This window comes from Cervus canadensis, chromosome 6 (genome assembly GCF_019320065.1).
Source record: "Cervus canadensis isolate Bull #8, Minnesota chromosome 6, ASM1932006v1, whole genome shotgun sequence".
NCBI lineage: Eukaryota > Metazoa > Chordata > Mammalia > Artiodactyla > Cervidae > Cervus > Cervus canadensis.
Window position 1 is genome coordinate 53,869,896 of NC_057391.1, and position 228,382 is coordinate 54,098,277.

Genomic DNA, 228,382 nt, shown 5'->3' on the forward strand with positions numbered 1-228,382 from the left:
TTTTTCAATTTAAAAAAAGTTTCATAAAAGGTATATTGTATCCCTTTATCATAATCACTAGTGAGTACTTAAGCGAATACATTGTAACATTCATATCACACAAGTTCAGTTCAGTTCAGTCACTCAGTCATGTCCGACTCTTTGCGACCCAATGAATCACAGCACGCCAGGCCTCCTTGTCCATCACCAATTCCCGGAGTCCACCCAAACCCATGTCTATTGAGTCGGTGATGCCATCCAACGATCTCATCCTCTGTCGTCCCCTTCTCTTGCCCTCAATCTTTCCCAGCATTAGGGTCTTTTCAAATGAGTCAGCTGTCTGCGTCAGGTGGCCAAAGTATTGGAGTTTCAGCTTCAACATCAGTCCTTCCAATGAACACCCAGGACTGATCTCCTTTAGGATGGACTGGTTGGATCTCCTTGCAGTCCAAGGGACTCTCACGAGTTTTCTCTAACACCACAGTTCAAAAGCCATCAATTCTTCAGCACTCAGCTTTCTTTATAGTCCAACTCTCACATTCATACATGACCACTGGAAAAACCATAGCCTTGACTAGACGGGCCTTGGTTGACAAATTAATGTCTGCTTTTTAATATGCTGTCTAGGTTGGTCATAACTTTCCTTCCAAGGAGTAAGCATCTTTTAATTTCATGGGTGCAATCACCATCTGCAGTGATTTTGGAGTCCCAAAAAATAAAGTCAGCCACTGTTTCCCCATCTATTTGCCATTTTATAAAATCATAGTTTTGAAAGGACCTCAAAGTCTTGCTAGTTCAACCCTTCCTAAAATTTAAGAATTTCCCTATCATTCCTGGAAATTGTTTGCACAATCTCTGCTTGATGGTCATTAGTGACAAGAGATTTATCTCTTAAGGATGAATGAGTGTTTATAAGTTTAGGGGAATATCTTTTTTTAAGAAAACACAATATAAAATTAAGATTTGTTTACTTTATCTTTCTTTTAGCTTTCCTTTTAAAGTTCTGTCCCTATTACCTTTGAACCCCATGAGTGGATTTGTGCTACATTTGTAAAGCAATGGGAAATCCTCACTAGAGTGGTATTCCTCAAAAATGGCAAATGAGAGAATCATTTTTTTGTTTCTGGGGGGAAAAAAAATCAATAAATAATAAACTTTGCAGTACCCCCAAGTGTTGGCTTCTATAGCCTGCTTACCAAACATACCCTATGTCCTCAAGCAGAGACCTAATGCACAGTGACATGAAGCCAGCAGTAAGGGTAGTGGATAAATCTATTTTACTAGCACGTAATTCACAGGGTATCAAGTTCTGTTTATTTTCTGAAGGATAACTGGTTGCTTTTAGAAATCATGTAGTCATAAGAAACCTAATGCATTTTTCTTTCTTTTTAGATTAGTTTTCTATTTAGTAATCTGGTGTCTTTAATTTTGATGGCTCTTATGTGTATACTCTGTTTATCATCATACATAGACATGTAATTCCACATATGTCATGTAGATATAATACATGTTTTATATATGTTTCTCCAATTGCCTTTTAAAGATTACATTTCAATCATCTTTTAAAATAATTTGTGCTTCCATTTATTTGTGATAAGTACACTCATGTAATACATTGTTACTTCAGCTTTTCTAATGTCTTTCCCTTTAGTTAATGTGTGGTTCTCAGCCTGCACCCATAGGGTGATAGAGTTGAACACTGAGTGTAATCCAGGGTCTGACATTACTTGCACCTACCCTTCTCTCCAGATGCTCCGTGAGCACAAAGCAGTCATCATTCAGAAGTGGGTCCGTGGCTGGCTGGCTCGCACCTCCTACAGGAGGAGCATTCACGCCATCATCTACCTTCAGTGCTGCTTCCGACGGATGATGGCCAAGCGTGAGCTGAAGAAACTTAAGATCGAGGCCCGCTCCGTGGAGCGCTATAAGAAGCTCCACATCGGCATGGAGAACAAGATCATGCAGCTGCAGCGCAAAGTTGATGAGCAGGTGTGTTTTGAACAGCAGCCCTAAAAGTGCAGCATGCCCAATGAAATACACTGGGATTATCTTCAGCATTGTCTCCTCTTGACTTTACCTTTCAGTCTCAGCAAAAAAAGTAAGACAGTAGTGACATGAATGAGCATGGAAATCATGACAAGCTCATAGGTAAGATTATAACTGCGAGAACCAAGGCAGGAAATTGTTTTTGAGAACACAGACAGGTTTACTAGCAGTCCAAAAGGTTAGGACTGAGAGTCATATTGTACTTTATATTTTACACAGCTCTTTCATCATTATCATTCAGTTATATGTAGTGTATTGTTCCTTTTGTAGATGAGTTGTTTAGCACTGAGATGGCCAAAGAAGCAGGAAGATGTCCATGCTTCTGAGGAATCTGCAGTCTGTTTGCAGAGATAACAGTTTGATTTCTTACAGATAGTTATTACCAAGTAATATTTTAGCACCTGCAAATTATATAGGTAGTTAGTGACATATAAATACTAATGATGACAAAGAAAAACAGAAAACAGAATGAAATAAAATTCATCAGAAAGGTTTTCTGAATGGGAGGTGTTTCCAGATGTTAAACAAAGAGATTTGTAAGACATGATTTTGAGGCCGTTTTATCATTCCTATATGTCACTAGCCAGCACATGGCTTTTAGTAGCACACTGATTTGTTTTTAAAAACAAATCTAGATTTTCCTATTCCTGGATTGAGAATCAGGGAAGAGAATTTAGTATGGTAAGTCTCCTTGTGACTATGAGAGAATCACATCTATGTTGCTCATCTCACGTAAAACATAAATAATTGTGTCTGTTCTCTTTTTGTATCACTAAGAGGGTACTGATTGTGTTACTTTAAATGTTGTCACTAGTATTTTGGTTAGAGGCTATATCAGTGCTGCAGTGATATAGCATGAATATGATGAATAGGCATGGTTTTCTCACTGAGTACGTTTCATGGTATGTATATTTACTTACTGTCACTCATGTGTGTGTTTACAGAACAAAGACTACAAATGCCTCATGGAGAAACTGACCAATCTGGAAGGAATATACAACTCAGAGACTGAGAAACTACGAAGTGATTTAGAACGTCTTCAGCTAAGTGAAGAAGAGGCTAAGATTGCTACTGGACGGGTCCTCAGTCTGCAGGAAGAAATTGCCAAGCTACGGAAAGACCTGGAACAAACTCAGTCTGAGAAAAAATCCATTGAGGAACGTGCTGATAGATACAAACAAGAAACTGAGCAGGTGGGAGCTAATGTTCATCTCCTCATCTACTCCTTTCACAAAGGAGATGTGCTGCCGTATTGACTTGGTTGGCCATTGTAGCTCAATGTAGGTCTCAGTTGAAGGTAAAACACACCTTTCAGTCAGCTGACTGTTCATTATTAGTGTTTTTCCCCAAGGAGTTCTTTCATATGCTGGATGAGTAGCTATAGGTCTTTTAGTAGAACGTCTTACTGTACTGAGAATAGAAGGAAAGCAGTGTTATAAGAAGAAAATTGATGGCCAAGTACCTACTATACACTCTTTTTGTTGAAGGTATAGATCTGTGTGGAGTCAGCCAGTTTAAGGTGATTAAGAAATAAATTAAACAATAATCTGTCAGTAGCTAGTAGGAATTTTTATGGAAATCTACATTAAGGTTGTTTTGAGAAGACCACCAGAAATCCAAATGTCTGCACACTGGCCATAGTCAAGAACTGCTATACAAAAAATAACAACAAAACTGCTTACAGATTGACAAATGTTTCCACACTACAAATTTGTGTTAACTTATATCAAAACTTTATTAAACATAGAAAACATGAAGGCTCTCAAGAAATAATGAGGAGTATTGTTTCAACATAAGAAAAAATACCTCAACATAAGGCTTACTGGGAAAAAGTAATGGATTTTTAGAGATCCTACTAGTATTACCATCTTTAAATGAAAACAGAGTTGCCTCTGTTGGCTGTAACTACTTCTGAACTTTAACAGCAGCTTATGCAGTAAGAACCTCTGAAGGAGCTTAGACAGTTCAGGTAAGAGAGTGTCACTAATAAGATGGCAGTCCTTCCATGATATTCAGGATCCTGATTAAAATAAACCCATCTATATCTTCAACAGATCTTGACTCTGTGTCTGGAAACAGTTTCACTGGTAGCCTAGTCCATAAAGAATCTGCCTGCAGTGCAGGAGACCCGGGTTCAATCCCTGGGTCGGGAACATCCCCTGGAGAAGGATTCAGTACTATTCTTCAGTATTCTTGCCTGGAAAATCACGGAGAGAGGAACTTAGCAGGCTACAGCTCCTGAGGCTGCAAGAGTTGGACACAACTTAGCGACTAAACCACCATTAACATATGTTACTTTGACATGGCAGGCTTGTTCTATTGAATATATATCCAATGAGATACTCTTGAGGTTTAGGATCTGTCTTTCTCATTTTCTCTCTTTCTCAATCTCTTTTTTTCCCCATTTCCTGAGTCCCTAAAAGCTTCCAAAATTCCTTAGAAACTATAGAGTATTAACTTGGTAGGGGTATTCTCTTCTTTTCACAGTCAAATGCATACCTTTCTAGTTAGATAGAATAGTATACCCAAACATATTCAGATTTCTCCTTTCTTCTTGTTTTATTATCTGTGGCTTTCGCAGGGATGTCTATAGGCACTACCGTTAATTCTTTTAGATGGAGTGTGGTAATGAGGAATGAAAGCATTTCCCTGCGAGAGCTGGCCTTGAGGAAAGCTGCACTGCCAGTCAGCCTGATCAAGGAGCCTAGAAGGTCCAGAGAACTGTGCTTCTTAACCAGGAATGTGTATCAGAATTGGCTGGAGAGTTTTTAAAAAGATACCTGCCCAGGCTCTGGGAGTGTAGGTCAGACACATTTATTTTGAAAAAGCACCACAGGTAATTGGTTGCATACCCCTGACAAAGAGTGGCTTCTCTCCAGAGCACCCAAAGAACCCAGCCTTTGTACTGAGAGCACACCTTCTCAGGGCAGAAGGAAGAGACTGGACGATCAGAAAGAGCACCTCCTGGCCTGATGTCTGCCGTGGCTCAGTGCTGTAACTTCAGTTCTCTGTTCTTCAGGGATCCTTTGTCACAGCCCATCATTTCTATCGCTGAACTCTTCATACGTTCTCTTTATTACTAAAGCTGTTCCTTTAAGAGTTCTGTGAACTTACACTTAGAGAAAGGAATTCACGTTTCACTTATTCAGGTTTCACTTCAGCACACATTCTGTTACAAAGCTAAACTATATAAATTATCAACTTTGCAAAGTTACCTTTGGTTTTGATTTTTGCTTCCTGAGAATCCTTATCCAACCAGGAACCAGAAAGTTAAAAGGTTAACATTTTTTTTACTGTGGTAAAATATGCTTATATGTAACTTTAAATTTACCATTTTAATTGTTTTGAGTGTAAAGTTCTATGACATTAGTTGTAGTCACATAGTTGTAAAGCCAATGCTTAAATGTGGAATAAAAGTTTACAACCTTGCAAAACTCTTAAAAGGAGATAAAAGTAAAATTCTCAAGACAGAGAGCAGGGAGCTTTGGAAGGTCTTCAGTGAATTTCATACTTTTCTTGTCCTCTGTAATCTCTCTGTTGAATCTTGGGTACACATAAGCATTGTGTTAGGCTGTTGGGGTGAAAAGGCATTATCATTACTTTAAGAGCAAATGCTTACTAGGTGTCAGGCAATTGGTAAATGCTCAAGGTACAAAGTAAAACAACAGCAAATCATCTTTGTCCTCCAGTAATTTCTAGTCAATCAGGGAAGTAAAAATAAATCATTTATAAGGACTATAAAGAGGCATATACAGGGTTCTGTAGCAGTCCAATGGAGAGATATATAATTGGAAGGAGTTTCTGGGAAAGCTTTCTGGGGGGTAATGCTTGAACCAAGTTTCAAGGATGACTGAATATAACTCAGCAAAGAAGAGAGACAGTGAGACATGGAAGTAAGGAGTAACTACTGTGTGGTCTTTCTATTCAGTTTCCTCTGTCTGTTGCAGCCGTATCAGTTTATTGTTTCATTTTATAGCTGGTGTCAAATCTGAAGGAAGAAAATACTTTGCTGAAGCAGGAAAAAGAGACCCTCAATCACCGTATCGTGGAACAGGCTAAGGAGATGACAGGTAAGGCTCATGTGGGCCCAGCCAACTGCACTCCAAACAACCTGAGATCAAGGGTTTATAAGTTACACTTTGCTTATTTAGGCTGGCATCAATAAGTTTTCAGAGTTCCAGAGGCAGGCACTCTAAATATTTGGTTGAATTAGTTGGTGAATTTGTAAATCTAATCTCCCTATGTACAAATATGAATTCATGCTTAGTCAATATCGTATATAACTTAAAAAAATAATTGTATGTATGATTTATAGCTTATAGGAGTCCTCTTGATTTAGGACAAATTGTTGAGCTAATATGTACATTATAGGAGTATAGGTATCTGTGTATATTATTGATTTTGCTAAATGAATGAATACTAATTTCTTAAGATCACCCACTCTTTGCCATCTTAAAAAAAAAAAAAAGACACTGACTAGAGGTAGACATTTATTTGCTGTTGGTAAGATAAATTAAAATGGTGATAATTTACAAGAAATTCACATATCCATAAACATGAGATAAGAAGATGTGTATCTAAACTACGGCAATTGGTGGTAGAAATAAAAAGGAAGAGGTAGGTTAGAGTGAAAATATATGAAAAGAATTAACAGATTATTATCATTTTTGATATGGTATTCAAAAGAGGAGCAAAAATTTTCTAAAGTGTTGCAATGAGTTATCAAAACAATAATGTGTTATTAGTAATGAGGAAATTGAGGAAAACTAGTCTCTGTTTATGAGACAAATCAATTAAAATTTGGATGTTAGCTGGGGTCTCCAGATAGAGGTGATCTGAAAGCAAATTGAGATTAAAGAGAGACCCCTCAGGGGTTTTCCCCACACCATACCCTTCTTCCCAATTAAAGGGAATACTGTATAGAAAAGAGAAGAAAGTCTAGAATTTATAGGATAATCATAAAAAAGGGATAAGGTGAAGAAAGAGAGTCATAAAAGAAAGTTAAAACGGAAGGAGAAAACAGTCATTGATGACATGGAAAGAAGGTTGCCAGGATGCAGAATATAGTGGAAAAATCCAGAATGATGAGAATTTTTCTAGGAAAATAGGAAATGTTATTTGATACTAAAGAGAACAAAGCAAATAGCAGTGGATTTGCCTAGAGGAAACTTGGTAGCCTTGGGCAGCTTCCCACAAACTTGTGAGAATAAAAGGCAATTTATAGAATGTTATAGAAAGAAAAAATTCTTTCATTTATTTATTTGCAAATTATTAAAGCCCTAGGACAGGGGAACACAGTGGAGGCAGTCATGACAGGACACTTGGAAGTCCTTGCCCTCATGGAGCTGACAGATAAAGAAATGGTAAGCTACAGAAGCAGGCAGGACAGATTAAGATATAGCCACCAAATATGAGGTAGGAAGCTCAATATTTATAAACGTGGCTGACTGAGCTCATTGAGAGAAAGCACATGGCTGAGATTTAAGGCTTTTTTATTGATACTTTGATCTGCAGTCAGGGGCTAGTCTCCGGTCTCCAAATGATGTCCTATCTACATGCCAGGCACTAGCAATAGAGAGGGTAGAGTGAGGTGAGTAAATGGAAAAGTCAAGTCCTCAGCAGCACATAGGAGTGGTGACTACAGAGGACCAGGTGTGGCAGTTTACCTGAATAGAATGGAAGGAGTAGCAGGACAAGGGCATTCGCAGTATTGGGAAATCATAAGACAGAAGCCAGGGACTGAGAGATGAGTGGAGAGACTTTGGAGAGCCGGACAGCTAGGTCCTCTGAGAAGTCGCTGTTCCCCTAGGGGCCTGAGGAATGTCTCTAACTTTTTGGACAAAAGAATTTTATGAGTAGCCTGAAACAGAATACTATTGGAGTAAAAAAATATATACTTCTAGTTACTATACGCTGACTAGTGGAAGTTATCAAGGATGTGCTGTAACCAATGAATAAACTAGTTCTGTTCATGGAAGAACACAACAGATGATTGTTGTTATTAATAAATTATTTTCTTTTTTGGTCATGATATTTTCTCTTTCCCTGCCTCCACTAAGATACTCTTCATAGATCATAGTGCTGCTAAAAGTAGAACCCCTCCCATGACTGTAAGCCAGTGGGCATGTTTTTATTCTTGCATTTTGTGAAGCCGTCTTTGGTATGTTTTTCTCTCTCTCTTCTTTCAGAGACTATGGAGAAGAAATTAGTAGAAGAAACAAAACAACTGGAACTCGATCTTAATGATGAAAGGCTGAGATATCAGAACCTTTTGAATGAATTTAGTCGCTTGGAAGAACGCTATGATGACCTCAAGGAAGAGATGACTTTGATGGTGGTGAGTCAAATACTTTTGCCCATTTTTATAAAAAATTTAAACATGTGCAAAACAAGATAGAATAGTAGGATAAACCCCCATGTACTCCATGTACTCATCACCCAATTCCAAAATAGTCATTCCATTTCTATCTCCCATTCTAACCTACATCACACTGCATCCAATGGATTGGATTGTCTTAAAGCAAATCCCAGGAATCACATCACTGTATTCATAAATAGTTCTATAAACTCAAACACTTTGAAGACTAGACTTTGTTTATGTACTGAATGACTTAATGTAAAATTTGCTTATAAAGCAAATATTTATGAGGTCAAGTATTTTCTTAGTAGTTTTTGTAATTTCAAAGACATATTCCTAAACAAAGAAAATTCATCTGCTATTTGTAATAAATTGTCTTACTTATTTCATGAACTCTTCTGCATCTGGCCTAGTACTTTTTGTACTTTTGATAGTGCTGCACACCATCCCTGGTCTACTTATTCTGAAATTAGGAAACAGAGTTCCCTGACAATCTTGTTCCTGCAACTATCAGCCTTAAATGTAACCTAATGGCACAAATGGCCAGAAATGCCCTGAAATATTTGCTATAAAATGGAAGATAATTTGGATGGGTGTGGTCAAGATGGCAGAAGAAGAGGACCCTGTGCTCAGCTCTTCCCACAGGCATACCAAAATTATAACTATTTACAGAGCAATTGTGTATAAGAATGACCTGAAGACTAGCAGTGTTAAAGTGCTGTAAACTGCTGCATTCAATATGCCAGCAAATTTGGAAAACTCAACAGTGGCCATAGGACTGGAAAAGGTCAGTTTTCTGTCCAGTCCCAAAGAAAGGCAAATGCCAAAGAATGTTCAAACTACTGCACAATTGCACTCATCTAACACGCTAGCAAAGTAATGCTCAAAATTCTCCAAGCTAGGCTTCAACAGCACCTAAACCGAGAACTTCCAGATATTCAAGCTGGATTTAGAAAAGGCAGAGGAACCAGAGATCAAGTTGCCAACATCTGTTGGATCATAGAAAAAGCAAGAGAATTCCAGAAAAGCATCTACTTCTGCTTCATTGACTACACTAAAAACTTTGACTATGTGGGTCACAACCAACTGTGGAAAATTCTTCAAGAGATGGGAATATCGTATCACCTGACCTGTGTCCTGAGAAATCTTTATGCCAGTCAAGAAGCAACAGTTAGAACTGGACATGAAACAACAGACTGGTATTAAATTGGGAAAGGAGTATCTCAAGGCTGTATATTGTCACCCCGCTTATTTAACTTCTATGCAGAGTACATCATGCGAAATGCTGGACTGGGTGAAGCACAAGCTGGAATCAAGATTGCCGGGAGAAATATCAATAACCTCAGACATGCAGATGACACCACCTTTGTGTCAGAAAACAAAGAACTAAAGAGCCTCTTGATGAAAGTGAAAGAGGACAGTGAAAAAGCTGGCTTAAAAATCAAATTAAAAAAACTGAGATCGTGACATCTGGTCCCATCACTTCTTGGCAAATAGATGGGGAAACAATGGAAGCAGTGACAGACTTTACTTCATTGGGCCCCCAAATCACTGCAGATGATGACTGCAGCCATGAAATTAAAAAATGCTTGCTCCTTGGAAGAAAAGTTATGGCCAACCTAGACAGCATATTAAAAAGCAGAAGCATTACTTTGTCCACAAAGGTCCATCTAGTCAAAGCTATGGTTTTTCCAGTAGTCATGTGTGGATATGAGAGTTGGACCATAAAGAAAGCTGAGCACCGAAGAATTGATGCTTTTGAGCTCTGGTGTTGGAGAAGACTCTTGAGAGTCCCTTGGACTGCAAGGAGATTAAACCAGTCAATTCTAAAGGAAATCAATCCTGAATATTCATTGGAAGAACTGACGCTGAAGCTCTAGTACTTTGGCTACCTGATGTGAAGAACTGACTCATTAGAAAAGACCCTGATGCTGGAAAAGATTGAAGGTAGAAGGAGAGGAGATGACAAGAGGATGAGATGGTTGGGTGGTATCACCAATTCAATGGACATGAGTTTGAGCAAGTTCTGGGAGTTGGTGATGGACAGGAAAGCCTGGTGTGCTGCAGTCCATGGGGTTGCAAAGAGTCGGACACTACTGAGTGACTGAACTGAACTGAAGACTAGCAGAAATTATTTCGTGCAACTAAAGATATAAAAAGGAACCTCAACAAAATGGGTAGAAGATTAAAGGATACACAGAACAAAAAGATGTAAAATATGATGACAAAAACACTAATAGTGGAAGAGGAACTAAGAATGCATGGTTGTTATAATGTTTTGAACTTGAGATCATCATATTTAAATAATTATATATGTGTGTGAATGTATGTATATGTATATGATTGAACCTCCTTTATTGTTGCTTATATGATCCTTGTCATAACCACAAACATATTATAGATATACACATACATAAAAAGAGAATAATCCAAATATAATAATAAAGATAGTCATCAAATCACAAGGGAAGAAAGCAAAGAAAGAAAGGAACAAAAAGGAACTACACCAATCAGAAAACAACTAACAAAATGGCAATACGTACATACCTATCAATAATTACTTTCTGTGTATTGGACTAAGTGCTCTAATCAAAAGACATAGAGTGGCAGAATGGATAATGGAAACAAGACATAAAGATACACACACACACATACACACACCTGTGAGAGAGTCACTTCAGTTATAAAGACACACACAGACTAAAGGAGAGAATGGAAAAAAGATATTCCATGAAAATGAAAAAACAGCTGAGATGGCAAGAGTCAAACAAAATAGACTTTAAGACAAAGACTGTAACAAGAGACAAAAAAGGACATTACATAATAACAAAAGGATCAGTCCAACAAGAAGATATAATAGTGGTAAATATATGTTCACCCATCATAGGCACATCTGAATACATACAGAAAATATTAACAAACATAAAGGGAGAGATTGACAGTAACGCAATAATAGTAAGGGACTTTAACATCCCACTTACATCAAAGGACAGATCATCCAGAAGATTGAAATCATATCAGTCATCTTTTTCCACCACAGTGCTATGAGACTAGAAACCAACTACAAGAAAAAAACCTGAAAAAACAAATACATGGAGCTAAGCATACACTATTAAACAACCAGCGGGTCACTGAAGAAACCAAAGAGGAAATTTTGAAAATACCTGAAGATAAATGAAAGTGGAAACACAATGTTTAACATCTGTGGAAGGCAGCAAAAACAGTTCAAGAAGGGAATTTTAATGGCAAATAAATAAGCAATCTAGCCTTATACCTAAAGGAAGTATTGTCAAAAAAGAAGAACAAACAAAATTCAACATTAGTAGGAGACGATTAGAGTGGAAATGAAATAGAGACTAAGAATCAGTTAAAAAGATACACGAAACTAAAGAGCTGGTCCTGTGAGAAGATAAACAAAATTGATAAACTGTTAGCCATACTCATCAAGACAAAAAGAGACAGCCCAGATTAATAAAATCAGAAGTGAAAGAGTAGTTATACCACAGAAATACACAGGATCATAAGAGGCTCCTAGAAAATTACATGCCAATAAAATGAGCAATCTAGAAAAAATAGACAAATTCCTAGAAACATACAATCTCCCAATACTGAATCAGGAAGAAACAGAAAATAAACAGGTAAAATATCAGTAATGGAATTGAATTAGCAGTCCAAACACTTCCAACAAAAGTCCAGGGCCAGATCGCTTCACAGGTGAATTCTGTCAAACATTTTAAGAAAAGTTAACACCTATGCTTCTCAATCTGTTCCAGAAAGCTTCCAAACTCATTCTGTGAGACATCACACTGATACCAAAATCAGACAAAGAAATCACACACACACACAAAGAAAATTGCAGGCCTATGCTTCTCGATCTATTCTGGAAAGCTTCCAAACTCCTTCTGTGAGGCATCACACTGATACCAAAATCAGACACAGAAATCACACACACACACACACACACACACACAACTGCAGGCCAAAATCACTAATAAACACAGAACATACAAAGTGGTCTGGCTTGAGACACCAACTACTCCTGAGGGCTTGTTTCCCTGTGGTCGCACAGATGGGTCTGCTTTGTCTAAGCCTGGATGTTGGAAGGAAAGAGGCAAAAAACTCTTTGTGACTTCTGGCTCTTTTCCTGCACCTTGGAAGGAGTAAAGGAAATTGGACAGATCACAAAGCTTTCAGAGGCCTTTTTGAAGCTCTCAGAATTTGTAACCCTAGAAGATCCAGGCCACTGAACTTCTTCACCTCTTCTGCAGGGGGCACCCTCAGAGCGAGGGGCCCAAACCCCACCTTTTTTTTTTCCTCTTCCTTCAAGTCGTTCTTTAACCACTTCTCCAGAAAGGAAGGGACTGCAAATACCTAACTTTTCTATTTCCCACAGGCTTGCTGAATACTAGTTCATTAGGTACCACATGTCGTGAAACTATCACTAGGACTCCCTGAATTAATAACCCGAGGATCTCCCCAGAGGAGTTTCCTTACCTGTTCTGCACACTCATCCTTGCCACTGCTGACTCCAGAGCTTCAGTTCCATGCATAAAACTGACAGAAGTTGTAGTTGCCTGTGTGAAAACCCCCCTCCCATGACCTGTTAATATGGTGCAGTAAAATGATTATGCTGTCATTGAATATATTCTGTGGAGTTTTGGGGGAGATTTTGTTTGATTATAATATGGAAGTCATCATACCTATGCTTCACCTAGTGTGACTAGCCACTCACAACTTTAAGAGGGGATCTGCTGATAATCAGGGATGATTTTTATTTGAGTGTTTAGTTTTGCGACTGTACTTGTCACACCCTGGTGCATCTTTCTGTTTCTTTGAGGAGCTCAGGAGGGGACCCCTTATAAGAGTTTGTTAAGACAACATGGAATAGATTGTTTGGGCATGAGAGCATTAGGTCATGAAGGTTAGAATCAAGTTAAGGTGGATGCTGTCTTAACTATGCCAAGTTCAATTATTTAATTATGTTGTGTTAACTGTAGCTGCTTATTTGTGTTGCAGAATGTGCCTAAGCCTGGACACAAGAGAACAGATTCTACCCACAGCAGCAATGAGTCTGAATATACCTTTAGCTCTGAAATTGCAGAAACAGAAGATATTCCATCAAGGACAGAGGTATATTTTAGATACCTATCAATAAAAGTAAGATGTGCTCATCCTGTTATTAACAGAGAATATTTCCATTGCAGGGAGGACCCCATTTGTTCATAAATGTAACATTTGTTTTATATTCTTTATAAATGACTTGAAGGTGCTTAATTAACTGTGTGTATACATACTTATTACATATTTTTGTCAATCGATATTTCAGTTTTTAATGTGATTTTGAGGACCAGATTTTCCTTTTTGTAATTCCCTTTTATGTCTTAACATGTTCTGTGTGTAAAAAAATATAGCTTGTAATGAATTTATTTTAGACTGAGGTCATTTTTTTAAAAGTAAGCTTTTATCCTAGAATATTATAGTATAAATACCAATGCCCTAGAGTTTAGCAAAATTGCTGCCTGTTTGATGATAGTTTGTACGAATGTAATTCTCTTCTACAAAAATGCATGGAAAACAGCTTATGAATCTGTCTTAGTGTTCTGTGTTACATGGTTTGAAATCAAAATGACATATTACTGTAACTCCAAGAGTACAGTGACTTTAAGTTAGATTGTTCCCAAACCAATTCTCATACCTTCTTCAAATATCATATTAGTTTCTGTAATGGGTAATTCAGACACATTATTTTCTATTTTTATCTCATATTCTGAGAAAATGGCCAAGTCAGAAATAGACTGCTTCTAGCAGAACAACTGAAAAAAATTGAATGATTCTTTCCTTTCTTAGTTCTACTTAGGAATGAAAAGTTTCTCCATCTCATTCTGTTCATTTTAAAGAAAGTGTCACATAGTTGGAATGTCATATAGTTGGACTCATACATACAAGGGGGCCAAGTAACTGGTCCAAGGTCACAGCTTGTAAGTGGCAGAGCCAGTATTCTGAGGCTTGTCTGTTCAGAGCTCCACATTTTGCCTCCTCCCTCTCAGGGGTTCTACACTGCAGTTCTCCAGTTCCCTTTCTACCTACAGATAAACAGATAACATTAGTCTGGGGCCATGGATACAGCAATATGGCCAGTATACAACAGCAGAGGTTGTTCGAGTTATCTGTTGTGCAACAAAACATCCCTGACTTTAGTGGTTTCAAACTACAGCAATGTATTATTGCTCACAGTTTTGGGTTTTGACTGGGTGGTACTTCTGTCCCTTATGGTGTGGGTTGGAGTATCCCCCTGCATTCAGCTGGGGTGAGAAGGTCTCCTCCTTGGGTCTCTCCATACTGCTTCTCTCTTCAATAGCACAGAGAGTGGGTTCTAGGAGTGCACGGGCAAATGATGTCAGGCTGTTAGGGCCAGACCCAGAACTGGCATGGTAGCAGTTCTGCCACATCTTATGGTCAAAGCAAAGTACGAGGCCAGCCCAGATTCAAGGAGGGGAATGGCCTCCATCTCTTAATGGGAGAAAAGTTATTTTTGTTGGGTGATCGTTGGTGGCCATCTTTGGAGATTACCCCAGAGTTAGACTTTGAAGATTTCAAAATTATAGCTTCTAAGCCTTTAGTGGATATAAAGGTGTTTTCTCCAAATTCTTACAGATTTGAGGGGAGAGGTATAGCCTTTTTCATTTGTCATTCTCATGTGTTTTATGTCAAGTGACTGAACTGAACTGAACAGTGGGATTTGGTACATTTTTCATCTTTTTTGAAAATTGAAGTATGAATTGTGCTTCAGAAACCACCAACAGATCTCGGGGTGTTGATCCTGTCTGTCACATGCCCTGACCACCAGCAGTAGGTCATACACAGGAAGTCTTCTCTCAGTAACGAGGAAGGGTATTGACTGAACTAGTCATGCTTGTTGCTTGTGACCAAGTGTGTGCATCTGAGATGCGGCTGGCTGTGGTTAGTGCTGTCTGCATCATGGGGCAGGCTACAGTAACTCTCCTCCTTAGGACTAAGTCCATAACCTTAGCCTCAGTCTCTCTGCATTTCAGTTTCCTCCTCTATAAAGTGGCACTGCTATTATTATCTTACTTTATAGTGATGTTTTGAAGATTAAATGAGTTAATTTTTACACACTTGCAACAGTGTTAGATACATAGTAAGTGTTCAATAAATAAAGGTTTTTGCTCTAATAAAGAGGCTTTAAACCCAGCCTCATAAACAGACTGGGTGTGGCCAGGATCAGAAAGATGGGAATCTGTACAACTGATAACAGAAAAAGAGAGACTGATCATCAAAGGGAGGTTGGGCAGGAGAGACATGGCAGTCTAAGGCTATGGCTGTCACTTTGCTCTTCAAGTTACTTACGACCTTCAGGTTTGCATTTCTTCCTGCTACTTCCTCTATAATGGCCAGGTTTACAAATCACCTCTTACAAACTAAAGGAAAACTTTCAACTCCTATATGTAGTATTCCCAAGAAACTCCTCTAGAATCCAGGGGCCAGGACAATAATAGGATCACTCGTGCTTATGAATTGATTTTTTTAATTAAAATTGTTTTGAAACACAGAATTCTGACCTCAGTCATGTATTAATAGCAAAATTTGAGGTAAAAATAAAGGATTAATGTCTCTAGTCACAAATCACAGACGTGTGATTTGCTGCTCACAAGTTACAGTGGCATCTCCACTGCTGTTTCTCTGTGGAGAACTCAGCTGCTAGCTCCATTCACCTTACAGCCCTCCCACTCCCAGCATCTTTGTGTTCTGGAGTTACAAAGACCACGTAACACTTTTGGGAACGATTGTTTTCCCTGCTGTGTCATGCCCCTTTCTTAGTAACCATTGACTGATTATCTCGGTTTTGCTTCTGCTCTCAGGCTTCCTCACACTTGTCAAATCCAGGGAACACGTCACTGTAACTTTCTCAGCTACTGTTAGCAATAATTCCAGGATGACTGCCAGGCTTGTCATGGTAATTTTGTGAAGAAATTGTTATTTTCCTGATTTTCCTCTAATAAGAGACTGTTATTTTTTAGATTAGTTTTTAAAGCTTCACTTACTTGGAAAAGCCCTAGATGACAAAGTCCTTACAAAGGAAAGAAAGCAAAAACAAAACGCTAGACACTTTCCTGAGCTAGATGGCCCAGTCATCCTCCTTGCTCATGTGCTATGGGGAGGACAATATCTCTTCGATTATACATGTCATTAGGGATAAGAATGGGCACCATTTGGAGCACTCTTAGTTACTAATCATTATGTCTCAAACAGTTTTGCACTTGTCAAGTGTTTCTGTCCATAAAATTTTGTTCTTATCTATAGCAACTAATTTTTTGTGTAATATTAGCTGGTATCTAAAGAGTTATCCCACCCTATTTTAATAAAAGGATTCCTTTTCAACAAAAATGAGCATTCAAGGCTGAGAGGAATTATTCCCAAATGATGACATTTTAAGTACAGTGAATGAAATATTATATTCACCCAAAGGATGAAGGCTTCAGTTATAGTATGAAAAAAGGATTAAATAATTAAAATTTTCAGGGACATATACATCATTAATGGACTTCCCCAGAGGTTCAGTGGTAAAGAACTGCAATGCAGGAGCCACAGGAGACACAGGTTCAATCCCTGGGTCGGAAAGATCCCCTGGGAGGGAAGGAATGGCAAGCCACTCCATCATTCTTGCCTGGAGAATCCCCATGGACAGAAGAATCTGGTGGGCTACAGACCATAGGGTCGCAAAGAGTGGGGCATGACTGAAGCAACTTTGCGCATATATTACATCATTAATAAGATGAACAAACATTTAAACACTTAAGATGGAATGTTTATATTATAAATAAGCTAAAATATAAGTATTTGTGGGATGTATAGAAATAAGTATTTATATGAATGAAATTCTGTAGTGATTTCATGTTCAGGGAAGATGTTATCTCTATTCTACTAAGTCAGGACAGATCATATACCCAAACTTTTTCTTACTCTGAGCATGATAAATGGACCGTAAGAAAAAGTCCAGGTCTAACTAGCTTGTAGATAAATGACCTGATAGCCTATAAGTACCCCACTTCTTGGTTTAGTTGATTCATCTTAGGTTTTTTTTTTTTTTTTTTTAAGAACTAGAATGATGCTGACCTTGGCACTACTAGGAATTCACAAAAGATCAAAGATAGCTAATGAATATAAAAATTATTCAACCTCATTAAGTGGCAAAGAAATATAAGTTAAAACAATAATGAAATACCACTATTGGTATGTCAATTGAGCCACTTTTTTTAAAATGATAACAGTCATTGTTGCTCCAGGCAAGGTGGTGGTTACTGAAGGAAGTATAAACAGGCCTAATAGACTTTAAAACATTAATGTTTAGATATTTATGTACTAGGACATTTATTTTAGTATATTCCAATACAAAAATTAAAAATAACTTCAGTGTTCATCTGTAACATGATGATGAAGCAAATGATGGTATACATTTTAATACAGCCATCAAAAATTATGCTTTGAAGTATCATATTATAAATTTGGAACACAATTATAATAAATGCTAAGTTTTTAAGATGGTACAAAATTATGATGAAATATTTTTCCTGTTCTTTAAATTTATAGAAAAAAGACTGGACAAAAATTGTGAGTTTTCTCTGGATATGAGGTTATACTTACAGTTCTCATTCTTGTACTTTTCTTATTTCCTAAATTTTCTATGGAAAGTTGTTTCGCTTTTATATCAAGAAAAAAATGTTTTTTTTTTTAAATTGACATTTGGAAATATAAGATTTGCTGATCAGTTAAGAGGGCTTCCCTTGTGGCCCAGCTGGTAAAGAATCCACCTGCAATGTGGGAGATCTGGGTTCAGTCCCTGGGTAGGGAGGATCCCCTAGAGAAGGGAAAGGTTAATAATTATACTTTGATCATTTAATTAAATAAATAAGTTGTTGTTACTGTTCTTTTTCTCTCTGACAAAAAGAGACTCTTTATCCTCTCCATTGAGTCTAATGATACAATTCTTTCTCTTCTTAACTCATTAGAAATTCAAACACAAAGTAAATGAGGTAAAACAATTATGACATTCTCAGAATTTCCATGATGATGGTTAATTACTTCCTTTTGCTTAGCTTGAATTAGTGTATCTTTATTTATCCTGGTAGTTCTTGCTGTGACTCTGTTTTGGAACTAGTTGACATACTTTTAAATGCTACTAGGTTACCTTTTAGTTTATTAAGGGCTATATATGTTTTGGTTTTTTTGTTTTCTCTCTGTATGACCTCAATATATTTATACTAGCATTTCACCTTTTCAAAAATCATTTTTCCTAATTACAAAAGTAGTACATGCTTATTGTACACAATTCAAATATAGAAATGTTTGCAACTGAAAATGAAACTTTCCCACAGTACCTCCCGTTCTCTAAGATAACCTTGATGGCCTGCTAGATTTTTGTATGCCATAGGCTTGGTATATTTAAAAGTCATGTGTATTTTTTTTTTAAGAAAAAATAGATCACAATATAGATACTATCCTGAAACTTGTATATTTCACTTAATACCTTTATCTAGAACATATTTATCTATTTGTGTAGATCTACTTCATTCTTTTTAACAGCTGTAAATATTTCATAGTTTGATTATACCAGAATTTATTTAAGTAGCTCTCCTTTTGATCAGTATTTGGAGTCTTTTCAGGTTTTGTGATTACAAAAATACTACAGTGAACGTATTTTATATTGATATTTTTGTGTACTTGTGTAAGTATTTTCGTAGAATTATTTCTTAAACATAGATTGCTAGTTTAATGGATATACAGATTTAAATTTTAATGAATACAGCTCACTTTCCCTTCTAAAGGGCCTACGTATACTTCCACCAACATCATGTAAGACACTGTTGGTCTTTGTCAATATGATGGAGGAAAGTGGTACCTCACTGTTTAATTTGCATTTCTCCATTTATTAGCTGGTTGGATGTGCTATTCATATACTCTTTGGCCATTTATATTTCTCCTGTAAGTTTGCCTATTTTTCTATCGGGCTGCTCATCATTTTCTCATCAGGTTTTACATCTTATGAATCATCTTGACTATCTTATAATTTCTGGAGTTTAGGAGCCCAGTGAGAAGAAGGTGCCTCTGGACATGTCATTGTTCCTCAAGCTCCAGAAGCGGGTCACAGAGCTGGAGCAGGAGAAGCAGGTGATGCAGGATGAGCTGGACCGCAAGGAGGAGCAGGTGCTCCGCAGCAAGGCAAAGGTGAGCAGTGCTCTCCCACCCTAGGGCCATGGCAAACTGGGTTCTGTGGTCTCTTCTTTAATGGGAACTCAGGCCAGAAATACTTTAATCAAGTAGGATTTCCTTCAAGTAGTGAGGGCTGAACTCTCCTTACTGTTTTCTGCAGAGCTAGGTAATATTCTAAGATTGAAAATTAACAATTAAAATATAACTACTTATTTATAAAGTTCTTAACTTTATGTTTTTCCCTAGGAAGAAGAAAGACCACAGATCAGAGGTGCAGAACTGGAATATGAGTCACTCAAGGTAATGGGAAGAGTCTGGTCCAGACTTTGAATATCTTGTTTTGGCAAGAAACCCATTCAGAGCCTCTTTCTCTCAGAAAACATCCTTAATGGTACCTGAAGCCCTAGCTTAAGCTCTTTTCAGGCATTATTTATAGCCTTGCATTGTTACCTTTTTAAAATTCTCTTTCATATAAGCTAGATTTCAGCCTAAGCAGTAGCTGCCTTTGGAGGCTGTAGAAAGTAGTAAAGGACATGGACCCTGGTGTCAGACTGCCTGGGTTCAAATGCTAGATCCACCACTATATGGCTGTATGCAAATAATCCTTTCTGTGCCTCAGTTTTCCCATCTATACAGTGGGAATAATGATAATATTTATCTTATAGGACTTTCATGAGGATTATATGAAGTAATTCATGTAAACTGTGTGGAATAGTGCCCAGCACATAGTAAAGACACAACAAATGTTGGCTGCTGTCATTATCTTCATCATTTTAAAATACAGGCACTTTATACATCAGCCTTAATTTTTAACAACAATCCTGCAAGTAAGCATTTTAATTCCCATTTTATAGATGAAGAAATCAACACTAAGAAGTATAAGTAACTTCCTAAGATAACCCCGCTGGAAACTGACAGGAGCGGACTTTGAATGTTGGTGTCTCTGACTCCAAATGCCATGCTCTAACCATCAAATCCCACTGAAACTATGTGTTTGTAGAGAAAGACAGATATTTGTTTACAGAGAAGAAACATATTCCAGCATATTTTAAAGAACAGTTGGAGGGAAGGGGATGGAGGTGGGGAAATGTATCTTCTCAGTGGTTCAAGGCAAAGTCTCACTAGATGGAAATAAGCTGCCATTGTGTGTTCTAGAGCACGTGAACACAGGAAAAGTCACTGGTTAGGAACATTATTTCCTAAAATACAGAGTATCTTGGGTAACACAGAGATGAAGCCCAGAGGGGGAAAATGTCCCATTGCTTGATTCAGAGCTGGCTGTGCACCACCTGGCTCCTTCCTTTGCTTTCCAGAATCAAAATTTTGAGCCCCTAGAAGTCTGAGCTATCAGATTGTCAGCTGTCAAGTCACTCCCAGCTCCAGAAGTTTCCTAGGTTATTAATTAATTTATTAGCCTTAAATTTATTATTCTCAGATGTTTTCTGATTATGCCAGTTTTTAAACTTTCTTTCTGCTTTTTGAAAATTATGGTTTAAAATAGCTGGAAAATTGCAATAAGGTTCATAATTATAACCAAACAAAACTAAAAATTAGAAAAGCCACAAAATATTTAACAGTGGGCATTTACATATACTTGAGAACTCCTGAGGTCTCTCTAAGCAATCATGAAATTTTTTTTTGTTTTTAGTAATATTATGCAAGTCTAGTCCTGATAAGTTATTTCCTAATACTGTGATTTAGAATGTAATCTATGCACATTAAGAGGCCCCTGTTCTGTGTGGACTGCTACTCCCCACAGTCCAGAGCCGCTGACAGGCGCCTCCTCCCCAGGCTGTATGGCACCTTGGTGTAGAGAGTGCCTGGCCTCTACCCGCCCAAACCCACAATGCCTGGTTCAGCTCCTTCCCCTGAAGACAGTAAGAGTGATTCTAAACACTTGACTGGTAATACCTTGTATTTGCCTTACAATTTGAAATGTTTTTCCTTTACCTTATCTTGTTTAGTCACTGTCACACTTCTGAGATTAATTTTTTATTTCCTTTATAAGATCAATTAACTGAGGCCTTAGAACAGTGAAGAGATTTACTATCAGTTGGTAAAGTCTGATCTTGAATCCAGATCGCCAAACAATAGGAAACATGCTAGTTTCACACCACAACTTGTTTGAAAACTAATTTTCACACCCAAAATATGACATTTACTTTTTAAATTCATCGCAGGACCTTTTTTACCCTTTCTAAATTATAACATAATTAAATATTTTGCTCCCCCAGTGAAAGTACTATTAGGGTAGTACATTTTTGTGTTTGTGGAAAAAGAAAAGGGTGGTAGCAAAAGGTCATCTCTATTATTCTCCTTTGTCTTTTATACTCTTTGCCTAGAAAACCAAATCATGATATGGATTATGCAAGACAGGAATCAGATGGGATGGGATGGGACAGGTGAAAGGAACAGGGATAGGAATCTGATCCCTAGATTTTCTGCTTCTGCCTGCCTTTCACAAAAAAAATGGACAGAGAGAGACATTCTCTGTAGTATGTTAAAAATGAAGCCCGGATCACAAAGTTCCGAGGTGTTAGCGCAGTGTTTCTCAAAATGGGGTCCCTGGGCCATCTGCGTCAACATCACCTGGAAACTTGATGGAAAAGCGAATCTGTGGGCCTCACATCAAATCTAAAGCCCTCCACCCTCTAGGTGATTCTGATGCATGTTAAAGTTTGGGAAAGATGGCTTCGGAGCTTAGGTGTTGAAGTAGAGACATTCATATGTTTTCTGTTGCAGAAACAGAAATATGAATCTATTACTTTGGTGGGATACTGGGGATAGGAAGGAGCATTCATTTACACATAAGAATGAACTAATCCGTGAAAGAAAAAGTTACAAATTCTTAAACCAGGAAAAAAAAAAAGGACTTCAGATAGTCTTAGTATGATATGTTGAAAGGTCTAATTTGGTGCTACAAACCTAAGATTGCTTCTCTGGAAGAAACAATAAAGTGTTTTATGTTCATATGGAAGGGTCTCACTTTCATTATCATAAAATCTTAGCACCATATTGCTAAATAAATCAGCATGGTACTTTTAATGCCTGTCTGCTTCACTGTTTCCCACCCAATATCCTATGACCTTTGTACTTTAGTGTCAGTAAACAGAGTTTAGCATCAGAACTCTATTCTGAGTTCCTGTTGCCATTGTTTGAGCAGAGCGTGCCAAGGGCCATGCTAACTGGTGACATGAGGATGGCTGGTGGTATGTGACAGTGTGGAGGTGGGGAAGGATGTGTGTGTCCATCTGGATGTCTGAAGGAGGAGGTGGCCCATCCTATCCTTCCACTTCTCAAGGTTTCTGCCAGCACCTTCACAAGATTGTCACACAGGAAAGAAGTTTCAAAAATATACTGTGTGTTGTTATTGAAACACTATAGAGAATTTTATTAGCTTAAATGTCATATAATTTCTTAATTAGAAATTAGAAGCCTAAAATTTCAGTGGTTTGTTTCGTCCTCTTTACAAAGGAGACAAGAGGATGCTACTCAACATTTCAGGGCTCTGCTCATCTGATCCATTCATTAGAAGTAACCTGACAGTTGGACCCTCATACTTTCACTTATATTTACACATAAAGAAAACCTGAGCTTCTTAGTACTTATCCAAGCTCATACGTAAGGACTCAGCATTCTCTTCAGGCCTGTGAACACACCCTGGGCAGACCTGGAACAAATTTGATTCTGAAACCTGGGTTGACGAAGCAAACTATCATTTACCTTGCTCAGTTCCACTTGATGTTGACTTTCTGAATTTGCAGAGCTGAGTTCCCAGGGGAGCCATTCCCTAGGGTGGCTCTGGTGATCTTTTCCAGCAGAATTCTTCTGCTCTCCTGGGGAAAGAAAGGTAAGTAATCCTATGTAAAGCTGAGGAAGATGGTGATGAGCCATTTTTTGTCTCGTCCTACAGCGTCAAGAACTAGAATCAGAAAACAAAAAACTGAAAAATGAGCTAAATGAGTTACGAAAGGCCCTCAGTGAGAAAAGTGCCCCTGAGGTGACTGCCCCAGGTGCGCCAGCCTACCGTGTCCTCATGGAGCAGCTGACCTCTGTGAGTGAGGAGCTTGATGTCCGCAAGGAGGAAGTCCTCATCCTGAGGTCTCAGCTGGTGAGCCAGAAGGAAGCCATCCAACCCAAGGTGAGCATGAGCAAGTGGTGGAGGTGGGTGTTGGGGACTGGCCTCTTCCTGTTCTTTCCCTCCAATTTATGTGGAGGAAACATAAGTATATTTAGTCTAATTGAGGATATCATCATTTGAAAAAAAAGGAACTCAACATTGTTTAAAAACTGTTGCAAACACCAATTAGACTGAGCAAGAAGCAAGTGAAATCCCAACTGCTTCTCAAAGTTTCACCTCTCACTCATTAACAAAGGGCTTTTAAAATGAATATTTTTATAGTAGTCTGACCACAATAAATTTTGATCAGAAATACAATTCTGTTAAGTACAAAAATCCGTAAATTACCTTGCTGTGGGAAGCCATTAAATACAATTTTAAATTATTTGTTGAAAATAGTCTGTTTAACTGGGAAGATAACATGTAAAGATTATACATGAGATCAACGAAGAGAAGCGACATGGAGATGATTTCTGCTCACCTCAGGGAATTCTGTTTAATGTGGGAGTGGGCCCAGATGGAAAGAGCCGTATTTAGTGATTCCACAGAAGGGACCTAGGATGGAGAATATAGATGGTTCTTTGAAGTCCTTCCCTGCCCTCAGGTAACTTCAGATTCAACACTGCTGTGTGTTGGTGAGAAGTGGACTTTTTGTCATTTAATACCAGAAAGAATTTGAGTAATCATCATAAAACCCAGTCTGTGTTCCTCCTTGCCCGTGTTCATGCAGTAAATTGTTACCAAGAATTAGGCAATCACAAGTAACCCAGCTGCATGACATGCCACGTGAAAAATGACTATAAGTCAGACAGAGACCAGTATATGCCATACAATATCACTTACACGTGAAATCTAAAAACAGAAGCAGATTCATAGAACAAACTAGTGATTGCAGGGTAGGAGGCATGTAGGGTGTTGGGTAAAATAGGTGAAGGCAATTAAGAGGTACAAACTTCCAATTATAAATAAGTCATAGGGTTGTTATTTATAGCATAGGGAATATAGTCAATAATACTGTAATAACTCTGGTGACAGATTGTAATTAGACATTTTAATGATCATGATCATTTTGTAATGTATAAAAATATCTACTCACAAAAAAAACCAAAAAAAATATCTACTCACTTTGTTGCATAAATGAAACTAATATAATATTGTATCTCAATATAATTCAATTTTTAAAAGTCTATAGCATATAATGAATGGGATCCTGGAAGGTTCAAGAGCACTTCTTTTAGAAATGGTAGTTCTACATGTGGTTAAGATACCAGACCTGGCACATGACATACTTGATTAACGACAACTCACACAGGGGACTGAGCCTCTGAGAAATAAGCCTGCCTCTGTATGCTAGTTGGAGTAGAGTCCAAAATGAGGATCCCTTTGTCTGGTTTCCTATGACAAACTGATATTCTATAATAACCAGAAACTTTAGTAAAAGTTAATGGAAAGAAAAATGAACCAAGGAACATAAAAGCAGCTCCGCTCACAAGAGCATGTAGTTCTGGTATCGTTCTGGTATCACACACTCTCACCTACCTGCCTCACATATTCCATGTGATGACTTCTCTCCAGGCCCTGTTGGGATGGCCCTAACCAAGGTCCCTGCTGTCCAGGTTCTCAGCCCACACAGAGCATCAGCTTGTTCTCTCTTAGGAGAAATGCACAGGACACTGACTGAGACCTTTCAATCCCAGGGCTGTTTGTCCCACTCCGTTTCTAGTCAAGAGACATTTCACAACTCCTTTGCAGGCAGTGACACCCCATGAGCCAGGTGATGATAAAGCCCAGCCACAGCTAGTTTACCTGCTCTATCTCTGCAAGTATTCTGGGAGGCTTCACTTGGACTAATGAATGACCTCCTGTCAAGGCATTACTGAAACTCTCACAAAACTAAGATAAGAATTTCACCCCAGTACATGAGCAGGAGGCTTGTTTTCTCGCATCCTCACAAATACTGTACCATTAGAAAAATCAAAACAACTCAAAAAGAATTTCAACTGAGAATTAAGAGTTGCCATTCCATAAATATGTATGAATGTCCACCACATGCCAGTTCCATGGATACTAATTTACATACAGAGTTAGTTTTAGGAGAAACCATTCATGGTTGTTTTCACAGTTAGCTTTTTTCTCTTTTGGTGGGGACTCATTGATGGAATTTATTCATGGAACTAAGAGTTTGTTGTTTTTTCCATTTGTTTTTCGTGCTTGCTGACTTGTGATTTTTCAGGATGACAAGGTAATTCTAATTCTTTAATTGTCTAGCAAATATTTCTATTTAATCCTAATTTTTAGTTTGCAAATATCCCCCAATATATGCAGTTGATCCTTTCTGGCCACCAAATCTACTTTGGTATTTACAAATTAATTTCCTGTTTGACCTCTTCCTATTTGAGAAGTCAGTGGTAAAATTATGGATGTCATAGGTTCCTGTCCAGATCACAGAGAGGCCTCCATGACTTTTGAACTCAGAGTCAGCTCTGTGACCCTCAGTGGTAGTAATAGTGGGCCTCCACAACCAGGGAGGAAAACCCTTAACTAAGAAACACAAGCTCTCATTTCTACCATCTGTGGGTTTGTTAGCCAAGGGTGAGGAGGAGCCTGAGGAGCTGAGCACCCCATTCTTGGGAAGGGTGGGATTTTCCTACATGGCGCAACGCTTTCAGAACTTCTGGTTCCTGTTTTGGCAGAAACTTATTGAGCAGTGAGTAAGGAACTTCCTAGAGCTGGTGTTCTAATTCCATACTTACCTGTTTCTTAGCTAAGGTAGACCAGAGGAGGGAAGGACTGGCTACTTTATACCATCTTTCCTTTGGACTGGCTCACTAGATCAACTTATACTAGATCAATTTACTAAAAGTTCAAAACCACATCATATGGATTCTCAGATGTCAGAGAATACATGTAGCATTATTTCATATAGAAACTGGTTCTTTGAGTTATTACTTAAAAGTAAAATTCTGAGTGTGGGGAATTCCCTGGCAGTCTAGTGGTTAGGACTCCATGCTTCCACTTCAGGGGGGCACAGGGTCAATCCATGGTTGCGCAACTAAGATCCCACAAGTCATGCAGCACAGCCAATTTAAAAAAAAAATCTGAGTAAGGCTTTTTAAGAATAGAAAGATTTTCTGCCTTAATAAAAGAGAAAAAAAGAAATTTTCTATCAAATGTATAGTAAAATATTTATAAAACATAGCTTAAATGCTTTTTAAATGCTATATGTAGTGTTTATATGAAAGATTTTTAAAATTCAGTAGAATATAAATTCTTTATAGCTTTTATCATATTTTAAGTATGAATTTGTAAACTCACAAAAGGACAGCATTAGCATATAAGTGGGATTTTTTTTTTTAAATAAATAGTGGAATTCAAAAGCAAGTATTTATGGGCCTCTTGTTGGCATTAAAGTTACCTTGGTCTCTAAGATCACAATATTTGAAGTGTATTCTATTATCTCCACTGTACTGTACTGTGAGACCTGGATTTAGAGCAAGCATTGACTAAAGGATTAGGCATACACTATTTAGACAAATAGAGTGGGCCCATGGATTCTAAAGGGTGTTAGGCTTTAGAGACTATTAGAACAGTTGTTTTTATTGTCTGTTTTTGCCCTGGTTTAGGAGGGATAGAGAGCAACTGAGTAGAAGCAAAATTTTGAAATTATATTGGTTGTCAAGCAGATTAGACAAAAAAAGAAAAAAAAAGGAAGTAAAAATGTTAGCAGAAAAGTCCTTTCTATACAAAATCATTAGTTATTCTGACCTGCCAGATGTTTATTTCAAAAGCTTATATACTATTCCTATACCGTAACAGAGTAAAAAACATCGAATAACAGCACATGGTAGATATTTCCAAGGAGCTATATCCTTCCCATTTATATATATCTAAAGATGTGAGAGAAAACTTTAGTTTTGCTGAAACATATAATCTAAGCACCACTTTTTTTCTACTGAGTTTTTAACGGAAAAATGAGTTTTGTGTCAAACTTTTCATATTTCTTAGGGTGTTTGTTTTGTTATAATCAGTCCAGAAGTAGAAGAAAGAACAGCTTTGTACATTCCATTGACTACTTTCTTGGTGTTCTTGCCTGGTTATTGTTTTAGAGCTATATATAGTGGATGGATAGATAGATAGTTAGATAGAAATAAATATATTTAAAAGTGCATATACAGCATTAGAATAGTAACCAGGCAAGAACACTGATATTTATGTATGTATTTCACACAGCATAAAACACACATGGCCCATCAATGATTTTGTTTACTCTGGAATCGCACCATCTTTGTAGTAGAGTGTTAGGGATTCTCAAGAGAGGGACTGGAGGTGCCTGGTTCTCTTAACTGCCTCTGTGCCACTCTCTGTAGTCACCCTGGGGCTAGGGCAGATGCTCTGGTAGGGCAGGTGTGTTGTGGAACACATAAACCCCCTATTGTGTTAGAAAGAAAAATGTTACATGTGGTCCAAAGCTTTTGTGTTAACACTTAATGTGGAAATGTCTTTTCCCCTTTAGAACACAATGACAGATTCCACAATACTTTTAGAAGATGTACAAAAAATGAAAGATAAAGGCGAAATAGCACAAGCATATATTGGTTTGAAAGAAACCAACAGGTAAGTTGATCTTTATTCATTTTGGTTTAATCAAGTTGATCTTTAGTCTTCAAGCTAGCCTCTTGTACAGTGAGTACGAGTGTTTGTGCATTGTTTTGTTAGACATCAGCTGACCTTCAAAACAGATCCAAAGTTTCCAATATATTCCCAGTTAAAATCTCATTTATAAGACAGTAGCATTACTGGTAAGAAATTGAAAGGAAAATGTTCTTTACATCAAGGGAGTATATTTCTGTGTTTTTAGAGCCTTAGCATTGAGAAAGAAAATCAATTACTTACTCTATAGCTTGGACTATCTTGGGTAGTCACTTCCATTTGTTATTCAGGATGGTTATTTGTGAGAAGTTTGTAGGGGCAGCTGCAGCTTTCAATAATTGAAATTTAATGTAAATTGAAATGTAAAGAGAAGTGATGAAGTAGCTGAATCACATCCATGTTGGCCATATAATTCTCGAAGGGTACCATGACTTCCCAGGATGGGACCTTGATATTTGAGACCAAGTTTTTGTCACGTTTCCTAAGGTGTTCTAAGAAAATCCTAACTCTGGTTTTTATCTCATTTACTCTAAACATGAATGAAGTTGTGGATGGCACTTAGCTCAGTCTTAAGAGCCTTGGGTGGGCTGAGAGTGCAGATTTGCACAGTCACTAAATGACTGAACTTTCTCCAAAGCTTTCCCTGTAGATAAGATTATCACTGCTCATTTCTGAAATTCCTCGGCTTTTCTGCCACTCCTGCTTCCCAAAAAGCCTTCATGCTATTAAACTCTGAACTTAAAAGACTACGTACTTAAAAGAACTTGGCCAGTGATGATAACAGAGATTATCAGTGTACATCTAGAGCTCCTGATGCATAATATCAGAATTGGTATACAGAAATACTTCACAGACTAAAGAATACTGCCATACAAGATATAAGGTATTTACTACCTTCTTTTATGGACAGAGTAGAGAATGCTTATAAAAGTATTTGGTTAAACTTAAATTTTAATTTATGAATGTAAGTTGTAAGCATACCTTATAGCTGAGAATGTGTTAGTGTAAGAAGAGCTATATTAACTTGTTCATCCATCCACTCAGCTATTCAGTCACCAGATATATATTGTATGCCCGTTTCATCCCAAACCATGTGCCAAATACTGGGCAATAGAGCATTAAGCAAGGATTAAGCATTAAGCAAGGTAAATGCAGTGCTTCCCCTCACAGAGTTTATAGAGTGTTGGGGAGATAGCCGAGAGAATTTGGACTTCCCTCCAGTGACAGTGGAAGCTGTTGAAAGATTTTTAGTAGGAGAATGGTATGTTGAGATTGGAAAGCTAGCCCTGGCTTTTATGTTAGAGCATAGACTGTAGTGGAACAAGATTAAAACCAGAAAGACCAGTTAAGAGGTTATTCCCATAATTGAATGACTGATTATAGTGACTTTGGCTTAGTTGGTAGCCATTGGGATTGAAAGAAGTGAGACACTTAGAAAGATACTTAAGAAGATGAGGTGAGCAGCCTTGCAGTTTACTGGACGTGTGGTCAGGGGTGGGGGATCATGAAGGGCAACTCCACAGCATCTGTGGTGGATACGTGGTTGGATATAGTGATTCCATTTCACGACCCTGGGTCTGGGATTTGGGGAACTACAGGAAATTATCAGTAGATTTACAAATATTTAAGAAAGTAGGAAGACATCCAAGAAGAGAACTTCATTTGGCGATTGAAAATGTAGATTGGAACAGGAGAGACCTGTGGGCTGAGATGTAAATATTAAAGTCATCGGCATGTAATAATACAATCGAGACCGTGCAAATAGACCAACTCTCCAGGGAGAGATGGTAAATGGAAAGTGGAAGAGCAATCTATGAAATTCGTTTTATGTAAACATGATGTCAACAACAAAAGTCTAGGGAGAGGAGTAGGATCCTGGGCTCTGTAGTCAGATAGTACCTGCCAAGTATCTAACTTCTAAACCTTGGTGTCTTCTTCTGCAATATGGCAAATGATATACATTGTTGCTAGGAGAACTAAATGAAATAATGCCTGTGGAAGGATGTAAAACAGTGTCTGATACTTGGCAAACACTCAAAATATCATTTTTATGTACTTGTAGAAAAAACCTCTAATCAGTTTCATCATTTTTATTTGTTAATTATACATATTTTTAATAAAATGTGTGACTTTAATAATATAAAAGCAATTTTCCCAGGTCTTAAAATTAATTTTTGACACAAAATTTTTTTTAATTGTATCATAAAAGCTGGGAACTTTGGACATATTTATGTTACTCCTATAAGAACTTTTAAAAGCAATTTTTAAAAATACAAAACTAGATTTTATCAAGCTAAAACAAATTCCTACCCAGAAGACTTAAAACTTCATTTTGAAGTGAATTATGAAGATCGCCACAGGAAGACAGTAGCTTAAATTTTCATTCTATATGTGTATGACTCTTGTGGCTAGTCTCTAACATAATGTGTGACATAAGATCACTCTGCTAGCTGAACAAAATGTTAGAAACAGAACGTCTTTCTCACCTCCTGAGTCATTTATTACTTTGCAGGAAACGTAGCTCTGGATCCTTGATTATTTTGTTTTAAATTGTCCACCTTTACGTGTGATGTTACATATTACTCATTTTTTAAAAAAATATTAACCAAAAATAATTTCTGTGGTAATGTCTTAAAGTCATCTGTAATTAATAAAGACAGTCCTAGTGACTTAATAACATGTTGAAATACCATGTGCTACTGTTGACCATCGCCATCTCATTACCGCCCTGTATCCCTTTGTGTTTTGCATTGTTGTTCCTTTTGCATGGAAGATCATCTGCTATGGATTGCCATGAGTTGAATGAGGATGGAGAGCTGTTGCTGGTTTATGAAGGGTTAAAACAAGCCAACAGGTTATACTTGTCTCCTCAAAATGGAATGTTATTAATTTGTTGTTTTTCTTACTAACAGTGGCCTCCTGACTTTAACTTCTGTATTTCTTATACACTGTCTTCCTGGGTAGATTTCAGACACTAAAATTTGTGAATATCTCACTAAGAGTGGAAGAAAACCCAAACCTCTCAACTAGAGCCCAAACAACTGTAGGAAAGATTAATACATATTACTTAGTGGTTTCTTGTTTGGAATCATGACCAATTCAAAGGATATCTGAGCCTGGGCAATATAGCTACATTCTCATATAATATCATCATGCTGCCTAACAGCAGTATTAAGTACATGACTTGGCATTCAGTGTGGTTATTGTCAAATTCAGATTTGTGAAACAGCAAATCAGAAGGATTTCCTGTACAGCTATAGTTCAAAATAATTACCCAAACTCATCATGTTAAACATGTTTAGGAGAAAGCAAATAAAATTGAAACCACAGAACCTTTCTAACATAGACACTCATCTCCTCTAAAGATACTTGTTTCTTAAAGTCTTGAAAATACTGGGTTTTTTTGGTCCTAAAAATACTGTTTTTATGTCTTAAAAATACTGTTTTAGTGATTAATTTTTAAACTACTTAATAGACTTTTGTTCAAGGAGCTTCTACTTATTCTGCTTTTTTCTTATCACACACTGTTGTCATTAACTTTGTGGTGTTATTGGTTCAGATTCTTTGCAAATTTCATAATCCCCAAAATATTTTTAGTCTGTTGTTTACTCTTTGCTTATAATAGTATCAGTAAGTTTTGCCCAGCATTTGCTAACCAAGGGGATTGGAATAAAAACAGCTTTTCTTTCTTCCTGTTAGTTAGTTCCTATCTATAACTTTGTCTTGTCTTTGGAAAGGGAGTGAATGTAGAATGGGGGTGCCTGGTAGAGGGAGGTTGCCAGTTGGCTCTGGTATTCTCTGGCCAGGGCCCTAGTCCATGGCACAGCTGACCTGTATGTTTGCTCAGGGAAGCTCAAGAACTACTCTGTTGGTCCCACTAATAGTGATCTTCCAAAACCATATCTTGTTAGGATTCTCTTACTGATAAGGAAGGTTATAGGGGAAAAGAAGATGACAAAGTTAAAATATAAACAAAATTTCAGAACTCTGTCTGCATTTGGGTAAATCTGTATGTATTTCAGAATAGCACTCTAGTCTTTCTTCCCTTCAGAGATAAAAGTAAAAGTGGGACCCTGGTCACAACCCCCTGCCTGGAATTAGTAATGCTGCAGGTCTTCAAGGCAGATTTAATTAAAGTGGGCATTTGTAATCTTGCCCTCCACAGTGATTGTTTTGTGGCAAAGGCATTATAGTAATACTAATTTTGCCAACTTAAGTGCTACTTTAAATTAATGTTACTGCAAATGTAGTAAGCCGGGTTAAGTTGTTTTAGTCTTTTAATTGTTTTAGTCATAATTTCCTATGAAGCTTTCAAAGGAGTAAAATTCTGCTGTTTTTCAGGGCCTCTGAGAACTTTGTATTTGTAGCAGGGTCCTCAATTCAGAAAGACAGATATGTGAGTGCATTCATTTTGTTTCTGGCTCCATCTGAGTTTCTAGACTCTAATCAAGCCAGAAGCTACACAGACACTACAGAGTTCCCATTTTTCTGCCTTTGCAAGTGAGCGCAAAGCCTCACATCCACCAGGTAGGGACTCAGATGTACCTCCCTTTCCTCCCTGTGTGGCTTCTCCGCAGGCTCCTGGAGTCCCAGCTGCAGTCTCAGAAGAGGAGCCATGAGAACGAGGCTGAAGCTCTCCGCGGGGAAATCCAGAGCCTGAAGGAGGAGAACAACCGGCAGCAGCAGCTGCTGGCCCAGAACCTACAGCTGCCCCCAGAGGCCCGCATTGAGGCCAGCCTGCAGCACGAGATCACTCGGCTCACCAATGAGAACCTGGTAAGGACAGCAGAGCAGCCCCCCATGCTTTTGGAGCAAAACCTCCTTCCTGGCTGGGAAAGATGCCGTTCACTGCCCCACTCTTGTGACCCTCTTTCTCTAGCCCAGACACAGTAAGGAAAATACAACTATGTTGGTAAAAGTGAAAAAGGTGTGTGCTCAGGTGGTCTGTCACAGAAGGCTCGGGCACCTCTCAGCCCCTCAGCCCTCACTTGGAGGGTGTGGAAGATACTGGCCCACTGTGTGCTGGGGTCTCGATATCCTTGAGAACTCCGCTTCCTCCGCTGCAGCTGCAGTCTTTGCCATCCAGGAGGCTGCGTGGTTGTCACAACCTTTGGTCCCCAGGCACCACTGAGGCCCTCCCAGCCCCTTCTCAGGCAGACAGCAGGGTTAGAGTTAGTCAGGGCGCAGATGGCAGAACCAAAGAGGTCTGTAGGTTGACCTTGGTTGGAACTCCAGGATCAAGGAGAAACATCAGGATTCAAGTTTCTGCATTCTTGATTCTTTTTAATAGAATTCAGACAGTGAGTGGAGAGATTTTTTTTCCCTTGCCAGATAGATTCTGAGTGATGGCACAAAGTTGTCCTTCTTTCTTTTATAGAAAATATTTTCCAAAATATTTCTTTCTCAGTCACAAAATAACTTTTATTACAGATTTCTACTTAGGTTTGATAAACATATTTATTAAATTAAAAGTCGTTGAAAAGTTATATTTCCTTTTTTTTTCTTTTTCTTTTGGTGGGTGGTGGTGGGGCTTTGCCACACAGCTTACAGGGTCTCAGTTCCCTGACCAGGGAACATTTCTATATAAAATCTATACTGAAGTGTCGGGCTGGTTTTTAGAAAAGCTGTTTAGGCCTAATGGTAATTGTTTCTTTAATTCAGAATTTTAATAACTTGTAATAAAATAGTTTGGATTTTCTCTGAAGATTTAACAACCTGAATTATCCATTAGTGATCATTTGCATTACAGATAGTTTTCTAGTGTCACCTGTTCAACCATCTTTTATATTAGTTGAAAGCAAAACCCAAAGGTATTCTTTTCCCAGTCTGTCCTTCCTTCTGAGGACAGCATGCTGGTGAGACTATGGGAATGGGAGAGATGGGTGAGGGACTTAAAGTCTAGACTCTTTCCAAAGTGCCTGAAATATCACTGATTTGTGGGGGAAGATCTGAATCATGAACTATTTCAAGATGTCATTTTATTACTCACAAGTATATTGTTGTTTAAACTAACAGTGCTTCAGTGCTTAAGAATTGATAAATTACTCAATAACATAATAATGATTAATTAGCATATAAATTCTGTGCTTTTAAATCATTATCTTAAAATACAAGGTGAAACCATGAAATAAAGATGCTTCTGGGTGGTAGATTCTCAGAGTTGTTTTGCTAAGTTGGTTAAGCATTTCCCTTGCAATCTTGTGTGCATTATTACTTTTCTTTTTGATTTTGTATAACTGATACAAAAATAAATCAATCCCTTCCATATTCTAAACTGGTGAAACCTAGTTTGTATTTTAGGAAAGCTCTGTAGGTTCATAGGCTTCTCCTGCCTCACTGATTGCTAATTCAGGAGAATGGATTCAGACTTAGAGGGGATGATGCAGTTTTTCGCTGTCATTAGAGTGTCTTAGTTTTGCATTTCTGTAGGAAGCACTTGGGCAGAATATTAAAGTACCGGTGGGCCTAGGCTTTGTGTTCTTCGAAACTCTACCCTAAAAACCCTTCCCACCCACCTACCCCACAAACACAAACACAGAGATGACTATTCTGCCTCCTCTAGTGAGCAAACTTCACAGGTTGCCCCAAGCTGCCCTTCAGAGAAGGAAGGCACACAGCTTCTGCCCAGTCTTTCCAACATCAAACAAGAGCTCCAACTTTGCCCGTGTTCTCACTTGTGTTTGAATTGCCTTCCCCACTCTTGCTGCTGCTGCTGGCAGCAGAGAAAGTGCAGCAGCCTAGGAGCAGGTCTGAGGAGTGAGATACCAGCCTTGTCTAGGGAATATGGACCACAGCTGTTTACCTGCTAACATCGCCTGTTTCCTCTGAGCATGTGAAGATGTATTTGTGGATATAGAATCACCTGTACTAGAAAAATTAGAGGGCAATGACAGATGTCAAATCAGAGCCTTTTGTGTCTATATATATAGATTCCTTATCTGTGTTTTAAAATATTTTAAAATTGATTTTGCTGAGAGGTAGCATTCCCCTCAAAGACACAGAGAAAAACGAATGTCCATTGTGCCTGTTTTTTCAGTATTTTGAGGAATTATATGCAGATGACCCTAAGAAGTATCAATCATATCGGATTTCACTTTACAAACGGATGATTGTATGTAAAAGAGTGCTTCTCTGTCATCTTCCTCACTGTTTCTAGCCCTCTATAAGCGAAGAGCACTCTGCCTGCCCTTCCTGGGAGGTCTCTTCAGAAACTTTCACAAAACCTGTTTCTCCCCACAGCTGTCTTTTAGCCAGTGATGTCGCCTCTGTCAGTGTCCTGCGTCCATTGTCACCTTTGGTTTGTTATTAACACTAGGCTTACAGTGTGATGGAAGCAAAATATGATTTGAAAGGTAAAGTAAAAATCCAAGAAGCACAACTAAACACTTTGAAATGTTAACAACTGTTCCTTTTGAATCATTGGTCTAATATCTAAAAACCAGCCCTGTCTAAATTGGGAAAAGAATGAATACTTGTATTTATAAACACCTTTTAAAATCCACAACCTGAATAACAACCACAAACCTCTTAAATCATTGCTTTATTTCCGCTTGAAGCTCCTGGTTTGCTGTTGCCCACTTTTCTTCTTAATTGTTGATCGTTTGACTCTGTCTGTCATTTGAAAGAATTCTTGATTAGGAAGCCACGTATCACACCTTTTTTTTTTAAACCCTACTTGTGAATGTACTGCTTTTGTTTTCTCTTTTTGCACAAATCATATAGAATTATCCCCTTTTTTCCCTATAAGCAAAATTATATTTTGCAATTATAAATTATATTATTATATTAGATAATATAATCTCTATGGGTGTGTTAGAGATTTCTATGGGTGTGTTAGAGATTTCTATGGGTGTGTTATCTAACTGCCACTTAGTCTATCAACTACTCTATACTGTTCTTTGTGGTTATTTTTTAACTTACCTTTTAATTCCCGAAACCTCTTAACTTTTTTTAAGTTACAGGACTAGTTTTAACCTCTCCAAAGGGTGGAACTCATAGAGACAGTGCTTCACACACTTCAGTCAGTTAGTTCAGTCGCTCAGTCGTGTCCAACTCTTTGCAACCCCATGAATCGCAGCACGCCAGGCCTCCCTGTCCATCACCAACTCCCGGAGTTTACTCAAATTCATGCCCATCGAGTCAGTGATGCCATCCAACCATCTCATCCTCTGTCGTCCCCTTCTCCTCCTGCCCCCAATCCCTCCCAGCATCAGGGTCTTTTCCAATGAGTCAACTCTTTGCATGAGGTGGCCAAAGTACTGGAGTTTCAGCTTCAGCATCAGTCCTTCCAATGAACACCCAGCACTGATCTCCTTTAAGATGGACTGGTTGGATCTCCTTGCAGTCCAAGGGACTCTCAAGAGTCTTCTCCAACACCACAGTTCAAAAGCATCAATTCTTCAGCGCTCAGCTTTCTTCATAGTCCAACTCTCAAATCCATACATGACCACTGGAAAAACAATAGCCTTGACCAGACAGACCTTTGTTGGCAAAGTAATGTCTCTTCTTTATAATATGCTATCTAGGTTGGTCATAACTTTCCTTCCAAGGAGTAAGCGTCTTTTAATTTCATGGCTGCAGTCACCATCTGCAGTGATTAGGTGTCAGTTAAAAGCCCCTAAGTTCAACCATCCTTAAAACTTCACACAAAACTGTGCATTCATCAAAATCTACCTTGCTTATTCCCCCTTTAAATGAAAAACTTTCTACTGAGATAGCAGTACGTTTCATGAGCATTTAATTGTTTTGCCCCCACGGAGTCTACTGGAGTCTACTCGCCCCACAGTGAGCCTGCTGTCCATCACGCTGTAAGGAGTTATTGCACTGTGTATTTTAACATTTGCTTTATTATAGCTGCCTTTCCTATCGCCTCCTGGTTTTAGCCAGGTGGGGCTCCACCAATGAGCTTTTATGGAGCTTTTATGTAAAACTAACTTTTTATGTAAAGCTAAGTACTGTTTCTGTAACTTTATGTCTGCTTCCCTTCTCTGCATTTTAGATGGCTTATTTTGATCTTTTTGTTATATTTCTCATTTTGATCTTTAGGATTTGATGGAACAACTCGAAAAACAAGATAAGACTGTCCGGAAACTGAAAAAACAACTGAAAGTATTTGCCAAAAAAATTGGTGAACTAGAAGGTATTTAAACATGTTTTTATGACAATTGCTGAACCTTGGTTTTATATACTATACTAGTGGCTTAAGAGTGTGGCTCAATGTGTGTGTGAATATTAGGGACAATAACAAAAATGACTTTCAGCAAACCTGGCCTCCGTGGAGTGGAAATTTTCATTGCTAAGTGGGGAGAAATGTTCTTTTCATGGTAGTACTAACTTACAAAGAGAGAATTCATTCAATAAATATCTAATGGCTATCTTCTATATGCCAGGTACTGTGCTAGGCAGTATTGCATATCAGTTAAGAGCATGAATTCTGTAGCCAAGTTTCTTGGGTTTAAATATCGGCTCTTCCACTGTTAGTCATCTGATATTGGGCAAGTTACTGAACCTGTCTATTCCTCAGTATTCCCACCTGTTAAATGGGAATGATAGGGCTATCTACCTGACATGGTTTGTAATGATTAAATTAATTAATATGTGGCATGAATTTAGTATGGTTCCTGACACAGTAAATGCTATCTACAGCTTATTTTTATTACTGTTATTCTTAGTATTAGGGATACTAAGATGAGTAAGACAGAGTCTGTGTCCTCAAAGAACTATGGAGAACAAAAAGAGAAGTAAATAAGAAAAAATGAATTGTAGTTATAAAGGAGATTCTATAAAACAAGATTTATATCTGATGATGATGGGAAAACACCTTGAGAAAGAATCAGTTTTTTTTATACACAAACGATTCTTGTGGGTGAGTGTTTGTTCCTTCAGTAAGCAGGTGCCAGGGATGTAGCAGTGAACAGGGCTAAAGCCACATTGTAAGCTTATTCCAGCGACGATCTCATTGTTCTAGAGATTTTGAGCCCCTCTTTGGAATTGCCTTCAGACCTATGCAAGCTATTACCATTTTGACCAGAAATGATACTGTGCAGTCTGACTACCCATCTATTCTGTCATTGTCACTGAATAATTTTTGCTCTGCTCAAAGGGTAAACATTCCCCATCACTGGGAATGTTCAAAAGAATCTGCCGTGATTGACTGTCTGGCTTTCATTCCTCCAACATGCCAGGCCTGCCATAACTCTTCCATCTGTTTGATCTTCCCGCTTCTCTTAGTCAAGGCCTGCTTATCCTTTGCAACCAGAGTTATATGTCACATGCTCAAGAGCAGCCTTTCCTGATCATCCAGACAGACCCTATGGCTGTACCCTCTGTGGTACCACAGTTCACCTCCCACCTTTATGGTTTTCAATGTCATGTTTTTAGCAAATTTTCTGTCTGATTACTGGCTTCCTCAATGGATTGTGATCTTTTTGAGCATGGTGACCATCTCTTATTTCCCCTTGTTTTCACAGCACCTAGCATATTGTCTGACCTGTCATAATCATTCCATTAATGTTTGTTGAATGTGTAAGTAAGTGTCAGAAATATTTAGAACAGCAACATGGATATTTATTTTGAAGAGGATAATATTCCCTCCCATGTACAAATACTGAAATATTTGTTTAGATGTCAGATAGATTACTTTATAGTCATGTTTTATTATATAATCCTTTAGCATTATCTGTTCCATCTATTAAAATTTTGAACCTCCAAATCACATACATGGGCTGTAATGTCTATTGGCAGAACTTTAGAAAATCTTTATTCAGAGAACCTTTCTGCACTTAACTCTGCATTAATTATATCATGAGATGATAATTAGACAGCAGACTATCTGCTTAAAAGAAACTGATTTTAAGGGTATTAACTTGTAAAATTATTTTTTAAGCTCCTAAAGATTCATTTACCATATGTTAGTAACTTCTGATAAATAGAAGAATCACTTATTTTACATTTTTACTTAGCTTTCTTTGATATATATATTTTTACTTAAAGGGATAGCTGAGAATATTTTGTGATGTTAGTGATTTTAAGCCATTATCAATTAGAATTCAACCTTATCAGTTAAACTATCCTACCAATTATATTCTTAAATATATAAGGACATTTGAGAAGGCAATTCATAGATTAAACAAAAAAGACATGATAGTCTAAAAACTGAGATAAATGATACACGTCTACAGAATAAGATGAAATTGGCTTATGCGTCTTGAGCACTTACTGAATGCGGTGTCCTTCCCCTCCCCAAGGCAGAGCATAAAGGCTACAAGCTCTTCCCACACCTTTGTCTCCTGTTGTCTTATCCCCACAGTGTGTAGAAAACACTGATAACTTTGTATAGCAAAGCACCTTCTAATAGCTAAAAGTTTTCTTATTTTTTCTAAATATATAATAATATACTTAAATTCTTCTGGTTGAAAATAGCAAGACTTACCTCCTCCTATGGGCTCCACTTAATTAGAGAGACAATGTTAGATACCTTCTAAGACTTTTTTTAATGCCAACATACCTAATTTTAGCAGAAATTATATATCTAAATCAAGAGTGTTTCAAAGTTTGATGTGCTTTGTGCTATATTTTACCAGGAGTGGGTGTTCTATCTCAAGTTTCATAAAGTCAGGGAATTTAGACCTAAAAGAATTCTAGAAATCAGTTAATTACTTCATAGGAGAATGGAGCTGAGGCCCAGAAACGGTGACTTCCAAAGTCTCAGCCACTTAGTGGCCAAAGTGGAGCTAGAATCCATGCCTTCTGAGGACCACTGACTCCTCTCCTTTGTGTTGTATTTCTCAACAGACTCTTTCTTCTTACAGTAATTCATTTGACTGTCTCAGTTAAACCTGAGATCAAGATCTTCCCTGTACCAAAAGTGAGTGGGAGAAAATCTTCCAATTTCCTTTCTTTTCCTAGGATAAAAAGGTTCAGGAATGTTTTTCTCTCAAGTATAAATAATCTAAATGATAGAAATAGGTATTGCTTCAGATCTTTTAGAAAGATGTCTGTATTAGATGGAGCATTGGGCTAAATGACCCCCAGCATCCCTTGAGTCTTTAAAAACCGTGTGGTATTCTGGCTTCTCTCTTTCAGGTTTTATATTTTCCTGATACTACATAAGGGTTGACATTTTAATTAATATATAATTTGTTAAATAAATCAAGATTATGTTGAGCTGATATCTATATTTTATCTGTGAGTTTTTGTAAAGACTCTAATCTCTGACAAGAATTCAAAGACAGAGAAAATTTTAATGAAAATATGGCAAATTTTATCTCTGGCATTTTTGTACAGAACCAAAAATATCTTCTTTAGAGATATGTGAAAGGAAAGTGAAGCTTTCTTTTAAAACATGTAATCTCTTAGTTAAAATAGTCACTATATTTCACAAATTCTGAGGCGCACAATTTTTCACATTTTAACATCTCTGAAATTATGATGTCTCTTATAGCAGTTGTTAGGTTGTAATTTAATTGGCAGTATTTTTCCTTCCTTGGTGTTATATAAAATAATACTATATGTCATAATCAAATATGATAAAATCAAATATGATAAAACATTTAAAACATTTTGAGTTATTCAGAATCCACATATGCGCATTTGTTGATAAACTTAATATCAATACGTTGAATCTGTTTCCTTCCAGTTTCCCCTCATAGAATTGTTCCTGTGGCTCAAAGCAACTAGTTCATAGATGGCAGGGATTCTATTATTTTGCTTTACATACAGAGCATATACAGGAGCTGTGAGGGCCATTGTATGCTGATTCTGACATCCCCCTGGTATTGTGTTTAAACTGTCTCCAGAAATAATTTATGTAAAACTACATAGCTTGAATCTCATATCTCTTGTGAAGATGCATGCATTTTTCCGTCAGTCCTGTGGTTCCAGACTGTATGATACATCTGAAACACTAGGTTATGGGAGGTGGCCACAGCCCTGATTTGTCCAGTTACAGTATGATCACTCTTTAGATATCATAATGTTGATAGATGGTGGTGATTTTCAGCGCTGATAGCCCCGATGTGTGATGCCGCAGCGTGAGGTGGACAAGGTGTCACCAGACTCTCTGCCACACGGGCAAGAGCGCTGGCAGGTACTGCTGTTCTCTGTGATAACCTTGTGTGTGGAACTGGCTTCCCAGAACTAACACAGGAAATTGCCCAGAGTGACAGGAGAAGCACTATACCTTGTGGACTCAGCAAGATAGAACTTTCTAATGCATCTGATCTGCATTTTGTTTGCCAACAGTCTCTGAACTCAAACTTAATCTGCGCTTAAATAGATGTCTTAACTGCTCCTCTTCTTATAGATAAGAGAATTAAAAATGTGCTTGCTAGCATATAGCTCCACAAACACCTTGTAACTCATGTTACCTTGCATTTCCCAGATGAAATGAAATTGGAGACTTTTCTTTTAACCCCAAGTTCTTTTCTCACAGCTGCCATCAACAATAGTGATTATTTTTAACATCTGAAAGGGTTGTTCACCAGTGGTTGTACCTTTTTGGTTGCAACTTTGTGGTAGAATTTTTAACACTTTACTAAAAACAAACAAAAAAATGAATAAATTTAGGAAATTATTTTAATATTAAATACAGAGGCTTCCCCAGGTGGCTCAGTGGTAAAGAATCCTCCTGGTAGTGCGGGAGATATGGGTTCAATCCCTGGATCTGGAAGATCCCTTGGAAAAGGAAATGGCAACCCACTCCAGTATTCTTGCTTGGAAAATCCCATGAACAGAGGAGCCTGGCAGGCTATAGTCCATGGGGTCACAAAGAGTCAAACACAACTGAGCACACACACACACAAACATATTAAATACAGGTTGTTTTATCTGCTCATGGTGTCTTTGGGAATGAGGGGTGCCTCTATAGAATATTGAATTTCCTTCTATGAATTAAAGTCTAAATATATTTAGACACTTATGATTGATACTGGTTAGTTAACTAATAAGTTCAGCCACGTACTTTGGGGACATTTAATCTTATTACAAAATAAAATGTATCACAAAAAGATGCTTTTGAATCAAGTAAGATTCTTAATGTTGATAGTAGTAAGTACTAGTTGTTGTCAGTGACATTAACGTATAAATTTATCATCTATCCATCCAGTTTTACCAAAAAAAAATCACTTAAAGAAGGGGCAATTAAGTGGCAAATATGGCAAGTTTCTGTTGTTACAGAGTTCATTTAAAATTAATAGGAACATGAAACCACTCATCTTTTCTACCTGGAAAACATTTTCCTTCTTTTTGTTTCTAATAAAGTGGGCCAGATGGAGAACATATCGCCAGGACAGATCATTGATGAACCCATTCGTCCAGTCAACATTCCCAGGAAAGAAAAGGATTTCCAAGGAATGCTGGAATACAAGAAGGAGGATGAGCAAAAACTTGTGAAGAATCTGATTCTGGGCAAGTATTTCCTGTGTGAGATGAAAGGTCTTTCTGGTACGTGTCAGTGGTGGGAGAGACTAGTCACTCGTTTATTAAATATTCACACTGGTTTCTTTGGTCAGCCTTGCATGCTGTGTGCAGTACTGCCGCGGCATTCTGACCCCATCGTGGCTGTCCGTCACCCTACAGGGACGCCGGCCAGGGCTGCCTGTTAGGGTCACGTGAGGCCTTCTCAGCTCCTGTTGCCCGTTACAGGAAGCTTTTGAGAAGTGTTGATGTATGTTCCCCCCTGCAGACTAATTACATCAGAATGTCTAGAGGAAAGAACTTAGCCATGTCCCTAGTTCTTTTTTTTCTCTCTCAAGGGCTTCTGACGTGTAGCTAGCTGCAGTTGAGCACCCCTGCCCTAGGCCATTTAAGTCCCTCAATTTCTCTTGTTCCTTACTTCCCTAGGAAGGTATATAACTAAATATGTCAGGAAAAACAGTTTATTAGTAGGGAAGGAACAGAATTAAGGAAAAGATTCCAGCAGTGGAAAGAGAGGACTGACTGGACAATGGAGATGGGAATAGAAGAAGCCCTTTAGAGCAGCAGAAGGCCTTTGAGTCTGGTTTTGAGCCCATTGGCTCTGCAAGAAGACTTTTTAGGGGAGCATGGGAAATAGTTCAGGAGTGTATGCAGCCCATAAGTTGTGAGCTCAAAACACTACAAGCCTCTCCTTTCAGCCTTTGCAGAGCATTCCTCCCCCCAGGTGCCAGGGTGGCAGCAGTGTGATTGGCAGTGGTTTAATGTTCCTAGAGTTCGTGGTGTTAAACTTAGAACTATATATAGATGCAGAGGTGCTTAAGTTTCAGTGTGATCTTCATTTTGAAAAAATGGTAAGAAGCCACTGGTTTTTTTTTTTTTTTAAGCCACTGGTTTTTAAGCATAGAATTAAAAAAGATTTCATCTGTTCAATAATCATTTGGGGCATTCCTACCGTGTGCTAAGCATTTTCTAGGTATTGGGTAATAAACAAAGTCTCTATTCTCAAAGAGTTTATATTCCATGGGGTAGGGGGAGGTAGATAAAAACAAATAAGGGGTGCTTGCTTCGTCAGCACATATTCTAAAATTGGAACAATACAGATAAGATTAGCATGGCCCCTGCGCAAGGATGACACGCAAATTCGTGAAGCATTCCATATTTTTTAATAGATCTAAAGATAGGGCCAAAGATCTAAACAAACATTTCTCCAAAGAAGACATACAGATGGCTAACAAACACATGAAAAGATGCTCAACATCACTCATTATCAGAGAAATGCAAATCAAAACCTCAATGAGGTACCATTACACGCCAGTCAGAATGGCTGCTATCCAAAAGTCTACAAGCAATAAATGCTGGAGAGGGTGTGGAGAAAAGGGAACCCTCTTACACTGTTGGTGGGAATGCAAACTAGTACAGCCACTATGGAGAAACAGTGTGGAGATTCCTTAAAAAAACTGGAAATAGAACTGCCATATGACCCAGCAATCCCACTCCTGGGCATACACACTGAGGAAACTAGATCTGAAAGAGACACGTGCACCCCAGTGTTCATCACAGCACTGTTTATAATAGCCAGGACATGGAAGCAACCTAGATGCCCATCAGCAGATGAATGGATAAGAAAGCTGTGGTACATATACACCATGGAATATTACTCAGCATTAAAAGAATTCATTTGAATCAGTTCTAATGAGATGGATGAAACTGGAGCCCATTATACACAGTGAAGTAAGCCAGAAAGATAAAGACCAATACAGTATACTAACGCATATATATGGAATTTAAAAAGATGATAACGATAACCCTATATGCAAAACAGAAAAAGAGACATAGATGTACAGAACAGACTTTTGAACTCTGTGGGAGAAGGCGAGGGTGGGATGTTCCTAGAGAACAGTATTGAAACAAGTATACTCTCAAGGGTGAAACAGATCACCAGCCCAGGTTGGATGCATGAGCCAAGTGCTCAGGGCTGGTGCACTGGGAAGACCCAGAGGGATGGGATGGGGAGGGAGGTGGGAGGGGGGATCAGGATGGGGAACACATGTAAATCCATGGCTGATTCATGTCAGTGTATGCAAAAACCACACACACAAAAAATAAATAAATAAAATAAAATAAAAAATAAAAAAAACAAAACAAATAAGGGAGTGAGAAAGATAAACAAGGAAGGCAGGTGTATGAATTTATATAAAGTTGTTAGGAAGGGCCTCTTTGACAAGGTGATCTCCTTTGGACAGAGACCAAAGGAAGTAAGGAAGCAAGTCCTGCTGATAGCTGAGGAAAGAACATTGCAGACAGAAAGCCTTGGGGTGGGCACATGCCTGGCGTCTTCAACCCAGCAACAAGGAGACCCAGTTAATGGGGGAGCACAGTGAGCTGGAAAGGGGAGCAGGCCAGATCACACAGCCATGGTGAGGATTTCGGGTTTACAAATGAGTGAGATGAGAAGCTACTTGGAAGATTTTCATAACAAGAGTGACATGATCTGACTACATTTTCTTATAGAATTACTCTGGTTGTTGTGTGGAAACTGTACTACTGAGGATCGAGGGGTGAGTCAGGGAGACCAGTTGGGAAGCTCTCACTGGGATCCAGGAGAAGATGGTGGTGGCCTAGACTAGGGGAGCTGGTAGAGAAGTAACAGGATTATTCTGGACATGTCTTATGTGTAGAGCCAACAGGATTTGTTGATGGATTAGATGTGTGATGTGAGAAAAGGAAAGAAGACAAAGATGATGACAAGGTTTGTATCCTGAGAAACTAGAAGGCAGAGACTGCCACTTACTGAGATGGGACAGCTCCTGGAAGAGCAGGTTCCATGGGGGATGGGATTTGAGGGACAGGCCTGAGCAGAGATGTCAAAAGCCACTTGTTCCGTGAGCCTAGATTCAAAGGAAAAGTCAGGGCAGGAGATAGACATTTGAGAATTGTCATTGTGTAAGCAACTAATATTCTCATGTCCCTACAGTCAAGAAATCCTCTACTCTAAAATATGCTTTTTTAAAAACATGACCTATTAACGCCGAATGATTGAACTATTACATGAGAACTGTGCCTTTATATCTCCAAAAGCATTCCTTATGAAGACTTTCAAAGTTATATAAGACTGTTTTTCCTCTTTTCTTTTTTAGAACTGAAGCCACGTGGTGTAGCTGTCAATTTGATTCCAGGGTTACCAGCGTATATCCTGTTTATGTGTGTTCGACATGCTGACTACCTGAATGATGATCAGAAAGTAAGGTCGTTGCTAACATCAACAATTAACAGCATCAAAAAAGTATTAAAGGTTAGTTAATGTTCAACAGATTTCTCGTAATGAATATTAATGATGACAGGGTCTATACAGAGGTTATTTTTCCATCCTTAGACATGAGCTAAGTTGCCAGTATGGCCACATTTTAGTCTTAACTGGTACCTTCCATTATAGGAAATATTCATTATGTAATGTGTCTGTGTGCTTTCTTTCAAAACAGGGCTCACATTGAACAATAATAAAAATTAATTCAATATACTTACATTTAGTTGTGAAGTAAACGAAGTTTCTTCATAGAAATAGTCTGCTTTGAGGTCTGTCTCAGAACTAAATTAAAAATACTTAATGAAGTTCATATATACAGGGAATATGATGCTATAGTTAAAATAGGTATTAAAAATGTTTAGGAATACCTAGCCCATTCATATAAAAAGCTGTCTGATATTTAAAATTTTTAAAAATATTTAAAATTCTCTTCTGACTTTTCTTCCCATTATTCTCCAGCTCACCCCATAATTTTCCTTGTTACCTGAAATGCCTGGTTTCATGTGAGCAGCAGCACATAGATACTAATCAGAGAGGAAACACTTGGAAAAGGCAGCGAAGTTACATAATAGAACAGAAAGCCCTACATAACTCAGTAATCACTGAGTCACGTTGCATAATCATCCTTTTGACAACCTAGAAAAACAGTGAACGTTATTCTTAGTTTTAACCATTTTTCAGTGCACAGTTCTGTGGCATTAAGTACATTCATATTGTTGTATAACCATCACTATCATCATCTCCAGAACTTTTTCATCTTCCCCAACTGAAACTCTGTACCCATTAAACACTCTCCCCCAGCCCCTGGTCATAACTTTTAGTGACGGTTCTCAGTCCCTACTGCACAGATACTCTGTGCGGTTACATTCTACAGTGATTACTGAAGTGTTGAGTTTCTGAATATTTTAACATTAAAAAATTGATGAATGTCTTCTGAATGGAGCTCATGTAATTTTTAGTATATTGATGGTATATTGCATTTATTAGACTATGAATTTTACTACTTCTCAAGTTAACACCTATGAAGACAGCAAAACCAAATCATGAAGTTTTCTCCCTCTCATCTTAATTACAAGAAGAAATTTATCTAATTTGACTAATTATTGTACCAGATTGTTTAAAGATTTAAAATGAGTAGATACTTGGGACTTCCCTGGTGGTTAAGACTTCCACTTTCCAATGGTTAAGACTTTGCCTTCCAATGCAGGGGGTGTGGGTTTGATCCCTGGTCAGGGACCGAAGATCCCACATGCCTTGTTGTAGGAAAACCAAAACATAAAATAGAAACAATACTGTAATGAATTCAATAAAGACTTTAGAAAAAATTAAAATATTTAAAAAATGTAAAAAGTGTAGATTCTTGAACATAACACTCTTTTAGAATATCCTTTTTTTAAATTGAAGTACATTTGTCTCGTGTCCTGTTTTGATTTAGAGCTCCTGTTTGACATGTGGCCCAGTACTGATGAAAAGCCACACTGTCCAGTGCTCTGCACAGGGCTCCCTTCATCCCATGTCTGATTCGCTCCTCAGAAATTGTATCTTAATCACTGACAAGATTTTTAACCTAATCTGGGTTTTAGTGCTTCACAGTGTTTGTGATTCTCTTTTGTACCTTTAGTCCTTTCTTATTCCCTTCAGTAACCCCCAGGGAAGTAAGTTTGGGTAAGCAAGACTTGGTGAATTGTTTTCTGACTAAAGGGACTACTAAGCTATTATCAATGGAATGAATGGGCATCACTTTCTAATGGCAAGAAAACAGATGCCAAGCAAGGTAACAACTAATGAATTCAGTGGTTGAATTCTGTAGCAGCAACATGAGGCTTTACAACTGTAATGTGATTGATTTTTATAATTGTTGTTAATGATAAGTGAAGGAAACGGTCCTTCTAGTATCTATTCAGTTATTTCAGGCTTTTGTTTCCATAAGGAAAAAACTAATTTAGGCTTATTCTCTCTTTTAGAAAAGAGGTGATGATTTTGAAACCGTCTCCTTTTGGCTTTCTAACACATGCCGATTTTTGCACTGTTTGAAGCAGTACAGTGGAGAAGAGGTGAGAAAACCTTGATTACAAAACCAGCATGCTATACTTTCTCTGAACTTTTTAAAGAAAAAATTTAAAGCACAAAATGTTTAGTCATTTGTTAATTTAGAAACCTGAATTCAGAAGTGACTTGACAGTTTATAGTTCTATTTGACATTCATTATTTATGAAACTGACTTGGGAATTGGCATAGTTTCTTCCCTCTGATAGCTTGTATTATGAGAAAGCACAGCAGAAATAAAATGAGCGTTGGTCATTGAATAATTATCACACTGAAACTTTTTGTTAAGATGTGAAAATGGTGTTTTCAAGGATTGATACCTTGAGCTGTTCAAAGAAATGAATCAATTTTAGCTTTCTGTAATACATTAAAAGTGATCATGTTAAAAGCTATCTCAAGATTTTTCCAAAAATATGTTTTGCTTTTGCTTATAGTGATGTGTTCATCAGTTAGTTGATAGACTTCCTGTTTCAAAACTACATATTTATAATTATTTATTAATGGCTACATAGTATATTGGAGAAGGAAATGGCAACCCACTCCAGTAATCTTGCCTGGAGAATTCCATGAACAGAGGAGCCTGACAGGCTACAGTCCATGGGGTTGCAAAGAGTCACGCATGACTGAGCAACTATCACATAGTATATATCAGACAGCACTCACTATATATTACATTGTTTAATTCTTACATCTCTGTGAGGTAGGAATTCTAACCCAGTTTTACAGATGAGGAAACTAAGACTCAAAGAAGTTCATCACTTTGCCCATGCCTTCTCAGCCATAAGGAGCTGAGCTAGGATTTTGGGTCTGCCCACCTTCAAGAGCTGTGCCCATAAATGCTGCCTTTCATGCCTCCCCATCCTTTGCTGTCAGGACAGGCAGAGAAGCTGAGCAGTGGCCACTTTCTCAGCACTCACAGGCTTGGAGCAGAAGACTGTCCTGACAAATGACGGGAAATACAGTATGAATAAGACATGGCCCCTGAGCAGGTGGGACTGACAGACCAGAATCCTCCAGAGGGCCTGTTAACTGTCCTGTCAGTCCCCAGTTCTAGACCATGTTGTCAAGTAAGTTGTAGAGAGGCAGATGCTTGAGTGTGGCCAGAATCCATCAAAAGTACCTGCCTGTACAGTTAGTTGGCTTTCCGTGTTACCACATACCATCAAAAGATTCCGTTCTAAGCTTGGACTGCGAAGCCTGTATGAATACCATAAAATATAATAAAGGAAAATTTTTTATTTATTCACCAGTCTCTGTAGAAATGACCAATTTTAAGAAAATTATGTATGTCCTTCAGGTACAGAATTTATAAACAAGACTCTATTTAATGAACTGAAGTTAAGAGATTGGTACTTTACATAATTTAGTGTTTGGCAGTAAACCAGCTGTTTCATAAGTGAAAACACTCATTAGTTTTTTTTTTTCAAATTGAGTTCCCCTATCTTATTTCATTGACATTGCTGGTAGAAAGGCTTAAATGCTAGACTGCCAAGTTTAGATATTATTCAAATGCTGGTAAGAAGTGGAAGCAGGGACATAATAGAAACAAACACACAAAATTTGGGAAGGATTATCCTGGCACTTATGTGGAGGCTGGATGGGAACTCTTAGGAGAAAGGTAAAAAAGAGCATGAGGATGTTGATCAAATGAGAGAGTTAAACAGACAGGAGACATTTTATTTCATGTATGTCATTAACTCTGTATTATGGCTCTAGGGCTTTATGAAACACAACACCTCTCGCCAAAATGAACACTGCCTCACCAATTTTGACTTGGCTGAGTACCGGCAGGTGCTCAGTGACTTGGCAATTCAGATCTACCAGCAGCTTGTGCGGGTGTTAGAGAACATCCTTCAGCCAATGATTGGTAAGTCCCGGGCATTGCTGACGTCCAGGTCTGTCTCGTGGCACTTGTATCAGAGCATGTATTCATATGGGGAAGGTAAAGTAGTAAGACTCAGTCTCAAAATTAGCTGAGGAATCTCAGAACCACAGCCGTGACTAACTGGGGCACATCAAAATCCCTGCTTCTACGTGATGGAAATGGCAGGACTATTAATAGTTTCCCTCTCTAACGTGTAATGCCTCTCTCTTAAGATTGGGTTATGCTTTATATCCAGCAACAGACCTCAAACCTTGTCCACTTTTCAAAAACAAAAATACTTGAAACTTTCATCAAGGGCACTACTGCAGAGAACTTTCTAGGGACCCAACTAAAACTAAAGAGACTGAGAAGGGTTTGCAGATTACCTGATAGGCTATAGTAACAGGGCTGGGAAGGTACCGTGGCAGCAAAAACAGGTCTCAGACACTCCATGCTGAGTTGTTCATCTCATGGCCCCTGTGGAATCGTTAAAGGCAATTTGGTTTAAAGTTGCAGTTTCTCATTGGATGAGCAACTGATCAGTGTGTGTGTCTATGTATATGAGATTCCATGTACCTCTCTTTATTTGTGTGCACTCACTCTGGGTATGTATGTACATATCATGCTACCTATATTCCTTTGAAAAGTGTAGCAGGTGTGAAATTGGAATTAGGGGGCATGTAAAAATTGCAGGTTGCTGATTTTGTGCGAAGCTGTTGAGGGAAGCTCAGGTCAAGGAAGGGCCCAGCTCTCCAGCCCCATGTGACTGCCCTCTCCCAAGACCACTGCCTGGCTCCTCCTTTTCTTACTACTTGATTTGTTTGCTTCTGAGGTTCGATACTACTGGAAAATACTTATCTTCTCCCTAATTGCCTCTCTCTTAAAAACCTCTCTCTCTAAAACCCTCCCAAGAAACTACACATGTGCTATTAAGACTATTGTTTCATATTTTAGAAAATAATCCATTAAAATTTCATAGTAAATTTTTACATTTAAGGATAATTCTTTCATTAAAGTTTAAAATCCAGATGCCCTTTTACTTGTACTTCCTTTTCCCTCTATTTTGATGCTCAAGTCATTTTCCTAAGTTATGTGTGTGTATGTGTGCATGTGCGTGTGTTTGCATCAAAATCTTCTTCTCTGACGTATGAACTTCTCCTTTAGTCTCCGGAATGCTGGAGCATGAAACCATTCAGGGTGTCTCTGGGGTGAAGCCCACAGGGCTAAGAAAGCGAACCTCCAGCATCGCTGACGAGGGTACCTACACACTGGACTCCATCCTGAGACAGCTCAACTCCTTCCACTCGGTCATGTGTCAGCACGGCATGGACCCCGAATTGATCAAGCAGGTGGTCAAGCAGATGTTCTACATCGTGGGGGCCGTCACCCTGAACAACCTCCTCTTGCGGAAGGACATGTGCTCCTGGAGTAAAGGCATGCAGATCAGGTGAGCGAACTCCAACACCTTTCATGGCCTTCTCGGGCTGCCTAACAGTCTGCTGGGGCTCACGTGCGGCGCAGGCACCTGACGTCTGAAGCCCCCCAGGTGAGTGGTAAGGGCAGACCGGGCGTGGAGCCGTTTCCTCCTCCTGGCTGGACTTCCTCCACTGCCATGCGTGGTTGCTCCCAGCGTGCCTTCAGCCTCTGCTTGTTGGAACCCGGCTCCGTGTAAAGTTAACTCAGTGAAGGAGTAAATCTTTTACTGATGTTTGGAATATGCCCCTGTCATTTTAAGGAAAGCTGCACTCAGTTTTGTCCAACTGCTCCTCAGCATAACCTTGTTAGCATAATAGAATTTTTTTTTGGCAAATAATTTATTTTAAAACAGCTAGAAAATTCACCAAGAGAGGGGGAAAGTATTTCTCCTATAAAAGTCTATAGTTACTCAATCTTAGGAAATTTACCTTCTTTCCAAATTTTCCATTCTGACTCATGTCCACTGTAGACAGCAGTCAGAAGGCAATGCCTTCCACTCAGATAGTTGAACTTATTTCTCTGCAAGCTCTGTTTACGCCTGCGAAGCCCCTCTTTGCCTGATTACTAAGTCCTGAGCGTGGATCTGTTTATCTGACTCCTATTTTGCAAACTGCTGTCACTTGGTTGGCCACCTCTTAAAACCTCAGCATCTGTGTAGTTTCTGTGTCTCTCTCCATATTTTCCGTTTGCCTCTTCCTGTGCCCTCACTTGCCCTTCTTGCCTACATCCCTAAACTTCCTCAGGCCACTACCTCCATCATCCAGGCTCTTCCCTGAAAAGGGTCAGAGCACAGGGTAGGGATCTTATTATGTCCACTAGCTTGGAGTTTGACATAAGGAACAGAGAGTATTAGAGGATTGTCAGTTCTCTCCTCTCAAGTTGTAAAAAGCTGTAACATGTTTTTTGCTCTGCTGTTTAATAAGGACACAACCATATTATGTGCTCTATTTTTTTTTTTTTTTTAGCACACCTTATTTTGTAACTTGCTATTATGGCTACACTTCTGTCTTCCATTAAAGAGAATTATAGTCTCTAGAATTATACTCACTCTTATATGATTATGATTATAAACCTGATTATTTATAGTGATAAATTTTTAAGCACAGCTAATGATTTAAAAAACAGAATTCAACTGAAATTCCTAACAAAGCCATGCACAGAAAAATTAAGACATTTATGATAACATTCGGTAAATTTGCATCCCCCTCAACCCTTTTTTGACATAGGTACAATGTCAGTCAACTAGAAGAATGGCTGCGTGACAAGAATTTGATGAACAGTGGGGCTAAGGAAACCCTGGAGCCTCTCATCCAGGCTGCTCAGCTTCTGCAAGTGAAAAAGAAAACAGATGATGACGCAGAAGCCATTTGTTCCATGTGCAATGCTTTAACTACTGCCCAGGTAAGGCAACTTTCCCTATTATAAAATTCATCAAAGGTAACATTTAGGGAAGTCACGAAGGCTTCTAGTTATTGCTCTTGTCTCTGAGCTAACTTCATCTGTGTCAGAGATGACATATATCAATACTGTAGATCTTGAAGACAGGAGATTTTACCACAAAGTATATTTCAGTACTAGTCATACTCATGCACATTCAACAGTCAGTAAGTATTTATCCATTCTCTACACTGTTCTGTGTAACATTCCAGCCACTCAGATAAAAACAGAAACAAGGCAAAGTTTCTGTTTTTATGGAGTATACCTTCTATATACTCTATGGAGCTTGAACTCCAAAGAGTCTTGTATATTATTTGATAACTGAATGATTCTTTAGACTTATCTATTTAAGAAAGATAATTCTTTTTTTAATTGAAATGTAGTTGGTGTATAATATGATGTTAGTCTCAGGTATACTACTCAGTGGTTTGACATTTGCATACATTATGAAATGATAACCATGATAAGTCTAGCAACCACATGTCCCCATTTAAGGTTATTACAATATTATAAACCATATTCCTTATGTTGTAGATTGTACCCTCATGCTTTATTTACTTGATAACTAGAGGTTTGTACCTCTTAATCCCTTCACCTGTTTTGAACACCCCAAGTCTCTTCCCTCTGCAACCAACTGTTTGTTCTCAGTATTACTTAGGTTGTCCCAGAGGTTTCTTAAAACCATCCTTATTTCTTTTCATTCTTTTTTCTATAAAGTTTCAGTGATTTGATTTACACTACTGTCTTCCATCTCACATCCACTCCTTTGTATCATTTCGTCTACTGTTGATGCCTTCCAGTGTCTTTTTTTTATTTCAGTTATTGTATTATTCAGCTTTTTCTGGTTCTTTATATTTTCTAACTCTTTGTGAGTTCATCCCTACTTCTCCTGAGTACAGTGAGCATCTTTATGATCATAACCTTGTACTCTTTATCAGGTAGATTGCTCATCTCCACTTCATTTAGTACTTCTGAGATTATGTCTCATTCCTTTGGTTGAAACATATTCCTGTCTTCTCATTTTTCCCAGTTTGTTTGTTTGTTTTCTATGCATTAAGTCCGCTGGTTACATTTCCCAATCTTAAAGAAGTGGCCTTATGTAGGAAACATCCTGTGGGCCTCCGAAGCATGGGGCCCTCTGGTCGCCAGAGCTCTGTGCCCAGGGGTACCCCCCCCCCATGTGGGCTGTACAGGCCGTTCTGTTGTGACAGGGCCGCAGTAGTTCTACTGTGGGCTCCCTAGCAGGCAGGGTTGGCCCCTGGCCTGGTTGGCTGCGCCACCCTGCTTCCTTTGGTTTCTGCTGCCCCATGTTTTGGTGGGGCCAGCTCCTAGCACAGCTGGCCACAGGGCTAGGGAAACCCAGGGCTGGTGCTAGGCCCTCGGTAGGTAGTTAAGCCCTGAGCACTAATAAGCTAGTGGGAGAACTCCAAATGGTGCTGAGGATCAATAACTAATCATTCAGGTAGAGTCTTGAATTTAAGGCAGTGAAAATATGGGAATGGCATTGGAGGACAGTGGCCACAGCGTGAGGCAAGGCACGGGCATAAACATGCCCACTTTTCTTTTGCCTAGTTATTTTTGTGCTTACTTTTGGATTTTTTAAATGTTTGTCACTTATCTCAAAACATAGAAATCTTACATAGGTTATACATAGAGTATATATAGAAAGTAATTAGCTGAATACTCAGGACACTGATAACTATTGTTACTTTGAGAGACTGAGAGCATGAGAGTGGGAGTACTTTTACTTTTCATGATTTTTTCAAATTTATATTGCCTCTTAAAATGTACAGATATTATATTAATATACTCTTATTGTAAAAATTTAAATAATAAAGGTAAATGTGCCTTCAGAATAGCTCCCTCTCCCATCTTGTCCTAACCAAGCCCTGAGTAGAATTGAAAGCAATAGGCAGAGATCCTTTTCATTTTCCTGATTAGAGGGACCTGGAATGTATGTATTTGATAATATGCTAAAAATTTTGATCATTTTATTTCTGCCAGATTGTCAAAGTGTTGAATCTGTATACACCGGTTAATGAGTTTGAAGAAAGAGTTTCTGTGTCATTTATTCGTACTATACAGGTAAGATCTCCCAGGCTTCCTTTTGCTTCAGTTTACCAACACAGTCATTTGGATGGAAATTTTATAATTTATTGAAGGATAATGCAGTTTTTATTATTATTGTATCATTTTCATAGTGCGTTAATTTTTTTATAATAACTTATTGGGGAAATGAAGTGATTTTAAAACAAGTATAAACATTTGTCATTCATTGAGGGTTTTTGGTAGAATTTTGTCTAAAAAAATGTTTATAGATTCAAAGAATTGATGTTCTGGTTTTTTTTCTTTTATTTTCTCAGATGCGTTTACGAGACAGGAAAGACTCTCCTCAACTACTCATGGATGCAAAGCACATCTTTCCTGTCACCTTTCCTTTTAACCCCTCTTCCCTTGCGCTAGAAACCATCCAGATTCCAGCCAGCCTGGGCCTGGGATTCATATCACGGGTCTGAAAGTGATATCAAGGCAAATATTGACAATACATTTCTTGCCTGAAATAAGAACCCATTAGTTCAAGTGAGCTACTGAAAACACATTTTAAAAGATACTACTTATTATCTCCCAAATAAAGGATTATTGACTAGAACTGCCCCTAGAATACTTTTCATCATCTTGGAAAGAAAGATAGGTTCCTTTGTGCCGTGTTACCTTCATAACAACACTTGTCCTTGGTCAGTTAGGTGTCTGCCATTGACGTGCAGGTGAATGACGGAAGAAAAGAAAAAAAAATGTGTCTTCAGCTGCCAGCATTTATTTTAAATCCTTATCACTGCATCTAAATGATATAAAAAACCCGATTCCAGATATGAATATGAGCTGTTGTTAAGAAGGCGCCATCAAGGAACCTCCTATGTGCTAACCAGAAGCATTGAAAGAAAAATCACCACCGAGTACATATCATACCAGCTTAGGAATCAATTATGTTGATAATGTCAAACTGGAACAAACAAATAAACTGGCATTATGTAAAGTAACTGGACAAGTAGCTCCCTTCTATGTGTCACTATGATGTAGAGATATTAAGAGAATGTTGGTTTGCTTAGAGCATGGAAGTCCATTTGTACTGTAGTTTACTGAGCATTTTAAATTGCTGCTACATACTATGTTCTTTAAAATGTAAGCGATATTCATATTAGGCACTACAACAATAAGCTTCTCTTTTATCAACTCTGTTTACAGTCCAATCAGATTAGTTTTAACTGGATTACGTGCACATATCTACAGATTCACCCTCACAAGTAGCAGACACTGGGAAGTCATGTAGTAATATGACACAACGTTTGACATTTAGGGATAGGAGTAGGCAAAGTGGTTAATGTTGATGTCATTTTTTCAGGATGTGTTATATTGATGTGCTCATTAACTTTCCCTGGGTGATATCACATCAGGGTACAGTGTTCTGTGAAGTGACTTATTTTTAGTTACTAGATCTGATTCCTGCAGTGCATATTTTCAACCCTGACAGGTTTTCTTTCTTCTTAATTTATTAAGAATTAATCTCAGTTATCTAGAGAGGATTGTCAGAATATTCATGATTCAGGTCTTGAAATCTTGATTCTTTTATAAATTATGCAAAAGAAAGTATATAATAAATAATTGACTCCATTTTTTAGGCTTTGCAACTTCTGTAAATGTTCTCAGTACCACTAGGTATTTTCCAGAGCATCATATTAGAAATACTTTGACCTATATAAAAATATAAGGAAATTGCTGAATTTTACAGAGGACTTGGTTTAATAAGACCCAGATTCTATAAGTTTTCATTCTGACATTCTAAGTAAACATACCATTTGTCCCACAAATCTTAAACAATAAATGTTTCAGATTGTGCAAAAGCAAATTCTTAGCTTTCACTAGAAACTCTGGTTCGGAATTACAATCATAGATTTGTATAAATTAACTGTTAGATGATCTATAAAATATGTGCAATATTATTAATGGAAGTAAAACATTTTCAAATCAGTGATAAAGATTGTTATTAAAAGATAAATACTGTCTGTTAACTTATTTGAGCCTCAAATTCCTCATTTATACAGTAAGAGGGTTAGACAGCCGGTTCCTAAGGTCCCTTCCACTTCTGAAGTTCTCTCCTCCGAGTGCTTGGACCACAGAGAAGTGAGCTGCAGGTATTCGGTAAGGTTAGCCTAGTGTTTGAAGCATGTTAATTTTGAGGGATTAATAAAATGTAAAATCATAGGTTTATGAACCTATAATCTTTCTTAAATGTACATGATTTGTATTCATGCTTTTAGAAATTTAGTTCAGGTAATTTCTATTGAATTGTGTACTGCTGTATTCAGATTGGATACATTTATTCATTTGCAAAATCAAGCAAAAATGCTACTTCGGATTCTCTCAACTTTCCCTGGTTGTCAATGTGGTTTTCAGTAACTTTTGAAACCACCTAGTTAGTACTGAATGTGTCAGAGTCTAAGAACATAGATGGGACTTGGGTGGGAGAGATGTCCCCTCAAATGCCACTGTGATTGTAGGCTCCCCTACTGAAACCTGGAAATCCTCCCAGGCCGTTTCCCAGGTTAGTCCTGTGTAGCATGTTCCACACACACCCTGAGTCATGTCAGATCTTCAGGCTCACGATCTAGCTTCCACTGCCACTGCAGCCCTTTGTCTTTCCCACAGACAGCTTGTATCCTGAGGCATGTCTAGTCTGGGCCTTTCTCTCTCTCCTATCTCCCATCTTTCTACTACAAAGAGCCTCTATTCCACACCCGAGCCACAGGCTCTCCTGTTCAGGGATGGTCACACAAAGATTATGCTATTTCAGGGCTCCAACTTCCTCCAGGCCCTATCTAGAACCCCAGATGGGGATCTGAATTAATTTTTCTTAGTGGCCTGAAGATCTTTAGTCAGAACAGAAATACCTTACAACCACAGAACTCCAAATCCTGGTAAGTCATTCTGTGTCCTAGTTTCTTGGAGATGCAACAATATTCTGCTGACTGTGGGTATCCTTGGCCTCTTTGAGGACTCCTCACCTTTCCCTCTGTCCATTCACACCTTATTACCCAGCCTCAAACAAACCTCTGCCTGCCCTCCACACCATCCACCCACTCACTTATCCATTCATTCTTTCCCTTCCTTCAACCAGGTATCCCCTCAACTGTCTGCTCACCTGCTCTGACTGTGTTGAAGGCTGTGGGTGGGGTCAGCCTTCAGTTCTGCCCACTTGCCTGAGGACTTCCCTTCAGGCCAGTTTTTACATGAGTTCTTACTGTTCTCACTTCTCTGCAGTATTTCTTAGCATTACTACTCATACGCTTGTTCATAATTCCTCCATAACACACTATAGGAACTCAAAGAAAGAGTTCTTTGAGAAAACAATTCACTTGTCTCAGTAGCCACTTCTCAGTAGTCTCTTCCCCACTCACCTTACATGGAGACTCAGCTCACACCTTGGAAAGCAAACCTGAAAACTTAGAATCAGTTTCCCTTCTTGTACCTTCTTTCAGGTTAAGGTTTTGCTCTGCCTGAGAGAAACTATAATGAAGGGGGAAAGATGAGCATGGGGTAAAATCCTTGAAGTGTAGCTTCATGGTTCCTTCCGAAGTTTTGAAAATTCCCCGTGCACCTGACACTTCTTTCCTCAATTGCAGAAGTACAAAAAATATGTATTCCAAAGCCAACTGAGAGAAGATTTGGGGATTTGGGCCAGTTTGTCTCATTTGCTTTGTTTCATTCATTTCAATGGATAATTGAAAGTTGCCGCTTTCTGGGTAAGTGATTATGTATAATATAGATCAAAGCTCTTAATAACACAGTTCAATTTATTTTATTAGAATTTCAGTATAGTGGTAGTTGTGAGAAATGTCTTCCCTGGTAACCCTAGGTGAAGGGGCACCTGGCACCATCCTGAGATGTCCTCATATTCTCTTTTTCTCTCTGTTTTTCTACCACACATACACAGTCTTCAGTAATTTCAACTGTTTAACATAAAACAAAGCAAAAATGTCACATGTGGCCCTTCAGTTCTCCTGGTGAAAGGGAGTGTAGAAACAGTACCTTGTGTCTGGCTGTGCTTTACTCCAGCTCACTTGCTCTGTTACCTCATTGTGTCCTCACAGCAGCCCTGGAAGGTAGGAGGGTAGCTACTGACATCCTTGTGTGTGTGAAAATTTGAGACAGAGGTAAGTGAGTTGCCTCACTAAGGTTGCCTAGGTTGCCTAAGCTGTGCCATCATTCCACACTCAGCAGTGGCAGTGAGAGCGCTTGTGGGGCAGGAGACTTGAGAAAGCCCCCAGGTTCCATTTTGTTCCTCCTGGTACCCGTGGGGTGCCCTGGCCCAGCACAAGGTACTCTGTTTCTCTATCAGAGTTGGCTACTGGCCTATGGGAGGTGAATAAACGCTGAGTACCAAGTTCTTGGTGCTGATCAGATCGGGTGCCTTGTGGTTTCCTTTTTGTCATAGTTACCAACTATAACTGGGCTTCCCTTGTGGCCCAGCTGGTAAAGAATCTGCCTGCAATGCAGGAGACCTGGGTTTGATCCCTGGTTTGGGAAGATACCCTGGATAAGGGAAAAGCTACCCATGCCAGTATTCTGGCCTGGAGAATTCCATGGAGTGTATAGTCCATGGGGTCACAAAGAGTTGGACACGACTGAGCGACTTTCACTTTTACCAACTATAACTAGGTTTGGCTTTTGTTAATAGATCAGTGCCCCACCCCCCCGGAGGGTGCAGGACTCTGTTTTGGTCATTATTTAGTAGCAGGCTGTCCCAGCCTGACAGGAAATGGAGAGAGCCTCCCAACAGTTAGGAAGAAGGTCACTGTCAACACACAGCCCTCAGAGTCACTATGAGAGCCACCGGGTGAGCTAGCTGAGCAGCCTGGAGAGAGCCTGAGGGCACAGGCCAAGTTGCTGGGTCCCTGCTGAGGGCTGTCTACCAGGCAGGCCACACACAGGGCTTTGTGTGTTTGAACGACAGTGTGTACATGCTGCCAGTGTTGGCTTTGGAGCCAAGAGGTTAGGGAGGCACTGTGTATGCATAAGTGCATTGATTTCTTCTCAGGCTGTGCTGTGAGGGCCGCCTTAACCCCTGCTCCCTTCCCTCCTAGAGCTGCCTTAAGTTCTCTGGAACTCCTCCTCTGTAAGGGGAAGTCTTGCCTGGAAAGGTATCTTGCCCTGTTTCACAAGGTGTGAGGGTGTCGGTGGGCGTGGCCTCCTCTCTTCCTTCCCATTCTGCATGACCCTCCCCTCCTGTTGCTTCTTCCTTTGCTCTCATTTCCCAACACGTATTGGAACTCTGAGGCAGCAACAACCTCAGAGCCAATGAAATGTGATCTTAGTGTTTCCTGAGTTTGGGGGGCTCTGTGTTACAAGTAAGCAAATGAACGTATGAAAGAAATATAGAGATAATTTAGATTCTTGGTAATTCTTAAATGGCTTGTTTCCCACTGAACTGATGTTTTCTTAGGCTAAGGGTATAATTGTAAAACCTTTCATGGACATTCATTAATTTTTTTGGGTAAAGTAAGAACACTTTACCCATATCAAAACTGGAGTGAAAATAGGAAAGAGTGCTATAATTCTAATTCATTGTATTACCCTAAATTAAGTCAAACCGAGATTACAATAGATGTCTCAATGGATCAGGAACTGGAAAGCACTATGTAAAATATCTGCCAAAATACATTTTATACATTTTTTATTTTATAATTTGGTCTAGTTAAAATGCTCATTAGCTCAATTTAATGGGTGTTACTAGATTCATTACAATGTCTAAATATGAATACCATTTCCTTAGTATTGTAATGTTGCTTGAAATATTTGACAGAAAACATTTCTTTCTAGAAAAATGTTTTTTGAATTGACGTTTATATGTACAATTCAATGCTTAGTAGGTCAGTATACATTTTCATGACATTTTTCAGAGTCGATAATTTTAAATATCTTATTGTTATTATATGTTATAAAAACAGCCTACATTTCAGGCTCTGTACAACACTTGAGCCATTTAATTTTTCCAACATATGCTGAATTTTTCCTTCAAATGTGGATATATGTGTTATAATTTATGATCCTAATTGTGTATTTTTGTGGAACCCAGGAATTACATTGATTTTCTTGTTTCCTTGGAGAATTTAAGTTGCTCTAACAGTGTTGCATAGAAATGAGCTTATGACATTTAATGTATTGTATTTTAATTACTAACTTCAATTCTCAACTTACTGTGAAATGGATATGTCTTTTAACTGCCATAGCATTGAACATTGCAGTTTTTCTTTTTCCTTGTTGGATCTGGAAAAGGAATTCTACTTTGACCTACATAGAGAAACATGATCTAGTTAATCTTTGAAAAGTTCTTAGGTGAAATATTCCTCCATGAAAAATGAAGCAAAAGTACTGAAAAGTGAAAGGCATTATCAACCAACTTTTAAACTAAACTCACCCTAGCATATCTCACATGAAATTTTTAAAAATAAGTTAATAATGCACCTAATGTCAAAAAAAGCCTTTGAAACATAGGTTTTCACTAAATATCACCTAGTGCTAAGATGAAAAAACCAAGACAATATCAGATAGACATTTATGCTCTAAATTTGTAGTTGTCTGATGTTGTACTTAGTAAATGTGTGTCATTAATGCTGTATTCTCCTAGCTATTAATATTGTTCAAATAAAGATATGGATGTAAAGGATTTTTGTTAGTGTCATAAATTAACCGACATCACATACACAAACATAGATCACATTTGGGGCTATGAAACACACCTTTAAATTTTTAAAGACTAACACTAAAAAACAATGACAGAAAGACAACTGGAAAACCCCCAAATACTTGGAGATTAAACAACTTCTAAATAACACATGGGTCAAAGAAATAACTAGAGAAATTTTAAAATATTTTGAACTAAATGTAAGTGAAAATACAGGTTAAAAATGAATCTATATACAAGAACAGAAACAGACTAATAGACAAAGAAAACAAACTTCAAAAAAGAAAAATTTCTGTTTCCGTTCAGTTCAGTCGCTCAGTAGTGTCCAACTCTGCGACCCCATGAACCACAGCACGCCAGGCCTCCCTGTCTATCACCAACTCCCGGAGTTTACCCAAACTCATGTCCAGTGAGTCGGTGATGCCATCCAACCATCTCATTCTCTGTCGTCCCTTTCTCCTCCTGCCCTCAATCTTTCCCAGCATCAGGGTCTTTTCAAATGAGTCAGCTCTTCGCATCAGGTGGCTAAAGTATTGGAGTTTCAGCTTCAGCATCAATCCTTCTAATGAACACCCAGGACTGATCTCCTTTAGGACGGACTGGTTGGATCTCCTTGCAGTCCAAGGGACTCTCAAAAGTCTTCTCCAACACCACAGTTCAAAAGCATCAATTCTTCAGCGCTCAGCTTTCTTTATAGTCCAACTCTCATATTCATACATAACTACTTGAAAAACCATAGCCTTTACTAGATGGACCTTTGTTGACAAAGTAATGTCTCTGCTTTTTACTATGCTGTCTAGGTTGGTCACAACTTTCCTTCCAAGGAGTAAGCATCTTTTAATTTCATGACTGCAGTCATCATCTGCAGTGACTTTGGAGCCCCCCAAAATAAATCAGCCACTGTTTCCCCATATATTTGCCATGAAGTGATGGGACCGGATGCCATGATCTTAGTTTTCAGAATGTTGAGCTTTAAGCCAGCTTTTTCAGTCTCCTCTTTCACTTTCATCAAGAGGCTTTTTAGTTCCTCTTCACTTTCTACCATAAGGGTGGTGTCATCTGCATATCTGAGATAATTGATATTTCTCCTGGCAATCTTGATTCCAGCTTGTGCTTCATCCAGCCCAGCATTTCTCATGATGTACTCTGCATATAAGTTAAATAAACAGGATGACAATATACAGCCTTGACGTACTCCTTTTCCTATTTGGAATCAGTCTGATGTTCCACGTCCAGTTCTAACTGTTGCTTCGTGACCTGCATATAGGTTTCCCAAGAGGCAGGTCAGGTAGTCTGGTATTCCCATCTCTTTCAGAATTTTCCACAGTTTATTGTGATCCATACAGTCAAAGGTTTGGCATAGTGAATAAAGCAGAAATAGATGTTTTTCTGGAACTCTTGCTTTTTCGATGATCCAGCAGATGTTGGAAATTTGATCTCTAGTTCCTCTGCCTTTTCTAAAACCAGCTTGGACATCTGGAAGTTCACAGTTCATGTATTGCTGAAGTCTGGCTTGGAGAATTTTGAGCATTACTTTACTACCGTGTGAGATGAATGCAATTGTGTGGTAGTTTGAACATTCTTTGGCATTGCCTTTCTTTGGGATTGGAATGAAAACTGACCTTTTCCAGTCCTGTGGCCACTGCTGAGTTTTCCAAATTTGCTGGCATATTGAGTGCAGCACTTTTGCAGCAGCATCTTTTAGGATTTGAAATAGCTCAACTGGAATTCCATCACCTCCACTAGCTTTGTTCGTAGTGATGCTTCCTAAGGCCCACTTGACTTCACATTTCAAGATGTCTGGCTCTAGGTGAGTGATCACGCCATCGTGATTATCTGGGTCATGAAGATTTTTTTTGTATAGTTCTTCTGTGTATTCTTGCCACCTCTTCTTAATATCTTCTGCTTCTGTTAGGTCCATACCATTTCTGTCCTTTATTGAGCCCATCTTTGCATGAAGTGTTCCCTTGGTATCTCTAATATTCCTGAAGAGATCTCTAGTCTTTCACATTCTATTATTTCCCTCTATTTCTTTACTCTGATCACTGAGGAAGGCTTTCTTATCTCTCCTTGCTATTCTTTGGAACTCTGCATTTAAATGGGTATATCTTTCCTTTTCTCCTTTTCTTTTTACTTCTCTTCTTTTCACAGCTATTTGTAAGGCCTCCTCGGACAGCTATTTTGCTTTTTTGCATTTCTTTTTCTTGGGGATGGTCTTGCTCCCTATCTCCTATACAAGGTCATGAACCTCCGTCCATAGTTCATCAGGCACTCTGTCTATCAGATCTAGTCCCTTAAATGTATTCCTCACTTCCACTGTATAATCATAAGGAATTTGATTTAGGTCATACCTGAATGGTCTAATGGTTTTCCTTACTTTCTTCAATTTAAGTCTGAATTTGGCAATAAGGAGTTCATGATCTGAGCCACAGTCAGCTCCCGGTCTTGTTTTTGCTGACTGTATAGAGCTTCTCCATCTTTGAATGCAAAGAATATAATCAATCTGATTTTGGTGTTGGCCATCTGGTGATGTCCATGTGTAGAGTCTTCTCTTGTGTTGTTGGAAGAGGGTGTTTGCTGTGACCAGTGCGTTCTCTTGGCAAAACTCTATTAGTCTTTGCCCTGCTTCATTCTGTACTCCAAGGCCAAATTTCCCTGTTACTCCAGGTGTTTCTTGACTTCCTACTTTTGCATTCCAGTCCCCTATAATGAAAAGGACATCTTTTTTGGGTGTTAGTTCTAAAAGGTCTTGTAAGTCTTCATAGAACCATTCAGCTTCTTCAGTGTTACTGTCAGAGCATAGACTTGGATTAACGTGATATTGAATGGTTTGCCTTGGAAATGAACAGAGATCATTCTGTTGTTTTTGAGATTGCATCCAAGTACTGCATTTCGAAATTTCTATTTACCAAAGGGGAAAGGGAAGTAGGGATAAATTGGGAGTATGGGATTAATAGATAAAGCACATAAATATGAAGAATTCCAAAGACAGCAAGGCAAGATGAAGTATACATATATTCTGGAATAATGACAAAGAGGTATCATATATTCTGGACTAAGTCTCAAAGTCCCTTTGAGACTTCAAAGAGAAGTAAGGTAATTTCAGGAAGATAATGTTGGGTAAACAAATATTTGCTGGCAATGGGACACAGAGAGGACTCTGAGCCTGCTTGTTTTCAACTGAAAATAATCCACATGCCAGAGTAGCACATCTTGGAGTGGTGTTTGCCCTGAGCCTCATCATCACAAAATGAAACAACTAAATACTTAGTAAGAGAATGAATCCAAGTCACAGCATTAGAGTTACACCTGGCCTCTGCCTTCCTTTCAGGCTTCCCTTGTGGCTCAGCTGGTAAAGAATCTGCCTGCAATGCAGGAGAGCTGGGTTTGATTCCTGGGTTAGGAAGATCCCCTGGAGAAGGGAAAGGATACCCACTCCAGTATTCTGGCCTGGAGAATTCCAATGGACTGTACAGTCCATGGAGTTGCAAAGAGTTGGACATGACTGAGCGACTTTCACTCTCACTTTCAAGAGAATGAATCAATAAACTGTATTTATACAATGGAATATTATATAGCAACAAAAATAGTAAACTGCAGCTACATGCAGCAGCATAGATAAATGTCATGTAAAAAGCCAAATGCAAAAAGTTACAAACATGATTCCACCTATAAAAACATCTAAAATAGGTTAAACTAATCCATACTGATAAAGGGGTTATCTGTAACGGGTAATGGCTTTAAGTCACACGGAAGGTTTAGGGTGTCAGAAAAGGGGTTATCTGTAACGGGTAATGGCTTTAAGTCACATGGAAGGTTTAGGGTGTCAGAAACATTCTATGCCTGAATGAGTGGTAGTTACCCGAGTGTGTTGCTGTATTCCATGTATAAGAATATATTGAGATATACACTTATTATTTGTGCATTTTTCTGTATATAATTTTATTCTTCAGTAAAATTTTTTTACTTACAGAAAAAACTAAGAATTCTCTGCTGGTCCAGTGGTTAGGACTTAGCACTTTCACTGCCATGGTCTGGTTTTAATCCTTGGTTGGGGAACTAAAGTTCTACAAGCTGCGTGGTGTGGCTAATAATAATACTTAATTTAAAAATCAAGAAAAAAGTAATTAGACCTTTAGATTCCTTTCTTAACTCTGAGGAACCGCACAGCTGTCCCTACCCAAATTATGCCTTTTCTTTTTCTTTATGTTTTTTGGGACAATAAGTGCACAGAATTGAGTTTACCATAGTTTTCTTATTTTGGCTCCTATTGTGGTTGATCCATGTCAAGCCCGTTTTAATATTTTTGGTATCACTTTTTGCTTTATCCCCAGTCCCACTTCCCTCAACCTCATAAATATCCACTTTTGTTTATTTAATGGATGACTTTATAATTTATCACCCACATGCTTATATCCATGGACAACATATAGTATTGCAATTTTTGTGAGTTTAAAATATATATGACTTGTGCTAGCCATCTATTCAGCATTGTTTTTCATATCTCTCTAAGTGGTATCGGTAGCTCATGTCCACTCCTACCAGAAGCTGTACAGTTTTATATTGTAAGCACACATGATTTTACTTATTCATCCCCCCTTTTGATGGATATTTAAGTGTTTCCAGTTCTTTGATATATAACTGTGTTGTGATGAACATCTACTTAACTGTCTCTCTGGGTGACAATGTGAGACTATGTGAGAAATTTTTCTGCCTGAATCTATTTTCACTAAATATTCTCAGATTGCTCTCTCAAATGGGAGTATCAGTACGGTCAGTTCTAAATATACGCATGTTTTGCCTCCACAGATTCGACTGCCCTCAGATCCAAAATATACATTTTTTTTTTAATTCCAGAAATTTCCATAAAAGCAAAACTTGAATTTCCAGCAGCTGTTTACATAGCATTTTCATTGTATTAAGTATTATAAATAATCTAGAGATGGTTTAAAATATATAAGAATATGTATAGGTTATATGCAAATACTATGCCATTATACACAAGGGACTTGAGCAATGGAAGAGTTTGGTATCTTTGGGGGTCCTGGGACCAGTCCTCGCTTGGATACCAAGTGATGACTGTGTAGTTCCCACAGCTATGTGAGCAAAACAGTTCTTGTTTCCTCACATCCTAGGCAGCATATGATGTTGTCCAACCTAAACATTGTTCCTAATCATATGGGAGCAAAGTGCTATCTTCATTTGCATTTCTCTACTAATAAAGTTGATATGTCTTTATATGCTAACCAGCCATTTGAGTATCCCCATACACAAATTGCCTATTCATTTCTGCTACCAATTGTCCAGTTTTTAAAACTGGAGTTCCCATCTTTTCTTTAACCAGTTTACAATAGTTTCTTATATATTCCAGATTAATATTCTAGATATTGATTATTTGTTTTTTAATTGCAAATATATTTCCTAATCTGTTGCCTTTTGTGTGTGAATGGTGTTCTTTACTGAACAGAAATGTTTCATTTTGATGACCTCAAATCTGTAATTTTTCCCTTCTATAGCTCTGCTACTTTGTATCTTAACTCATTCTTTCTTAACCCAACAGTTAAGATATTACCCCCTGACTTCCCTGGCTTAAGACAGTGGTTAAGACTCTGCCATTCCACTGCAAGGGGCACAGATTCCACCCTGATCAGGAAACTAAGATTCCACATGCCAAGCACTATAGAGATATTACCCCTATTTTTTTTTTCTGGCTTTGCTTTTAAGTTTTAATCATGAATCCATCTGGAGTTTATTTTTGGATGTACTGTTTGCCATGCACTTGCTTTTTTCCCCCTATATAATGACCCTTCCAGATCATCCTAAAAGAGATCAGTCCTGGGTGTTCATTAGAAGGACTGATGCTGAAGCTGAAACTCCAATACTTTGGCCACCTGATGCGAAGAGCTGACTCATTTGAAAAGACCCTGATGCTAGGAAAGATTGAGGGCAGGAGGAGAAGGGGACAACAGAGGATGAGATGGTTGGATGGCATCACTGACTCAAAGGACATGGGTTTGGGTGGACTCCGGGAGTTGGTAATGGACAGGGAGGCCTGGCATGCTGCGGTTCATGGGGGCGCAAAGAGTTGGTCACGACTGAGCGACTGAACTGAACTGAGCTGAATGACCCTTCCATTAAATCATCTCTTCCTTCCTCATCAGTTTCTCTAGGCCACTATATAATGCAAGGTCCTGTTGGAGGACTACGTTCTGTTCTATTATTCATGTATTCATTCCCATGACAGTATCACACAGTTTTAATGGCTTTGTGATATCCCTTAACACAAGGTAGGGCTAATCTCTCCTCTTTGTTCTTTGTTTTGAGAATTGTCTCAGTTATACACAGACTTTTATTCCATAAAAAATATAAAGCGAAGTTGCTCAGTCATGTTCACTCAGTGATCCATGGACTGTAGTCAACCAGGCTCCTCCATCCATGGAATTTTCCAGGTAAGAGTACTGAAGTGCATTGCCATTTCCTTCTCCAGGGGATCTTCCCAACCCAGAGATCGAACCCATGTCTCCCTCATTGCAGGTAGACGCTTTACCATCTGAGCCACCAAGAAAGCCCCCAAAAATATAAAACCACTTTGCAATTCTGCAAAAGTCCTGCTGGGATTTTTATTCCAGTTATGTTAGGCTCATATATTCATTTGGGTACAATTGACACATGTACAATATTAAATATTCCTATCCATGCAAAGAGCATGACTCCCCATTCCGACCTTCTTTTTGACCCTTGAAAAGAAATTCAAACATTTTCTCCACAAAGGTAAAGTGTCTTTTTGTCAGTGGATACTTCATTTTCGTTGATATTACAAATACCTCACTTTCTATCTATCATATTTTCTAACTGGCTATTTATCATACACAGGAAAATTATTCATTTTAACATCTGATTTTGAATATGGTTACCTGACTGAACTCTTTAACAAGTTCTAATGGTTCTCCTGGATTTTCTATGCAAATGGTTATATCCTATACTCATTCCAGTAAGCACCGTGAGACCTAAAGAAGCTAAAACTTGAATCGGGAACGCTTCGGAACACACCTTTTTCCTGCTTTGAGAGCCAGGGAATCCCCAGCGGACTAGTTCTTGGTTGGGCGCTCTCTGACCCCGCCAGGTGGACCCACTTAACCGCGGGAACCAGCGGGGCGGTGGGGCGCCCCGCCCACAGCCCCCGTCCCGCCAATCAGAGCGAGGCGTCGCCAGGTGGGCCGGGAAGGGCCAATCCGGGACTCCTTTCTTCCAGCACTCGGGAAAGTTCCTCGGCTGCTGGAAAACTTCTCCCACGGCATGGTCCGGCTCTAATTTCTTGGGCCTGCAGGACGGTTACCTTCCGCTGGGCCGCGGAGCCGCCCGCCCAGCCCCCCGAGCCTCTCATCTCCGCAGGCCTCGAGCTGTCTGCCTATGGCGGTGGCCGAGCTATACACAAAGGTAGGCGGGAGGTCCAGACCTAAGGGAGGGCGCGAGGGAGGGCAGCGGCCAGGCGCTAGTGCTGACTGTACCTGGCGGCCGGGCCACACCTGCGCACCTGGCGTTCTCGCCTCGGGGAGGGGCTGCAGAGGAACTGCGGGTCGGGGAGCGTCGCCCCCTCGAGAGCTCCAGCCCCTGACCGTGGGGAAGGCCCCCTCTTCCCCACACCTCCCCCGGCAGCCAGAGTCCCCTCGGGCTGGGAAGACCAGTGCGAGAGGCTGCTGCTCCGGACCCGAGCTTTTCGGTTTCCAGGGGGGTCGCGTGTCGGTCCTGTTCCTGCGCCTCTCGGCCCCTCCTCCTGAGCCACAGGTGGAATCAGAGTTGCCCACGGAGACAGAAAGCTCAGACATGGGCGAATAATAACATCCATAATCTTTCTTCTTGGGAGCCCCTTTGAGCACCTCGGCACAGAAGCTCGAACTGCAGCATTCAGGATGTTTTCTAGAATTCCTACATTCTGACTCTGGGAACCACTTTAGAGCATTCCTCTGAAACCTCCTCTTCGCCACCGGAGGGCTCCCCCCACCCCAGTCTAGGAAGGCCAACATTCCCACACGGTGCCCAGAATCTTCTGAGATGAGCTTGGTTAAATACTAGGATAAAAAGTGTGAAAGTGTTGGCCCTTCTGGAAAAAAATCCATTCTAATCGCTTTAAAGCCATCCCCTACCCCAGTGGAGGAAATCTGTGGTCCCTGGTCCTCAGTCTTCAAATGGAAAAGACTAGAATTCTGCAATTTCCCCTGACATGTGCCCTAGATTTATGTTTAAAAAGACACTTTTGCTGTAGAAATAAACAATAGGTGTAAATTTGTTTTAGTTGTTTAAGCAACTTTTTTTCTTCTACTATGTTTAGTTAATAGTAAAAAATACAAATTAACCAAACTATTTTCCCCCCTAATGCATTTCTATTAACCGGAATTCTAAATGGCAGTGTTGGAATAGTTTTACCTGGGAGAATTGTGAGTCATCAGATATTCAACCATGCTACTTAGGGCTTCAACTTATTGAAGGTAAAAGAAAATTCTTGAACAAAACTATTCTTGGAAGCTACTTTGAGGGACAGAGAAAAAAAATTGATTAATCCATTTTAAGTAAGTTTTTCTTGAGGCAAAAATACAGGGATGTGAGGACACCTGCCATCAAGTGCCTCACACCAGAAATCTTCATTAAATGCCAACTTGGTACCAGGCACAATGTAGAAAAACTACCATGAATGAGTTTTCTAGAGGTGAGCTTGGATGGACAAAGACTGAGAATCCCAGAGCCAAAAGGTGCCTTGATGGCCATCTCTACCTACTTTTGTGTCCAAATAAGTCCTGTGTCCGTAAGCTGCTACCTTTCTTCCCGGTAGCCAGTCAGCCTCCACTTTGTCAGTTTCAGAGCTACCCATCTGTGAGGCTCCCTGTTTAGGTTTTAGTGAACTTGCTTTTGTTAGAATTCTTCTGTAAACTAAGACAAAATCTTACACCCTCTCCCTTGCTTCCTCATCACTCCCTCCCTCCCACCTTCCTGCTTGTGGAGGGGAGGGTGGGTAGAAAAAAATGTTAAGTGATAGTCTTGCCTGGAGGAGTTTTCTTTTTTAATTTATTTATTTTTGGCTGCACTGGGTCTTCGTTGCTGTGTGCGGGCTTTCTCTAGATGCGGCGAGCAGGGGCTACGCTTCATTGTCCTGCTCAGGCTTCTCATTGAGGTGGCTTCTCTTACTGCAGAGAAGAGGTTCTAGGCACTCAGGCTTCAGTAGTTGCAGCTCCCAGGCTCTAGAGCACAGGCTCAGTAGTTGTGGCGCACAGGTTTAGTTGCTCCTTGGCGTGTAGAATCTTCCCGGATCGGGGATCAAACCCTTGTCCCCTGCATCACCAGACAGATTCTTATCCATTGCACCACCAGGAAATCCCAGAAAGTTTCTGGTTAATGAAAAGTGAGTACTGTCAAGGAATTCAATCTGCTGAGGTCTGGAAAGCACGGAGGTGCCTGCTCAGGGATGGGGCTGAGAATCTCGAGTGCCAAAGAGTTAGGTCAGGGCTTCAAACTCCAATGAAGATTTTGAATGGGGGTGTTTTAGGCAGTCAGATATGCCAGCAGTGACCATGGGAGAGAGGCTGGAGTCAGGTGGCTGAGTTCTCAGGTCATCCTAAATGTCCGGGAAAGAATCAGGGCTGGTAGCTGAGTTCTCAGGTCATCCTAAATGTCTGGGAAAGAATCAGGGCTGCAGTATTAGAAGTGGAGGATGCAAGCTGAGTCCAGAGAGCATGTAAAGGTAGATAAAGAAGAGAGACTGAGCTGGGGCCTCTGAGGGGGAGGGATGAGCCAAGAACCACGTGAGATTAGAGTCTGGATGATGGAAGCAGGATGGTGCTGTTGATGCAGGGACTTCAGGAGGAGGAGACATTAGGAAAGTTACGAGGCAAGGTTTTTGAGGGCACTTCCTGGGGGCATTGCCCTGGCTGATTGGAGGATGGTGTAGAGGATGGGCCAGAAGTTTCTGCCCAGAGGTAGCCACTGAAGCCCAGGCAGTGAGGGCCTCAGCAAGAGGTGAGAGAGAGCCGAGACAGAATGCTAGGGCTGCATCCCCTAAGGAAGGGAGAGGAGGCTGAGGGGAGGCAGATGGAGCCACCACAGGGAGGAGGACACGGAAGACCTGGCGTGGGAACCACAGGAAGAGGTTCTGAGAAGGGAGACTCCTGCGAGGCAGTGTGTTGAGAGTAGTTGCTGCCAGTTGGAGTGTAAAATGACCCACCCCTTTTCAAAATCTGTTTGGCAGTATGCCTTAGAAATGTTCAGAGTGTTTGCTTTTCAGCAGCTCCACTATTTGAAATCTCTCTGAGAAAAACCGGTCTGGCCATCCTCTACTTGAGCCGCTCTGGGGCCCTTGTCACTTTCAGACTCACCAACCAGCTGCAAGCTCCCCCCGACCCCCCCCCCCCGCCCCCCGCATCATCAGGAGCCACCTGCCAGCTCCTACCTCGGCTCATGCTTTGCCAGACTTCCTGCTGTCCAGAAGTGCATTCCTGCAGCTTCGCCCCTCTGTGCCCTGGTACAGTATCTGTCTGTGCTGCTCACCAGAGCCTTACCTTTACAAATTCAATTTGAGCAGTGCGTCTTCACTCTCTCTCTTTTTAATCGAAGTACAGTTGATTTACAATATTGTATTCGTCTCAGGTGTACAGCGAAGTTACTCAGTTATATATCTTTTTTTCAGATTATTTTCCTTGATAGACTAGTGCAAGATATTGAATATTGTTCCCTGTGTTACACAGTAAACCCTTTTTGCTTATCTATCTTATGTATAGTAGTTTGGATCTGTTAATCCCATACTCCTAGTTTATCTCTCTCTCCTCCACTCCTTTCCCCCATTGGTAACCATAAGTTTGTTCCCCATGTGAGTCTGTTTTGTATATGGATCCATTTGTATTATTTTTTTTGATTATACATATAAGTGGTATAATATTTGTCTTTCTCCAACTTAATATGATATTCTCTAGGTCCATCCATGTTGCTGCAAATGGAAGTATTTCATTCTTTTTTATGGCTGAATTTTACACATACACACACACACACACACCATCAATTTATATTCTTACCAACAGTGTCAGAAGGTTTTTGTTTTTCACACCCCCTCCTGCATTTATTAGTTGTAGACATTTTAATGATGGGCAGTATGGTCAGTATGAGGCGATACCTCATTATGGTTTTAATTTGCATTTCTCTAATAATAATTATTATTAGTTGTTGTTTAGTAGCTAAGTTGTGTCTGACTCTTTTGTGACCCCATGGACTGGAGCCTGCCAGGCTCCTCTGTCCATGGGATTTCCCAGGCAAGAATACTAAAGTGAGTTGCCATTTCCTTCTCCAAGGCATCTTCCCAACCCAGGGATTGAAACCACATCCCCTCTGTCTCCTGCATTGGCAGACAGATTCTTTACCATTGAGCCAACCAGGGAAACCCAAAAATTATCAATTAATTGCTAATAATTAGCAGCGTCAAACATCTTTTCATGTGCCCATTGGCCATCTGTGTATATTCTTTGGACAAATGTCTATTGATGTCTTCTGCCCATTTTTTCATTGGGTTGTTTATTTTATTTTGAGTTGTATGGGCTACTTGTGTATTTTGGATATTAACCTCTTGTTGAGGTTAACTCACATTGCTGAGCAGTGCCTCTTTCTGAGAAATTTTTGCAGCCAGTCCCTCCATCCAGGCACATTTCATGATGATATAGCAGCTGCTTAACTCTTTCTCCCCTGTTAACCAAGAGTTTCTAGAGAACTGGAAGCAATAAGGACTCAGTAAATGTTTGATGTGTGCATGCTTGAATGAGTTTTTCTGCTTTCAGAAAGAGCTATGGGCATGACAAAGATGGTGTGGATCGTGGTCACTTTTATCTTATAGTCACTGAGTACTTCTTATGTGCCAGATGCCATCCTCAGAGGTTTGTGAACTTTATCCTCAGAGCATCTTTCATTTAATCTGAATAAACAAGGCCATGTGTTAGATAGTGCTATCCCATTTTTACAAATCACTCAAGTAAGTTGCCTAAGATTACACAGAAGCAATCAAGCTAGGATTAAAAGCCTGTCTTCTTAATACATCCTACTGTTACCACCTATTCAACCACCTTCATCATCTTCCGTTTCCTCCAGGGATCTGACCTTTCTGCCCACAACACAGAGGAGTTTTGGAAAGTCCATCCATTTCATAGCTACCTCCTCCAACATCTGGTTATTTATCAGATCAAATAACCATCTAATAACTAATAACTAATTAGTTATTCTAATTACTTCTAATAACTAAAATGGAACCAACCCCAATGTCCAGCATAGGGCTAGAGTTAAGTGAATTACAGAAAAAAGAATAGTATGAAGCCATTGAAAATGCTACTTATGAAAAGTTCATAACAACATGGTAAAATGAGGATACAAGAATGTATCCGCTGTGTGATCATAAACAAATAAAATATGCAAAGTATGAAGACCATGTATATCAATAACAATTTGGCAGTCAGTTCTATAGCTATAGAGGAGTCAAGGAGAATGAAGGCTGAGGAAGCATCTTTAGGTTTGGCCACCAGGATGTCCTTGGCGTTGCTTCTCTTTTAGTAAAACAGTGAGGGCACCTGGGCATGTGGAACTGGTGGAAGACTGGAATTTGAAGATATAAGAAAGGCACCAGGCATGGAATAGCTTCAGAAGGGACTGGTGGACCTGAGGCTGGGTGGCAGGAGTTAAGACATGGAGCTCTTTAGAATGAGGTGTGGACAGGACTGAGAGAACTTGAGGAGAGTGATAGTACCACCAAACTTTTTCTTACAGCATCATTCCAGACCCTTCACCATCAAGGCCACCTTCCTCTGGATGATTTTCAATTCCTTGATGCCCATCTTAGTGGCACTGTTCTCTAGGCCTGGTCTGCTCAGCCAGAGTACTGTGGAACTTGTGGGGCTGCAACCTCCTACGAGCAGCCCTCTGTGCGGGCGAGCTGAAGTCATGTTCTGTTTGTGTTAAGCAGAGCTGCTGTGTGATGCTCCTGGAATGCACTGACGTGGTGACGGGGTTAAGTCTTGGTTCTGCTGCTTCCTAACTGGATGACATTGAGCAAGTTACTTAACTTCTCTGAGTTTCCACACCCATAGAATGGATTTAAGTCTTACCAGTCATTTTCATTGACTTTTACACAAGTCATTAAATAACTTATGTAAAATCCCTAGCACAATACCTGACACATAATGCTTAATAGAGGTTAGTTATTTTTTTAATATTGATCCTATTGTAATACAGTTAATTTTTGGTACCTAACCATTGGATGTTACATTTATTCCTGTTTAATTATCCATCTTGTTGTTCAGTATTCTGCAGCTTATCAAAACCTTTTTGAATCTTAAAAAAAAAATTTTTTTTTATCTTGATCATCTTTAGCTCATCATTTTATGTGTGTATTTGATATACATGTGTTCTGGTTTTTTTATCTAAGATATTGGTGACGGTGATGAATGCAAGGTGCAGCAGTAGAGCTCTATAGCATCCTTCTAAAGACCTTAAATTGCTGTAATTTATTAGGACTAAGGTTTTAGCTACAGATTCACAAGTTATATTATCCTTTATCCATCTCTTTCTCTTTCTTGTGCTTGAGGAATTCACAAGGCATCTTCACAGAAGTTCTACTGAGACTCAGATATGCAAGGTCAAGAGAAATGCAGTCCAGGGCCTCAGTTCAAAATAAGGTCAAAGCTGAGTTGAGTAATTTCCATTTGGGTATTCTAAACAGCTTTTAGACTTCTATATATCATTAACCACTCTGGAAAATTAGATTTATCTATCATATTATATTTATCTATTGTATTATATATGAATAGTTTAGGGATTTCCTTGGCAGTCCAGTGCTTAAGAGTCCACACCCCCAGTACAGACAGTTTGGGTTCAATCCCTGGTTGGGATACTAAGGTCTTACATATTGCATGGCATGGCCAAAAAAGAAAAAAATTATATATGAGTAGTTCAAAAGAGTATAAAAAAGGGGATGTAAAGACTAAAATACCAAGTTTATTTGTGCAAACTACTTGGAATTTGAATATATGTTCAGTAGATATTTTTATGTTTTATGCTAGCTATGGGGAAATCACTGTATTGAGTTCCAGGGCACAGAGATGAGGCTCCTGAAGCTCACATGCCAATGGTGGAGAAGGGAAGCTACCTGAAACCTGGGGAAGGGGCAGAGAGAGTTCTAAATGGAAGCATCCAGTCCTGCCTGGGGTGGAGGGCATAGTGGGTGGGGTGCGGGGGGGAACCACCACATGTGGGAGTCTTGAACTGACTCTGACTGCTCAGAGCAGCTTGCTCACTGCGGGGGAGAGGATGGGTGACACCGTGGGTGGAGGAACAGAAAGGGCACAGCAAAGAGCCAGGAAGAGTTTGGCATGTTCCAGAAACTGCCAGTGGTTTGGGCGGCAGCAAGCAGGGGATGGACTGAAATAGAAGGTGAGTGAGGCCTGAGTAGAACTGGCTAGGACAGTGGTTCCCAGGCCTGGATGTTTTCCACCATCCATCAGGGGGAACTTTTAGTTTTCATCTTGCTGGGTCCCACTCATGGAAATTCAGGTGTGGGTAAAGGAATCTGTATGTCCACAGAAACCCTGGGTTCAGCTTGGTTGAGGAAGCACTCAGCAGGCTGTGGGACTCGTCAGGAGTTTGGTGGGGGCAGCATAGGGGATCCAATCGGTGGCCGTGGCATGGGGGGAGTGGATGGGGCACACAGGTGAGACCTGTTTAAGATGTAGGCGTTCTAGCTCCTGGTGACCATTTAGTTGTTAGGGGTGAAGGGAAGGCAGGTGGGGGTGCCCAGTGCTGTCCCAGCTTTCTGATTTGAAGAATAAGAGAATTGAGGAGGAAGATCGCATTTGAGTCTGGTATAATGATCACTTGAGCCCGGCATTTGTGTGTCAGAAGAATTTAAGGGGTGACATATGGGAGACAGGTGGAAATGTGGTCTAGACCCACTGAAAGATTGGGGCTGGAAGGCCTCCATGGTGCTGGGGGAGTGGTGGAAGCTGTGGGCATGGGTGAAAGGCTCCAGAAACAGTCTGTCATGAGGAGAGGCCACAAGGACCTTGGGAGACACGGGAGGAGGCTGGGGAGCAGAGAGGAGCCTGGAGGGATGACTGAGGTGGAGGAGGAGGAGAGGGCGAGTGTGGGGCCACTGCTCTGGCCTGGCTGACCGAGAGTGTGGAGACCCCCTTCCAGTTCAGAGAGTGGCGAGGAAGAAGACCCCCAGCACCCCACACGCCATGTAAATTCTCCAAGCCATTTCTGTGCCTGACGCCGGCGGATCCCTTAAATAGGCAGGAGACATGAGCAGGTACCACTCGCTTCTCATCTGAGCGTGTGGGGGGACGGATGTGGCCTGTGCCTGGGACGTGTCACTTCCTGAGGCTCAGGACTCCTGAAGCCTTTGCCTCCTTCCCCAGCCTCCTGGGCTGGGGCACACCAGGATTTCCCTCTGTGGGAGGTGGGCCTCTCCTCTTTCCCAGCCCCACTGCAGGCGGCCCTGGAGGGCTTGGCAGGTGGCCCGAGTCCGGAGGCACCTGCCCCAGAAGGAAGGAGCCATCCTGGGGAGGTCATATGACAGCTAGTCACATTGTTTGTCCAAACGCTGCAAGGGTATGTCTCCCTCCACTTTGAAGTGTGGCCTTGTGGGTCAAGGAATGTGTGGGAGGAGGGCAGGACCTAGTGGGTGTAACTGAGGTGGAACTGGGTAAACTTGTGCATGTTTACTTACCAGGCTGGGTCTCAGCTGTGGGGCCCTAAACAGCCGACAGCCTTGCCAGTGGAGGCACCAGGCTTGGTGGGGTATGAGGGACAGCCTGGGGGTCCGGAGCTGAGGGAGTCATTTGTGTTCACGCTGGAGAAAAACAGACTTTGGTTTCACGTGACCTGTTATATTTCATGCTACTTTGAGCTGAAACAAACCAGCCTGTGCACTCTCAAGGAGACGGTTGCAGTTGAGAGTTCAGGATTATTTTCCAGGCCAGGCTCATTTAATTAACAAGTAGTTCAAAGAAGGAGTCCCAGGCTTTGGCCCCCTGGAGTCCTGGCCTCTGAGATGCTCTGTGTGGTGTTTGGTGAGTTACTGGCCTCCCTGGGCTGGAGTTTGGGGATCAGTTAAACAAAGGGCTTGGGTTGGCTTAGTGACTTTTGCATCACTTCTCAGAGCCCCAGGATTCCATGGGAAGGCCTGGGGGACCTCAGCTGCAGAACATGGTAGGCTACCACCGTTTTGTTTGAGGCAATATCTAAAAAGAACTTTGACGGACAACTTGGAAAAGACAATCTCCTGGGACCCTTTCAGCTGTAAAATTCTATAGTGGCCAACTCTTGATAAATGGGATAGTCTCAAATTATTTTTATCATAAAAATATTAGTGATTTCAGTTTTATGGAGTTAGTAATAATATTTTCGATAGCAGATCTGATGTAAAAAACCGTAGCCCATGGATACAGTATGTGTGGAATGTGGGTGTGGGGGTCTGTGCTTGTGAGGCTTCTGTCCACCTATTTGCATGGGTGTGTATTTCTAAGTGTGTATCATCACCTGCCAGGTCATCCTTTTTTAGTATTTGTATATTTATTTGTCTGTGCTAGGTCTTAGTTGCGGCATATGGTATCTAGTTCCCTAACCAAGGATGGAACCCCAGTCCCCTGCATTGGGAGCATGGAGTCTTAGCCATTGGACCATCAGGGAAGTCCCTGCCAAATCATTCTTTTTTTCTCTTTAATATTTAGTTATTTATTTGGCTTCACTGGGTCTTAGTTGTGGCATGTAGGATCGTCAATCTTTGTTACAGCACATGGGATCTTTTAGTTTCGTCATGTGAACTCTTAGTTGTGGCAGGTGGGATCTAGTTCCCTGATCCCCCAGCCCCCTGCATTGGGAGTGTGGAATAGCTAGCCACTGGGCCACCAGGAAAGTCCCTGCTGGGTCATTCTTCCATTTTCTCTCTCTCTCTGTTTCCCTCCCACCCACCCCACCCCACTCACAAATATTACTCACCCCATGCCACATTCAGCAAGCTCCTACTCTTAGCTAGCTGTCAAGAATGAAAGCAACCCAGATAACTTAGGGAGTCATGATTGATATCAAACCAATGATATACATACTTTTTTGTTTGATAAGTGAGGCAGCTTATATTAACTAATAGGTTAATAAATGTGCGTCTCAACCAACTTTGTCCTAGTCTAGTCCTGGTACCTGAAACTTTGTTTTATACTTATTCTTTATTTCCTTCAACAACTTATTATGAAGATTTAAAGTATACAGAAAAGTTGAAAAAACTTTACAGTCAGCATCTGTCCCACCACCTAGATTGCAGTATGAATATTTGACTGTATTTGTTGTATCAAGTATGTGCATCTTTTTATACTTCTGTCCACTCCTCAGCCCATCTTATTTTTGGAAGCATTTTAGGGTAATTGCATACATCAATACATGTCCTCCTAAATATTTCAATATACACATTGTTCAGAGTTCCACATTCGTTTTTTGGTTTTTGGCCACACCACATGGTCTGTAGCATCTTAGTTCTCCAACCAGGGACTGAACCTGAGTGATGGCAATGAAAGTGCCAAGTCCTAACCACTGGACCACCCGGGAATTTCCAAGAGTTCCATATTTGTTTAGTTCTTCATGTAGAATTTCCAGACAACAAAATGTACAAATCTTAAGTGAACATCCTCTGAGGTTTGAAAAGTGCTTAACACCTATTAACCAAAACCCCTTCAAGGTATAAAATGTTGCCATAGCCCACAAGAGTACCTCCCTGGACCCACCATACCTGGAGGCGACTATTGTTCTGATTTTTTCTCCACATTATATTTGCTTTACTTGTTCTAATACTACATTTAAAGGACTTGTACAGAATGTACTCATTTGTGTACAGCTTCTTTAACTCCATCTAACATGGAGATTCACTCATGTTCTTGCTTATATCAGTAGTTAATTCTTTCTATTGGTAAGTAGTAGTCCATTGTATGAGGATACCACAGTTTTATGTTTTTTTATTCTCATGTTAGTGGACACAGAGTCTAATTTTCAGCAATTATGAATAAAGTTACTATTAAATGTTCATGTACAAGTCTTTTTTGTAAGCGTATTTTTGATTTTTGCCTTGTTTTGTTTTGGCCACAATGCACACATGCGGGACCTTAGTTACTTGACCAGGGGTCAAACCTGTGCCCCTTGCAGAAGTCTTACACACTGGACTCCCAGGGAAGTCCTATATTTGCCTTGAAAGATGATATATTCTGATTTATATTACTTATAAAAGTAAAATATGCAAAATATAGAGAATATATAAAATCATAGTGAAGAAAAATAAAAAGTCATAATTATTGCCCAGAATTTTATGTAACTGAAATAAGTATGATCTCTCAACCTAAAGAAGTATTTTCTCATGGTGGAAAGGCACCAGTAGACCACGGGCCACATGTTCAGACCAGGCCATCATTTGGTCATGACGTTTGCCTTCTCAGCTGTCCAGAAGCAGAGATTCACAGAGGACAGTGTCTTGTGCGTGACTGTCCTCAGAGTCAAGGATGGTGCCAGTTCAGTGACCAGGGACTATACTCAGCAGGATGGCAGGCACTTAGACAAAAGTGCCTTGACTTTCTCTCCTAAAGGCACAAACATTGCCTGTTACAAGAATTTACACACTTGACAATTACCTTCAGAAAGTTCATCTGTCCTGGTGAGGGACAATGCCAGAGGACCAACGTTCCTTTGGCCTGTGAGTATAAGGAGGTAGAACGGAAGTGCCACTGTAGGCGCCATCCTGAACTGGTTGCTCATCTCAGGTCTGCTTCTGGGGAACCTGGAGTCCCTGAGGCTAGTTTTCTCTGGGAAATGAGGGTTAGATGCTAGATGGCCTCTTAGGCTTCATCTAGATCTGGGGTGAGTTATGAGCTATCCAGCCTCTGGATTCCGGAATTTTTCTAAACGCTGCTTCATGTCTCCATGTGAGTGCTTCCCAATGCTTGTTCCTTTTGGCCTGGTTATGTCTCAGGACAGAGGGGTATCCTGTAGGGGTACCCCATTGCTAGAAACCACCGATACGTGAGCAGAGAGACGCAGATATACACATATGCACATACAGCTCTAGGTTAAAGATTGGCTGAGTTAGTAAAAAGACCATGTTGACAAACCAGCACTGTGCCAGACACATACATGATAGATGCCTAGGTGTTGAATCTGTAAATTAATGGCTAGATGGATGAATGAACAAGAGAGTAAAGAACAAATAAATGAATGGATGACCATAGAAGAATGTGAGATGTGGGGTCCTGGTCAAAGCAAGAGCAGTCAGTGTATGATGCTGACAGCACGCATGGAGGAGAGAGAAGAATGGCTCATAGCGTCCTATCACAGCTGCCTTGTAGGGACATGGCAGTCACTTTGTGTTTGTCTCAAGCAGCATTCAGGAACCACTGGTGAATTCTGGAGAATGATACTGCCTGCTTCCCAGTGTATGAGTGTGAATTGTTATATTGCCATAACAACATACCATAGACTGGGTGTTTCAACAACAGAGGTGTATTAATATTTTCTCACAGTTCAAGAGGCTGTACAGCCCCCGTTCAAGGTGTTGGCCGGGTTGGTGTCTGGTGAGGGTTTTCTGTTTGGTGCAGACAGCTGGGTTCTCACTGTGAACTCCCATAGCCTTTCTTTTTGTGCATGCAGGGGGAGAGTGTGTGTTTGCAAGCTCCGTTGTATCTCTTCTTATCAGGACATTAATCCAGGGCCTCGTGACCTCATTTAGCCTTAATTATACCTCTTAAAGAGCCTGTCTCCAACTATACTCTCATTGGGTTTAAGGCTTCAACATTTGAAGTCTGGGGAGGGGGAACATTTCAGTACATAGCAGTGTGGTTCAAGAGCCTAAGGACTTGTACATCAGCATGGAGCCAGGTGGGAAGCTGAGCTTGGAACTTCTGCATTTCCCATGGAGGGAATCCCTGGCTGCTGACCAGTGCGGTAAGACTGTGATAACATCACTGTAACAATACTTCCTTACAAAGTGCCGTCAACTACATAGCTACCCAGTCTTATTTAATTTTCCTGGCAAATCTATGAAGTAGGTCTTGTGCCCATTTTGCAGATGAGAAAAGTGAACAGGAGAAGTGTCTGGCCCAGAGCCACATAGTCCGTCAGTGGTGAAACAAATCCCTCTGCTCCAACTCATGTTGCAGTGCTTAGATCTTCCCATTGAGGGGCTCACAGATTTCCTTTCCACTCCCAAGCTTTCCTTTTCAAGATGTATTTAGGAGGCTTTGGGAATTCTGTTACCTGTGACATGAAGCAGCTAGACCTGGTGCGTTGCAGATACACTCGAAATTACCTCAGGGGCTTCCCTGATGGCTCAGTGGTAAAGAATCTGCCTGCCAACACAGAAGACACAGGTTTGATCCCTGATCCAGGAAGATCCCGCATGCCGCAGAAGCAGCTAGGCCCATGCACCACATCTATTGAGCCTGTGCTTTAGAGTCCAGGCGCTGCAACTACTGAAGTCTGAGTGCCCTAGAGCCTGTGCTCTGCAACAAGAGAAACCACCACTGTGAGAAACCTGTGCACTGCAACTAGAGAGTAGCCCCTGCTCTCCACAATTAGAGAAAAGCCCACACAGCAATGAAGACCCAGCACAGCCAATAAATAAATAAATAAAATTATTTTAAAAAAATTACCTCGGGCTTCCTTTGTGGCTCCGCTGGTAAAGAATCTACCTGCAATGCGGGAGACCCAGGTTCGATTCCTGGGTTGGGAAGATCCCTTGGAGAAGGGAAAGGCTACCCACTCTTGAATTCTGGCCAGGAGAATTCCATGGACTGCATAGTCCATGGGGTTGCAAAGAGTTGGACATGACTGAGCAATTTTCACTTTCAAAAATTACATCACAAGCAAAAATTAGGTAAAGGCATTCCTAATGAACTTCAGTTCAGTTCAGTCACTCTGTTGTGTCTGACTCTTTGCGACCCTATGGACTGCAGCATGCCAGGCCTCCCTGTCCATCACCAACTCCCAGATTTTACCCAAACTCATGCCCATTGAGTCAGAGATGCCATCCAACCATCTCATCCTCTGTTGTCTCCTTCTTCTCCCGCCTTCAATCTTTCCTAGCATCAGGGTCTTTTCAAATGAGTCAGTTCTTCACATCAGGTGGCCAAAGTATTGGAGTTTCAGCTTCAACATCAGTCCTTCCAGTGAACACCCAGGACTGATCTCCTTTAGGATGGACTGGTTGGATCTCCTTGCAGTCCCAGGGACTCTCAAGAGTCTTCTCCAACACCACAGTTCAAAAGCATCAATTCTTCGGTGCTCAGCTTTCTTTATAGTCCAACTCTCAAATCCATACATGACAACTGGAAAAACCATAGCTTTGATTAGATGGAGCTTTGTTGCAAAGTAATGTCTCTGCTTTTTAATATGCTGTCTTAGGTTTGTCATAACTTTTCTTCCAAGGAGCAAGCATCTTTTAATTTCGTGGCTTCAATCACCATCTGCAGTGATTTTGGAGCCCCCCAAAATAAAGTCTCTCACTGTTTCCATTGCTTCCCCATCTATTTGCCACGAAGTAATGGGACCAGATGCCATGATCTTAGTTTTCTGAATGTTGAGTTTTAAGCCAACTTTTTCACTCTCCTCTTTCACTTTCATCAAGAGACTCCCTAGTTCTTCTCCACTTTCTGTCATTAAGGGTGGTGTCATCTGCATATCTGAGGTTATTGATATTTCTCCTGGCAATCTTGATTCTAGCTTGTGCTTCATCCAGCCCAGCGTTACTAACATAGTGAACAGAGAAAACTTTCCCTGAGTCTAGTCATCTAACGATTTGTATTTTGCTTTTAAAGTGCTGAAATTAAACCTGTCTTATTCTCTTGGTCAGTATAACAGGGTTTGGATTCCTGATTCTGAAGAAGTTTGGAAGTCTGCTGAAATAGCAAAAGACTATAGAGTTGGCGACAAAGTCTTGCAACTCCTGCTGGAGGATGGAACGGTGAGGGTCCTTGGTCCTAGCTACCTTGATGTATAAAGGAGGAACCGTGGGGTGTGTACAGGAGGGACAGGCAGATGTTGCTGTGGGTGCAGCCCATGGGTGGGCATATGAGGGGGCAGCTGGAACTGTGGATCCAGCTGTGTTCTTATACCCCTCCCCACCCGCCCTGCCCCCACCCCACACTACCTTAAGATATCAAATGTCCTACGTCCGCTGAGCCTCTCTCTGGAATGAGAAGCAGTGGACAGGTCTGTGTTCTGCGCTGCCATTCTGGGGATTCAGCAATGTTGGGAGGATGCTGAAATAAAGATTTTATTTTGGTTTTATGAGTGTCAGCAGAGACTGGGTGTAGATGAGAAACTTGGAGAGGAAGTTATTTGAGTCGTCGAGCTATAAAGACATCTTACTGGATCCATAGCTAGGCTGACCTTAGGTTTTTAGAATCAAGTCTCTGGGTGCAGAGCTGGACAAAGGATTTTCATGATCTATCTGGATGTGGGAGTTAGTCTGGGGAATATCATGTGAATATTAAAGTGCTGGGATTTTCAAGGTATGGAAATGTCTCTTAGAGACAGAACACGATATTGCCCATCAGTCAGACTGTCCTAGATTCGGGGGTCATTTCCTGAGATTCTGGAAAGAGAGACAAACACAGCAGTTTAAAAAGGGCACGTGCTCTAGAATCAGACTATCTGGATTCAAGTCCTGCCACAGCCACTCACTAAGTCTGAGCCTGTGAGTCCTCGCCTTCATTACATGTCAACTGAAGTTAGCAGCAGCAGGACCTCACAGGACTGCTGGAGACCAGGTGAGGTCATGCTTGGGGGTGTGTGCAGATGCAGGGGACGAGGCCGAGATGCCTTTCCTTTCCCAGCAGATACTCCTGGGGAGCCTCAGTCATCTGATTAGGGATCAGATGGCTTTGGAGAGAAAAATCTCAGGGCGGCAGTTGCAGTGGCAGTGTGTTGCCTTCGTAACATGAGCAGGACTTCAGGTAGCCACATTCCTGGCCCTGAACCAGCTGCCCGGACAGAGGAGGAGGGGGAGAGGCAGGCAAGGTGACAGGCGGCCACACTGAGCTTTATTTAACCCATTGTCTATACCATGAAGGACAAAGCCTGCTTTGTGTAAGAGAATGTCGCCCCTGTCTCCAACAGTCAGTCTCATGTTCTTCACATTCACATTCCCCCCTCCCCCAGAGACTGTTCCGTTCATCTTTCCCTCTGTTTCTTTTACACATAAAATGTACACGTGTGCACACACGCACAGTGGCTCAACTGGAAAAGGAGGCTGTTGATTTAAAGCAGATAACAGAAAAACTCAGGAAAAGTAAAAAATTATATATGAGTAGCACTTTTCTTTATCTTATTCTTGAAAGTGTGTAGGTTAAGAATAGCCTGCTTGGGGCAGGTCCGTAAACAAAACTGCATTGATAACGAGCAAGCAGCTGCTCCGGGGACCTGTGCCCAGCTGTCCTGGAGTGCCCCGAGCTGCTCTCCTTATGGAAAATGGCCCAACACATCAAACCCCCTGCCAGCGCTAACGAAGGCATCACAACACAGGCTTCAGAGTCAGCCAGACCCATCTTAACTGTGTGACCTTGGACAAGGAGCTTAACCTCTCTGAATGTCTCTCTTTAACTCTTAGTTTGGGATGCCATGCCCTCCTTGGAGAGCAGTTTTGAGGATCAAGTGGAAACCAGTGCAGAGTACTTGGCCCAGGGGCTGCAGAGCGGGCTGTTGCTAAGGGGGCAGCTGGGTCTCCTTTTGCACCTTGTGCCTTCCTGGGAAGGTGGAAGGGAAGCAAACCTGCTGGGTGACTTTGCTCAAGTCACTTCCCCAAGCTGAGAAATGAAAGCTCAGGAAGGTAGAACAGGTGGTAGAAAGGGCCCTGAGTGCTCTGACACCTACAAGACCCACAAGACCTTTATTCTGCTCAGGCAGTTACTTCCGGAATACTCACTGGTTAAATCCCACAGAAGAGGGGCCATCCTGGGCCAGTTACTCAGTCCAGGGCTGAGGTTGACAGAAACAGGCAGCCCTGCAGCAGGAGACGTGTGCCCCTGGGAACACAGGCAGCTGCAGACAGGGGTCACTTGCACAGGGAGCTGCCCACAGAGAGACACCCACATCGGCGCCTTTGGACACTCCTCACCACAAGAATGTCGACTTCCAACAGAGATGCAGCAACCTTAGAGCTTCAAGGGACCTTAGATCACTGAGTCATTTAGCAAAAGAATCTTATTTTGAAACGAAAATTTTCGTGGCACCCAGAGGCTGAATCACATACAAGTAGAGCCCCTGTGTCAGAAATTGGACAGGGTGCCCAGGTCCCTGGCCATATGGCTTCCTTGTCACCCATCATTGAGGGCTCTGTAGCTCTGAGGACCCCCAACCCGGTCCAGCTTGTCTTTTCACAGATGAGAGAAGGGAGAGCCAGAGAGGTTGAGTGACACATTCTAGGGCATACAGTCAATACCTTGATTCCCTGGCTCCCAAAATTCAGATTATTTTCTCACTGCTATACATATTATTTGTTTTCCAGAGTGCCAAAGAGGGGTAGATAGGAAAGAGGGCAGTGATTCAGCAGAAACACTCCAAATCTTTTACTTCCAGAGCTTTAATTTCATCTTTGTCCAAAGGAGCTGGATTATTCCGTTGATCCTGAATGTCTGCCTCCACTTCGGAATCCTGACATCCTTGTGGGTGAGAACGACCTCACAGCCCTCAGCTACCTCCACGAGCCTGCGGTGCTCCACAATCTCAGAATCCGTTTTGCAGAATCCAAACTCATTTACACCTACAGCGGTAAGGAAAGCAATTCCAGGAGAGCAGGAATGACACTGAAATTTAATGCTTGCTGTCTACAGCATCCTGATTATGTTTTAGATTATGTTTATATTAGAAATGGTTGACTTCTGTCAAAATGTGTAATCACACCTAAACATTTGCCCAGATTTCTATATAAAAGATACAGACATCTGAATGTAGAATATGTTATAAAATGAACTATCTAGGTAGGAAGAGTCTTCAACAAAAACTAAGATTGGACTACCAAGAAAAATGTGTGTGGGTAAAGCTTGTGTTTGAGTTTCTATTGGGTGTGATAAGCTTATTACTGGAGCAATATTATCATTATGTTTACACTGAGGATGGTAAGAGCCTCTCAGTTTTAGGGCATTGCCATCTGCCATCTTGTCTAACCTTAAGAGTGGCCTAGAAATGTCGGTGACATCATCAGAGAACTGAGATTCAGAGCATAAAGTGACCTACCCAGAGTCACACAACAGGTTTAATGAGTAGCTGAGCTGAAAGTTTCTCTAAAGACCTGAAGAGGTGACATCACTGCATCCAACATCTTTCCTCAGGAATCATCTTGGTGGCCATGAATCCTTACAAGCAGCTGCCGATATATGGAGATGCCATCATCCACGCCTACAGCGGGCAGAACATGGGCGACATGGACCCACACATATTTGCTGTGGCAGAAGAGGCATACAAGCAGATGGCCAGGTAGGGCTTCCTCTTATTCTCCCAATGCTCCTGCATTTGCTGGGCCCTCACAGTGGCAGGGAGACAGCTGGCCCAGTCTCATTAAAAGTGACCCTCAGGGACTTCCCTGATGGTCCAGTGGTTAAGAATCTACCTTGCAGTGCAGGGGATGTGGGTATGATCCCTGGTCTAGGAACTAGACATGTTGCAGAACAACTAAGCCCACTACTACAACTAGGGAGTCCATGCACCACAAAGATCCTATATGCTGTTCCTAAGACCAACAGCTAAATAAATAATTATTTTTAAGTGACCATCAGACTGGAGGGGGTGCTTGGTAGAGCAGACTGACTTGTACCAAATAGCAAATGACTGTTAGATATAGCTGACCTGTCTCCACCAAGTCTCCTGGTTTTACTCCTAGGTAGTCCCGTCTGTCCTATCAATCTGAGAATAATCAATGCTTTTCTTGCAGTGTGTTTGGTTGGAAGAAAATTGATTTATTCGCTACTATGAGATGTTTAGGCTTTTTTACCCGCTGAGTCAGAAGACTCTAATGATAAATGAGCACAGGTTTTAGCTGTAGGATATTTGAAGTTTTATGCTAATTTTGCCTCTTCTTTCTCGTGTGGTATGTGAAGTTCTTATTTTGTTAGTACAGGACGAGACACTCTGCACACACTCCCACACATCACCCTGAGTGCCCTCAAAAGAGCCCATGATGAGGATGCCCAGGCAGTGGTCAGACGAGTGAGATTTGAAGCCATCCACCCAAGGTCACTCAGCAAGAGAAAGGCAGAGCTGGGATTTTCCCTCAGATTTCTAGATTCCATGTGTAATTTCTTTTCCTCATAACTATTCTGTTTTGTCTTCAGCATCCTGATCTGTAAAAGGATCTTTGTAGATCCTTACAGTTTGCAAAAGAACTTTGATAGACAGTGGTCTTGTTTGAGTCTGGGAACACCTCTGTGAAGTCTTATAAGCTGCCGTCAGTGCCTTATTTCCAGATCAAGACTTGAGACACAGGACCTGAATCTGCTACTATTTACCTGGACACAGCGCTGAGCTCCCTCAGCTTCAGGGTCCTCATCTGTGAGCTAGATGCTCAGTGACTTAAACAACATAGAAATGCATGATTCTCTCATGCAGAAAAGTCTGATGGGCAGTCCAGGACTAGCATGCCACCTCTACCACTGGGTCATCAGAGACCCAGTACTTTCCAGCATCCTGATCCTTGGGGCAGGACCCACATCCTCAGAGCCAAGCTAGTGCTCAGCCCTCTTCTCTCTTTTCTAGGCTACAGAGTGTTCCAGGGAAAGGGTGTGTCCCTCCTGGTTAAGGAGCCCTCCCAGAAGCCCTACAGAGCACTTCTGCTCGTAGCTTATTGGTCAGGATCTATTCACATGACTGTGCCTAGCTGCAAGGGAGGCTGGGATATGTAGTCTTTTGTATGAGCAGCAACATGCCCACTAAGAACTGGAGCTTAGACCCTGAGAAGCATGGGGATGATGACTATTGGGTCTAGAATTATCAATTAATGACCAATCACCTGGGACACTTGAACCCCATGTCCTTAAGCTCAGCAGGTATTCTCCATGCTCCAGTCAGGCCATGAAAGACTCTGAGACTCCCTCTTCTTTGAAACACATCAGAGGCTGGGAGACAGGCCAGCTTTGCTCTTGAGGACACCAGCTAGCCCCGAACCTGCCATCCCTACTCAGGTGCTATGACAAATGATGTTAATTCTCCCCCTTTCCTCAGCCCTGGGGTAGCATGGAGACTCAGGAGCAGAGGGCAGCCATGCCTGACAGTGCCAGGAAATAAAAGATCTTGAAGATCCCCCCAAAATTGCCAATTACCTTGGCTTCTTGCTGCAGCAAGTTTCCTTTCAACCCTAAAACACTATGGTTCTAGGATTTACCTTGGCCCCTGCAGGTCTCCAGGGCATCTGCAAGATTAGAATCTGTGTGCCTCAGAGCATATAGGACTACTCCTGGGTGTCAACAGCATGAGCTCATTGGAGCTTCAGAGCTCAGCCAGGTTCAAGCTTGAAGAGCCGGGTTCCCCTAGAGGCCTGTCTAATTGCAATGGCATAACTGAACATAAAGCAGGCTCTTGTTAGACTTGCTGATACTACACTGGGAATCAGGAGAGCTGGCTTCAGTAACCCCAGAGTGTCATTCATGTCCTTAGCATCTTAACATCCTCTGTGGAACCAGGGACTCTCTCTCTAATGTCCTCTCCAGAGTTCCCAGGGAGGCTGTGTGTTCTGTGCATCACCGAGTCACTTATAGTCATCTGTAAAATGGATATACAGGATGTGGTTTAGGACTTTTGTGAGGTTTAAATGAGAATCCTTGTAAATTATTCACCAAGAACCTGACACACAAGCGGTGCTAGGATGGCACTGTAATAAGGTTCTACCATCATCATCTTATGACATGAAGTTTAGTGCTTTTTTTTAAGATCTCCATGTTATATAACAGAGTATGTTGGCTTGTGGAGCACACGTTTCCAGGCACATCTCAATTAATTGCTCTCAAATAATGTCTTAAAAATGTTTTTATATTTAAGTGAAAGGAGAAAGGAGGTAACACAGGCCTGAGACTGATGTCCTTAGAGACTTACATGCAAGTTTGGCCCATGGTGAGCCTTTGGGAACTTGGAGTTCAGGAGGGTTCATAGAATTTCCTAATTGCTGAGTAACAATTATGAGTGACTCACTATACCTAAACTATTTGTGTGAACAAGGTGGTTCAGGCTGAACATCCGCTTTCCTTCTGGGCATCTGGAATTTTGGTATGTGATAGGAGAGGATACCTATGTGACCAGCCCCCAGTAAAAATCCTGGACACTGAGTCTCTATTGAGCTTCCTGGGTAAACAGTGTCTCCCATGTGTTGTCATAATTCATTGCTGGAGGAAGTAAGTGCATCCTGTGTGACCCCCCTGGGAGAGGACTCTTGGAAGTTCACACCTGGCCTCCTCTGGACTCAGCCCATACGCCATTGACCCTCGCTGATTTACTCTGTCTCCTTCTAGTATAGTAAGTCTTAACCATGAGTACAAATGTGTGCTGAGACCTGTGAGTCCTCCTAGTAGATCACTGGTCTGGGATTGGCCTTGGGAACTCTCAATACAGGGGACACAGCAGGAGGCAAAGTTGTGCATTCAGCAGGATCACAGAGAAAAAGACTAGAAGGAAATTCACTGGCATGTTAAAAAAGTTACTTTAAAAAAAAAAAAGTTACTTTAGCATGATAAAACCAAGTCCCTTCTGACTTATCTGCATTTTTATTAGTGCACATGTATTGCCTTTTTAATGGGAAGAAATGAACATTTTAAAAGAATTTTTTAAAAAATCCTTTTGTTTGCCCTAGAAACAATAAAAACCAGTCAATAATTGTAAGTGGGGAGTCGGGTGCTGGAAAGACAGTGTCTGCTCGCTATGCCATGAGGTACTTTGCCACCGTCAGCAAGTCCAGCAGTAATGCTCACGTGGAAGACAAGGTCCTAGCATCAAACCCCATAACTGAGGTGGGTACCCTGTGGGGATGGGGAGTGGGGGCAGAGGCGTATGTGTGGAGACGTGGGCTGGTTCATGTATATAGGTGTACCTTGTTTCATCACGCTTTGCTTGATTGTGCTTTACAGATATTTCTTTTTGTTTTTTTTCTTAAAACTAGCTGAAGATTTATGGCAACTCTGTGTCAAGCAAGTCTTATCAGCTCATTTTTTCAAACAGCCTTTGCTTATTTTTTGTCTCTGTGTCATGTTTTGATAACTCTCAAGGTGTTTCAAACCCTCCACCAGCAAAAAGATTATGGCTTGTTAAAGGGTCAGATAATGGTTAGCATTTTTTTTTTAGCAAAAAATTTTTTTAAATTAAGATGTGTACATTGTTTTTTAGATACAGTGCTATTTCACAGTTAATACTCTATATAGTACAGTGCAAACATAACTTATCTGCACTGAGAAACCAGAAAATTCATGTGACTTTTATTGTGACATTTGCTTTATTGCAGTGGTCTGGAACCAAAGCCATAGTGTCTTCAAGGTATGCCTGTATGTGGTCCTTTAAAGACCAAAGAAGTAAGGGCAGGAAAGAGCCAGGAAGTCTGTTCCCCGGTGGGATTTGTAGGAGACTAGAGCACGGATTGCTGGTTCCAAAGCTTCTTTGCTCTACCTGCTGGGCTAGAAGTTCTACCATCAGGATTTTAGGAGTCCCCTGTTTACATTTATATCCCAGGGGAAATTTCCTCAACCACAGACACAACTGGTACACTGAGACCAGCAGTGTTCTCTAGCCAACCAACACCAATTTTCATAAGCTGATTTTTAAACATTCAGGAATTTTTTTGCAAGTTATTTTTAAAGCCTTGGTAGCTTGAAATCAGTCATGGTGGAAATATTTACACCTTTCAAATTGGTAAATGTCACATATCCAGGCTCTTCCTCCTTCCTTCCCCAAGACTGACTCATTAGCACACCACTGACTTGGGCAAACATATGGGCAGGGCTGCCTGTGATGGCACCAAGGAGTAAGGAGACAGCCCTCAAGGAAGAAAGAGCATCTGACAGCTCAGGGGAGAGGGAAATGAATCGATTTGGATTTATTTGGACGCATAGCAAATAGTTAAGACTGTTAGATTCTTAGACCTTTTCTTTCTGTGCTCTCGAATCAAAATCCTCAATGAATATTTATCAGACCACCTATTTTGTTCAAGTCACTATGCCTGATAATACAGGAAGTAAGGAAAAGATTAAGGCCCAATCCCCAAGTTTTAAGACTCCTCTAACATAGCCTATTTTAAAGTTAAATAGAAAGATAAATCACAACCCAAGATTGCAATAAAAAGGTTGTCAAGAAACACTATGCTGTTAAATGCCCACAGGATAATATTGTGTGGCTGTTTCTTTAGGGTTGGTCTCACCTGCAGTTATAAGCTCCATGAAGGCAGGACCATGTTTACTTGGTTCATCTTCACCTACCAAGCATGTGGACCATGGCAGGTGCTGAGTAAACACATGTTGTCTGAAAGTATAATGACCTGGACAGGAGCGCAGTATTTGTGCATAAGAAAGGTACTTCTGTATGGAGGGTGCCCAGGAAGGGAGAGGACAAGAAGAGAGACAGAAGTCAAGAGCAGAAGTAAAAAGCAAAAATCATGCTCAATGTGGGAGGGATGGTAGAGGGCTGTTTTTTGGTTGGGTAGAAAGTTTGAGTAGGGAAGTGATAAGGGATAAGGACAAAAATAAAGGCTGGATGAAGGAAGTGGACATTAAGCATCTCTAATAGTTTAAGCATAGATGAGTTGAGGCACTTTATATTGATACTATCTCATTTAATCCTCCCAACTCTGTAAGATGCATCCTTATATTACAGATAGAGAAACTGAGATTTGGAAAGATGCTTGCTAGCATCTCACAGATAGTAAAAATGAACCTGGGGCCATGAAACATCAGAACCCATGCTTTCCCTGATCCTGCTCAGTGTCTGTCAGTAAGATTGAGGAGAGCCTTGAAGTAAGATTGAGGAGATCCTCCTGCCCCCAATCCCTTCCAGCATCAGGGTCTTGTCCAGTGAGTCAACTCTTTGCATGAGGTGGCCAAAGTATTAGAGTTTCAGCTTCAACATCAGTCCTTCCAATGAACATCCAGGACTGATCTCCTTGCAATCCAGGGGACTCTCAAGACTCCTCTCCAACACCACAGTTCAAAAGCATCAATTTTTCAGCGCTCAGCTTTCTTCACAGTCCAACTCTCACATCCATACATGACTACTGGAACAACCATAGCCTTGACTAGAGAGACCTTTGTTGGCAGAGTAATGTCTCTGTTTTTTAATATGCTATCTAGGTTGGTCATAACTTTCCTTCCAAGGAGTAAGCGTCTTTTAATTTCATGGCTGCAGTCACCATCTGCAGTGATTTTGGAGCCCAAAAAAATAAAGTCTGACACTGTTTCCCCATGTATTTCCCATGATATGATGGGACCAGATGCCATGATCTTAGTTTTCTGAATGTTGAGCTTTAAGCCAACTTTTTCACTCTCCTCTTTCACTTTCATCAAGAGCATTGGAAAAGACCCTGATGCTGGGAGGGATTGGGGGCAGGAGGAGAAGGGGATGACAGAGGATGAGATGGCTGGATGGCATCACCAACTCGATGGACATGAATTTGGGTAAACTCCGTGGGTTGGTGATGGACAGGGAGGCCTGGCGTGCTGCAGTCCATGGGGTTGCAAAGAGTTGGACATGACTGAACTGAACTGAACTGAACTGAAGGATATGTTTCATTCTCTGCAAGCCCCTGCCTTCCAGCCTCCCTCTCTAATCAGATCTTCCCCTAGCATACAGGATTGGATTTTACTATAACTGCTCCAAGAATATGAATGCAAAAGTTTTTTAGTGTTGTTGCTATGTTTTGTAGGCTGTTGGAAATGCCAAGACCACCCGCAATGACAACAGCAGTCGGTTTGGGAAATACACGGAAATTAGTTTTGATGAGAGAAATCAAATTATAGGTGCGAACATGAGAACTTACCTGCTGGAGAAATCCAGAGTTGTCTTTCAAGTAAGGATAAAAATATTAGTTAAATTTTCTTTTTCCTGACTTATTTATAGTATGGCTCACATTTATGTATTCATTAGACAACCTATGTTGTTTGGTGACTTGAAGTAGAATTTTCCTATCTTTCATTTGCAATGTGGATTATTTTTTTCTGTTTCTTAAAAGTGAAAATTGATGATAGGTACAGTATCAGTAGAATTTCACGATCAAGGGAAAAGTTTATAAGTTTCAATTTTAGGCACTTTAAAAATTCTTAGCATTAAAGATCATTTGTCTTTCTAGAACACAAAAACTACTCAAAATAGACCAAGTTGTTACTTTTTTTGTATTAGGAAGAGAAGCGGATCAGAGCTAGTGAGGTGGGGTTTAAGAGAAAGATTCTTCTGTCCATAAAATGGAGAAAATTATCTTCATTTTGACGCAGAAGGAGAGAAAGAATAAGCCTTGTATTGCAAGGAGTTTCTTTAAAATTTCAACTGGTACAAATTACATTATTCCTGTTTCATAGAATGTTTTCGTTTAATATCATTTTCTCTGAGGTGGTTTTTTGGAAGGCAATCTTGGACCACCAGGTTGGGTCACAGCAAAAACACAGGTAGATGTCCATATCCGTGAGATCAGATTAGCCATCTAAGACCCTCTTATGGAAAACCTCACATTTTCATTTGTAAAGGTCTGGTGTGATTTCAGGATTCCTCTTTATTTTACAGTCAGAAAATGAACGAAATTACCACATTTTCTATCAGCTTTGTGCATCCGCACAGCAGTCGGAATTTAAACATCTTAAATTAGGTACGTAACGCATGGTGTGTAGAAGAGTCTCTTTTTTGTGTAAGAATTTAAATTCTACGGCTGATTCATGTCAATGTATGACAAAACCCACTGAAATGTTGTGAAGCAAGTAGCCTCCAACTAATAAAAAAATTAAAAAAAAAAAAAGAATTTAAATTCTAGGTTAATCTCTTCTTCTTATAATAACATCACTTTAAAAAAGTATTCTGTCCAAAAACATAAGATCCTTCAGTTCCAGGAGTGGAATTGATGCATTTAACTAAGAAGATAGATTAGTTAGGGGCAGGTTGGTCCAGGAATCAGGTACCCTTCAACCCCAGGGTTCTTTTCAAAGCTCCAGAGCAGTGGAGATCATCCAGCTAGAATCACCTGAAGAAGGCTTCTGACCACTGGGACTTACTGATCTAAGTCTCAAATTTTATTTTTATCTGAATTTCCTTGGATGGTCATTTTTCTAAGGTATGACATATTTCCCTTTCTCCTGAGACAGAGTATCTATATCATAATTTGAACGTTCTTGAAAATTCAAAATCATTATTAATTGTAATCATAATTAATGAGCTACATTTCCTTTAGTGCAAACAGCCCAACTCCTATGGTACCTCAGCTCTACTGTCTTGGTCACCCGGACTGAGTTGGTAGATAGAATTGTCTAGTGTATTTGAGTTGAATACACACTCTCTAATCCTGAAGAATTTGCTTGCACTTGTAGAATCTAAGTTTCTTCAGATGTTATATAATGATAGTATCCATGCCTCATCTGCCAAACAGAATGCAAATAGTGAACATGGAAGGGCTTTCTGAAGTGTCACTTACTATTCAAATTTAGGTGCACATCTGGTTATTATCTTGACCATGGTGATGTGTTTTTTTTTTTTTCTTTTTTTTAATTTTTTTATTAGTTGGAGGCTAATTGCTTCACAACATTTCAGTGGGTTTTGTCATACATTGATATGAATCAGCCATAGATTTACACTTATTCCCCATCCCGATCCCCCCTCCCATCTCCCTCTCCACCCGACTCCTCTGGGTCTTCCAGTGAACCCAGGCCGGCACTTGTCTCATGCATCCCACCTGGGCTGGTGATCTGTTTCACCATAGATAGTATACATGCTGTTCTTTTGAAACATCCCACCCTCACCTTCTCCCACAGAGTTCAAAAGTCTGTTCTGTATTTCTGTGTCTCTTTTTCTGTTTTGCATATAGGGTTATCGTTACCATCTTTCTAAATTCCATATATATGTGTTAGTATGCTGTAATGTTCTTTATCTTTCTGGCTTACTTCACTCTGTATAAGGGGCTCCAGTTTCATCCATCTCATTAGACTGGTTCAAATGAATTCTTTTTGACGGCTGAGTAAAAGCCATGGTGTATAGTACCACAGCTTCCTTATCCATTCGTCTGCTGATGGGCATCTAGGTTGCTTCCATGTCCTGGCTATTATAAACAGTGCTGCGATGAACATTGGGGTGCATGTGTCTCTTTCAGATCTGGTTTCCTCAGTGTGTATGCCCAGAAGTGGGATTGCTGGTCATATGGCAGTTCTATTTCCAGTTTTTTAAGAAATCTCCACACTGTTTCCATAGTGGCTGTACTAGTTTGCATTCCCACCAACAGTGTAAGAGGGTTCCCTTTTCTCCACACCCTCTCCAGCATTTATTGCTTGTAGACTTTTTGATAGCAGCCATCCTGACTGGCGTGTAATGGTACCTCATTGTGGTTTTGATTTGCATTTCTCTGATAATGAGTGATGTTGAGCATTTTTTCATGTGTTTGTTAGCCATCTGTATGTCTTCTTTGGAGAAATGTCTGTTTAGTTCTTGGCCCATTTTTGATTGGGTCATTTATTTTTTGGAATTGAGCTTCAGGAGTTGCTTGTATATTTTTGAGATTAATCCTTTGTCTGTTTCTTCATTTGCTATTATTTTCTCCCAATCTGACGGCTGTCTTTTCACCTTACTTATAGTTTCTTTTGTAGTGCAAAAGCTTTTAAGTTTCATTAGATCCCATTTGTTTAGTTTTGCTTTTATTTCCAATATTCTGGGAGGTGGGTCATAGAGGATCTTGCTGTGATTTATGTCGGAGAGTGTTTTGCCTATGTTCATGGTGATGTTTTTATAACAGTATACATATATCAAAACTCATCAAGTTTTCTACAGTTCATCATACATTCAGTGAACCTCAGTAAAGCTATATGAAATTGTTAGGTGTGGGAACAAAAACCATGTGCTCTGGAGTCAAGCCTGCATTTTACTTCTCGCTCTGCCACAGTCACTATTTGACTGTGAGTGGGCCATTTCACTTTTCTGAGCCTCAATGTCAGAGTCAGCAACGTAGAATTCTAAGGAGTCAGTGGAAAAACATTATGAAGTGCTTAATACAGCACATTAAGTGTGAACTGCTCTTCTTGCTTCTGATAAACATGTATGTTCACCTTCTTGTGTCATAAACATCACTATCTTTTGATTTCAGGGAGTGCAGAAGAATTTAATTATACGCGAATGGGAGGCAGTACGGTCCTTGAGGGTGTGAATGACAGAGCCGACATGATAGAGACTCAGAAGACCTTTGCACTGCTGGGTGAGCAAAAATGTCCTGTCCCAGGAGTGGCCATCTTCTCTAAGAACGTGGGGATGCCCAGCATGCCTGTGTTCTGAAGACATCTAATCAATTCCAAGTTTAGGATGTTGCTGTTGTGTTAGTTGCTCAGTCGTGCCCAACTCTTTGTGACCCCATGGACTGTAGCCCACCAGGCTCCTCTGTCCATGGGATTCTCCAGGCAACTGGAGTGGGTTGCCATTCCCTTCAGGGGATCTTCCCAACACAGGGATCAAACTCAGGTCACCTGCTTTGCAGGTTGATTCTTTTACTGTCTGAGACACCAGGGAAGCCCAATTTTAGGATGAGTCAATCAAAAAACATATTTAGAGGCCAAAGGATCTAGATTGTGCGTTTCCCTTGACAGATCTAGAAATCAACTCCTTTGCACTCAGGCTCACTGGCTTGCTGTGAGAAGCATGAGCCATAAACCCTGTGGATGCTCATAAGCCCTTCCGGGCTGACTACAAAGAAGACAGGTGAAAGGAAAAGTCTGAATCAGTTTAGAGGTGTGATGTTGAGCTTACTTGGCCTTGACAGGTATCCTGATGATCATGGTAAAATAAGGGACACCTATATGGAGTTCACTATGCACCAGGCACTATTCTAAACACTTTGTTACCTGTATTAATTCATTTAAACCTTATAACCACCTTATGAGGTAGATGCTTGTTGTTTTTTGGGTTTTTTTTGCATTTACAATAGGAGAACTGAGGCATGGAGATAGTAAGTGATTTACCCAAGGTTTGGGTGGCTAGTAAAGAGCAGAACTGGAATTTATACTCAGAGTCTTTAGACGTATCATTCGTATACAGAAAACCTGATCTTTAATTGCTAACATGCTGACCCAGGTGAAGTAGGTACTCTTCAGTTTTTTCCCACCTTTCCTTTCCCACATGGACCTCAATTTTGAAAAGATGACAAGTGATATTTATAAAAATAGTCATTCACTTTCCCATTTTGTATTAGTCTAGATATACATACAACACTGCCAGTCAAACCTTCTGATCAGTGTGAGACTATAGACCATTTTTGCATCTTACAGAAAATATTCATCTTTTATTAGCCCTAGCTGTTTTCATTGTTGTGGCTTAGTTGATGATATTTGAATGCAAAAGGCAAAGAACTTGAGGTTAAATATATCAGAGTAATAGGCAAGATGAGCACAGTTGTGTAATCGAGAATGAACACAAGATGGTTTCCTAAGCACAATTTCCATCCAATTCGGCTTTTTCAAAACTGCTTTAGGATTCCCCTGGTGGTCCATTGGTTAAGACTTTGCCTGCCAATGCAGAGAATATGGGTTCAATCCCTTGTTGGGGAATTAAGATCCCACTTTCCTCACAGCCAAAAAAAAAATAAAATAAAATAGAAGCAATATTGCAACAAATTCAATAAATGCTTGCGCCTTACCCTTTGGGTCCTTACCCAAATTCAATAAAATGGTCCACATGAAGAAAAAAAAAAATCTTAAGTGATCACTTTAAGAAGGGCCATTTAGACAGTGTCTAATAGTGTGATAAGCAGTTTTGGTACTTATTAACATTTTCTTAAAATAATAATCATGATTTCAGTCTCTGTGTAACGTGCTTCATTGAGAGGCAGCTCGAGGAGGGGACAGGCAGCCTAGCTCTGGCAGGGCTCCCAGGGGACCTGTCCTTCCTTCCCACCTCTGTAATGTGTCACCTCACAGTGAAATGATGCAGGCAAAAAGAAGAGGCTTTGCAATCAACTAAGCAAGAATTGAAAGCCAAGTTGGCAGGACTCTGGAGGTTACCCTCTCTAAGACTCAGTTTCTTGATCTGTAGAATGGCTATATTCCTTAGCCACAGGACACTCCTGACAACTGGTAGGGAAATGTACGCGGCACCAGGCTGAGCACACAGCCATTTACTAAATGTTCCTGCCTGCTTTCTGTCTCTATGTACTATACCCTGTCATCCAAGTCCTAACCATCCTTTGAGCAAAACCATCCTCCTCCAGGAAGCCCTCCCTAATTATTGGAGGTAACAGCAGCAATTTTTTTCCACTTTATCACATACATTAGATCATTGTACAAATGTCCACGCCAGCAAAGCCAGGACTAATGTGGGACAAGAGAGGCAACTGGGGCACAGAGTTTAAGGAGTGCTTGCTTGCAGGATGGCATAAGTGCAGAGCTGGCCCTGGGCACCTTGCTTGTGTTACCATGGCCCCAGCCCTGCACACCAGGCCTAGATGTTTTAGGCAAAGCCCCCAAATTTTGTGGGGAATAAGTATAGCAGTCCGCTGCCTCCAGTGGCTGATAAAGGAGGTGGCCGCCCACTGTGCTGTGTGAAGGGGGCTGGGAAGAAAGGCAGAGCTGTTCTGCTTCACTCCTTTCTGGGATTTGTCTTAGAGAGTGACTGGGCATGGCTGGCAGGGCGACCATAGAATCTGTACCTGCTTACTTCCCACCAAGTCTTGTTATTTAAAAACACTAGCCTGGTGACCTCCTCTCCTCTGATGGCTTGTGCTTGGCCATTAGACCTCACAGTTTAGCCCTTAATTATCTATTGTCATGAATTTGCTCAGGTTTTTTCCCATGCATCATAGAATAGGTCTGTGGCCTCACACGTGCGTGAGTGCTAAGTCACTTCAGTCATGTCCGTCTCTTTGCGACCCTATGGACTGTAGGTAGACCTCCAGGCTCTTCTGTTCTTGGGATTCTCCAGGCAAGAATACTGGAGTGGGTTGCTATTTCCTCCTCCAAGGTATCCTCCCCACCCACAGATCGAACCCACGTCTCTTGTGTATCCTACGTTGGCAGGCAGGTTCTTTACCACTAGCACCACCTGGCACAGGTCAGTTATTATCTCTGGGAATCAGTTTCCCCATCTGTACACTGGGGCAGCAATGAAAATACTCAGTCATTTCAGTTATTTATTGCTGTACTCCAAATCTTGGTAGCTTAAAATGACTATTTTTATAACATATGACATAATTTATCTGTTCCTCTATTACAAACATTCAGGTTATTACTGGATTATTGTCATTAAGATGAAACTTTAATGAACAATTAGTTCCATTTAACAAATAACCATTAAAACTGAAAACAATCCAGCACTATTTTAAATGATCTTAACTATGAGTGCTTCTCTTTGAGAAAGTGACTTATGCCAGTGGCTCTCAATACTGGAATATCAGGTCACGTGAGACTTTTCTTTTAAATTCTAACATCTAGATATCACCCCAGACCTATTAAATCTGAATGAGAATATCTGCAAATAATGATATATCTGAAAGAGAAAAAATTATCATGCAGAAACTTCTCATTCTAATCTATGGACTATGTGAAAACTTTAAGATAGACATTTCCAATAAAAAATGTCTAACTCTGGGCTTCTTTCCATCAGGAATTTATGAACTAACATTCAATTTCTACCCTAGTCAATGGTTCTAACAAAACTTCTCATTTTAAAAAGATCAGGGACTTCCCTGGTGATCCAGTGGTTAAGACTTCGCCTTCCAATGCAAGGAATTTCGATCCCTAGTCAGGGAGCTGATATCCACCTGCCTCGTGGCCAAAATAATAAAACATAAAACAGAAGCAGTATTGTAACAAATTCAATAAAGACTTTAAAATGGTCCACATTTTAAAAAATCTTTAAAAAAAAAACTCCTTAAAAAAGTCAGATTTTTTTTTGCTACAAAATTTTATTTTCCAAAGTTCACTTAAACTGAACAAAAGAAAATCTTTATAGAGAAATACACAGTTCTTAATGTTTCTCCACATGCATGCATTGGAGATGGCTATGAGTCCTCTAAGAATAAGAACTTTATCAATAAGCCAGATACAAGATAATAAATATTGTATGATTCCTCTTATATAAGGTACCAATAATAGCCAAATTCATAGAGACAGAAAATAGAAGAGAGGTTACCAAGAGCTAAGGAGAGGGAGGAATAGGGAATCATTCAATAATGACTACAGAATTTCTGTTTGGAATGATTTTTTTTTAAAGTCCTAGAAATGGATGGTTGTACAATATTGTGAATGCAGTTTAATTGCATTGAATTAGACACTTTTAAATGGTAAAAAATATAAATAAGTAACATGATAATTTATCATTGTCTCTTGTGACTCTGGGCTGACTGGGCTTAGCTGGGCACTTCTCACGTGGGGACTCTTGTCTGGTGGTGGCAGGGGTTCGATCAGCTGAAGACTTCTGTCATACGGGCTGGGGTGACTGGAACTACTGGGGGCTGGGCAGGCTTTCTCTCTCTCCATGTGGCCTTCCTCACGCATGCTGGTCTCAGGGTCGATGGACTGCACATGAGGCTATCTTCTCCCATGAGCCAATTCCAGTAGGCTCAGGTAGACTCTGTGGGTCTTTTTATGAACCAGCCTCAGAAGCAGTGCAGCATCACTATTGCTATGTGCTTATAATCAAAAGCAAGGCAGAGGATCAGCTCAGAGTCATGACCCTCAGGGAAGGACACAGAGGGTATGAACAATTGGAGGGTGATGCATTGTGGGGGGTCATGTTTGGAGCGTAGCCACCACAGTTGCTGTTAGGGATGTTGTGGGGATTAAGAGAGAATGTCTTAATTGATCTGTGAACTGTGGTATGCTCTGTCAGTGTGAGAGATCAGTATGCATTTAATGAAAGCATGACCTCAATGCATGAATCACTAAAAAAATGTCTTTGGCCAGAGGTTGGCAGATTGCAGCCTTTTTTTGCAAATAAACTTTTATTGGAACACAGAGACACTCTTTTAAGTATGATCTATGGCTGTTTTCATGCTATGATGCTAGAATTGAGTTCTTGTGACAGACTCTACAGCCTGCAAAGCCTGGTAAGAAAACATATGTTGACCCTTGTCCCAGGCGATAGAGTGAGCATAGTTGATGGATTCCTTAGACTTTTATTTAAATTTGTGAAAGGACTTGTGGGTGGAGTCATGAGCCTAGCTTCAACCCCAGTGTATCTAAAACATGGACATCTCCTGAGGGCCCCTGACCAGACAAAGAAGTTTGAGCAGTCTTTGGAGACCTGTTTCCTGCTGTAGAGTGGATTCACATATGGAACTCACTGTAACATTGAGATTGCCATCATCCTGTGACCCCCACAGCCAATAATCTCATGCTATGTGTCAAATTTCATGGTCTGTGAACCTTCCTTGTCCAACACAGTAACCACTAGCCACAGATGATTATCTGTGCTAGTTAAAATGAGATAACTTTTAAAATTCAGTTCCTCAGTTGCACTAGGCATGTTTCAAGTGCTCATAACCATATGTAGAAAATAGCTGCCATGTAGTTCAGCACAGATAAAGAACATTTCATCCCCAAGGAAAGTTCTGTCCAACAGCACATCTCCAACAATGTGAATACCTCATGTACAACACTTATCCCATGGGTCGTGTCCTCTTGTTTGTGCCTCAGTGTTTTCTGTCTTAGATGTTGATTCCCTCATGGGCAGACTGCCCAATGTGAATTGTACATAGGCTTATAACACATTTGGGCAGACACCTTTCTTAAAATGTCATTGCTAAATAAGTACTTGCTGTTTATTTGTCCATTGCCATGATTTGTTATGGAGACAGTTTGGAGAGACGGGCAAGATTAGCAGTGAGGTTATCCAGCTCAGTACCCAGACCCACTTCACAGCACACCCAGTAAACAGACCTCTGGAGTCTGCTCACACTTCTTTGCCTGGTGTGGGTTTGTCAGGAGAGCATCACATTTAGACACCCTGGGGTGAACTAGGGCAGCTTTGTGACTCCGTGGGTCTTTTCACACACTGCAGCGGTCGCTGGCACTAAACTGCTTAGCCATGACACACACAGTGTGATTGTGACCTTGGCAAGTTCGATAGACTTTCTGTGCTTTAGTTTCCCCCTCTGTAAAATGGGAACAGTTCAGTTTAGTTCAGTCACTCAGTCATATCCGACTCTTTGTGACTCCATGAACTGCAGCAGGCCAGGGTTCCCTGTCCATCACCAACTCCTGGAGCCTACTCAAACTCATGTCCATCGTGCTGGTGATGCCATCTAACCATCTCATCCTCTGTCGTCCCCTCTTCCTCCCGCCTTCAATCTTTCCCAGCATCAGGGTCTTTTCCAATGAGTTGGTTTTTCAATTCAGGTGGCCAAAGTATTGGAGTTTCAGCTTCAATATCGGTCCTTCCAATGAACATTCAGGACCGATTTCCTTTAGGATGGACTGGTTGGATCTCCTTGCAGTCCAAGGGACTCTCAAGAGTCTTTTCCAACACCACAGTTCAAAAGCATCAATTCTTCAGTGCTCAGCTTTCTATATAGTCCAACTCTCACATCCATACATGACCACTGGAAAAACCATGACTTTGACTAGATAGACCTTTGTTGGCAAAGTAATGTCTCTGCTTTTTAATATGCTGTCTAGGTTTGTCATAACTTTTCTTCCAAGGAGCAAGTGTCTTTTAATTTCATGGCTGCAGTCACCATTTGCAGTGATTTTGGAACCTAAAAAATACTAGTACTTTATATAGTTGTAAGGATTAGTTGAGGTGACATGTGGAAAGTACTCAGGATAGTGCCTGATGCAGAGTTTCATGCTGTTTCTCTTCTGGCTCTGCTTCTGAGGTACTAAAATGGTTCTGGTACCCAATTCCAGTGTGTTGCTGGGGCGGGGGTCTCCCACCCCACGCTATTCCCTGGACACCAACTGGGTATCCTGTAGTTCAACTCAGTGCTGACATTGTCTACCTGGAGAAAGCATCAGCTCTCACAGGTTAAGGGCTCAGTCCCGCCTGACTGGACCCGGCCCCTGCCCATGTCAGGTGACAGACCCCTGTCCAGGTTGTTACTGGTGCTCCTGACTAAGAGGCTGTAAACCAGAGGTTCCCTTAACCACCTCCTGGAATTTGACCAATTTGCTAAAGCAGCTCACATAACTCAGGGAAACATATTTTACATGTTTACATAATAAACACCAGTTTATTATGAAAGGATATAAAGCTCAAGAAAAGCCCATTGGAACAGATATTTAGGAGCAAGTATATGGGAAGGAGCAAAAACTTCTGTGCTGAGAGTATCTCTCTCCCCAGTCCCATGGGTTCACTCCGGGGCTCTCCAAACCTTGTCCTTTTGGGGGTTGTGGAGACTTCAGTACATGCACACTGAATAAATCATTGGCTATTGGCAGTCAGTTCAACTTGCGGTGCCTCTCTGCTCCCCAAAGGTTAAGGGGTGAGCCTGAAAGTTCCCACTCTCCATCTCAGGATAGTTTCTCCTGGCAACCAGCCCCCATCCACACATGACCCAGGGGGCATTCCAAAATTGCCTCATTACCGAAAGACATCTTAGTCTCTCTCACCACTTAGGAAGTTCCCAGGTTTTTAGAAGTTCTGTGCCAGAAACTGTATGAATGCCAATTTATATATTTCTTAATACAAATAACAATATCACAGGGACCTTAGCAGACCACAAGTTACCCCCTGAGGAAGCAGAATGGGGTGCATTTTGATCAAGAGCTTACTTCCTTTGTTCTTCTGCTGACTCTCATTTAATTCATCCTTTGATCTTTGCCTGACCATTAAGATCTCTGTCAGAAAGAAAACTCTGGAAACAGATCTTTCCTGGACCTCAGGTTCAAGGAACTTGACCACTATGTTTCTTGTTGAAACCCACCTCAAGCCATCAGTGCTTTTGCAAGGATTTTATCTCACTGAAGAAAATTACTTAACTGAGGTCTTAAGTTCTTTCTTTGAGTCACTACTTTGGAGTTGTTATTTCAGTTTTGTCAGTTCTGGAAGGCATGGGCTTAGTCATGGATTATGCAGAGAGTGGGAGTGTCAGAGCAGATTTTCAAAGTTTGCATTTTTAGTTGCTTTTCCTCGTCACTTACCTGTCATTTATCATGGTGATGCCCTGGAGGTTATTTCTTTTAGAATTGGCTGTCATTCAAATGGAAATGTTAGCTTGAAATGGAGTGACTGCAAATGCCTGGACTCGGGTTGAACTGGAGGCATATATGTAATTTTGCTTTGAAATCATATCTGACTTTTAAAAAAATTATTTATTTTTAATTGAAGGATGACGGCTTTACAATATTGATTTGGTTTCTGCCATACATCATCAACATGAATCACCCATAGGTGTACATATGTCCCCTCCCTCCCACCTCCCACCCTTCCCCATACCTCTAGGTTGTTACAGAGCCCCAGTTTGAGTTCCCTGAGTCATATAGCAAATGAAATCATATGTGACTTTGATTTTGTGTGATCTTTGAAGGAGAGAAGACTCTCCAGGTTTAGAAATTCTTTTGGAACATGACCTGGCTGCTATTGAGATATTCCAGGTATCTTCAAGTCAGAAGCAGCGGTGACCACAATGGCTCTTTCTGGGCATTTAGGGCCTGCTGCTTTTTTGCTGAGTGAAGTGAGGGTCTCCTGTTAGCTGAAAAAAAAAAATGCACAACCTGAAAACTGAAAATTACGTTTTACTCAGTAGACAAAACCGAAGGCTTGAGCCTGGGATGCAGCCTCTCAGACAGCTCTGAGGGACTGCTCTGAAGAGGTAAGGGAGGAGCCAGGATATATAGGAGTCTTGCAACAAAGACCAGGTAGTCAGAACATCAAAATATTACTGTTAGTTAAAGAAAACCAGGTATCTCAAATTAAGGAATTTAGCGCTTTTCTATTATATATATGGGAAGATGCAAAAGTCTGGGCTCAGTGAAATCATCCCTTTGATATGCAGCTTAGCTACCTAGGACCAGTATTCCGCTTTTCTGCATCCTGAGTCCCCTCAGGCGGTGTTAGCGGTGTTAGTGGCTGAGAGCTGGATCGCCACAGCATCCGTTGTTTGCTGACTTGGCAGGCAACTCTTTTCTTTCACAAGTGATATTCCACCTATATTGGTCAGGGTCCCATGCTGGGAACACGGGACACATTCAAATAAGATAAAAGGAGGAAAGTTTATTTACCAAGGGAGCAACTACAAATTGCAAATTGTGTGGGGCTGAGAGGGCTGCAAGGAGCAGCAGGGCCCTGGAAACAGCAGCTCTTTCTGTTTGGGCACAGGGGTGTTACTTGAGCCTGAAGGGAGGGTCGGGGAAAGTCAGCACCAGACCTGGAATAGATACCGCCTGCACAGCCAGCCTGAGGCAACTGCAAGGAAAGAGATGGGGAGATGTACCCATATCTTCTCCTCCTGTTCTCTGATCTCCTGACAGGGTACGCGTTGGCCAGACCCAACCAGAGGGCATGAAAACCCATCACCTTGGTCCAAACAGGCCAGCCGCCTGGGGCAGATAGCAGGGTGCAGAGCTGGAGGGGCAAGTGGAGTCCTTCCAGCACCCACCATAAAAAGCATTTGGGTAACTTATAAACAAAAAAGAAAAAAAATACCAATAAAAAAAGCACAGCAGGGACTTCCCTGGCAGTCCAGTGGTTAAGAGTTGGCCTTCCAAAGCAGAAGGTGCGAGTTTGGTTGGGAGCTAAGATCCCACATATCTTGCAGCAAAAAAAAACACAAAAAACCCAAAACATAAAATAGAAACAATATTGTAATAAATTCAATACAGACGTCTTAAAAAATGGTCCACATTAAAAAAAAAAACTTTAAAAATTTAATTTTTTTTTTTTTTTTTAAAAAGGAAGCACAGCATACAGAATGAAAGAGCCAATTCTCCCAGGAACCTGACATGAAATGGCTACTCAGATATTAATTTCTGAATTGAACTTTCTAGCAGCCACCACAGAGGGGAAGCCTGGTGGGTTGAACAGTTAACATTGTGTATCTGCACACGTCAAACTAGAAAGACAAACTAGTGAGCCAGATTCTCCCTGGGGTCCACTTCCTGTACCCTGTCCCGTCTCTTGGCACTGATGGTATTAGAGGGTCCTGAAAGAATTCAGGTGCTTGTCTTACTAGTGATTATGCAAGAGAAGAAATGGAGTATTCCTAATTTGGAAAAAATTTTGTTTTCAGGTTTCAAGGAAGATTTTCAGATGGACGTTTTTAAGGTCCTGGCAGCCATCCTACATCTGGGCAATGTACAGATCACAGCAGTGGGCCACGAGAGATCAGTGATCAACGTAAGATATGTGTTTGTTTCCCCCATCCTGTGTTGGGAGGATCATCAGCAGAAGCTCTCAGGGTTACCCTGCTTTTGCATTTTAGCACCAGGCACACTGGACCTACTCGGGGGATCAGTTTAACAGGAACAAGGAAGGTCGGGGTTTCCATGGGTTGCCTTCAAAGAGTAAAACTTCTTTCTTCCCCTTGCAACGGCAGAGAAAGGGGAAACACATCCTCTGTGTGTTTTCCTTTTATTCAACAAATTTTTATTGAATGCCTTCCTCTGTGCCAGACACTGTTGTAGGCTCTGGAGAAACATCAGTGAACAAAACAAAATCAGAAGGCCTTCATTAAGCTTTTGATCAGGGGGAGAAAATGGAGGGGAGGAGACACAGTAAAAGTTATAGGGTCTGGCAGCTGGCAATAACCATTAAAAATGAAAATAGGGGGCTTCCCTGGTGGCTCAGGGGTAAAAAATCTGCTTGCCAGTGCAGGAGACATGGGTTCGATCCCTGGTCAGGGAGGGTCCCACATGCTGCAGAACAACTAAGCCCATGGACCACAACTGTTGAGTCTGTGCTCTAGAGTCCAGGAACCACAACTGCTGAGTACCACAGCTACTGAAGCCCACACACCTAGAGCCTGTGTTCCTCACCAAGAGAAGCCACCCCATTGAGAAGCCTGCACACCGCAACTAGAGAGCAGCCCCTACTCACCACAGCTAGAGAAAAGTCTACACAGCAACAAAGACTGAGCACAGCTCAAAATAAAAATAAATATTATTTTTTAAAAAGAAGGAAAATAGGGACTTCTCTGGTAGTCCAGTGGTTAAGTCTCCACACTTCTAATGCAGGGGGTGTGTGTTCAATCTCTGGTCAGGAAGCTAAGATCCCACATGCCATAGGACATGGCCAAAAAATAAAAAAAGGAAAATATAGCAGGATAAGTAGGGACAGGCTGTGCCTTTTGTATTGGGCATTCAGCGAAAACCTTTCTAATTCAGTAAGGAAGTAAAATTGTGTCTATATCTGGAGGAGGAATATTCCAAGTAGAGGGAACAGCAGGTACAAAGGCCCTCGAGCAGGAAGTGTAATTGGAAAAATAGCCAAAAGGTTGGTAAATGCAAAGACAAGTGAGAGAAAGGAGAAGTGGTGGGTGAGGTCAGAAAATGTGTATGGGGGAGGGGCACAGATCATGAAGGACCTTAAGGGCACTAGACATGTCTTACCTCCTGACACATGCCTGAATGAAACACCAATGGTGCTGGCTTCCCCTCTGGAAATAGGCTTCCATTTAAGTTTTGTGACTGATTTCTTCATTTCATGGACACAAGATAAGTTTATGTATATGTCTGCTAGGCAACAAATGTTATGCTTTGGTGTGAGGTATGTGGTTATCCTCAACAATATCCATGTAACGAGGACAGTCACATGTTTAAAATGTTTCTGTGAAATGCAAAATCTCCTTGCTGTTAAAGCTTTGTGTTAACAATGTGTGTCTTAGTCAATTCCAGTTGTCATAACAAAATACCACAGGCCAGGTGGCTTAACAACAGAAATCTATTTTCTCACAGACCTAGAGTCTGGAAGTTCATTCAAGATCAAGGTGCCAACACAGTTGAGTTCTCAAGATGCTGGCTTCCAGACAGCTGCCCTCTTGCTGTGTCCTCACAGGGCAGAGAAAAAGCAAGCTCTATTCTCTTTCCTCTTCTTATAAGGACATTAATCCCATCAAGGGACCCCACCCACATCTAAACCTCATTACTTGCCTAAGGCCCCACTTCTGAATACCATCACATTGGGGGTTAAGACTTCAACACATGAATTTTTCATATAACTGAGACACTCAGTCTGTAACAATGCCTCCAGAACAACCGATGGGAACAATTGTTAATTTTGTACACCTGTTCATTTCTCAGCTCTGGTACCTACAGTTTAAGGGGAGAGAGCGCTGAGCAGATGTGGAGGATATGTTTTTTGGCTCAGTGCATCAGTCCTGTTGCCCTGTGACCAGGAAGTAATTCTTCAGATTATCACTCTAAGTGCTTTGCCCCATCCCCACCAGTATCCAGTCCTCGCAGAGTCAGTTCACAAAGGACTGGGAAGTTTGGAGGAGGTGATGGCAGGCCTGGAAGGTGCGCAGTGTAGTTCTCCCACTGGGTCCTGGCTCATTTACCTCAGAAATGGGCTTCTGCACTTTTTCTTCTGAAACTCCCGTAGACTGAAGATATGACTTCCAAATGCCCTGGCTTTGAACTCTGTTCTGTGAAGTTTATTGTGAAGGTAGCATTTTGGAGAAGGAGTTAAAATTGATAGACTAAAATTCCTTTGTCTATCAGTCTTAGGAGACAAATCCCACACAAAAAAATGTCAGATCTTTGTAGAAAATAATTTTCATTCATTTGCATCAAGAAAGTGAAATATTGGGCAAATTCAATCTGAATGAAGCCATCTTATGTTTTAAAACTTGCTGCCCCTTTGCATTTCCCCCTCTAGCTGGGTGTTTTTGTCTCAGAAGGTTTGGTTCCTGCTTAGAAGGAAGGAAACCAATAGCTCAGCCAAACCTCACAGTACTGACACGCTTTATGTTATTGTGATATTGATCAGAAGGGATGTGGGTGGGCAGCAGGGAGGCGGCAGGACTTTTTAGGTCCACCATAACCTGATGCTTTTTAAATGAAATCATGTGATTTTTCCCCAATTGACTGAGATGCTATCTACAGATTAGCCCATCTGGGAAGTTTTCCCTGCCCAAGAGGAATGGTGGTGTGCAGTCACATGGGATTGCATCTCCTTGCCTAGTGACAGGGACTCCTAGTTCTTGCTGCCTAAAGCAGGAGCAGACCTTTCCTCGTCTGCTGGCCAGTGGGGCAGCTCTCATGCCCAGGCTTGGGAGAGAAACAAGATTCACTTTGTACATCCACCACCACAGCCCTCATGTTGGCTGGAAAACCACTTCAGTTCAGGGAGCCCACCACGTTCTCCCTGACAACACCACAGAGGCCCCTCCTGGGCCAGACCCCACCCTGGGCAGACCCCAGCTACACAAAGAGTGACAGGGCAAGTGTAGGCTCTGACAGGTGGCCTGGGTGTGATTCAAAAGGGCAGAGAGAGGCCTCGAGGCTGTGTCCACAAGCACAGGAGAGGGGGGAGGATCGCTTCTGTGACCTAAGCATCACTACTGACATTCTTTGGCAAGAAGGAAAATCTGGGTAGGACACAGCCTGGGATCTCCTGGCATCACCACAGCAGTGCCCAGCCGAGGACCAGGTGCAGGCTCCGTGCCCCCAGGGGCCCTTCTGCTTCACTCCCAGCCCTGGCTCTGTGTTACGAGGCCTGATCGTGCCTAGGTCGAGGGGCACAGCTGGGTGGGCCAGTGCCAGTTTTGATGGCCTGACGGGGCTGTGTCTTTCGTTTCTGAAGGAGGATGATGGTCACCTGGAGGTGTTCTGTGAGCTCCTGGGCCTGGAGAGTGGCAGAGTGGCTCAGTGGCTGTGTAATCGCAAGATCGTCACAACCTCCGAGACAGTGGTGAAGCCCATGACCAGGCCCCAGGCTGTCAATGCCAGGGATGCACTGGCCAAAAAGATCTACGCTCACCTGTTTGACTTCATTGTGGAGAGAATTAACCAAGCCTTGCACTTTTCAGGCAAGCAGCACACTTTTATTGGTGTTTTGGACATTTATGGGTAAGATTCTCTCCCTGAGCTTGTCTTTCCTCATTTAAATGTCAAATGCCTGTTATCTTTAGGTTGTTTTAGTCTGGTGGTTTTGTGTTTCACATGGTCAGGAAGATGGTGTTCTCTGGTTTTGCATCTATGTATGTTAAGTACAGTCTCCTGGGCTACAATGTCTTTTATGTAGGGTGCGTTAAAAAAATTCTACATCAGTAATGGCCAACATGAAGAGCGCATGCCAACTACCATGCTGAGTGATTTCCATGCACTTTTTTAATTCCTTAAACAACCTTATAATTATCCCCATTTTACAGATAAAACAACCAAGGCTTAGGAAGACTCATTCACAGTTGCTCTGCTGGTGGGAGAACCCAGTTCCGTAGGAGGATCACACCCACCTCTGTTTTCCTGCAGAGGCCCCATGAGGTGTGGAACCCTGACATACCTCTCCCACTTCACAGGGTGATAATGACAGCCCCAGACACCCTGCACCTTGCCCACGAGCACAGGGCCAGAGGTAGGCTCAGACCAGAGCCTTTTACCAACCAGGCCCCTCATGCCTACATCCTTGTCCATTCTTGGATCATAGGGGTCATGTGTTTGCCCCATTCTCCATGAATTCTAATACATTTGGTGGATCCAGTTACCACACTGGAGGGTTTTTTCTAGCTTCTTTTCTTTGCCCAGTCCTGCTTTTCTGGGTCAGATTCATCGTAAAGACACTTGAAGAATAGAATAGCCAGAGAGAGTGAGGGAGGGAGGCCTGGCCAGCATGGAAGCCAGTTCTGAGAGGAGTTAGCACTTGGGCTTTTGTTTGTTAGAGTCTGGCCTCAAGTGCCTAACCCCTTCCCCTCCCAGGGCCAACCCTGGTTTCTCAGAGGGAGAGGGGCAGATTGTCCCAGGGAAGGCATCACAGAGTATTCCACTTGGATTGGAGAGTAGCCCCCCACACCCTGGAGAAAGCAACTCACCCTCCCTGCTTCCCAAATGGAGGGGCGAGCTGGCTCTGCTGGCCGGCTTCTACCTGCTGCGGGGTGAGGCAGGCAGAACTTCTACCCAAATATAGCAAAATAGCTTTTCCCATAGTTATTTCATATGAGACTCAGGGGTGTTACCTGTTTAACATGGTGGTCGTTTGGTGGTTTAGTCACTAAATTGTGTCCAGCTCTTGCGATCCCATGGACTATAGCCCACCAGGCTCCTCCATCCATGGGATTTTCCAGGCAAGAATACCGGAGTGGGTTGCCGTCTGGGTTCTGAGTTAATACATGTGACTCCCAATTAATAGTATCTGTTAACAGTTATAAAACTCTTACATTGCTGGGTTAGTCTAGTAAATTACTTACCTTAAAAATAAGGATTTGAGCAGCAGCCAGTAAGCATCTAAGTAGGCTTTTAAATGGAAATAGTCCTTCTTAATAATAGTCTCTCTCATTGTGATGGAAATAAGTGATTGTTATATTTTTCTCTGTTCTTTTCTGTGTTTTTTTTTTTTAAATAAATAGCCCTTTATTTTTAAGGATATATTATCTCATTCAAGAACACACATTCATGTGCCAGGAACTGTGTCAGATGTGATGGGTGAACAGCACAGACATCTGGCCCCTGCCTTGTTGGGACTTAAATTTTAGTGGAGGAAGAGGCCATCAGAGATTGGGATGGTTCCTGGGAAAGGAATAAATGGATGGATGTGTCACAGTTGACCAGGCACCAGGAAGAGAGGGGGCAGCTGAGAGTAAGGAGCTGAGAATAAGGAGTCAGGAGAACAGCAGGCAGGCGTCAGGCATCCACAAAGCTGATAGACCATGGTAATAAGGAATTTGAATTTTTGGCTAAGTGGGCAAACTTCAGACAGGAGGAACTGTAAATTTTTTAAAGAGCTTGTTAGAGTATATTTTAAATTTTAAAATTAAACCCCTCTTTAAAAATTTAAAAAGTAACATGCTCACTTGTCACCCATGAATTCATTTCACCCCTCCGAAAAAGGAATCTCTCCTCTTTAAGTAAGAGTGTTACTGTCTGGAGGGAATCCTTTCACGCCTTTCTCCAGTTTGCTCAGGACTGGATTAGCCCTCATCCCTGCATACCTGCAGCTGCTTCAAGAGGTGACCTCAGGGTGAGCTGGGAATAAGGCGGCCTGAAAGGGGAAGTTACCCTGCATGAAGACAGTTAAAGCCCAAGCTGTGAGCCTTGAGATTTCAGCTCGGAACGTCGTGGAGGCTTGTGGTTCCCTAGCCAGCCAGATGCTTATGTTCTCTGGATGCGGAGCTGGAAGGGCTCGGGGCCAGGAGTCAGACCCCAGGGAGTAAGCACTGCACTACGCCCATTGTGTGGCCTGGAGGGCGTCACTGAACCTCAGTTTTTGTGTCTGTAAGATGGGGCCTCTCTCGTAGGGTTATTACCAAGGTCAAATGGAAGAAATTGTGAATGCATCTTTACAAACCATAGGGATTGTTCTGATGTGAACAGGAAAAGTAATGTCATTGATGTTTGACATCCAGCCCCTGCCCTGGCAAGTCCTGCCTTTGGCCCTGGCTGTGGGCTTCAGGGCACAATGAGGCCCTTCTGCCTCCCCTCCAGGCCCAGCTGTGGCCTGTCTGCAGTGTCCAGGCCACCTGAACCCCTGGATCACCCAGGGTGCTAGTGGAATGGGGCTGTCAGGACTCTGGGTTCTCCTCTTGCTCCATGGACAGTCTGGGACCTTAACCTCCCCAGAAATTCTACACTGAACTCAACGGGCTCAGTCAAGTGAGACTCCCTGGGGACCTGTGGTTGGCGCCGGCAGGAACCTTTCAGGATTAGAGCAATTAAGAACTAAGGCTTGAGAGTCCCCACGAGCTGGGGTCAGATTTCGCGTGTCTGGCACCACTCTGTGATGGTCACCATCTCCTCTGACCGTCGCGTGTAACAGTGGGGTCAGGGCAGCCCTTCACCTAGGGTGTGTTAGGGTTAAGCGTGGTGATGGGCATCAGCGCCAGCACCTAAAGCGCTCGGATTCCTCCTGGCAGGAACGCTCCTCTGCCCAGGTGGTGGACCGGGTGCCCCAGTTCTGTTCAGGCTACATCATGTTTTACAGAGTGGGGTAATTCACATGAAAGTCCAGGTTTCTAGATTCTTTTGAGAGTCAGGTGACCAGACATCCTGATCTGATTAATCCGTGGCCACACCTGGCTCGAGCTGAGCAGCAGCCATCCTGTAGGGCAGACCTGGTTCTCACGGGTCCCACACAGTTCCAGCCGCTCTTCATGCTGTCATCTCCTGGCCTTCTCAGCTCCTGGGTCTGCAACTCCAGAGGCAGCCTTTGAAAGTCTGAAGACAGAGGTGGGGCCATGTCTTCCTTGGGCCTGAAGGGGTCTGCTGGGCTGTGACCTTGCTTTTTCCTCTTATGACTATGAAAGCGCCCCTTGGGGAGGCAAAACTGTGCTGCCTCTGCCTTCAGCAAGGAGTGGGAGCACAGGAGACAACGTTGCTTTTTTCACTGGGAGCAGAAGTGTTACAGACAGGTGGACTCATAGTTAAGTCTGACACGGACTGTGTGACCCCAGACAAATTTGTGAACTTCTCAGTCTTATTTCCTCATCTAGAACTGAGGATAATAAGGCTGATGTCAGTGTTGTTGTGCAGATTATATGATATGCCATAATGTGCACATGCCTATTCTAGTGCCTGCCTCAAGTGGGTGTTTTGTCCATACCAGATTTCTTCCTGGGGCAGCCTGGAAAAATGTGACTTGTAAGCTGACTGCTAGGATGGTTAAAACAAGAATTGAGGCATGTTTAGAACTCACAGAAAACATAAAAAAGTTACACTGTTAAAGTTGTGAAAAATACTAACCTGTAAACAAATGTGTATGTCCTTCAAGTTATGTCTTAACTAGTTTAAACTGTATTTCAGTTTTGAAACCTTTGAGGTGAACAGCTTTGAACAGTTTTGCATCAATTATGCTAATGAAAAGCTGCAACAGCAGTTTAACCTGGTAGGTGACTTTTTTGCCTTCTTGAAACTAGCTCTCAGGTGTGTGTGTGTGTGTGCACAGGAAGAGAGGCTGACTCTCTTAGCCTCTTCAAATCTTACCAGCGTTGAGTCCCATGCTGGGTCACTGCACCATCTTGTGGCTGTTTCTTGAAACTGCACCTTCCCATCCTATTTCATTTTTGTGGAGGCACCAGCCAACGTTTGTTTCAGTTCATCACTTGCCATTCTTGGATACAGACCCCTTCCAGCCCGACCAAGTCACTTAGTTTCCTGCAGGCTCCAGTCCTTGTGAGCCTCGGTATCTGCACCTACTCTCTGCCACAACCCACCTGCCCCTGTCCTTTCCCATCCCTTCCTCTTCACCTGGAGAACTCCTGCTTGTCTTTTGAAATTCAGCTTCTCCCACACAACTCATGAGGAAAAGATAGTGTGACATCATAGAGAGCATGAGATTTTGCTCAAACTGAAGTGGATTTGAGTTTCAGATCTACCACCTCCTTCCCCTGGGGCGTTGGGTTTTCTGAGCCTCCGTTTTCTCATTTTGAAAATGGATCAGCTGTATTTTCCTAATAATCTTGTGAGGAGAACTCTTAATATTGAATCATATTCAGTAAATACTTCTTTGCTTTCTTATTCCTTGCTCCAGAGTTAATCCATGTATAAGCATTAAGTTTCACCCCACATTTGTATTCTGTTTTCATTCTCATGGATTCCCTGGAAGTTTAGCATTTAAAACTGAAACTAAGATTTATTCCAAGTGGATATGCAGCATAACTCACCTGAAGTCAAACAGTACATGTGGATCCTTCCCCCCTCCTGACTCCAGGGCCACCTTGCTTCCCAACACACACATTCACCGCAACCTTAGAATGATACATATGTGAGACACTCTGAAAGTAGCACATCAGAGGCTGAAATTCTGTTCTTTTCTTTTTTTATTCTGCCTTCCTCCTCTTCCACTTCATCCTCCTTATTTTTCCCCCTTTGACGTTGTTACAGTCATCTCTCAATGTGCAGATCCTCCTGGGAGGGGTAATGACTTAAAATATAAGTATAAGCCCTAGCAAGTCCTCTCCTGGCTCCTGTCCCATAAATCTGGCCTCTGCTGAACCCCTGCATCTGAGTAGCCTCTGGGAGCTAAGCCGTGACAAAGTGAGCCTGCCACCTTCCTCTCTTGGCCTCTGTGCCGTCTGTGCTCCCTTCTGTGGTTAAAGCACCACCCCTGACCCGGTGTCCTGAGCCTTGCGTTCACCCAGCCTCTTTGCTCTTACTTCCCTTCCTTGCACAGTGCCCGGCCTCTGCGGAACCCTGGGCTGAGTCCTTACTGGGCCCTCCCCTCCAGTTCTGGCCTCTTCAAAGCCATTCCCACCCCCAAACTGAGTTACCTTTCCAGAACCTAAGTCTTGTCATGAACTCCATGGGTCTTCACTGCCCCCAGGAAAAGGCCACAGAACTGAGATTCCCTGGGGGTTCACCAAGAGTCTGGTCTGGCATGATTTCCCCTCTGCCGTCCTTGGCAGCCCCATCCATCACTCCAGCCATTACCATTGTGCGCGCTCTCTCTCTCTCTCGCTCTCTCTCTCTCTCCCTCTCTCTCTCTGTCTCTGTCTCGCTCTCTCTCTCTTGCTTGTGTGGGCACTGTTCGGCTCCCAGCCACCTGTTGGCCTTCATGCAGTCCCCTCTGGGATTCTCCCATGGGAGCCTTTCTCCTCACAGCCCCTCCCCTTCTGCCACCTGCAGCCAGGATGAGCCTGAGCCAGCCCGTTTGGCAGCCTTCCCTGTGCCCCTGTGGCTGAAACAAGTAATGCACAAAGCTCTTCAAGTTGTTAGTCTCTTGGGTGGGCTAGCTCTTAACCCAGTCAAAGAGACAGGGTCCATGTTTGACAGCAGCAGTGGCTGAGCAGGAAGAGGCTCCAGGACCACCTTGAGTGCCAAAGGTGGCAGGCTGGCCCAGAGTTTACACCCCAGGATGTGGGGACCCACTCAGCCTGGGCAGGAAGAGGACAACTAGACCCACGTTAGGACCTCAGCAGCTTTGATTGTGGGTAAGGGGGGTGACATGTACCTCGGAGGCTTCCATAAACATTACAAATCAAGTCATGTGCCTACATTTTCCAAAAGTTTATGTCCTGTTCTTCAGAAGCACATCCTAATACTCTCTTTTACTTTCTATATTAATGTCTGGATTTCCAGCATGTCTTTAAACTTGAACAAGAAGAATATATGAAGGAAGACATTCCTTGGACTCTGATAGATTTTTATGACAACCAACCAGTCATTGACCTGATTGAAGCAAAAATGGGCATTTTGGAGTTACTGGATGAAGAATGCTTGGTAACTTTTAAAAATAATTTTCTTTAACTTCAGAGCAATAATAGATGAGCCTATTTTAAAATCTACATGTAAATTCCTGATTGATCAATCACCAGTTGATTGGCTGTTAATTCTGGGACAGCAGTTCATAGCAGGAACCCCAGGAGGCCGGGTAAACCTCCTACCCTCAGCATGTATAGCCCACCCATGGGTAACATGCATGACCTCTTAGGTCATGTCTAGCAGGGAAGAGCCCTTTGAAGCTGTCTCTGGGTGTGTATATAGAGTAGACATGGAAACAGCAAGTGACCACACTCCAGTTGTTAATGACTAACAGGAATTGAGTTTTCTCTTACTTCCTGATTCCGTGAGTCACCCACTGGGAGGTGCAGCTGAAAAATCAACATCATACAATTGAGAAAAGAGTCTCTAGGAATTTTCCTATTGTTATTACCCCTCTGGAAGGAACAACTTTATAGTGAGTCAGCCTAGCAGTGGCCTTCATGGGGCCATAGGAAAAAATAATCCCTAGAACAGTATTTGGTCTCTTTTGGTTTGAAATTGTTATTTTAATGTTTAAACACACACATCTTTTTTTTTTTTCCAAAGATTTATTACCCCCTTCCATGATTATAATGTTGACGACATACTGGTACTTTCTCCCTATAATTCTGAATTCCATGGTTCTTCTCACAAACCATCCTTTCTGATGCCACCTATGTTTTAGTCCCTGCAGTGATGTAAGATTAAAAGGCAGGCACCAAGGCCAAGCATTCTGGAATGATCTACTGGGGGCAGGGTGCAGAGGCCAATGTGGGCTCTGGGAATATTTGTACCAAATCTACAGAGCTTCCCTGGTGGCTTAGATCGTAAAGAATCTGCCTGCAACACAGGAGACCTGTGTTGCATCCCTGGGTTGGGAAGACCCCCTGGAGGAGAAAATGGCTGCCCACTCCAGTATTCTTGCCTGGAGAATCCCATGGACAGAGGGGCCTGGCGGGCGACAGTCCATAACATCGCAAAGAGTCTGATTCAACTGAGTGACTGACATTGCAGAGATGGTCCCTCGGTGACCAGTGTCACAGAGAAGCTTGCAGGTGTCATTTGGACACTATGGACTATTAGATTCACAGAGTTCAGGCTGAATATAGCTGGTGATAGCTTCAAAATCACCAGTATCAAGAACAAGTTCTGCAACTAGCTTAGTGTAAGTAGTTAAGACCTTAGTTCAAGGAGGGAGTTATTAACTAGGTAGTAAAACAAAAGAAAAACTCTTCCTGAGGTAGGAGATGGGGAGGACTACATTTGCATGCCAACCTTTCTCCATTCAACCAAGAATAAAAATTGTTTTCACCTAATGGAATTTGTTTGCCTTGGAAACGAAGAGAGATCATTCTGTCGTTTTTGAGATTGCATCCAACTACTGCATTTCAGACTCTCTTGTTGACTATGATGGCTACTCCATTTCTTCTAAGGGATTCCTGCCCACAGTAGTAGATATAATGGTCATCTGATTGCCGGGAGAAATATAAATAACCTCAGATATGCAGATGACACCACCCTTATGGCAGAGAGTGAAGAGGAACTGAAAAGCCTCTTGATGAAAGTGAAAGAGGAGAGCGAAAAAGTTGGCTTAAAGCTTAACATTCAGAAAACTAAGATCATGGCATCTGGTCCCATCACCTCATGGGAAACAGATGGGGAGACAGTAGAAACAGTGTCAGACTTTACTTTTTGGGCTCCACAATCACTGTGGATGGTGACTGCAGCCGTGAAATTAAAAGACGCTTACTCCTTGGAAGGAAAGTTATGACCAACCTAGATAGCATATTAGAAAGCAGAGACATTACTTCGCCAACAAAGGTCCGTCTGGTCAAGGCTATGGTTTTTCCAGTGGTCATGTATGGATGTGAGAGTTGGACTGTGAAGAAAGCTGAGTGCCGAAAAATTGATGCGTTTGAACTGTGGTGTTGGAGAAGACTCTTGAGAGTCCTCCATCCTAAAGGAGATCAGTCCTGGGTGTTCATTGGAAGAACTGATGCTGAAGCTGAAACTCCAATACTTTGGCCACCTGGTGCGAAGAGTTGACTCATTGGAAAAGACCCTGATGCTGGGAGGGATTGGGGGCAGGAGGAGAAGGGGACGACAGAGGATGAGATGGCTGGATGGTATCACCGACTCAATGGGCATGAGTTTGAGTGATCTCCGGGAGTTGGTGATGGACAGGGAGGCCTGGCGTGCTGCAATTCATGGGGTTGCAAAGAGTCGGACACGACTGAGTGAACTGAACTGAACTGAATGGAATTTGTGCTACTTTTTGCTGAATCTTTGGACTACTTTGGGAAAAAAATATTAAAATACTGCCAGTTCTGCAGAAATAAAATCCTTCATCCTTATATCATTATATCACTGTTTCCTTTTCATTGATAACATCTTGTTCTTTTAAAAGAGCATTGATAAAATGTCTATTGAAATATCACTCTAAAGAATAAAAGCAAAGACAGACTCATGCCTCTGTTGCTGTTGAAAAAGGAGCCTCCCACGTCGAGCAGTCAAGTGCAGCTCCTCTTGGTTTCTTAGAATTAGCACTTTTCCTCCCCTTGGTTAATCTTTTGTCTCTAGTTGTCTTACTTGCTATTTGGTTTGCTTTTCTCTTCCAGTTACCACATGGGACTGATGAAAACTGGCTTCAAAAGCTGTATAATAATTTTGTCAACAAAAACTCTTTGTTTGAAAAACCCAGGATGTCAAACACCTCCTTTATCATCCAGCACTTTGCAGATAAGGTACAGTGAGCGTCTGGAGCAGAGCTGTCTGCCCGCAACTGTCTAGCTGTCCCCTGGGAGGAGCAGGCAGGCCAGGGGCTTTTCTGGTCAGAACTGTCACACTTGGTGTACAGCTGTGATGAAGAATACTTGTGTGTACGCAAGAGTGTGTGTGTGTGTTACAGTTCTCAGTTTGGCTTTATTACATAATATATGAGTTTCAATTATATTTTTTTAAAGATAAACGTATTGCCAGTGGACCTCATTTCTGATTTGGGGCTTATTATAAGCTTGTTAACTGTTTATTAGTTTATTTTCTCTATGAAATTGTTATAATTAAGATTGGATAGGGACCTCCCTGGTGGTCTAGTGGCTAAAACTCCATGCTCCCAATGCAAGGGCCTGGGTTCAGCCCCTGGTCAGGGAACTAGATCTCACATGCCACAAATAAGAGTTTGTGTGCCACAACTAAGACCCAGCACAGCCAAAATAAATTAACTTTTTAAAAAAGACAGAGTAGTTGTTTCCTACATTGAAAGCTATGTCTTTTTTTTGACGCTTTGCTTTTTTATTGTCATAATTTATTTATTACTTTGGTAACAGAGATTGACTCAAGATGATGGGTTTTCTAGGTGGTCTTTGTTTTGTTTGTATGTCTCCAATTTCTTATGGAAAAATGTTACTTTAATTTCAAAAATTATTTTAAAAAATCAAATTACAGAAGGCTTAGAAAATGGAAGGATAAGAAGACAATTTACCATAACCACCTGCCCTAAACATGCTTTCTCATCTTACTTTCCTTCCTTAAGAAAACTCCTGCTCTCTGCTTTATTGCCCAGTTGGGTGTTACTCCTGTGGCCTGGCCAGCACCTTGGGATCATGGGGACAGCCTGGGCTTGTGTGTCCTAGCTGCTAATGCTGTGGGTCAGTCTGCTGGTCATGCCTGGGTACCCACAGGGGCAGCGGAGGGGACAGCCAGCTGCTCAGCTCTAATAACCTGTGTGGGTGAGAGGAGCACTGTTAAACATGATCGCCTTTTAGTGCTTGCTTGCAAGTTTTTCACATAGGCTCCTGAAGAGATGCACATGAAATGAGTGTTGATGTATCAAGTTATATTTTCTAGTTGTCCTTTATATTTTCACAGTTGTGATCCCAAGTAAAAAAAAAAAAAAAGGTATCAGACTTCGTGTAAAGCACATATATGGGATTTACTTCAAGAGACCCTGTCTATAGTACACGGTTTCTGTACATTTAATTCTTGTCATTTGGTACTACTAAGAGGATCCTCTTAAGAGAGCTAACAATGCTGCATTTTGTGTGGACTGTGGATTGGAGGGAAGAAACCACACATGCCATAGCGTTAGCTTACATTCTCAATTTAACTAGCCAGGAAAATAAAATTGTCTTCAGAGCAAGGCAGCTGTGCTTAGATACAGTAAGACAGCACACTTTGCCGTGGTCCTCAGAGCCCTGGCAGAGACACTCAGCTGCCTGTGACACTGTCCCTGCAGACAGTCTCCTGGGAAAGCTCTCTATTTATTACACCTTTGCTTGTTTATCTAGTGGGTCACACACCAGCCTGGAAGAACTTACACAACAGTCCTCGTGCTTATTCACAAGGGTGTGTTTACAGACAGCCAGCGTTCCTGGTTCCTAACCCAAACTGTGCACCAGTAAGGATACTTTCCTACCCGTGGGGCAAAGCGGCGTCCTTGTCAGGGATCCCTGAACACCCTCTCTGCATCCACATTCCAGCACCCCAAGAGCCTGTTTGTTCACAATTTAAAAAAAAATTTTTTTTTGTTTATGAAGAATATCACATTTTAAAATATACAATCCAGAGATTTGACTATTGTAAATAGTGCCGCAATGAACCACAGGGGTGCAAATATCTTTTTGAATTAGTGTTTTGGTTTTCTTGAGATATATATATGTGTGTGTGTGTGTGTGTGTATGTATATATATATGTGTGTGTGTGTGTGTGTGTGTGTATATATATACTCCCAGGAGTGGAATTGCTGGATCAAATGGTAATTCTATTTTTAATTTTTTGAATAAACTCCATACTGTTTTCCATAGTGGCTGCACCAGTCTGCATTCCCACTGACAGTACACGAGTATTCTCTTTTCCCCACATCGTTACCAACATTTGTTATTTGTTGTCTTTTCGACGATAGCTATTCTGACAGGTGTGAGGTTTATCTCACTGTGGCTTTGATTTGCATTTCCCCAGTGATTAGTAGCACTGAGTATATTTTCATGTGCCTGGTGACCATCTGTTTGTCTTCTTTGGAAAAATATCTATTCAGATTCTCTGCTCATTTTTTAAATAGGATTCTTTTTTTGTAGTTGAGTTGTATAAGTTCTTATATTTTGGATGTTAATCCCTTATCAGATATAGCATTTGCAAATAACCTCTCCATTCAGTAGGTAGCCTTTTTGTTTTGTTGAAAGTTTCCTTTGCTGTGTAAAAACTCCTTAGTTTGGTGTAGCCCGATTTATTTTTGCTTTTGTTTCCCTGGTCTGAGGAAACATATCCCCCAAAGTATTACTAAGACCAGTGTCAAAGAGCATGCTACCTGTGTTCTGTTTTACAAGTTTAATGTTTTCAGGTCTTACATTTAAATTTCAATCCATTTTGAGTTTATTCTTGTGCATGATGTGGGAGTAGTCCAGTTTGATTCTTTTACGTGTAGCTGTCCAATTTCCCCAACACCACTTACTAAAGAGGCTGTCTTTTCCCCACCATAGGCTCTTGCCTCCTTTGCCATAGATTAATTGCCCATACAAGTGTGGGTTCATTTCTGGGCCCTCTGCTCTGTTATATTGATTTATGTGTCTGTCTTTATGCCAGTGCAATACTGTTTTAATGACTGTAGCTTTGTCACTAACTAGAGATTTGAATATTTAAGGAGCCACTCTGGCTCCTGAATCATAAAGGGCTTCCTGGAGGGTTTTTCTAAACCAAACTCTAACCCACTCTAAATCTGACTTTAAGGGTTTTGTGCCTTGGAAAGCTGTGTGGTCAGCTGGTCAGTTTTTCTTTTCTTTCTACCACATTAATGCTGATTCACGAAGACATTTCTGTTTGAACTCAAAGGATACCACTGAGCTTTTTTCCTCCTCCTGGTGACTTCAAAGGCAAAGAGAACCCTAAGTGAGGTCTTCTTTTATTAATTGCACATATAACAGGGAACAGTCACCTGTGGCCAGTGGGAACTAACAGGTGAGTGTAGGTGAGTGTAGAGTGGCCAGTGAGAAGTCCAGGCAGTGGGGGAATATGGTGCTTTCCATCAAATGACACAGCCCCAGCTTTCTAAGCTTTCTATAATATAATAAGGTTGCTGAGACAAACAGAAACTGAATCTCTTTTTAAAACATTGCTTTTATAGCCCCTTCGTTAATCTTTCTTTAAAAAAAAAGAAACTTGTGGTACTTAGATGCTATCAGCTTTTGCCTCTTTGGAAATAACTCCTTTGTTTGCATAGGTAGAGTATAAATGTGAAGGTTTCCTTGAGAAGAACAGAGATACCGTCTATGACATGCTGGTTGAAATCCTGAGAGCAAGCAAGGTTCGTAAAGTCCTAAAGGGTAGTTAATGTTATTCATTGTGTACTTGACATGGACCTAGGTGTGTATCAAGAGAAAGAAACATGTGCGTGTTATCTGTCTTATAACAACAAATTGTAGCTTCTACATGCAAAAAGTCGTCCTCATTAGTATAGTGATGAGTATTTCATTTTGTTTTATTTTTATTTTTAGAGAGCTTTTTAAAATATAATTTAAAACTATTTTGTGCCCATACAATATATTAATTTTACAAATCTAAAATTTTATCTACTCTTAAAGTATTTGCAAAAACCACATATCCTTCTTCAGCTTTATTGCATACTATCTATAAGAAAATACTAATTTTTAAATTATAAAAATACTTTCAATACAGAAGAGACAATCTAATTTTAAAGACAATACTGTAAGAATGTCTACCCAGAAAACAAAAAGCTTTCACAGGATACCGAGCTGGCCAGATGCTTCAGAAGATCCGGTACTAGTCCAAGATACTTAATCCCAACTGTCACATCCTTCTTCATTAGAAATCTAGATGCCACTCAAGGTGGTTTCATATACAAACAAAAAATGACCATTTTAGAATTGGCATAAAAATATGTTTCTAGCTTCTGAAAGGATTCAAATTATCACTACACGCAAAATAAAAAATGTGCCGATGATAGAGAGGAAGGACAGCGAAGATGGTCATTTAAAAAGTCATGATTCACACTTTATACCTTCACTCACAAATATTTATACTGCACCTACCATACACCAAACACTGTCCTAGACTCTGGGGAAACAGCAGTAAACAAGACAGATAGGGTTCCTGACCTCAAGGAGCTCACATCGCACAGGGAGCAACATACCTTCAAGATGAGAGCAAATCGTGGTAGGAAGGGCTAAAGAAGTGCTCAAGAAAACCAGAGCAAGGCAGAGTGCTGCTCTGAGAACGAGAGCTCCTTGAATCCATGGCCCTGTGTGCTGAAGTGTCACCGTAAGAGTGACTTCTGGCTTTTTCTTTTCCTCCTTAAACGTTTCTCTCAAGAATTTTAAGAACTCAAATTCTTAAAGTTTGAGAATAAGGGTGTTTCATACACAGTCCTTCATTTTTTGTGAAGATTTGATTATCATACTTAATTTTCCTTGTTTTTGAAGGTCCCTTGTCCTTTGTTAATGCTCAAGTATTTTGACAATTTCCCTAATAAGCCTGAGCACTTCCCCTAATGGTCATAAATAAATCACAGGTCATGGAAACTTAAGTTATTAAAATTGATTTATAACAGAGAATTCAATGTAGAAATAAGCTGTATTTTGTGTACCAAATTAGTTGATGTAATTCACCGATTGTTTACTCACCCCAGGCCAGCTTGGGGTCCAGCATGCTGAATTCCTCAAAAGGAATTCAGATTGCCATGAAGCACAGATGGGTCTCTCCACCAAACCCCCAAGACATCAGAGGCCTGGGAATTTCAGATTCATTTGTTCCATGGGGGCTACAGGATATCAGGCAAGAATTCTCCCCCAAAGGAGATTCTCAATGTCTGATTTAAAAGAAGAAAACATAAGGTCTTCTCCAAGATAAGGCATTTAAAGGAACAAGTGATGCGGAGTAGAAAGTAGTGTCTTAAAAAAAGGTACAGATTAAAGATTAAGATAACTCAGAGGAAGATGGAATTAATTCATGCTGGGACACCAGGAAAGGTATTCTGAAGGGAGTGGGGCTGGAAAATATTATAATAGAACCTTAAATAATGAGTAGGGTTTAGATAGCATCACCAACTCATTGGACATGAATTTGAGCAAACTCTAGGTAGGAGACGGTGGAAGACAGAGGAACCTGGCAGGCTACAGTCCATGTGGTCACAGAGAGTCCAGCACAACTTAGCGACTGAACAGCAGTTGAATCTGTAGGGCTGAGAATGTGAGGTTAGGAGGGAAGAGATTCCGAGTGCAGAAGCAACATGAGCCAAGGCACAGAAGGAGGAAAATTATCTCGTTTTCTGACTCTTGAGGTGATCCCCACATACAGACATTCACATGGTTTCCTTGCTGCTCTCATTCCTGGGAAGGAAACCATCAGTCATCCCCAGTGAGGGCGATCCCCTTGTGGAACTGAGATTTGGCCAGGGTTGTTACTCTACCCACCACTGGTTTAGACAGGTTGGGATTATGGTGACCTTTTCTTCGATTATACCAGCTGAGGACTGTGGGCAAACACTTTTGACATTAAAACCCTCTCTGTTCTTCCTAGTTTCATCTCTGTGCCAACTTTTTTCAAGAAAATCCGGTTCCTTCTTCCCCATTTGGTTCAGCGATCACAGTTAAATCTGCAAAGCCAGTCATCAAGCCAAACAACAAGCATTTCCGGAGCACCGTGGGGAGCAAGGTACCCAGAGAGTGGCTGAGGGTCCAGCCAGGCTGAGGGCAGGGATCAGGGCTGGGTGGGACCATTCTGGGCCTGGACACTGTGCTGGGCTCAGTCGTATCTGATTCTTTGTGACCCGTTGGCCTACAGCCTGCTAGGCTCCTCTCTCCATGAGATTCTCCAGGCAAGAATACTGGCGTGGGTTGCCACGCCCTCCTCCTGGGGATCTTCCAGACCCAGGGATCGAACCCATGTCTCTTATGTCTCCTGCACTGGCAGGCAGATTCTTTACCACTGCATTACCTAGGAAGCCACGGACACGGGCACTGAGCTTCTTCAGATCTAATATAAACGCAAAGAAGAGTAGTAGTGCATCGTCATGGTGCTTCCACCGCTAAGGCTGCACACCTGAGCAAACCGTATGTTTGCACAATAAGCTGACTCACTAAGCCCTTGGCTACTGGGGAGTTTTGGACAGAGAACTGCTCCGTCCATCAAAGCAGGATACGCTGAGATAAACCCAGTCATAGACTAAGACCATTCGTAATAGCTGCTTATGCATGAACTTCATCTTTCCTCTTCTTGAGTAACTTATCAAGGCTGAACCTCTTTTTTTAACTTTCTGTTTTATACTGGAGTATAGCTGATTAACAATGTTGTGATGGTTTCAGATGAACGGCAAGGGGACCCAGGCATACACATACATGTATCCATTCTCCCCCAAACTCCCCTCCCATCCAGACTGCCACACGACTTTGAGCAGAGGTCCCTGTGCTATACAGTAGAGGCCCCTTTTTTTCTTTTAACCTTCATCTACTCAGTGCAATGTCTGCCGCTGACCTTGTTTCCTAGTTCCGCAGCTCTCTGTACTTGCTCATGGAGACCCTCAACGCCACCACTCCCCACTATGTCCGATGCATTAAGCCAAACGATGAGAAGCTGCCCTTTGAGTAAGTGTGCTGCAACAGAGGGGGGAAAGCACCGAGAAAGCCATCTCTGTCATGATGTTGGAGGATTTGCTTATAATTGCCTAGAACTTTAATTTCTGGGTTTTTAAATGATTCAAAACAGGTCTGCCCTCTACATCTAGTATTAGTTCAACCCCTCTGGCTAAGCCGGCTCATCTCCGGGATTAAGCAAAGGGGCTAGATCTGAAAGAGTTATTCTACGGCTAGAGCTTATGCAACTGAGAAAGCCAGAACATTTTCTTTGATGATAAGAATTTGTATGTGTTTGCAGGAGAAAGGCTGTAGAGGGGTCTGAAGTTTTGCCTTCAAACCTGGCACGAGGTCTTAGGCTTATTCTCTGGGGCCCCAAGAGGAAGACCGGAAGCCATGAGTAGAAGTTACAGAGGATCTCTCGAGCTGAGGCATCTTAGGGGCTGCACCGTCTTGTGTCTGGGGTCCTCAGAGGGTCAGACCTAAGCCAGAGGGCCACCTGTGGAGTGTCTTGTACAGGGAACGTAGCAACATGTAGGTGCTAGGATGGGTGAGCTTGGATGTTTCTCTCACTCTGGTTGTCATTCAAAGCTCAGCCCAAAGGCCATTTCCCCACAAAGCTGCTCCCTGCCGCCTTGGTCAGAATCAGCTGCTCCTAGAGGAGATGCTTTCAGTTCTTCCCCATTGAGAATAATGTTTACTCTGGGTTTATCATACAGTCTTTATTATGTGGAAGTAGGTTCCCTCTATACCACTTTCTGGAGAGTTTTTATAATAAATGAATGTTGACTTTTGTTGAAAGCTTTTTCTGCATCTTTTAAGATTATCATATGGTTTTTTGGAGCCCTCTAGATGATCATACTATAAAGAATAAAATAGATGTTAAAAAGTTAGTTTGAGGTAAATATTTTGAAAGTCAAATTACTGGAATCAAGTTACTATGTATCTACCAAAAACTTTTAAACATTTATTCATTCGAATCTAAAAACTGAAGCAGATTTTCATGATCTGTTTCTCCTAAATGTTTGTTATTTATTAATTGTTTTCTTACAATAATTTAAAGGTTTATTATCAAGACATAAAATATTTGAAAAATGTTGTGGTTCAAAATTATAGTATGTACAGAACAACAGTTTGGATATAGACCTAGTGAATGCATTCATCTTAGCCCAAGTGATGACATACCATCGTAATGAAGAATGGTAGATTAAAGAAGTTACATATTTATGCAAGTATTTATATTCTGCTTCATATTTATTATTTTAATAACCTAAATTTAAATAGTTTACTTTTAATTGGAACTGTTTCTCAAATGTCATACATTCTTCGACTATTAATTCACACTTGATAGTCTTTAGAAAGCTGATTTGAAACTCCAAAAAAAAAAAACAACAACCAACTGGTCCTTTCCCTGTGTCCTCAGTGTGGCTTCTGAACTGTTTCACAGAGGTGCTACCCTCATTGACATCCAACACGTATTTATCAAGTATCTGCTGGGCTTGGGGGTCACACAGGCAGATCCTGTTCCCCAGGAGCTCACAATCGGGGCAGGTCTGCTACAATGTTTATAGGCCTGTTTATCAACTATGATGGTTTAACACGTGATCAAATCGTCCTTAAGGTTTGACTCCAAAAGAATTGTCCAGCAGCTGCGAGCCTGTGGCGTCTTAGAAACGATTCGCATTAGTGCCCAGAGCTACCCTTCTAGGTATGTTGTCAGTTCCTCATTTGGGGGGAAAAGTGCCCAACTCAGGTCTGTGCTGAGAACCAAGGGAGGAAAATTGCCTTGTGTTCTGTCAGATCTGTCCATAAGCTGTCCCGCTGTGCTATGGGAAGGCCAGAGAGGGTGATAGATGGGCAGCATGTAGACAGAGGCCACCGTCCCCACCCCCCACCCCATCTGTCCTAGAGAGGGTCACTTGCTGCCTCCTCAGGGCTCCTGGGACAGGGAGCTGGAGGGTAGGGGGAGACAGTTGTTGAAATGAAGCATTAACAAAAGTCATCCAGGGAGCACACAAGTGTGCCCAGGTGAGGCTGGGGCAGTGTCCCAGCCATGGTCAAAGGTCAAGTCCATGTCCCCGAAACAGTGGCAAGCAAGCCTGTGGGGTCCGCAGACAGCACGTGCTCTCCTCCAGCCCACCTTCTCCGGTCTGCCTTGGTTTTCCAGGTGGACATACATTGAGTTCTACAGCCGCTACGGGGTCCTCATGACCAAGCAGGAGCTTTCATTCAGCGATAAAAAGGAGGTGTGCAAAGTGGTCTTACACCGGCTCATCCAGGTCAGTCCTCCCTCCGGGAATCATGGGCTCCCAAGCACTTGCCTCATCTTTGCCTGTGTCTCAGGGCCGTAACTGTCATGAATGCCTGGGAAGAAAGCAGATGTGCCCAAGTTTCTGTGTGCTAAGGAGATCAGAGCAGACTTACTCGTGGGGCATCATCTCCCGACAGCAGGACTCACCTTCAGGGTCCCTCCCCTACCCCACCGTGTCCTTCTGTCCTGCTGTATTCTCCTGCAACCCAGCAACTTCTGTGGGCCTAACTTAGGTTACACACTCAGCTAGACAGTCACTAAGCCAGGTAGTGGTTCTCACTGTGGGTTTAGAAGGTTGCTGAAGCCGTGAGTTTTGACAGAAAAGAGATGGGGGAAGTAGCTCTGATGGCCAGGAGAGGAGTGGTGTTCAGTTCATTTCCATTCAGTTGCTCAGTCGTGTCCGACTCTTTGCGATCCCATGGACTGCGGCACATCAGGCCTCCAAGTCCATCACCAACTCTTGGAGTTTACTGAAACTCATGTCCATTGAGTAGGTGATGCCATCCAACCATCTCATCTTCTCTCGTCCCCTTCTCCTCCTGCCCTCAATCTTTCCCAGCATCAGGGTCTTTTCAAATGAGTCAGTTCTTCGCATCAGGTGGCCAAAGTACTGGAGTTTCAGCTTCAACACAGTCCTTCCAATGAACACCCAGCACTGATCTCCTTTAGGATGGACTGGTTGGATCTCCTTGCAGTCCAAGGGACTCTCAGGAGTCTTCTCCAACACTACATTTGAAAAGCATCAATTCTTCAGTGCTCAGCTTTCTTTACAGTCCAATTCTCACATCTATACATGACTACTGGAAAAACTATAGCCTTGACTAGATAGACCTTTTATGGCAAAGTAATGTCTCTGCTTTTTAATATGCTGTCTAAGTTGGTCATAACTTTTCTTCCAAGGAGCAAGCGTCTTGTAATTTCATGGCTGCAGTCACCATCTGCAGTGATTTTGGAGCCAAAAAAAATAAAGTCTGCCACTGTTTCCCCATCTATTTGCCGTGAAGTGATGGGACCGGATGCCATGATCTTAGTTTTCTGAATGTTGAGCTTTAAGCCAACTTTTTCACTCTCCTCTTTCACTTTCATCAAGAGGCTTTTTAGTTCTTCACTTTCTGCCATAAGGGTGGTGTCATCTGCATATCTGTGGTTATTGATATTTCTCTCAGCAATCTTGATTCCGTCTTGTGCTTCATCCAGCCCAGCGTTTCTCATGATGTACTCTGCATATAAGTTAAATAAGCAGGGTGACAATATACAGCCTTGACGTACTCCTTTTCCTATTTGGAACCAGTCTGTTGTTACATGTCCAGGTCTAATTGTTGCTTCCTGACCTGCATACAGGTTTCTCAAGAGGCAGGTCAGGTGGTCTGGTATTCCCATCTCTTGAAGAATTTTCCACAGTTTATTGTGATCCACACAGTCAAAGGTTTGGCATAGTCAATAAAGCAGAAATAAATGTTTTTCTGGAACTCTCTTGCTTTTTCGATGATCCGGCAGATATTGGAAATTTGATCTCTGGTTCCTCTGCCTTTTCTAAAACCAGCTTGAACATCTGGAAGTTCACAGTTCATGTATTGCTGAAGCCTGGCTTGGAGAATTTTGAGCATTACTTTGCTAACATGTGAGATGAGTGCAATTGTGCAGTAGTTTGAGCATTCTTTGGCATTGCCTTTCTTTGGGATTGGAATGAAAACTGACCTTTTCCAGTCCTGTGGCCACTGCTGAGTTTTCCAAATTTGCTGGCATATTGAGTGCATCACTTTCACAGCATCATCTTTCAGGATTTGAAATAGCTCAACTGGAATTCCGTCACCTCCACTAGCTTTGTTTGTAGTGATGCTTTCTAAGTCCCACTTGACTTCACATTCCAGGATGTCTGGCTCTAGGTGAGTGATCACACCATTGTGATTATCTGGGTCGTGAAGATCTTTTTTGTATAGTTCTTCTGTGTATTCTTGCCACCTCTTCTTAATATCTTCTGCTTCTGTTAGGTCCATACCACTTCTGTCCTTTATTGTGCCCATCTTTGCATGAAATGTTTCCTTGGTATCTCTAATTTTCCTGAAGAGATCTCTAGTCTTTCACATTCTATTATTTTCCTCTATTTCTTTACTCTGATCACTGAGGAAGGCTTTCGTATCTCTTCTTGCTATTCTTTGGAACTCTGCATTCAAATGGGTATATCTTTCCTTTTCTCCTTTGCCTTTCACGTCTCTTCTTTTCTCAGCTATTTGTAAGGCCTCCTCAGACAGCCATTTTGCTTTTTTGCATTTCTTTTTCTTGGGGATGGTCTTGCTCCATGTCTCCTGTACAGCGTCATGAACCTCCGTCCATAGTTCATCAGGCACTCTGTCTATCAGATCTACTCCCTTAAATCTATTTCTCACTTCCAGTACATAATCATAAGGGATTTGATTTAGGTCTTAACTGGATGGTTAAGACCTAAGTGGTTTTCACCACTTTCTTCAACTTAAGTCTGAATTTGGCAATAAGGAGTTCATGATCTGAGCCACAGTCAGCTCCTGGTCTTGTGTTTGCTGACTGTATGGAGCTTCTCCATCTTTGGCTGCAAAGAATATGATCAGTCTGATTTCGGCGTTGGCCATCTGGCGATGTCCATGTGTAGAGTCTTCTCTCGTGTTGTTGGAAGAATGATGAAGAGACGCCAAATGGAGACAGAAATGAAGCCTTTCCAGGCACCTCCGCTCTTCTGTGAAAACCACCTATGAGAGGCTGGAGCTCCCCAGCAGCCCAGTTGAAAATCACCCACAACGCAAACATCCCTCCTCACCCCACAGACACACCCCTCACCCTCCTGTCCACTTCTTCTCCCAAAGAGTCTTTAAACAAAAAAGGCAAAACATAAACTTCCAGGTCACAATCAGAAGTTTTCCTCTTTATGTCAAAGAACAGGGATGTCAAAATAACAATGTTGGTGGGGTGTTTGGATCTCTAAACAAGCATGTATTTATATTATCTATGGTGAAACAGATCACCAGCCCAGGTGGGATGCATGAGACAAGTGCTCGGGCCTGGTGCACTGGGAAGACCCAGAGGAATCGGGTGGAGAGGGAGGTGGGAGGGGGGATCGGGATGGGGAATACGTGTAACTCTATGGCTGATTCATATCAATGTATGACAAAACCCACTGAAATGTGAAGTAATTAGCCTCCAACTAATAAAAAAAATAAAACAAAATAAATAAAAAATAAATAAACATCTTTTCCAAATACTGTAGAAAATCTGAAAGTTTGTTCTGATTATGTCATTTTTCTCTTCTAGGATTCTAATCAGTACCAGTTTGGCAAAACCAAAATTTTCTTCAGAGCAGGGCAAGTGGCTTATTTAGAAAAACTCCGGTTGGATAAACTGAGGCAGGGTTGTATTGTGATACAAAAGCACGTCCGTGGCTGGCTCCAGAGAAAAAAATTCCTCAGAGAGAGACGAGCGGCCGAGATCATCCAGCAATACTTCCGGGGTCAGAAAACTGTGAGGTATGTTGGAACCAGGAGTGAAAATTGTGCGAGTGTTAGTCGCTCAGTCGTGTCCAACTCTTTGAGACCCCATGATCTATATAGCCTGCCAGGCTCCTCTGTCCAAGGAATTCTTCGGGCAATTGGAAAGTGGATAGCTATTCCCTTCTCCAGATCTGCCAGACCCAGGGATCAAACCTGGGTCTCCTGCATTGCAGATTCTTTACCCTCTGAGTTGGAACCAAGAAGACTTGAGCAACTGTACAACTTTCTTCCCTATCACCTCCAGGGGGTGGGGCCTCTTTTCTCCCAGGACCCAGGTACAGATGTGTGTGTGGGTCCACAGGTGACTGTGAGCCTCAAGAGCAGATGGATGTGTCCTTGGGGGCAGTGGTGCTGACTCTGCGTACTATCCCCACACAGCAGATGTGGCAACCAGGTCCTTGATGAGAGAAAGCCCCAATCAGGGTGTTGCTGAAGAGGGCCAGAATTCCTGGTGAGACCAGGTAGAGAGGCTGAGCCACTATTCCTTGGGAACTGAAAACACCTAAGGGTGATCAGGGTCCAAGTGAAGCTTCTGAGTAAGGACGCCACTGACCAGCCTATCTTGCAGGTAGTGGGGTCAGACCATGCCTGAGGAGACCATGGCAAGGCTCTGCCCACAAGCAATGAGTCCCCTGGGTAGGGCTGCCCAAGTGGAGGGCATAGCCATCCCACCCCTCTGTAAGCGCTCCCAAAAGGCCACCCTGGGATGGCCAGCAAGAGGAGCATCCTTCCTGGATAGCATTGTGTGCATCTCTGTGTCTGCCCAGCCTCCCTCCTTCCCTCGCTGTGACTGTAGTAGGAGAGCCATGTTTTTAAAGACAGGCTGTGTCGCTCAGGTTCCCTCATCCTGAGCCTTATGCCTGACCTCCAGCAGTGTCTGGGCTCCTCCACGTGACTGACACACCAGTCTTCATCTCAGCATACCGCAAACTGGGCTTGCCATTCCACCACCCTGCCCCTATCTCCGGGCCCACACTCCCCTAGGCAACCCGTTATATATGCTTACAGTTAGCCTCGCTCTCCCTCTCAAGCCTGTGGTTTCAGTTAATAGCAGGAGTCCCCAGGGCAGGAAATCCAGAGTTACCTTCTTCCCCAAACTCATGCTTCCTCCGTTTGCCTCCTGTGTCTGTCCCGCTTATTTCATTCCCACACCCCTGCCCTGCATGAAGCCTTCATCATCATTTGTGTTTCACTCTACAGCACAGCCCTCTGCCTGCTGCCTTTCCTTCCTAACTTCTAAAGCAGGGCCTCATAGAGCTCCTGCTTCTGCCTCTCATGCTTGCAGTGGCCCCTGTTTCCCAGAGAAGGGCACTCAGCCTTTGACAAGGTACTCATGGGTCCCCATGGCTTGGGTGGAGCCGTAAGCATGGACGCTCTGGTAGGACAGCGATGATGCTTGTGGTTGCCTCTGCATCTGTATCTAGGGCCCAGCACAGTGACTGTCACATAGTACATGTTCAGTAAATACATATTTTGATAACAAACAGTTCCCATCTATTTTTCTCACCTCACTAACTACCAGTTTTCTCCATGTATCTTATATTCTAGCAATTCCAGACAAATTCTCTTTTTTTGAATGTTTCAGGCACTGCTAGGCCTCCATGTCTTCACCTGTCCCTTAGTCTGAACTGCCTTTTCCAGCCTTTACTGTCTTCAGAAATCCTACTTTTCTGTCAAGCCTGGCTGACATGTCAGTTCTTCCCAAGCAGAATGATAGTTCAGTAAGATCTCTCTTACAGATCTTTTAGTAGTTATTTTATTTTTCTTCTTATCCCACTTGACCATTTCTAAGTCTGTTTTACAAGGTCATAAACTCTGCAGGTAAGAACTTTCTCCTCACCTCCAGGCCGTCAGATGGGAGTGGACAAACTTTTTCTGTAAGGGCCAAATATTTGGGCTTTTGGGGGTCTTGCGGTTTCTCTCACAACTATTAAACTCTACCTTTGTAGCATGAAATCAGCCATGGGCTATATGTAAATAATAAGTGCGCTGTATTCCAACAAAAGGTGACAATAGCAGGCAGGAGGGTGCAGCTGTGGCCCCAAGGTCATAGTTTTTCAACCCCTGATCTGGAGGCGCCAGCGTGATCTCCCACGTGATTGACTAGATGAATGAGCAAGTACAATGCCAAAGCACAGTTGTGTTGGCACAGCCTCTGTGGGTACATGAGTGACGGTGGGGTGATTGGCCTGAATGTGAAGAGTGGGAAAGTTCCCATGTGGTGCCTCGTTCCTGTTCGGATCAGGATGGGAAAGAAGTAATAACATTGATCTTTACTAGACATTAGCGTAAACCATTCCAACATTTAATGCATAATTTGCAGAACTTCGGAATATGCCTCAGTTAAGAAGTATTGCACAAGCTGGTTGCTCTGGGGTGGAAGTCAGTGCCCCGTTGGTAACAGGTTTACTCTACATTCTTCTTAACCAAGGAAAGCAGTTACTGCCACAGCCTTAAAAGAAGCATGGGCAGCCATTGTCATTCAGAAGTACTGTCGAGCGTATCTCGTCCGTAACTTGTACCAGCTGATTCGTGTGGCCACCATCACCATCCAGGCCTACACCCGAGGATTCCTGGCAAGGAGGAGGTATCAAAAGGTGTGACTTTCTGGGATATGAATGTCTGTTCATATGTGTCTGCTGCAGCTAGGATTTGGTTATTGTTTCCAAAGTCTACATAGGAGAAAATATCTGCAAGTGATGCTACCAACAAAGGATTAATTTCCAAAATATACAAATAGCTTATACTACTAAACACAACTCAGTCAAAAGTGGGCAGAAGACCTAAATAGACATTTCTCCAAAGAAGACATGCAGATGGCCAAGAGGCACATGAAAAGATTCTCAGCATCACTAATGATTTAGAGAAATGGAAATCAGAACTACAGCGAGGTAGCACCTCACACCAGTCAGATTGTCCATCATCAAAAAATCTACAAGTAATAAATGCTGGAAAGGTTATGGAAAAAAGGGAACACTCCTACATTTTTGGTGGGAATGTAAATTGGTGCAGTCACTGTGCAGAACATATGGAGGTTGCTTAAAAAGCTAAAAATAAAGTTACCATATGATCCTGCAATCCCGCTCCTGGGCATATATCTAGAACAAATTCTAATTCGAAAAGATCCACCCACCCCTATGTTCATAGCAGTGCTATTTACAGTAGCCAGGACCTGGAAACAGCCTAAATGTCTATTCACAGATGAATGTATAAACAAGATGTGGTACATATATACAATGGAATGTTATTCAACCATTAAAGTATGAAATAATGTCACTTGCAGCAACATGGATGGGGCTTGAAATTAACATAGTAAGTGAAGTAAATCAGAGAAAGACAAATATCATATGCCATCACTTATACGTGGAATCTTTTAAAATGATACAAATGAACTTATTTACAGAACAGAAATAGACTCACAGACATAGAAAACAAACATAGGGTTAGTTACCAAGAAGATAGTGGGAGGGGAATAGAAAAATTAAGACTTTGGGATTAGCATATATATACTACAATATATAAAATAGATAAACTACAAAGACTATACTCTATACAAAGAGTATACACAGAGAGCTATATCTTGTAATAACCTATAGTGAAAAAGAATCTGAAAAAGAATATATATATAGGTATAACTGATTCACTTTGCTGTACACTCGAAACTAATACAACATTGTAAATAAACTAGAGTTCAATTTTTAAAAATCTGAAAAAAAAATGGGTAACAGAATTGTGTGCGTTGATTACAAGAAATTGGTATTTCACCCTGTAGGAGTATTCTGATAGTTACATCTCCCAACACTGGGAGAGTTGATGAGAAAAACAGAGGAGACCCATTTTGCATTTCACAAAATCTTCTTTTAAAGATGCTGAAAGAACACAAGGCTGTGATCCTTCAGAAATATGCTCGGGCCTGGCTGGCCAGACGCAGATTCCAAAATATCCGACGATTCGTGCTCAACATTCAGCTCACTTACAGAGTTCAGCGTTTGCAGAAAAAGCTAGAAGACCAGGTAAGTGTTCATAATGCATCCTTCATATTTACTCTTTCTAACAGATTTATTTTAGTTCCAGACCAGTTCCTTAACTATGCTGTTGATGAAATAAAGTTATTTTAAGGCAAGACAAGAAAAATTGAACATAAAATTGTCTCTGCCATTTGAGCCACATCTGCAGGATACAACTGGATCCCCTTAGAAGACCCAGAAATGACTCTTTACCACCCCTCCCCCCACCCCCAGAAGAAAGCAGTTTCCTTCAGGTACCAGCAAGGTAGCTCCTTAAGAGATAAGATTCTGCTCAAATCCTTTAAGGGGTCACAGTGATTCGCTACTTGCCTTGTTGGACTGTGTAAAATAGCAGTATTTTACTTTGATGTATAGCCTTTTGTCTCAAAAGCTTATACACCTGTGTTTTGACCTCTAACAGGTGGAACAGTCGCCAATTTTCTGAAAAACTCTCTCCTGGGTTATAATCCTCAGGTTGACTCAAATAAAATACTTTATTTCTTTTTTAGATTGACTATTGATTAATTAATTTTTTGTCAGCACTGTTAAGATTTATGCCCGTGTTAGGAGGTTCACAGTTTATATGGACTACCTGAGCTAGGAAACAGAAGTACGCTGTAAAGGGCGGGTACACATGATTTGGTAGGTTGCACGCTGCACAAGAAAGCAGGCGGAGCTGAAATCCAGTGTGACTTCACTTGCCAGCCCATGTGTCTTGGTGTAAAGTTGTACTGCCTTGAGGCATAAGTGTCTTTTTCTAATTTGCACAAAGATGCTACCTTCATGCCAAGCCATGCTCCCTCGGAGCTGCATTGGCCCAGAGAAGTTGCCATTTTTTACTTTCCCAAAGGTCCATGTAGTCTGACTAAAGGCCTGCCTAGTTTGGGAAGATTCCCCATTCTGTTCCTATTGATAAGAAAAAAAAAACAAACCCAAACACAGTCAGTGTGGGAAGGCTGTGTCCAGGAAAATGCAGCGTCCAGATCTATAAAACTCACTCCTGCATCTGTCTCAAGTAAAAATCAAATTCTCCTCCAATAAACTTTAAACGTGGTGCTAAGCTGTACCATAGGAATCCTTGGTGAATGGGTGAGCGTGCAAATCAGAAACAAGGTTTTGATACAGTTTCCCCTCCCTGTGTTGTTGTGCAGCACTCCTGCATGTTATGTCGCTGGTATGGAACAGCCCTGAAAAACAGCCCTGACCTGCTGGGAGCAGGGCCTGTGGGAGACCCCACACTGCCTGAGCTCCATCCCAGGTATTCATGTACTGGGGCTGCCATGATAAGCCAGCACAGGCAGGGCAGCTTAAACAACAGATATTTATTTTCTCACAATGCAGGAAGCTGAAAGTCCAAGATCAAGGTGTTGGCATCTTTGGTCTCTTCCAAGGTGTCTTTCCTTGGCTTACACATGACCTTCTTCCCCATGTGTCTTCACATCGTCTCCCCTCCCCTCACATCTGTCCTAATCTCTTCTTATAAAGACACCAGTCATACTGGATCAGGGTCCACCCATATGACCTCGTTTTACCTTAGTTACGTCTTTTAAGACCAAATCTCCAAATACAGTGACATTCTGAGGTGCTGGGGACTAGGACTTCAACATATGAATTTGGGGAGATGAAGAGGACCCAGTTCAACTCACAGAACTAGGGTTGTCCTGGAGCTCCAGGGTTTGGACTAAAAGATCCATCAACTCAGGAAAGCATTTGCCTGACCACCTGTGCCTCCCTATTCTCACCGGGTGAAGATGCGTACCAGCCATTGTGATGATAACCGTGGTTAGAGGAAAAAATCCTCCCACTTAGATGAGAAGTTGCGAGAAGCTAATGCAACAGCTTCTTTATTTTGGATAAACCCCCAAGTATCTGATGTTTCTTTCCTCCAGAACAAAGAGAACCACGGGCTGGTGGAGAAGCTGACCTGCTTGGCTGCCCTTCGGGCCAGTGACGTGGAGAAGATTCAGAAACTGGAATCTGAACTGGACAGAGCAGCCACCCACAGGCAGAATTATGAGGAGAAGGGGATGAGATACAGGGCTTCCGTGGAAGAGGTCTGTGCTGGAAGTGACTGTGGACATAGCTTGTGAGTCTTTCTGTGGAAGAGATCATGGTGCAGCGTTTCCCACAGAGATGACTTCTGCAGAGAAATCAGATTTTGATGTTGGTTTCCATTACCAGAGAGAGCCTGCATTTTAGAGGAAGGAAATGTGAGGCCTAGTGTCTGGTGGGGCAGGGGGTAGGGAGAAGAGGAGACTCATGCTTCAAGAAGCACATTGTAAGGTTTTCTCTGCCTTCCACTTGTGTAAAGTGATGGAAGTCCTGAGAAAGGGCCCTGGTCAATGCTTCCCTCTTGTCCAACATGACCTTGGTCTCCTGTCACTTGTCCGCCTGACATGCACCCTGGAAGCATCATCCCCAGAGCAGCAGTGCAAAGTGTGGGCAGGTTTGCCTCTCTGTGTCATAGTAAAAAGAGCAGTAGATGTAAAAACCAGATGTCCCAGGTTCAGATCTTCTTTGTCTGGGAAACTTGGACAAGTCACTTACCCTCTCTGAATTTTAGTTTCCTCATATGGAAAATTGGAATAACAAAAAGGGACTGACAGCATTACTGTGAGGATAAAATCGTCAGATGAAATAGGTTAGCCAAGTGACTCATAGAGCCCTGCAAAAGCGTGAACTGATATTTTCAAACCTTTTATTTACTATCATCCATTCTGCACCTTCTGAAGTCCCACAACACCCAGAGTGGTGACAGCCTGGTGTCCTAGGGCATCCCTCTGCCCTCCCCATGACCAGGTGCCTGGCTGCACCAACACAGAGGCTGGCATCTCCTGCACTGCCAGTCACCGGCCATCAGCACTCGGGCCCCCAGCTGCCAGCCCAGCAGACACTTTACTAGAGAACTTCTGTAATGATCATACATCCTTCCTGAGTCATAAGAGTCTCGAAGTGTGAATCCACTTTATATCATAAATTTCCTACACTAACTGTGTTAATACCCTGGCTATTTTTAGCCAATAAAAAGACAGAGGAGTTGCCTTGACTTTGGGAAGACCTTGGATTTGGCTTTCTCCTTGGTTTCAGCCATTATTGGATGAGGCTGGGAACTAGTGTCTATTGAAGTCACATGGAGCCCTTGCATGTGGAGCTAAACACAGCATCTCTCAGTGGGCTGCTGCCAGCTGTTACCTATGGATGGGTGCCGAGACCAAAAAATACAAATTTAAAAATATGCAGGCAATGGTGGCGAAACTCAACACAAGGTTTTCAAAAAACCATTTTTTTCTTCCCTTTGCTAGAAATTGGCAAAGCTTCAGAAGCATAATTCAGAATTGGAAATACAAAAAGAACAAATACAGCAGAAGCTTCAAGAGAAGACTGAAGAGTTGAAAGGTAAAGCCCAAGGTGGCCCGATGCACATTCACCAGTTCAAAAGCCTAGTCATTTGGAAAATAGGCACTGGGCGGGAATGGAGTTTCAATCTGAACCAGAAGGCTCTGGTGTAATGAGAGAACTTTCACTTTATGGAGAATAACTATTTAAATTGCGGCAACTGTACCCTGCAGGTTCACCTGGTTTGTTTTCAACTTTTATCAGAGCACAGTTGTCCCTGTCTGTGCCTCAGAATCTCCTGGGCCATTTGCAAAGTTGCAGATGGTGGGCTGTAAGCCTCGAGCTGTTATATCAGAAGATGGGGAGGGGGTGATGACTGTGGATGGTGGTAGCAGGGATCGTTCATAATCTCGTTTTTTAAAAATTTTATAGTCACCCTCGTGCATTGTCAGGGCAATGTTGGGATAATGTTTATGGCTTGCCAAGGATTTGCACTCAAATTTTAGCTCTGGCCAAGTTACCCAGTCTAAGTGGTACCCAGTCCTGGCCTGAACAAAGACGCCTCCTTAGCACTGAGCCACGTCAGCCCTGGGCCGTCAGGTGCAGACCCTTGGGATCAGCAGTGTCAGTTTCCTTTGGCGTGTGGAGCAGCCATCCGCAGCCTAGCTCTGTCCATCTGTACTTGTCCAATTCAAATTCTAATAGCAGAGTTCTAATTTATAAAAGATGACAGTTATACTCTCATCTTAAGTTCCATTGATAATAAAAACCACCTGATTGTTCTTACATTCTTACTTTCTTAAATGTGGCATGAAACAATCAAGGCATTGCTTTGCACACCTATTTCAAAGAGCATTCATTCTCTTTTCACAGAAAAAATGGATAACCTCACCAAGCAGCTCTTTGATGATGTGCAAAAAGAAGAACAACAAAGAATGTATGAAATCTCATTTGCTTTAAAGCCGCCGCTTCCTTCTCTCTCTGCTATTTTCTCATTTGCTTCTCAGCTTGCAGGTTGCAGATCACAGACACAGGAGAGCACAGTGCGGATATTTTTAGGAAGTGAGAGACAGCTTTGTGAGAGCTACGTCCCCAAGGGTGCACGTTTCAGACACTGCACAGGTTTTGGAGTTATGGGCACAGGGGACCACTGGGAATATCTTGCTTTCTCTTTATTACCAAGACGGTGAGAAGTTCAGAGACTGCCACCTCTTTCATCTTTCAAGTCCAAGGATGAAAATTATTGCCTCTTAAATAAACCGTCTTTCCTTGCCCCCTACCCTCACACTGTATCTGTAAACTTGACTCTTGTCCCAGACAGCAAGATATAACTCACCTCACAAAAGTTAAGGCAGGTCCAGTAGCTCATGTAGCTCAATACAAAAAAAGCCAATCAAAAAAATGGATGGAAGATCTGAATAGACATTTCTCCAACTAAGACATACAGATGGCCAAGGGGCACATGAAAAGATGCTCAGTATCACTAATTATTAGAGAGATGCAAATCAAAACTACAATGAGGTGTCACCTCACACCAGTCAGAATGGCCATCATCAAAAAATCTACAAATGATAAATGCTAGAGAGGGTGTAGAGAAAAGGGAACCCTCTACACTGTTGGTGGGAATAAAAATTAGTGTAGCCATTATGGAAGACAGTTTGGAGGTTCCTTAAAAAACTAAAATTAGAGCTAGCATATGATCCAGAAATCTCATTCCTGGGTGTATATCTAGAGAAAACCGTAATTCAAAATGTTACACGCACCCCAATGTTCATAGCAGCAGTGCTTACAATAGCCAGAACATGGAAGCAAACTAAATGTTCATCAACAGAGGAGTGGATGAAGAAGATGTACATATATATTAATATAAGGGAATATTATTACTCAGCCACAAATAAAAACAAAATAATGTCATTTGCAGTGACATGGGTGGGCCTAAAGATTGTCATACTGAGTGAAGTGAGTCAGACAAAGACAGATAGCGTATGATAATGCTTTCATGAGGAATCTAAAAGAATGATACAAGTGACCTTATTTATGAAACAGAAATAGAGTCACAGATGTAGAAAACAAATTTATGGTTACCAAGGGTGAAAGGGATAAATCAGGAGATTGGGACTGACACATACTCACTACTGTGTCTAAAATAGATAACTAATAAGGATCTACTGTATGGCACAGGGAACTCTGCTCTGTAATGATCTATATGGGAGTGGAATTTGAAAAAGAATAGATATGTGTAACTGGTGCACTTTGTTGTACAACAGAAACTAACAGAACATTGTAAATCAACTCAAATAAAAATTAGTTAAAAAGACAGGTTCCCATAACCTTGAATTGTACCAGCCCCATATTTCCTGTCTCAACAAACGCTTTGCTAAGGTCTAAAGGCTCTAGTCTGTGCCCCTCTTTCTTAAGGAGTAAATTCACAGGTTTTTAGATCTCCAGATAGGGCTGCATGGCAGAGTGTTGGGAGGAGATGGAACATTCTTGGCATCTCTGTTGGAGGCTAGAAGGCACAGTGCCGCCTTGGTGGCAGCATATACAACTTTCCTGTGAAGTTAGTTAGCAAAAGAGCCTGGGTCTGGATGAGGGGGCCAGGATGCCAAGAAGTCAGGGGAGAGAGTGTCACTGAAGAACTCCAAGAGTTAATGTGTACATAACGTGTTTCATGATCCAACATCAGTTTTTTGTCTTTTGATGTATGTGTGCATATGTGAAAGTGGCCCAGTCCTATCCGACTCAGCAATGCTTTGGACTGTAGCCCGCCCGGCTCCTCTATTCAAGGAATTTTCCAGGCAAGAATACTGGAGTGGGTAGCCATTCCCTTCTCCAGGGGATCTTCCCAACCCAGGGATCAAACCCCGGTCTTCTACATTGCAGGCGGATTCTTTACTGTTTGAGCCAGCAGGGAAGTCCTTTCGATGTGTGGTTGATTTATAATACTATGTTGGCTTCAGGTGTACGACATAGTGGTTCAAAATTTTTATACATTATGCTCCATTTGTAGTTATTATAAAATGTTAGCTATATTCCCTATGTTATGCAATATATCCTAGTAGCTTATTTATATTATACACAGTAGTCTGTACCTTTTAATCTCCTTCCTCTTTCTTGCTTCTCCACCTTCCCTCTCCCCACTGGTAACCACTAGTTTGTTTTTTATGAGTCTGTTTGCTTTGCTATATTCATTTGTGTGTGTTTTTTTAATATTCCACCTATAAAACACACAGTGTCTTTTTCTGTCTGACTTATTTCACTAAGCATAAGATCTCTCAGTTTCATCTGTGTTGTTGCAAATAGAAATTTTTCTTTTTTATGCCTGAGTAGCATTCCATTGTATGTATATACCACATCTTTTTTATCCATTCATCTGTTGATGGACCCTTAGGTGGCTTCCATATCTTGACTATTGTAAATAGTGCTACTATGAACATTGGGGTGCATGTATCCTCTTAAAATAGTGTTTTATTTTTCTTTGCATATATACCTAGGAGTGGAATTGCTGGATCATATACACATCAGTTTTTAAATAGGGCTAATTAGCTTTTTACCTTGAAACATCTGTTTTTCTATGAAGTCTTAACTTTAGAAGAGAGGGGCTCAGCTCTTGGCATCTCCTGGTCATCTGAGGCCACTTAGGAGCAATCATTTCAAGCAGGGGCTAGAGAGCCAGCCTGAGCTCTTTACAGTCCTCTTCAGCACTCAGCCACAGCTCAGGCTGGACCCTGGTCAGCTGACTGGGAAAGACTTGTCCCATCACAACCGTCCAGAGGCTCAAGGGTCCCACAGTCAGTGGGCACACTCCCAGTCAGCTTAGGCTACAAGTCTTAAGATTCTCTTTACCTAAGATTTCTGGTTTTAATTTGCTTCTTCAAATGTATTTTCCTGGACTCTTAGGAGCACTGTGGTTTTTGTTTTGTTTTGTTTTGTTTAATCTGAAAACAAGGTTTAAATGTTTGTCAATATCTATAAGAAGAAAAGAAACAAAATCCGATTGGGAATATGACTCTCTTCCTCAGAATTTTCCCCATTGTACTATAAAAGCAAGTCATAAAATGGACTGAGTTGACAGCCCAGCAGGTGGGAAGATGATTTAATAAACTCACAGAGCTCCTTGGACAGCTTCAATTCTGACTGGGCCCCTGTGGGCTGTGTGGGGCTGGTCTAGGTTCTGTATCTGTCTAGGGTTATTTTCTTGGTCACTTACCCTGTATTTAATTGCCCAGTCTTCTTACAAGGAATGGCTTTCTGTGGCCTTTTGGGTACCTGGACTTGCTGCAGTTTATTCTAAAATGTTTGACAAGATGGACCCTTTTCCTTATTAAATGGCCATATTAACTTGTTTAGTACTAAGCGAAGCTATTCCAGGATCCTTGATTCTAGGCAGGAGACAGGACTTGGCAGAATATGCCAAGGTCTTTGCTGAGTGAAGTGGTCCCTTTAGGGGACCACGTGGAACCAGGGTGGCTTGGGGGCTACAGTACCCCAACAACCATTGAGTCTTTAAGTTCAGCCTCCCTCTCCTGTGTTCCCTGTGTGTGATCACTGTAGAGCCACACTTCTCTGATTCTGAAGGTGTAAGAAGCTGCCTTAACCTAAGGGGACATAAAAACAGTCTTCTAAAAATAAGGCCACTGTCCTCACAATAGGTCTTCACTTGGCTCTTCCTTTCTGAGTCTCCTCTTATTTCCAAAATGATGTGTAGTTCTAATTAAGGGTAAAGACCTTAGAAATGGTTCAAATTTTTCTTTTGATGCTTAGACTTCTTGAAAAAAGTTTTGAACTGAAAACACAAGACTATGAGAAGCAGATCCGGTCTTTGAGAGAAGAAATTAAAGCTCTCAAGGATGAGAAGATGCAACTGCAGCGTCAGCTGGAGGAAGAGCGGGTCACCTCTGATGGCCTGAAAGGGGAAGTGGCCCGACTGAGCAAGCAGGCAAAGGTAGGACTCCTCGCTTCTTGGCTGATTTGTCTGACCTGCACAAGAGAGAGCGGCTTCACGTCCCCTCAGGGTCAGCTAAAAGCATCCAAACTTGTTTCTCACTCCATTCTTCAGTGCAAACCATTTTAGTGAGATTGGAAAACTTTTAAGCTTCCACTAGATACGTGAAACACATGTTAGTAGAATAATTGTTATAATTACACAAATATCCTCTGTAATCATCATGGAATAGCCATGCATAGTTTAGAAGATATGTCGTGGACTCATACCTGAATTTCTTAGCAGAACTGCCCATATTCTCTGGGCTCTGATTTCCTATTGTTTAAGTAGTAGATTGGACTGTGGAATCCAGAAGGACCACATATACCTGTGAGCCCTTCATCCTTAGCAGCCTCGTAAGACTGATGTCAGTCTGGGAGTCACATCGTCTGGCTACAGTTTGCATCTCATGAGATTATGTGGCTGTCCTTGGGGTGAGGCACCAATATTTGCCACTCACTTCCTCTCTGGTAGCTAAAACTACGATCTAAACTCTTCATTGTGGTATACTAAGGAGATTAGTCTGGTTTTTAAAGAAAATAAACCCATTATCATCATTTATACATGTTATAAGCCTATAGGTAAATACCTATACCTAAGTAAGGGCTTCTCTGGTGGCTCAGTGGTAAAGAACCTGCCTGCCAATGCAAGAGATGCAGGTTCAATCACTGGGTCTGAAAGACCCCTTTGAGAAGCAACCCACTCTAGTATTCTTGCCTGGAAAATCCCGTGGACAGAGGAGCCTGGTGGGCTATAGTCCATGGGTTGTAAAGAGTTGGACACGACCGAGCAACTAAACAACAATAGGTAAATACAGATATGACTTGGAACATTTACTGAAACAACACAGAGAGTGGAGCTTGAGGATGGATAGTCCTAGGTCCTGGCAGCTTGCCATGTGACCCTGAACAATCCGTGTAACCCTTTTGCATCTTCAGTTTTCTAGTCATTCTGCTCACTTCATAGGCATGTTACAAGGGTGAGGTCATATATGTAAGATGATCAGAACATGCCAACTTGATCTCCTTTTTTACCCACTGTGGAAACAAGAGCTGTATAACGTTTAAACACTTAGGCTAACTGAGAAAATATCCAGAGATGCGAGGGGAGTTTGAGGGAACATGGATACAAGTGTGCGTATGGCCGAGTCCCCCTGCTGAAACTATCACAACATTATTAATTGGCTATACCCCAATACAAAATGGGCTTGCCTGGTGGCTCAGATGGTAAAGAATTTGTCTGCAACGTGGGAGACCCAGGTTCAGTCCCTGGATCAGGAAGATCGCCTGGCGGAGGGCATGATAACCCACTCCAGTATTCTTGCTTGGAGAATTTCATGGACAGAGGAGCATGGTGGGCTACAGTCCATAGGGTCACAAAGAGTTGGATATGACTGAACTTAACGACTAGACGATGTAAACTAAAAAAATTTTTTAAATGGCCACACAAAAATTCACCAGTTTTGATGTTTTTTTTTTTTTTTCCAATTTCACAGGCAAAATTTTATCTGTGTCCCAAAATTTTATCTGTGTCCCAATTTTTCACAGTCCCAAACACTGTTACACCACACTTCACTAACAGAAGCTGCAGGTTATAGTCTATACATATATTTTCTCCTTGTTTTTTAATTAAAAATAATAATAGCAATCTAGACACATGGCTTTCCTGTTTCAATCCCCACCCTCCTATGTCACTAGTTGTAACTCCATAAATTGGTAACATAAACGGAAGGGTTCCATTGTTAAGTGATGCTTCTGTGAGGTGCTGACTTTCAAAGATAAGGTGTATACCCTTTTCTTTCCACTTCCATTTCTCTATCTGCCACGTGGAATGTGGGTGGGAGACTGGGGTTCTAGCAGATATTTTGAACCACAAGCACAGGAGCTGCTGAAAGGGATGGTAGAGTAATTGAGCTGGAAATTACCTGGAGCCATACTCTCAGTCTTGGATTTTCTATCTCTGTGTTTTAATCAACAACAAAAAAAGGGCACATCTCATTTTTATATTAGCCAAAACTAATCTTAATTGATAAGCCTTCTTAAGAATTGCCATCAGTTTAGGGAGATCATATATATAAATGTCTGGCCTTACATCAGTTCCAGCTCATCTCTGAAAATTGTACCTGAAAATTGAGTCATATTAAACTAAAAATACTTTAACTATGTTTTCTGTTAAATGCTTGAATTTTGAAACACATCCCTCCCCATTTTTAAGGCAAGCTGAATGTTCAGCTCTGTTTGTAAGTACATTTTAAGGAAAAATAATTTAAAAGCTTTTGTGTTTAATGATACAAAGAAATAGCAATCACTTTTTAAAGATGTTGTGAGAGCCAGTTGGACATGACTGAGCTTAATGACTAGACAATGCAAAATAAAAAAAAGTTTTTAATGGCCACACAGAAATTCACCAGTATTGATAAGGTTCTTTTTTTAAATACACACTGATATGACAACTGTCACAAACACAGAAAAAAAAATATCCAGGAAGGGTTATTCATCTCTGTACAGCTCCCACATCTCCCCAGGTACAAACCCGAGCTCACAGGTGAATACAGGGAGAATGCAGCCTCCTCCCCACAAGCAGACTCTTCCCCCTCCTGGACTCGGGTCATGCCCTCACTGCCAGCTCCCACAGCCCCAGGGCGCACCCTGGCCCTGCCACTGGGTCCCATCTAAGCCTAACTGGAGCCCAAACCCTAAATAGGTGATGACTTTGCCCACTTCTTTGCGTCCAAGATTTCATCATACAGTGAGAGAGAACTTGGCCCTTGTGCCTGGACTTCTCTGAGCTCCCTCACCTCCCTTTCCCCACCCCAAGTAGTAAGGACTTACTTTTTCCCTTTATATAGTAGGGGGGCTAACTCTATTGATACAACCAAGTACCTGTGAGAATAACAGTATCTTAGATAGTTAGACAATACTTTATGGCAAAACTTTATGAGCAGTGATGGTTTAACAAGATTTTAACTGAGAAACTACAGTGAGGACAACTTGCATAGATAAATATACAGTAATAGTGTTCCCTTTGTCTGCCGTAAATTGTGACAGCTATTTTTTCTTCACATGGTTCTGTCATTGCTGGGATTCAGACGATCTCTGAGTTTGAAAAGGAGATAGAGTTACTTCAGACACAGAAGATAGATGTGGAAAAACATGTGCAGTCCCAGAAAAGGGAAATGAGAGGTAATGAAAATATGAGTCACTGAGTCCATGGCGGGCAGGCTGAATGTATCAAAGGTGTTACCACTCAGGCAGTGTGTCCTTTGGTCTGAGGCTGGTTGGTTGGGTATATGGAAGGTTGAATAGTTGGTTGGCTTCATGGTTGGTTGGTTGGATAGCTGGTAAATTAGCTGATGAAATGGTTAGCTAGAGAGTCTGTAGGGCTAGAGAACTGGGCCCTAAAAAAGGAAATGGGAAAATAGAAATTATGCAAAAATATAATTTATTCCAGTTCTGCCTTTTCCCCTCAGAAAAGATGTCAGAGATTACCAGACAACTTCTTGAGAGCTATGACATTGAAGATGTAAGAAACAGGTAATCATTTTTTCATTAACAAGTATTTAGAAACATGTAACACATGAGAGAAATGATTCTTTCACCCTCCTCATGTTTCAGGCTCTCTCTGGAAGATTTGGAACATTTAAATGAGGATGGAGAACTTTGGTTTGCTTACGAAGGACTAAAGAAAGCAACACGGTGAGAAATTTCCCTCAGGATTTTTCATGATTTTTCAGAGACAAAATACTATTGCAAAGTCAAAAATTTACCTTTCGTATATTTGATAGACAAAGTAAATTCCTTACAGAATGGTCTAATAATCCCTGGGATGATTTCTTTGAGGCTTGAGCAATTAGTTTAATAATGAAGAACAACCTCTTTGTGGGACAACTGGCCAAGTAGTAAAACACATAACCTATACAATGAAAACTGATTATAGCAAACAAGTTAGCCCCTGTTGCTATGGATACATTGTTGTTATTGTTTAGTCACAAGTCATGTCTGACTCTTTGTGACCCTGTGGACTACAGCTTGCCAGGCTTTCCTATCCTTCACTGTCTCCTGGAGTTTGCTCAAACTCATGTCCATTGAGTTGGTGATGCCATCCAACCATTTCAACCTATGTCACCCTCTTCTCCTCCTGCCCTCAATCTTCCCCAGCATCAGGGTCTTTTCCAATGAGTCGGCTCTTCGCATCAGGTGGCCAAAGTATTGAAGCCTCAGCTCAGCATCCATCCTTCCAGTGAATATCCAGGGTTGATTTCCTTTAGGATTGACTGGTTTGATCTCCTTGCAGTCCAAGGGACTCTCAAGAGTCTTCTCAGCACCACAATTCCAAAGCATCAGTTCTTCAGCACTCAGCTTTCTGCAGTGCAGGAGACCCAGGTTCAATTCCTGGGTTGGAAAGATCCCCTGGAGAAGGAAAGGGCCACCCACTCCAGTATTCTTGCCTGGAGAATCCCATGGTCAGAGAAGCCTGGCAGGCTATAGTCCACGGGGTCAGTAGAGTACAACACAACTTAGTGACTTCACCACCAGCCTTCTTTATGGCCCAACTCTCAACTTTCACTTTCCTAGGTATATAGATGTGTTGAAATTTAAGATGTTTGCTTTCTTAAAAATTAATTAACCGTTTTTAGAGCAGTTTTAGGTTCACAGAAAGTACAGAGATTCCTCGTATACCTCCTACCCCTACACACACACAGCCATCATCAACATGTGTCACCAGAGGGTACATCTGTTAGAACCAATGAACCTATACTGACACACCATTATCACCCTGAGTCAATAGTTTACACTAAGGTTTACTCTTAGACTTCCCTGGTAGCTCAGGCGGTAGTTTACACTAAGGTTTACTCTTGATGTCGTACATACTATGGGTTTTGAAAAATGTATAGTGACATGTGTCTTTATCATTGTTGCATCAAACAGAGCATATTTTTAATTATTAGAGTAGAAACATAATTTTAATAATGTCTAAAAATTTTTTATCACCTACTACATGTTAACACCATATAACATCACATAGCTGGAGTTTGTAATTATACATTACTAATTCCATAGCCTGTAACCTTTTGTACACAGGTAAACTTTATGTGCTTAGCACCTGGCTCTGACTGTTGGTTTTCATAACTGCTGAGAGTCAGGATAAAGACCATGTGGTTAACTTCTTGACCATTCCTCTGATAGCGTTTTGGAGAACCATTTCCAGTCCCAGAAGGATTGCTATGAAAAGGAGATTGAAGCTCTGAACTTCAAAGTGGTGCATCTAAGTCAGGAAATCAACCACCTGCAGAAATTATTTAGAGAAGAGAATGACATCAATGAAAGTATCCGTCATGAAGTTACCAGGCTAACATCAGAAAACATGGTATGATCTCAGCCTTTATTCTAGAGATGTCATGCTTTAGTGAAGTAAAGTTCAGTGTCTCAGCTGGAAAGCAAATTACATTTTCCAGGAGTGAAATAGCTGGTTCAGGAGATAAAACTATAAAATTATACCAGCCTGGAAAGCATTTTGAAAGTGTTTACCATAGGATGAATCCAAGTTCTGTGATTTGTGTGTGCTTTTAAATTTATGTATGCTAAATCTAGCCCTAACCCCTTGGGAAGTCACAAAAAGCATAAATATAAAAAGGTACCTCTTGAGAGGGGCTTGCATGCAGAAGGTCAGTTGCCCTATTCTAGCTCTTCATCTCACTGGTTCAACAACTTCCTTCTTCCATGATGCCTGCTCTTCTCCACTGCGTTTGTCTAATTCTTCCTCCTCACTTTTATCTACTGGTATGAAGAAATGCCTTAGGAATCTAATTATCAAAAACATGCCTTTCTTAACCCCATACCCCCTGCAGCCACCGCCCCTATTCTCTGGGGGACTTGGCTATACTTCTCCATGCCATCCGGCTGTGACATCTCCACTCATCTCCTGTTTGTGGCCACCCCGTGCCGCGGTGTGTCCCTCCCTCTACCTGAATCTGCCTGCACAGAACTGAACACAATGGGTTCCTTTTCACCCTCGTCTTGGTCTCTCTGCAGCATTTGGTGATGTTTTTAATCACCCCCTCTTCCTCTTTATTGTTCTCTTGGCTTCCAGGACACCATGCTCTCCTGGGTTTCTCATTCCACCTCACTGGTTGCTGCTTCTCAACTTCTTTACTGGCTTTTCCTCCTCTGCCTAGCCTGGGAGTATTAGGAAATCTCAGGGATGCGTCAGCAGGTGAGGAGAAATGACTCTGGGCACAACAGATGTGTTAGTTAAGGACCTGCACATTTTTATCTACTCCTTGGCTGAAACTTTAATGAGGAATTTGCAGTGAGATCCGATTGCACAATCAAACAAGTATTTTTCATCTTGACTTCAGAGGCACAGGTGTTTTCATAAACATGTACAATTAAAAAACTCTCCTTACCTGACTATGCTCAGCTGGTAAAGAATATGCCTGCAATATGGGAGACCTGGGTTCAGTCTCTGCGTTGGGAAGATCCCCTGGAGAAGGGAAAGGCTACCCACTCCAGTATTCTGGCCTGGAGAATTCCATGGACTGTATCGTGCATGGGGTCACAAAGAGTTGGACACGACTGAGGGACTTTCACTTTCACCTGACTACAAGTGGAAATGGTGGGCATTTAAACAAGTATACAGCTAGACAAGGACAGAGGATTATGAAACATATTGGATCATTCCAGACCTCTGATAAAAAAGCAGTGCATGGCCTGGAATTCACAGGGCACAGTAGGACCCCCTTTGAGATGATTCTCCTATTTCTAGATGAGGAGATGATGTCTCTGAGCAAAAGAGACTGGTTATCATTCCTCCCATCATCTCCCCTCAGCTCTGCAGAGAATTCCCATAAGTCCTCCCAGATGGTACCCCACCCCAGGAGCCCGCGGGGATGTGGAGGGTGAAGCTGGGTGAGAACCACACACTCTGAGCATGCTGGTGTTTCTTGTGACAGAATAGGTCTTGAGGTAAAAAAACATGATTTCATCCAGTGTAATACCTTGGCTAGCTGTCTTACATAACTATACTAGACGTATGTTCCATGGGGTTAAAGATCTAGACAGTTTAGTTTGCTTCTTAGCAGCTCTGGGATTTTAAAGTTCATACATCAAAGTGTTTCATATTCTAATATTTCCAATTCTTCTGTGAAGATGATCCCAGACTTTAAACAGCAAATTTCAGAACTGGAAAAACAGAAGCAAGATCTTGAAATCCGCCTGAATGAACAAACTGAAACCATGAAAGGTAACTGGAACCGTCATGAACCTGCTTTTAGAAAACGGTTTCCTGTTGGGGGAAGAGGTGGTGAGGGAGTTGGGGATGGACATGTACACGCTGCTGTATTTAAAATGGGTAAACAACAGGGACCTACTGCACAGCACATGGAACTCTGCTCAGTGTTATGTGGCATCCTGGATGGGAGGGGAGTCTGGGGGAGAATGGATACATGTATATGTATGACTGAGTCCCTTTGCTGTCCACCTGAAACTATCACAGTGTTGTTAATTGGAGTAAAACATGGTTTTACTCCAATATAAAATAGAAAGTTTTTTTTTTTAAAGAAAATAGTTTCCTGTATCCAGGAATGACCAAAAGGTCATTGTCAAACTGATTCTCCATGGACTTAGGTGACATAAATGTGAAAGTGGGATGTGTGAACGGTGCAGTAAGATTCATAGGCATTTGAAGGCAGCAGCTGCCTCCAAGCCCTGTTGACTTTTGCCAACTAAGATCTCGGGCTCCAGTGTTGCTTGATATTCCTATTTTTAAAGAAAAAATGGAAATCCAGATTTCTTTGTGAAATATCACAATTTTTAAATAATGGCGTAAGAAGTTTTTAAATATTGTTCAGACCAAATAAAACCTAATCTCTAGCTGGGTGCATTTTAGAACCCCTGATAACTGGAAATATGAAAATATGATCAAACCCAAATCAGAATACAGTGGTATGGCCCCCCAAAGGACTGATAGCTCTTCTCATCATAGGAAAACTAGAAGAATTGTCAAATCAGTTGAATCACAATCAAGAAGAAGAAGGAACACAGAGAAAGTAAGTGTCAACCTGCATGTACCTCAAGCCCACACTCATGTAATGCTTGGCTTTTCTGAAATTGTGGGAGATACCAAAGAAGGTTATTAAGCCACAAAAGCGAGATATTCTTGAGGTATATGATTTGTTAGCCTTCAAGTGTAAAAAGAAATACTTGTGTACACACACACACCTTCCTCTGGGATAAGGTACAAGCAATGAAACAAACAAAACGTTGGTTGCCTGCAGGAAGGGTAACTGGGTGGCTGGTGCCTGGAAGATGGAGGAGACTTGCTTTTCACTGTGTACCCTTTTATGCCCTTAGAACATTATGCCATATGCATAAATTATATCTTTAAAAAACTGATAAAATAATATCATATGAGAGAGAACAGTGTTTCTTTCAGCAGGCCACTTAGGATGAGGCTTAAAATCCATTTTGATAGAGAATCTTCATTTGATAACCCCCCCCCCCCAAATTACATCCTGACCATCTGGTGGAAACAGAGCAGAGCGTCTGGTGGAAACTTGTGAGAAAAATGTTTTGTGGCCAGCTTGTTGAGATACTTTGTGTAAAATTTTTTTGATGATGGTCAAAATTATTTTAGTAGAAATTTGAACCATTTCTCTGGAGAAGTAGATAAAAGAATAATCAGATAGTGGTATTTTAATTCATATAAAACACACATCGAGCTTTGACAAATACACAAAGTTGCGAAGGTGAGTGAGGCATTTGCCCAAACCCTCAATTTCCTCAGTGTCTTGTGTTCCAAGATTCTTACCTGTGTAATTTACTTCCACTCATCACTGAACTTCTTCCAGTCAATCAGAATGGTGAATTCCCTTAGTCATATTCATGTATAGACGCAGAGCGCGTGGGTTCTTCCCTGTCTCTTAGAAATATAGAAAGATTATGTATTTCCTGTTGACTTTTCCATCATGGAGAAGTTGACAAACATTCATAGAATCACTGGATCATTAAGTTTAAAACATTTTTAAAGCTTTATTTTAATTCAATTCTTTCATAATAAAATCTCAATTTAATTATTTATATGTAACTCAAGTTAGAATTGCAATTTTAGAGCTTTACATCCATTAATATGGTACCATTTTGTATCCTAGTGTTTTTTCATACCACATAACATTGCTCATATCAAATAATATTTTTATAGCTTAGATTAGATTGTGCTTTTGTATGGTAAAAATATTTTGGAAAATTTTATAATCTTTAGAAAAGTCAGTTACCCTGACTTCTTCACTGTGAATTTTATTCACAATCATTTTGTTATCCTAATCAGATTAAAACTCTCATATTATTATTTATCATCAGAGGAATAGATGTCAAATTTGTCATTCAGGTTCATTCCAGTTCAAAAATCCTCGAGATACTTAATTTCAAGAAAAATAAATAGACACTCTACATCCCAGAGAACATTTCTTACCACATGACTTCATTGGGAGGGTTGGGGCCAGGTGTAGGAAAGTAGTGGGCACCATTTTAGGACTCTGGATGGGTTCCCTTTTCTTCTCTCTCTGATCCCTGGATTTTTTAGTATCTGGTCCCAGGCTTTTCACAAAGGAGATAATCACTGGGCTTTTGGTCATAAGGGTATGAGTGGGTATAGATGTCTTATGGCAGCCATCAAGGGGTGTGGGCAGGTGAGGATGAGAACTTTTTATCAGGTTAAGAGACTGAAGCAGCTGTGGACTTTTGTACCCCGCTAACCCTGGTCTCTTCCCCTCACTGTGAGCACTCCCCTATTCAGGTACAATTTGTTTTACACATAAGTTGGCCAAACTATTTTTCCACTGATTTTTCATGATGGTCAAACTGATACCAAAACTTCCTAATTCTTTCCTCAGGACCATAGAAGCCCAAAATGAAATACATACCAAAGAGAAAGAGAAGCTGATGGATAAGATTCAAGAAATGCAGGAGGCCAGCGAGCACTTGAGGAAACAATTCGAAACTGAAAATGAAGTCAAGAGTAGTTTCCGGCAGGAAGCATCTCGTCTCACTATGGAGAAGAGGGTGAGAAGTTTTCTAACCTGTTGATAAATGACTGTCTGTGTGCAGGTATCACTGAAAGGGGGGACAGGCCACCCCAAGCATCTGCTGAGCAGCATCTACCTCCCACCAGAGCACTCTGTTTCCTTTTCTCAAAAGACAGGTGGTCTCTGAGGTTACGGCCACTGCAGGGGAGCTGGGGATTTACACAGGCTGAGGGAGGACCAGTGGAGGGTCCTGAGCATTGTCCCATGGGCAGCGCTTGTCTGAGATGACAGCACCCTTACCCAGAGCGTGTTGAGGATGCCAGGCTGATGTGTGACCTTCTCTGAACAAAGCTTACCCCATCCAAGGCCCCTGCTTGCTTCTGGGGGAATGCTCTTCCCATAGTTTTCAGAGTCAAAATGTTCTTCTATGAAATGATCACAAGTAGGTGGCTAACTTTTTAAACTGTGAAAGTATTCATCCAATTATAAATGCCCCTGTCAAAATGGCATTTGGCAACTCTGTTAGCTCCCAGAAATTCTTCTGAAATTGTATTGGTGTGTGAAACCCACGAGGATGAGAAGCGCCAAAGTAGCAGATGGAGTGGTTTCCTGGGAGGTGGATGCTCTCAGGAGCCTTCCTGGCCTGGCAGCCTCCAAGACCATGACCAGGTAAGGGCTCACCCAGGCAGTGGTCAGCCTGCACATGTCCACTGGCTCTGCTCGTCCTCATCAGCTCCCCCCTCCCCCACTTCCTATCTCACAAGAGAAACATGATAGGGTAAAATCACATTTTGCAGTGTCAGGACTTAACTTAAAAGGGTAGTTATATATAAAAATAGGAATGCAGAGAGTTTAACATTTAATAGGAAACAATACATTCTAGTCAGATGATCCAGGTCATCACTTGGGTGATGACCATCTTTTTTGAGAGGGGTATGTCTTTCTGAGAGAATAGATTTCTCAAGTCACACTGTAAGGATAGTCTTATTAAATTTAGGACCCATCCTGATCCAGTGTGACCTCACATTGATCCTTGGTTTAACTGCAACTGCAGAGACCCTATTTCTAGTAAGGTTACATTCTGAGGTTCTAAGTGGATATGAAGTTTTTTGAACTTTTATTTTATATTGGAGTATAGCCAGTTAACAATTTTGTGATAGTTTCAGGTGAACCCTGAAAGGACTCAGCCATGTATGTACATGTATTCATTCTCCCCCAAATCCCCCTCCATGTAAGCTGCCACATAACATTGAGCAGAATTCTCTGGGCTACACAGTAGGTCCTGTTGGTTATCCACTTTAAATATAGCAGCATGTACATGTCCATCTAAATGGATATGAATTTCAAGGAGATACTGCTCAGCCCACTACATGATCCTCTGAGTCAAAGAAAATCATTTATTTAAAATTGGATAGAAAAGTTTAAGTGAGCTTCTATTTATCAAAGAAATACCAAGTTAAAACTGGGTATTTTTTTGATTCTCAAATAATGGAGATCTTATGGTGCTGGTGAGAACACCTGGAAGTGGGCCCAGTCACACGTGATTTCAGGGGATAGAAATTGGTGTCAACATTCTTGGGGGCAGTTTGGAGGAAAATGTCAGGAACCTCTGAAAGTGCATTCCCTTTGACTCGGTGATGCAACTTCTGAGATTCTGTCCTAAGTAGATAATCAAATATGTGAACAAAGATTTTCATCTAGAATGATCAGCATAGTATTATTAGTCACAGCAAAAAAGAAAGGATGCCCAGCTGTAGTGGGTAGGTTATATTATTGTATATCAGATGATAGTTTGGTATATTATCAATGATGGGAGAAATATCTGCAATATAACGAGAAACAATTTAAAACTTTACAAGCAGTATGACCCAATTTTATAAAATGGATATATGCCATATTAGGAGGGAAAAAAATGAAATAAACCAAAACGTAAACAGTGATTTCCTCAGGTTCTGGATTGATGGGTGACTTTAATTATTAGATGTATAGTAAAATAGGCTCAAATAGGAGGGAAGAAACTGCACCACACCCCCACTTGTGAGGCCCGATAAAGCTCCAAACATGTTTAGCCAAGGACAGGACTATAGTAGGGAGAGGCAGCCAGGAGTGGAAACAGCACAGCTTCCCTGGGCTTTGAGAGTCCCCAGAGGGCCCGTGGCTGCAGGGATGGACTGCGAGGTGGGCATTGCTACATCAGAGAAGCCTGAATCCTTTCTGTGTCAAAGCCCTTGAGGTTCAGGAAGGACCTGAATACTCTCTGCCCTTTATGGGAAATATTTATAGGTGTCCAAGACTCTTCTGGTTCTTGAGCCAAATTCAGCGTGGGCAGGGCCACCCCCTTTATCAGGAAGGAGAGGCAAAGCCGGGACCCAAATCCCTGAAGCTTCTCTGCCTCCAGCTTCTGACATCAAGAGAGTGCATTTTCACACCTGCGTATTTTTAAACTCTCTACGATGGGCATGACTTTATCAAGGAAAAATTAGATCAAGATAAATGTGGTATATCCATACAATAGGATAGTATTCAGCCACAAAAAAAGGAGTGAAGTACTGGGAATTCCCTGGTGGTCCAGTGGTCAGGGCTCAGTACTTTCACTGACTGGAAACTAAGATCCCATAGCCAAAAAAACAATGAAGTACTGATACCTACTGCAGCACAGATAAACCTGGAAAGCGTTATTCCAAATGAAAGAAGCCAGACACGAAAGGCCACATATTCTATGATTTAATTTGTATTAAATATCTAGAATAAGCAAATATGTAGAGACAGTAGATAGATTAGTGGTTGCTCAGGACTGGAAAGGAATAGGAGGGCAAATGGGTGCCAGCTAAAAGTTATATGTTTCTTTTTAATGTGATGAAAATAATTCTGGAATTAGATGGTGGTGATGGTTGCACAACTGACTATACTGAAAATCATGAGTGTACACTTTAAATGGGTGAATTGTGTGGTGTGTGAATTATAGCTCAGCAAAGTTCTTACCAAATAATAGAATTAAGATGCTTCTGAGCTAACATCCTCTTTCTTTTGATTTTTGTAGGATCTTGAAGAAGAGTTAGACATGAAGGAAAGAGTGATTAAAAAGTTACAAGATCAAGTGAAGACTCTAACCAAGACAATTGAAAAAGGTAGAAAAACAACATTCACTTTCCAATTTTTTTGAACTTTCGGCTAAAGTTTACATGTGTTGACATATTATTTCCTGCTGTGGTCCAAAGAATTTGAAAACTGAAGAAATGAGTCTCCACTGGTGTGTTTGGGTCTTAATGATGGGCTAGTGGAGATCCTTAGAGGCAGGCAGGTGGCTCACCACCTCTCAGGTGATACCAGATGTGCTCATGTAATTGTAAGGGGTACCCTGGAAGGAATACTTTTAACCTCTTTCCCTGTTAACTCTCTTCTTGTAAAAATGGAACTGTGAAAAAGTTTCAGATTTCACTGCTTTAAAGTTTATTTCCTCTCTGTTACATGGGGTCAATATCCTAATTTCTATTAGAAGAAAAGATACTAGATAGCTAATTAGATATCTCTAAGATAGCTCAGAAGCCAGACTGAAGTCCTCAACATGAACTGAACTGCACACCGAGTGTCCTTATAAGTTCCGGGGGAAAAGATTCTCCGCCTTGCTCTCCTTCGCCTTCTTCTATGTCACTGAATTTTTCTTTTTTTAAATTGATTTTTAATTGGAAGATAATTGCTTTACAATGCTGTGCTGGTTTCTGCCATACAACAACGTGAATCAACCATAAGTATACATCTGTCCCCGTCCCTCTTCAACGTCCCTCCCACCCCCCATCCCACCCCTCTGGGTTGTCAGAGTGTCAGTAGGTTGAGTTTCCTGTGTTATGCAGCAGCTTCCCACTAGCTATCGATTTTACATATGGTAATGTATATGTTTCAATGCTACTCTCTCAGTTGATCCCATCCTCTCCCCTTCCCCTGCTGTGTCCACAAGTCTGTTCTCTGTGTCTGTGTCTCTATTTCTGCCCTGCAAATAGTCACTGAAATCTCCTGACTTTTCTCGTCTAACTCTTTACTCTTTCGTTCAATATTGCTTCTTTCTCCCAGTCTCTGTCACTAAGGCTGTATCTGCAACTCTCAGCTCCTTTTACTATACTCATTTCTTTGAAGAACTCCTTTATTGTTTTTTTTTTTCCCCAACTCTCACATCAGACTTTTAAGTTTCCAAAACCAAAATGAGGCTCTTTTCCTTTCAATAATTATTGATAAAGGTCATTCTGCCCCATGAGGGAAGAGACCTTGTCTGTCCTTCCCATTGCCCTGTGGTATCCCCATTGTTGGAAAGAATGAATCAACTGCCATCTCTACATAAGGACTTCCAAAATCCCCCTGCCGTTCCTCACTTTTCCTGAGTCCTACTCCCTTTTTGCCTCTAAGATTACTCCTTCACCTTTCTATTATCACCTCCAGCCCAACTTGTTTTAAGTGGAATGCATCAGCTTCCATTCCTATATCAGGTATCTATTGATCATATAACAAACTACTCCCAAATTTAGTAGCTTAAAACAACAAACACTTAACAGTGCAATTTCTGAAGGCCAAGAATCTATAAGCAGCTCAGCTGGGTGGTTCTAGTTGTGAGTCACAGTAAAGTAGTCAGCAGGGATGCTGACATCCGAAGGCTTAGCTGGAGCTGGAGTACCTGCTTCCAGGCTCACTCACATGACTGTTGTCAGGAAAAGCCAGTACCTCTAGGACACTCTTTAGGTGGTACTAGCTCCCAAGGAACTTGCTCAGATACAAGTCACCACACTTAAGAATACCCGAAATATGATGTCCTTATCAGGTACTTCTGCATCATTTATTGGTTTTCCCGGTCTAGATGCAGTTCAGCAATCAGAGGTCCTTCTTATCATAAACAGGTTGCTTAGTAAAATAGTTAACATTCTACCTTTATCAGTCTTCAAGGGAACAGGGCTAGTAAATCACAGAACAAACTCTCATGCAGTAGAAGAGAGTTCTGTTAATTCTTTACCTGTATTATCTTCTTTCTCACCCATCAGAGCCTACTCACTTTTCTTGGCCCAGCTGGAGTGCTACCTCCTTCAAGAACCGTTTTTCAACAGTTCTAACCTACCTCTGCATAAATTCTTATGTCTTCTGTATTTATTTCCTATGGCTGCCTAGCAAATCACCATGAAATTAGTGGCTTAATAGAACACAAAACTTACAGTCCTGAATGTCTGAAGTTCAAAATGGTGTTCCCTGGCTTAAAATCAACATGTCAGCGGGGCTTCTGGAGGCTTTAGGGGGAGATTCTATTTCCTTGCCTCTTCCAGCTTCTAGAGGCCCCCCACTTTTCCTGACTTGTGGGCGTTTCACCGTCTTCAAATTTGGCAGCATAAAATCTTTAGAATCATTCTGACATTCTAACCTGTGCTTCTGTAGTCACATCTCCTCTCAGAGTGGACGTGAGTCTTTGGGGACCAGAGGGCAGACTGTGGCTCACCCAAAGATGTCCACGTCCCAATCCCCAGAATCTATGAGTATGTGACTCTACATGGCAGAGGGGTTTTGTATATGTGAGTATGTGAAGGACCTTTTTTTTTTTTTTTTAATTATGTGTTTGGCTGCCTCAGGTCTTAGCTGTGGCAAGCAGCATCTTCATTGCATCATCTTTTGTTGTGGTCCATTGACTCTCTAGTTGTGGACACGGGCTCAGTAGCTGTGGTACTCAGGCTTAGTTGCTCCATGATATGTGGAATCTTAGTACCCTGACCAGGGATTGAACCCATGTCCCCTGCATTGAAGGTGGATTCTTAACCACTGGACCACCAAGGGGAGTCCCTATGTGAAGGATCTTGAGATGAGGAGAGTATCCTGGATCATCCAAGTAGATCCAATATAATCACAAGAGACTTTGTAAGAAAGAGACAGGAATGACAGAGTGAGGGAAAGTGATATGACAATGGAAGCAGAGACAGAGAAAGAAGTGATGATAGAAGCAGAGGTCAGAGTGATGTGGCCGGAGCCAAAGAATGTGGTCAGCCTCTAGAAACTGAAAAAGGCAAGAAATGAGTTCTCTGCTAGAGCCTCCAGAAGAAACACAGCTCTGCTGACACTTCGATTTTTGTAAGATCTGTGTTAGTCTATGAACTCCAGAACTGTAAGATTTTTAAAATTGTAATTTTTAAAAATTTTGTTTATGCCACTAAGTTTTTGGTACCTTGTTACAGCACATAGGAAACTAGTCCAGCCACCTTGGGGTCATGCTGTTTGGTGATTGCACACTACATGTTTTGTGAATCTCATTTTTTTTTAACTGTAATAAGGCAGGAGCAACAACCTGGATTGCTTTCATATCCCTACTGCACTCATTATATACCAGGTGACCATGAGAATATACACTGGCAGCTATACTAATGGATATACTCACAGATAAGAATTGCTACCAGGAGAAATTCTTCAGGATTCAATAAAGTTTGCATTTATTGGAAAGCCAGAGAATTTCATGGGCAAATCAGCCAGAATGGGATGGAAAGAGATGGAGTAGTCTCATTATAATGCTGGTGGAAGTTGTTATTGTGTATTTAGCTGATTATTTGCCTCTGCCTACAGCCAATGACGTGCACCTGTCCTCGGGACCCAAGGAGTACCTTGGAATGCTGGAATACAAGAGAGAAGATGAGGCCAAACTCATTCAAAACCTCATTCTTGGTAGTGAAACCTGGAACTCTGAATTTTTGCATAATTTTTGAGAACTTGAGCATTAGTCATTGCCACAGTCTTGGGCAGGGATGATAGTTCCTCTTTTTCCTCCACTGCTTCTTCCCCTAGCACAGAGCTTCTCAGCCTCACCATTTTTGACCAGGTGATTCTTTGTTTCAGGTGGCTAGGGGCTTTGTATTGTAGGATATTGAGCAGTATCATTGGCTTCTATTCTCTAGAAGCCAGTGGCAACCCCTAATCATGACAATTAAAAAAAATGCCTCCAGACATTGCCACATGCCCTCTGCCATCTGATACCTTGCCTTCAGTTGAGATGCACTACCCTAACCTCTTCCCAAGTCCCATCACATGGTCAGGGTAGAAGACATCTCCTCATCTTTGTATCTGAGCACAGGAGCCATGGGAGAAGTAACTTGTGGCTCCCTTGTTCCATTTGCCTTCTGCTGAGAAATTCGTTTGCAGGTAATATGACAGGGCCTTCTCAGCCACAGCTATTACAGGAATCTCCCAGTGGGCATGCTCTATGGTTGGCAGTCTTAGAACCAGTCCTACTAGTCTGTCTTCACCATGGAAACCACATAGTTTTCTAGAAAGGAGAAAAACTGCCTCCCTATCAGCTGGTCCCAAGATCTCAAAGCAGAAAGCCCGTTTAAGAGCCTTACTCCTCTTCTCCTAAGTGACCCTGCTCAGAGCACATGAGCCACCTACCCATTCTTTTCCACCCCTCACTGGTACACAGCTGAGGGGCCTCTTTGTTCCCCTGTCCTAATGCAGACATGGGGAGGTCTTTATTTGCTTTTCTTAGCTTGTTCTATATTTTCTCTCTACATCCCTACTCTGACTTCCAGCCATTCTCTTCTCTTCAAGGCCAACTGATCCTCCTCTGCAGGACTGTTGTACACCTGTTTTCTCTATTCATAGCAGATGCATGTGATTGCTGAGATCATTCCATCCTCATCATAGAGGCTGAAGTGGGGGTGCATGGACTGGGGCCCCTCTCTTACCTTGGAGACATGAAATTCTGTCTTTTATTCAACCTTGAAAAAGAGAAAGTACTTTGCAAATGAAAAGTAAGAGAAGCAGGTGGAAACTGCATGTATATTTTTGCTAAGAAAAAAAGCCAGCCTTAATTCCTCAAAGGGGAAAAAGAGATCTCTGGGCATTCAGGCACTGCATCAAGTACAGAAAAGCAGACATCCCCACCCATCATCATAGGTTTCTTATCGGGAGAGCTGTAAGCCTCACTGACTCTCTCTGCTCCAGACCTGAAGCCCCGCGGTGTGGTGGTGAATATGATCCCCGGGCTGCCAGCTCACATCCTGTTCATGTGTGTACGCTACGCAGACTCTCTAAATGACGCCGACATGCTCAAGTCCCTCATGAACAGCACCATTAGTGGCATCAAGCAGGTGGTTAAGGTAGGAACTACTTTTTTGACATTGGACCTTGGTATTATGGCTACTTTAGGAACATTTGTGGAAATGACCAGATGCCCAGACTTTTCCCATCCTTTATCTCCAGTGTTTGGTCAACCACATGATTCTTCAAATCAGTCAGAGGCCCAGTCAGTGAAAGACACCAAGCTATTAGAAAAAGACAACTTAAGTCAGACAGCCCTAAGGGTGGGACACTGCCAGTTACACCTCAAGTCCTTACCTGTAAGACTACAACCTGATGGCCACCACCTCATCACATCTGTCCCCTCAGGTGTGAGATTCTTGACTGTAGGGAGTATATGTCTATCCACGTAACAAGTTTGAATGCCAAGGAATGGGAAGAGCCGAAAAATTGCTTCCCTTGGCACTTATATAATTCTCCTTTATAAAACCACAGTATATACTTTTATTCTTAGCCCAGACATGAAGATAAGGTATATGTAAGGGACCAGTAAAATATAGATCCATTATCCTTTATTCCCTTCCAAATAAGAAGTAGTGTTTGATTATGAGATATATTTAAAATGTTTAGTTGGGAAAGTCCTATCTCACTTTTAGTAAAATATGTGTTCTAGAAAGGTCATGAGCAATCAAACCCTGTCTTAAATACTCTTGAAAAAGAGAAGAAATAAAAACAGCGAGTGCATCGAGAAATGGGTAATTCTTCCACTGTCCACCCTGCCCAATTTTATACTAAGAATTCATTATTCATCAGGAGTTAGGAGTAGAAAACTAACATTGATTTGGTGTTTTACAGTCACTGTCTTTATGGGAGCTACCAATGTGTTCTTAGAAGAGACTGCCATAAATTCATGTTTTCCCTGTTCCAATTTTCATAAATTGGGTTTTCTCCAGACACACTTGCATTATGTTCCAGGCTGTAGGCACACAGTATTTGCCCCTTCTTGCTGCTCTGGAATGTTTAAATACTTTGAAAGTGAAAGATACATAGCTTAAGGAGTATAAATCCTTTCTTGTGAGCATCTTCCATCTCACCTTCTTCAGCAGCTCCATGCTCCTCCCCACTCCAGGGCACAGCACATTAAAGCAGCCCTCACTTGTTCCACATACCCCCTTGACCACTGTGCCCTTTTCTCACACACCCCCTCCTGGCTGCCAAAGCACCTAAAATAGTTGTCTCCACCAATTATTTTTCACTCCTTACAATCTGGCTTCTACCCACATTACTCCACCAGTAATTCCTCTTGCTAAATCCAATGGTGTTTTATTAACTCTTATTCACTTTAAATGGATTAAACAGTAGCAGCACCTCTTTGAAACTCTCTGACATTGTTTTTTAAAACCCAGGGCTCTCCCAGTTTTCTTCTTATCTCTCTGGTCTTCATTACCTCTGACTCCTTTGCTCATTCCTCTCCTTCCTGTCCCATAAGTTGGAGTATTCTTGCCAGGAGAGTCCTTGATCCTGAGCTCTTGTCTGTCCACCCTTTTCCTTCAAGGAGGATATCCTTCTGCCTCTCTCCTGTGGTTTTCTCAGCTGCCCTGGTTCCCCATCATTTCTGCATCCTCTGAGTTTTTGTAGCATAGCCTATGCCTATCATGTAAGCTGTCAGCCACCTATTTAACTGTGTCCTATATATGTCATGTCTGTCTTCCCAGTCAGAATGTGACATTTGGAGGCCAAGGACTGAGACATTTCTCAGGCATTCCTACAGTGCCTGCTTTAAGTGTCAGAACAGATGATATAACCTGTACAGAAATACTTTGCAAACTATAACCTGCTAAATAAATATGAGTTTACTTTCATGTTGTTGTTGTTCAGTTGCTCAGTCATGTCTGACTCTTTGCAACCCCATGAACTGCAGCACACCAGGCTTCCCTCTCCTTCACTATCTCCCAGAGCTTGCTCAAACTCATGTCCATTGAGTTGGTGATGCCATCCAACCATCTCAGCCTCTGTCATCTCCTTCTCCTCCTGCCTTCAGTTTTTCCCAGCAACAGGAGGTCTTTTCCAACGAATTTCTCTTCACATCAGGTGCCCAAGTATTAGAGCTTCAGCTTCAGCATCAGTCCTTCCAATGAATATTCAGGGTTGATTTCCTTTAGGATTGACTGATTTGATCTCCTTGCAGTCCAAGGGACTCTCAAGAATCTTCTCTAGCACTGCAGTTCAAAGGCTTTGGCACTCAGCCTATTTTATTGTCCAACTCTCACATCCATACATGACTAGTGGAAAAACCATAGCTTTGACTATATGGACCTTTGTAGGCAAAGTAATGTCTTTGCTTCTTAATATGCTGTCTAGATTTGTCATTGCTTTTTTTCCAAGGAGCAAGTGTCTGTCTTTTAATTTCATGGCTGCAGTCACCATCCTCAGTGATTTTGAAGCCCAAGAAAATAAAATTCTTTTTATAGTGTAAATTTAATAAAGTCTTTAATGAATAAAAGAAGAGTTCTTTTTGGTCAAAAGCCACCAGCTAGAAAAACAGGTAAGATATGTCTGTTCTTGGCTCAGAACAATAATTCAACCTTGTCTTTTCTTGTTTTGTTTTTTTTTAAGGAACATTTAGAAGACTTTGAGATGCTGTCCTTTTGGCTTTCCAATACCTGTCATTTCCTCAATTGCCTGAAGCAGTACAGTGGAGAAGAGGTAGGGACGCCTGCCTGCTCTGTGTTCTGTACTGACTGCCAATCTCCAACCTCCTCATGAGCCAGAACTCGCCAGAGGAATTAGGAATCAGACTGCCCAGTCCAAGGACATCCTCTGCTCCAACTGGTCTTCGGCCTTCCTTCTTACCCAGGAGACCAGCTTCACATCACCAGCTGAATGGAGGTCACAGGCAAAAAGACTTCCAGGAGGAGATTTAGACTTCGGGCATGATACTAAGCCTCAGTGTCCTTGACTTTCAAAATACATGAGGTGGATTCTTCCCTGGTGGTCCAGTGGTTGAGACTTCATCTTCCAAGGAGAGGGTGTGGGTTCAATCCCTGTTTGGGGAGAAATAAGTAAAGAAAATCCAACTTCTAACCAAAAGGAACACTGGGGCTGAGAGGGTCACAGACCAGTCCTTTTAAGATAAGCTGGCATCTGTGTGGCTTTAACGGGAGGCATATCATCACCATTTTTTAAAATTTATTTATTTTTTAATTGCATCACCATTTAAAAAATCCTTTCTTTACCCTCTTTAACCATGTATACAATGTTTTTTTCCTTGTCTGAAGATTTTTTAATTACTATATTTTTATTTCTAAAATTCCAATGGTTCTTTTTTACCTCTGCCTTTTACAATGTCCTATTCTTACCTTAAATTTTTTTTTAATTTTACTTCTTTGAACATTGTAAATGTATTACCATGTTCAGGCTGGGCTGCTGTAACAGAATACCACAGACTAGGTGGCCTAAACAACAGAAATTTATTTTCTCACAGTTCTGGAAAATGGAAATCTGAGATCAGGGTGCAAGCATTGGGTCACTGGTGAAAGTCCACTTCTGGACTTGAAGATAGCCACCTTCTCCCTATGTACTCACATGGCCTTTCCTCGGTGCATGGGATAGAAAGAGAGATTGATCTCTCTAGTGTCTCCTTTTATAAGAACACTAATCCTATCAGATCAGGACTCCCACCCTTGTGACCTCGTTTAACCTTAATAACATGGTGACAGAGACCCCATCTCCAAATCTAGCCACAATGGAGGTTATGGCTTCAACATATACATTTGAGGGGGAAACAAATATTCAGTCCATAACACCCATATTAAAGTATTTCAGGTTGGTCTATACTCTGTAACTGTAAAGTTATGAATCTCATTTATTGCATCTATCAACCTCTTACAGCAGTTTATTTCCTTGGATGCTTCGCTGTTTTTCCTATGAGCTTCCATGGGGGTTGTTTTCCAGTGTAGTCTAACTCTGGAGGCACATATTTGTTGAAAAGTTAAACAGAACAGTAATATTTACAAATCCTTAGATTCAATCAACTGTAGATCATGTAGTACTATATAATACATAACTCAGTGAAAAAAGTCCACATGTAAGCAGACCTATGTAGTTCAAACACATATCATTTAAGTGTCAGGTGTCGTTAGTTATAAAAAATAAATGCTATCCCAAACATTAAGAATTCATTTGATACAGATCAGACATTAAGTATAGGAGTTATAGTAGAAACTTATTGTAATATCATTAAATACAGAGATAGTATTTTAATTTCCTATGTGTCTACATTATTCTAATATTTATATGTTCAAAATTACTTTCAGGAATTCATGAAGCATAATAGTCCACATCAGAATAAGAATTGCTTGAACAATTTTGACCTTTCAGAATACAGACAGATTCTTAGTGATGTGGCTATACGAATATATCATCAGTTCATTATCGTAATGGAAAATAACATTCAACCAATAATAGGTAAGAAAAGAATCGATGACGAAGAAATATTTATAATGATATTGAGACCTTAAAAAATAAATCTGCATGGAATGTGTAATTGAAAAGCACATAATTTTTTTAAGCCAATAGTAAAATAATTTATTGGTTTAGTCTTATCCTTTTCTGTCCCACCCTTCCCCCAAAGAAAACAACTAAGTCATGTTGACATAAGTGGTTTTAGTCACTAGGGTGATATTTAGTACTCATAGTAGCAGAAAAGGCCAGTGTGGTGTTGATAATCCAAATTGTGATTTGGTCATGTTTCCAGTGGTATAAGCAAACGTTCACACAAAAACCCCTTCATCTCCCGAAAACAAGCACTCATTTTCAGAGGTGGTACAGCCATGATACTCAGAAAGGAAGAGAACCATTTTTTCCTCAAGTAATACTATTTTTAGAGATTTTCCCTAATGACAATGCAAATAAGAGATTCACAACATCACCTAGATAAGTATGATTCTCTATTGTACCTTCAAAGAACATAATTTTAAAACAAGAAACTTTACTAATATAAATGCCCACTATTTAATTCTCTGATTGCCTAAAATGATTACATATTTAAAAGTACATGGGTCATAGTTTTCTTTCTATAAGGGGGATCCATCCTGTAGGGAAAGGTTTGGGAGACCTGCTGCTAATTATGTGGCTAATCCTGGTTCTGAGCCAAGTATTTTTGAAATCCTAGAGCCCTACTCATGTATATTTTCTTGTATACTTGTATACTCTTGTATACAAATTCTTATATACTTTCTTCAGTTTTCTGAAATTTAAATACTGTAGGCTTTAAGTAGTTCCAGACCATGAGATGTCACGCTAACCAGCTTTCTCTCCTGTCAAGCTGGAAGAAGAGGAACTGTTCCCCTGCTGTAGATGGTGGTTCATTCCCATCCACCCCTTACACCCTGGTGTTCCCCAGCCCTCCATCCTTCTTCTTTCTCTGTTACAGCTGTATCCACACTAACTCTTGTGAAAATTGTCCCACTCCCTGAAACAGACACATGAGAGCAGGGGAAATGTCCTCTGGGTGTCCCCACTGCATGTGCAAGAAAGCTTCCATTTTTCTCCGTAGTGCCAGGCATGCTGGAGTACGAGAGTCTGCAGGGCATTTCTGGCCTGAAGCCCACAGGCTTCCGGAAGCGGTCCTCCAGCATAGACGACACGGATGCCTACACGATGACCTCTGTCCTGCAGCAACTGAGCTACTTCTACAGCACCATGTGCCAGAATGGCCTGGACCCTGAGATCGTGAGGCAGGCGGTGAAGCAGCTCTTCTTCTTGATCGGGGCGGTCACCCTAAACAGTCTCTTCCTGCGCAAGGACATGTGCTCCTGTAGAAAAGGGATGCAGATAAGGTAAGACCCATCAGCCACCACTAACCCTGGAGAGGCGGGCCAGAAAGGATGCTCCTGGAGTCCGAGACCACACACTCTGCCCGCCCTCCCTTCACAAGAGCGGCACTTCTGGAGGGTGTGCAAAATGACCCTTAGAGCCATGGAGATGTCAACTATCTGATGCCAGGCCCTCCTCCCATCATTCTGCCTATGCTAACTTGACACTCTGGCAGAGTGACTTCAACTAAGAACTAATAGCTGTGTATTTTAAATTCTGGCCCTCTGTGGCTATCATATATGCAGCCAGTATTTGTTGACCCCCACCTCCGTGACTAGCACTGCTGGTGGGGGACGCAGGAAACAAAGGAAAGGGTGATTTGATCCCTGCTGTTGAGAAGCTAAATGATGATTCAAGACCACTATAATTAAGTCATAAATAAGTGGTACAGGAAGTGCTTCAGAGAGGAGAGATGATCATGGCCAGAAAAGTTAAAGAAGCCTGAAAACTGTTTATGAGTGATCAAAAATGGAAGAACATTCCAGGCAAGGGAATGAGTGGGCAAAGGCATAGTGGTAGGACTGAGTGAGGACCCCTCTTCTGCTGCTGCTGCTGCTAAGTCGCTTCAGTCATGTCTGACTCTGTGCGACCCCATAGATGGCAGCCCACCAGGCTCCCCCGTCCCTGGGATTTTCCAGGCAAGAACACTGGAGTGGATTGCCATTTCCTTCTCCAATGCATGAAAGTGAAAAGTGAAAGTGAAGTCGCCCAGTCGTGTCGGACTCGTAGTGACCCCATGGACTGCAGCCTACCAGGCTCCTCCGTCCATGGGATTTTCCAGGCAAGAGTACTGGAATGGGGTGCCATTGCCTTCTCCAACCCCTCCTCAGACAGGAGTAAATATTAATAGCTCTGTCTAGATTAAGTGAAGGCTTATGTCAGGATCTACAGGACTGCAGTAGAGTGGTAAGCTGGACCCAGATTGGGAGGGTGTAAAATGCCAGGCTAAGTGTTGAGAGTTCATCCTGCAGACATGGTTATCCAGTTTTGTTTTGTTTTGTTTTTAATTTCTTTTTATGTATTTATTTATTTTTGGCTGTGCTGAGTCTCTGTTGCTTTTCGAGGGCCTTCTCTAGTTGCCTCTTGTGGGGCTACTCTCCTTTGCAGTGAGAAGGCCTCTCATTACAATGGCTTCTCTAGTTACAGAGCATGGGCTAAGTAGTTGTGGTATGTGGGATTAGTTGCCTGGTGTTATGCAGGATCTTCGCGGACCAGAGATCGAACCTGTGTCCCCTGCTTTGGCAGGCAAGTTCTTATCCACTGTGCCACCTGGAAGCCTAGTCATCCAGTTTTGAGGTGTGTCAGCTTCTCTGTCCCTAAACCAAGAAAACACAGATCATTAGCTATTGTTTGAATTAACACTGTCACATGATTAGAAAGCATATCATATAGGGTAGATATTTAAGATGTTTTAATATGTACACGGATATAATACCTGTAGGTGACAGGAGAATCTGGGGTGACGATGATGGCCGTGACACAATGAAAAGTGACCCGAAAAGTTTATTAAGCCAAGCAGTAAACAAGAGGCATCCTTTACATCTTCTTAGCATTAGTGAAACTTGGACATCTCTACAAAGCAGTGTGTGAAATTCCCATGACCCCAGGTTGTGGTTTTCAGATTCAAGGGAGTATTCAGGAGGGCTGGGCTTTGTGGGTCTTTTCCTCTTCACTGAGAGGAAAGGCGTCTGTTTATTTCCCAAGCTCTGAGCAGATGCCCTGAAGTCCTCTGGGGCAGGCCTCAGGCTTATTTAAAGTCAAGTCGTAAACCTACACGTCACCAAAGTCTTTGCTAAACAACTCTTATTCCACCAGTAGGTCCCCAGGGTAAGTGAACATTTGTCCCCATAGGTGCCCAGCACTCTTTCCTCTCACCAACTGGAAGTGCTATTAGGGAAGTACTGCCTTTCCAGTGTGTTGCTCTGAGTGAATAGCACATGCACCTTAGAGACATTTGTTCATTCAGATATTGATTCAGCTTCTGCCATAAACATGGTGCTCCAGGATTGGCAGTGATTTTACCATGACAACACCAGCACTGCAATAGCAAAACATGGACACAAGTGGAAAATCAAACTCCAAGAAAAGAAAAATAAACAGTGGACAGAGTAGCTTGAAAACAGGCACTGGACTTTCTGACTGCCAGGAGAAAAAAGCAAAACATCAGTAGCTCTCTGGTCTCATCTGGCATGGTGAAGCAGACCAGTTCCTGGGAAAATGTAAAAATTTTCCTAGTATGTAGTTCTTTTTTTAGTTCCTAGTGGGCTGCCATCTATGGGGTCACACAGAGTTGGACACAACTGAAGTGACTTAGCAGCAGCAGCAGCAGTCATAAATTTATAAAAAAGATTATCTCATGTGGAACTTTATCTCACCATCTCCACAATAGCATTTTTATTGCAAGTTCTATTGTGGTTATTTTGCCCAGGCATCTTTTTTTTTTTGGCTCTGCTGGATCTTCATTGCTGTGCAAATCTCTAATTGCAGCAAGTGGGGGCTACTCTAGTTGCAATGTGCAGGCTTCACATTGCAGCAGCTTCTCTTGCTGCCGAGCATGGGCTCCAGGTGCAGGGGCTTCAGTAATTGTGGCTCATGGTTTCAGTAGTTGTGGCTTCCGGGCTCTAGAGCACAGGTTCGACAGTTGTGGTGTATGAGCTTAGTTGCTCCACGACAAGTGGGATCTTCTCGGATCAGAGATTGAACCCGTGCCTCCTGAATTGGCCGGTGGATTCTTTACCACTGAGCCTTCAGGGAAGCCCGCCCAGGGTTCTTTGACAAGAACCTAGGTAGGGCCTGTGGAGACAGTTCTGTTAGGAACCAACATGATGTGGCCCGAGTACAGACGTTGCTTATTGTCCTGAGGGAATCTGGAGAGAATACGAAAGGCGTTGACTTGGGTCTTGGAGGACAAGAAGGATTTCAGCCCAAGAACTAGAGAAATGAGCACAGGCCTCAGTGAAGGAACGCTTAGGGCAGGGTATGAATAGCCCTCCTTGAAAGGAGAACCAGGAGTGATGGGGGGATCTAGAAAGGCAGCAACCTCAAGAGTTTTTTCTTTTTCAGAAGGCTTTAAACTATGGATTAGATTTTTTTTTTTAGTAGTTGTGGGATTATTCGGGTTATGGATTTCATCTTAGGTGAGTTTGGTAGTTTTTGGTTTTCAAGGAGTTGGTCCACTCCATCACAGTTGAGGTAATGTGTGTATCACTGTTCAGTATATTCATTTATTATTCTTTTAATTTCTGCAGAATTTGTAGTATTGGCCCCTCTTCCACTCCTCTATGGCTAATTTGTCTTCTCTTTTCCTTGGTCAATCTTGCTACAGGTATATCAGTTTTATGATCTTTTCAAAGAACCGGGTTTTGATTTCATTGATTTTTGTCTTATTTTTTAAATGTAATTGATTTCTGTTACTGTCTTTTTTCATTCCTTCTGCCTACTCTGCATTTATTTTTCTTTTCTTCTAGGTTCCTAAAGCAGAAGCCTGGATTATTAGCTCTGAGACTTTTCTTTTCTAACATAAGCATTTAATGCTCTACATTTCTCTCCAAGCACTACTTTAGCTCTATCCCCCAACACACAGTTTTGATGTATGTTGTTCAGTTCATTTTTGTTCAATTCAGAATATTTTCTAATTTCCCTCAAGTCTTACTCTTTGACTCTTGGATGGTATAGAAGTGTGTGTTGTTTAATTTCCAAGTGTTTAGAGACTTTCTTGTTACCTTTCTGTTATTGATTTTAGTTTAATTTTGTTGTGCTTAAAGAATATACTTTGAAAAAAAAGGTAGAATGGTGGTTGCCTGGAGCTGATGAGAGAGAGAGAAAAAGGGAGTTGTTGTTCAATGGATGTACAGTTTCAGTTTTACAAAAGGTTCTGGGAGCTTAGTTTCACAACATGGTGCATATAGTTAAGACTACTATGCTATACTCTACACTTACAATGGTTAACATGGTAATTTTATGTTATGTGTTTTCTACCACAATTTTTAGAAAGATCTCTAGATGTACACAGGTTAACATACACTGTAGATTATGATGCTAGAGTTCCCAACCATCCCACTTTGTCTTAGACTTTCCCAGATTTATTTTTAAGACACAAACTTATAAATACTTTTACATTGAAAAAAACAAACTTAATATTTGTTGTTGTTGGTCAGTCGTTAAGTCATGGCTCTTTGCAACCCCATGAACTGCAGCACACCAGGCTTCTCTGTCCTTCACCATCTCCCGGAGCTTGCTCAAACTCATGATCATTGAGTCAGTGATGCCATCCAATCATCTCATCCTCTGTTGTCCCCTTCTTCTCCTGCCTTCAATCTTTCCCAGCATCAGGGTCTTTTCCAATGACTCTGCTCTTTGCATCAGGCAGCCAAGTATTAGATCTTCAGCTTCAGTATCAGTCCTTCCAATGAATATTCAAGGTTGATTTCCTTCAGGATTGACTGGTTTGATCTCCTTGCAGTCCAAGGGACTCTCAAGAGTCTTCTCAGTTCAAAAACATCAATTCTTCGGCATTCAGCTTTCCTTATGGTCCAACTCTCACATCTGTACATGACTACTGGAAAAACCATAGCTTTGATTAGACGGACCTTTGTCAGCAAAGTAATGTCTCTGCTTTTGAATATGCTATCTAGGTTGGTCATAGCTTTTCTTCCAAAGAGCAAGAGTCTTTTAATTTCATGGCTGCAGTCACTATCTGCTGTGATTCTGGAGCCCAAGAAAATAAGTCTGTCACTGTTTCCACTGTTTCCCCATCTATTCGCCATGAAGTGATGAGAAAATTTATATGATTTCAGTTATTTTTAAATTTGTTAATACTTGCTTTTATGACCCAGAATACAGTCTACTTTTGTGAATATTCCAAATGCCGTTGAAAAGAATGTACATTCTTCTGTTGTTGGGTAAAATATTCTATAAATGTCAATCAGACCCAATTTGTCGATGGTATTTTCTGGGGCTTCCCTGGTGACTCAGGCAGTAAATAATCTGCCTGACATGGAGGAGACCTGGGTTCAATCCCTGGGTCAGGAAGATCCCCTGGAGAAGGGAATGGCAATCCACTCCATTATTCTTGCCTGGAGAGTTCCATGGATGGAGGAGTGACTAAGACTTTGACTTTCACTTTCATTTTTCAGTTCTTCTGTATCCTTGCTGATTTTCTGCCTACTAATTCTATTGACTACTGAGAGGTGTATTGAAGTCTTCAACTGTAATTTTGAATGTGTCTGTTCTTTCAATCTGTCAGTTTTTGCATTATGTATTCTGAAGTTCTGTCTTTCTTACACTCTGAGTAAGGTGCATACACATTAAAAATTGTTATGTCATCTTGGTGACCTGACCCTCCTATCATTATGTGGGGGTCTCTCTTTATCCCACCCTGTTAATTTTCTCTGCTTTGATGTCTACTTAATGGACTTCCCAGGTGGCTCAGACGGTAAAGCATCTGTCTACAATGTGGGAGACCTGGGTTCGATCCCTGGGTTGGGAAGATCCCCTGGAGAAGGAAATGGCAATCCACTCCAGTACTATTGCCTGGAAAATCCCATGGACAGAGGAGCCTTGTAGGCTACAGTCCATGGGGTTGCAAAGAGTCAGACACAACTAAGCAAATGAGTCAGTCATATCTTGTCTGAAAGTCTACTTTTTATTTGGATCAGTGTTTTCATAATATACCTTTTCCCATCCTTTTATTCTTAACTTATTTGTGTAATATTTGAAATGTAGGCAGCATATATTTGGGTCCTTTTTTTTAATCCAGTCTGACAATCTCTGTTTCTTAATTGGTATATTTAGACCATTTTAATTTAATGTATTTATTGATATATGATATATTTAGATATAAGTCTACCATTTTGTTATTTTCTATTTGTTCCTTCTGGTTTTTATTTCTTTGATTTCCTGTTTATGTCTTATTTGGGGTTCTTTGAACATTTTTGACATCCTTTTTAAATTTCCCTATTGTGTTTTCTCTATATCTCTTTGTATCTTTTTTAATGGCTGCTGTAGAAATTATAGTATCATCTTTACCTTTTTCAATCTATTTGGAATCAGTATCTTTTATTTTTAAATTGGATTTTTAAAAAGTTGTTTATTTGGATTTTTTAGTCACACTGCATGGCATGCATGGTATTGGTTCCCCAACGAGGGATTGAACCCTTCCCCTCTTTGCTGAAAGTTTGGAGCCCCAACCATTTATCACATTAAGTGAAATGTAGAAACCTTACCATCACATAGGCCCCTTTCCTCTCTTTGGTTTATTTTGTAGTTGTCTTATGCTGTACTTCTATATACATCAATAACTCTACCAGACAATGTTATAATTTTTAGTTTCAGTTCACCTAGGATATTCTCAAGGGCTCAAAAGGAGAAGAATAGTCTTTTATATTTATCCAGATATTTATCATTTCTGTAATTTCTTCATTTCTAATGTTTCAAGTCTCATTTGTTCCCCCCAGATCTCATTTAGATCTCATTTTCCTTTTGCCTGAGAAAATTATTTCAGTAATCCTTTAGAGCAGATTCACTGGCAATAGATTTCCCTAGCTTTCTTTAATCTGAAAATATCTTTATTTCACCTTCTATACTTTACCTATACTTCCTGAGGTATATTTTTGTAGGCTGCCAATGTCTGGGCTGACAGTCCATTTTTTTCATCAATTTTAAAATGTTTCACTTTTTTCTGGTTTCCATGGTTTCTGATGAGAAATGCACAGTCATTGAATTATTATTTCCCTACAAACAATACTTAGTTTCTCTTATTGATTTCCCAGATTTTTTCTTTGTGTTTAGTTTACCACAATTTGATTATAATGTGACTAGGTATGGATTTCTTTGAGTTTAGCTTCTTTGAGATTCTCTGGACTTCTTGAATCTGCAGGTTTGTGGATCTCACCAAATTTGGAACATTTTCAGCCATTTCTTCAAATGTTTTGTCTGCATGATACTTTCTCCTTTCCTTCTGGAATTTCAGTGACACAAATGTTAGAGATTTCATTGTTTTGTTACCCCTAAAGTTCTGTTCTTTAGATTTTTCCTTTGGACTTTTCAGATTGCATAGTCTTTGTTTGGTCCCTTGAAGTTCTCTGACTCTTTATTCTACTATTGAGCCCGTTCAGTGAGTTATTTTGTTTCTGTCGCTGTATTTTTCAGCTCTACAATTTTTCAATTATTTTTTAACATCTTGTGTCTTTTCTGAGATTTTCTGTCTTTACATGTATTTCAAAGTAGTTTGTCTTTACTTTTTGGAGCATTGTGTGATAGCTTCCTTAAAGTCTTTGTCAGATGATTCCAATATCTGTGTCATCTCAGAGTTGATATCTATTAATTGCATTGTACAATCTGATGAGATTTTCCTGGTTTTCATATGCCTAGTAATTTTGAATTGTATTCTGGACACTTTAGTATTATGAGACACTGAGTCTTTAAATTCTGTGGAGAATGTTGATATTTTTATCAGATAATCAGCCCACTGGGGTTCAGGTTCTGGGAATTGTGATTCCTTGGTCAGCTCAGTTTTCAAAGCCTTTTTAATGCTATTTGCTTCTGTCTTATGTGTGACACACAGTGGCCAGTCTGAAACTTGGGTGGTGCTCAATCCATAGTTTAGTCCTCAAAGTTTTTTTTTTTTTTTAATTTTTTTTTTTTTTATTAGTTGGAGGCTAATACTTAGTCCTCAAAGTTTAAGTGTGCAGATTCATGCATGGGCTCAGGGGTGTACCCAGGAGTTCATAAGCAAATTTAAGGGTCACTTTCCCGAGCTTTTTCCTCTCCATAATACCCCTGGTGCTTTCCAGATCTCTAAGGATCCTTTCTTTTGTCCTCCAGACAGAAAACTTGGGCTTTACTTAACTCACTATGTGCTACACTTCCAGCAGATGTCCCCATCTGGGGTCAAGTGGTGGGAGGGTAGAGCTCGAGGTGTTCACCCCCATCCTCTTGAGCTACAGCTCCTTCAACTGAAGAAAGTTCCCCTCTGTGTTTTAGTTTGTTGCCACCACCATAGGACTGTTTGGGGCTTGCGCATAATAGAGTGAAGAAAAAGAAAGAAAAGGAGAAATAAGAAAAACAGAATTTCTACCCTCTCTCAGAGTATTAGGACACCCGTTTTCAGCATCTCAAACCAGAACTGGAGGATTCCTCCTAGAGCTCTTAGTTGACAGCAATGCCCACTGCTGAATTTCAGGCTGCTTTGAGTTCAAACCAGTGAAGAGCCAAGGGGAAGATACTGGTAAACTCAGTATTAATTGGGAGATACTTCAAATTCTGGTCTTCTTCCCCACACCACCTGCTACTGTTTACTTTTCAAAGTCCTCAAATAGTTGTTCCAGGCATTCCATCCAGGTTTTATAACTGCATTCCGTGGGAGACACAAAATGGAGTGCTTATTCCATCTTACCAAGAACTAGAACTCCCAATACAGATTTTTGAGTAGGAGGATTAAGATGCTCAAAATTCAGATTTAGAAAACTGTGGCAGAATTGAATATGATGGATTAGAAGGAACGAGATGGGAGGCCCATTAGGAATCTACTATAGTAAGAACTTAAACTAGTGGGACAAAATTGACGATGCAGAAAAACAGTGTTGGGGAGGGGGCGCTTAGCAGAGCAAGAGAACTCATTTCACACTTATTATCTCCTTATGGAATACATTAACTCAGCATTATTGTCCCAGTGATATAACCCATGGGGAGTTGCTAATCTGGAAGGTCAGAGCTGGAACTGACCTTAGAGATCACCTAGTTCACTCAATTTCTTAAACAGCTTCATTGATATATGATCTACATGCCATACAGTTCACTTGTTTTAAGTGTAGAGTTCAATGCAGCTTGGTATATTTACAGAATTATGCAACCATCACCATAATGTAATTTTAGAAAAGCTTCATCACTCCAAAAAGAAACCTTAAACCCAGTAGCAGCCACTCTTATCCCCTACCCACATCCCACTAGGAGTCCCCTTCTCCTCACCTCAGTTCAGTTCAGTCAGTCAGTCATGTCCAACTCTTTGTGACCTCATGGACGCCAGGCCTCCCTGTCCATCACCAACTCCAAGAGTTTACTCAAACTCGTGTCCATTGAGTCAGTGATACCATCCAACCATCTCATCCTGTCGTCCCCTTCTCTTCCTGCCTTCAATCTTTCCCAGCATCAGTGTCTTTTCCAATGAGTCAGCTCTTTGCATCAGGTGGCCTTAATATGGGAGCTTCAGCTTCAGCATCAGTCCTTCCAATGAATATTCAGGACTGATTTCCTTTAGGATGGACTGGTTGGATCTCCTTGCAGTCCAAGGGACTCTCAAAAGTCTTCTCCAAAACCACAGTTCAAAAGCATCAGTTCTTCAGTGCTCAGCTTTCTTTATGGTCCAACTCTAGCATCCATACATGACTATTGGAGAAACCATAGCTTTGACTACACAGACCTTTGCTGACAAAGTAATGTCTCTGCTTTTTAATATGGTGTCTAGGTTGGTCATAGCTTCTCTTCCAAGGAACAAGTGTCTTTTAATTTCATGGCAGCCATCAGCATCTGCAATGATTTTGGAGCCCAAGAGAATAGTCTTTCACTGTTTCCATTGTTTCCCCATCTATTAGCCATGAAGTGATGGGACCGGATGCCTTGATCTTATTTTTTGAATGTTGAGTTTTAAGCCAGCTTTTTCACTGTCCTCTTTCACTTTGATCAAGAGACTCTTTAGTTCCTCTTCGCTTTCTGCCATAAGGGTAGTGTCATCTGTATATCTAAGGTTATTGATGTTTCTCCCGGCAATCTTGATTCCAGCTTGTGCTTCATCCAGCCTGATGTTTCACATGATGTACTCTGCATATAAGTTAAATAAGCAGGGTGATGATATACAGCCTTGATGTACTTCTTTCCCAATTTTGAACCAGGCCATTGTTCTATATCTGGTTCTGTTGCTTCTTGACCTTTATACAGATTTCTCAGGAGGCAGGTAAGGTGGTCTGGTGTTCCCATTTCTTTAAAAATTTTACACAGTTTGTTGTGATCCACACAGTCAAAGGCTTTAGTGTAGTCAATGAAGCAGCAGTAGATGTTTTTCTGAAATTCTCTTGCTTTTTCTTTGATCCAATGGCAACATCAAATGTATTTTCTTTCTCTACAGATTTGGTTATTCTGGACATTTTTTAATAAATGGAATCATAAAATATGTTGTCTTTTGTGAATAGCTTCATTCACTTAGTATGTTTTCATATTTCACCCATGTAGTAGCATGTGTCAGTATCTCACTCCTTTTTATTGTTGAATAACATCTTATTGTATAGATAGACCACAGTTTATTTATCTGTCCACCAATTGGTGAACATTAGGGCTGTTTTCATTTTTTGACTATAATGATTAATGCTCCTATAAATATTTGTGTATGATTTTTTTGTGTGGACCTTTCAATTTGGAGTTGCTGGGTCAGATGGTAGTTCGGTGTTTAACATTTTGAGGAAATGCTTGTTTTCCTTAGCAGCTGTGCTATTTACATTCTCACTAGCAATGTGTGAGTGTTCTCAACACCCTGATTTACCAAGAGAGGCAGAGTAACTTTCCAGGCTCACAAAACAGATTGGTGGGATTAAAACCCATGCCTCTTAACTCATAAACCTATGATAATAAGTGACAGAAACTAGAATAGAAACCCCAGTGGACTTAGAAAACCTACCAGTTGAAAATTTTCTGCTACTTTAGGAAAAGAGGTCAATTTTTATAACAGTGTAAGTCCCCTTTTCAAATACATTATGAGTTTTTCCTTTAAGATATTTTCAAATCTATTATTAAAGGTACATTAATAGATTATTTTACAAATTATTGTAGTCACTGTTCTTTGTTCAGATTTTCTCCAAAGTTTATTGCTATTATGGCCGCTCACCCTAGACCATCATGATCCTTAGAATCATGGATCATGAGAGCTGATCATCTGGCCCAGCCCCCTCTTGTTACAAATGAAGAAACTGCTGGACATGGTCCTAAGGATCTCAGTGAACACTGGTACCATGTTAGGACATGCTGGGGGACTCTACATCCTCCCCTGAAGTGTTCTAAATGGATCACCCACTGTTCTCTGCTCCTCTGCCTTTTACTCCAGGTGCAACATCAGTTACTTAGAAGAATGGCTTAAAGATAAGAATTTACAGAACAACTTGGCCAAGGAAACTTTGGAGCCTCTCTCACAGGCAGCATGGTTGCTTCAGGTGAAGAAGACCACCGACAGTGATGCCAAGGAGATCTACGAACGCTGTACCTCCTTGTCTGCCGTGCAGGTAATCGGGTTTGTGTAGTGTCTCCCTGATCGTCACCAGCAGATCATGTGACTGGCATCCTCTTTCCTGGCTTAGCTGGCATGGGGTGCATTTGCATCTCTCTGTGCTCTTTGGGGAGCATACATATCTCCATGGCCCACCCACTTACCTAACAAGCATTTATTAAATACTGACTCTAGACCTTGAAAACCTAAAAGCACGTATGGTACATTCCCTGCCCACAAAACCACAGATGTGTGTGTGTGGGGAGAGGATGTAGGAGTGGAGAAGGAGTCTGGAAATGGGGAATTATCTCACAGTCATCTAATTAAATGATGTCCTTGCTCCCATCTATGCTCTTCTCAGCTTGTTTTCTCTTTTCTTGGGGAAAAAATAACACATGGTTCCTAGAGCCAAATTACAGTATTAAGGAACCACTTGTGGTTCCCAACTGTTCCCAGACGACTGGAACCATCATTTCATGGACAAAGTTATCCTTTTCGTGGCCTTATACCATCTTATGCATTGTTTGCAGATCATAAAGATTCTTAATTCATACACACCTATAGATGACTTTGAAAAAAGAGTGACTCCATCCTTCGTTCGCAAAGTGCAGGTGAGATGCTTAAGCTGTGCCTTTTAATTTTTAGTATGAGAAAGTGATATATAATTACCACTGTAGAAGTTCAGAATTAAAGTACATGTACCAAATTTACAAAGGAAAGGCACACAGGAAAAGTGGCAGAAATCTTCCCTGTCAAATGCCCCGTTTTCAGAACCCATCTTAGCCCTGGTGGGAAAGGACTGAAAGCACCAAATCCATGGCTCGCAGTCTACATTCCTTCAGCATGTCTTGTTTCCCATCAGTCTTTGCGTATAGACAAGGGAGCAGAGGCTGAATGGAAACAGAGGACCTATGTACTCATTTTTTCTTATTTTAATCCCTGAAGTTTCTTTCCCAATGCCTTAGGGCAGCAGTTCTCAAAGTTTCATTCAAGAGTCTTTGGTGAGGTGGGGAGGAGTGGATCCTTGAGATAATTTCAGAGTCTGCAAAGTCTTCCTTTTTCCAAATATATACCTGTGTGAGGCAGACTTTTCTTCACACGCTTCAACCAGAATAGCAAATCACTACAGGTGAATGCAGAAGCAGATACAAGATTCCGCCTGTCATATTAAGTCAGTCATTAAAAAGATTTACAAAATTATAAAAAACAATACTACTTCTCAGTAGTTTTTTTTTTATTTTCTTTCAAATTTGATTTATTTTTCAATAAAAATATGTTAATATGTCTTGGGCTTTTCTTGTTATTTTAATGAATTAATAAGTATTTTAAATTATTGCTTTATTACTAATATGATAAATATCCATGGCTCTAACCACATGCACAAAAGCTGTTTGGGGTCCTCAGTATTTTAAGATTTTAAAGGGGTCCTGAGACCAAAAGGTTTGCAAACTACTGAACTAAAAATAATTATGAATGCAATAAAAATTTAATACTGAGCTCCACTCATGAGCTGAGAATTATGCCATGAGAATAGGTAAGAATAGAAATTAGATCGATTTACAGTCAGCCCATCCTGGGGGAAATTAACTTCTGAAGTGGAAAAAGAGCAAGTAAGTCTTCACGAGAGCTGGCCTGGAAGACCCAAATAGACCATTTCACCTTGTGCTGTGCTGTTGAAAAACTCTTGTGTGTGTTATCTCACATGATTTTGAAAGGAGTTTTTCACTGTTGTGTTTTCCTTACTCTTGACTTCCAGACAGCAACACAGCAGAGTGCACTAGTTTCCTTATTCATTTTCCCCCTGGTTCTCATTTCAGGCTCTCCTAAACAGCAGAGAGGATTCATCACACCTGATGTTGGACACCAAATACCTCTTTCAAGTCACATTTCCTTTCACTCCCTCTCCACATGCTCTGGAAATGATCCAAATCCCCAGCAGTTTTAAGCTTGGCTTTCTCAATAGGTTATAGCAGGAGAAAAGAGCATAAGTGCACTTTTCTTTCGGAAGCTCAGTGAAGCTCAAATAAGAGGGATGTGGCTTACACCTGATTGGAACTGGAGATGCTTTGGAATGTGATTTAATGAAGAAAATAAGAATTCTCCCAAATGGGCCACATCTCCTCTTGCTCATGGTGATGGTGCTGCCGCTGTCATCTTGTAAGAATTAACACACACCAGTTGAGGTTGGAAAGGCCACGTCTACCTTTGGAATCTCTGCCAAATTTTACTAGAATTCCTGCAATACTCATATTTTCTGCCTGGTGCCTCTATCTTGTGACAAGGGTCCACCCAGTGGGAGTGAGACTCTCGGGACACAGCTTATCCTGTTTTCTAAGGTTCATGTGAAGCCCAGATATTTATGAAGCCACAAATGGGTTCCAGGATTGTCTTTCAAATAATCCCATTTGACCATGACCCATCAGAAATTCTCTCACCCTCACACTTGCTTGATGAGGGTGGGGGTGCTTCACCAACTCTTCTTACTAAAGACACTTCTGCATTAAAAAATATTTATTTCAGGCCCCTCTAATTTTTAAGAGAATATTCACTTTAATTCAATCTGAAATAAATCATGAAGTATTTTATGTAAATATTCATTTAAAACTAATATATCATTCAGGTCTAACTCCCACATCATTTAACATCTCCTCCAAAAGAACATGTCATTGAATTTTCTCTGCCAACATATTTGCCATAACTTTTCATTGTTTAATATCTTTCATACAATGACTTAAAAAAAATAGTTTGAAAAGGCAACCTAAATGATTTTTTCTGTCTTATCAGCATTCAAATATGTTTTAAGATTTCCTCATAAAAAATAACTGAAAAATTATGTCAGTTCCTTCTTTTGAAAAATCTCCCAAGTTTTGTGGGAACTGACTATTCCTTGTTCCCCCAGGCTTCCTTATTTCTTCCTTTCAGAACATAAAACATAACTTGATAAGCACTCCTAGCCTGTGGATTCAGTGCTCTTCCATACCTCCCCAAAGTCACAGGCCATGGCTGTGATTCTGTAATATGGGCATATATCTTAGGAGTAGAAATAATATATGATGATGAATCAACATCACCCTTCCAATATGTAATAACGTCTTCATATCATAAATGATTTAATTTAGTTCACTCAGATATATTGTATATGAAGAAATGAGAAGTAGAACTTTGTAACATTTTAATCAATAAAATTACCACATGATCTGGGTCAAATTCTCTTATTTGCCAGGAGATTACATTTTTCCTAAGTGCACAAGGTTTATGCTTTTCTTTAAGGGTCATACTTAAAGATGCTGGAAACGTTACAGATTCATAATACCTCATAAAATATATATAAAATTTTTTAGCGAGGAAGTAAATATGCCCTCCTCGGCTGTGTCTCCATTTAGCTCCCAGACTGTGCCAGCATTAGGGGCTACTTGGCAGAGAGTTGGCTGGGTTTTGATTCACACAGATTGCCTTCTTTGTGCCCCTTCCAGGTCTCCCCTACACCACAAAGAGCCCATCACTCTTCCTTTTCGGCTCCCATAACTCATGCATCCTGTCTTATAGCACCCATCATGGGCTATAGGACAGTAACACTGGCTGTTCCTCTGCTACCCTGTGAGCTCCTGGAGAAAAGCTCATCTCAATGCTAGCAAGTGGAACTTCAGGAGCAGAGTCCTACTGGAGGCGGCAGGGTTTGTAGGGGGTCAGTCTTGGGAAAGAGTAGTTATTGTTTGAAGACATGGGGACCTGCAGAGCCTGAAAAGCGTACGCATGGAGAAAGGGGTAAGGGAGCACTCACAGCACTGTCTTGATCCGTTCTACAAAGCCAAAGGTGGCAAGGGTGGCCAAAACCATGAGGTACTGATGGGGTGAGGACTGTGAAAAGGCAGGAGCTGCTGCTAACCTTCAGTAACAGGTAAATGTCGGGGTCACTCAGTGAAGCAGGGCATGAATTCATGGGGGTAAACCTGCCAAACTCTGCTTCCTGCAGAGAGCAGAGAACTGAGCTCTAAAAACTGGTCCACGATGGAGAAGGAAATGGCAACCCACTCCAGTGTTCTTGCCTGGAGAATCCCAGGGACGGGGGAGCCTGGTGGGCTGCCGTCTCTGGGGTCGCACAGAGTAAAAAAAAAAGAAAAAAAAAAAAAACTGGTCCACGGGGTTCCTAAGGGAACCTGGCGGTATGGATGGTCAGAAGGCCTAAAGCGTGAGTGAGTGATGCAACCTGCAGCACCTGCCCCAGCTGTGAACACAGAGCCGGAGGTGGGAAGGAAGAGAGCCGCTGAGCTGTAAAGTCCAGATAAGGAGATTAGTTAGACGGATGCAGTTGCCTTAGCACCTTGAAGCCGCGGCTCTATCTTCTCCACATTCTGCTGATCGGTTTCAAGCGTTGACTCTCTGGAAGGTATGTATGTGTTAACATTAGAGTGCTCAGGCTTCCTTAAATGCTCAGAAAAGTGTTCAGATGTGTGCATACCAAGTTGTTGACAGGGGTCTTTCTGGGCAGTGAGAGTATAGGTAAAGGATGTTATGGTAGTTAATCTGTATGTTCTAATTTTTCCACATTTCACATGTATTTCTTCTGAAATAGGTGCTTTGTTTTCAAAATATATTTAGTATTGACATCAGGGGCAAATTAAGCATCTGTACAATTTAGTCAGTTTTAAAAATGACCCACATAACACTTCACATGTCAACGTAAATCTTGGAGTGCAGCGTATGGAATAGAAAGAGGTTTCTAACACTAAACATTACACAGTTTTAAAGCCTGTGAGACTCACCCATTCATTGCCATGTGTATCAGCAGTTTATTCTTTTTTATTAGATGAACATATCACAATTTATGTATCTATCTAAGTTGATGAATATTTGGGTTTTTCCAGCTTGGGGCTATTATGAATAAAACTATTATGACATTCTTATTCATGTTTTTTTTTTCTTTTTTGAGGATGTAAGTATTCATTTCTGTTGAGTATATATCAAGGAGTAAAATGATAGGTTTGCATAGCTTTAGTGGGTCCTATCAATCAGTTTTCCAGTGTGGTTGTACCAGTTTATTCTCTTACCAGCTGAAGTGGTCCAGTTCTCTACATTCTCACCCACACTTCATGCCATCAGTCTTTTTACTCTTAGGTGTTCTGGTGGGTAAATAGTGGATTCACAGTGTGTTTTAACTTGCATTTCATTGGCACCTAATGATGTTGAGCACCTCTTTATCTGTTTATTGACCATATGAATATCTGCATTTGCTAAGTGTCCAAGTTTTTGCCCACCTAAAAATAATCTGTACTGAGATACAATTGCACACAACATAAAACTATTTTATAGCATATATTTCAGTGGGTTTTAGTATATTCACAAGCAAATTACATTATCTAACTCTAGAAAATTTCCGTCACCCCTAAAAAGAAACCCCATACTCATTAAACAGTCACTCCAACCCCCTACCTCCCACCTGTTGGCAACCTCTAATCTACTTTCTGTCTCTGTGCACTTGCCTATGCTGGATGTATTGTATAAATGGAATCATAATTTGTGGCCTTTTGCATCTGACTTATTTCACTTAGCGTAAACTTTTCAAGGTTCATCTATGTTGTAGCACATCAGAACTTGATCCTTTTTTTAATTGCCAAATAAGAGTCTACTGTATGAACAGACCACATTTTCTTTATTCATTCCTCAGTTGATGGACATGTTAGTTGTTTCCACTTTGGCTTAAATGCTGCTACAGATATTCGTGTATAAATTTTTATGGGCACATATGTATTTGATGGTCTTGGAATATGCCCAGGTGTAAATCTGCTTGGTCATTTGGTAGCAACCATGTTTAACTTCTTGAGTAACTGCCAAGCTGTTTTCCACAGAGGCGGCAACATTTTACATTCCCACCAGCAGGGTATGAGGGTAATTTTGCCCATTTTTAATTGGGTCAATGAAGCACAATTTTAAAAGTGAAAACTGGGGGTACCCTATATATCCTACAGTAGGATGTTGGCTTATTAAACTGTGATACTCCATCACTCCATAGTATAACATAATACTAAAGCTATTACCAAAAAACAGATAGCTCTGTAAACAGTAACAGAATAAGTTAGGCAAAAAAGCAAGTGGCTAACAGTTCCATTTATATAACTAACAAGCTTTATCTATGGCATCAGAGAACTCTGGAAGAATAGCCTCCAAACTCAGGGAACTGAGTATAGGGCAGGTAATGGGAACTTTCACTTTTGACTTTCTATCCTTGGCACTGACTTTTTAAAATAATAATCATGGGGTAGTAGGTGATTTGGTAAATTTTTTTGGAACTGTATATTTAAGTGAAACATTTAAAAGAAATTTTGTGCTTGGCTTAGGGTTAGGTAACTCCTACTGCAGAGCAATCTCATGTCAGAATTTGTTAAAATGGGGTATTTTTTTTTTCTTGTCGAAGTGCCCACTGAAGCTTTTGCTCTAGCTGCGAAAAGTTCCCTCATCATAAAAATTATTATTTTCAATAAGTACAATAGACTACTAAAATTTAGCCCATGTTATAAAAACTAAGTGGAAAATACCAGGATGTAAAAATATAAAGAGTGCACATGAACAGTATAACCCCTGGTCCTAAAAATCTATTCCTGCATAGCTAAAATGTGAAATGGAGTCTCTCAGGGCAATGGGATTATGGGTGATTATTTTCTTCCTTATACCTTTCTGATTTTCCCAAATTTTCTACAATGAGCATGTGTAACATTTATAGTTTTAAAATGCTATAATCTTCCAAGTTTACTTTGTCACTTGCTCATGTTCAACCAACCACATCTAAAATGCTAGCTATACAATATGATTTATGGTTGATACAACTCAAGACGTGATCTCCATTTAAAAATTGGTGTTTTCCAAGAATATGCAATGACATGCAAAGATGAAAACACTATTAAGCTAAAAACTAAAGTTCAAAATTGCATATGGCATGTAATTCCAATTTTTTTTAATGTATACACATAGGTGCCTATGGAGATTCTAGAATAAAACATAAAATGCTAACAGAGGTCAGTTACTTGTTAGAACAAGGCATGTTGATGACAGATTTTCCCTCTTCATGTCCTTCTATTTCCAATTATGTATAATGAACACGTACCTCTCTTATAATGTGAAAAAAAATATAAAATTCAGTATGGGAAAAGTCTCTATCCAGATTTGGAATATTGGCAATTTTTAAAAAATTTTATTGGTGTATAGTTAATTTATAATTTTGTATTAGTTTCAAGTGTACAGCAAAGCAAATCAGTTACACATATATCCACTCTTTTTTAGACTCTTTCCCCTATAGATCATTACAGAGTACTGAGTTCCCTGTGCTATATAGTAGGTACTTATTCATTATCTACATTATATACGGTAGTGTGTATATGTCGATCCCAATCTCCCGATGTATCCTTGCCCCTCATCCCCGGTAACCATAAGTATGTTTTCTACATCCATGGCTCTGCTTCTGTTTTATAAATAATTTTGTTTGTTCCTTTAAAAAAAAAAAAGATTCCACATATAAGTGATATCATATGATATGTCTTTCTGTGTGGCAATTTTTCTACCTCTCTCTTTGTGGGAGTCGATCTCCCATAATTCCTAGTCATCCTTCTCTTCCTTCTGCACTTAGTTCCTCGGTTCCTCTCACCTTCCATTCCTGCAGCTACTACTCTGTCCAGAGCTTATTTCCTCTTCTCCAGTACCTGACAACAGTCTCTTAACCTAATTGATTTTCCTGCTGTACACTCTCTCTCTGACCTACTTGCAGAAGTGCAAATGCTGGAATAATCCACTTGAATGACGTCACTCCCTGCTGAAAACCCGTGGCTCACCTTCCTAATGCTATTACTTGGAGCACGACCTTGTGACTGGCCCCCTTGGCAGGTTTGGGCAGTGGCGGGGGTGGGGGAGGCGGGGGCAGCATTACCAGGCCCCCACCCCAGGCCAGCCCCTGGTGGCAGGCCCTTTCCCATTCTTTAACTCTTTTTGTGACAACGCAGAGCAGCTCGATGGTGCTGGCTCTGTGGTAAGGGTCGTGGAGTTCCTCTGCGTACAGATTCAGGCTCCATCACTGACCTTGCGCTTGTTAATCCCTCAGTATCTCCCTTGTGGTAACACAGATGTCCTGCTTCCCTCCCTGAGTGGCTGTGAGAGGGCCAGCACTCCGCAGTGGTCGGTAGCTGATTCCCTTGGGATCCCTCGTCCTTGGGGAACTGCCTTCTACTCCTTTGTTCCTTAGAGACCTCAAGAATGCTGCAGCCACCTCTCGGCAGTGGGGGTGCACTTCAACTCCTGAGTTCCCTGGTCTCTCCCCAGCCCCATGGTGACCCCTGCATGGTAGACATCCCCCCAGTGGTGTCTCCACTGCCACCTGCCCCAAAATACATCCCTCTCAATTTGGACTCTGTTCAAGCGTTCAGGCCAGTGCCCCCAAAGCTCTTTACACTCACAGGATCTCTCCTTTGAACCTGACGTGGCCCTCTCTGGAACACGTATTAAGTTGGTGTGGCTATGATGGCTGTGCCTCCCACCTTCACCCCCTGGTCCTCAAACTCCAGCAGTGGCAGCCCGACCACTCAGCCTTCCAAACAGAAACCTAAGAGACGTCCTAGGCATCTCCCTCCCCTCTTCCCCAAATATCACCAAGTCCAGTTCCCTCTCCTTTGGAAGCACGGTCCAAATCCATCCCATGGCACTGCCTTAGTACAGGATTTCATCTCGTCTGAACGTGGCCGCAGACTCCTCTCTGCTTTTTCCTCATCTCCAGCCTCATCCCCACTCCCCTCCTTTTCCCTGCTGCCACGGCTTCTGCTGTTGTAGCCACTCAGAGGGCAGCGGAACGTCCACGGAGCACTCCCTATATTCCAGCCTTGCGCTAAATACTTCATGTGCTATCTCTCATAATTCCCCTGACACCCCCACGATGGCAGATTCTAAGATCCACATTTAACAGATGAGCAAAGATGCAGAGAGGTGAAGTCACTTGCCCAAGTAGTGGGGCCAGGATTGGGTCAGCCAGAACCCTACCCTTTAGCACAAATGCTTGTTTGCTCAAGGTTGCACTCCCTTCGGTGACCTGGGTGGACAGGCAGTGACCCCTGGATCTGTGACTGGCAAATGTTTCATTAAATGAGGTGTGTTCCTTACAGGGAACCAACACCACATTTACTTGGTTGGGGTCAGGCTCCAGGTTTTCTGACTCTTAATCTTTACTCCAAAACTTCATCTTGAGGGGAGAAATTTTTTTAAGTTTTAAATTACAGAATCCACTGCAAGGGGCTTCCCTGGTGACTCAGTGGTAAAGAATCCACCTGTCAATGCGGGAGATGTGGGTTTGATTCCTGGGTGGGGAAGATCCCCTGGAGGAGCTAATGACAACCCACTCCAGTATTCTTGCCTGGGAAATCCCATGACAGAGGAGCCTGGCAGGCTACAGTCCATGGGGTCACAAAAGAGTTGACACAACCTACAGACTAAACAACAACAACAATATTGTGAGGTCCCACAGGATTAAAATACTGTACTGCAAAAATCAATTGTGTCCATGTCTGTTCAGAAAATCTATTGTCTGATACTTTCTTACTGATTAAATAAATGAGCTGGTGTTGACCCAGCATGTTGTAATAAATTGAAGGTTACAAATTAACTGCATAGACTTTATTTGCATAGGTCTGAGCAACTACCATGATAACAGGAAGGTGAGTTGATTTTTTTTGCCACACCTCGTGGTATGCAGGATCCTAGTTCCCCGACCAGGAATTGAACCCAAGTCCCCTGCAGTGGAAGAGCAGAGCTTCAACCACCGACAAGGAAGTCCCAAGATGAGGTTTTAAAAAGCTGTTTCCATTGGCTTTTCTCATACATATACACACATCCCTTCCCCCCCTTTCTATCTCTTTTTCTTTCTTTTTTTAAAAAAAGTCAACAAAAACATGTATTGTGGAATTCCCTTGTGGTCCAGTGGTTGAGACTTCATGGTTCCAATGCAGGGGGTGAGGGTTTGATCCCTGGTTGGGGTATTAAGATCCCACATGCCACATGTATGGCCAAGAAAACAAGAAAGAAAGGAGGAAAAAAGGAAAGAAAGAAAATAGAAGCTGCATGGGAGGGTGATGCACGCTTTGTCTAACAACTCACTTTATCTGCTTTCAGCTCAAGAAGTTGATTTTACATCTATGCTAACTACCATGTTAATACAAAGTTTATTAAAGTCTAATACAAAGTTTCTTTTGTACTTTTGAACAAACAGTAGAAAGTAAAAATTTGCAGACCATTATAAAATTTTAGGACTGTTTCATAATACTTTCAGTTGTTATGAAATGCCCAAGAAATCGGAGAAATAAGACTAAAGAGCTTGTTAAAGGTTGTTTTTAATTTGTGAAACTTTTCTCACACACACACCTCCCTTTTTTTCTCCCTCTTTTCCAGCGTCAGCTGGGGTAAAATATGGATCAGACCTTTTTAGTTAACGTATTTGGCTCCTGTGACAGATGCTTCAAACAACGGGCTCTGAGACCAGTTTTCAAGAAATCTGAACAGCTCAACTACTGTTCACTATGTGCAGAAATTGTAAGTGCCACTTTTTAAAAAAATATTTAAGTCATTACCTGTCTTTAAATAATGTCTAATGTGAGGGTCCTGTGACTGGCGGGTTGCCATAGAATCAGTGTACACACACACGAACATTTGCATCACACCCAGGCTGAGTGAGACAGTACAGTGTGAGGGTTTAGGATGTGAGCTTTTGTGTCTGATGGCCTGGCTTCAACTCCCAGTTATGTTTCTCAGGGGCCTTGTGCCAGCAGATCTCAGCTCTGCCAGGAGATCTGTTTTCCCATCAGAAAACAACAATAGTGGCATCTATCTCAGGGTTTGGGGAGGGGGGAGAATGAGTTTATTTTATAAAGTGTTTAGACTAATACTCAGCAGAGAAAGTGCTCAATAAATGTTTTAGCTTATTAGTTTTTAGAGCTAATGCTTTTTCCTTCTGTCTTCTCCTAGTCAGCTTGGCAAACAAGCAAGCTTAAAGGAACTCTGGTAAATAAACAGCCAGGGAGCACCCTCCCAAAGGCTTTGTGCCAGCTGTCCCTAGGAACAGCTCTGTTGAAGACTGAAGTATATGCCATTTCCTTCTCCAATATAGGGCCTCAGTTATGAGTAAAATCAAGCTCAAGGAAAACTGTTCCTTGGGCCTAAGCCTTCAGCCAGGGTAGGGGCTGAACAAAAAACCTGGCACTTTTCAGAGTATACAAATCAATCTTCACCAGAGACGGCTTTGCACAGGCTTCAGATCCTGTGGCAGCAATGCCCACAGTCTGGCTGAGGCTCTAGGAATGAGTCCTGTCTCAGAGAATTTGCAAAGCTGTGTTCAGCAGTGCAGCTGAGTGGAGCCCCCACCTGGTCACAAGTGGTAAAGCACTCTTCCCCACAGGCTCAGTAGGAAATCCCCATCGTGGACACAATGAGAGAACAAAAACCAAGACACTTACCTAAGTGGGGAAAGATAACTTTCACATTTTATCCAACTGAAGGGACAATCGTATTCATCCTTTTGGTCCCGCTGTAACTCCTAACAGTGAACACATTTTAAAAAATTATTCCTGTAAAGCAAATGGCAAATAAGCAGCAGGTTTTGGTACAGTATAGTAATCCTGATGTCCTAGGATTCAGGTTCATTGTAATGGGCTTCTACCTGCAGCACATTTTGTTCTAAACTTGGATCTGCACACTGCAAGCTGAGGACATTCAGTTCTTAAACCTGCTTTCTGATGGCCCTACCATCCTGGGGCAGTACTATGTGTTAATCTAGCTCTTCTCTACTTGAAACAACGTTCCCTGTGGACAGAAGGAGCCCAGAATCCCAGATGTCAGGTCCTCTGTTAGCATCACAGATTTCTTCCCAGGTCAGAACCCTGCCTGGAGATGTTCTTCAGAGGACTGTCATCTGCTCCACCACGAGCACTTGGAAGGTTCCCAAATATTCAGACAGATTCTTTTGACTGCAGAGACATCCAAATGACTAACAGCTAACTTTTTAATCCAGGTGTTTGGGATTGTGTAGACACAGCCCCCATTGGGTACTTTTCATGGATGGGGCAACCCTCTAACTCCACCACTGCTGAAATGTAGCAGATAACTTTTCTGACTTACACTTTAAAAAAGCAGTGCACAGCAAAGTAAAGGAAGGCACTTTGCAAACTTTGAAAGTGAAAGTCACGTCTAACTCTTTGCAACCCCATGGACTATAGTCCATGGAATTCTCCAGGCTAGAATACTGGAGTGGGTAGCCTTTCTCTTCTCCAGGGGCCTTCCTGACCCAGGAATCCAACTGAGGTCTCCTGCATTGCAGGTGGATTCTTTACCAACTGAGCTATGAGGGAAGCCCTTGCAAACTTTGCCAGACATTAAAGCATTCCTTGGCTTCCTCTGCAGATGGTAAACTCCCTAGATTGGAGGATGTTTGGGGGTTATTTTACACAGAACCTTCAGAAGAGGGCACACTCCTGTATGAAGCTCCACTCACCCCAGGTCTTCACGAACACGCAGACCCTGAGTCAGGCACACGTATCCCACGGTGGGCCATGAGGTCCTGAAGAGGTGATACGAGGATGCTGCTTTTCCCAGGCCTTCTGAGATGGCCTTGTGAGAGGTGTCCCCATGACCCAGTGTCATACTTCCTGTTAATTGCTCACATGTACCAGGCAGCCTTCATAAGAAGAAGGAGCACATAACTGTGTGCCACGCTTTGCTCTGAATGCTCTATGCAGTCACTCTTTATGAGGATTCTATGAGGAAGGTATTCTCCCCATTTACAGATGAGGAGCCCGAGACACAGAGAAACTGAGGAAGCCACTCAAGGCAGAACAGCACAACCGGGATTCACCCCCCAGGCAGTGGGATCTAGACAGAGCCTGTGCTCTTAGTATTTGCTCCAAGAACTCTGAAATTGTTTCTGGCAGAGTGAACCAAGCAAATCATCTCACTTTTCTGTGCCTCATTTGTAAAACAGAGGTGACAACAGTGCCCATTAAGGGTGAATGTTGTGAGTTACTAATGTAAAGCACTGGAATAGTGCCTGGCATGAAAGGGACTGGAAAGCACAGACGCTTGAGTCTGCCACAAAGTCACTAATTTGCTTCCTTGAGGGAACTGCCACAACCCTTCATTCTAAGGTGGAGTGACCCATCACAAGTGACTGGTCTGAGATCACTGAGCAGGGCTCAGAAGCCCCGAGTCTGGGTCCTTCTGGGTCCCTGACCCCATCACCACTTTCTTTGGCTGCTCCCCCCAGGACAGGGACTTGATTCTCTAGTGAATAAGAGAAAAGCAAAACCAAGAACAGGAAAGACCCCGGAGCTTTTCAGAAGCCAGAACTAGCTTTATTTTTTGTATTAGTTCAGTTCAGTTCAATCGCTCAGTCATGTCTGACTCTTTGTGACCCCATGGACTGCAGCACGCCAGGCCTCCCTGTCCATCACCAACCCGTGGAGTTTACCCAAATTCATGTCCATCGAGTTGGTGATGCCATCCAACCATCTCATCCTCTGTCCTCCCCTTCTCCTCCTGCCTTCAATCTTTCCCAGCATCAGGGTCTTTTCAAATGTGTTGGTTCTTCATATCAGATGGCCAAAGTATTGAGGTTTCAGCTTCAGCATCAGTCCTTCCAATGAATATTCAGGGCTGATTTCCTTTAGGATGGACTAGTTGGATCTCCTTGCAGTCCAAAGGACTCTCAAGAGTCTTCTCTGACACCACAGTTCAAAAGAATCAATTCTTCGGCGCTCAGCTTTCTTTATAGTCCAACTCTCACATTCATTCATGACTACTGGAAAAACCATAACCTTGACTAGATGGACCTTTGTTGACAAAGTAATGTCTCTGCTTTTTAATATGCTGTCTAGGTTGGTCATAACTTTCCTTCCAAGGAGTAAGTGTCCTTTAATTTCATGGCTGCAGTCACCATCTGCAGTGATTTTGGAGCCTGCCACTGTTTCCACTCTTTCCCCATCTATTTGCCATGAAGTGATGGGACTGGATGCCATGATCTTAGTTTCTGAATGTTGAGCTTTAAGCCAACTTTTTCACTCTCCTCTTTCACTTTCATCAAGAAGCTCTTTAGTTCTTCTTTGCTTTCTGCCATTAAGTCAATAAACAAAGAAAGTTTTCAGTTTGTGGCGTCGTAGGGGAAGCATTAGAGATACCGGGAATCAGAGCGTACCCTTGGCGCAAGCCAGGCCCCTTTGCCCTCTTCTCTCTCATCCACTCTCTTCAGTCAGAAGCCACTGGGTCCTAAATAGGGGAGACGTGAAACATTCAGATGTCTCCTGTGGAGACATCCAAATGACTCTGTCCAGTCATTTCACATGTGTACCAAACATGTATATCAAGCATGGTACCCTCAGGCACACCTAAACATCAAGTCCCAAACAGGGGAGGTGGGAGGAAGGGGCATTGGAAGGGCTCTACCACTGGGACTTCGCCAAACTCCCAGGAGCAGGAGCAGTCCTGGGTTGGACTCCCAGCCCAGCCTTCACTAAGTGCGCATCCTTCAACAAGTTGCGTATCACTTCCGAGCCTTGGTTTTTCCACCGGCAAAATGGGCACAACGTTGCTGCGTGCCGGCAGGATGTGCGCTCACGTTAGCCTCGGCGGGGGCGCGGGGGCGCGGCCCTGTGCCTGCGGCCGGCGGAGAGGGAGGAGGATTGGCCTCAGCAGCCCGGCTCTCAGCGGCGGCGTCAGCGCCGGAGGGCGGGGCGCGCTCGGGGAGGCGGCTGGAGCTGCGCCGGTGGCGGCTGGGCGCCCGCTAGCCGGCCCGGCCTCCGCCGCCCGCTAACTCGCATCCCCGCTTCCCTCCCGCCGCGTCCCCGCGCGAAGATGGCAGCCGACGGGCTGCATGAGAACGAGACGCTGGCGTCGCTCAAGAGCGAGGCCGAGAGCCTCAAGGGCAAACTGGAGGAGGAGCGGGCCAAGCTGCACGACGTGGAGTGTGAGTGCGGGCCGCGGCGGGGGCTGCGCTCCGGGAGGCGGGCGGTGGGAAGGAGACCGGCGGGGCGGGGCGGGGGAGAGCAGGATGGAGTGGGGCGGCCTGGACCCGGAGCCAGACCCGCGCCACCGCCCTGGATGAGGGCCCGATCCCCCGGATGCGCTTGTGGGGGGCCCGAGCTGGACCCTCGCGGGCTCCCAGCACGTCTGAGAGTCCCCCGCCCGCTGGCGAAGGCCACCCCGCCTCTGGGCGGAGCAGCTCCTGGCCGCTGTCCTGACGAGGGATCGTGGGACCAGTTACCGTCATCACCTGCCTGGGCGAAGCAAACTGATCTCATTCTTGCCGTTCCCAAGCTGAGCGGAGTGTAGGGGGTTGTCAGGGGAGGCGAGCGCCGCGAGCTCTTGTGGACACGGCCTGGGGAAGCTCCTGGATTGGGGTTTGGTTTATGGGGGTTTGGGGGTTATCATTTTAGTTTCTCCATCACTGTTGTCTTTTCTCAGTTTTGCTTTTGTAAGGAACCAGGCTCTGATTTAAAATCTCACTTTTCCAATCTGAGTGTGGAGCTAGGGAAAGGAAGCAGAGGGGCTTACCAAACGCAAACATTTAGTTCATTTGAGGCTGTTCAGGATGCTTTTGTTTGGATGCGGTGTGGTTGGCATAAAAGAGGAGCAGCAGTCTTAAATAAATTTACATTATTACTCACGACCATAATGCAGAACCAGCTCTGTGATTTTTGTGAGTGAGCAATTAAATAGCCTGGTGACATGACTCCTGGCGGAATCAGCTTCCCTTTACTCTGTCGGATGGTTTATCCCTAGCAGGGCTTGGACTAAGGCCAAGCTTTGGGAAGTGGCTTTATCTGCTTCTTGCTCAGCCCTGAGGGTGGCAGCTCCTCTTTGCTGAGCCGGACTTTCCCAAGGTACCCTCAGGCACACCTAAACATTGTGCTCCTGCCATTTTGGTACCACCCTGTCTGCATCCTCTTTGGGAAAAAAGAAGGAGGTTAGTGCTAGGTGCTGTAGCACCTGATTCCTTTCTTTGACAAACCTCTTGATAGACGCAGAAGACCTGAATCCCGAATATGTTGTGCCTTTGTAGGGGCCGCCTTTAAATAGGCAAGCTGAGCCCCTGTATCTTTTAGAAATGTATTCAGTTACAGTTAGCTATAATCCCCAAACAAAGTAATTAAGTAAATTGGGATTTATTTTTCTTAACAACACTCAGGGTAGGCGATCGCCTGCTTTGGTTCGAGTGCCCAGTGTGTCATCAGGAACCCATGCTTCTTTTCTCTCCACTACTTACGGCGCTCATGTTTGCCCCGTGATTATGATATAACCGCCATAGCGTCAGACATCACCTTTGTATCCAGGGCTGTGAAAAGGGGGAATGTGGGCATCAGCCTCTGTTTCTCCTCCTTTTCAGGAAGGCAGAAGTTTTTTTCAAAAACCTCCTTTCTCCCCGACATATTTCTCTTTGTACTTCATTGGCCAGAACCAGGTCACATGGCTACAGCAAGGGCAGCTGAGAAAGGAAGTGAGCTGGGCAGGCTGCCATCCCCAAACAAAGTTGGGTTTTGTTATCAGAGAAGCAGGGAATGGCTGATGGGTCTGTGCCATTCCAGTTGGCAAATTCCTGTGCTCCACAGGCAGTAGTGATGATGCTCTGAGCGTGGTGCTAGTGCCTCGGGGTCATCTGATGTCTCCGTTTTACAGATTAGGAAACAGGCATAGAGAGGTGAAAGGATTTGCCAAATGATCCCAGCTAGTAAGTAGAGGACGCAGGATTCCAGCCCAGCCTCACTTCGTTTTATTGTTGTTTTTTGTTTGTTTGTTTTACCAAATACCTTAGTGCTCAGTGCAGAGGGCATTCTCTAGAAACTCTCTTACTCAACAGTACAGGCTGCCCACTGGGGTATTTTTGAGCCTTTTTTGTGAATCTGGTAAATTGCTTGAGGCAGAGAAGTGGTTACAATGAAGCTTTTCAACAGGGAACCCCTGTCCTGCCCAAAATGCAGGGCTCTCAAAAATCAGGGTCAAATCATGAACCCACAGCAGAAGAATTTATCCCCACCTGTATATGGCAGAATTTTTGAGTAGAAAAGATGAGAAGTCATGTGGCCAGGGTCCTGTTTATTCCCTCTGCAGCTTCCAGACCAGTTCTCTTCACCCTCGTGTTAAACCCTTGCTCCACTGAGGCTCTGAGCATTCAGCTGACCTCCCTCTTCCCCTCACCTCTGCTCTACTGTCTCCCGACCTCCCTCCTTTCTTGAGGACTTCGGCACATGGCTCAAGTCTTCCTTTTGACTCTAAGCCCTGTCCCATCCCTGGTGTCTTCAGGATCCACAGGGTGACCCTCATCAGACACTGGCCCCTCACTCTATCACAGCCCCCTGGAATCTTATAAACACTCAGCACATCTCCTCTGACTGCAGTCTCTCGCTTAGAGATCTCCTTGATCTTGGATTGCTGGGCTCTTCCCACTTCCATTCTCTCAGCCTCTTCCCGAGTGTGTGTGTTTTTGCGTTTTGGTGGTGTTATAGGTGACCCTGTAGCCACTGTCCTGGTCTGGGAAGGGTCTTTAAGCCATAAGCCAAGGTGACCAAGTCATCTTTGTGCACCTGGGACTCTCGATTTTATAAAATGGAAAGCCTTGCATTCTGGGAAGACTTTCAGTCCTGGGCAAACTGCAGCAGTTGGTCAGCCTTCTGTTTGCTCTGCCTTGCCCAAATTCTTGCCTTAAAAAAGTCAACACAACAAACCTAGAGCATAAACTTGGAGGAAAATGAACTTAATTCCAGATTCAGTTCTTCAACTCCCTTCCCTTTGACCCTCAGACCAGCATCCATACTGTTGGACCCTCATCCCCAGGTCAAACCCTGGGCCAACTCTTAACTACAGGAAGTGGTTCTTATGGGTGAACTAAGGGTAAGCCAGCCTACATCAGACTCCACAGCCCCAAGCCCTGTGCCGCTGCCCTGCCTTTCCCCTCACTCCTCCAGCCCCTCCTGCTTCTCCCCATTATCACCTTCATCACCTTCTGATTACCTTCCCTTCTGGGTAGGTGCTTCCTCACTTGATTCTCAGGCATTTTAGAACCATGAGGTGACAGCTTGTATTAGTTTCATGTTGCTTTTGTACAAATTTCCATAAACACAGTGGCTTAAGACAGTATAAATTTATTCTCTTACCAGTCCTGGAGGTGAGACGTCTAAAAGCAGTCAGAAGGGCTATGTCCTTCTGAGGCTTTGGGGCAGAGTCCATTCCTTGTCTTTCCAACTTCTAGAGGTTGCTTGCATGCCTTGGCTTGTGGCTCCGCATCATTCCAACTCTGCTTCTGTCATCACATCTCTTTCTTTGACTTTGACCCCTTGTTTCCCTCTTGTAAGAACCCTTGTAATTAATTACATTGGACCCCCCTGGATGATCCAGGATACTCTTCCCATTTCAAGATCCCTAACCTCATCACATCGTCAAAGTTCCTTTTGCCACGAAAGCTAGCATATTCACAGGTTCTGGGAATTAGGATGTGAACATCTTTGGGGGGTGTGGCTATCATACAACTCTTAAAACTACAGGGGTCACCTGCTTCAACCTCAGTCTTCAAGCACAAAAAGTTTTCTTCCCCTCCCAACACCCCTATCCCCTTTCCTTGTGAATGAAGAAGCAGCCAAAGGTTTAGGGCTTTCCCAGAGGTTATCCAGCTACTCTCAAAGCATATGAAGAGTAGACACCAGGCTCCTAGTAGCTCTCCCTCTCACCATGCTAGGCCATCTCTCAGAAAGCTGAGATTCATATTAAAAAGGGGAAAGGAAACTAAGTCTGTGTGTGTATGGAAAGTTGTCAATATGGAGTAAATAAACCAAAATACCCAACAGTGTATATAACATGGTCTTATTAGCTTAAAAAAGAGATGCTTGTATATGCATTAAATGTGTGGCAGGATACATGGGAGATGTTATCTCCAGAAATGGGAGTAGAGGGGGATGTAGAGGTACTCTTAACTTTATACAGATTGGTGTATTTACTGCTTTTGTAATAAAAAATGAATACTGGAATGAGGGTTAAGATCAAGGGGAAAAAAAGGAGAGAGTTCAACTCTAAAGAGTTCTTAATTTGAAATTAAAGTGACAAATGATCTGGAAGACAGGCTGAAAGCAGACAGCAGGAGGGAGGCTGTGTTCGTTTCAGCCTATATGTGTGAAGGTCTCTGGGCCCATGTGGGGGCTCCATGCAGGTTTCTAGCCCCCTTAGGGGAAGATTCTATTTTTGTCTAGGAACAGAGTAACTCAAAAAAAGAGACTTATGTAACATCTCTAGGTACAAATCCAGACAAAATACAGGAAACTACAGGGTTTATCACCCAATGCTATTCACTTTTCTATCTGTTCTAAATATAACATTGTGAAAGGTTTTATTCTCAAAAGCTCTATGGCTGGAGCCTTGGACTATTCTGATGTTCTGGTGTTAGGAAAACCATATTTATGGATTAGTCTGAAGCAAATTTATTTATTGACTTTTTCCATGTTCTGAGGAAATATGCTATGTGTACTGAGTCTTAAAAAAGTGAGTTTCCCAGCAGAGTGATCTGCTTCTGGCTCTTGTGTGTGTGGCCTATTATGTCAGAAGGAGCAGAAAGCAAACTTGCCTTTCATTTCCTCACCTCTTCCTCTTGCTAGAATACTGTCATAATAAACTAATGCCACTGTAGCAGATTCAGAAATACAGAAAAACACATTATCCATAAGCCCACCACCCAGAGGTAACCACGTTTAATATCTTGTTGTGTTTTATAGCTTATGTTTTCATTTTTGTATATGTATTTATAAGCATGCTTGTAATTGTACCAGGTATAGTTTGAGTTTGTTTTTTGTTTGAGCCTAGTTTTAATTTAACCCAATGAATTGACTAGCCCCTTGTATCATTTTTATAGTTCTTTTTAATGTCAGTATTTAAAAGTATGATTTAAAATCACATATTATTCCATCATAAAAGCTCTACCATAATTTAACCCTTCCAACTTTTAATTTGGGATTTCAGAGTAGGTTTTTTGTCTGTGGCTAATTTATGATTTTTGTTGTTGTTTAGTCGCTAAGTTGTATCTGACTCTCTTGCAATGCCATGAACTGTATGTAGCCCACCAGGCTTCTCTGTCCATGGGATTTCCCAGGCAACAATACCCGAGTGGGTTACCATTTCCTTCTTCAGGGGATCTTCCCGACCCAGGGATCAAACCCATGTCTCCTGCATTGCAGGCAGATTCTTTACCATCTGAGCCACCAGGAAAGCCCAATTTATGGTTTGCGGGCAATTAAAAAATCTCTTATACAAACATAAGTGAGGTAAATAATTGTAAATGTTTTCCTTCCACCCAGGTGTTTGAAGGTTTTGTGTACATCCCACCCCATTCTGCCTTGGGGTAGAGACAGAATGAGTTTTTACAAATTAGCTTTGGTTAAGTTTTCTTGCTTGATTCCTTTCCTCTTCTACCAAATTGTGGCCATCACAGAAACTGTATACTGGTACAAAATTTAGGAAGCTAATCAAGATCATTTAATTAATAATTCTGTTTTCCTGTTTAAGACCCCTTACTCATCTTTAAACTTATGTTCTATACTTATAATTGATTTCACAGTGTTCATTTTCAAGGAGATTTTAGAGCGTACTTTCTTTGTGCCGGACTGGAGTAGTCTTACCAGCAACCCCATGAGGAAAATGAGGTTGCAGGAAGGTGAGCTTCTGCTCATGGATGTGGAGCAGCTGCACGGGGCTGTGACCCGGAGCCCAGGCTCTGCTCCAGTGCATGCTCCAAGGAGATCCAAGCAGAAAGCACCCCATCCTCCTGCCACTTACCTTCTGGTGGAATTTCTTCATAGGTTATCATTATATTCTAGAATTTCTTACTATAGACACAAGCTGGTTGTCTTCATCATTTCTTTTCTTTTTGTTTTTAAAGAAAAAGTTAAATCCTGAAGGGGTAGTTCATCAGAAGGCAAAGGAGAAACCCCATCTGCGCTGAACCAAGCTCCCATAAATGATTTACAGGACATATTCAGCTCATTTTCAGGTTTTTGTTTTTGTTTTTAATTTCATTTAAAAAATTATTTTTAACTCGAATTTAGTGAATGTGAGATTTGGTGGATAGAAGCAGGAGTGGGTTGGGAGTGAATCTGTGTATAGGAAGAGAAAGTGTCATGAGAAAAAAATAATAAGTTGGGATGTGTTCAAATTCATGTTATGTAAGGGACCCTATTTTGGTCGGTGAGTCTTTTTCTGGTAAGAGGGACATTAAATGGCTAGGATTACCCTAATGCTGAACTGAGGGAAGCAGTGCTAGTACAGATATGAAGCTTCAAAGTAAAATACTAACTAGGATATGCTCACAGCTCTGAGCTGGTGCAAGCTTGTGTAAAAGGCTTGTAAAAAATTAGAAAACTTCAGTCTGTTTTTAAGTTGCATTCAATATGTTTTTGTGAGGAACGTTGCCGTAAAAGACTAATGTGCTGTTTGTGGCAATAAAAAATGCAGTGTTTTAGCAGAATCGATGGTGTATTAATTGCACATTCATGTAGCATTTTATTGTTTAGCAAGCACTTTTAACAACTTGGGTTTTCACAAAGACTTTTAACCTGTGTACTCTTGTCTTTCATCATAAAAAAAAATGGGACAACTAAAAGAAACCAAGACTTCTTGAAGAAGTGGCTGCTTCCGGGGCCAGGGCATGGGGGGGACATGAGCCTGCCAAAAGATGCTCTCAGAGGATAACAGGGTTATGTGGGAAGGTCTCCGGAGCCTGCTTGATGGGGCTTCCACTGAGCAAATCAGGGCCCAGTTGGGCATCAAAATAAATAGTAGCAATGGATTATAACCTCTTGAATAAAGTGAGAATCCATGAGTTCCCTATAATGTAAATAAATAATACACTGGGGAAGAGGGAACCTTCCTCTGTATACTAGAAGGCCACCTAAAAACTGCAGAAGGAATGATTTAGAAACGTCACCACTTACCAGCTGTCGTAATAATCAGGTTCAGGCAAGAATCATTAATGAATATTAAAACTGGGGTATTCAGGTTTGAGGGGTAACATGCTATGTGTGTGCTCTCAGAGGACATCCCCACAAAGTACTTTTTCATGACAAAAGGCTCAATGGTAACTGTACAGTGGAAAACCATGGCAGATGCCACCTTGACCAGATGATCGGAGTAAACACTGCTGGGGATGGACTAGCAGACAGCAGATGCCTCCTGGTGGTACAGATGCACGGGGAGGATCTCATCGCTGGTCTGCAGTGTTCCTGCCAGTGTCCTTTACCCAGAGCTTATCTGGAAGAAGCACCAGACAAGCCCAGCTGGGGAACAAAATCACTGGAGACAAAAGAAAATGACCACTGAGGGCAACATGTGATCTTATGTTTTCTTTTGCTATAGAGATATTGTTGGGACAGTAGAGAATGTCTCAGTTAAGGTTTATAGATGAGACATAGGGTTGTGTCTGTTCTCTGACTTTGATCATTATACAGTAGTTATGTAAGAAAGTTCCTTGTTTGGGGGAAGTGTTTAGAGAGAAGGAAGGGAAGAGAGGAGGGAAGAAGGAAGGGTTTCCCAAGAAGAGGCAGTGTTGTCACAAGGCTTACTGCAGAGTCAGCCCCTCAGTCCCGGCTTCCCGCGAGGGAGGCGGGCACTTTCCCAGGGAGGAAGGAAGGGGCCAGGGCCTTGTCTCTCTCCACCCCTGATGCTTCGTCTGTACCAAGACCCTACATCTTTCCTGGGGCTGACCCCTGGCTTAGAATGCCCCCTTCTCTCCTCCCCACCTGCCTGAAAAAAGGCCCAAATGAGGGGTTTGGAGGAAAGAGCAACAGAGATGAGGTTAGGAACCCGGGCACAGCCTCTAACCTGAAAGGGGGAGGCACTGCGCAAGGGGGCGGATGCCATGCGATTCCCCCACCCCGCTCAATGACTGGATGGACTGGATGGTTTCTGGGGCCCTTTCTGCTGTTTCACGTGAACTTGTCTTCTTCTAAGACTCGTCAGTTGACTGCATTTCTAAAAACTCCTCAAAAGCTCTCCCTAAGCCTCATGAAAAATGCTGTAATCCCAGCCCCTGAAGGATTGATTTTTGGAGCGTCTTCCTGGTGTACATACCTCCTGCACATCATGTGTTCAGACCTGTAGAATGTTGCCTTGATCTCTGCTGGCACTGTAAGTTTTCAGTAAATCTGTGGGGTACTGTTTGCTGGGTTGGTCAATTCGTTCCTTCCAGCAGCATGTGGAGGGGACACCAGCCACGTCCCAGGCCTGAGCCAGGCATGGGGGGACCAGAGGGGACACATGGGGCCTGCTGTTGAGCAGGTGGATGCACATCCCGGCACCTGATGGGGCAGTTTCTGTAAAGTCACTTGTCCTTGTGACTGGAAAGGAGTAGGTAAGAGAGCCAGAAGCCCCTTCTTTGCTCCCAGTTAGTTGTATGAACTGGTATGAGCCAGATAACCTCTGTGAGCCTCAGTCTCCTTGCCCATCAGTGGAATAGCGACCTCACTCCACTACCTCCCCCCACATTGCAGCGCTGTGGCCCTTCAGTGGGAGAATTCTGTGTCAAGCTTTGCAGATAGAAGGCAGTCCTGTCCTCAGTCCCTCAACATGCATATATGGATGCAAGCGCTTTGAAAAACATGGGGTCTTTTTTAATGAAGCATAGTTGATATATGATATTATGTAAGTTATAAACAGAGAGTCTTAAACCCACAGAAAATGACAGCGTGTCTCTACCTTCTGTGTTTTGTGTGTGCTGAGTTGCTTGGTTGTGTCCAGCTCTTTGTGACCATTTGGACTGTAGCCTGCCAGGCTCCTCTGTCCATGGGATTCTCCAGTGAAGAATACTGGAGTGGGTTGCTGTTTCCTCCTCCAGGGGATCTTCCCGACCCAGGGATTGAACCTGCGTCTGCCGTGTCTCCTGCAATGCAGGCAGATTCTTCACCCACTGAGCTATGGGGGCTGAGCTTGAAAGAGAGAGCATCTCGAGTCATGAGGGTAAAGTGTAGGAGGAAGGGCCCTGACAGCCCCCCGTTCCAGCGTGTGGCTCAGACCCCGTCCTTGGTCACGGGATTGAGTACGCCTTGTCCTTGCAGTGCACCAGGTGGCCGAGCGTGTGGAGGCCCTGGGGCAGTTTGTCATGAAGACCAGAAGGACCCTCAAAGGCCACGGGAACAAGGTTCTGTGCATGGACTGGTGCAAGGATAAGAGGAGGCTCGTGAGCTCCTCTCAGGTACGTCACACCTGTCGGGCGATGGTGGGCATGCTTCTGATTGTAAAGCTGAAGGGAAGGATCCATCCTTTTCAAAAACCCTCTCAGGACATTATGACTCTGCCTGTTTGCCAAAGGGAACAAGTTACCTCGTTAAGAATTCTCTGGCATGCTTGAGAACTTAACTAATTTGGGTAGATTTGCAATTGGCAGTAACTAAAATATTATAAACTCTGTTTGACAAACCATTCGAAAGTTTTTCTTTCTGAGCATATTTCATGGTCTTATTTGTAAGGGAAACCATTTTTTAATTAGGATGTTTTTCTCCCCCAAGTTGAGGGCAAAAGTGAAGTGCCACCGTGGCTACTTTCAGCTTAAGAGTTTAGCAGTTTTTACACCTTAAGGAACACATTTAAACTATGTATTTTGTGAAATATAATTTTTGTCATTCAGCTTATATAGGTCACATCATTGATTTTGCATCCTGTGTATTACTTATTAAACTGCTGCATGACAAATTTCCCCCAAGTTTAGCAACTTAATCAGTGGATATTTGGTATCTTACATGGTTTCTGAGAGTGAGGAATCAGGGGCAGCTCAGCGGGATGGTTCTGGCTCAGGGTGTCTCACAAGGTTCCAGTCAATACATTGGTCGGGGATGCAGTAATTCGACAGCTCAGCTAAGGCAGAAGCTCATTTCCAAGATAGCCCGCTCACTTGGCTCTTGGCTGGAGGCCTTAGCTCCTCACTGTGTGGACCTCTCCATTGGTCTGCTCATGACGCGGTAGCTGGCCTCCCACAGCGACAGAAGGAGACAGAAGCAGAAGCCATGCTGTGTTTGATGACCTGGCCTCAGCAGTGACATCCCCTCCATTCTGCTGTATACCACTGGTCCCACAGACCACGCTGATGTAACGAGGGAGGGGCCTGGACAAGGACATGTCCCTCAGGAGGCTGACTACACTGCTTAGTGATTTTTATGTCTGTATTGGTGTTTCACGCATTGAACCACACACTGAGGTCATATATATTTTTGGCTAGTTTAGCCCCTGGCTCCTGCTGCTTCCTTTAGTCCAGCTTTTTCAAAGGAAAATTTGATTTTTGTTTATAGCCCTTATAAATATTAAAACTGGGGGAAAAAGTGAAAGTGTTAGTCAGTCAGTCATGTCCGACTCTTTGCAACCCTATGGACTATAGCCCGTCAGGCACTTCTGTCCAGGCAAGAATACTGGAGTGGGTAGCCATTCCCTTCTCCAGGGGGTCTTTCCAACCCAGGGATCTAATCTGGGTCTCCTGCATTGCAGGCAGGTTCTTTACCATCAGGGTTCAGAAGCACCAGGGAGGTACATATTCTGAATAATCTGAGCTCTAATATCCATGTCGGTACAGTATAGGACGGGTGTTATTAATCTCCTGTATTACCTACAAATCTAGTACATCACATTGCATGTGCTTTTTAATTTATTAGTTATGTATTTTACTGGAAATGAGAGCAAAGAGAAGTTTTTGCTCCTACCACCCTGTCATAATTGGTATTATTTTAGAGCATTTCTTTCTAGGCTTTTTTCCCCCAAATGCTCCATTTTACAAAGGGATTGTTCAGATATCCATGTGACTGCCTAGCCTTTTAGACTTTTTTTAATCCTTAAAAGAACACCATATGTTGGGTTTCTGTCACTCTGTACTGCTCTTACTAGAGCGGGAGGGAGGGGAGGAGGGCTGCGTGGGCACCGCTGAGTCATGCCATCCATCCACCTGGACTGCAGAGGGTGTCTGGAGGTGGCTGGGGATGGGAGGAAGGTGGGGAGCAGCAGAAGGGCCCTGGAACAGACTCTGAGTGACTCAGAGCAGCCTTTCTCCCCTAAAAGGCAGGAGATTAATCCGCCTGACTGTGGGTGGGGGTTTGGGGTGGAGGCTCAGTCTCTCCAGGTACACAGGCCCCTGGTGTATATATCTGTGCTCATGGAGGGGCCACATTTAGTCCTGAGTCTGATTTTAGCCTCATGGGCGCCTCTGTCTCTCCGGAGCACAGTGGGTGGGTGGTGGGGCCAGGCGGGCCACCTGTGCGCTGAGGGAAGCCTCTGAAGGGAGCGCTGACTTGGGCGATGCACCGAGTCTCTACGCCCACCCCAGCAAGCAGGGGCTCCAGACCCCACCCCACCCACAGCTCTCTTCTCTGCTCTGTTATCTAATCCACCCAAACTTTGTGTTTGGGCCTTTAGTCAGAGAAATTAGACTAGAAGAACCAACGTGCTTAGGAGTCTTAAAAGACTCCAGGCTGCCAGCTTTGACCTTGACCATGACTCCTCAGCCCCACGCAGCGTGATCTTAGCATCAGATGAAGTGAAGCAAGCCGCTGTGTCACTTTAGTTCATCAGACCTTGCTGGTGTCCCTAAGTCACATCCGCCTCACTCACCAGATTTGGCTCCAGATGGCTTGAGTGATTAATAAAAAATCCAGCCCACCATAGAGGCTGCAGATTCTCCATCCCTGAGGACTGCACATCTCCACCCATGTGCTGGAGGAAATCTACTTGGTCATTCTCCTTCACTGCTGGCCGGAGCCTGGGGGCCTGGACCACCCGCACACCACGTTCTGGGCAGATGACTGTGCTGTGGGGACTGGGGCTCATGTGGGTTTATCTCTGGTGATTTGTGTTATATGGATGAGATCATAGCCCCTCCCCACACCCCCAGTGAGGGCCGCAGCAGTGGCTGCAGTGAACGTGGCCACATTGTCCGTGGCATCGCCAGCCCAGAGCTCAAGTGGGAGCGCTCTGTGTTTCCTGAACAGCTGCCCACGGGGGTCCCCACCATCATAGGTGTGAGTCCCATGTTTGCGGCGTAGGTGTGGTAGGTGTGAAATGTCAGGGCAGGGGATGTTCCTGAGCACCTGGAGAAGTCAGACTGATCTCAGAACTGCTCGACAGCTTCCACACGGGGTGGGGGACCAGGGCTGGGGTGAGGCTCTTATACAGTCCTACAGGGAATGTGGACTCCAGGGTGAGTGGGAGAGAGGAGAGACTGGTGGGGAGGGTGAGGAGATGGAGACTGTTAGTGGCTGTTAGGCATCTGAAGGTCATTTCAGGTTTACCTCATCCCGGTATAACTCACTGACATTTGGGGTATGGTGGTGGTGAGAGTTTACCCCCAGTTTGTGCTTAGTTTATAAATGGTAGAAAAAAAGTGTCTGAGCATTGCTTTCTGTTGTTGTATCTATGCAAGGGATGCAGGGTTTAGAACTGAGCCTTGCACCAGCCTGGGAAGTGTAGTCCCATCTATTCCTGTTTGCTCAAGGGTGCATTGTAGGGTCTTGATTGTCCAGACACTTTCTCTGGTTTTCCAAGCGGTTCTCAGCAGTTCACCTGTTAAGTCTTGTTGACAATTCTTAAACTGTTTACTCTGTTTTGTTTTGTTTCTCTTGAAGTGTAATTGATACACAATATTATATGTTACAGGTGTACAGTATAGAGATGTACAATTTTTAAAGGTCGTATGCTCCATTTATAGTTATTACAAATATTGGCTCTATTCTGTATGTTGTACAATATATCCTTGTAGTTTATTTTATACATGACAGCTTGTACCTCTTTTTTAAATGTTTTTTATCATGGTTAAAGTCACATAATATAAAGCATACTGTTTTAACCAGATTTAACTGTATAGTTCAGTGGCCCTAAGTACACTCACACAGTTGTGCAACTCTCACCTTCATCCATCTCCCAAATTTTTCACTTTCCTAAACTGAAACTTTCCCTGTTAAACACGTAACTCCCCACTCCCGATCCCAGCCTACCCCCAACCCCTGGCATCTAGCGATGTAGCAGTTTGTACCTCTTCCTCCGCGCCCCCCACCATCTCCCTGGTGGCGATCACTAGTTTGTTGAACTCTTTACTCTTTTCCTCCAGGATGGGAAAGTGATCGTGTGGGATTCCTTCACCACTAACAAGGTAAGGCCTTGTCCCCGGCGGACTGAGGCACTTCAGAATCCCAGTCCTGTCCTCATCCTCTCCAAGCATCGCACTAGTGGTTGCCCTGCCCCTCGGGAGCCTACTTGGGGGTGTAAACTCCACAGAAGCCCGTCTGTGTTCAGATGGCTCAGCAGCCCGCTGTAGCATTCATTCCTCTCAAGTCCAGCCCTTGGCCGGGAGAAGAGCATGCAGGGCTGACGTGGAGGCTGCTGACATGGAAACAGAAAAGAGTGTGGCCCAGAAACGTGTCACATTCACACTTGCTACTGCATTGATGATTTTTCTTCTGATTGATGAGAAGAGATACCAAATCCCCAGTCTTCTCTTCCAGCTCTCTCTCCCACTAGACCCCATGGTGGGTGGGGAGCTGAGACTTCAGTGGGATTAAACTGCACTTCATGGGGGTGCCATGGAGTCTGAGCCCCTTGCACGTCTGGTGTAGACATGCACTGCTCCAAATGAGACCTAAGTTTAGACTATTAACTAAATGGAAAGGGCAGAATCTATGTGTAGGTGAGCCTGCGTGCCTGCATTGTGTTGGCATTTATGGTGACAAGTACTATATATTAAATATGGACTCCAATATTTACTTAGAAAGACAGTCTCCCTTTCACTGTATAAAAAAGAAAACCCATATCTGTCTCAACAGCATCCTTATTGTGCATTATTGAACATGTTCACTAGATGTCATAATAGGCAGTTGGTCTGGTCAAGAACCATCTTGTACAGCAAAGTCCTAAATGGTCTCACCCCTGGGGAATAACAAAAATGACAATATAGCAGTTTGTAGAGGGCTCCCTATATGTCACTCTGCCTCTCCCAGCACTCATCAGCATCTTCAGGAGTAGGGGAGTGGGGATCCTTCCATTTAAGCCTTAGCATGGTGGAAAGCACATGCTGCCTGGTTTCTGGGGAGCTGTGGTGTTGCCACTGGAGGCCCCTGGCAGGGCACGTAGTCACTGCTGGTCAGCAGAAGGGCTGGATGCCCTGTGCTGAGAGTGCCCACCTCACCTCCTTGGTGACACCTTGAGGCTATTCATGGTGTCCAAAGGGCTGCCAGAATGGGAGTGGCAGCAGAATCTTGACAGGTGTATCAGGGCCAGTGTCTCCCCACAGAAACACAGAGGATCATAACAGGAAAGAAGACCAGCACTTGAATGTACTTTAGAAACCATCTAGTCCCGTCTTCTCCCTTGCCAGGTGGAGAGAGAAACTGAGGTAGGACAGATGGCCAGCCTGCGTGAGGCTGCACTTATCACTGGGTCAGGACCGGGACCAGGGTCCATGGCTCCCAGGGAAATAAGGCCATAGACTCAGAAGTTTTTTAAGTGTGCCTTGGTTGCTTATCTGTATATGTGGGAGAATATGGGTGACTCAGACCCCAGCCAGAATCCGAGGACTTTCATGTCCTCTTAATGCTTCCATTTTACTGGTTCTCTTTTCTCCCTCCACTCCCTCTCCCCACCCTCACCCACATTCCTGCCTGGAATGGTTTAGGACCCACAGGGGACAGAGGCTGTCGTATACTCACTCACAAGTAAACAAGCTTACACATATTAAAAAGTCGAGTGTGTTTTCAAGAGTATGTTTTAAAAATAGCACCTGAGTAAATAAGATGAAGTGTGTGTGTATATATACATATATATGTGTGTGTGTGTGTGTGTGTATATATATATATATATATCTGAAATGAAATTTGGATAGTCTTTTCAAAGAAAATGAGCCCCAGTATTCATTCAGAACAACAGGGGGAGTATAGCAGTAAGAAAGATGTTAAGGATATTTTTTTGCTAGGTGAGATTTTTAACTCGTAGAATACATGATATAAGGTTTGGATGATTACTGGAGAGCTGAGTCTCCTCACCAGTCTCAGCCCCTTTGAAACTGGAATGTAATTTGGTAGATGCCTCAACAGTTTTACTTGTTAGAAGCTGACATTTGTGTAGAAGCGCCCTCCTTTATTGTAAGCACGGTGTGTGCTGTGTTTCAGGAGCATGCAGTCACAATGCCCTGCACGTGGGTGATGGCATGTGCCTATGCCCCATCGGGATGTGCCATTGCATGTGGGTAAGTAGGGGAGACAGCAGCCTTTCATATGTCCTGTTAGCCATAAAACACTGTTCTGTAAACAAAACATACAGATAAGAACTTGTAATTTTTGTTGATTACTTAAGCACTGTGCAATCCTCCTTGAATTTTTTCAAGGGAAAAAAACTGCAGAATGTCTTTCATAATTTATTTTCATTACAGATTGACATGAGTATAAGTTTAAAATCTATTCTTTCTGCTCTCAGATGCTGTTGGCAGGGACCACAAATTTGTGCAGATACTTTTGAAAGCATGTTGGTAATATGTATTCAAAGCCTTGAAAAGTTTATGACCATTGATCTAGTGATTCCACTTTTAAGAACTTGTTTGAAAGAAAGAAATATAGAAAAAACATATGAGCAATAACATTTATTGTATTGTTATTTAAAATAAAGCAAAAAGGGGAACAATATGTGCACCAAAGGAAATTAAGTGAATGGTGGTACATGAATTGAATGGAATATTATGCAGCTGTTAAAAAGGAAATTCTTAATGACAGTAAGTGAAAAGAGCATCAAGATTAATAGGAATATTGTGCCTTAATCTGTTTTTCTTGTGCTCAGTTTAATAGAATTGGGAGTGAGAATTGCAACCACTATAATTCCCTGTCCTTGTGTTAATTCTGGACCATTCAAAGTATTTCTATAGTAAGAGCTCAGCCATATTTAGAGAAGAAGTGTCAGCATAAAGGCTGTGATGAACTACACCAAAATGCAATTGTAGTTCTCCTGGATGTTGAGACTATGGGTGTTTTTCTCTTTGTCACAATTTTGTCTATTTTCAGTTTTTTTAAATCATATGTTATTTTTATAATCAAAAGAAAATAATCATATTATTTCAAATATGAAAATGCTGGACCTCCAAGCAAAAACTTTGGAGCCTTCTCCAGCCAGGGTCACCCCAGCCATCATTCCCCACATCTTCTCTGTTTAGACCGTTGTTTTGAGGCAACTTCCCACTCTCTCCACTTGCTGAGATCCCTCTGGAGACCCTGCTTACATACATGCATTTCATATTTTCCCATTTTTTAAATAACTCAAAAGTAGATTGTATCATTTTATAACTGGATGGCAATATTTATATAAACTGTATACCCATGTACTTCCTAAAAGGATATGAAGTGACCACAATAAAAGATACAGATATAAATATAGATGTGAACACACATACATGTTTAACACATTTATATACATATGACGCAGTTATAAGGTAGGTGTGAAGGAGTTTGGACAGCTCAGCAGTTACACAGCATAAACCCCACTGGACTCCCCTCAACTTCACAGAGGCACAGGGTCATGCCCAAAAATTACCATCAGGCTCAGTAATTAACCAGAACTCAGGAAAGTACTATACTTAACGCTCACAGTTTCATCACAGTGAAAGGATACAAATTAGAACCAGCCAAAGGAAGAGATGCACAGGGCACAGTCCAGGAGGGGTCTAAACGTGGAGCGTCCGGTCATCCCCTCCCTGTGAAGTCACATGGCCTTCCTCTTTGCATCACACTGCAGAACTTTTCTGCTTCACATAGCATTACAACTAATCCTAAGTGTGAGTATCCCAACAGAGCTACAGCAGTGACCCTGAAGCTTCAGAATAGGAGAACATGTTTCACCTCGAGGGTTAGGGAAGCCCAGTCTGGAGCATGCTTGTCCGTTGTCACAGCCAGGTGCCAATCGTTCTCACCCACATGATCTATAAACAAGCTTGCCAAGGCCAGTCACTGGTCATAAACTAGCCAGCCCTACACCTGTACCTCCAAGCAATTAGAAAGGCACAGGGCCTCAGAAGAGAGTACCCCTCCCAAATGTCATTCCCCACTAAATAGAAGCAGGGCTCCTTGGAGTCAGTCTGGGCAGGAAGAGAATAAAGCAAGCTGAAGGTGTTTCCTTGTTCCAGGAAGCAAGGGAACATTCAGTCATATCAGTGGAGTCATATAAGACGGAAAACAAGACCCACTTGAAGGGGCCCTCAGTGTCCAAATTTTGGATAATTTCAGCATCACATGACTTGATGATAGTAATGGATCTTAACACTTTTGACATGCCTTCCTCACTAAGTTTGATCATTTCTGGCTTTTGATTTAGTGAGAGACTTGCAACGCTTCCTTTCACTTAAACACTTGGAGGCCATTGTAGGGTTAATAATTGGCCTAATTTCATTATTGTTGTGTCTCAGAAAATAGGGAGGCCTGAGGGGAAGAAGAGAGATGGAGGAACAGCTGAGCGGTGGAGCAGTCAGAACACATACAGCATTTATCGATTAAGTTCACCATTGTAAATGGGCACAATTTGTGGAATTCCTAAACCATTACAGTAGTAACATCAGAGATCACTGATTACTATAAAAAATGTAATAACAATGAAAAAGTTTGTAATAGTGTGAGAATTACCAAAACGTGACACAGAGACATGAAGTGAGCAAATTGCTGTTGGAAAAATTACACTGATAGACTTGCTTGAGGTAGGGTTGCCACAAACCTTCAATTTGTAAAAAATGCAATAAAGCAAAATGCTCAAGGTATGCTTGTAATCACCAGCAAGTCACCCTTACTGTAGAAAGATCTTGTGGTCCCCACTTTGACCAAGTAATCAAAGTTGGCACCACCAATCTTGGACTGAGAGGCATGGCAAGCCTCCTAAAGTGAAGCAGTAAGAAAGAAATATACAGTATCACCTTTATATATCGCATTTGTATTGTTGCTAAAAATGTTATACTTAAATGTAAATGTAACATTAATAAAAGTGAAAGTGTTAGTGGCTCTGTCCTGTCCAGCTCTTTGTGACTCCATGGACTGTAGCCCACCAACCTCCTCTGTGCATGGAATTCTCCAGGCAAGAATACTGGAGTGGGTAGCCATGCCCAACACAACAAATCCAGACTGTGGGACATTCTGTAAGACAACTGACCTAGTGACATGTCTCATTATAAACAGTCAAAAACTGTGTCCGTCCGCCATTAAAAGATCTTGTTGTTGTTTAGTCGCTCAGTCATGTCCGACTCTTTGCGACCCCATGGACTGCAGCCCCCAGGCTCCTCTTGTCCCTGGGATTCTCCAGCAAGAATACTGGAGGGGGTTGCCATTTCCTTCTCCATTAAAAGATCTTAAAAAGATATAAAAGCAGAATGTAATGTGTAGACCTATTTGGGCTCTGGATCCTTGAGACAGTTGGGAAATTGAATATGGATGGCTTACTACATGGTGTTACAGAATTTTTGTTAGTTTTCTCAGATGTGATAATGAGTTAGTGATTATAAAGGAATGGTCTTATTTTTAGGAGATGTAATTTTCAGATTGAAGTATTTAGACGTAGTATGTCATATCTGCAACTTGCATTCAGATGGTTCAGAGTTTGCTCCCACAAATGCGACAAAATGTTAAGTTAGCGAATCCATGTGAAGGGATCTGGGAGTTCGTTGTACTATTTTTCTTTCAGTTTTACTATCCATTTAAAAATATTCAAAGTAAAAGTTTAGGGATAGGTTACAACATATAATACTGCCAAAGGAAAACATTTTTGAAAGTGTGTGTGAATGAGAAAGTATACACATGTTCTATCGCCCTGTATTAACATTTGACCCTTCTGTCTTTTCCTGCTAGTGGTTTGGATAATAAATGTTCTGTGTATCCTCTGACATTTGACAAAAATGAAAACATGGCTGCCAAAAAGAAGTCTGTTGCTATGCACACCAACTACCTGTCAGCCTGCAGCTTCACCAATTCTGACATGCAGGTAAATCAGGGGCCTGGGTGATGATGGGCCAGCCTGCAGGGGGAGCAAGTTCAGTGTGGAGAACTAAAGAGGGGGTGCAGGTGAGGAAACTGTTCCAGTGTCCCTCTTCACAGGAGAGTGTGTACACTCCAGCAGTTGGCCCTAAGAGGAAGCTTCTGTTGCTTCTCACTGGTTTTATATGTACTATAATTTATATATATATATATAATTTTATATAGAAGACTAAGTCACTTTAGTTGACTCTTTGCAACCCTGTGATCATATCCCACCAGGCTCCTCTGTCCATGGTATTCTCTAGGCAAGAATGCTAGAGTGGGTTGCCATGCCCTCCTCCAGGAGGTCTTCCAAACCCAGGGATCGAACCCACCTCTTTTATATCTACTGCATTGGTAGGCGAGTTCTTTACCACTAGTGCTACCTGGGAAGCCCAAATATTTTATATATATATAATATATATATATATATAAAATATATATTATAATTTAGGCCACACCACATGGCTTGCTGAATCTCAGTTCCCCAACCAGGGATTGAACCCAGGCCACAATGATGAAAGTGTGGAATCCAAACCACTAGTCCACCAGGGATCTCCTAGTTACATTATTATTTTTAATAAAATCAGAAATGGGTAAAGTCGGGGCTGTTCATTGTTGGTATAGTTCAAATGAATTCCCTGCCATATCAAACCTCCTTCTCTAATTGAGTTGGTGGGGGTGGGAGTGGATCAGGGAACCTTCTGGGGTGGTGGAAATTCCTGTCTTGAGTCGGAGAAGTGGTCCCAAGGTCCTCCTGTGTATAGAATTTCACTGGGTGCTGACTTTCAGAGTTGTGCACTTGGCACACCTCACTGTACCTACATTAGACTTCTGTTTTAACAAATGTGAAAAGAGAAGGCTTCATATAGAAAATCTGTGCCCTACTTTGAATAAGCCACAAAGTGGAGATAATAACGTAGGCTACGTTTTCTTTCAGAATTCTAAACATCCTGCAGTGCCTTTGTCACGTCTCTCCAGCAAACCCTCATAGATGCCACCACCCACATGGCCAGCTCCCAGTGGTGGCTGAGCAGCGGGAAGGCTGGGAGCCTGGAGCTGGAGCGGGGGGTCATAAACACGCCTTGAGAGGCTGCCTTGGAGGACAGTGTGTTGCCAGTGAGGTGTGAGGGGAGCACTGTGGGAGGCAGGCAGCCTGAGAGGTAGGAGGACTAGGTTACATGCCCTGCATGGTGGAGCTGACCCTACAGATGGTAGGCTTAGGGCAGGTTGGGTTTATTAGAAGGAGGAGATTGTCTGAGTCAGACTAAAACCCATTCTGGTTTCAGCTGACTGATGTCAGGAGGTGGGCCAGCAAGGGTAGTGGTAGGGAGACCTGGTGATGGGTAATTGTTTGATTGCTGTCTGGGGGCAGTGTTCTGATTGGGAGGCCCGTGTTGACCCTGTTGTTTGCCACCAGGAGTCTCGCAGGTCTGTGCAGTAGGGGGCACGGTGGCCCTGGCTGTGGCCCTGGCCACTCCTCATGTCTTTGGGTGTGAGGAGCAGCCAAAGAAACAGAAGATGTTTAGTCTGATGTTCTAGCTGGTCAATTTTAAAAGAGGTTTTATTATCCTCTGTGTTTCGTTTTTCTCACCTACAAGTGAGGATGATAGTATATTCCTCCCTCATGAGGTTTTCTGAGCATTAAATGAGATGATTTGTGTAAAATATTTAGTGCTGTTGCTTAGTAGCTAAATTGTGTCTGACTCTTTTGCAACCCCATGAACTGTAGCCCACCAGGCTCCTCTGTCCTTAGGATTTCCCAGGCAAGGATACTAGAGTGGGTTGCCATTCCCTTCTCCAGAAGTACTTGGTAAATATCAATAAATGCTAGCTCTTATTATTTTATTATTAACATGAAGTTTCACAGGTGATTCAGATGCATGGCCTTCTTTGGGTACCACTGAACTCATGAACTAAGCGTCCTTCCAGCCCTGGGATCTAAGATGAATAATGAAAACCTCAAAAGGCTGGTGTAAGACCTGCACGTTCTCTGCATTCCAAAATAAATCAGTGACGGTGGCGTTCGAGGATCTGTTTAGTGCATTTATCATAATGAATGTTTGATTTTTAAATTTTATTTTTTACTTACATTATAATGAAGATCACAAATATTTAAAATATTTTAAAGATTAAGAATTTACTGTTAACTTTTAAAAAACTATTCATTTCTTTGATCAAAGAGCATGTCATGAAAAATTTCCGTTAAAGAGCTGGACTGAGGACTTCCCTGGTGGCTCAGATGATAAAGAATCCGCCTGCAATGCAGGAGACCTAGGCTCAATCCCTGGGTTGGGAAGATTCCCTGGAGAAGGAAATGGCAACCCACTCCAGTATTCTTGCCTGGAGAAACCCATGGAAAGAGGAGCCTGGTGGGCTACAGTCCATGGAGTCATGAAGAATCAGACATGACTAAAACGACTTAGCACAGCACACTCTGTTTCATGACTTTTTTACAAAGCTATTAGTCCTGATAAATAAGTTGTTTAGTTCAGAGTCTTATCTCACAGGATCAGGTTATTTCCTGGAGCAGACAGCCAGTTTATTTTTACTTGGTCTCAGTATTGTCTAATGCAGCACTGGGAAGGTGTGGCTTGCCCTGGAATTGATGAACCTGGGGACAGGGAGTTAGATGGGTTTCCTGCCAGTCCTGTTAACAGAACTCCAGGAGAGCAGCAACCAAGGCACAGTCTTTCTGCAGCCCTGCCACCTAGCAGAGGGCCTGGACGCGGTCAGCACACAGCAGGGGCCTGGTCCTGCATGTGTGTGTCCGCACCCCTCAGTGGCCCAGGGAGCCTCTGGGTGTGGATGCACGTTAATGTCTGGGAAGCTCCGTGCTGGGCTTGGCTGCCTGTGGGGGCCTCTGGGGGTTCTGTTCAGCAGTATTCACAGAGCGCTTCCTACGTGTCAGGCAGGCAGGTACTGCAGGAAGGCCTCCAGATATCATCCTCTGCAAGAGGACAGGCGTGTAAACAGCTCGCGACAGCAAGGGTATCAAAAATGGACTGTCTTTCTCAGTCCTGGCGAATGAGTTCTGTGCTTGAGTCCAGATTCAGCAGGTGTGTGTGTGTATAAGGAGCCTTCTCTTCCCTGTGGAACTGCAAGCATCTGCTTGGCTTCCCCAGAGGCCCTAATGACCCCCTTCCTGTCCTTTCCGGCGGCAGATCCTGACAGCAAGTGGCGACGGCACGTGTGCCCTATGGGATGTGGAGAGCGGGCAGTTGCTGCAGAGCTTCCATGGGCATGGGGCTGACGTGCTCTGCCTGGACCTGGCCCCGTCGGAAACCGGGAACACCTTCGTATCTGGGGTAAAGATCCAAGGAAGATCTCTAGGAGCCCTCTGTCCACCAGGGAGCGTCAGGGTGCACTTCCTGTCAATCCGTGGGACTAGACGGGACACCCCTGGAGTGGGGCTGAGATTCCTTGGCTGAGTAGCAGAGAGTTGGCATCCAAGAGCAGTGGAGACAGCAGCCAGGGCACCAGGCAGCTCAGGTAGAAACAGCAGTGAGGCATAGCCGTGGTGTGATCAGGGCTTTGGCACCAGTGGGACACTCTCCCTCCCCACCCCTGCCAGCCTCCAGCCCCTCCAACTCCCAGGCACAGGGAACGGTGTGTCTGAAAGCTCAGAGTCGGGCAGGCAGGCCACCATGGCAGAGGAGCACCACATGAGGAGTTAGGACACCTGGGACCAACCTTTGCTGCCTGACTCCACATTTCATCCTTTGTGAATTGTGCGGAAGGCACAAGAGCATTTGCCCCCCACCTCCCCATATATTCTACTATATTAGGAATAGTAGAGGGAAGAGTTTCCAGTGTGTTATGCAAGTAGGAAAGGCAAGTATTTCTAGGACATCTGGGAATAAATGTGGAGAACTGAGCTGGCTGACCCGACCCTGGTCCTGTCTCATCTCTGTGAAGAGACAGTGGTGGGAGGGGACCGAGATGCAGACACCATCTAATGATGTTTGCAGCTGGAAGACATAAAGGCCCTTTGTTCCAAGCTGCCCACTTCTTAGTTCTGGACCTCAGGTGAGGGTTGTGAAGCCTCTAATTGATTTTCTTCTTGGATATTTGGCCCCATCTGTGTAAGTTTCATTCCCGTGTCTTTGTATAACTGTATTTATCTCCAATCAACTACGCTGTTTTTTCAGATCATTGATATCATTATAGATCGTATTGTCTCTTTCAGAGTATTAAACTTCGTGGTTTAGGGTCCTCCAAAGATTTGAAGATACTCTGATTCCTTTGTCCACATTCTCAGTAAAGATGTTGTAGAGTTGAATCCCTATTGCAGGTCTTTCTGAAACATCAGTGTGGTATCTCACCCACCCCTTCCTCTGAGTTGAAACCAACAATCTAATTTTAACCCATTTTTCCTTCTGTTTGTCCTTTGAGAGTCTAATTATACTGCTCATGCTTGATCACAGACTGCTCTGCAGAAATTTATCAAAATGCTCCTAGGATCAGGATAGTATGCATACTATTGGTGTTCATTTTATAAGTGTTGAGGTGGATACCCAGGGAGGTGACTTGCCTGAGCCACCCAGCTGACTGTGGGCAGCCCCCTGACTAGGCTTCTGGGCTGCAGCTGGCCAGGAGCACCTGGCTGTCCACCTGTGTTCAGACTGCCCCACACACCTGAGGCAAGCCTGGGAGGTCCCACCGTACCCACTGTCCACTCGCCCTCCCCTCTGGCCTTATGGAAGCAGAGATAAAGAGGAGGGGGAAACATGAAGAGAAATGCCTAGGAGGAAGGGGGAGAAGGAGGCCCTGGAGAACTTGCAGCCATTTAGAAAGATAGCAGAGAAGAAGACATGCTAAAAAGGGTGTCTGGGTACCTTCTTTTGCTCCCCCTACCCCAGGACCTAGCTCTGACCTCCTGAGGTCAGAGGGAAGTAGCCTTAAATAAAGCTAGTCTCAGAAAAAAAAAAATCATGTTGTCAGAGCCATTTACTAATGGGAACTGAACGATCTCTGTGACATAACCAGAACTCATACCTGTCTGTGGGCAGTCCTTGCAGTAGTCATAACTCTGGGTAACTTGGCGTTTGCAGGGATGTGACAAGAAAGCCATGGTGTGGGACATGCGCTCTGGACAGTGCGTGCAGGCCTTTGAAACACACGAATCTGACATCAATAGTGTCCGGTCCGTGAGTAGAATGTTCACATTGCTTCTCTGTTTTCTGCTGTCTCCCAGCCTGGGCTGATACTTAGCCTCCAGCCTCAATTTACTTTGCTGAGAGGCTTTTCCAGCAATAAGAGCTGATGTGTGGTGAGACTGAACGGTACTCCAGATTTCTTGGAGAATTTCAGTGTAATTGCACCAGAGGCAATGGCTATTTCCTGTCTAAACGAAGTCAGTGTTTTTTGTTCATTCATTCAACCAGTATTTATTAAGTACTTATCTGCTGAACATTATTCCAGGAACTGGGAATACTGTTTTAAACAAGATAAAATTTTCTACTTTCCTATAGGAGACAAACAAGACAAAGCACAGATAAATGTACAGTGTACAAAGATACTGATAAGTTCCATTGAAAAGTAAAACAGGGAACTGTGATGGAGATAGGTTATTTCTTTGACTGGTCAGGCATCTCTGAGAAATTGATGTTTAAATTGAGACCAGGATAGTGAAGGAGCCAGGCTTTCAAAGAGCTGGGAGGAGGATCAGGGAGATGAGATGCTCAGGGACCTAACAAAAGGCCAGGTGACCACTTGAGGTGGCTAACATGATGCATGTTTTGTCTTTAAAAGATCACTCTGGCTGCTGTGTGGAGAATGCATTATAGGGGGATGAGAATGGAAGTATTATGGCCAGTTAGAAGGCTGTTGTGTGAGTTCCAGATAGAAATGATGATGGCTGAAACTAAAGAAGACACTGTGAGGATAGAAAGGTTTAGAATTGGGAAGGATTTGAGATTTTACCCTAATTCCAGACTATCAGGTAAGGCTGCCAGAGTTTTGTGGATGCTGGAAAAAGGCATAAGATTCCTGGGTTAGAGATGAAGGACAGTTGATTACTAATAGTGATGGTAGTAGCTCTGCTAGTTATCCAAGCTCCAGTATCACAGGGTGACATGAAAAGGACTAAATGACACCTGGGCGTGCAAGGGGTTGCATTTCAGGAGGAGAACCCTGAGCTCAGGGAACCCGAATCTTTTATAAGGGACAGTAAACATTGATCTGTTTGCGGGAGGGTTGGAAGCAGTGCAGGGAGAAGGCAATGGTTGCACATGGATTCTGGAGTTCTGTCTTGGGCTAGCCAAGCTTGAGATGCTACTGTATGACCAAGTGGAGACATCAAGTAGGTAGCCGGATCTGTGAACTGGATTCCAAGAGAGAGGTCAGGACTTAACATATACATTTGAGACATGGCACCATCAGGACAGCATTTAAAGTATAACCACTGAAGAATCTTCATTATACTTAGAGGAAAGCACTAGACCTATTCCCCTTAAAAGGTAGAACACAGTAAGAATAATTAGTTTATTAGTAGAAATGTTAATAAGAATTTTCTAGCTCACCAACCTTAAATGTAGGAAGGGAAAAAACTATCACTTTTTGCAGATGTATGGAGATTACCTAGAAAATTCAAGGAAATAATTTGAGAAATTACTACAGTAGATGAAGTTATTGAGATACAGGATAGACTATAAAGCCACAAAAATAAATTTCTATATATTCATGAAATAACAGGTTAAAATTGCATATTCTCTCACCCATGCTGTTCCCTCAACCCAGAACCCTCTTCTAATGTTCATCAGGTCTCAACTTACAGTACCCTCTCTCCAGAAGGCCTGATTATTGAGGAGAGGGTGACTGTAACAGTAATAATATCATTTGTTGCATGCATTTTATCTGGCCCCATGCCATGTTTTTTGTGTATACTGTCTTATTCAGTCTTTACAATAGGAAATGTGCATTATCCTCCTCACTTTCCAGATGAAGAAACTGAGGCTGGGCCAGTTGAAGTCACTTGCCAAAAATATCCCCTGTAGTGAGTGGTCAGTGCAGTCCCCTTTCATTCAATTGCAGTGTCTGTGTTTATAAGCAGTGTCTTATACCTGAGCCTTTGGAATGGGGTATGTGATCAAGGGAAAGTAAGGATGTAGGCATCTGCCTGTGTTCAGTGTCAGATACAAATAGACATATTGCCTCATTTATCCTCACCAACACTCTGCAAGGCCAGTGTCAACTGTCCCATTTACAGAGAAGAAACTAAGGTCGGCCAGTGGGGCCTTCTGGCTGAGCCTTCATTTCTGGTCTCTGTAATGAGGAGTCCTTGTGTCCCTAGAGTCCAAGGGCCCAGCATGGGACGGCCTTCCCAGAGGCTTCTGATGGTCACCCAGGATTGGGAATCACTGCTCTAAGTGCCTTCTCCCCACACTTCCTCTCTGCAGGTACTACCCAAGTGGAGATGCCTTTGCTTCAGGATCAGATGATGCTACGGTATGTTTAAGTCCTCAAGAGCTTTTCCTATTTGAAGGAGAGATATGCTGACCTAATTTTATTTTTCAAAAATAATTGTTTTCCTGATTACAGAACTGATATGACTTCTATAAAGAAAACTTAGGGGGAAAAAACTAAATTTTGTTAATCATTCTACACAAGAAAAATCACAGTTGAGTAAATTCCTTTTTACTTTTTAAACAAATGCTGTTTTATAATTTGCTTTTTGCACTTAGCAATAGATTGTGAACATTTTCTCATGCCAATAAATACTTTCCTACATTATATTTTCTTAACGATTGAATAGTTTTCCATATTATGGATATGTCATCATTTACTAGCCAATCTTCAATCTGGGGACATTTAGGTTTTTTTAAGGATTTTTTTTTCCCTGTTAAAAACTGCTATAAGCAAGTATTTTTGGTACCTCTCTTATTTTTTCCTTAGGATGAATTCTTATACGTAAACTTAATGAGTCAAAAACTGGCCTAATTTTAAGGCTTTTGATACTAGTTGCAAAATAATGTTGACCTGTTTTTCAGTAGGCACAACCTTATTATGCTCTCAAAATAGCAAATATCTTATTAAATAATGAATTTCACCTTAGTTGGCTATTGTGAAACAAATTACAAGGAATAGATTGAGAGTTTGATAATAATGAAAATTTAAAACTTCTGTATGCCAAAGAATATTTAACAAAATACAAGGGCATACATTTGGGGAATTTTAAAAGCTTTCCTTACCCTTTGGAATTTCTTGGAAACAATTCTAAGGATTTCATCCTCAGCTATTCTAAGAAAATATTAAAGATGCATATAAAGATTTTGATAGCAGAATGATCATGGCTTCCTCATAATTTTATTTATAAAAGAGAAAAATTAGACACAATCAAGACACTTAGCAGAGTATGGCTAAGTAGATTCTGATATATCCACATGAGGAATATAACAACCACGTTAATCCTATTTTTTGAAGATTATTAATGATATTTTAAAATGTTCATAACATCATGCTAATTGAAGCAATAATGAAACATCCACCCCATTTAAATCCACACATAAAACAGATTAAGACTGGGACTTCCCTGATGGTCCAGTAGCTAAGACTCCAAGCTCCCAATGCAGGGGTCGTGGATTTGATCCCTGATAAGGGAACGAGATTTCACATGTTGCAAGTAAAGATGCTACATGCCACAATAAAGATTGAAGACCCTGTGCGTGCCACAACTAAGACCTGTTGCAGCCAAATAAGTAATTTCTTTTAAAGTAAATTAAGACTGAAGGAAGTAGCCAGGTGTTAGTAAATATCTGTAGGATTTCCTTCTTTATGCATTTCTGAGATTTTCTGAATTTTCTACAGTGAACACATATTCCTTATCAGAAAAAAAAGAAGGCTTACATTTTGTTTTTTGTACTAAAGAAATCTGCATTTGCTGTTTCTTCGAATCTCCAGTACTCCATGGAGATATAATAAGAATTGAGATTGAGGAAGAAAATACTGAGAGAAAACGAAAGGTTTTCGCCTTGACCCTCAAACCACACAAGCTACCGGCACCTGCCTGTAGCTCTGTGATCATTGATGCACCAAACAGGCCCCAGAAACAAGTGCCTCTTTGTCTTCTTTGTCACCCCAGTGTCGCCTCTATGACCTCCGGGCAGACAGGGAAGTTGCCATCTATTCCAAAGAGAGTATCATCTTTGGAGCTTCCAGTGTGGACTTCTCCCTCAGTGGTAAGATTTTCCTAGGACTGTGAAACAGGAACTCAGAGAATCCATCAAGCTTCCCCTCAGCTGAACTTCTTATGGCCCCATGTGCTAAGAGTCTACACCTGCATGGGTTTTCCTCCAGTGCATTTTTGACAGCACAATTTTGCCCAGCCTGAAGCAGCTTCCCCAGCCCATAAATGAAGGCTGGGCCCATCTCACACTCTTCTTCAGAACAATGATATATCAGAACTCCATCTTCTGTGCCTTTAGGCGTTTCCTCTCTAGCCTTCCATTTTCCCCTTCATACTTGAAAAGGGACTTTTTTCAGAGGTGGAGAGAGTGAAGTGAGAGTCTCCTTCTTAATGCCCCAAAGCTCATGTCACCTCTTTCACAGCTGGAGAGGCTCCCAGGGAAAGTCAGGGCAGCACTGGTATATTGTGTCAGTGGACCATTCAGTTCTCCCAGACACCTTCCAGTCATGCAGCTGTGCCTTTGTGCTGCTGCTGCTGCCTGGAACATCATTTTCCCTCCCTTCTCTGCATGGCAAACTCCTATTCAACCCTCAAAGGCCAACTGAAATAGTGCTTCTCCCATAGTATCCTCTTTGATCCCCTTTCCTCTATGATCACGTAGCACTTTACACGTAGCTGAGCACTTCCATTACAGACCCTTCCACACAGCGCTGCCATGATACATGAGTCAGCCTGCCCACCATCACCCTCCACAGGGGCCAGCAACTGTGCTTTCTCCTCTTTGAATCCCCAGCGCAAACCACAATGCCTGGCACATAGTGGGCACTAAAGCACTGTTTATTGAATGAATGAATGAATGAGCACAAGAAAGAGAGTCATGAAAAGAAAAACAAAAGGAAGGAACTGGTTGAGTAACCATCTTACCTCTCGCTTTAAGGTCGCCTGCTGTTTGCTGGATACAATGATTATACCATCAACGTCTGGGATGTCCTCAAGGGGTCTCGAGTCTCCATCTTGTTTGGTCATGAAAACCGTGTTAGTACTCTGCGAGTTTCCCCTGATGGGACTGCCTTTTGCTCAGGATCATGGGATCATACCCTCAGAGTAAGAGAGAAGCTTTTCTACTTTACCGCGTGTGTGAGAGCAGGAGTGATTGGTCTTCTTGAAAGCGGAGAGGTCAGAGTAAGCCAGGATGGGCCTGGGCAGCCAAAAGAGAGCTCTAAGTTCAAGTCTATAGCCACAGAGGAATGATTTGCCTTGGGAGGTAGTGAGTTTCCCATCAGTGCAGGTATTCCAGCACAGATACCCTAAAAGTCTGATTCCAGCCTGTGACAAATCCAATTGCCAATCTCACCTCCCAGGAGCACCAGGGTCCTTATCCCAGTCACAGACCCCTGTGAGGTCCACACAGAGGCTTCAGGAGACCTATGAAGTCCATGCAGTTATATGCTAAATTGTGTATATGTGTGCATTTTTCCAGGAATAGTGTCCTTATGGCTTTATTAGATTCTCAAAGAGCTCCATGACTGTATCAGGTGTTGGCTCCCTAGAAATTCCACCAAAAAACTGTTCAGCAAGCAACATTTACTTCACTGTGGAAGATCACAAACTTGACAGTCTTATTAGCATTTCAGAAGGAGAGAGCAAAGGCAGATATTTATCTGCCAAAGGTTTTAGGGGTCTGATTGAAGGTAAATCTTTTGATGGAGGGACTTAAGTAGGATTGAACAAATTTGGGGCATAGCTTAAGATTGTTTGCTGGACACAGGGTCAGAGGAGGGAGAGAATTTCAAAGACTGTCTAGAAAAGTAGCTGGCCATTTGATGCTGCATATTATCCTAAGAAGTGTGTGTCATTTCTAAAATGAGTAATTGAATAGTCCAGTCTTAGGATAAATGGATTTTTTCAAAATTCGAGAAATAAACAGTGAAGTTATTTGTGATTTCATCATCCTGGGCAAGAGTTTGCTAAATTAATAAAGCCATGTCAGTATACCCAGAGAGCTGGATGCATACAGAGGATTCCGGTTGTCAGTCTAAAAATAACCATTCCTTAGCAAGGGGGCCACAGATGCCCTTCAGACAGTTAACTAAGGGAGTGGGAAAGCGAGGGGCAAAAAAGCACCTTTGAGTTGCTAGGAATGAAGTATTATCCTTCTAAGACCTGTGAGTGCTCTATTTTGGATGCAGTGTGTATGTTTGTGTATTATAGACTTTGATTTTCTCTCTTTAAACTCATTTTACAAATGTCAACTGAAAAACAGACTGAAGATTATCTGTTTGTGTCTTTGCAGGTCTGGGCTTAATCACAGTGCACATAGGCACCTGAGAATAGAATCTGAAAGCATCACATGTAAATATATCTTACTTCTAGAGGGTCTGAGAGTTTCTTGCAACTTGGCTTCAAGTGAGCAACTCCGTGACTGAAAGTTCACCAAATGTCTCCAACATTACTATTAAAACCATCACCCTGGAAAGATCCCAGTATGAACCTCCATCACTATGAGAACACCTTCCAGTACAGTGTTTTTCATTTTGAACATTTTTGAAAATATATCTGTTTTTAAGATTATTATAAATTATACTAGTCTCAACTCATTCTCTAGTCCTGGTAGAATTCTGCTATTCCCAGTAGAATTGACCATTTACTATATTCCGTTTTGTTTCCTAGAATCAAGTTATTTTTAGGAGCACTTTAAGAGCTGATTTTTCTCAGTGTACATTCTGACATTTGAAACCTTCCCCAGGAACTGCTGATTTTAATGGACAATGTGAGGACCATGTTACTTGGTCTTAGAAGAAAATTGCAATCCAGATGTAATGAGACAAAATCAATTCTTTTACATGTGGTTTTATTGTGAAAGTATCCTTTTCAGCCTTGCCTCCTCTTGTCTTTTTTTTCCAGGTAAAACATTTCCATGTTACAAAGGAAGCAGAGATATGGGTAAAATAGGTTTGATCTGTGCATCTTGTGACGGTGGTTTGTATCAGGAGGGCGGGACATTTTCTATCATTAGAGGGAAAAGCTGAGTGCTGTTTGGGACACAAACGCTTCTCAGAGGAACCAAAACCTTTCTGTGTGGGAACAGAGGATAGTAAACTTATTTGAAAACCTGTTTGTGGTATTAGATGTATTAGGATTAGTAGCATCTACTCAGGCTAAAGTGAATCTTGTCCATATCAATTATACTCGTATTTATTGCATTGCAAGTGTAATTACATACACAGATTGATAGCTCTTGAATGATGATGTCTTTGCTTCACTTATATGGAGGAAAAAACATAATATCCTGCCTTTATTTAAAATTCAGCAGATCCTTCTGGACGATACCAAGTGCTTTAGTTATAGGATCCCTTATTTTCAAGTGTAGAAGCTTATCCTTTGTTTTAGAAAACTCCTCATTCATGAAGACAGCATGCAAACTTAGGGAAATAAAAGGTCACCTCAAACCAAAAACCATTCCTGGGTGAGGCTTGCCCTCTGGGTGGTTGGGTCTGCCAGGCCATGTCCTTGTGGTATCCGAGGGCTGTGCGTGCTGAGTTCCCCGGATCCTCCGTCCCCTCTCATGGCCCTGCCACAGCCTGGCCCTTCTCCTGATGGTAGTTCCAGCTTTGCAGGCCCAGCCCCAGGCTCTGCTGCTTGCAGAGGCCCTTCCAGACCTGGAGCCATCTGATAGGCCTAGGCCTAGTGCCCCTGTAAACCTCAGGGGGTGCACCAGGCCCACCCACAAAACTACTCATTCAGATATCAAAATGAGTCAGAAATTCCCCAGGCCAGCTTTTCCATAAACTCTTTTAAAAAAACATAATGGTTATATTCAATCATTTGCCAAGAAAACATTTACTAAGGGTTTTACTACACAGTAGGTCCTGGAGTAGAGAGAGACAATGTGAAAAGCCCCTACTCACCTCCCCCAGTCTGCACCCCCTCCATCTCTGCTGCTCTACCCACCCTGAGAACAAGAGAGAAGACGGGCGGGAGCAGAGCCCAAAGGGACAGCCTTCAGCACCTTCTCCATTCTGCACAAGGGCTCAGGGGAGTGGGCAGCAGGTCCACCCGGTTCCTGCCAACTGCTGAAGTGCTGGCCCCACAACGTGTCCTGTGAAATCCCCAAGCTCTGCTCCCAGAAGGTTCTCCCAAGTTTGTTCCTGGGCTCCTAGTTATGATACTTCCTTCCCTGTCTCCCACAGACCCTTCCATGTGTCTGCAGTCTGACCTGGGCCTCCCAGAAGTGAAGGAAGACAGGGCAAAGGAGAAGTCACTCAGGCTCAAGCAAATTCAAGGTTATATATTTGGAGAGGTGGGAGGTATTGTCAGTATACGTGCAAAGTAGTCCCTAACTTTACAATCAGAAAAGTGATTTTCAGGGCCCTAAGAAAGTATTCCCTCCAACACTCACTCCCATGGGCATTAAGCCACCTCCCCTATAAGTATTTAATCTCACTTGGGTGTTGTTTAGTATTATTATTGATGAAATACTTGGTTGGGAATATACCAGATTACATGGAGATTCAGGGATAAACTTTCGGTAATAAATTGTATTTTGCATATTGAAAATAATACTGAGTGGAGTTTGTTAATCAGGCTTTCTTTTTTTTTTTTTAGAGGACTAGGAGGCAAAGGTACTAAACCATTGTGGTGAAGGGGCCAAACAGATGTGCCCACAGGTGTGCACAGCCTTGGACACCCCCTTTCCAGCCAGAGAAGAGAAAGGTTAGGCAGAGAAGGGGTTTAACAAGGAGGTGTGTGATGACAGGTGGTGTGGGAAATACCTGTGAACTAAAACCAAGGCAGCTGCTTTGAGGGAGTGGGCAGCTGGCCTCCCAGAAGTGGGTCTGGGTTCAGGGCTCTGGAGTGAGCCCCGGGCCAGAGCAGGCACCCATTATTCACTTCCCTCTTCCCATCCTGGGCCTCCTCCACACCCTTCCCTGGATTGTAAGTGACTTTAAAATAGCAAAAGTTGTGAGGGCCCTTGCAACCTGGCCTCTCCTAGTTACTTGGCCATCTGGCTAGAAGGTGAACCTTCTAACACTTGATTGATCTTAAGAGGGGGACAGCATGGGGACAAAGGTTTAGACCGAGCTTTTCCACCTTTACAGGATATATAATATCTAAATGCCTCTCAGCCTCAGTTTTCTCATCTAGCAAATGGG

At 42.0% G+C, this 228,382-nt stretch overlaps 3 protein-coding genes and 1 non-coding gene across 14 annotated transcripts in view; all 4 read left to right on the forward strand.

The window, feature by feature from the left end:
• The window catches only part of MYO5A (myosin VA), a 197,095-nt gene extending 135,452 nt beyond the window's left edge, over nucleotides 1-61,643 (forward strand). Inside the window, exons 21-42 of one of the 8 annotated variants that reach the window (XM_043471953.1) lie at nucleotides 1,729-1,968; nucleotides 2,970-3,218; nucleotides 6,002-6,095; nucleotides 8,214-8,362; nucleotides 13,400-13,513; nucleotides 19,484-19,627; nucleotides 19,859-19,912; nucleotides 23,526-23,753; nucleotides 25,966-25,974; nucleotides 28,246-28,346; nucleotides 31,156-31,236; nucleotides 32,960-33,158; nucleotides 35,419-35,493; nucleotides 37,428-37,521; nucleotides 42,642-42,788; nucleotides 45,935-46,089; nucleotides 48,066-48,155; nucleotides 49,864-50,014; nucleotides 51,176-51,458; nucleotides 52,714-52,888; nucleotides 54,929-55,009; nucleotides 55,288-61,643. In XM_043471953.1, the coding sequence (XP_043327888.1) occupies nucleotides 1,729-1,968; nucleotides 2,970-3,218; nucleotides 6,002-6,095; nucleotides 8,214-8,362; nucleotides 13,400-13,513; nucleotides 19,484-19,627; nucleotides 19,859-19,912; nucleotides 23,526-23,753; nucleotides 25,966-25,974; nucleotides 28,246-28,346; nucleotides 31,156-31,236; nucleotides 32,960-33,158; nucleotides 35,419-35,493; nucleotides 37,428-37,521; nucleotides 42,642-42,788; nucleotides 45,935-46,089; nucleotides 48,066-48,155; nucleotides 49,864-50,014; nucleotides 51,176-51,458; nucleotides 52,714-52,888; nucleotides 54,929-55,009; nucleotides 55,288-55,440 (3,066 nt within the window). In that variant the 3' untranslated portion in view covers nucleotides 55,441-61,643. The remainder of the gene's footprint in view (nucleotides 1-1,728; nucleotides 1,969-2,969; nucleotides 3,219-6,001; nucleotides 6,096-8,213; nucleotides 8,363-13,399; nucleotides 13,514-19,483; nucleotides 19,628-19,858; nucleotides 19,913-23,525; nucleotides 23,754-25,965; nucleotides 25,975-28,245; nucleotides 28,347-31,155; nucleotides 31,237-32,959; nucleotides 33,159-35,418; nucleotides 35,494-37,427; nucleotides 37,522-42,641; nucleotides 42,789-45,934; nucleotides 46,090-48,065; nucleotides 48,156-49,863; nucleotides 50,015-51,175; nucleotides 51,459-52,713; nucleotides 52,889-54,928; nucleotides 55,010-55,287) is intronic. The other 7 variants (XM_043471955.1, XM_043471956.1, XM_043471954.1 and 4 more) reach the window with 7 other exon arrangements.
• LOC122444373 lies at nucleotides 43,854-43,960 on the forward strand. The gene has a single exon (XR_006270217.1). It is a non-coding gene; the product is annotated as a U6 spliceosomal RNA (small nuclear RNA).
• A 7,286-nt stretch (nucleotides 61,644-68,929) lies between the features above and the next one.
• MYO5C (myosin VC) lies at nucleotides 68,930-183,270 on the forward strand. Of its 3 annotated transcripts, XM_043471962.1 has the most exons (41): nucleotides 68,930-69,101; nucleotides 83,563-83,673; nucleotides 86,315-86,480; nucleotides 87,041-87,185; nucleotides 90,544-90,700; nucleotides 93,595-93,738; nucleotides 94,446-94,527; nucleotides 97,000-97,107; nucleotides 107,065-107,171; nucleotides 110,577-110,842; nucleotides 114,725-114,806; nucleotides 116,999-117,139; nucleotides 119,779-119,904; nucleotides 123,372-123,455; nucleotides 125,687-125,821; nucleotides 126,653-126,750; nucleotides 128,360-128,446; nucleotides 128,906-129,017; nucleotides 132,332-132,543; nucleotides 134,999-135,164; nucleotides 136,434-136,580; nucleotides 138,464-138,628; nucleotides 139,877-139,970; nucleotides 140,784-140,847; nucleotides 144,675-144,855; nucleotides 147,983-148,076; nucleotides 148,364-148,427; nucleotides 148,509-148,589; nucleotides 150,081-150,261; nucleotides 152,043-152,136; nucleotides 152,878-152,941; nucleotides 154,784-154,952; nucleotides 157,956-158,043; nucleotides 161,495-161,593; nucleotides 162,869-163,023; nucleotides 165,560-165,649; nucleotides 167,260-167,410; nucleotides 168,501-168,783; nucleotides 179,910-180,084; nucleotides 180,599-180,679; nucleotides 181,886-183,270. In XM_043471962.1, exons 1-41 carry the CDS (start codon nucleotides 69,075-69,077, stop codon nucleotides 182,036-182,038), a joined length of 5,229 nt encoding a protein of 1,742 aa, XP_043327897.1. In that variant the 5' UTR covers nucleotides 68,930-69,074; the 3' UTR covers nucleotides 182,039-183,270. The 3 variants fall into 3 exon arrangements, with proteins under 3 accessions (XP_043327897.1, XP_043327899.1, XP_043327898.1); XM_043471964.1 differs by lacking the exons at nucleotides 167,260-167,410; nucleotides 179,910-180,084; nucleotides 180,599-180,679; nucleotides 181,886-183,270 and having other exon boundaries at nucleotides 168,501-168,686; XM_043471963.1 differs by lacking the exons at nucleotides 68,930-69,101; nucleotides 83,563-83,673; nucleotides 86,315-86,480; nucleotides 87,041-87,185; nucleotides 90,544-90,700 and adding an exon at nucleotides 78,749-78,753 and having other exon boundaries at nucleotides 93,689-93,738.
• Nucleotides 183,271-194,759: 11,489 nt separating this feature from the next.
• Nucleotides 194,760-227,786, forward strand: GNB5 (G protein subunit beta 5). 2 transcript variants are annotated; one of them, XM_043471966.1, is made up of 12 exons: nucleotides 194,760-195,042; nucleotides 204,161-204,297; nucleotides 208,186-208,227; nucleotides 210,239-210,315; nucleotides 213,938-214,070; nucleotides 217,267-217,410; nucleotides 219,157-219,248; nucleotides 221,503-221,551; nucleotides 223,185-223,281; nucleotides 224,167-224,333; nucleotides 225,523-225,581; nucleotides 226,134-227,786. In XM_043471966.1, exons 1-11 carry the CDS (start codon nucleotides 194,931-194,933, stop codon nucleotides 225,532-225,534), a joined length of 1,062 nt encoding a protein of 353 aa, XP_043327901.1. In that variant the 5' UTR covers nucleotides 194,760-194,930; the 3' UTR covers nucleotides 225,535-225,581; nucleotides 226,134-227,786. The 2 variants fall into 2 exon arrangements, with proteins under 2 accessions (XP_043327901.1, XP_043327900.1); XM_043471965.1 differs by having other exon boundaries at nucleotides 194,761-195,042; nucleotides 225,523-226,469.
• The last annotated feature ends 596 nt before the right edge of the window (nucleotides 227,787-228,382 follow it).

Excerpts from the sequence above, each read along its gene's own strand:
- MYO5C (XM_043471962.1), top strand. The coding sequence starts at position 69,075 with ATGGCGGTGGCCGAGCTATACACAAAG. Across the intron at positions 110,843-114,724 it reads GGTGTTTTGGACATTTATGG|TTTTGAAACCTTTGAGGTGA; the intron begins GTAAGATTCTCT and ends ACTGTATTTCAG. Across the intron at positions 158,044-161,494 it reads AACCAAGACAATTGAAAAAG|CCAATGACGTGCACCTGTCC; the intron begins GTAGAAAAACAA and ends CTCTGCCTACAG.
- GNB5 (XM_043471966.1), top strand. The coding sequence starts at position 194,931 with ATGGCAGCCGACGGGCTGCATGAGAACGAGACGCTGGCGTCGCTCAAG. Across the intron at positions 208,228-210,238 it reads ATTCCTTCACCACTAACAAG|GAGCATGCAGTCACAATGCC; the intron begins GTAAGGCCTTGT and ends GCTGTGTTTCAG. Across the intron at positions 221,552-223,184 it reads CAGGATCAGATGATGCTACG|TGTCGCCTCTATGACCTCCG; the intron begins GTATGTTTAAGT and ends TTGTCACCCCAG.